This window comes from Ricinus communis, chromosome 5 (genome assembly GCF_019578655.1).
Source record: "Ricinus communis isolate WT05 ecotype wild-type chromosome 5, ASM1957865v1, whole genome shotgun sequence".
Taxonomy (NCBI): Eukaryota; Viridiplantae; Streptophyta; class Magnoliopsida; order Malpighiales; family Euphorbiaceae; genus Ricinus; species Ricinus communis.
The window spans coordinates 24,979,988-25,258,686 of record NC_063260.1 but is presented as its reverse complement, the minus strand read 5'-3'; the positions used below and the strand labels follow the sequence as shown (position 1 = coordinate 25,258,686).

At 33.2% G+C, this 278,699-nt stretch overlaps 38 protein-coding genes, 2 long non-coding RNA genes, 1 other non-coding gene and 3 pseudogenes across 78 annotated transcripts; 24 read left to right on the top strand and 20 right to left on the bottom strand.

Moving 5' to 3' along the window:
* Positions 1-4,204: 4,204 nt before the first annotated feature.
* LOC8266459 (glutathione S-transferase T1) lies at positions 4,205-6,926 on the top strand. The gene is made up of 8 exons (XM_048374628.1): positions 4,205-4,223; positions 4,313-4,447; positions 4,574-4,647; positions 4,842-4,902; positions 5,275-5,328; positions 5,624-5,703; positions 6,257-6,462; positions 6,564-6,926. The coding sequence occupies exons 2-8, from the start codon at positions 4,383-4,385 to the stop codon at positions 6,735-6,737; spliced, it is 714 nt and encodes a 237-aa protein (XP_048230585.1). The 5' UTR covers positions 4,205-4,223; positions 4,313-4,382; the 3' UTR covers positions 6,738-6,926.
* A 3,672-nt stretch (positions 6,927-10,598) lies between these two features.
* LOC8266458 (glutathione S-transferase T1) lies at positions 10,599-13,497 on the top strand. Its single transcript, XM_002509740.4, has 7 exons — positions 10,599-10,912; positions 11,007-11,080; positions 11,275-11,335; positions 11,729-11,782; positions 12,076-12,155; positions 12,827-13,032; positions 13,136-13,497. The coding sequence occupies exons 1-7, from the start codon at positions 10,848-10,850 to the stop codon at positions 13,307-13,309; spliced, it is 714 nt and encodes a 237-aa protein (XP_002509786.1). The 5' UTR covers positions 10,599-10,847; the 3' UTR covers positions 13,310-13,497.
* Positions 13,498-14,517: 1,020 nt separating this feature from the next.
* On the top strand, positions 14,518-17,532 carry LOC8266457 (glutathione S-transferase T1). Its single transcript, XM_002509739.4, has 7 exons — positions 14,518-14,784; positions 14,917-14,990; positions 15,154-15,214; positions 15,318-15,371; positions 15,872-15,951; positions 16,174-16,379; positions 17,125-17,532. The coding sequence occupies exons 1-7, from the start codon at positions 14,720-14,722 to the stop codon at positions 17,335-17,337; spliced, it is 753 nt and encodes a 250-aa protein (XP_002509785.1). The 5' UTR covers positions 14,518-14,719; the 3' UTR covers positions 17,338-17,532.
* A 397-nt stretch (positions 17,533-17,929) lies between these two features.
* Positions 17,930-22,481, bottom strand: LOC8266456 (probable copper-transporting ATPase HMA5). Its single transcript, XM_002509738.4, has 5 exons — positions 19,988-22,481; positions 19,659-19,913; positions 19,382-19,504; positions 18,732-19,211; positions 17,930-18,651 (listed from the first exon to the last, which is right to left on the bottom strand). Exons 1-5 carry the CDS (start codon positions 21,143-21,145, stop codon positions 18,235-18,237), a joined length of 2,433 nt encoding a protein of 810 aa, XP_002509784.1. The 5' UTR covers positions 21,146-22,481; the 3' UTR covers positions 17,930-18,234.
* Positions 22,482-25,353: 2,872 nt separating this feature from the next.
* LOC8266455 (probable copper-transporting ATPase HMA5) lies at positions 25,354-30,351 on the bottom strand. The gene is made up of 6 exons (XM_002509737.4): positions 29,784-30,351; positions 27,286-28,680; positions 26,942-27,196; positions 26,683-26,805; positions 26,109-26,588; positions 25,354-26,016 (listed from the first exon to the last, which is right to left on the bottom strand). The coding sequence occupies exons 1-6, from the start codon at positions 30,075-30,077 to the stop codon at positions 25,600-25,602; spliced, it is 2,964 nt and encodes a 987-aa protein (XP_002509783.1). The 5' UTR covers positions 30,078-30,351; the 3' UTR covers positions 25,354-25,599.
* A 6,452-nt stretch (positions 30,352-36,803) lies between these two features.
* Positions 36,804-39,780, top strand: LOC8266454 (probable CoA ligase CCL9). Its single transcript, XM_002509736.4, has 5 exons — positions 36,804-37,017; positions 37,142-37,345; positions 37,755-38,799; positions 39,060-39,163; positions 39,282-39,780. The coding sequence occupies exons 1-5, from the start codon at positions 36,955-36,957 to the stop codon at positions 39,498-39,500; spliced, it is 1,635 nt and encodes a 544-aa protein (XP_002509782.2). The 5' UTR covers positions 36,804-36,954; the 3' UTR covers positions 39,501-39,780.
* LOC125370189 lies at positions 36,840-37,867 on the bottom strand. Of its 2 annotated transcripts, none has more exons than XR_007216107.1 (2): positions 37,726-37,867; positions 36,840-37,395 (listed from the first exon to the last, which is right to left on the bottom strand). It is a non-coding gene; the product is annotated as an uncharacterized LOC125370189 (long non-coding RNA). The 2 variants fall into 2 exon arrangements; XR_007216108.1 differs by having other exon boundaries at positions 36,840-37,417; positions 37,726-37,866.
* Positions 39,781-40,497: 717 nt separating the features above from the next.
* On the top strand, positions 40,498-43,866 carry LOC8266453 (serine racemase). Of its 2 annotated transcripts, none has more exons than XM_048374919.1 (7): positions 40,498-40,830; positions 41,693-41,869; positions 42,031-42,099; positions 42,194-42,424; positions 42,852-42,925; positions 43,018-43,204; positions 43,417-43,866. In XM_048374919.1, exons 2-7 carry the CDS (start codon positions 41,694-41,696, stop codon positions 43,679-43,681), a joined length of 1,002 nt encoding a protein of 333 aa, XP_048230876.1. In that variant the 5' UTR covers positions 40,498-40,830; position 41,693; the 3' UTR covers positions 43,682-43,866. The 2 variants fall into 2 exon arrangements, with proteins under 2 accessions (XP_048230876.1, XP_002509781.1); XM_002509735.4 differs by having other exon boundaries at positions 40,500-40,830; positions 42,013-42,099.
* A 790-nt stretch (positions 43,867-44,656) lies between these two features.
* LOC8266452 (tubulin beta-1 chain) lies at positions 44,657-47,639 on the bottom strand. Its single transcript, XM_002509734.4, has 3 exons — positions 47,161-47,639; positions 46,380-46,649; positions 44,657-45,548 (listed from the first exon to the last, which is right to left on the bottom strand). The coding sequence occupies exons 1-3, from the start codon at positions 47,552-47,554 to the stop codon at positions 44,872-44,874; spliced, it is 1,341 nt and encodes a 446-aa protein (XP_002509780.1). The 5' UTR covers positions 47,555-47,639; the 3' UTR covers positions 44,657-44,871.
* Positions 47,640-50,448: 2,809 nt separating this feature from the next.
* LOC8266451 (actin-depolymerizing factor) lies at positions 50,449-52,115 on the top strand. The gene is made up of 3 exons (XM_002509733.4): positions 50,449-50,873; positions 51,133-51,398; positions 51,511-52,115. The coding sequence occupies exons 1-3, from the start codon at positions 50,871-50,873 to the stop codon at positions 51,659-51,661; spliced, it is 420 nt and encodes a 139-aa protein (XP_002509779.1). The 5' UTR covers positions 50,449-50,870; the 3' UTR covers positions 51,662-52,115.
* Positions 52,116-54,323: 2,208 nt separating this feature from the next.
* On the top strand, positions 54,324-58,295 carry LOC8266450 (RNA-binding NOB1-like protein). Its single transcript, XM_002509732.4, has 5 exons — positions 54,324-54,737; positions 55,191-56,301; positions 56,954-57,122; positions 57,686-57,805; positions 57,959-58,295. Exons 1-5 carry the CDS (start codon positions 54,398-54,400, stop codon positions 58,103-58,105), a joined length of 1,887 nt encoding a protein of 628 aa, XP_002509778.2. The 5' UTR covers positions 54,324-54,397; the 3' UTR covers positions 58,106-58,295.
* A 667-nt stretch (positions 58,296-58,962) lies between these two features.
* LOC8266449 (probable LRR receptor-like serine/threonine-protein kinase At1g63430) lies at positions 58,963-64,175 on the bottom strand. 2 transcript variants are annotated; one of them, XM_015715323.3, is made up of 13 exons: positions 63,301-64,175; positions 62,761-62,899; positions 62,564-62,635; positions 62,326-62,469; positions 62,072-62,221; positions 61,261-61,371; positions 61,116-61,180; positions 60,505-60,759; positions 60,193-60,398; positions 59,944-60,076; positions 59,704-59,861; positions 59,372-59,587; positions 58,963-59,273 (listed from the first exon to the last, which is right to left on the bottom strand). In XM_015715323.3, exons 1-13 carry the CDS (start codon positions 63,386-63,388, stop codon positions 59,028-59,030), a joined length of 1,983 nt encoding a protein of 660 aa, XP_015570809.1. In that variant the 5' UTR covers positions 63,389-64,175; the 3' UTR covers positions 58,963-59,027. The 2 variants fall into 2 exon arrangements, with proteins under 2 accessions (XP_015570809.1, XP_048229858.1); XM_048373901.1 differs by lacking the exon at positions 62,761-62,899 and having other exon boundaries at positions 63,301-64,170.
* A 4,060-nt stretch (positions 64,176-68,235) lies between these two features.
* On the bottom strand, positions 68,236-71,414 carry LOC8266448 (O-glucosyltransferase rumi homolog). 3 transcript variants are annotated; one of them, XM_015716161.2, is made up of 6 exons: positions 70,954-71,414; positions 70,210-70,841; positions 69,730-69,922; positions 69,402-69,466; positions 69,098-69,308; positions 68,236-69,000 (listed from the first exon to the last, which is right to left on the bottom strand). In XM_015716161.2, exons 1-6 carry the CDS (start codon positions 71,053-71,055, stop codon positions 68,572-68,574), a joined length of 1,632 nt encoding a protein of 543 aa, XP_015571647.2. In that variant the 5' UTR covers positions 71,056-71,414; the 3' UTR covers positions 68,236-68,571. The 3 variants fall into 3 exon arrangements, with proteins under 3 accessions (XP_015571647.2, XP_048231155.1, XP_048231156.1); XM_048375198.1 differs by having other exon boundaries at positions 70,150-70,841; positions 70,954-71,412; XM_048375199.1 differs by having other exon boundaries at positions 70,150-70,828; positions 70,954-71,409.
* A 9,235-nt stretch (positions 71,415-80,649) lies between these two features.
* Positions 80,650-81,832, top strand: LOC8266447 (protein LURP-one-related 4). The gene is made up of 3 exons (XM_002509729.3): positions 80,650-81,116; positions 81,225-81,440; positions 81,548-81,832. Exons 1-3 carry the CDS (start codon positions 80,880-80,882, stop codon positions 81,680-81,682), a joined length of 588 nt encoding a protein of 195 aa, XP_002509775.1. The 5' UTR covers positions 80,650-80,879; the 3' UTR covers positions 81,683-81,832.
* Positions 81,833-84,968: 3,136 nt separating this feature from the next.
* On the top strand, positions 84,969-86,150 carry LOC8266446 (protein LURP-one-related 11). The gene is made up of 3 exons (XM_002509728.4): positions 84,969-85,354; positions 85,455-85,685; positions 85,803-86,150. Exons 1-3 carry the CDS (start codon positions 85,091-85,093, stop codon positions 85,935-85,937), a joined length of 630 nt encoding a protein of 209 aa, XP_002509774.1. The 5' UTR covers positions 84,969-85,090; the 3' UTR covers positions 85,938-86,150.
* A 2,712-nt stretch (positions 86,151-88,862) lies between these two features.
* LOC8266445 (intracellular protein transport protein USO1) lies at positions 88,863-94,480 on the bottom strand. The gene is made up of 9 exons (XM_015715856.3): positions 94,018-94,480; positions 93,550-93,750; positions 93,341-93,463; positions 93,204-93,241; positions 92,989-93,094; positions 90,466-92,793; positions 90,046-90,201; positions 89,503-89,633; positions 88,863-89,338 (listed from the first exon to the last, which is right to left on the bottom strand). Exons 1-9 carry the CDS (start codon positions 94,093-94,095, stop codon positions 89,098-89,100), a joined length of 3,402 nt encoding a protein of 1,133 aa, XP_015571342.2. The 5' UTR covers positions 94,096-94,480; the 3' UTR covers positions 88,863-89,097.
* A 10,091-nt stretch (positions 94,481-104,571) lies between these two features.
* LOC125370035 lies at positions 104,572-105,135 on the top strand (annotated as a pseudogene).
* A 1,247-nt stretch (positions 105,136-106,382) lies between these two features.
* On the bottom strand, positions 106,383-106,466 carry TRNAL-CAA. The gene has a single exon. It is a non-coding gene; the product is annotated as a tRNA-Leu (tRNA).
* Positions 106,467-112,296: 5,830 nt separating this feature from the next.
* LOC8266442 (remorin 1.4) lies at positions 112,297-114,595 on the top strand. Of its 4 annotated transcripts, none has more exons than XM_048375098.1 (5): positions 112,297-112,651; positions 113,694-113,744; positions 113,851-113,938; positions 114,014-114,095; positions 114,204-114,595. In XM_048375098.1, exons 3-5 carry the CDS (start codon positions 113,856-113,858, stop codon positions 114,402-114,404), a joined length of 366 nt encoding a protein of 121 aa, XP_048231055.1. In that variant the 5' UTR covers positions 112,297-112,651; positions 113,694-113,744; positions 113,851-113,855; the 3' UTR covers positions 114,405-114,595. The 4 variants fall into 4 exon arrangements, with proteins under 4 accessions (XP_048231055.1, XP_048231053.1, XP_048231056.1 ...); XM_048375096.1 differs by having other exon boundaries at positions 112,299-112,655; XM_048375099.1 differs by lacking the exon at positions 112,297-112,651 and adding an exon at positions 112,702-112,870.
* An 805-nt stretch (positions 114,596-115,400) lies between these two features.
* LOC8266441 (EKC/KEOPS complex subunit TPRKB) lies at positions 115,401-117,133 on the bottom strand. The gene is made up of 6 exons (XM_002509723.4): positions 116,935-117,133; positions 116,325-116,391; positions 116,084-116,206; positions 115,912-115,995; positions 115,746-115,832; positions 115,401-115,637 (listed from the first exon to the last, which is right to left on the bottom strand). The coding sequence occupies exons 1-6, from the start codon at positions 117,000-117,002 to the stop codon at positions 115,551-115,553; spliced, it is 516 nt and encodes a 171-aa protein (XP_002509769.2). The 5' UTR covers positions 117,003-117,133; the 3' UTR covers positions 115,401-115,550.
* Positions 117,134-118,133: 1,000 nt separating this feature from the next.
* LOC8266440 (LIM domain-containing protein WLIM2b) lies at positions 118,134-119,751 on the top strand. Its single transcript, XM_002509722.4, has 5 exons — positions 118,134-118,427; positions 118,511-118,610; positions 118,714-118,736; positions 118,835-118,924; positions 119,137-119,751. The coding sequence occupies exons 1-5, from the start codon at positions 118,293-118,295 to the stop codon at positions 119,434-119,436; spliced, it is 648 nt and encodes a 215-aa protein (XP_002509768.1). The 5' UTR covers positions 118,134-118,292; the 3' UTR covers positions 119,437-119,751.
* A 622-nt stretch (positions 119,752-120,373) lies between these two features.
* LOC8266439 lies at positions 120,374-126,352 on the top strand. The gene is made up of 14 exons (XM_015716497.3): positions 120,374-120,795; positions 121,233-121,881; positions 122,133-122,250; positions 122,342-122,462; positions 122,550-122,639; positions 122,768-123,061; positions 123,136-123,243; positions 123,613-123,684; positions 123,936-124,022; positions 124,278-124,349; positions 124,462-124,551; positions 125,022-125,129; positions 125,621-125,689; positions 125,958-126,352. The coding sequence occupies exons 1-14, from the start codon at positions 120,541-120,543 to the stop codon at positions 126,030-126,032; spliced, it is 2,208 nt and encodes a 735-aa protein (XP_015571983.2). The 5' UTR covers positions 120,374-120,540; the 3' UTR covers positions 126,033-126,352.
* Positions 126,353-127,271: 919 nt separating this feature from the next.
* On the top strand, positions 127,272-131,028 carry LOC8266438 (tetraspanin-10). The gene is made up of 11 exons (XM_002509720.4): positions 127,272-127,872; positions 128,360-128,472; positions 128,584-128,638; positions 128,735-128,790; positions 129,152-129,199; positions 129,414-129,462; positions 129,578-129,661; positions 129,738-129,805; positions 130,060-130,185; positions 130,286-130,361; positions 130,614-131,028. The coding sequence occupies exons 1-11, from the start codon at positions 127,813-127,815 to the stop codon at positions 130,677-130,679; spliced, it is 801 nt and encodes a 266-aa protein (XP_002509766.1). The 5' UTR covers positions 127,272-127,812; the 3' UTR covers positions 130,680-131,028.
* A 31-nt stretch (positions 131,029-131,059) lies between these two features.
* Positions 131,060-131,707, bottom strand: LOC112533705 (annotated as a pseudogene).
* Positions 131,708-132,747: 1,040 nt separating this feature from the next.
* On the bottom strand, positions 132,748-134,320 carry LOC8265465. Of its 3 annotated transcripts, XR_003078371.2 has the most exons (4): positions 133,884-134,320; positions 133,666-133,760; positions 133,327-133,552; positions 132,748-133,129 (listed from the first exon to the last, which is right to left on the bottom strand). It is a non-coding gene; the product is annotated as an uncharacterized LOC8265465 (long non-coding RNA). The 3 variants fall into 3 exon arrangements; XR_003078372.2 differs by having other exon boundaries at positions 133,349-133,552; positions 133,666-134,318; XR_003078370.2 differs by having other exon boundaries at positions 133,666-134,317.
* A 4,000-nt stretch (positions 134,321-138,320) lies between these two features.
* On the bottom strand, positions 138,321-142,520 carry LOC8265464 (tyrosine-sulfated glycopeptide receptor 1). 3 transcript variants are annotated; one of them, XM_048374397.1, is made up of 2 exons: positions 140,547-142,520; positions 138,321-140,339 (listed from the first exon to the last, which is right to left on the bottom strand). In XM_048374397.1, the coding sequence occupies exons 1-2, from the start codon at positions 141,697-141,699 to the stop codon at positions 138,436-138,438; spliced, it is 3,057 nt and encodes a 1,018-aa protein (XP_048230354.1). In that variant the 5' UTR covers positions 141,700-142,520; the 3' UTR covers positions 138,321-138,435. The 3 variants fall into 3 exon arrangements, with proteins under 3 accessions (XP_048230354.1, XP_025015119.2, XP_025015109.2); XM_025159351.2 differs by having other exon boundaries at positions 140,694-142,517; XM_025159341.2 differs by having other exon boundaries at positions 138,321-142,520.
* Positions 142,521-144,314: 1,794 nt separating this feature from the next.
* On the bottom strand, positions 144,315-145,834 carry LOC8265462 (annotated as a pseudogene).
* Positions 145,835-146,244: 410 nt separating this feature from the next.
* On the top strand, positions 146,245-153,057 carry LOC8265460. The gene is given in 12 exon segments (XM_048373611.1): positions 146,245-146,643; positions 146,736-146,816; positions 146,818-146,859; positions 147,008-147,190; positions 147,761-147,857; positions 148,189-148,474; positions 151,419-151,512; positions 151,595-151,849; positions 151,944-152,093; positions 152,197-152,250; positions 152,343-152,486; positions 152,597-153,057. Coding segments are annotated over 12 exon segments (1,914 nt in total). The 5' UTR covers positions 146,245-146,490; the 3' UTR covers positions 152,972-153,057.
* Positions 153,058-154,780: 1,723 nt separating this feature from the next.
* On the top strand, positions 154,781-164,501 carry LOC8265459 (probable DEAD-box ATP-dependent RNA helicase 48). Of its 2 annotated transcripts, XR_003080802.2 has the most exons (12): positions 154,781-155,750; positions 155,895-156,001; positions 156,350-156,405; positions 156,494-156,718; positions 156,883-157,089; positions 157,190-157,276; positions 157,407-157,502; positions 157,583-157,798; positions 158,247-158,429; positions 158,912-159,226; positions 163,366-163,737; positions 163,846-164,501. XR_003080802.2 is itself a non-coding variant. In XM_025159764.2 (10 exons), exons 1-10 carry the CDS (start codon positions 154,843-154,845, stop codon positions 159,140-159,142), a joined length of 2,316 nt encoding a protein of 771 aa, XP_025015532.2. In that variant the 5' UTR covers positions 154,781-154,842; the 3' UTR covers positions 159,143-159,457. The 2 variants fall into 2 exon arrangements, 1 of the variants encoding a protein (XP_025015532.2); XM_025159764.2 differs by lacking the exons at positions 163,366-163,737; positions 163,846-164,501 and having other exon boundaries at positions 158,912-159,457.
* A 6,431-nt stretch (positions 164,502-170,932) lies between these two features.
* On the bottom strand, positions 170,933-174,486 carry LOC8265456 (general transcription factor IIE subunit 2). Its single transcript, XM_002509709.4, has 5 exons — positions 174,328-174,486; positions 173,798-174,072; positions 173,016-173,147; positions 172,752-172,868; positions 170,933-171,538 (listed from the first exon to the last, which is right to left on the bottom strand). Exons 2-5 carry the CDS (start codon positions 174,056-174,058, stop codon positions 171,200-171,202), a joined length of 849 nt encoding a protein of 282 aa, XP_002509755.2. The 5' UTR covers positions 174,059-174,072; positions 174,328-174,486; the 3' UTR covers positions 170,933-171,199.
* A 155-nt stretch (positions 174,487-174,641) lies between these two features.
* On the top strand, positions 174,642-182,004 carry LOC8265455 (methyl-CpG-binding domain-containing protein 13). Of its 3 annotated transcripts, none has more exons than XM_015715256.3 (8): positions 174,642-174,870; positions 176,080-176,223; positions 176,320-176,421; positions 177,027-177,137; positions 177,919-178,014; positions 178,268-178,396; positions 179,176-179,239; positions 179,354-182,004. In XM_015715256.3, exons 1-8 carry the CDS (start codon positions 174,787-174,789, stop codon positions 181,711-181,713), a joined length of 3,090 nt encoding a protein of 1,029 aa, XP_015570742.2. In that variant the 5' UTR covers positions 174,642-174,786; the 3' UTR covers positions 181,714-182,004. The 3 variants fall into 3 exon arrangements, with proteins under 3 accessions (XP_015570742.2, XP_015570736.2, XP_048230783.1); XM_015715250.3 differs by having other exon boundaries at positions 177,027-177,188; XM_048374826.1 differs by lacking the exon at positions 174,642-174,870 and having other exon boundaries at positions 176,084-176,223; positions 176,297-176,421; positions 177,027-177,188.
* A 113-nt stretch (positions 182,005-182,117) lies between these two features.
* On the bottom strand, positions 182,118-183,941 carry LOC8265454 (elicitor-responsive protein 3). Its single transcript, XM_015715263.3, has 5 exons — positions 183,676-183,941; positions 183,185-183,250; positions 182,887-183,013; positions 182,631-182,745; positions 182,118-182,414 (listed from the first exon to the last, which is right to left on the bottom strand). The coding sequence occupies exons 1-5, from the start codon at positions 183,740-183,742 to the stop codon at positions 182,340-182,342; spliced, it is 450 nt and encodes a 149-aa protein (XP_015570749.2). The 5' UTR covers positions 183,743-183,941; the 3' UTR covers positions 182,118-182,339.
* Positions 183,942-186,281: 2,340 nt separating this feature from the next.
* LOC8265453 lies at positions 186,282-193,260 on the top strand. 4 transcript variants are annotated; one of them, XM_025156148.2, is made up of 8 exons: positions 186,282-186,431; positions 188,014-188,364; positions 188,522-189,010; positions 189,138-189,287; positions 189,475-189,573; positions 190,525-190,572; positions 190,903-191,333; positions 191,892-193,260. In XM_025156148.2, the coding sequence occupies exons 2-8, from the start codon at positions 188,049-188,051 to the stop codon at positions 192,492-192,494; spliced, it is 2,136 nt and encodes a 711-aa protein (XP_025011916.2). In that variant the 5' UTR covers positions 186,282-186,431; positions 188,014-188,048; the 3' UTR covers positions 192,495-193,260. The 4 variants fall into 4 exon arrangements, with proteins under 4 accessions (XP_025011916.2, XP_048229941.1, XP_048229940.1 ...); XM_048373983.1 differs by having other exon boundaries at positions 186,283-186,431; positions 187,982-188,364; XM_002509706.4 differs by having other exon boundaries at positions 186,283-186,431; positions 187,976-188,364.
* Positions 193,261-193,962: 702 nt separating this feature from the next.
* Positions 193,963-199,903, top strand: LOC8265452. Of its 3 annotated transcripts, none has more exons than XM_025156361.2 (8): positions 193,963-194,085; positions 195,788-196,167; positions 196,401-196,883; positions 196,998-197,147; positions 197,347-197,442; positions 197,543-197,590; positions 198,298-198,728; positions 199,079-199,903. In XM_025156361.2, exons 2-8 carry the CDS (start codon positions 195,798-195,800, stop codon positions 199,685-199,687), a joined length of 2,187 nt encoding a protein of 728 aa, XP_025012129.2. In that variant the 5' UTR covers positions 193,963-194,085; positions 195,788-195,797; the 3' UTR covers positions 199,688-199,903. The 3 variants fall into 3 exon arrangements, with proteins under 3 accessions (XP_025012129.2, XP_015576629.2, XP_048229939.1); XM_015721143.3 differs by having other exon boundaries at positions 195,788-196,251; XM_048373982.1 differs by having other exon boundaries at positions 194,033-194,089; positions 195,788-196,251.
* A 3,073-nt stretch (positions 199,904-202,976) lies between these two features.
* Positions 202,977-204,056, bottom strand: LOC8265451 (thaumatin-like protein). Its single transcript, XM_002509704.4, has one exon. It carries the CDS (start codon positions 203,979-203,981, stop codon positions 203,304-203,306), a length of 678 nt encoding a protein of 225 aa, XP_002509750.2. The 5' UTR covers positions 203,982-204,056; the 3' UTR covers positions 202,977-203,303.
* A 1,514-nt stretch (positions 204,057-205,570) lies between these two features.
* Positions 205,571-206,393, bottom strand: LOC8265450 (thaumatin-like protein 1). Its single transcript, XM_002509703.4, has one exon. The coding sequence runs from the start codon at positions 206,334-206,336 to the stop codon at positions 205,659-205,661; it is 678 nt and encodes a 225-aa protein (XP_002509749.1). The 5' UTR covers positions 206,337-206,393; the 3' UTR covers positions 205,571-205,658.
* Positions 206,394-217,157: 10,764 nt separating this feature from the next.
* Positions 217,158-218,031, bottom strand: LOC8265449 (thaumatin-like protein 1). Its single transcript, XM_002509702.4, has one exon. The coding sequence runs from the start codon at positions 217,967-217,969 to the stop codon at positions 217,292-217,294; it is 678 nt and encodes a 225-aa protein (XP_002509748.1). The 5' UTR covers positions 217,970-218,031; the 3' UTR covers positions 217,158-217,291.
* Positions 218,032-220,046: 2,015 nt separating this feature from the next.
* LOC8265448 (transcription factor MYB3R-2) lies at positions 220,047-223,445 on the top strand. Its single transcript, XM_002509701.4, has 8 exons — positions 220,047-220,296; positions 220,523-220,631; positions 220,872-220,926; positions 221,189-221,246; positions 221,518-221,612; positions 221,724-221,827; positions 221,902-222,030; positions 222,278-223,445. The coding sequence occupies exons 2-8, from the start codon at positions 220,534-220,536 to the stop codon at positions 223,233-223,235; spliced, it is 1,497 nt and encodes a 498-aa protein (XP_002509747.2). The 5' UTR covers positions 220,047-220,296; positions 220,523-220,533; the 3' UTR covers positions 223,236-223,445.
* A 1,459-nt stretch (positions 223,446-224,904) lies between these two features.
* On the top strand, positions 224,905-228,744 carry LOC8265447 (bifunctional UDP-glucose 4-epimerase and UDP-xylose 4-epimerase 1). The gene is made up of 9 exons (XM_048374916.1): positions 224,905-225,576; positions 225,849-225,898; positions 226,098-226,233; positions 226,886-226,987; positions 227,127-227,354; positions 227,760-227,841; positions 228,040-228,122; positions 228,206-228,297; positions 228,424-228,744. The coding sequence occupies exons 1-9, from the start codon at positions 225,385-225,387 to the stop codon at positions 228,506-228,508; spliced, it is 1,050 nt and encodes a 349-aa protein (XP_048230873.1). The 5' UTR covers positions 224,905-225,384; the 3' UTR covers positions 228,509-228,744.
* Positions 228,745-234,754: 6,010 nt separating this feature from the next.
* Positions 234,755-235,935, top strand: LOC8265446 (CASP-like protein 4A4). The gene is made up of 3 exons (XM_002509699.4): positions 234,755-235,270; positions 235,369-235,504; positions 235,600-235,935. The coding sequence occupies exons 1-3, from the start codon at positions 234,978-234,980 to the stop codon at positions 235,783-235,785; spliced, it is 615 nt and encodes a 204-aa protein (XP_002509745.1). The 5' UTR covers positions 234,755-234,977; the 3' UTR covers positions 235,786-235,935.
* Positions 235,936-236,332: 397 nt separating this feature from the next.
* LOC8265445 (DEAD-box ATP-dependent RNA helicase 47A) lies at positions 236,333-238,720 on the bottom strand. Of its 4 annotated transcripts, none has more exons than XM_002509698.4 (2): positions 238,566-238,720; positions 236,333-238,217 (listed from the first exon to the last, which is right to left on the bottom strand). In XM_002509698.4, exons 1-2 carry the CDS (start codon positions 238,649-238,651, stop codon positions 236,516-236,518), a joined length of 1,788 nt encoding a protein of 595 aa, XP_002509744.3. In that variant the 5' UTR covers positions 238,652-238,720; the 3' UTR covers positions 236,333-236,515. The 4 variants fall into 4 exon arrangements, with proteins under 4 accessions (XP_002509744.3, XP_025011879.1, XP_048230533.1 ...); XM_025156111.1 differs by lacking the exon at positions 238,566-238,720 and adding an exon at positions 238,332-238,559; XM_048374576.1 differs by lacking the exon at positions 238,566-238,720 and adding an exon at positions 238,375-238,559.
* A 10,693-nt stretch (positions 238,721-249,413) lies between these two features.
* LOC8265444 (heat stress transcription factor B-2b) lies at positions 249,414-251,902 on the top strand. Of its 4 annotated transcripts, none has more exons than XM_002509697.4 (3): positions 249,414-249,682; positions 250,110-250,416; positions 250,507-251,902. In XM_002509697.4, exons 2-3 carry the CDS (start codon positions 250,141-250,143, stop codon positions 251,242-251,244), a joined length of 1,014 nt encoding a protein of 337 aa, XP_002509743.1. In that variant the 5' UTR covers positions 249,414-249,682; positions 250,110-250,140; the 3' UTR covers positions 251,245-251,902. The 4 variants fall into 4 exon arrangements, with proteins under 4 accessions (XP_002509743.1, XP_015571565.1, XP_015571571.1 ...); XM_015716085.3 differs by having other exon boundaries at positions 249,415-249,682; positions 250,074-250,416; XM_015716079.3 differs by having other exon boundaries at positions 249,414-250,416.
* A 7,334-nt stretch (positions 251,903-259,236) lies between these two features.
* LOC8265443 (BON1-associated protein 2) lies at positions 259,237-260,629 on the top strand. The gene has a single exon (XM_015729059.3). The coding sequence runs from the start codon at positions 259,429-259,431 to the stop codon at positions 259,987-259,989; it is 561 nt and encodes a 186-aa protein (XP_015584545.1). The 5' UTR covers positions 259,237-259,428; the 3' UTR covers positions 259,990-260,629.
* Positions 260,630-261,177: 548 nt separating this feature from the next.
* Positions 261,178-276,529, bottom strand: LOC8265442 (protein unc-13 homolog). Of its 12 annotated transcripts, none has more exons than XR_007215801.1 (28): positions 276,261-276,528; positions 276,100-276,164; positions 275,558-275,807; positions 275,300-275,366; positions 274,875-275,025; positions 273,935-274,102; positions 273,006-273,125; positions 272,712-272,921; positions 272,511-272,612; positions 271,053-271,283; positions 270,596-270,676; positions 270,197-270,283; positions 269,856-270,041; positions 269,598-269,756; positions 268,976-269,068; positions 268,108-268,179; positions 267,610-267,727; positions 266,326-266,498; positions 265,581-265,665; positions 265,249-265,380; positions 264,025-264,131; positions 263,779-263,856; positions 263,600-263,695; positions 262,929-263,024; positions 262,664-262,844; positions 262,522-262,620; positions 262,230-262,428; positions 261,910-261,935 (listed from the first exon to the last, which is right to left on the bottom strand). XR_007215801.1 is itself a non-coding variant. In XM_048373920.1 (27 exons), exons 1-27 carry the CDS (start codon positions 276,445-276,447, stop codon positions 261,766-261,768), a joined length of 3,564 nt encoding a protein of 1,187 aa, XP_048229877.1. In that variant the 5' UTR covers positions 276,448-276,527; the 3' UTR covers positions 261,178-261,765. The 12 variants fall into 12 exon arrangements, 8 of the variants coding, with proteins under 8 accessions (XP_048229877.1, XP_048229878.1, XP_015571203.1 ...); XR_007215802.1 differs by having other exon boundaries at positions 262,230-262,425; XR_007215803.1 differs by having other exon boundaries at positions 262,230-262,425; positions 262,534-262,620.
* Positions 276,530-278,699: the final 2,170 nt, after the last annotated feature.

Here is a 278,699-nt window from a genome sequence, read left to right as displayed (position 1 = left end):
TAATACTCGCAGTATATTCATTATGTGCATACAAATATTAAATGCTTCATAGATTTCCTTTAGTGTCTTGATAGATACATTTATGAAAATAATGTACAATAATACCTCTAATCTATCATTTGAAATTGATATTAAAGAAGGTCACCAATAAATATGTTATATACATACAACAACGCTAAGTTTAAGTGAAAATAGACTTATTTCAAATACTATATGATTCAAAATGGACTATATGAGAATAGGAGAATTTATCTTGAATGAATAAATAAAATAAAATATTACTATATTTAATTAAAATTTATATAAAATTTATTTTATTTATAAAAAATATAATAAAATAAATAAAATAAAAGTGATAAAATTTAAAAAAATATTTTAATATTATAAAATATATACGAGAAACACTGTATTAATATTTTCCAAGAAAATCGAGTAGTAAGGAAAATGGGAGCACCTCTTCACCAATTTAGCATACCTCTATCCTGCGGCACTGCACGCGCAAGCGGAATATAAATGCGATGTGAACAGGCATTGAAAGCTGGTAATAGGTCTCGTGATTATTACCATTTAAACACCAACGGATGATCAAATTAAATCTTTGACTCTGCAAATGCAAATTTTATAGTGGGGTGATACTCATCATCATCGTAGATATCCGTGGGTGAATCATGGGGCCCAGCTTCTTCTCCTTTATACGATGCCATCTATCTAGAAGGCATGGATAGATAGGATAATGACAAAAACGTAATCGAAAATGGTGTCCTTAACCCAACTGTCTCCTTTCTCCTTTTTTTTCCTAAAACAAATTGAAATAAAAATAAAAATACATATTCATTTTTGTTTTTTCTCCATGCTGTGCTTGAATCAGCACTGGCGGGGTCCGAAAATATTGTAAATTAATCATACTTCTCGCGAATTATTTAATTTAAGGTTTGACTTGATAGTTCCTTTGTTAAGCTAAATGAGCTCAATTTTGGATTTGATGATTTTATAAAATTTAGCTTCAATTTTGACAAAGTTTATTTTGAGAACCAGTGAGTCTGTTTGGTTCCTCTATTGATTTCCAAATGGGTTCGTTTATAAATTTGATGAGCAGAACTATTAACTTGTAAGTTTAGTGAGTTTTTTAATTTTAAACTCATTTATAAACTCTCTTTAAGTTTGGAATAAAACCTATATAATTGAAAAAATAGATATTTAACATATGAGTAGAACTAGAGTTAAATAAATTACAGTTTTATTACTGCACTATAATAATTATTTTAATATCATTATTTAATGAGTCAAACTCTGAATTAAGCTTGTTAACTATAATAAATGAGTTATTAGTGAATTGAATTTGAAATGCTTATTATATTCTTTTTTTTTTCTTTAAAATTTATAATACAAACTTAACATTGTTAATTTTAGAATTTTTACAATATCGCAAAAATTTTAAAATTAAAGTATTATTATCTAATAATAAAAGAATAATTTAAATTTAAGTTTTATGAAAGAAGGCATAATATAATTTTAAATATGAATATGTATTAAAGTGTGATTTTAAATTTATATTTAGATAAAAATTTAAATCATCAACAAATTTTCATTATATATAAAAATTTATTTTAATATATGGTATTTTAAATTATAAAAGTACTGATATATTATTCAAAATAAATTCAATGTTATGTAAAAATATAAAATATACTGAAACTATAAAATTAAAAGAGGATATATAATAAAAATGAAAAATAAAACATGATAAAAGAAAAAGTATTATTTATTTAGTATAAATCAATATTTTATTATATAAAATGAAAAAATTATCGCACACATGTGCGAGCCTTTAATATACAAAGAATCATGTGCGACAATCTCATAACAAGATTTCACATTAGCCCAATCCAGCACTCAATAGACGACAATTTTTGCCCAATAATGCGAGTATTGGCCACAAGCTTTAGACCCGACGGTTTCTATCAAAATTACGTGCTTCAATTAGCAGGTTGCCCACGGTTCAAAAATCGCCAGTTTCGGTTCGGAACCGTCGGTTCACGGTTCAATAAAATTGGAACTGTTCAATTTCGATTTACAGTTCCAATTCGGCAGGTTCAAATAAATTAATTATTTTTCTAAATTTTTTTAAAAATTAAAAAATAGAGCTTGAACTTTTATCAAAAATTAAACTGCCTACATATCATCTTGAAATTTAGAGAAATCAAAATCCACTTATTTATTTTTTTAAAACTTACTTACCCGTTGAATCATTTTCTATATTGGAAATTGAAATGTCTTCATGGTCAAACAAATATTTATCTCCTTGTTTTATAAATTTTATTTATTTATTATTAACTAATTTTTCATTATCATTATATATTTCAATATTATTTATGTTATTATAATTACAATTACAATTATTATATATTTATTATTAATATCTAAAATAAGTTAATTTTATTCTTTATTAAAACAATGATTATATTATGTTATAATAAATAATTATTATTATTTTAAAATAAATGATTTAGGACTGTTAATCGCGAATTCTGATTTCAATAAACATTAAATCCGCTCCATCTAGTTTCGATTTCGATTCAAGTCGATTTTTAGTTTGACCGAGTCTAATTTAAAATTTGACCAATTTGATTTCAATTTTAAGCCGGTCCATAGCTAGATCTATCAATTGGGGCCAAAGATTTTTCTTAAATAAAATAAAAGGAAGGTTGAATAACTCAATTTCGATTACCTAATAACCTCTTAACTTTAATAAGTCAAACACCAATTATAGTAACAATTGATTTGAAATTACATCACGATATTTACTACAGTTGCTAGATCAAGTAAATATAATTTATAATATTTAAAAACTTATGACATTTTTAATTTCAAAATATTATAATGTATAGGTCTTTATTTTTAATTTCTATGATTTTATGCACAGATTGTTGATGGATGAAATCAAAGTTAACCGAGCTAATTAATATGAGAAACCACGCTAAGGTATTCTGTTTTTGCTAATTACAAAATAATTAACGGAATTTAGTATCAAAATTATAATGCTATCACTAATTCTAGCATTATAAGATTTTAACGGCAAAAGTCTAATTTATTTATTTATTTTTATATTGCAAATAACATGATATATATAATAATGATAAGAAAATTGAGAGTAATACTGATGGTGTATATTAATTTGAGTTTCTATAGTTTTGGGCTTTGCAAATTTAATATAATTTTAGTTCTAAACCTAAAATTTACAGACCTATTAAACTTTATTTAATTTTAATCATAAAAGTTCTGAATGTTTTTTTTTTCTAAAATTTAATTATTAATAAATTCCTCTTTAAAATTTAAAACTTAATATATATCTTTTGGTATAAGTATATATATTAATTTAATTAAGAAATGAATTTTGATGATGCAGTGTAAATTGATTTCCATGTCAACATAATTGACATTCACATCAGCATATGTTAAAAAAAGAAAATATATTTATGTTTTTTTTTTCAGAAAAATATTACAGTTTGTTAGGTTTATAAATCCATAATTCTTAAAATTAGACTTAATCGTAGATTCAATTAAATTATTTAATTACTTGTATTAGATATTATTTAGTACAAGTACGTTAATCCATAAATTTAATTGATCTTATTTTATAATTCTACATTCAATAGGATTGTTTAACTAGAAATACTTTTTGCCCAATATAAAACTTATATTTCTAAACTTTTCTCTTTTAAAATATTTGCTAAATTTATTTATTTATTTAGTCTATATCAATTTTTGGCCTAAATTGTTATTTTCTTTACAGAATATACTAATATAAGCATAAATAATTATAGAATAAATTAAAAAGTTAAGATCATTTCAGAAAAATAAAATAAAAATTTTAAATTATATTAGAAGTTAAATTTTATTAATTATAAATTAATAGTTTCGCGGAATATGACTTACTGAAAATACGAGGAGCTTAATTCCAGATAAAATTTATATAATAAATTAGCTAAGTGATTGAGGTAGTCGAGTCTAACCTTTTATCTTATATACTAAAGATATGTATCAAACGTAACGTTATTTACTGATACTTTGCATTAATTAAGCACTGGAGACAGATGGCGAGAAAGTGAGAGAGAATACAGCCATGTCTAATTTGACTACACCGTATAGCACAGTGAGGGAAATCCAAGAAATGGGCGGATAGATTACAGCCCTGTGTATCCTGCGTCACATCACCATCAAAAGTAAACAACAACAATAATTGAATTTTTGTTTCATACTAAACAACCGCAAGAATAATTGTATAAAAGAAAGTCTTCAATTTTTGTTCTAGCCCACACAGATAACACACTCAAGATTAAACCAGCAGACATAGATAGATAGCTATAGAGAGAGAAGCGAAAATGGAGTTGAAACTGTACGTGCATCGTTTATCTGAACCATCACGCGCTCTGATCGCTTTTTGCAAGTAAACTCTTAACTATCAATCTGTTTATCCGTATCTGTTTCATGTTTTAAATTTTTTTTTTTTTTTTTTAATGATAAATTCTAGCTTATTTCGATTATTAACTCTCCTTTTTTCCGCAAAAAAAAGGCTGAACGGGATTGAATTTGAGGAGATCGAGATAGACTTAGTTAAGGGACAGCATAAGTCTCCTGAATTCAAAGGTACTCTGTTCAAATATAATTCTCACTTTTTGCCATATGTTTTTTTCTTATTATTTTGATTTTCATTTACTTGATTTTTGCAGTTTGTGGACTAATTTAAATGATTTTTCTGTGAACTGCACTTGTTAATAATTCTAAAGAAAAAAGAGGTTAAAAATGAAGGAAGTGTTCTTTGTTTTATTGACTGATTTCAGAAATAAATCCGATGGGGCAAGTACCGGCTATTGTTCATGGTGATTTTAAGCTATTTGAGAGGTATGATCTAATTTTACCATTCTCCTCCAGAAACACTTTTGTTTATGTATTTCTATGCATATATTGTTAAATTCTATTCTTTCTTTTTTTCATCTCTTTATCTGTTAGTAATCACTGAAACAGAATATCACGCCTCTAAGTTTGAAAAATTGTACCACCGAACTATGTATTGGTGAGCATGGTGGTGGTAAAGGACCCCCGTAAATTTTGAAGGCTTATCTGCTGAATATCCAGCTAAGATTTGCGGCTGTGATTTTTATTCTATAATCTGTTTATATATGATGTTCAGAATGTGCTTTGGGATGAAATGTACTAATGCTTCCCCACCTTCAGAATTAATTTGGCTAATAACTCAACTTTTCCGTTTTCCAGCCATGCAATCCTTGGATATCTTGCCTCTGCATTTCCTGGAGTTGCGGATCATTGGTAAGCAGAGTTTCTAGTTTATTGGGGTCAAATTCTTATAATGTTCTATGTGACGTGAAACACATCAAATGGTGTAAGTGGCTGCGCTGGAAACAGGAAATATTTACAGATTTGGGACTTTATTTCACAACATGCGTATTATCAGATGCCTGATGCTTTCAGACACACTCAACGTGCATGAATGTGCACATCTGGTTGCAATGTTGTTGGAACATTTATACCTTCTGTCAATAGCAAGTTACTAATGTTTTATCTTCTGCGCTCAACTTTTGATAACTTTCCCCTTCAACTAAAGGTATCCAGCGGATCTTCAAAAGAGAGCCAAGGTTCATGCTGTGTTGGACTGGCATCACTCTAATTTACGCCGTGGCTCAGGTGCTTCTCTCTTTCATATATGTCTCTGTGTGTGTGTGTGCTTGTGTATATATATATTGCACAGAAACTGATTGGAACTAGTTCATGTCAGTGATGGAAGATTTTGCACTACTTCTACGTCTCTGTAGATGATAAAACATGATGTCTCAACTTCCAAGTCCATATTATGGTGTTCATGTTCATAATGTGTATAATGGGCTTAACATGAGTGCATAAGATAGATCTATCTTCAATCTTCCAAGGGTGTGTTACAATGACTATGCTTTGGCTTGAGTTTGTAGATCTTATTATCCATAGGTGTTATGTGTCACAGATATTCACCTACAACCTAAGCATTAAAGTCAGTGATGTCCAGGAAGTTAGTTTAATGCATACTTCAGATTCACTTCTTAATTTAATTTATTTGGTATCTTGGGTCCTCTATTCGCAATTTCCTCTAGTTATTTAGTTGTGGAATAACTTATGTGACTATATTTGTGATTATATGCTAATGTGCTCGCTTAATTTGCCTCTTGATCCTATGGAGATTTGATTTGTTGCTTTTTCCTCCAAGTTATGTATGTTTTAAACACAAAACTGGGTCCTGTACTTGGCTTGCCTGTGAACCCACAAGCAGCTGCTGAAGGTGAGAAAGTTTTGTCTTGTTCTCTGGAAACAATAGAGTCTGTTTGGCTCAATGATGGTGGTCCATTCTTGATTGGAGGAGATCAACCATCAATAGCAGATCTCAGCCTCGTCTGTCAAATCATGCAACTCGAAGTAAACATTTACTTTCTCTTCAATGTGCAGCAGCACACACTAATTACTAATTACTTGAGGACGACAGTAATTTCACATGGATGTTAATTTCTTGGATATAGGTCTTGGATGAAAATGACCGCAATCGTTTCCTGGGACCACACAAGAAAGTTCAGCAGTGGATTGAGAATATAAAGAAGGCAACGAGTTCTCACTTTGATGAAGTGCATGATACGCTTTACAAATTCAGTGCAATGCTAAAGCAGAAATCAGCAGAAGGGAAGAGCGAGGCCTAGTCTAGCATGAAAAATATATTTGATGAACTAAGAATCTGTGTCTGTGTTGCCGCTTTGTTTGTCAGAATGATCTGCATTGTTATTTTGCTTTATGTTCCAAGATCAAGGACTGTCTACTCTCAGAGCAGTGCTGTATGTTTGGTTGAAAGGATGAAAATTACATTATTAAATAACAGATGCATTTTAGCATATGTAGTCACATTTTCTGTGATAGGATAATTAATTTTGTGATGTGCAATCAAGAAACCATATTTGTTAATTTCTAATGCACAGCTTATTATCAAGCTCAAAAATCTTGCTCTGGTGCATCGCAAGGAAGTAGAACCAGGTATCTGTTCAACTGCAGCAGTCAAATCTGATTATCAGGTCCGATCATTTTGGCATGGCATCAAGCTTAATTCTACACAAAGAAGAAAAAACATGAACGAAACATAAGCTCTTGTATTGATGGAGTCACTGTCAATGCTTCCGGCAAACTTGAGCAACAAAATTTTACCTTCCGAGAGAAAGATGAAGAAGGCCTTGCTGCATTTCTATACTTTAACCTCCAATAACCCATCGTTGCGCCGACGTCAAGTGATATCCTTTTTCTTTTTTCGTCAAATCTTTAACTCAGGAAACAAGTACCACGAAATCACATAAAAGCTTATTAGAGTTGGAATAGGCTCAAATTCCTTGGAGATTGGCAGAAGTTTGCCTGCTTTACTAAAATGTTAATTATCATATATATGTCGATAAAATACCATTTTAAAATTGAAATTTCCAAACGTTATGGCCTTTTATTTAATAACCGAATATAATTCCTGTTTAATCACCGTATAATTTGTGGCTTTTAATTTTGGTAATTGAATATAATGTCTGTCTGCAAATACTATTTTATGGTGTCATTCCCTACAACCATTCTAATTCTTTTTGGACTGCCACAAATATATAAATTTCTTTTAAAAACTTTTTCCCCTAATTATCGTGTTTTTTTGGAACTTTGTAAAGAACTACTGGAGCACAGGAACAAGTTACAAGCACCTCAGCAGCAACAGATTGCTATTGTGTGTTTTTTCTTTTTACGTACCTAAATTAGAGCTTCATATGATGCATATCCAAACCTGACAACTGGAGTATGCATCACAAATTCCTGTTGAAGGTGCGGAACAAATGCTTTTCCAATTTTATTTCTTAACTCTTTTATTTGATTTCTTTTTAAAAAGTTTAAATGAGTTTTCTTCCCATGTATTAAAAGAAATAAAGTCATAAGCGTTAATCTCTAGACATGTCTCCACTAAACTTTTATTTTTCCTTTAACGTCTATGACGATGTTAATATTACTACAATTCAAAATGATTCATGAAAACTTCAATCAAGATGCTGTTGAAAATGAATATTGTGAAGAAATTACAAAAGAAAAATTGGTTTTCAATCTAGGAAGCATATGATCTCCAATCCTCAACCAGAATGGAAGCCTTTTCAATCTAAGGCTAGTGGTAACTGGTAATAGATCACCAAAGAAAACCAGCACGTCTATCTTCCTAAAGACCAATCAATCTCCCAAGCGGAAACCGGGTAAGAGCATCCGATATCCAAAAGTCCTATTCAGAGACACATGTCGACAAGATCGCGATTCAAGGAAGGAAGTGTTGACGACATGACTCTTAGAGAACTAGTCGCGGGTTGTCTCTCGATTCAGCTTGGCAGGCAAGCCACAAGGATAAGGAACATGTGACTAATGTAAGTACTGCCTCGGACTTGGCAGCCAATAGAGAGACGCCGGTACAGAGACAAGACTAATAAGAAAGAAAAGGAGGGATCCAGACAACCTACTTCTTCACATGTAAAGAGCTAGATGATAAGGTAAAACCTTAGAAAAAAACCCTAAATACCTTACACTACGCATGATCGGAGGTAATTCAAAAGGAAGGGAAAGTAAATAAGTTATCATCATGTTTTGCAATTTAGAGAATGTTTGCTTCAAACATTTAATACAAATTATATTAAAATATTTGATAAAAATTTAAATAAGGTAGCTAATAGCTGATTTAGTCGTAATCAGCCGCTAATTATATTATTCCTATTTTAAATTTTTTTTATCAGTTGATTTAATTTGATTTATTTATTTGGACACTATTATTTTTATTAAAATTTATTAATAATAACTTATTTTAAATTGATCTCATATAATTAAAAAATTTATATTTTAAAATAAATAAATTATTTCTAATAATTAAATAATTATAATTTTTAAAATTATGGTATTTTGAAATTAGAAATTTTTATTAGTAAAATTTAAATTTAAATTTCTACTTTTAAATTATTTTTTATAATATTTTTAATAATAAATATAATCGAGTTAAAAAAAATTAACTATAAGATTTTTAATTATTATAAGTTATTTTTATTAATTTATATTATTAAATATAATATAATATAATATATTTAACGATAAATTATATCTTTAATGGTTAATAATAACAACCGCTAATAAAATTCTATCAAACAATTTAATTTATTAGTCGTTAACTACTAGCTATTAGCCACCAGCTACATTGATCAGTTGAACTAAACATATTCTTAGTTTTTTTAAGATAGAGAGGAAAATATAAGGGAATAATTTCCCTTCATTCCCCTCGGAAGATGAAAGGTGTAAAAAAAATTATAACTCATGAAAATAATTAAAATATATACATAATGTCTTTTTTACCTCTTTGTTTTTAATAATAATCTAAAAATAATCATTTTACATAAATTTTAGGTTGTCTTTTATTAGATTTTCATATTTATTCATTCTTTTTATTTTAGCATGACAAATTACCTGCTACTTCATATAAGACACGTTTCTTTTCTTTTTTTCTTTACGTGAAATTTTATATTTCGTGGCTATTATTTGCATAATGCTATCATTTTTCATATTTCATAGTTAATTATTTTATGATTTTATTGAAGTAAAGAGAGAATGTGTATACATTTTATTATAAAATTATTTAAAATAAAATATTATAATTAATTAAAACTTATATGTATTTTATTATGTAATGATATATTTTTTAAAGATTTATATGTCAACTTAAAGGTTTTTGTGTCTTTTAATAATTATTATTTTCTTCCTTTCCCATTCATCCAAACAAATTTTATATATTTTTCTTCTTTTTCCTTTAATGATTATTTTTATGTAACTAAACACAATAAAATAATGATTTTCTCTTTAATTTCCTTCAACTTTCTTCCCTTCTCTTTAAATTATCTTTCCCTCCTCTTCCCTTTTCGTTGACATGCATAGTTTTAACCTTTACTTTTTTTGTTATTTTCTTTTTTCTTTTACTTTCTACTGACTTGAGTGTCGGAATGGCTGTGCCAATATCCCGATCTGCTTGTCATTCTAACTGTGGACTGTCTCCCAGGACCTAGTATAAAAGAAGGCAAGTGAGTTTCAGACAGTCATGCTTAATATTTTCCTACAACAAGTATAGTATCTCTGGAATGGAACACTTTTAGTACTATAACATTTTTTATTTTTTTTGTGGAAGTCTAGCTTCAACATCAGACATATCTTAACAAAAACATCAAGCATGGTCAAATTTTATTTTCTAAAGAACTTATCTAAAATTACTGAAATTTCAAACAATCTACTTTGTAAGAAATATAGTTTCTGCTTCTGTAAAATAAGAGGGATAAAAGAAAACTTTAAAAATAAATACGTGCTTAATTATAGTTTTTGGAAAAACTAAAGAAAGAAATAGAGCCATATTAGGGCCGAAGGGTGCACAGAGAGTTCACGGGAGTGTGAGGCCCGGCCCCTTTTCTAAGATGTGAACAGATCTTTATGAGTAAAACCATGGAGATACTGAGATAGCGAGAGAGAGAGAGAGAGAGAGAGAGAGAGTCAAAACAAATGGGCGGGATTCAATGTATTATAATCTGCGTCACATCATGATCAATATATTCAAATGGTAAGTAAACAAAAAATAATTGCATAATTATTAATAATAAACCACAATAATTAGTTGCATAGAAAAAGTCTTCAAATCTGCTCTAAGCCCATACAGCCTTCTTACACACATACAAGAGTGAAACCAGCAGAGAGAGAGAGAGAGAGAGAGAGAGAGAGAAAGAGAAGCGAAAATGGAGTTGAAATTGTATACGCATCGTGTATCTCAACCATCACGCGCTTTGATCACTTTTTGCAAGTAATTTTCATATTTCAATCTGTTTACTTAGTTCATGTTTTTGTTTAGATCAATTCTATAGTTCATTTATTATCCGATTTTTCGTTTTTAAAAGGATGAATGGGTTAGAGTTTGAGGAGATCGTGATAGACTTAAGTAAGAGACAGCATAAGTCTCCTGAATTCAAAGGTATTGATTAATTGTTTCATGGCTGATGGCACCATTTGTTTACTAATATAGAATTGCACTGATTATTATTATTATTATTATTATTTTTAAATAGAGGCTAGAAATAAAGGAGATGCATATATTTTGCGTTTAGCATAGCAGTGAAAGAACAAAGTAACAATGACAATTTCTTCTTTTTTATTGATTAATTTCAGAGATTAATCCGATGGGGCAAGTACCGGCTATTGTTCATGGTGATTTTAAGTTATTTGAGAGGTGTGATCTAAATTGACCATTATCCTTCAAACTCACATTTCCTTATGTTTTGTATGCATATGGCAAGGTCTATCTGTTCATATCTATTCTTTCTTTTACCTAGTTATCTGTTAATAAGCACTGAGGTAGAGTATTATGGCTCCAAAGTCAACAACTTTAACCACCAAACTTTGCAACTGCATTGATGAGTATGGTGGTGGTGAAAGACCCGTGATTATTGAATCTAACATGCTTATCTGTTCAGAATCCTGCCAAGCCATGTGGTTGCGTTTATTTTATATTCTAGTTTTGTGTGGTGTCCTAATGTTCTTTGGAATGATTTTTTACTAATTCTTCCCCAACTTTAGAGATTAATTTGTCAAATAACTTTTTTTTTTTTTTTTCGCTTTTCAGCCATGCATGCCTCATATATCTTGCCTCCGCATTTCCTGGAGTTGCAGATCATTGGTAAGCCGAGTTTCTCATTTACTAGATTCATTTTCTTGTAATCTTTTATGCGACATGAACCTCATAAATTGGTGAAATTTTGTGTTGGAAACAGGACAAAACTGCAGATTGAGGCTTTGTTTTACAACATGCATATTATTAGATGCCTGATACTTATAGACACACTCAACATGCATGCATATGCAACTCTGATTGCAATGTTATTGGAAGATATACACAATTCTGTTAGTAGCAAGTTAAATTAATTTCAATACCTGCACTCAACTTCTGATGACTGTCCACTTTAACTGAAGGTATCCAATTGATCTTCAAAAGAGAGCCAAGATTCATTCCGTGTTGGACTGGCATCACTCCAATTTACGCCGTGGCTCAGGTGCTTCATAAGATTTTATATAGTTAGTGTCTTTTCAATTAGCATCACATTTGCATGATTCTCTCTCTCTCGGAAAATTCTTGCCTAGTCTTGGTGTATGCTCCCATCTATACACCAAACCGATAGGTGATGTGTGTTTGTATTGGACTGAAACTGATAGGAACAAGTTCATTTCTTCAATTGATGATAGAAAATTGTACAACATTTTTACATCTCTATGGAGAATAAACAGGATTAGTCTCAGGCTTCCAAGTCTATGTTATGGTGATTGGTGAAGATTAATTCATAGCTTGTGTGGTGCATGTGACTTGAACATTAGATAGATCTATCTTCAATCTTCCAAGGGTGTGTTACAATAACTATGCTTCGGCTTGAGTTTGTAGGTCTAATTATCTTAAAAGGTGTTATATATCATGGATGTTTTAGCAATAATCTATGCATAATAAAATTGGTCATGCCCAGGAGGATAGTTTATTGCACACTTCTAATTATGCTGCCTAATTTAACTTATTTGGTATCTTGAACCCTCTACGGGCAATTTCTTTTAGTTGTCAGTTGTGGAATAGCTCATGTGAATACTTGTGTTTTTTTTTTGCTATTCTGATGTGCTCGCTTAGTTTGCCTCTTCTGATCTGCTATGGGAGATTGATTTGTTGCCTTTTCTTTCCCAGTTATGTATATTTTGAACACAAAATTAGGTCCTGTATTTGGCTTGCCCCTGAACCCACAAGCTGCAGCTGAAGGCGAGAAACTCCTGTCTTGTTCTCTGAAGAGAATAGAGTCATTTTGGCTCTCTGATAGTGGGCCATTCTTGGTTGGAGGAGATAAACCATCAATAGCAGATCTCAGCCTCATCTGTGAAATCATGCAGCTTGAGGTAAGCATTTATTCTCTCTTCAATTGTTGGAGTAACACACTCTAATTACTAATTACTTGAGGAAGAAAGTATTTTCACATGGATGTTAATTTCCTGGATATAGATCTTGGATGAAGATGACCGCCATCGATTGCTGGAACCATACAAGAAAGTTAAGCAGTGGATTGAAAATGTAAAAGAGGCAACAAGTCCTCACTTTGATGAAGTGCATGATACCCTTTATAAATTCAGTGCAATGCTAAAGCAGAAGTCAGCAGGAGGGAAGAGTGAGGCTTAGTCTTGCATGAAAACAGCATGCAATATTCAATGAATTAAGAAGAGCCTTGCCGCTTTGTTTGTCCGAATGTCTATAACATTATCTCTCTTTATATTCCAAGTTTAGGAACTGCCTTCCCTTTGAGCAGTGCTGCATGTGTGGTTGAAAAGATGAGAACTAATTTAATGAATAAGAGATGCATTCTATCATTTGTGGCTGCATTTTATGTGATGAGATATTTAGTTTTCTACTATACAATCAAGTCTTCATATAGTGCACGGCTTATTGTCAGGCCCTAAAATCTTAGTGCGAATTGTAACCAGGTTCCAGGTTTCTGTTAATTGCAGCAGTCAAATCTGATCATATTGGTAACAGATCATGCTTTTAGAACAGAAAGAAAACCCATGAAAGAAATAGAAGCCGTTGGTTGTATCATTGCTTCTGACAAAAACAACAGCAAAACTTTACCTTAGAGGGCAAGATGAGGCCTTGCTGCATTTCTTAATCCCCAATAACCCACTGCTGAACTTTTTTGTACCAAGAATATAAATGATAACCTTTTTTTTTTTTCAATTCAATCCAATACTGTAGCTCAGTAAGTATATACCGTAAAATTCACATAATACCTTATAAGAATAACAAAATAGCAATATAAAGAAAAAGTATAGATAATGATCTCCTGTTGCAAAAGGAATAAGGTTCAGTCTGGCTCCCAAAACTTGCAACAATGCTTATTTATTTGGTCCTTTTTGACTTTTGGGACAATCAATCTAACTTTTAGTTCCAAATCATCCATGTGAAAGAGAGTGTAACTCACTTTCACAAAAGAGAGTGGACTGCTATAAAGATAATAAATTAATACTTTTGGCTAACATTTATAGAAAGTAAAAAATCTAATATTTATCCAAATAAAATTTAGTTTTTAAGTTGAATTAGAAATTATTTTAGTTATTTTTTAAAATTATTTATTCAAGTTATTTGTAGATTATAAATTAATTTTTTAAAAATTAGTAAAATTATATTTTATTTTATTTTTGCAAAGATTATCACTTTTCATTTTTTAAGAGAGACACTCTCACTCCCTCGTATAATAACTAATCTGAGCCATAATAATAATATTTTAAACTAAATTAACCCAGAAGTCAAACAGAGCCAAATTAAGCTTGATCATCAGGTTTGGGAGCCAAATTTAACCGCAAAATTTCAGACCAGTGCTTACATATGCAACGGAGATAACATGTGAAATGAGATGTTGTTTCAGGGCCCATATCAACCATTTTGGCATTTTCATTGATGCCAATTGGCCCGTTTTGAAACCTTTGTAGCCGCAGGAAATGGAAAAGACTTATTTTAGAATCAAAATTTAACCTTATAATATGACAATTTCCGAGGATAGATAAGACAGTTCAGAGAGACGGAGAGAAGAGAAAAATGAAGCTCAAAGTATATGGAGATCGAATGTCCCAGCCATCAAGGGCAGTTCTCATCTTCTGCAAGTAATTTTCTATCTTCAAGTTCATTGCTTCTTTTTTTTTTGGCTCAATTCTGTTTATTTTGCTCTTTGGCTGCAAATTAAAAACTGAGTTCTTGTCTTTCTCAGTATAACTCGTTTGGGTATTAATTTACAGAGTAAACCGTATAGACTTTGAGGAAGTCAGAATTGACATAGCCAACCGCCAGCAGTTATCTCCTGAATTCAAAGGTATCATCTTTCTTCTATAACTAATCATATAGAAACATGCTATTATTCTATTTTCATTAAATTAAAACAAATCACGAGATCATTAGCTGTTTTATCATGTGTAATGAAAGCAGTAAGCTAGTGACACACTTGTGATTCCTCTTTCTCAATGTTGTAATTTCAGATATTAACCCTATGGGAAAAGTGCCAGCTATAGTTGATGGAAGATTCAAGCTTTTCGAAAGGTGCTTAAAAATAATCTTTCTTTCACTCATTATGATGATCAGTTAAGTTTTTGTTTACTCCATTTTTACATAGCAATTTAGTTTGTTTAATTGTTCTTTGCAGTCATGCAATCCTTATCTATCTTGCTTGTGCATTTCCTGGAGTTCCAGATCATTGGTAAGTATAATTGCTAATGTCCTATCGGGTTCTCTTTTACGTTTTATATGACAGTCAGCTTAAAAAATGTAAGTTTCTCTCAGCTGGAGATACATGATACAGACTTTTTAATGTAAATATGATATCTAGTGAGCACGATCTGAATACCCAACAAATATTTCAAACAAAAGCAAGGAATATAATATGATTTTCAGCTACACTTGTGATCTGTCATTATTTGTCACATCTAGGTGAACTTTATACACGGTTGCTTCACTTTAGGATACAGACAGGAAAAAAATGGATGAATGCAGCCGGATAGTTGTCTGTAGGTTCTAAAACTATGGATTAAATGAAGTTGGTGCCTACATATGACCAAACTAACATGCTTAAATTCCTGAAGCTTGGATGACCATTTATGCCTTTGATGGCTGGAAGTTCAGCATATGTGCTCTGTATCTGTATTTCTGATATCTAATATTGCAGCCTAGATTTAACAATCTTCCTGTTAACACCATAAGGTATCCGGCTGATCTTTTCAAGAGGGCCAAGATTCACTCGGTACTGGATTGGCATCACTCCAATTTGCGCCGTGGTGCAGGTACTAAATACTTCTTTTTCCTGTGTAAGCGTCATGTGCGACTTGTGGCAAGTGGTGATGACTAGAACCTAGATAACAGGATCTCCCTCTAGTTATTCACAGTGTTGTGGGTTCTTGTAACAAAATCATTTTAATTTCATTATTTGTTTTAGGTTATATAAGTGCATTTCACTGAATTTTCTCCTTGATAATGAGCTGGTGTTTTTTATTTTGATTCCTTAGCTGCATTTGTTCTAAATACTGCATTGGCACCTGCACTTGGTTTACCCTTGAATCCTCAAGCTGCTGCTGAAGCTGAGAAAATATTATCTGCATCCTTGTCAAAGATAGAATCTTTTTGGCTCAAGGGAAGTGGGCGATTTTTACTGGGTGGCAATCTGCCTTCCATAGCTGATCTAAGCCTTGTCTGTGAAATAATGCAACTGGAGGTATGTAGATAAGATTTAATAATTTTTATTTCCAGTAATGCACATGCATGAGACAAAGAGCTTTAGTTAAATTTTTGGATGGGCAGATTTCAGTCAGGGTGTGTGCACTGCCCCCCACCCGTGCATTGCGCAAAACCCGCTGTCTGCCCTTTTAAAAAATACCAATCTAGGCACATCCAATCCTACAATCCACCAGAACAGTAAAGTAATACTGAGATAAAAGTAAGGTAGCTCAAGCCACACCGGTGGCTTTTTGAAGGTCAACTATTTGTTTATAGACGACCTTGTTTCTGGGGATTTAGAAAAAGGAATCTTTGTTCTCAATGAAATATGATTGTTTTGGCTAATTAATAGAGATAAATGTGTTTGACTAACCTCCATGCTTTTGTTAACACATGCATTGTCTTATTCTATAAGTTAGAGTCAGTGACTGTCCTCCATTTCATGTCTCTCCATAAAAGAGAGCACAAACCTTTAGTGCAGTTACTTGGAACATATTTCTATTCATTTGCAATTCTGAATCAAAAGATCTCTCTAGTAAAACAGTATTAGTACACTTCATACACTAGCACAAACCTGTATCGTCCATCTGAGAATAAAGTACCCTTGGAGACATCAGTATTTGATACATACTACATGAATTTTTGTTCAAATTTTTTTATCTTGCATCAAAAGTCTATGCATCTTAGTTATTTTCAACAAGCATTATGTGCAATCTCAATGTAAAATTTAGTTTTGGATTTAGGTTTTGGATGAAAAGGATTGTAATCGGATACTCGGTCCTCATAAAAAAGTTCAGCAGTGGATTGAGGATATAAAACGTGTAACGAGGCCTCACTTTGATGAAGTACATAAAGTCCTTTTTAGAGCCAAAGCAAGACTACAGAAGCAGCAGTCAGTGGGTGCAAATGGTGAGACTGAATCTAACTTGAAATCTACATTGCAGTCCAAGATGTAAGAATTTTGTTATGTTTACCATACTTGTTTACACCTATGGATCTGCGGTAGAAACATTTAGCTTTGGTTATCCATTGTGTGATTTGCATTATGGGTAGTTTCTGTCAGGTTGTATCCCTTATAGTTCCTCCTAAGGGATTGAGGTTCTGTTGTGTTGCAGATTGTTTAATAATGAAAGCTTTTTCACAAAAGAAAAGGATGGTAACGAAGTAAGTAGGCTAATTTATATGTTGTCTTAACGCAATATAAATGTGGCCATCGAGAATGCCAATTTAATAAAAGTTCAATTTAACGTTATTTACAATTAACGAATATACAATAGGGTGAAATTAAAATTCTGTTGATTTTTTTTTTCTTTAATAGCATTTTTTAAAGAAAATTAAAAGTATCCACCAATATTGAGAGAGTTACAGATGACATTAAATTGTAAAGCAGTATCTATTTTCAAGAGCACAAATACATAAGTCTCCGATTTATGGATTTTTGATTTAAGAATGAAAAACAGCAGGCAATTAGTCAGATTTACGCCTTCATATTCTTGACATAAACAGTATAAATACTTATGAACTTAGTGCCCCAAAAGTTGTAAAATCTTGAAGGCAAAAGCAGCTGAATTAAGACAATTAATTAAATTCGGGGAAAAAAATGGAGTGATCCAAGTTATGGGTACAAATTAGAAACTTAAAATCACTGGGTCCGAACACCCGGTTGCTGGGCACTTTTCGGAGTTCGAATGGAAAAATTCAAGAATTGAGTATTTAAATAATAAAAATATTATAGTTTACCATTCTGTATCCCGCTAATTCACCAAACAAGCCATAAATCCAGGAATTGTGTGCTTCTTCACTTTGTTTGCAATGTCAACTAGAAATCTGAGTTTAAAATGATGGCCGCTATACTATTCCGTCTTTATTCCGTGTATGCTAAGGTTCTCCAGCTGCGTGGGTCTCTTGTATCTCTTCAACAAGTACGAGCATATAACCAGCCAAGCAGAAGAACCTGCCGCTGCAGCTCCAGCAATCCACGGCGGAAAACGAAGTCCTATTCCTGGGAAAAGGGCACCAGCAGCTACTGGAATAGCAAGGAGGTTGTGACCGACAGCCCAAATACAGTTCAGACGAGTATGAATAAAAGTCTTCTTGGACAGGTCCAACGCAGTTATGACATCTTCCAAGTTGTTCCGTATTAGGACAATGTCAGCTGCCCCTGTAGCACTCTTTGTGCCTGAACCAATTGCAATTCCGACATCTGCTACCACTAGTGCTGGTGAATCATCTACAAAATCACCTACTATTGCCACTACATTGCCTTCATCCTGGAGAAGAGAATAAGGTTGAGAAAACTTGTCACAGTTTTTAAGATATTAGTGGGAGGAAAACAAGTGGAGTCGTAAACCTGATATTTCTTTACTCTCTCTGCTTTACGTTCAGCCTTAGCTTCTGCTATAACAGTTTCAATCCCAATTTCCTTGGCAATAGCATTGGCAGTTCCCTTGTTATCACCTGTCAGCATGATGCTCTGAACCTTCATAGACTTGAGAATGGTAATAACTTCCTCTGTGCCAGGTTTCAGTGGATTAAATATGGCTATAAGTGCAGTTACTTCCCGATTTATTGCAATTAAACACCCTGTCTGAGCCATCCCTTCAGTTTCTGCAAGCATCTCTTCAACGTCAACTGGAATGACAATGTTGTGGTCAAACATCAAGCTTCTATTTCCTATTATTATTTCTTTGTTCTGAACTACGGCTTTCACTCCTCGGCCAATGATGGAGACAAAATCTTGGGCCTCTGGCAAGACAAGGTTCTTTTCATCTCCTCTACATTTCCTAGCATATGCTAATATAGCTTTGGCTAAAGGGTGTTTACTCTTGGCCTGAAAAGGATAGATGGCATCGAGTTTAGCATTAAACAATATACAGATGGTACGGGGCTTTCTTTTCTTCCTCGAAGTTACAGTGAAATAAATTTAGAGACTAAGGATCTAGATGAAATTGCTGGAAAGACCAGCTTCCACTAACAAGGTTGTTAGGTTTAAAAGCATACCTCAGCTGCAGCAACAAGTTCCAAAAGTTCACCAACTACCATATCTTTAGAGTAGTGCGTTGTGCTGACAACCTCTGGCTTGCCAACTGTAAGTGCACTCTTGCTGAATATGATCCGATTTACCTACAAGAAAAATATAAGCAATCAGAAGCATTTCTAGGAGTTGTTGAAACTGAAAGCTCTCAGCATTGCTGAGGTTAAAAGACTGTCTAAATTTGTCGAGCCTATCCAACAACTATCCTAGTTTTCACCCGTCGAGCCAGGGTTTCTAACTAACCTTGCGAGCATTTTCTAATGCTTGGCCGCTTTTAAACAGAACGCCATGGAATGCGCCAATTTCAGTACCAACCATGACAGCAATTGGAATGGCCAAAAAGAGAGCACATGGAGAGGCTATTAACATAACAGATATCCCAAATTGCAGAGCAAGATGAAACCTATCTGTGTTATGTGGCAACCAAGAATCTGGATAAGCCTGAAATTGTCCAGCTAGGAACCAGGCAAGCCAAATTGAAATTGACAAAACGCTAACCTGCAGTGAAGATGGACAACTTTGAAGAAGGGCAAATTTGTAAAGAATAATTACATAAACATAAAATAACTTACCAGAATGACAAAATATTTGGAGAAATTGTCGGCAAACTCCTGCACAGGACCTTTACCCTCCCAAGTTGACTCGACGGGACAAGTGCCTCCTGATCCAACTCTTGTCGCCTTAATTCGCGACCCTCTATTCTCAGTCTCAGTGCCTCCAATCATCGAGCCATCGTTCAGATTTACCAGATGATTTTGTTGCATGAGCCCAGCATCAATTGCTTCTTTGCCAGTCACATTGCCTTCCTCATCTAGAGTCAATAATATTATTGCTTCTAGCGCCTTGTTGACAACTACAGATTTTCTTCTATTTGCAAAAACGTCAAGATACTTGCCCAGGAGACTGAACGCAATAAACATTGAGCTAGTCCCAAAAAAATCATTGCCTTCAAAATCTGGAGAGAAAGCAGCTCTCATCACAGAGTAGACTGAAAATAAATAGACTGTATTTGTTTTTAAGGCAATTAACACATCCAAATTAACAGAGCAACTCTGCAATGCTTTAAAGGAAGCTACGTAGAATTGCCTTCCTATGAGGAACTGCACAGGAGCCGATAGCACCCACCTCAAAATTGCTCCTATAGTCAGCATATTAACTACTTTTCCATCCAATACATGCTTAGTTAATGGGATATACTCAAAAACCATGGACACTAAAAATAAAGGAAAAGAAAACAGAAGACTCCACAGTAAGCATCGAAAATGTTTAGTTTCCTCTTGCATATGACTTCCTCTTCCTTTTCCTCTTGTCCCTTCGGGAAAAATCATTGCTCTGAGATCCCCATTTGCTGTTGACTTAATCACTAGGACAAAACTCCTAAAACCAGGGATATCTTGTTTGTAAGAAATAGAAATTGTGTTGAGTACAGGATCTATGTCTATGCTTTGAACAGCTGGTACAGCTTGAAGGCAGTTTTTAACTACTGCCACTGAATGATCAGTCAACATGCCATCAACCTTAAGCTGCAAATAGTTCGTGTCTTCACCGCTACTAAATATTGTGGCTCGAAATCCAGGGTCATCTGTGGCTTCCAAGAGATAGTTAATGTGCCTTTGAAGTTTTGATTCCTCAGTTGCTATTTCCACTTCAGAATTTTGAGCACTTTGAAATGCTTGCGAAGCTTGTTCAATGGTAAATGAACATGTGGTAGTCAGTCCACCAATGTGCATTTGGTTACCCTGGTCATGTTCTGGAATTGATGTGATCTCGTATGTAGCATCTTCTGTAATCTCATTCTCAGTAATAGACGGATCCTGCCAATACAAAGAGAAGTAATAGCAACACGAAGTTACAACTTAATTGGCGCAATAAATTTTCTCTAATGTGCACACTGACAGTTGTAGCTCTAAAAAGAGGATTTAATCACATACAGAAAAGCATACTGCATATGAGGAAATATAAGTTCCTACAGTCAACAATTACTATGATATGCATTCTCATTCCATCAATTAAAGAGAAGCATGATAATCAACCAAAAAAAAAAAGACTTAGCAGAGAAGAAAATGACCAGTCTTGTAAAATTAAAAAAACTCGAACATGATTTGTCCTGTTATACAAGAACACATGTGTCTTACAAAAAATATTATATGTACAAACACCCAGAAACAAAGAGACACAAATCTACCGTTTAGACTTGCGTATAATCCACCATGCGATTTCTAAGAATTGGAGATCTACATATCTCCTCCAATTAGTCATTTGTATACCCAGAATCTCCCGTGGCAATCAAAAGCGAATTTTCACATATATTTGAAACCAAATGAGGAACAGAACATATATCCAAGAAGCGAATACAGACAGTTGATCCATATGCAAATTCAACAGAGTAATCTATGAAATGAAAAAGAAAAAATAATAATAATAATAATAATAAATCAATATCTATAAGCATGTTTATTGGTATGGATAGGCTGCCCAGAACTAATAACACACTGTGATAGAATCTAATAAAAGGAAGAAATTAAGAAAAAAATAGTCATATATAGAATAGGTAGATCATATAAATACATATTACATTCGTAAAAATAAAATGTAAAGAAAGAGGCTTCCATTTAAAACTATAAGAAAGCGGAAAGAGAGAGGAAGAAGAGAAACCTGTCTGATACCATGCCACTAAATTACAACTCCATCAGTATGAATCTTTTCTACAGTTAAATTAGTTAAACAACCATTCCATCCAAAAGTTTAAGCTGTTATAACAAAAGGGTAGGCTGCTGGTGCTGATTTTGTTAGCAGCGAAACAAAAGCTCAATAGATTAGAAAGATATATAACGATAGAAGGTGCTAAGTAGACTTGCCTTGGCCAAAGTGGAATTGAACAGAAATGGGGCCACTTCTAAAGCCTCCATTTCAAGAGTGTGAGAAGTAAGAGTAGGAGCTGCCATTATAATTGCAGAGAATATAAACTTCTCCAAGTTTAGAGTGGCTGGAGTCACCAGTTCAGAAGTTTTACACTCTGTTAACATTACCAAACTCATTCACCACCTTTATATATATATCAAGAAGGGGAGAGTAGGTAGGTAGGTTGGTCGTTATGTTAGCCATATAAAATAAATTTTTAATAGATTACAGTATTAGAGTGTTGTTTATAAGTTGATGTGGCTGCTATTCTATTATCATCTTTTTTGGGTTAATTACTTTTAACATCAATGGATATTGTCATATTATACTAACAAATTCTATATTTTTAATATTTAATTATGACATTCATGTATTTCAATCTTTTTAAAATTATTATATCATTCTGTTAAAAATATATATTAATTATGAATAAAATATTTGAAATTACGTTTCATAGGACAAATGTTTTAAGATAACTAAATCTTGTAAATTATACTAAATATCTTAACTCAAACATGTAGAAGGAGAACGCATTAAGTAGGTGTGCGCTGAAGCCTGGTGGTTGTTCAAATCAAAATCCTACCAACTAACAAAAACAAATGAGGAATTTGATGCTTATAAATTTAATATTTTAATTTTCCTATTTTTATTCAATTAAGTGATTAAATCTGCTAAAAAATATTTAATATGATATTTCTAACCGATTTTACAAGTTAAAATCTTTGTATGAATTATTTTAAATAATAAATTGATTTAAATATTTTCTTTTAAATGATTTCATTTTTTTTATCTATTTTTAGTACTATTTTTTAAAAAAAATTATTTGTTTCTAAGGAATTAAAAAAAAAAATCTTTTAATGATATTTTTTTCTATCCATTTAAAAAATAAAATAAAAATATTATTTCACCTCAAAATAATAATCATTATAAGAAACTTTGGTCTACTGATAAAGTTTTTTGTTGTTAAAATTTATTTTTTATGGACAGATTATTGATGGAATATAAAAATTATATTTTTTTAATTTACTAACAAAATACCGATGGATGAGAGGAGAGGAAAAGAGAGCTATTAATTTTTTTTAGAAGAAGAGAATTATATTTATAAAGTGATGGATGAATTTAAAAAGAAATAAAAGGATTTAGTCTAACATCTTTATTTTTTAATGTTAAAAATTTAATAAAAGTAGGACAAGGAAAAAAAAAAGAAGAAATAGGAAAACTTATAAGTAAAAAAAATGAAAATATTTAAGTCATTTTACAAATAAATTATTATTTCACTCTAAAATATGCAAGAGACGATCCAATATATATAAATTAGTAAATTTAGATTCTTAATTAAAAAATAATTTAAACATTAAAATAAAAAAGAAAAACTAAAAGGTTAAGATACTAATGTTATATGGTTACCAGACACCCATGAGGAAGCACATTACAGTTCTTGTATGCTTCTAGCCGGAATCTTATTAAAAATGGGGGCGTATGGGTTGGTTCGAATCTTTATTGGTATCGAAGCGTATTGGAATATGTAATAATAAAAGATATTTCTGTCAAAAGGGCAAAAAAAGGAGATGTAAATGGCTGAAGAAGAGGTAGGTGACGGATGATTGTACCAAACGTGAGCAAAACATAGGTAGGTAGGTAAGTGGCACGTGGCAAGCGGCAAGCGGCCTCAAACAAACAGTTTCAAGCATAGAATTTAAAAGATGTCAAGGCAAAACCTCAATGCCAAACTCTTAGCAATCCGCATGTGGCACTCCCTGCTTCCTTAAAGCCAACTGCTTTAGTGGTCACGTGTCTTTCATTTTTTGTTTTATTTATAATCTTACTGAATGTTTGCTACATAATATAATAATATTCACCTGAGGATAATAAAGAGATTGCAATTCAAGATTCTTCAATTAATATTTTAATTAAATTACTTTCTAATATATAATTTCTTTTTTCAAATAAAATAACTTTAAAGTGAATACCGGATCCTCTTATGTCTTTAATTCCAGCAGTAGTTAGTTAGTTTCATAGTGCTAAACTTCAATACTTTTATCCAAAAAAAGTAAATCTCTTATAATAAGATATTAAAAATAACAAAATAAAATATTTATCATAAGTATATTACTAGACGTTATAAGAAATTTCATTTCATTTTAATCTACTCAAAAATCATTTTTACTTTTTTTTTTGAAGGTCTATGTTAAATAGATTTAACCATTAATATATTAATCATTATTTTTTGTTTTATATCTTATTATAGAAAATATGATAAAACGATTTAATAATGTGATAGATTTTACACCACTATGTATTTAATACAACTAAAATTAATCTTTTCTAATCACTTATCCGTACAAATTTGTTATTATTATTTTAATTACAAAATTAAATTAATAGATATAATTGAATAAATTTTTTAATATTTAACATTAATTTATAATATTTTTTAAAAAATAGTAAACTAATTATTTTTAAATATATTTTAAATTTTTTAAAATTTTAAAATTTTATTAATACAATAATATTAAAATTACTTTAAAAATATCTATTTGTTAATTTTAATCTATATAAATTCATACTATCAAAATAATTGATATTACTATTTTTTAAAAATTAAAATTTATTATATAATTAAAAAATTAATTTATAATTGAATATAATGTTAAAAATATAAGTTAAGATATTATTTTCTAGAATTAGAAGTGTTATCTAATTAGAAAACTAATTTATTAGTTAATATAATTAATATGTTATTTCTTAAGATAGAATTAGTATCATTATCTAATTAGAAAACTATTTATTAGTTAATATAATATTAAAATATAATTAATATCCTATTTTTAAGATAGAATTAGTATTATTATCTAATTAAAAAACTATTTATTAGTTAATATAATATTAAAATATAATTAATATGTTAAATTTTTAGAATTAGAGTCTATATTTAATTAGGAATGTAACTTATTAATCATAAATTGATAAAAAAAAATTATAAAATTATACATATGTCAAAAATAAATACACATGTCAAAATAAATAAGTATACATGTTAAAATAAAAATCTTATATTATAAAAGTTATATTAAAAAAATTTAAATCTCGAAAATTAATATATATATATATATATTTATATATATATATATATACACAATTATTCACCACTTTTACATATAGAAACACCAAACAAGCCATAGGAAAATAAAGAAAAGCAAAGTAGCAGCAGCAGCGTCTTAGATGCTTCAAGCAACAAACAACTTAAAACTTATTCCTAGATATTGAAAACTAAAATCATCACTCACTCAATCCTAATTCCACGAATCTCAAGGCTTTCTAGCATCTTCGGCCTTTTGTAGTATTTTAACAACAGGGAGCACACAACCACACTGACTGACGAGGCTGCCATTGCAGCTCCAGCGATCCAAGGGGGTAAACGGAATCCAGTGCCAGGAAAAAGTGCCCCGGCAGCTATTGGGATACCGAGCAAATTATAACCCAGGGCCCAAATGTAGTTCAGTCGAATACGAGAAAAGGTCTTCCTGGAAAGGTCTATAGCAGTGATTACGTCCTCCAAGTTGCTCTTCATCAGAACTATGTCAGCTGCCTCTATAGCAATATCTGTGCCTGCACCAATTGCCATTCCAACATCTGCTGCTACAAGCGCTGGCGAATCGTTTATACCATCACCTACCATTGCCACTACATAGCCTGCAGCCTATGAATGATAGAGATTTAATCAAGTTTCAAGAGATTATCACTGTTTGTTGAATCTTAATTAGAGGAAAAACCAAGGTGCATATTATGTACCTGCAACTCTTTTACTTTCTCCGCTTTCTGTTCAGGCTTGGCTTCTGCGATAACAGATTCAATCCCAACTTCCCTGGCAATGGAATTGGCAGTTCCCCAGTTATCACCTGTCACCATGATGCTTCGAACTTTCATTGACCTGAGAATGGAAATAACTTCATGCACACCAGGTTTTAGTGGATCAGATATGGCTAGAACTCCGATTACTTCCTGATCTATTGCTATTAATATCCCAGTTTGAGCCATCCCTTCAGTTTCTGCAAGCATCTCTTCAGCATCAACTGGAATGGCAATATTGTGGTTGATCATCAAGCTTCTGTTTCCTACTATTATTTCCCTGTTCCGGACAATAGCTTTCACCCCATGGCCAGTAATCGAGATAAAATCTTTTGCCTCTGGCCAGACAGGGTTCTCTTCATCTTCTCTGAATTTCTTGGCATACTCCACAATCGCCTTGGCTAAAGGGTGCTCACTGTTTACCTGTTATAAGCACACATCACAAATTCCAATTAATGGTCACCAACTACTGCAAAAGATTAGGACAGCAACAGTTAGTTTAAGGAGAAAAGCATACCTCAGCAGCAGCAGCAAGTTCATAAAACTCCCTGAGAACCATATTTTTGAAGAGCTTTGTGTTAACAACCACAGGCTTTCCAACCGTAAGAGTTCCTGTTTTGTCAAACACTATGCAATTCACCTGCAAGATTAATAATCAGATCAACCAGAATCATGTCTAGGACTGACAGGTGGTGGAAATAATCTTAAAACACAATCTATCAAATTTTAACGAGTATATAAACTTGTAGAAGGAAAGGTTGGATTTAGTACTGAACCTTGTGTGCACTTTCTAATGCCTGGCCACCTTTGATTAGCACACCCTGGGAGGCACCGACTCCAGTTCCAACCATGACAGCAGTTGGAGTTGCTAATCCAAGAGCACATGGACAGGCTATAACCATAACAGAGATTCCAAATTGGAGTGCAAGCTGAAAGCTATCCATGGAATTTGGAATCCAAGATTCTGGATAGCCATGAAATTTTCCAGCTAAAAACCAGGCAAGCCAAGTTGAAAATGAAAGAAAGATGACCTGCAAAATTTAGTAAATTATAGTTAAAGGTCAAATAAATTTGAATCAACTAATGAAATGATAAACTAGTGTCCATAATATGCACTTACCAGAGGTACAAAGTACTTGGAAATTCGATCAGCAAACTTCTGTACAGGAGCTTTAGCCATCTGCGCTGACTCTACAAGACGAACAATCTGTGCAAGTGCACTCTCTGACCCAACCCTTGTAGCCTTAATATGCATTACTCCGTTCTCATTCACAGTACCTCCAATTACTGGGTCACCTTTCCTCTTTGCCACAGGCCGAGCTTCTCCTGTTATCATGCTTTCATTGACATGGCTTTGGCCCCATATAACAAAACCATCTGAAGCTACTTTCGCACCAGGAATGATTTTGATCACATCATTCTTTTGTATCAACCTGCTGTCTATTTCTTCTTCATCAATTACATTTCCTTTATCATCTAGAGTCAGTAGTATAGCTGACTCAGGTGCTAAGTCCATAAGCTTAGCAATAGCCTCAGATGTCTTTCCTTTAGCCAAAACCTCTAAATACTTGCCAAGAAGAATAAACGAGATAAGCATTGAACTAGTCTCAAAGAAATCCGTCCCCATGAAATCCGAGGAGGTAGCAGCTCTCAACACAGAATAGACCGAATAAAAGTAGGCTGCATTTGTTCCCAAGGCAATCAGCACATCCATATTAGCAGAACCATGCCTCAATGCTTTGTAGGCACCTGTGTAGAATCGTCGGCCAATGATGAACTGCACTGGAGTGGATAGCACCCACCTCAGAATTGCTCCTACAGTCAGCATATTGACTATCTTGGTGTCCAATCCATGCTTAATTCCAGGGATGTACATAAAAATCATTGATGTTAGAAATACAGGTACTGTAAAGACCAAACTCCACAGAAACGATCTATAGTATTGCTTAATTTCCTCCTTTCTATGGCTTTCTCTTCCTCCTCCTCCTTCAGGAAATATCATCGCCTTGAATCGCCCAGTCCCAGTTGATTCAATCACTTTGATAAAATTTCTAGGACCAGTCATTTCTGGCTTGTAAGAAAGAGAAAATTTGCGGAGTTCAGGGTCTATATCTATACTTTGAACACCAGGAAGTGCCTGAAGAGAATTTTCAATCATTCTCATTGAATTGTATGTCCATATACCATCAACTTTAAGTTGTATTTTGTCAATGTATTCACCAGTACTAATAAGTATGGCTTCAAATCCTGTGTTGTCTATGGCTTCTAAGAGCTGATTGTAGCTCAACATCTTTGGATCATAGTGAATTTCTGCTTCTTCAGTTGCTAATGCAACTTGAGCTGTTTGTACACCTTGAATTGATTGCAGAGCTTGCTCAACTGCAGAAGAGCAAGAAGTGCAAGTCATTCCATTAATTTGTATTCTGCATACTTGAGCTGATTTATCATTAGTCTCATCTTGAATCAGAGTTGCCTCAAATCCGGCATCTTCAATTGTCTCACGAATGGTTTCTTCCTATTATATGTTAAATCAGAAAGTCATAAGCTTATTGTGTTCTAAAGGCAAAACATGAAGGAACTAGAAACACAAGCTATGTCAGTACTGACCAGAAATCATCACTTTAAAAAAATATAGGAAATACACGATTTCCAGTTATTGAGAGCTACTTCAACTGAACATGTCTAAACTTTCGAATTAAAAATCACATTTTGAATTAGTTAAATATCTACAGCCAATTAATATATTTGTGAACTTGATTGAATAATCTACATATAGCTCCCACGACAATGATTCCCATCCCCTTCCTCAATCCCCACCAAAATCCAAGTAAAGATGTACATATACGGCGTCTTTGCTTCCATGTTCCTAACCTGAAACTACACTGGCTTCAAATATTTTTTCCCAGTCTAAACAGTACATAGACCTGGGCTAAACCTGGCCCAATAATTGTATTAGAGAGATATGAGCTCGATCCTAAAACCCAGATCAGGACATTCTGGGTTTAGGATTGACAAGTCTAGACTCATCCAGAAAGAAAAACCCATGTCTGTTCTTCCACACCAAGACAAAGATTTGGACTCACACCATGTCAGTATCAAAACAAACATTACGTGTTTATCCCCATCAAGGCAAGAAAAAACATAAGCTTGCTTTGTACATATAGTTAAAAATGAAAAGTGAAAAGAAATCACATTTCTGGCATGAACTCAAAGGAGCCGACCTTGTCTTACGTTTTGCAGTTCAGAGAAAACCATCTGAAGACATATCACGACCAGGTGGCAGGTCCATTAATTCACATTAAATTGAAAACATGCAATTTAGAAATTTGTCTGAATCAAAATTCTGGACCATCTAAAAAGGGTTTTTAAAATTCATTCCACCTTGCACTCGAGATTTCTTATTTTATTAGAAAAGAAAAAGAAAAAGAAAAAAGACAATTCACACGATGATCCATCTATTTTATAATTAATAACAAAAAGAATACAAAATCATTTTCTTTATCTTAAAGCATAATGCAATCCCAACTAACAAATCATTTTCTCTAGACCCAAACAACAGGAAGAAAATGAATAACAGAGAAATAAAGAAAAACCCAGAACTTTAACAGATCAACTTACGTTTACAAAAGTGGGATAGAAGAGAACTTGAGCACGATTATTTAAAACATCAACAGCGGCTTCTTTGATACCAGGAAGACGTTTGACAGCTTTTTCAACGGAACCGGCACACGCGGCACATGTCATTCCAATGACACACAACACCGCTTTAGCCTCCGATCCTTCAACGGTTGTTTCTCGAACAGAAACTCCTTTTGGATACTTAGGCATAGAAGGGTAATGGGGTCTCGGGGATAAGTCATGACCTCCGCTTTCATTCCGTATGCATGCCAAAGATAACAACTTTGCTGCCATGGAAGTGACTGATTTTATGATCTTTTCCTGCCAATAAAACTAAGAGGAAATTATGAATATATAGAGAGAGTGTGAGTGTGTGGTGCTTTTGGTTGCAGATAGTGGGAGCAGTGCTTGTTTTGTTATTTGTTCGTGCGAAGAAGAATTTGCGAAATGGGAGGGACTATTTATAATATAAAGTGCCTTCGGAATAGAGAAACTAAATACAATTCAATCTTAAAAATGATTAAAGAAACTAACGGTGGAGAAATTGAAATGATTAAGGGTCCTCGAAAACATTTCCCGATGCCAATAATCACTAATTAATATGACTGCCTCAAATCTAAAAACTATTATTTTATATTTAAAAAAAAATAATGAAGTTTTGACTTTTTGATATTGAGTGCTTAGAATGTTTATTAAAAAAGAAAAGAGGAAAAGATCGAAAGGAATGGACTGCTTGTAAAATATATTATGTTAAATGATAAGGTGGGTGATGTTTGCACTCCAAGCATTTCTATTGGCATTGCAAATTTATTATACATTGAATTAAATTAACAATATCATTCTATATTATATATATACTTAGGTGTTGAAGATATTAGTATTGAATATATTATTACATTAGGCCTAATTATTAAATTCTAAATTTTATATATTTTTAATAATTTTATCTCATTATTTTAAGATTTAAAAGTAAGTGCCCTTACTTTCAATTTGATTTTAAAATAAATTTCACTGCAGTTGAGCACTAATCTTTTATGGTTTTATGTATTGTTTTGTATTGATTTAATAAACTGATTTTCTAAAAAAAATTATAAATTACTTTTCTCATACTTATTTTCAATAAAATATCAAATTCATATATTTTTTATAAAATAATTAAAAAATAAAATTAAAAAAACATCTGGACCAAATATATTTTAAAAGAATGCTAATGACACTCTCTTTATTATCTTGTCTTTACTTTCTTTTTATATATACATGTTTTTTCGTTATTTAAAATTAATTTAAGTTTATTAAATAGATTAAATAAAAATATTATATTTGTAATACTTTTATAAATATAGGATTTTTTTTTTATTTTGAACATAATAAACTTGTGTTAATTTATTTTATGTTCCTCTCACTTTTTAAATTTTTTTCTTTTCACTAATTTATAGATTCAATTGTTTTATTAGTATAATTTTTTAAAAAAAAAAAAACATTTCATTGACTGTATAAATATGAAAGAGTATAAATAATATATATTAGAATCCAAATTTAATAATCCCAAGTTTTCTTGATAATTCTTTTTAATCAATTAAAAATATAAAACTTTTAAGAATTAGACTTCAATTTAGTAAATACAATTATTTTATATAAGAATATTCATTCTATTATTAATATATTATAACATTTAGAAATAAGCTTTCTATTGAAATATCAATGAAATATTAAAATAAAAAAAATTTAATACTTTTATAAGAGTATTATAAAAGTGCTTCTATTATTATTTATTTTATTTAATATAATTATATTAGTTGTAAAGTATTAAGACAAGATAAAGAAAAGATAACAAAGGGAACTGGGAAGCACTGTAACAGGAGGATCTACGGTCGACAGTTTTGTAGTGACTTTTTTAATTTTACAAGACTTTTGATAAAAGACAAAAATAAAAAAAGTCGATATCGGGGCTCTTGAACTGGACTTTTACCGACAAAAGTAATGAATATAGAGTGCAAGAATTTCCATTGCAGAGTGAGATATTAACGCTTTAGTATAAAAATAATTAATTTTCTTTTTTTAATCAGAAGATTAGGCCTCATGAACAGCGGTTAAAAGTTTGATTAGAATATTCATATGATTAAATCATGTAGTTTTATGGATAGAGAGGGAACGCATCATTGCTTGCAATAAGTAATTAGCCGACGACACTATGATGATGATAGAAGAAGAGCAAGGGAAAGAGATCACTGCTGATTATGCAGTTTGTATATTATATGACCAGAAAATAAAGTTTTATATAGTGACTTGAGCCGTTAAACGTATATATACAAACAATGGTGAAGTATTCAGATGTCTCTTATGGCTTTTGACCTCTTACGACACAGGATTTTCAGGTGGAAAGAAGAAATCCAGCGCCGGGCCGGCCCTCTCCCATCAAGGAATTAATAAAGATTAGTAAACAGCTCACTTCACTCTCAATCCAACATAAATAGAAAAAGAGAAAAGGTTCTAAATAATTCAGTGAGAAAAAAAAAATGAATAAAAGGAAAGAAAGAAAAATATCACTGAAGCATCGGCGAAGATATATGTGTTCTTCCTTAGGTGGAAAGCACTTGTATTATATTGGAAATGGACATAACTTATACACATGCACGCACGAGTAAGGATACTGCTATAGGAATAGCAGTGCCATAATCGATCAGTTGTCATGAACACATGGACAACCCTAAAATAAAAGCTTCTGAATTTGTCAACACTCGATACAATTGATGAACACTTTCCTTATCTTTTTATATAAGTGGAAGGACTAATTTAGTTTCCTGATGGAGACTGGTGCATGAGCAGAATCTTTATCCTCTGAAGCAAGTAAATCAGGTTTTTCTTGGCCATGGAAAAACAAACATTTCAAAATGAATTCTACCTTAATATAAATAGCTATGTGCTACTTGAAACAACTCATACACCTCATGATGAATCTTTATAGTTTAGTTATTGCAGCCGGTTGCTAGCAAACTTATAGTCAGTAGCTGATAATTAATAAATACAAATTAATATATTGTCCGAATTAATAATTTATATATATATATATATATCTGATTAACAAAAAAAAGAGATTATTCTTCTTACAAAAAAAATTAATTATTTATCTCCTTTCAAAGTGTTTTCAAATGTAAATTAAGAAAAAAAGTTTTAGTATATATTAAGTATAAACTGAAGAAAAAAAAGCATATGTCTGATATATTTTTTTGTAAAGAAGGATAAAAGGTATATATTTAACAAAAAAATAGTATATATTAAATGTATGTTAAATATCTCAAAATTTTTTTAAAAAAATTGAATGGTAAAAGATTTATATTTGCTAAATAATAGTATATTTTGAGTATCTGAAATTTTTTAAAATAAAATAAAATTTAATTCAAATATTCAATAGTAAACGGTATATGTTGCTAAAATATGGTAAACATTAGGTATCTGTAAAATATCTGAAACTAATTTTTGAAAAAATACGATGAAGGTGAAAAATGAATACTTCAAAAAATAACCGAAAATTTTTTTTAAAAAAAATTTCCCTACTTAAACCAAAGCCTCTGCTGGCATTTCTTGACTTTTTAATCCCTGCCCAATGAATAATATATTACTAAATTCCTAATTTTTCAATTCTTGCTAGTTGTCCAAGTTCAATCTATCAATCTAAAAGAAACATCAACATGGTTTTATAATTATTATGGTTTTTGTTAAATGTTGCACGATATTAGTAAGTCTAGGGACACATACAATTTTATGTGCAATTGTATAATTCTGTGACATTCAATCTAATTGAAGAAGCTATCATATAGGGGTTTGTTTTTAGCTGAGATTAGGAGAAAGGAAAACATTTTCTTGTTGTTATTTTGTTCCTTCTCTAAGGTATCTAAATCGTGTTCGTGTTTGTTCATACATTTGTGCATAAGACTTAAGAGTGCCTAATTATAGATTAGCCTATAATCTTGGTATCACTATCTCGCAAAAATAACATGTGAATAATTTATAATTATAGACATGTCATCTTCCGGTGACGAAAATCTTTTCATCATGGCTACTCTAATCCAATAGCCCTAATGGAATTAGGATACAAACATGGACACACAGTCGGAATAACAAAAAAAGTATAAAACATAATATACTTAAAAAGAAGAATTGTATATGGGACTAAATAAAATATTAAATAAAATAATAAATTTATTCTAGATTCAAAGTTAATTTATTTAGTTATTATTTAACGCAATATAGGAATTCAGTTTAAAATTTTTGAACAGTAATAATGAAATTTCATGGCTAAAGCAAACCTGAAACAGAGTCGGTCATATCAACTAATCACCCAATTACGCGAGATAGATAGGGAGGAGAAGGCTTTACTGCTACGCGATTTGCTGTTCTAGGAATAGCAACAAAATTACAAACGTTAAGATTTTTTTTTTTTTTTTGCTTTTTTCCATAATATTAACTAAGACATTCCCTGATCCTGAGTTGATGAAATCGATAGCTGGCTTAGCGTCAGATTCGATCACCATCTTTGTTGCTCCCATTTGGTGGAGAAGATTCAAACTTTCCTTAATTGCTATAATGTACTGTGGACCACCTGCTTATAGTGTTTCTTGGGTACCATTTCTTTGATCAACAGCAGAATGAGTGAAAAAGAAATCCAAGTCTTTGCTGAGATAGGATATTACCCAAATGAATGTATTTCTGCATTTCCAAATACACCAACACGTCGCAGCAACGAGGGCAAGACACTTACCGCTCCTCAATGGATCCAAATGCTTCTTCAACTTTATGCCACCAGTCCTTAATAGAAAGTGAAACCGATAGAATCTAGTCTGTAAACCACAATGACAGTGACTGCCATACCATGTAGATATTGCACGAGGACAGAAAAAATAGGCTAGTATTTGATAATCTTGGGTGCTGTCGGAATTATCAATTTATTGGGTCGATTTCTTTCGGGTTGGATTATAGGCCGAACGAAGCCCATTGAATTGTTGGCAACTAAATTTCAACTTCTCTGAATCAGCCCAGGATCTAATAAGTAGGCTGAAAGCTTGCCAAAAATAGCCCATATAGTAGGGGTTAAATAAATTATTTTTTTTCTTTAAAAAAAGAAAAGAAAAGAAAGAGGGATCCTTTAGCCACCATTCGTTCTGTTGTTTGAGGGCAAGTTGAATTTTGCCATTTTGCTGTGGGTGGGGTCATGCTCGTAGCCGCCATGGCTATTGGGCGGGCCTTTTGTTTGGATGCGTAAGCGTAAGCGCTTACGTTGATTATGCGATTCGAAGAACCTTAACGCCGCGTGGGTGGGCCTATTTTATTTTGTGTCCCTCCATCCTCGTATGCTAATTCTTAGCTTGCTAGCATCAATATTTACTATATCTCGTGTCCATTTAATTTGACCAATTACTGCCAAACTTGACCATATATTTAATTGCAACATTTTGCTATTGCACCTACAAACTCAAGCTTTGACATAACACTTTTTTACGCTTTTGGGATAATTTTCTGTCCACATTAACCTTAAATATTAAGCCAAATCACATACATTATTGTATCTTATTGTGCATAGGGTTTGAAAAGTATTCCGCAACACAAAATTTATAATCTGCTAAGATCAAAATCTCTTCACAATCTTCCGCTAATAAAAATAACTATTTTTTTTTTTTAATTTATGTCAGTGGAAGGCGACAGAGAAAACAAGATATACTTTGGATTCAAGAAAAAGAAAGTACAATGAGATTAAACTGCTGGATTTCAAGCATTGATTGTGATTTAGGAATCTTAATTCTTTCTTATATACTTGTAAATCTCATTGTCGATTGTGCAGTGTGAATTTATTCATTATAATTTATTAGGCAGATGGATGAACTAATATAATGCTTTAACTACAAAAGCATAAACTTAAACACAGTAAATCAATTAAGGTCATCGTCAATTAGAGGCCATTGTAGACAAAGTGTGACATTTCTTTTTATTTTCTTTCATCACTCAAATCAAGCAAAAAAAATACTCGTTAAACAAGGGACGAGACTCAGATTTTACTGTTGAAATCAAATCCAGCTCTTTATTTCTACTTCACCACCACATAGAAGAAGAAGATTTAGTTTTTTGGTGGAATCGCTAGGGTAAATCAAACTAATAAAAATTCAATTTCCAAATGCTTGGTTAAGGGTGTAAGAGCAAAGGCGTAAAAATAGTAGGCAAAGTGAAGGGGTATTCTTTCTCCATAGCAGTTTCATATTCTCAAGAAGAGAGGATCTGCATACTTCTCTCTCTTTTTTTTTTTTTGTCTAATTACAGATTATTAGTAGTATGGTTGATTACAGTGGTGAATTTTGATTTTTTGATCTCAACAAATCTCCGCGTAACTAACTCAGATTTGGCTTTTGAAAATTGCATCGCTTATTCCATTTCTTGTTTAAGTGTTAATTTGCGTAACTGGCAATGGTTTCAGATGAAAATGAATTTGATAGTTCGTTTATAGAATGGATGCGGCAAGAGAAGTATTAAGCAGAGAAACAGTGATTAGTAGTTGAAAAGTCAAATTTTTTTCTATATAATATATTTTCTTTAGTAGATTTGTATTTCAACATCTATTACAAAATGGTCTCAAGTGTTAATACGTTTAGACGCACCGTTTTTAATAGTCCAAATAAACTTGGCAGTTACAAAACGAGAAAAAGAAAAGGTCTATTATTGATTTCCAATGAAAGCATGGGATCACCGATTCAATTAAAATAATTGGATGAGAAATTTTGTAAAGTATATAAATTTAGCTTAAATTTAATCTTTTGACAAACAAATTATGGTTTAAATTTATAAATTCTAAGAGATTTTTCATTTATTAAAATCTTTTTTTTTTTTTTATAAAAATTCTGTCGTTTTGACAAAAATTATGAATTATTTGTATTATATTTTAAATAAAAACTTATTGTTTTTATGTAAAATCTTATGAATTTTGATTGTATAAATTATGATTAAATTTAAAAAACGCTCGACCCAAACGTACCTAAGAGAAAGAAAGTGATAAATGAAGGGTGCAGAAGAAGAAAAGAAAAGAAGGGTAGGTGATTGATGGATATGTATGTTCATGGAACGCAGAAGAAATCTCGAAGTCCAAAGGCGAACACACGCTTAAACTGACCCTTCAGTTATAGCGAACATGTTCCTTCTCACCTTCCCAGCTATAACCTCCCCCTGCTCCCGAACTATAAAGCCTCCTCGTGTACGCTTCTTCTTCTCCGCACCATTCTTATTCACATCTTCTTTCTCTCTTTTATTTATTTCTTGACTACATCTATTATTTGTTTCTATTTCTTTTCTGATATAAAATTAACATATATTTTCAGAAAATGGAAACCCTTACCTTAACTGGTTTGTTAAAGAAATCTGCTGCTGAATTCCCAAATAATCGTGCCATTCATGTTTCTCGAAAACTCGATCTGACTCATTCTCAATTACAACACCTCATTGATCATGCCGCTTCTCTCCTTGTCGCTTCCGGTGTCTCTCCTGGCCATGTCGTCGCTCTCACTTTTCCCAACACCGTTGAGGTATTTTACTTTCTCGTTCATTCTCTTCTTTTTTCTTTTAATACATTGTACTGTTTGTGTGACCAGAAAATGCTGAATTACAAACCAAGTTCTTTTTTTATAAGTTCAAAATCCTCAAAAGCGATCATAAAGGTTTCTTTTCCTTATCTTTTTTTAAGAAACAATTTTTTCTTTTTTACTTCCATTTCTAAGTGACAGAGCAAAGAGCAACGCAAGAAAATAGGAAAACAAAAGGAACACTTCTTTTGATTTTTTTTTCCGTGACAATCTCAAAGCTTGTTCGGTAAAGAACTCTAATTTTATCAATGATATAACAAACAAGAAAACACAATTTAGAGAAAAAACACATTTATTCAAACAGAATCAAAGCTTGTACTCACATAGTGATTTTCTTTTTTGATATTGGCAGTATGTGATAATGTTCTTAGCCGTAATTCGTTGCCGAGCCATTGCCGCCCCGCTAAATCCGGCCTACACAGCCGAGGAATTCGAGTTTTACCTCTCCGACTCAGAATCAAAGCTTCTCATTACATCACAAGAAGGCATCCAATCAGCTCAAACCTCTGCTTCTAAGCTAAATATCCCTCACGTAACCGCCACGCTCCATATAGAAACCAAAACAATATCCCTCTCAAACGCCATAAATCTTGATGATAACTCGGTAACTGAACTCATTAACGAATCATCTGACGTGGCGCTCTTTCTTCACACGTCTGGCACCACAAGCCGCCCAAAAGGCGTGCCTTTGACTCAGCTTAACTTAGCTTCCTCTGTTTTAAACATAAAGTCTGTATATAGACTCAGCGAGTCTGACGCAACAGTTTTAGTTTTACCTTTATTTCATGTTCATGGCTTACTAGCTGGCTTACTCAGCTCTCTAGTCTCTGGAGCTGCTGTCACTCTTCCAGCCGCTGGAAGATTCTCGGCTTCAACATTTTGGTCAGACATGAATACATGTAAAGCCACGTGGTACACAGCAGTCCCTACTATTCATCAAATTATACTTGACCGCCACGTTAGCAATCCTGAGCCGGCTTACCCTAAGCTGAGGTTTATCAGGAGCTGCAGCGCGTCTTTGGCACCGGCTATATTGGCTCGGCTTGAGGAGGCTTTTGGGGCCCCAGTTTTGGAGGCTTATGCAATGACCGAGGCTTCTCACTTAATGGCTTCTAACCCGTTACCGGAAGACGGTGGACATAAAGCCGGGTCGGTTGGGCGACCCGTCGGGCAAGAAATGGCGGTTTTGGATGAGAATGGGGTTGTGCAACCGGTTGGTGTTAGTGGGGAGGTGTGTATAAGAGGAGCAAATGTGACTAAAGGGTATAAGAATAATCCTGAAGCTAATAAATCAGCATTTCAATTCGGGTGGTTTCATACTGGTGATGTCGGTTTCTTTGACTCAGATGGATACTTGCATTTAGTGGGTCGGATTAAGGAGCTTATTAACCGTGGAGGTATGTGTTTTAACTATTAATCTTGATTTTTTGATTGTGAAACACTGTGCTTAATCCATTGGTGGATTTTGCTGAAGAGTAATGCTAAAGATAGTTTGCCAACTCTGATTACTTTGTTGGATTCATTGTCGTAATAATTTATCACAAGTAAAATTAGGTTGTCTAAATATAGGTAACTATAGCACTATAGCATAATTATTTACTAGTCCGGTCCAGGGGCTTCTGTTTGCTAAATTTGTTGTTGCTTATAATATTTACAGGGGAGAAGATATCACCAATTGAAGTTGATGCAGTACTTCTATCTCATCCTGATGTTGCTCAAGCAGTTGCATTTGGGGTACCAGATGACAAATATGGCGAAGAGGTGAGAATAGAGACAAACCATTCCTTCCACTTAAGCAAAAACCCTTTTGCCTTTATGTAACATTTTTGTACTTCTGATTTAAACTATAAATATCATTTTCTTTTTTGTGAACTTGCAGATAAACTGTGCCATAATTCCAAGGGAAGATTCGGATACTGACGAGGCTGATGTTCTTCGTTACTGCAAGAAAAATCTTGCTAGTTTCAAGGTTCCAAAGAAGGTTTTCATCACTGATTATCTCCCAAAAACAGCTACTGGGAAAATTCAGCGAAGGATTGTGGCAGAGCATTTTCTTTCTCAAATCTCTACTGCCAAAGTTCCAAAATTTGGAGCTTAAGCAGATATAGTTCAATACTCATCATAGGCTCCTACGTTCTGGGTCATTGGTTATGCTTATGACTAGACAGGATTAGCTTTCTATTTCCGAGTTGTATTGCTTACTATCCTCCTCATGAGGGATTTACTTATAGGTACTACTTAAACATTCATTTGTGCATAACATATACATATCAGCAACAAGATTCTTTTTGGCTGACTATTTGTCGAATGCAGATGTCAGTAAAGTTCTTGTATTTAAATGATACCAAGTCAAAATTATACAATGAAGTTTCTCTGTACTTACATTTGTTTCTCGAGTCTGAAGTCATATCTGTAACAGATGTTGGACCAATTCTCAATTTCAATATTTTCAAAATTGATAATGTAACAGCTCAAAAATTGCTGTTAGTTAGTTTGCGTGGACACTTAAAAAGGCTTATGGTGATTTACATGGAATTGGAAGGTATGACTCCTTCAACTTTGGACTAATGTTTCAACTTGACTTATGTATCTTTTTCATCAGCTGGCCTTCTTGACCTGCCTCACAGCTTCCATTTTTTCTAAAAAATATTTTACTTTGACATTAAAAATCAAGCAGTACTTCTTAAATCCCATCCGCAGCAACCAGACTTGGCAGTCATGGGACAGAGAGCAACAGCAAGCAGCAAATATGTTTTTTTCAGAGTGTTGTGCTAACCATCTTATTTAGCAAAGAAAATAATTCAACAAGAAGGTCTCAATTTCCTTTTACGATCTTTGAATAACTTACATCAGACAGAATTAAGTCTTAGAAAATAATTATAATTACTCAGATAATGATCTTATAATATCTTTATATAATATTTTTTAAAATTTATAATCAAATAATTTTATTTGATTTATTTAAATAGCGATATGTCGAATTTATTTTTAAATTTTTTTTATCAATACTCACTTACATTTTATATAATTTTAATGTTTCTTATTCATAAACATATAATTCATGAATACATATAATTATATATCACTTTCATATGCACGAACTCAAATTTTTGGGACGGGTTGGGCGGGTATTGATACCACGGACAACTACTTTGTTCCTAACAAACAACATTGGCAAACGACATGTAAACGTTCTCCCCCCCATCTTAAACGACATAATACTGAAAAAGAAAAGAACAAAATCATCGTCGATTGGGAACCTGAACTTCTAAACGGCGATGTCGCACTCCAGCCTTCTAGCTTACAAGACTTCATCGTAAATGTCCTTGTTCCCGGTCTCCTCCATCTCTTTGGTTAACCATTTTATCGCAGCTAGTAAAGCTACTGCAAGAAAGTACCATACTTTGTGGTAATCACATCTTCAAAGTGTAAGTCTTGATTCAATTTTTTTTGTTTCTTTTCAAGCTTCTGATATGTGTCTTTATCTTCTTTATGAATTAGTTTTCATTACTTTCAACAATTTTGGCGTCAATTACAAGTGAAGTATAGCAGCTTTTGATACGTTAAGCGCAATTTAACAGTTAAGCCCAATTTATAAATTATGCTGTGCCCATAATTTAAGAAACCAAATGCAACTTTTGAAAAAAAGCTTCGGTTCTTAGCTTTCTCAATGAGGAGTCGTGTTATCATCTTGGCTTTTGTGCATAGCTATCAGATAAAGCTATGCCAAAACTCCCTCTCAAAAGATTGTAGTGCACATCAAGTACTTGCTCTTTTAGCTTGAGTTAATGGTGTTCTAAGTTCTTGAAAGTTGATCTCTTTCAGTTAGAATGCATAAACCTCTTAAGACAATCATGGTAATAAAAATTAAAGGTTTCGAATGCATGGAAAAGTTGCTGATATACATTTGTTAGCAATTGTACATATTGCCAAAGAAAGGAATTTTGGATGGTGAGGGTTCTTGGGGATGCCATAGGTAAACCTATTGTGGATAGAGTATATGTGCATACGCATTTATTGCACTCTTGTATCCATTGATAAAACAATCTTGTAACTTAATAATAGAATTGCTGAAATTCCCAGTATAGACATCTTTTTCTCTTTTCTAGTATTTTATCCAGCCAACAAGAAACTGTGTTGGAAAATCCTGAAATAGAATGATCTGCTGGTTCATATATATCACAGGCAACTAAAGTTGTTTTGTTTTTGTATAAAAAAAAAAAATTGTTTTATTTATTTTCCATTGAGTAACAATGTAATTAACTTAAACTGGTATTGTCACTGAAAAAGGATGGAAACAAGGAGCCGAATAAGCACAGAGAAATATGCTGCAGATATCTCCTCCATAAGAGAAGCACATGCGCGCATTAACCCATTTATTCACAAAACACCAGTCCTTTCCTCAGAATCTCTAAATGCTCTGTCTGGAAGGAAGCTATTCTTTAAATGTGAATGTTTTCAAAAGGGGTGAGAATCTAATTAATTGGTAAATAGTTGATGCCTTAAGTTTTAGATGTTAATATGTTGATATTTGGTATTTGTATTTGTCATGCTTTTTATATTAAATTTCTACAAAAGTAAAGACCTTTTTTTCTCTTGCCCCTTAATAGTGGAGCATTCAAATTCAGGGGGGCTTGCAATGCTATCTTTTCCCTCGATGATGATCAGACAGCCAAAGGAGTTGTAACACACAGCAGGTCTAGTCCAAGTTATATATGTGCTTTACTGTCCATATTCCATACTCTCGAACTGCTTATCTGAGAATTTCTTGGTTACATCCTCCACAAATAGTGGCAACCATGCTGCAGCATTGTCTTTGGCTGCAAAATTAAGGGGAATACCAGCATATATAGTTGTACCAAAAACTGCTCCAAGATGCAAAGTTGAGAATGTCATACGCTATGGTGGTCAAGTTATATGGAGTGAGCCTTCTCTGCACTCGAGGGAGAGCGTTGCAACCAAGGTAGTGCAAGAAACTGGAGCAGTTCTTATTCATCCTTATAATGATAGGCGCATTATAAGGTACATATATCTTACTTTTATTTTAATTGTTCTGTATCTGTTCTAAATCTAAACCTTGAACAAAATATGATACTTATTTGCTCGTTATGTCTGATGCGCCTTCGTCAATAGAAATTTAGGATGCGGCAGGTTCTTCTCATTTTGTGTTATCGTCAAGAGTAAGTAAACAAGTTATAGGTAAAGAATTTTGTGCCGTGGTTTCTTATAACATTGCCACACTCCTGGCTCCTGTGCCTGTTCGTACCGAGAAAAACTGGTCAGAGCTTCATATAAAGCTACCTTTTAGCTATGCCTCCGAGTCTTGTGGAGTAAAGTGGCTATAAGCACTTCTATTATGAAAAGAGTCGATTGCATATCAAGCTGCAAACTTGGCATACTATGAATGTACATATAGTGTGAACCATGAACTGTTTCATTATCTTTGCAGTGGGCAGGGTACCATATCACTAGAGCTTCTGGAACAAGCCCCGCAAATTGACACTATTATAGTTCCTATAAGTGGTATGCTACTTAAATTTTAATTTATTGTTCATATTTTATCTATTTTTATTATTGTTTATAATTTTTGACTAGCTGTAGTGAATAAATTATAGGAGGCGGTTTAATATCAGGGGTGGCATTGGCTGCTAAGTCGATCAACCCCTCTATTCGAATTTTGGCTGCTGAACCTAAGGGAGCTAATGATGCAGCTCAATCAAAAGCAGCTGGTGAGATTATAACCTTGCCTGAAACCAACACTATCGCTGATGGGCTCCGAGCTTCTCTTGGAAGTCTGACATGGTAAACTCTGCCATTTGTTTCTCTAATTTCCACTGAGAATGCATTTTTGGTTTCTCAATAATTTACTATGTTTGTCCGACTTATATGAAGCATGCTTGCGTACTAGTTTTTCTTCCTTTCTAGGTTGCCAATGTACCTTTTATTGTTAATAGGTTTTAAGTTTTTGTAAATGACATGCCTTAGATTTCTTACAATTCATAAATATGGAGCAGGCCAGTGGTACGCGATCTTGTAGATGATGTTATAACCCTTGAGGATAATGAGATTGTAGAAGCAATGAAACTCTGTTATGAGATTCTGAAAGTTGCCATTGAACCGAGTGGAGTCATTGGCCTTGCAGCTATTTTATCTGATAGTTTCCAGAAAAATCCCAATTGGAAGGATTGCAGCAACATAGGCATCATACTTTCAGGAGGTAATGTTGATCTTGGTGTCATTTGGGATTCATTCAGAAAGTTAAATCAAACTGGTTGTTAGTCTATTGATACTTAATTGATTAAAGAGAAATACTGTTAATCTCTATTTTGCATATGGCATAAATCAGTAATCTTAGGTCTTCATTTTGGTTAGCATGCACTTGTCTTTTCTGATATAACATTTTTGCTGTAATTGGCATCTTCTTACATTAGATATAATTCCTTTGACGCTCAAGAAATTTTTTATCAGATTAGCACCCGGCCACCCACATATCCTCTGAAATATTATCAGATTGCAAACAACTTTAGTCAAAGAATGAGTTATTCCGAGCTTAGTTTGATATAAAAATGAAATTCTTTTAACAAGTAAACAAAGGTCCAATTTAGTAAAACTCGACCAATTAGGATTTATTGATCTAAATCTAATTTATAATTTATGTTCATTAAGTTGGTTTAGATTTGATTAAATTCAGTCAAAAATCAATGTTGTGTTGATGATGGTGAGAACTATGGGATCATTTGTCATCTCCCTCCCACCCCAGTCCCCATCGTAGCTCGGGAATTTTGCGATTTAAACAGTGGTTTTATTTTATGTACTCAATATTCTAGTAAAGTCATTCCGAATTTAAGTTTAAAGTAGCTTTCAACTTCTGTCAAGTTTTAAATAGCATGTGCAAGTGTCCTTCAGTTAGACCTGAACTAGCTATCGAACGTGAATAGTTGTAGGTTAAATTTGATTACGCCATTTTAAGCACTAGTAATTAACGATCAAGAGAAGAGCTTCACAAGAAAAGTTTGCGTTAGACTCCCAACTTTTATCATATTTAATTTGGCTCCTTCTATTTCAACTTAAAACTCTTTTTCCCCTTAATATATTTCGACTTGGATCCCTCCAAACTGTGGATTCTAGTTCCGGGCAGCTATTCACATGATGCAGGAGTAGTAGGACTCCATCAGGAATGTTTTAGTAGAAACAAAACAGGAAGCAGAATATAATAAATATCAATTACAACAGAAGCAGAATTATACAATAGCATGAAGGAAAGAGAATTTCAATAAAACTTCCAACGGAGGATCATTAATATGAGACTACCAGTTTAATCCAGTGCTTTGTTAATTGGTGGATACAACGACATGAAAGGTGAAATGGACAATGCAATACTGCAGGACAAGAAACATACAGTAAAAAAGCAAAGCCAAAAACAAGTACAGCAGAAAGTAATCTATACGCAAACCAAGGAAGATATACTTTTAGGCTTCTTCTTCATATTCCTCTTCATCCTCGTACTCTCCTTCCTCATCTGCAGTTGCATCCTGGTACTGCTGGTATTCTGACACCAAATCATTCATGTTGCTCTCAGCCTCTGTGAATTCCATCTCATCCATGCCTTCTCCAGTATACCAATGCAAGAAAGCTTTCCTGCGGAACATGGCAGTGAACTGCTCACTGACCCTTCTGAACATCTCTTGGATTGATGTGGAGTTGCCAATGAAAGTAGAAGCCATCTTCAAGCCTGTTGGAGGGATGTCACAAACAGTGGACTTGACATTGTTGGGTATCCATTCAACGAAGTAGGATGAATTCTTGTTTTGGACATTGATCATCTGCTCATCAACTTCCTTTGTGCTCATTTTGCCGCGGAACATGGCTGATGCTGTGAGATATCTACCATGGCGAGGATCAGCAGCGCACATCATGTTCTTGGCATCCCACATTTGCTGGGTGAGCTCTGGTACAGTGAGGGCACGGTACTGCTGAGAACCACGGGATGTGAGGGGTGCAAAGCCAACCATGAAAAAGTGAAGCCTGGGGAATGGGATGAGGTTCACAGCAAGCTTGCGAAGGTCTGAGTTGAGCTGACCAGGGAATCGAAGACAGCATGTAACACCACTCATGGTGGCAGAAATCAGGTGATTCAAATCCCCAACTGATAAAAAAAAAAAAAAAAGTTAGTTGCCTTAACAAGTAAATGCATTTATAATGTAGGTCAAATTTGCATTCTGTATTAAATTGCAAATCTCATTAGCATCACAAGGTAAAATATAATTTTCTTATTAAATTTCTTCTTAAATGTTGTTTATAAGCATAACGTATCAAATAAATGGCAAGATAATCATGACAGTCGCTTGTATCCATTTACAGCAAGTAGGTGATGGACCATGAGTATAACAAACGGGCATCTGTATGATTGGAGCTTCCATGTAAAGTTACTAGAAATAGCAATCCCTGCGCAACTAATCTGATATCCCTTTCTTGGCAAATGATGCCCATGTGCAACTGCAACTGGGTTTGTGCATTAAGAACAAGAAAAGAATCTTAAAAGACCATGTGGCTCAAGCGGTCCACCCCAAATCACACAAATAAAGCTGACCATGTATTTACTCCCACCATGAGCATAGAACGATATATTCACACTTCCAGATAAAATATTATATAATTGTTGCCAACAGAAAATCGATTCTCAAGAGGGGGTAAACTCCAAGTTATCTAAAACCTCAAAAACAAAAATACACAAAACACCATATACCCAAAGATAAATGATTTTAATTTTTAATAGCTTGATTCCCCATTTAGATTACCAAAAGGGATATTTAATCCAAAATTGCACAGCCTCCAAATGCATAAATATAATCAAACTCTATATTCACTTAATTCTAGAACCAATCAATACGGCATTAACTTCTCTGTTGACCAAACAAAGTATACTTATCATATCAAAAAGAAAAGGGCATAAAGAAAGAAAGGATAAAGGGCTTACAACTGGGAGTGGTGAGCTTGAGAGTACGGAAGCAGATATCATAAAGAGCTTCATTATCAAGAACCATACACTCATCTGCGTTCTCAACAAGCTGGTGAACAGATAAAGTAGCATTATATGGCTCAACAACTGTATCTGACACTTTTGGTGATGGAAATACTGAGAATGTTAGCATCATTCTATCTGGATACTCTTCTCTCATCTTTGATATCAATAGTGTCCCCATTCCTGAGCCAGTTCCTCCTCCCAGTGAATGACATACCTGAAACCCTGCAAACAAGCACAGCAATTATTACAAACTTCCTAATTTCCCCGACTTTCACTACAAACAAACAGAAAACTGAAAAGGCAAAAGATGGTTAATCACGAAAATACCTATAATATTTGTGATATATGATTTGATTCCTGCTATGGGAAAAGTTCTGAATTCAGATCCCTGATATAACCCTCTTATATATATATATATATATATATATATATATATATATTAACACGTTAATTTTTCTTATGAAAACATACTGTAAATTTTTTATCCTTGCTTATTAAAATACAAAATTGTCATTATACTTTATTTACTAACATTTAAACTTTAATCACAATTTAATCGCTAAAACAGTAAACTTCATTGCACTTTAGTCTCTAATACAGCAAGAACTTAAGAAGTAATGAATACTAAAAGGACTGAAAGCGCTAATTTTGAAACACAAGGACTATAGTATACAACATAGTAAACGTAAAGTGTGTTTAAGTAATTAACCAGGAAAACAAAACAAAAACTTACCTTGCAAGCAGTCACAGTTCTCAGCTTCTTTCCTAACAACATCAAGAACAGAATCAATCAACTCAGCACCTTCAGTATAATGCCCTTTCGCCCAATTGTTACCGGCACCCGATTGCCCGAATACAAAATTGTCGGGTCTAAATATCTGTCCATAGGGCCCGGATCTAACACTATCCATCGTACCCGGTTCCAGATCCATCAGTACTGCACGTGGCACAAATCTACCACAGCTTGCCTCGTTGTAATACACATTGACCCGCTCCAGTTGAAGATCCGTATCGCCATGGTACCGACCCGTTGAGTCGATTCCGTGCTCGGCACACACCACTTCCCAGAACTTAGCTCCGATTTGGTTGCCGCATTGGCCTCCCTGAACGTGGAGAATTTCTCTCATTTTCTTTTCTTTTGCTTTTCGGGAAAGAGAAGTAAAATTTTTTGGAAGGGAAAGTGTTGTCAAATTTAAGTGAGTGAAATGAAAAGACGGAGTGTTTATAAAGGGAAAGAGGTGGGACGTGACGGTTTCCGTTAGGTGTTTCCACGGACGTTTGGTTTGCAGTGGGAAATTGAAATATTTGAAATTAGGTATTGTTGGGTGGTGGTGAATGTATTTTTGAGTTTGTGTAGTTGGTCACTTGGCGAGAGGCTATTGGTTGCCACATAAAAGCGTTGATGAACATTTTGTCTATTCTCTGTGTAACAATAGGGTATATACATATTAAAGCAGTATTTTTACTTTTGTTATTATCTCAGGATGGAAGACTTAATTTTTTTATTAAATCGTATGAGCAAATTTAATATTTATGTATATAAGAAAAATAATTTCTAAGCTTGTATAATCAACATATTTTTAAGATAAAAATTGCAAAAGACTATATATTTATTATTTTCATTTTAAATATATATTAGTTTTTTTTTAATAAATAGCGATGTGTGTTATATACAATATATGTACTAATACGCTAACTTATGTTGACATTGTTAAAATTGGTAAGACTTTTGTTTTTTGTTTTTTTTTGATAAATTTACCAAAATTAAAAGTATTTGATTTTTTTTTTCTAGCAATAGGCTAAGTTTGAATACAAAGTAGTAAATCTTCATTAATTAATAGTAACAAATGAAAAACTACACATGGTCATGACTGATATCTTGCTTTGGTAATTCTTTTACTGTCTCTCACAAGCTATGCAATATAAACTAAATGTCATATGAAAAAAAAGGTATTAAAAAATTATGACATTAGAAAACAATCCTTTATGTATCATCTATATTCTAATGCTTTGCAATAAAGAAGATGAACAATGGAAGAGAGAAAGAAAAAAGAAAAAGAAAATAAAGTAGAATTGAAGATAGAAAATTTTAGTGATTTATAAATGAATGATCGAGTTAATGGTTTCAATTTTTCAATAAATGATAAGTGATAGTCCATCTATTAATGTCTCTTGCATGTTTGTCTCTAAAACATAATCATATAGGGACATGTTTTAGTGTCTTTAAATGCGAATATTTGCATCTATAATTGGTTTCTTAAGATTTTACATGTCACTAGTAAAGTATATGTGTTGTAGTTGCAGTGTCATGTGCTTAACATTGTGACACTCCCTTCTCCCTTACAAATGAAGATGTCATTTTCAGTATTGAACAAATTAATGAGGTGTTACGTTTAGTGAGATTCATGGCTATGATATGATGGGTAGTGATGAATGAAAGAATATTCAGAAGGCACATTGATGATGGGTTTTGTGAATCCGAAGCTACCAGTTTGATGCTCACTCAGTTATATAATAATTATATCACAATCGCTATCTCTATGCTGCGTGTGAAAGCTTGCAAGTTAAGCAGTGATGAGTGCATAGCCGTCCCCATTAGAGATTTGGAGAAGAAGGGTGACCTAACCAAAGCTAGCTAGCTGTTCAACAATTTTGTCATTGACAGCCTAACATCGATGCAAAGGTTATATCATGGGAGGACTTACTTATCCATCACTCACTAACCTTCAAGTCTAAGCACCCTCACCCTCACCCTCACCCTTCTTTTTCTCTTTTTTTCTTTCATTATATATGTTATTTAGTAATTTAGAGTGTATTGGATACTATCTCAAGAATTTTAAATACACCTATATATTCAAAGTTTATGTTCGAAATTTTAATTAAATTAAAAAATATTTTTATCATCTCATCTACATACTTTTGAATGTTTCTCCCTATTCTAAATTAGTGTTTTGTTACCTTTCTTTTTTCATTCATCAACATTAAAACCGCATCAATACAATTTTATAAGTGGATAAAATATTTTAAAAATTAATTGAATTAATAATAAAGTAATAGGAGAAACTTAATATAATATAAAAGTTTTATTCAACTCCTTGCTGAGTTGGGTCCTTCCTATGTCTATCTATTGAGGAAAAACTGATTTGTGTTTTAGGTGTGGTAAATTTGAGACTTTAAAACATTTTTTTCTTTTGTTGCAGTTTTGCTAGCCAGTTTGATACTTTTATCTTTTGGGTCTGAATTCACTAAATATTTAAAAAAACAAGTGATGAGTGACTTTCAGAATGATTTGAACCGAAACAGACTATTCCCATAGTAATTATTATGTATTCAGAAACTTTACATTAAAATATTGTTGTTTGAAACATAAACTTTTCATATTTTCTTGTTTCTAATTTTTTAAGGACATTATAACATTTAGTACGAAAAATAGAAAACTATGGAAATAATTTCTATTTTGGTGAGATTTGAATATGAAATTCACTAGCCAAAATTTTTAGGCTGGAGTGAGAGTGATGATGGACTAAAAGGTATATATATATATATATATAACAGCAGAATAAAATAGATAAGTTCTTTTGTTTCAAATAAATTATTAATTCTATTTACCTGACTTAATTATTATCCGATCATTATGTTCATGTTCATGATTAATGATTGACATCGTAAATAGAATCTAGTTTGGTGGTAACATTATCCAAACTTTGTTCATGATCAACCGTTCATTGTCATTCCTAAGACATAATTATTTAATCATCATCCATGCATGTCTAAGTTATATTATCCCTTTCCTTCAATATTCCAATCCGAACAACACAATATCTTTTCGATTACCTTTCACTTTCTTTCTGTCTCATATAAAATAAAATAAAATCTAATCAATCAATATAAAATTAAAATAAGAAACCCTATTGTACAAAGATCTGAATTGGCTCTTGCCGGTGAACCACATGAATTCGGTAATTATCAGATTGGGTCTCGTATTAGGCGAAGGGAAGCTTTCAGTCTGTACTGGCTAGAATAAACAGACCCGTCTATGATTCATATATAATTTCTTTAAATAATGAATCATAATGGGTTATATGTTTGCAGAAATATAATTTTGTCCAAGTGCAGTTTTAAGAAAAGGAAGTCATCATATATACAAATATGCTGTGGAATCCGAGGAAAATTCGATTAGAACCTAAGTTTAGAAAATGGCAAGTCACCGGTCAGGACAACCTGGAATCAGTGGATATAATCATCTTAGAGCCGAAAACAACAAATGGCATCCTCCATTTTCTCCACTAAATTCTACCATTTCCCACCATTCGTCTGTCCGCCCTCAAATCCAGGATCTCTACTTTTCTTTTTTATTCTTACAACTCTCATCAAATCTTAATTTCATCTCCCTTCTTCCTTTCACATCTCAAAATTAATTCCCATCCTCCTTTTGCTGGTAAAATGGTACGTTATTGTTTCCTTCTTCTACAATCTTTTGTGTATCGTAATGATATACACAAGCATTTTTTACATGATGTTCTTATTTGCATTTTATGTCAATATTTGCCAAGTTAATAATCATATAAGTTTTCTTCATTTCATTTATAAACCAAAAAGAGAGAAAAAAAGAAAAAGAAGTGTACTGGTTCACAAAAAGGATCCAATTATATTAAAGTTATAACAAATTCTTGTTTCTGTTCTTTTGATTTTGTTTATGGAATAGGCGAATTCTTCATCTGGAATGGCTGTGAATGATGAGTGCAAGCTGAAGTTCTTAGAATTAAAAGCGAAAAGAAGCTACCGGTTTATAGTGTTCAAGATTGAGGAGAAGATTCAGCAAGTGACCGTCGAAAAGCTAGGGCAACCTCAAGAAAGTTATGAAGATTTTACTGCTAGTTTGCCAGCCAATGAATGCCGATATGCTGTCTATGATTTGGATTTCACAACCAACGAGAATGTCCAGAAAAGCAAAATATTCTTCGTTGCCTGGTAATACATTCATCCCATAATGATGCAATCTTACACCCGTATCTGCTATTCATCTTCATTGAGAAAAGAATTTCCTTTTAATTTGTGGGTGTCGGGTTTTGATTAATCCCAGGTCTCCTGATACATCAAAAGTGAGAAGTAAAATGTTGTACGCGAGTTCAAAGGACAGATTCAGGAGAGAGCTTGATGGAGTTCAGGTTGAGTTGCAAGCAACAGACCCAAGTGAGATGAGCTTTGACATTGTTAAAGCTCGAGCTATATAAACAGCTGCAAGTTTCTTTTTCCTGTACTAATTGGGCTATGGCTCAATATATATATATATATATATACTACCATGCATGCACTCTTCTTTCAATCTCTAATGCTTTGAGGGCTTATTTTCATCACTTGCCATTTCTAAAACGGTAACAAGATGAATTAGAGATCACTTGATTTGGTTGTAGATTTTGGTGAGGGTAGGGGGCTTAATTTGTTTTCTGTTGCTAAATTAAACGTTCTGGGTAGGAATTTAATTTCGTTATCCCACTGCAATGTGTTCCATTTTTATATATTAAATATATATATATATATATATATATATATATACCTTGTTTTTTTAGCTGGGATAGGTTTGATGTAATGGTTTATTTTTTTTAAGAAACCAATGTGTAATTTTATTTGCTTGTATAGTTATGTATTTACGGGCAAATGGTCTATGATTCCTGATTTTTATTGTAATTTTGAAATTGCTGTTTCTGTCGTTTAGTATTACTTTACATAAAAGTAACAGACTTTGCAAAAAAAAATAAATAGGCTATGTATACTTATTAAGTAACTAACTTTTAAAAATAAATTCAATATATAATGAATCGAGTTACTGGTTTGTAAATTTAATTAAATCACTGACTAGGCTATGTATTTTTTATTAACATGAATGGGATGATTTGTTGGCACCCATTTTTTAATCAGACATAGTTTACTGAGCATGCTTTCAATCGTTCTAAAATTTGAAAATTACTACAAACTAATTTTATTATTATTATTATTATATGGTTGTAATTTAATAAATATGTAACCATAAAAATTATTCTAACTTAATATGATTTTTCTAATTATTGCAAATACTCTATTTTAATATAATTAGTTAGTAGAGCATGCCAAACTATATATATATATATATTAAGAAATCAGGCCAACATAGTTAAAAAAGTTACACTAATAAAAGAGATTTAGACATAATTTTAAAAACAGTTTAATTTCAATAATAAAATGTTCATACTAGATAATTATTATATATTCACAGGTTAATATATATGATAATAACTGTAACAAATAGACAATTGTATAAATCATTTTTACATAACTATTTTATTTTAATCTAAATCTTTAGTAGCATAATACATATTTTTTAAAGAGTTTTATTATTTGATAATTTAGAATGTATAGTATTTTTTGAGATAAGAAGAGGTATGTGATAAAAAAATTATTATAAATAAATATTTCACTATTAAAAAGTATCAATTACAATAATTTAGCTATTTTTATTTCAATGAGCCATCATTATTATATTTCTAATATTTGATAATTTGAGTTTAGAGTTTAATAATTTAAAATATTATTGTTTGACTGTTAAATCGATCTTATTAGATCAATAACATCTTAAACCGTGATTTAACTTTCAAATAATGACATTATAAATTGTTAAACTTTAAACTCATTTTATCAAACACAGACAACTTGATAATGATAGTCGATCAGAGTAAATGTGGTTGAATCCTTACTAATCAAGACTTTTTAATGGTGAGATATTTTTTTTATTGTGATCTGTCGCCACATACCTGTGTATGTTTGAAAAAAGTTTAGATATTAAAAATTATAAAACAGTGAAACTACACGGTACTTTTTTATACTTATATCTTTTTCAAAAATATATATTTGACTTAAGTTAGGATTAAAATTTGGATAAATTACTACAACCCCCTAAAGTTAAGTGAAATACACAAATCAATTCCTCATTTTTCAATAATACACTATGATATCCTTAAAATTTAGTTCAATATATTCCCCTTCCATTAAAATAATTTGTTAATATAATATCAAAATACAAATTGACCCTTAAAATGTTATCAAATCTTATAGGATGAATTACTATGATTCTCTATGCTATATTAAAGTTATTTTACCTTCTCATCATATTAAAATTACTATATATCAAATTTATAAAATTTTAAAAAATAATTTTTGAAATTTTTAGTATATATCCAAGATAAATTATAATTATGATAATTTAATTATAAGTTTTAAATATAATTATACTTAATATTGTTTATAAAACTTAACAAAGCATCTACGAAATTTTTGTGCTCCATTCAAGGACAGTTTGAAATATTAAAAATTATTATGCTCTGACTAATGAAATATCTTTTGAAATTTTGATAAAAAGGTGAAAAAGTATATTAAAATAAACTTTAAGGAGGTAATAATATATTATTAAAAAATAAGAAGTCAATTTGTGTACTTCGCATAACCTTAGGGGAGTCATAGTAATTTACCCTTAAAATTGTTACTATGTTAAAGATAAATTCTTTTAAAATATGACCTAGAGAATTTATTTTTTAAATTATAAATAATAAAAAATTTGAACTTATTCTTTTAAAAAAAGAAAGAATTTAAGACTTAAATAAGATGTACATGCACCTAGTGACTTAAAGAATTATGACTTACTAAAATATGAAGTTTATTCTTAGCTAAAGTGAAAACTAAATTTTTTTAATGATTACATGGTAGAGAGGTTTTTATGTAGTAAGCTAAGTTAACATTCAATCAGGCAAACATAAAAATTCTGAGGTCTTAATCTAAAATTAAACATAAATACAAGGATCTCCATATACATTTACCATTATATGAGATAATACGGCTCCGTTTCACTTCCTCTTCTTTGATAATTCCTCCTTGTAGGGTTTTATAGACTCCATAAACCACAATCCCTTTCTTATCTCTCTTCTCCACAAACCCTAACAATGGAGACCTCACAGTCTCCGTCCTCGTCAGCACAATCATCATGCTGGAGCAACATAGTAAAGAATCCACCTCAACAACCGAACAACCAGAACCCGAGCCCGAACCCGACAAATCAAATATTCGTGGAAAGCTGTAAGTCATCAAAAGGGATATCAATGGCAGTAATCGATGCAAACGCTGTAATTGAAGGCGGTGAAAAGCTCCATAATTTAGCCGACAAGTTTGTTACAGTTCCCGAAGTTCTAGCCGAGATTCGCGACCCGGTCTCACGTCACCGCCTTTCATTTGTCCCATTCACTATTGACTCCTTGGAGCCTTCCACTGATGCTCTGAATAAAGGTAGTAACTTTATTTTATTTGTTCTTTTGTTGTGAGGTTATGGTTTAGTGTAATTTGTATTACATCCACTGTATTTGAATGGATGAAACAAAAAATGTTCATTGTAATTGTAGGAATTGAATTCCATGGAATTGAACATGACTAAACTAAATTATCCTGAAATATGTGGAATTTGCAATTGGATTTCACATAACAGAATATGCAAATTTTAGAGAAAAAATTGTCCTCAACAATTTTTTAACTGTATCTTCTGCATTCTGATTTCCAAATGAAAGAGTAGAAATAGTTAGGATGTCAGGATAAGAAAAAGACTGAAGAGGCTAAACTTAAGTTTTTTTTTTAATCTCCTGTTGCAGTGGTTTGTTATTTGCTTGGCTTGTGCAGATGCTATCTAAATTTGAACTAGATGAGTTAGTAGCTTGGTTGCTTACAGATTCTAATTTCTTATGGCAGTTATTAAATTTGTGAGAGCAACTGGTGACTTACAGACCCTGTCAGATGTTGACCTTAAACTCCTTGCCTTGACTTACACATTAGAGGCGCAGATTCATGGAACAAAACATATTAGGGATGCTCCTCCTCCTATCCATACAGTTAATGTGAAGAGGCTTCCTGAGAAGGATATGCCTGGCTGGGGTTCTAATGTTCCTAATTTGGAAGAATGGGAAGCATTAGAACAGGAAGCTGGGGATGGATTGAATGCTGGTTCGAGGATCCTTCCCTTGAAAGAGATGAGCTTGAACACTATCACTGTAGATGACCAATCTGAAGATTGTGCTGTGGTGACTGGAAGTGAAGAGCATTCTGAAAATCACGAAGATGTTGACCATGGTTTGAGAAAGCATAGGAGATATCCACCAAAGAAAAAAGAGATAAGCATCGAAGGGAAGAAGATGGTAGCTGATGGAATTGATGCATCTCAGGGGCAGTTTGATGATGATGCTGGTGATTGGATGCCTGCTGTCAGTCGAAGTACTCATAGGAGGTTTCTTAGAAGGAAAGCTAGACGTGAATATAATGAGGCATTAATTGAAAAAGATAGTCGGGAAAATATGGAGAGCAACGATATCAAGGAAATTACTATTCCAGATCCATCGTTGCATCAAAGTTCAGAATCAGTAAATGCTGGAAATGGTATTTATGAGGAGAGTGAGATGAAGAATAATGATGAAGATCTTAGTTCAATTCTAACTAAAATGAGGCTGGAAGAAGAATCAGCGAAGGCTCTTCAAGAAGGGAAAGAAGAGAACAGCACTTCAGTGGGGCTTAAGTTTACGGATAACATGCATCTGGAAGCTTCTGCTGACAGCAATGCCAATGTTGATCTTGAAGCTAATATTGCCAATGGAGAATTAGATCACTTGGACATCTTAAGCGAAACCACTGAAACTGTTGATGTGTCACATGGTGATGATGATGCCAGTGAGCAAAGCTGGATGCTTAGATCCTTATCAGAGTCCAGCGTAGCTTGTGTAACTAGTGATTATGCAATGCAGAATGTACTTCTGCAAATGGGATTGCGTCTACTGGCCCCTGGAGGAATGCAAATCCGCCAGCTGCACAGGTATAAAATTTATGCTTAAACATAAGATTGTATTGCAGTAAATAATAAAATTTTTGCTTCTTCAGAAGTTTGTTTTTTAAATTTTTTCTTTTGATCTTTCTATGAAGTAATTATAATATAACAAGTTGTAAATTGTTCTTGATAAATATTTGAATTTTTCTTATTTGAGATAAATAAGTACTTTTTTTTTTACCAGAAGATAAATAAGAACTGATTGCCTTAATGAGCTTCTTCTTTCTTATTAGAAAAAATCAACTTCTCTGCTTTCTCAACCTGTCATTTGTTATCTAACCAAAAATTACCGTTTGCTTTCACAATAGCAAAAGAAATTTGAATGCAAATTTTGGCAAGTTAACCAAATGCAGGCTTGGTTTTTCTCTGTCTTCTTGACATTCTGTTGAAGTGCTTTTTGGAGTTGATCTTTGTAATGAATTGGTGAAATTATGTCCTGCACATTGCAAATGGCCCCTCCCCATCCCTGAGCACCTGAAAAGAGAATGAATAAAGATTTAAAGAACATAAAAAAAGGGGTGGTAGCATACATTAAATTAACCGAGTGCAGGAGAAAGTTGCTGTTTTCAGTGGATCTGTATTCTTCTACAATTGGTGACTGCAGATACTTTGCTTATGTTTTAGATGCTTGTACTTGCAGGTGGATATTGAAATGCCATGCATGTTATACTGTTACTGCTGAGATTGGGAGAATATTTTGTCCAAAGTGTGGAAATGGTGGGACTTTAAGAAAGGTAGCTATTACAGTTGGTGAGAATGGAATTGTTCTAGCAGACTGTCGTCCGCGGATCAGTCTGCGTGGTACAAAAGTAAGTGTTTGCCCTAACTAAATAAGAGTGGAAAAAAATCTATATGAGAAAGTAGCAGGAATTTCTGATGTTCCTTTTGTTTTTTGATTTCAATTTATATTTTAAGGTTGATGAATATACTTGTCTGTAGCACAGTTGTCTTGTATTTGCTGCTTGGTTTGCCTTGTCCAGGGGAATCTGTTACTTGATGAGTTGATTGTGTTGACATTTGTCTTGTGGTTATCTGAGCAAGGGTTCGTCCTTTCATCATATTTTGGATAGTAGAGCACATGAATGTGCATATTTTCCATAGAAAATGCTTCTAAATAATATGGGATAGAAGGAACATCTGTTTTTGTTTTAAGTCACTGAAGTCAATCTGCTTGAGATGGGACTCACCATGTCAACTTTTCCATATCTGTTTTGCATGCTTAGGCATATGCTCAAGCAGTTTGTCCATTATTAAAGGACAACTGACAATATTTTACTAGAATTTTAAACTGCCAATATATGCTTTAATAGCAAGAGACAAGTGTTAATGCATGTAATAATTATTAAAAGCATTAACATTTTGTTCCATGCAGTTTTCACTGCCTTTACCACAAGGAGGAAGGGATGCCATAACTAAGAATCTCATTCTACGTGAAGATCAACTCCCGCAAAAGCTTCTTTACCCCAAGACAAAGAAGAAAGTGAATAAACAGGTTGGTCCACTTAATTTCTTTTCTCATCATTTGTTTCCATCATTTCGATATGCTTTGCATCAGTAAATTTGCTTGCACGCCATATCCTCTTTTGATAATATGTTATTATGCTCAAGTAACTTGAAGCTAATGTATTTAAAATGTGAAATCTAGGGCGATGACTTCTTTGCTGTAGATGACATCTTCAGCCACCATACTGATAAAAGAGCTCCTTTCCGGCCACCGATAAGGAAGGCGTTAGCAGTTTTCAGTGGAAGGAGGAATCCCAATGACAATCACTACTCCCGACCGAAGAATTGATGGCAGTTTTACCTCACAAAAATTTATTAATTAATTTTCTTATATGTTACTTTGGAATGGGCAACTGTAATAGAAAGTGGTTTAGTATCTTTACTCCTTAGTGACAGCAACTTGTCTTTTCAGTTCTAGTGTGAGGACCTAAGACTTGTCATATATGTAAGTTTGCTCGTCAATGAGCTCAATTTTGGTATATGGTTATTTAGGGTGGTGTTCCTACTTGTGTGGTGGTGGTGGAGATGACTACAAGAAATGTCCCGACATTCGTGGGCTCAAAAATCTTTGATGGTTCTTTCTGCTTTTCTGAGTCCGTTCAATTTTCTGTGCTCCCTTGATAAAGAAATAGAATTTTGAGCGGATTGTTGGTCCTAGATTATGAATTTAGTTGAGGTTCATGGCGCGTCGTTAATGTTGCAAGATCACCAGGTTTAAAGTTGAAATGTTCAGTTTTATTGACAGGAGATGTAGTACACCTGGCCGCCTGTGACCCCCGCCGTTTAGAAACCAGAAGTTATGGGACTTAAAACGACATAGTTGATTACGCCTATGAACTGGGCTAACGTGCACCAGCCGCGGATTTATTTAACTACTGTAAAAACTTCCAAACATCCACAGTGGCAGCAAAAATAATAGCAATAATGAGAATATATATTCTTTAGCCAAAAGAAGTGAAATTTTTTGTCATCGCCAACTAATGATTAATAACTTTACTTGGGTTATAATACAAAGACTCTGTCATGCAATGGAACCTTTCTTTCTTACTTGCTTTTTTTTTTAGCCTCGACCTACAACCATTTACAAGAACCACAACAACAAATTAAACTCTCAACTCTGATAATAACAAAAAAAATAAAAATTAATAAGACTTTCAAGTATTAGAAATTGTATATATATATGTGATTTACAGTGTGTTAAGGTTTTAAAATCACGACGACAATGCAAGCTCTGCCCATGCTAAAGAAGACGCCTTTAATTCAACCGACACTGATGTGTCAATTCTGCTCTCCAGCGTTCTGCTTATTTCCTCCATGGAAGGCCGCTTCCTCGGTTCTGGATGAATGCACAAGCTTACCACTTCACATATCACTTTGACATCTTCATATTGGAAATGTTTCAACTCTGGATCCACCACATATGACATTACTTCTGGCATTTCCAGATACTCCTTGGCCTGCATTAAAATAGTCAATTTTTGTTGCCTATACAGAAAACAATCCTTTTAGACAGATATATTATTATCATTATACTTGCAAGACAGATTTTTCTTACCCAATCTACCAAGCATCCTTTTTCCTTGCAGTATGGTGGTCTACCGCTGATTATTTCCAATAAAAGCACACCGAAAGCATATACATTTCCTTGGACGTCAAGGTGACGTCCTTCCATTGAATCTGGAAGTACACAAATTGCACCTTGGCTGCCTATTGACCCTGAGTTCTTTTCTGATCTTGAAACTATACTTTTCCAACTTTCAAAATCAACCACCTGCAAAATGGATAACAGAAATTTGATCCCATTATTTTCGTTTTAAGTTTCAAATAATAGCATACAAATTCTTTCATTCCTTGTGAGTATGGAAAAAGGGTAGGTACGAAATGTACCTTAGGAGAAAAGTCTTCTGTAAGATACACAGCACTAGAATTTAGTTCTGATATAGTAAACGGTGGATCAAGTTCTGTGTGAAGATATTTGAGTCCACGAGCAATGCCTAGAATAATTTTCATACGCCTTGTCCAAGATAACTGGCAACCTTCTCCATCTGCATGCAGTCAGGTTGATTGCTCAGCTTTGAGCAATAAAACATCATTCAACTAATATCCAAAGGGGGAAACCTGACTTACAATGAAGGTGTTCATACAATGTTCCATTTGATGCATATTCAAAAACCAGCATTCTCGTAAATGGATTGCTTTCTCTACAATACCCCAGTAATTTCCCCGTATTCTCATGATCTAATCTAGCCAAATCTGCTACCTGAATGGAAATTATAATTAAATGTTTAGTAGTTGCAGTCTAAAAATCTCAGCACTAGCATTTCCTATATATTTGGCAAAAGCTTCATGGCTTTTTGCAGTATTAAGAACTATTACCTCTTTCTGAAAATAGAGCTCAAGATACCCTGTCCAATGTTCTTCTTTAATGCAAAGGGATATAACAGCAATCTCAGGCCCACCTTTTATGTTGCCTTTATAAACCAAACTATCTGGACAAGAGCCAATAATATTGCTGAAATCTTCACAAGCAACTTCAAGCTCTTGTCTGCTGAATCTTGCAACATCTTTCAACATCTCAGAGTCTGCATACAATCAACACAAAAATTAAAATATTCTCCTAAAAGATAGCTGTTAAAACTTTTCTAAGACTGACAAACTAGTGATGGTAGATAGCAAGGAAGCAAAAACCTATGTATACTGCCATATGATCATTCTGACTTGCTGACTTCTTCCAAGGAATTATTATAGAAGATTTGCTATTGCATCTCTGGAAAGCGGTTAAAACAGCAACGAGAAACAGAGATCCCACCATGGTTCCTGTTACAATTTCCAAAGCCAAAAGCCATGCAGGTTTTGATGCTCCCTGATGTTGCTTGGATACATCTTCAGCAGGCTGGTGCTTAGAGTTGAATGTTTGATGGGCTCTGGCAGGTGGTGCACCACCTACAAAGAACGCCTCATCCTTTTCAATACTTATTATTATTATTTTCGGTCAAATCCTTTTCAATTACTATAGTCAGCATTAAGTCATGACCAGGCAAAGGATACAATTGGTAATATCAAATCCGGTGATAAGGAAAGTATTAAGATTTCATGCAATTGGTATTTACTTTTCAAATTCCCCCCGATTAAATACAAATCAAAACAATAAGACAGAACCCTTTTGAACTATGAAGCCTTTAAAATAGAAGGCAATACTGTCGCACTATATAAAGAATGCCTCGAGATTTTGAACAACTGTACTCATTTTGGAGAGCTAATTGACAACAAGCTGAAAAAGAAGATCTGGCTATACACACCACATTGTGCAGCAGACCGTTGTTTAGGATCTTTGTTGTGGAGGCAGTTCCCTTGGAAGCTTGTGCTGCATGACAGAGGAAAAGGTGAGCTTACAGCATAAACAAAGGCCAGCAAACCCAGCACAACAAGGAGACACAATTGTACCTTGGAAGATACTTTAAGCATTTAGGTATGCTCCCAACAAAGAAGTTATATGATAAATCTGCCACTTTTAATTGAGATGCTTGACATAAGCCACTTGAGTTTGACGCATACCTGAAGTGGCACAAATAGTAAGCAAGAAATTTAACAAGTTCAAAAATCATAAAGCTAAGGTGTTCGCTTGACTTTATGTTCCCTTCCACTTACCACCTACTTTAATTTCTAGTGAGGTATTGTTTTCAACTGTTACAATGACATATTTAGAAGTATCCTTCTCTCAAGAAGCATTGCAACATGCAGTAATTTCTGACTTAAATTTCATCATTTGTCCACATTAGGCACGGAGCATCTTTCCTTGTCCAGTAAGAATGTTACTGAAACATTTAAAAGAAAGGAAGGAACAAAAAGAAAGGAAGGAACAAAAAGAAAGTCCTGTTTGGGGTAACTTAATACGAAAAACCTCCATGATATTATATACAGGAAGCCTTTTTTGCCCTTTTCTTCTCGATGTCAGATAAATCTACAGCCTTAAATTCAATCCAAAAGGAAAAAAATTCTGTGAGAGATACACTTAAATTGACAGACATGACGTCCTCTGCCTGCCATACAGCCAAACCTCTACATTTTGTATATGTATCAAGAAAGTTAGACTTCACATGACTGTGAGTTAAGCATTGCATACATGTGCAACCAGTTCATGAGCTGTTCTGTCTGCGATTTTCAAATTAGTCAGAAAGCTAAATATGTCTTTCCATTTTTATGCACAACCACATCTAACCATGAATAATTATTTGCTTAGAAAGATTCTACTTACATCCCATGTGCGTTAGATGGAAAATCTGAATTGCCACCAGCAGGAACAGTTCCTTGAAGTCTATTCCTATCCAGACGAAGTTCCTCAAGGTACTTCAAAGTGCCAAGTTCAGGTGGCAAATGCCCAGTTAACCCATTGGACTGAAGATTTCTACAACAATAAAGTTGGCTGGAAGTAAGAGAAAACCCAACAGTGCCGAGCCAAGCATTAAAACAGAAGTCCAATCACTAAAATGCAATAAGAAAATCTTTTACATTCTCATGACATTGTTTAAATTTGCAATCTCTGGAGGGATAGGACCAGTCAATTGATTCACTCCCAAATCCAAAACCTTGAGGTACTTCAGCATGCCCAGCTCTTTTGGGATTGGCCCGATCAAGTTATTACCATGCAAGACTCTACACATATAAAAAATAAGAAAGCAAAGTTCAAATGCAATGACAGAATTAAAACACAGCATAGATTCAGTGTCATGTACAAGTAAAAACATACAGTTCCTGCAAGTATGTGATCCGACCCAGTTCCGGGGGAATAAATCCTCTTAGAGATGCTCCAGTTATGTTTCTGCAAAAAAAAGAGCACAATGTTGTTTACTTATAAAGCACCAACCTACAATTTACAGGGATGCAACTACAAGAATCTGGACATGGTTAATCCTGAACCAAGAAAAATCAATGATCATATCTTACATTTTCATAACACGGTCTCTAGCAAAAGAGCATGCAATGCCAGACCAGTCACAAGGATCTGAATCTAGGGTGTTCCAATTCGATAAAACCAGTAGTGGGTCTTCAAATATTGCTTCTTTGAAGGTTGTAAGTGCCTCAACTGGAAAAAGTCCAATATTCTATTTAGTAAAAAACCAAAAAACAAAACTTTGCAAACTTAGTAATATATGATTATCATTTAGACACCAAAATCTAGCATTTTCTTGAAGTATCAATCCTATTAACATCTCATTAATTTCTTTCAGAATTGGAATTACGATCATCCATTTTTACTACCACTAAAACAGTCGGATTAGTCAAGTCACCAAGACTTCACATTGACTACATATCAAGAAGAGATAACATCTAATAATGCTAAATGATACTAATTAACATAGGCTAAGAAGAGTATATTCTTTAAAGAAATAAGAAATAAAGCAACATTAGTCATAAAATTAAAGAATCCCAAATCTGTAAAACCAGTAAGAATCAAGATCTGGGAATTCAGGTAGCAAAATATACCTTCATCTTTAGGAAATGACTCACAGACTACAAAAAGAACAGAAGCAATTACAAAAAGAAGCTGCACTAAAGGAGTATGTGATCTCATTTTCTCTGTGCAAGAAATCTCCACCACTCTCTGATTATCACAATCCCAATCTTTCAAGAAGACCAGGAAAGAGAACTCATAAATGGAAAACCCAAGAAATTAAGAATGAGCAAAAAAAAAAAAAGGGGTCAAAAAGGAAAAAGAAAAAAAGAATCAAGTAGCTGTGAAGATATAGGCTTTGACAAGGGAAACCGAAACTAGTAGAACTGAAAGTTATCTTTAGATACTGTAAAAGTCTGAATACTGTAATGAGTTTGGCCTGTTTATCTTTAAACAAAAGTATAGCGAGTAATATAAAAATTCAAGATTTGGCATCTACCCATGAAAGCAAAAACTCAGTAGTTAGAATTTAGAAAGATTAGTAAAGAAGAAATGTGATGTAGAAAAGAAGAGTGAATGTTAGAGAAAAACAAACCCAGATATTAAGGGAAAACTTGGATTCAAAGAGAGGTTTTTGTTACTATACTTGCTGGTTTAAAAAAGAAAGAAAATTACAGAAGAAAAATGGAAGTTTAGAATTTTTGATAAAGGGAATGTTGTTCTGTTCATTGCTGTTGAAAAAAGATGGCGGTTTATGTTTATGTTTATGTTTATGTTTTTGCTTTTGCTTTTTCTTTTCTTTTTGAGGGTTAATTTGTTTTAGTTTTTGGTATTTATTCTTATTTAAAAAGATTGAAATTTGAGATTATTAGTGGAAGGTTTTTTCTTATGTTTACTGCTAATAATTGCAATTAGTTTAGACGCTTAATCTGACTCTAAGGAAGAGCATGCGCATCTCGTGAGATGAGAAATTGAGAGCTTCTTTTTAGTTAACCTTTTTGTGGTCATCTTTAGGGTTATGTTGGAGCATTTCTAAGACTGTAAGCTCATTGATTAAGGGTCCTGATGAGATGATTAATTACTACTTAAACGTAATTAAGTTTATTATTTTCTCCCACTCAAATTTAAATTTTACCGGAGAAATGAATTTATAATCTTTTAAATTTTAAATTGAGTTACAAATTGGATTATTATGGATAAGTTGCAATACTTTAAATTTTGAATCAGCTCACAAAGAAAATGACCTCATCCATTAAGATTTGCAAAAATTATTTATTTTCAAAAATTAAAATCTGAATTTTTTAAATAAAATTTTAACCCTTTAATTTAATTTAAAATAAAAGTTATAATATAGTGTTAATAATTCAAAAAGTATAATAAAGTTTTAAAATTTATTTAAACAAAATTAACACTCTTCTGAAAAAGAAATTTAACACATATTAATTTTGTTTTCTTTCATTAAAACTGTTTATTGTTGAATTTAATTAGCATTTTTAATATCCTGTGTTAAAAGAATGGGGTTTCATAATCATAAATAATGATAAAGCATCATTAGTAGCACAGCACATGAGAGCATAAAGCAATAGCAGTTAAGTAGCTAATGGGCCCATAAAAGCGGTAATTGCGCCAATAATCATGCTCAACCTTAATTATTTGGATTAACCTCTATTGTATTTTCATATTATCCTCCTCCACTTCATTTTATTTCTTCGACTATTTTCTTCAAATAGATATAAATTATTTAATTTATACTAAGTAATAATCTCTCTCACAGTACAGCATTATTTCATTGTATTAATTTATGGATATGTTGGATTTTAAGTTCATCATGATTTTCTTCTCTCTTGAATATAAAAATCAATTTCAATACAATTGGCACCTAATCTATACAAGTGGTTGGCATTAAAGACTTTAGATAAAAATGAAAGTGGGAATTAAAATAAACACCGTAAGAATAACTACAAACACAAGATCCATTCTGTACAAAAAGAAAGACACAGGGGAAATAAGAATTATGGAATTTGTTCTTCAAGGGCATGAATGGGTGACACAATGTAATCTATATATCTTATACCATATCTAATGTAACCACCACTTCTTCCTTTGTGTTTCAGCATCAATCAAAGAAAGACCAAAACCCATTAAAGATTGCACATATTTGACTGCAGGAACTACCATATCAATGGCTTGTCCATACAATAATTCTAAATAAAATGCACATTATTGAAGGGGCAAGTTGTTTAATATGGAGACCATATTTTTTCTATTCACCTAAATAGTTTTTTAATGCAATATTCTAATATTTTCTTGGTGACCTTTTCTATTTTGGCATCAGTTTCAGATCCTTTTGTTTATTGAATTGGTGACACAAGACAGTAAAGATTGTTCAAGCATGAAGTATCCTCACTTCCCAATGCTTCCAAGCAAGACACCCAAAAGTTAGTTTTGAGTATTCTTAAAGGAAGAAGGAGCCTAATGATTCTGATTCTATTATAGTGATCAAATGGGTTCAAACCCACTTGAGATTAGATAGTTATCAAAATATCGTTTCATGAAATGTTGACCCTTGTGCTCTACTTAACCAATGGTGTTTTGGCACATAAAATCTTATTTCATGGCCTAACTTGTTACAAGTTTAAATTTTGAAGCATGAGGCAAGTTGAATCCTTTTCTATATGGAGATTTAGATGGTCCTTTTCCTCTTGTTGGAAAGGGTCCCCAACCTCCCTCCTCTCTTTTGCCATGAACAATGGCCATGTGCTTTTCTTGATAAGGACCTCTCTAGTCCTCTTAATATATATTTTAAATCAATTTAGGGGGAAAAAGAGATAGAGACTTCCTGTATTTTCCTTCTTGGTAGGTTTTGTTGCAATAAATAATTAGTTTTAGCTTGCACCTCACCAAGTTTTTTTTTCCTTTCTTTTCTATGTTTGAAGAGTGATATCTAATCATACAAAATTCAGTGTTGTTTAAGAAATATTAAACTGCTTAATTAAGATTGACAATGTAAAGCATATAATATTAACTCAGTTGATATATGTGTAAATAGAGATCTTGAGTTCAACAATTTTTATTTAGTTTCTACTGAATACAAATTTTTGAGTTTAATACATTTAGATATAGAATTTTATATCTATTGTTAGATAAAAATAAACTTTGGTTAAAAAACAACTTATAAATGCATATACCGAATACAAAATGTATCTTAAACTCGTCCAATAATATAAATTAATCAAGACTATATAAAATTGATCCAACATCACTATGTGACTTATTGGAACAAAAATGATAGAAACCCATAAACCAAGACAACTGACCTTATAAGATACAAGGTTACTTGACAGATTTTTTTGGCAAGAATACAATTTGACATTGTAACTAATACCCAAATTATGTGAACAATAAATATGGAATTTAACTCTCTTTTTTCTTTTTTCAGGTTAATGGAGTGGGGTTAGATAGATTGTCATCTTCATTGCGAATATGTTATGAAAAGCAATAATTTTCTAAAGTCTGGTTAAAAGTAAAGAACTCTAAGATTCGGTAGAGTCCAGCCTATCCTACTGTAATTGTTTCCAAGTTTCTATCAAATATATTATGACATATCTCAATGTCATGGACCTTTAACCATGTTGATGTGACCAATCTAATCTTCTTCTTCTTCTTTTTTTTTTTTCTTTTTCCTTTCGAAATTACAGATTGATTCTTATATAATATTGACCTGCCTCCAGCTCCACAGGGTTGCTACCAAACATTCAAATTCAAATTTATGCTAAATTGGCTCCCTGAACATCTTTTGTTAGTTAGTTCAGCTCATTTCATGCCTTCCTATAATTACAAATGAAAAATCTGTAGCTCCTGCTAATTGTCACTACAACTATTGGTTTTATATTTTTATAGCATTAGCAAACAGATATAGAAGTCATTAAAAAGGGACAAGAGTATATGTTTCATGATTCATCTCTTTATTATAGTCTAAACATATGAAAATATTCTAAGGACCCAAATTATTTAAGTGCGTGGATTTTATTTTATTTATTCCAAATAAAACAATAGCAATGGACCTATTAAATCTGCTAATAAAGTGTAATAATTGGACAATTTTACTCGATACTTTAAAGTGTGAAGTTACAATTACAAACCCTCCATATTGCTGGGATCAAAGAAGTCCAAATTCTTTCATACTTTTTAAGCAAATTCCATGAAGTTTTTGTATTGCTAGTAACTCTGTTCTAGGGTCTTTTTCGATGTCTCCTCTGGCCTCCCAACATGAAAATTAAATGATCATCAAGGGCAATGCATGTTCTACATTCTCCGGTTTGAGACAATTTAACAATTTTGATAGTGTACCAATATGCTCCTGAAAAAATTCACTTGCAAGTGATTGTACTTCAGGCAATTACTGATATGTTGTCTGCTTTGCTATGACTATACTGGCAATCTTAACAAGTATAAATGTATGCTTTTAAATATTGAAAAGCTTAGGATAGAAAATTATCAGAATTTGAACTCTCGAACTTTTGTATTTAGAGAAGACAAGAGGCTGAATTTTAATTTTAAGTTCCGACCTCTTGTTGGTCGACTATTGAGTGTGCTATTATACTGGGAGACAGATGCTCTCAAATAAAGGTAGATTAATTATACTAAGCTGCAATGGTAGATATGGTCATTTTCATCCCATCATCCAGGTCTAAAACATAAAGGGACCAATGACACTGGCTTGGGAAATCTTAAGGTACTTCAGCGGTGATATATCCCTGAACTCCTTCAGGCAATTTAACTTGGAAAATTCACAGTACTGTAAAATGGTCCCCAAGTACGGCATTGTGGGTTGGTTGGTTACCTTATTAATTGCTTCGGTGACAATCATTTATGATCCGCCAGAGAGCAGAAACAAATCCTTTCAACTATTAACTCTTCATGGTGCAGAGAGTTGATGATTCAAATTCTCTGCCCCTCTTTTATTCTAGACCAGAGAAGAAAAGAGAAAAAGCAGAAACAAAAGCCAAATGAAACACATTGCTGGAGAACATAAATGTAGAATTGCTTGAATTTTATTGGTTATATTAGTTGGGCCAAGCTATGGCCTTCTTTTCTCTTCTTGTCCATATCTTGAGGTTGAGCTAGAGAATTACAGCCTTCTTATGAAAATTCATTTTTTTACCTTTCATATTTCAATGGAACTCACTTATTGGTGTATAGAATTCTTGTAATTGTATGAAAAAATTAAGTAAGCAGTACTTCTTTTAACAACTAATATTTAAACAAAAAAAAAAAAAAGTTAGATAGACACTTTCCGAAGTACCCGAAGATTATAAACGAAGAAACCCTATGATTTTATACTATTCCTCATCTAAGAACTGTTAATAGCAGGCAGACATTATAGCCAATGACTTGGTGTATATCATCATAAATGTGACTGAATTCTGTTGATGCTGTTTGTTAAATTCTTTCCAGTATCCATCTTCCCATTTCTGCACTCGCCTTAAGGTATTTAACTTTTTCCTGTAGAAGGCTCCTAAAACATGAGGTTCATAAGCGGGAGGCAAGGTACATGGTCTTGTAATCCGAGGACTCTTCACCAATGATTCTGTCATGAACTTCTTCTCTAACCCATCTGCAGGGCAGGCCATAATCTCTGAGCACATTTCCACAGCTTCTTCAGGTACTCGTGGCGCAAATTTGAGTAGCTTAGCATACTCATTTAAGAGATGAAACATGTAGTCATACACATAATCCATCTTTAACTCTTCTTGGATAAAATCACTGGCTGCTTTCCCAATTTCTTGTGCCTGCCAAGTTAGTCCATCATTCAAGGATTTATATTTGTTTCTGTTTCCAGGAAGAAGAAAGGAAAATTGGTAACTTAGTTAGAGAGAGTTTGATTACCTTTTGATTGTTCTTATTGCCCCAGTCTACTGCAAATTTGATCGACTTGCATTTATCGGTATCTCGAATAGGCCAATAGTGCTGCAGAGGTTGCAGACTTCTGGTAAAGAAGTCATGATAGTATGGCTTTACAAGCAATGGCAGAGAATTGCAGGCTAGAATGTACTTCTCACTAACAGACCACGCATATCCTTCAATGTAGATTTTGTACCTACACATGTCAACTATATGTGAGTGGATATATGAGAATACTTCATGATTGTATCACTTAAAAGATCTTATACATTATATGGCTTTATGATACCTGTGTGTACATTGCCTTGCTAAGTCTGATTGCTTGTATCCTTGCTGGGATTCCTGAATCCAATCCTGAAAATTGTACTTAATTAGGAACACATAATTTGTTTTTAGTATGAAACCAAACACTTGATGTGGTTAGCTTAGACATTTGGTATAGCAATTATTCCCCGAAAAGGGTTCGGAGAACAGTAATGTCATGCTTTCCCATGCCTTCTAAATAAGATATTCTCTATAACAAAAGGGCAATCACAAAAGGTAACATTTTGAATAGGCGAACACAAAAGTCACTAGACATCCTCTAGAAATGGCTTTCAGGAATTAGGAACATTTACCCGGATGAATAGGCGAGCATTCCAGTCTCGTTGGTCAGAGACATTGCAAGCGAGGAGGTCCTTTCTGGTTTCAGCTACAAAGGGGTTTCCCTTCCAGTAAGCGTAAGGTTCTCTATCAATCCATTTGCTCCCGTTATTGCCTTCTTTTATGTCTATCGACAATTCGTCCCATGGCTTTATATTAATATCAGGCCTACAACAACTCATTCCAAGTCAAGCTATAGCTAGTAATTTCAATACTTCAGAATTTCTAAAAGGGGAAAGGGACTGGAGATTTATATTCCTAAAATCCTGAAAGACAAGTACTCGACTCCTAGACTACTAACTCTATTGCCAATTCAACCTTTATCATTCCTAATAGCTATAAGAACATCAAAAATTAACAACAGAAAAGACACAGAAGAGATAAATAGAGATTACCATCCCCAGAAAGACCAATCAGGAAACACTATATCCATTGTCCACCTGTCACCACAGTACCTAAACAACGGTGGTGGTCCTGTGGTGTTCTGCTCATGGTAATCACTTGATCGGATAACCGGTCGATCATCAGTATCAAACATCAGCTCCAAGTCCGGTATCTTTCCCGGATACCTCCTGAGAAGCTGCAATATGCCCCATATGGTAAATGTATCTCTAGTTTGTGTTGATTCTCTGTATTTCTTGATATGTGCTTTGCCTCCAACTATTATCAGATGGAAATGTGCTGTTCTTTGAGCTCTTTCCACCATGTCTCTGCTTATTCCTGCGGCAATCCATGGCCTTAGATCTTCATGAATCCATCGAAAATAGTTTGGGCACACTGTTCTTGGTGGGTCTTGATCATCTGCTCGAGATGTAGTCGGTCTTGGATAGTTTGTTGGGCAGGTTTGAGTTTGGTTGTTGTTGATGGTGCAGTTTAATGGGAATTCAATTGTTTCTCTCTGGGGTATGTTGTGCTTTTCTGAGATAACCACAGTCGTGTTTGTTGACCTTTCGACTGAAACTTTAGACTGCAATTCATTGTTGATGGCGCAGTTTAATGGGAATTCAATTGTTTCGTTCCTGAGTATGTTGTGCTTTGCTGGGATAACCATAGTCTTGTTTGTTGATCTTTCTACTGAAAATGTAGACCGCAAGAAAAAGGGAATTCAACATCAAGAATTTAATCAAGGAAGAGAAGATAACTCGAACAAAGAAAAGAATGAAGAGAAGTTGATTAAATCATTAAATAATAGAACTTACAGTATCAATCCATAAGCAAGATATGAAGGCAGCAATCAAGAGGAATAGAAGGAAGAGCAGAGTCCTGATACTGACAAGTCCTTTTTTCAATGATGGCATCATATTCTGTCTCTCTAAGAAATGGTCTTAGCAAGTCCAGATCCTTGCAACATTGGACTTGCTGTGCTTGCCTGGTTCTTGAATGGAGCCAATATCATAGCATCATATGCTAAATAAAGAAAATACTTGGTATAGTACCTTTCTTCAAGCGTTAGTTTCTATAATATTGTTGAAGAAGAAGGTTTTTCCAACTCGCATTTGCATATCCATATATACAAGAATTTTCCTCTTCTACTACTACTACTACATGTGCAGCTTAACACAAGTTAGTCTGATCTCAACATTCAATAAACTTTTTCTCACCCTTAATTAATGTTCACTATTCTCCTGTGAGAAAGATAAAAGTGATATCTAAGTCAAATTAACAATTCAAGCTGAATTTTAGCATGTTTGAGTTTGATTTATTTTTTATTGAGTTGAGTTAAAATTAAATTTATTAAATCTTTTAATGTTTCATTAGTCTGAGTAAATTTAATTAAACTAAAGAAAAGTCCATAGAATCTGAATGGATTTCATGAATATAAACTAAAAACAATGAATTATTCATGATATTTGAAAATTATAATATATTTATATTAATTCATAAGCTGCTCATAAATTTAAATACAAGTTGATTTATGAGTCTGATAAAGAGCTCGGTTTTTACTAAACGAGTTTCATTAGGTGGATTTAAATGAGCATTTTTCAAAGAATTAAATGGTGAGTAGTTTACAAGTAACTCGTCTCATTTGCACAAGTAATACAGTTAATAATTGGATTAATATTGTAATTGAGTAGTAGAATACGATGAGTATGGGATTCTTTTTCCTTAATTCTCTTTTATTTATTGGGATCATAATAGAACTAATGCAGGAAACATTCATAGAGTCCTATAATTAGAAGATTTTACCACATATATTTTCTTTTCGGCAAAAGGGGTATACAATAATATTTTACCTCATCTTGAAAAGGTTAATCAGGGCCACAATTTGAATCTGATTTAGAATTAAATTGAGTTGGCATTTTTGGTTTTATCTACGGTGGAACCAGAATCATATTGGAACCAAAACAATTTCAATTTAGTTTTGATTCGGTTCCAACTGATTTAGGCCGGTTAAAAAGAAAAAATTATTCTAGGACTAAATTGAAAAAAATCTATAAATATCTCTTTTTATCAAAAGAAGATAGGATATTGCAATCTAAGGACCTCAAAGTCAAAGAACTTCTATGGTGAGTTCACCGATTAGGAAAACAAAAGAAACCACATTGTAGAGAAAAAAAAACAGAGGAAATTCACTAACTTAACCAAAAAACAAACACAAATTCGTCAGGAAAGAAAACAAAAGGATGAATTTTGGACCCAAGAAGGAAAATTAAAAGAAAAAAGAAATAGTTTAATGAGAAGGAAGTAAAAAGAGACATGAAAAAGGAGCTGTTAGCAATTGAACTGAGGCAAAATGTAAAAAACGAACCAAAAAAAAAAAAAAAAAAGAGAGAAAGAAAGAAAAGGTAATTGTTAAAGAGGCTGCATGGTGGCCACATTGCATGCTAAGCATAAGAAAGTCAAGGCATGCAGCTGCATGCTTTCCACGTTTGCTTGCGTCTATGTGCCTACCTGCCACCTTTTGTTTTTCTTTTTAAAAGTTTTATGCCGGTTTGAGTTCAGATATTTTAAACCGGTCCCCTATAATATGTAACCGGCCAAAAAGCAGAACCTTGAACCGGGTTTCATCTGTTTTTGGCCAGTCAGGTCCCTATGCTTTGATTAGGTTAACGAAAAGAACCAAAGAAGGGAGTCAGCAAGTCCCAACGCGATCCCAATTAGTGGTACTCTTTATTTAAAATAACATCATTTGGATAACATTTTAACCATCTTTATCCCCTCTACAAAAAAACCTTATAAATTTAGCTTCGCAGGTTGGAAACCACATTGCTTTAGCCCTATAAATTTTGCTTTTGACATATCGAATCTCTAAAGAATATTTGAATGGTTAGCAGATTTTCAGTTGAAAATTAGTGGGCAATTGCCTGTAACCCTATTCCTCGTCATGGTTTCCAGATTTGGTTGGACCATGGCATTAGCAACGTTGATTTTCATCGTTTTTGGTCTATGAGGTTTGCCCTTTCTCTTTTCATGAAAAAGATAAACAGCATATGATGTTAGTCTTGATAAAGAAATCCTACCATCTAGCAAAACATTTTAAGTTTTAAGATATTTGAGTATTTAATTGTCAAAAAATTAATTATATTTTTTATACTAAAAATGGAATGCTTCAAGAAAAAAAGTTAATAGATTGTAAACTGCACAATAATCACAGTCAGTTTCTTACATTGGCTATAAAAACGAAAACTCATCTAATATAAAGGTTTTTTTTTCACTTTTACAAATAAAGCTATTGCTACTTAAATTAGACCTTAAATGTATAAAAATTAATTAATTTGTATCATCTTATGAAATCACGTAACATTGCTACCAGTTTTCTCTTTATTTTTCGTTCGTCCTTATATCCAAAACTGGATTTCAAAGGAAGGTGATTTTTGATGGACTCAGCCACTGGCAGTTAATTCCTTCTAATCAATTCTCTTACTGTTTAGAATATAAATGTAGTGATAGTGTCTCATTATATAAGATTTTCAATATTTATATTCGATTTTTTAGGTATTACCAGTATGTTTTTGTGATTATAGTGCGTAGTTTTATTGTAATGGTCAATAATCGGTAAAAAATGGAAGCTGAAAGGATCTAGGGTGATGGTGATCTGTTTTCTCAGGTCTTGAGCTTCTGGTTTTGAGCTTTAATGTGAATAACTTTGCCAATTAAGGAAATTTTCTTACATTTGTAATACATTCTTTATATATGTAAAGTTTTTATTATAAAGAGTAAAAACTAAGCACTGGCTATGCAAGTAAACACTATGTTAAAATTACAGATTTTCTATACTATGTAAGGGTAAAATTTAACATCATATCTACTTAATCCTCCAATTATTTTCTGTCATTTTGACATGGGCAAAAAGAAAGTTGTGAAAAAAACTTTATAAAAATTGGAACTGCAATAAAATATTTACTATGATGAAACCTTTTACTATATACGTACATACGTAATAAACCAATTTCATTGCGCTCTCACGTCCAACCGAATAAACTAAAAATCACTGTCAAGAGATTAACTGGTTTGATTCAATGATCTTTGCCTTTGCAATGAATGCACGAAACCTCTCTGACATATATAAATATAACATTTGTTGAAATTAATGTGAGATTGACGAAGGTTACTTGTAGATTTAACAACAGTCAGAAATGTAAAATAATGGCTTGTTCAAGAACCTGACAGCTGGTAATAATGCATGAACTTCATGTCACAATTGCAAGCAGTATAACGAATTGAATTAGCAGTGTTATGTCTAATTGTGCATAACATGACCCATAAAATAATTCAACCCGTAAGAAACCAGGCAATTTCCATGATGATGTATATAATATATACACTAGACCATAGAATATGCAACTAATGCAGTATGTATCAATATTTGCTTAAACAAATATTTAATGTTTATGAAAAATAGAAAGAGTTTCAGGTGGGTCTGCTGAAAGAAGATAAAAAGAGATAAAGAAAAGACGACAAGAAATGATTACAACTTGTTGTTTCTTAATTGGTCTGTTACCTTATTTGTTTCCCCACCATTCAACCTTGGTTTTGCTCATTAATGAATATTCAGAATCTTAGTGCACCAGTGTTATATCCTTTTGGGGTTTTTATTTTTCTATGTTTTTATGTTTCAAAATCTCTGAAAGGAGATGATATTATCGGTTCCTGAATTTTTTAATTTAATTCTTTTTTTTTTTTCCATTATGAGACAGATGCTTTATCACCGCATGCATATCTTCAATTATTTCTTTCACAATGCTTTGGGAAGAAACATTGAAGAACAAACCAACTTCCAAATTTAGATCCATTAGTTTAGTGGGGCATTGAATTTGAAAATTGAGAGAGCAAGGAAGCAAAGCAAGTGCCTATTTCTGTTGTGACTTGGCTAAGGCATTAGAATTGTGCCTTACTTTGCCTAGTAACTACCGAACACATAGGCACTCTTTGTCGTAAATCCGAGTTGCCGTGAAAGAGACGGCCACCTAACTTTAAAACGTTTGTTCCACCATTCTCTTGGAAATGAAATTTTATCCATTAAAAGCAATTGTAAAATATTTGATTTTCAATTCAAACTAATCATCAATCGATGACATCTCATTTTAAAAGATATATATATTTTATAACATGAAAATTAAGCATAGAGACGATGAAGAATCCTTCGAAATTCGAATCGATCATTAAATAGCCTCTTCATATAATAAAAACTAATTACATTTTGTAATTGATTAAATATAGGAGTTACAATTAATCATATAATTAGTAGTTAAATGAGGAATTTTATCATATCAAAAGGTAATTATCATTCCAAAGCTATATAAACGCAAAGCTCATCATTTGGCAAGTATGATATTATACATTTTCGGAATACCATTTTCATTTTTAAAGTTAATTCATCGTATAGTTGATGATTTAAGCATCAAAAGTTTTACTAGACCATAAATTCAGAGTCTTTTGAAACTATTTTCTATGTCGATATAAAGATTCGACTACATTAAAGGCCTCATTCTTTCGATATTATTATTTTGGACATCATCATAATGATTGATTAATTAAAATATGTCATGTTTGGTGCACACATCCTAAATATCAGTTTCATCTCATTAAACACTCACAAATTTTACACACATGACAAAATTGATCAATTAATAATATGTTTGACATTGACCATAATATTTAATTTTATATATAATCATTTGGATTCATAGACTTTAGAATCTATGAATTTTAAAAAAAATAAAATATTTTAAAGTTAAAGATAGTTTTTGGGATATTACAAGTTTATTAGGGACAAAGAAAAGGTATTATAATAATTTATCTTTTTTCAAAACAATGGATTTTGGAATTTCACGGCTCCTAGAGAATGAGGATTTCTTAAAATCCATGAATTTAGATTCTTTTCACTTATCAAATAATGAATATAAAGCCCGTAATGTATTTAATAAACCAAAGGTTAACATGCATTACCAGAAACAATTTATGGTGATTTCTTGAATTGCTATATAAATATTCCTCTCCTGAAGCAAATTACGATCCGCTTTTAGGCTTAAAGTTTTGTGGAATATGGATATAAATTGATAGTATAATTAGGCCCATGTTGGTCTAGGCTTTGCATAGTTCCAGTTTATGTTTTTGTTATTATTACCATAAATGGGTTATTCCTTGGGCCAAGGGAAGGTCTTCCAAAGACCATCCTTTAATTAAAAGAAAATAAATTGCAGAAACTATTTTATTTTAACAAAGCTCGTGAAAAACTCTTGCACACACCGAATCAACATAAAAACAAGCAAAGTAACATTAGCCAAAAACAGATTTCATCTTTCTAGTCTAACTTGAAGATTTTAATTATGCGTTTCATGAGTTTTAGGGTTAGAGTTGTTGTGGAAATCGGATTAGTTTCCACTACAATTGAAAAATTATAATTGAGAAATAAATTTTTAAATAATTTTAGGTATAATAAATCACTTGTAAAATTACCTGACAAATAAGCTATTAAATAAATAATAAAAAAATGAGCATCAAAACTTTAACGAAATTCGACCAAAATTATACTTATTTTCTCGGATATTATCAAAATAATATTTTTTTTATTTTAATAGAATTACAATAAAAAATTACTAAGAAGAGAAAGAAGAGAAATATAATTTAGCCCATAAAAATATAAGACCAATTGTTTTTTTTTTTTACAATAAAAAGGAAAAGAAAGCCCATTATTTATAGACTTGGAACCACATCTTCATTTTCTTAGCTTTTAATGTGGGATAGAAAATGAGCCAAAAATAACAGGAGTCGAAAAGAGAATATATGAGACGTCTGATACTAGATCTTAAACTGAATCGCGTTCATCTCAATCGGTATAATTTTTTTTTTTTGAATTTTAAACGAATCAAGAGAAAAGATATTGGGATCCAACGTTCTACGTCCACTTTTTAACTTTGTTACTTTCAATCTCGTGCACCTTTATGTTATGTGGATGACTTCCAGAACTCGGTCATGGTCAAATATGAGTTAACTGGACTTAGGCTGCTTCTCTACACCCTTTTTTTTCCTTCTTCAGCTTCTTTATACTTCATATTTTTCAATTCAAAGGGGAAAAGTGAGAGTACCAATGATAATTGATAACTCTTGTCCTGAGTGTACTCCAACTCAGTCTTCCAAGGCTGTAATAAGTGAGGAGATGGGCATAGTAACTCTGACGGATCAAATAAATAATATGATTATAGGAGTGAATTTGCTGGTTTTTCAAATAGATATCGTCGACCTATTTATTGTTACCTTGCAAATCTGAGTTAGGAGTGCACCCAACACAAGAGTTTTCAATAACTAATTAGCAAACACGAAATTAAAATGGAAATTTTAAGAATCTCAGCTAGGAATTGAAGAATTACTATAGTAAGCCAAAATCTAGTTTGCAGGAGCAATTGGGTTTAGAATTCTAATTTTATTCCAGAAGACGAACAAAAGTGATCAGCAACTCAATTTCAATTTCAATTTCGAAATCAAACGACACCTCAGAAAGAATATTATTTTGAATGGCTAAGGAATAAGGGAGATAGTCTGCACAACATGAAGACCAAAACAGTTGCTTGTTGATTTTTAAATGTATAAACAATAAAAGTCTAAAGTAGATATGTAGCATTAGCAGCCTTCCTTAAGCTACGTGCCTTCTTTCAACATCATTATTACACTTTTGTGCCTTTTCCAAGATCATTATGTTCCAGAGCAATTACGCAAAACTAATTTCATACTCCATTTTAAATTTGTGAAAACCACGTGAATCCTTAATTCCTTAGTTAGCCTGAACTACAGAATTAACTTCTAAATAATTAAAAAACGAAGCTCCTATTAATGACAGTTTTTCTTTTTCACTCCAAAAGAATAGTTAGCTCCTTGTTAAGCTAGACAGGCTAATGACACCAAATTCTTTACAGCTATCGGATATTATTTTATTTTATTTATTTAAAAAAAAAAAGAAAAAAGAAAAAAGAAAAAGTGGTTAAAAGAAATTTAAAAGGAAACATGATTACATCTTTTCGTTTTTTTCTTTATTAGGAAAACCATCAAATCGTTTGCATGTAACAGGCGGAGGCGCACCTAACACGCTGAATTTGGCGTAGGGTTTACACATCACATGCAGTGAGAAGGGGTAAGCATCCGATGTGGCGACGTGCATGAACTTGTAAACTTTATATCAGCATTCCACTACTGCACAGTGAACTAAAGCCATTAATATTATAACTCTTTCTTGATCATTAACTAATCTTAGTAAGCAAAGAGATTAGGATCAGATTCTTGAAAAGGCAACTTGAATATTACCGAACTTCCAGGTGGTATATGACAGGTTAATTCACTGCCAATCCTTGTTGGCTTTCATTTGAATAAACTAATAAGCAGCCATAAATTATAAAAATGACGAGGGTTTTGCCCCTTTTCGCCTTTTAATTAGTAAACGTTTGTGCTCTTTTGAACGTAAAGTTGCTGTACAATTGAACTGATTATCGTAAGCAAATACATGGGCAAATTAGTGCATGACGTGAACAGCCTCTAGAAAAAATATAAATCCATTACAAGCATATATGGTTTCTGTATAAAGTGGTTAATATAGCTACGTTGTATGAAAACTATAGTTTATCTTTTCAATTGTTATCAATATTTTAATTTTTTTTAATGCGTGAAGGGTAGAGCTCTATATCAGTATTCCACTCACCCTCCAGGTCATACTTGACTTTAGATAAATTATCTCATTGTTACCAAATCTTTTCCATTTATATCCAAATAATATATAAATTCTTCAATTTGTTTCTTTTTAGTACCATATTCATTATTTATATTTCAATTAATAGTACCTATTAAAATTTTAATAATTTTTTTATTGATGTATTAATTAGTATCATGCTTAGATAAACTTTCAATTGCCACGTCAGCAAAAAATTATTAAAATTCCAACGAGTACTAATGTCACTAAAAGTGTATTAATAACAATGTAATTCGCTTCAAGGGTTTAAGAAATAATGTTGGAGGGTTGTATTAGTATTAGCCTTTCATCAATATTTTAGGTGGGTATTTATAAGAGAAGTGTTAGTTATTTTCATGTTTGGTCTGATCCTAAAGACCAAGAGGAATATGGGTTTCGGTTATTCAGGAGTAGTACTTTGTCGGTGTGTGGAATGATGGTTCGTCTATTGAGTATGTTAGTGTTTAGGTGGACTGTCAAGTATTTTCGAGTTCTTAACTCGCATAGGGATTCGTCTTTAGGCGAGTCTCCATCATCGACCATAAATTGAAATAAAAATAATAGATATAATACTAAAAAGAAACAAATTAAAAAATTGGTACTATTTGAATAGAATAGTAAAATTTTGATACCAATATGGCAATTTATCGAAAAGTCAAGTGTGACGCATATGACGAGTGAAATGCTGATATCCTAATGAGTACCGTCGTTTATAATGGAAATCAAAGTTTCGGTACTAAAAAAAATTAAAACATCGGTATCAATTGAAAATATAAACTAAAATTTTGGTACTTATCGGGCTATTACTCCGGTTGAATTTGATTAACATATTAATAGATATTAAAGAAAAAGAAATGGAGAAAGGGAAGAGGAAGAGGTGGTTGCTCTGATCAGTAGATGCTTATTTTTCTAAAGCGACAAACATACCCTACACATGCTAGAGCCTAAAAATCAATGGCTTCAAAGCTGGCATGCTGCTCTCTAGTTGACTCACTTCTCCACCAATCACTTTGCTCCACCTCACCTTTTACAATAGGGGTACCCGTTTCTTTATTCCATTAGGCAAAAACAGACAATGGAAAGGAACAGAAGGGAATTCTATATTCTGGGAGTTAGCTCGATGGGTCGTATATTTATCCTTATGGGCCATAGTTCAGATAGATCATGAGTGATATCTCTTTTCTTCATAATTCTTTCAATCTGGATACGAGTGATATACTATCTTTGATCATTATTTAAAATTTAAGACTTAGATAAAGAAGATATACTCTATTTCTTCACAAATTTTTTGATATAAGAAACTGATACGATTTTAAATGATTCGATGAGTTTTATCTTTACTTAACATATAGCTCAAATGGAGAAAAAAATCTTAAATTATAAGCCTTCTCTTTGCACTAATTGAGATATCATCTTTACAATAAGTATATAACCAATTGACTGTTTCTATTAATTAGTAATCTCTAACTCAATAACTTCAATTGAATAGAAAGAAGAAGAAAAAACAAAACAAAAGAATGATGTCGACGATTGAACCTAGAAAAACTAGAGTTAATTAATCAGCCTAAGTGAAGAGATTTCAGAAAAGAAGAAATAGAAGTGGCGTACCATACCTTAATGTGGTCCAAAGCATGGTGCACAGCACCTTAAACCCAATTCAACTGTCTGACTGAAAAAAGAAAAGGAGAATAGAACAGCTTGGATAGAAAAGGGACTTAGTACCCAGAAGCTTCAAATTTTAAATTATTTCTTTTTCATAAGTAAAACGTTATTCTAATCAAACAGTACCAAAGGTCTAAGCTTAAAAAAATTCATATTTTATAATATAATCTTCCATGACTGTCTCGTTGAATAATTTTATAATTTTTGAAGTCGCACATTAAATTTGTGTGTACGAAACATAAATAAATAAAATACAATATACATTCATATACCTCTTTTCATCTCCATAAGCCATAGTTTTTGTTAATGGCTAAGGTTTTCCCTCACAGAGCAGCACCTTCTCCTGCTTTCGATCTCATGACTTTTAGAAGAGAAACATTTACGGTATGGATGAAATCATTAGTCTGCCATACTAATGGTTGCACTGTTTTTGATACCAATGGTGAGATTGTTTATCGCGTTGAAAACTATGACAAAAAGTGCAGCAGCGAAGTTTATCTGATGGATCTTCGTGGCCGAGTTCTTGTCACCATCAGAAGAAAGGTATTAATTGCCGTGGTGTTTTGATTTCATGCTGGCGTACGTTATTTGCAAATTAATGACTGCAGAGTTTCTGAATTGGGTTTTCTTGTTTTCTCGATGTTTTTGCAGAGATTACTACTTTTCGGAAGTTGGTATGGCTATAGATGGAATGTTGCTGATATAAACAAGGAGAAGCCATGGTTTCAAGTTAGAAAATGTTGCAGTATCTGTATGGGAAATTTAGCCTGTCAAGTTACTGTAGGTTTTGACAAATACTGGATAGTGAAATTGGGACAAAGAGCAGCTTTTAGAATCGTAGATTTCGAAGGAGATGCAGTTGCGGAGGTTAGTTAAATAATAATATTTCAATTTCTTTTTCCTAATATATAGGCTTAGTGACTAATTAAATCCAAAAACATCTGGTATGCTAATGCTTGTAAGGGTTTATCCAGGTGAAGCAGAAGCAATCATCTTCAGGAATTACATTAGGAGATGATGTGTTAACTTTGATTGTGGAGCCTCATATGGATCATTCCCTTGTCATGGCAATTATTACTGTTTATGGATTAATCAATCGCAAATTGTAGATTTTTTTAAATTTTTATTTGAGAGGGCAGGTTTAGCACATGCAGGCACCTCAATCTGTATATATATATATATATATTTTCTTTACCCAGAATTTTTCATAGAAAGTATTTTCTTGTAGCAAGTTCTTACACAAATACTGATAAAGAGTATTATGCCCCAGTTACAGTAGTAAAGTCTTATAGTTAGTATCCGAGGTTTCATGTTTGGAAGTTTTACTCTGCGGTACAGAAAGAAAAAAAGGGTTACTATTTTGCTCCGAGTGCATCAGCATGTTACCATCAATTGGTAGCCTATTTCATTCTCATGTTTGAATCAGGCCATTTTATGCTAAATAGAAGAAAGGGATAAGAAGAAAATGTAAATATTGAAAAAACAATTCTAGACACATATGATAATAAAAATTAATATTTGAATTTTTCAAAATAATTAATTGATTGATTAATCTTAATACCGCTATCTTATATAATAATAATAAGAATAATCTAGCTAGTAGCGCCAAAAGAGAAACAAGGAAAAGCATGGTCAAGACAGTGTTTAGATGGTAATTAATGCTGCCTGTGAAGATGGCAATAGACGTTTATCCTTGGAAATTGGAACTCAGTTAAAGAGTCCTAAAAAGGGAGTTCATTGGCTAAAGAATGTCATTCTTATTAAATATACTACTATAATTTTTCTTGACCACTGTATGAAAGCAGAAGAAAGGAGACAAGGGGATCAATAAAATCAAAATTGTGCCGTGGAGAAAATGCCACATCCAGGTAAAGACAGGAAATGAATATGATTAGTTCTGCATCACTGTTTGTATATGTTAAGTGAGGTCTGGTCTTTGATGAGTACTCTTCCTCATAAATACTATCAACAATGCAAATTCATGTAATGCCATTGCCAGGACATAACCCATATGACAATACATTTCTCTTGTCACAAAAAAGGGCAGCAAAGCTGGCCACTGAAAACTATACAATTCTTTTGAAGAATGTTAACGACATAGCATTCAATAAATGCTACCCATTTAGCAGGCCAACTGCGTCTATTACTCAACAATTTCTTTCTTTGCCTTTGATGTCAACGTGCATTTGTGTATAATATATATACCCTTTGCTGAGTTTCTCTTCTTTCTGGCTGGATAATGACCTCAACTTCCTCTCCCAATTTCTATTGCATTTTGTGGCACCCACGATAATTATTCTTCTTTCTTATTTTTAATGGCAATTTTCAGCTAAATATGTCAATTCCAATTAAATACCCTTAACTACCCAGAATTCCTATTCTAAACTACCGATGGGCTTGGTTATTCATCTTTATATCCTATAAAGATATGGGAAAATAACAAAATAAATATTCATATTTTTTATTTTTTATAGAAAATACGGCGTAACTTTTATTTTTACTGTATAAGAATATAAAAAATATTGTTTTTTTTTTTATTCTTTTCGATATTGATTTTTTTGTTTGTTTTTCTTTATTTGTTTTTTGATAAAACAACAGAAAACAACAATCATACTACTGTATTTAAAAAAAAATAAAAAAACATTATTTTTTTAAAGAAATTTACAAAATAAAAGAAAAAATTATTAATTTTAAAGTATTTATAAATAATTTTCTAAAAATATTGATGATATTAATAAATTTCTGACCTATAAGCATAATTTTAATACATATGTATCATAATAATTTATAACTTTGATGTTTGTTATATTTTTAATTTATTTATATAAATATAATTAACATATCAACTAATAAATTATTTTTTAATTAAAAAAAGCATATTTCTATTGTTAATTTTTAAATATTAATGAATATATCAGCTAGTAACATTTTAAAAAATAAATCATAAAGTGTTGAACTTCATCGTAATATTATCTATTCTGGCATTCACACGGATTGATGATTTTTCTTTTATATAAAAAGAAAACCTACCCAAATATATGTAATCAAAATAATACAATAGTCTATCTCTACTTAATTTTAATTAGCCACTAAAAATGGTAATTTTCTTTTATGGAATGAAACCCCAAACCAAATATCATCGGAAGTGTCGATTCACCTTCCCACCAATGTACTCTTTCTCTAATGTACTTTAAATTGAAAAAAGAAAAAAAAAAGAAGACGGGCGTGCATGTCTTATTACAGAGTACGAAGATTCCTCAAGAACACACGTTTATGTTTACATCTACATACGTGCTCACTGTTCGAACACCATCACGAACATTACTTTTATTTTCTTATTTTGTATTAGTTTGTTTTGACCAAAATTTTGGAATTAATTTGAAGGATGTTAGAACATTGTGAAGCACATCGGTCTGTTGCTTCTTCTCCCCAACTGCCTCAGCTAATTAATCACTGATCAAATCTTTGAAAAGATTTTAACCTTGCGGCTTTTGTGTGTGTTTCTTCAGTAATAATATATAAGCTCATTGATAATATAAAAAAATATATATATAGAAAACTAAATTAACATGATGAAAGCTTGCTAAAACTTAGATGTATTTAATATACATATTTAGATGAGAATTACATAATATATATAATTTTCCTCAACAATAGTAAATAAATAGGAAAAGAAGAAACAGCTTTCTGATACAAGAAAGTAAAATACTAAAAATGTTGCAAGAGAAAGAGAGGCTGTCAGGCTGTCTACTCAGGAACCAGTCAGCCATGTGCCTTGCTTGCCTCTATTATATACAAACCAAGCAGCAGTCTCAAAAATTGTCCACTGATTCAGTCGAAAAATAAAGAAACTTGAAGTGCTGTTGGACTAAACTTAAATCTTCATGTGAGAATTAATGAAGTGGGAAATGATTTAAAATGACTAATTAATCTTCTTCACCAGCCATTTGCTTTTGTTAGTCAATTGGAGTTTCATTCCTTTGTTGTTGGATGAAGATAAACAAGGAAACATCCAGTATCTGATTTATATATATCCACCCTCTCTTATACTTAATTTTTTTAGTATATAATTATAATCAAATCCTTGAGTTTGAATAAGAAGTAACACAATATCTTCAACGTTGTGAATGTTAATTAATCTAATTTAAGGCATCAATATCTATAATCTTGGAAAAATAAAAGTGTGGATCATGATCTTAAGATTCTCAACGTTACTTAATACTCAAATGAACATCATAATTGCACGCCATAAACGTGATTATATCTAATATTTAAGCATTCTAAATAAATTTATAGACTAAACAAATAATTTCATGACTTTTTCCTTTAAAAAGAGCAAAAAAGGAAAAATAAAATCATGACTTCACTTTATATATATACACACACACACATACACTATGGACCATTCAAACATCATCAGAGTCTCACACACCAGCTATAATTGACTGCAGCCAATAATCCAAGGAATTACCAACTCTCTCTCTCCTCATCTCACAAATCAAAGCTCATCAGTTTCAATGGCCAAAGTTCATCCTTTCCTTCTTCTAGCTAGCGATGAGGAAGATTCTGCTTGCAGCTCTTCCTCTACTACTTCTTGCATGACCGCTTCCAAGACAGAAAGCTATACTATATGGATGAAATCCCTTGTCATGCAAGCAAATGGATGCACTGTTTACAATGATAATGGTGAGATCGTTTATCGTGTTGATAACTATGACAAGAAGGGGAGCAGTGAGGTTTATCTCATGGATCTTAAGGGCAGAGTTCTTTTTACTATAAGGGTATGTCCATTTTTTGTTTTTGTTTTGTAAAGACTACCTAGTTTTCTTGATATACACAGAAAACTGAAAGCTGAGTATAATTTTCTTCAACTTTGTGCAGAAACAATTGCTTTTCAGACAATGGAAAGGTTACAAAAGTGATGAGTTGAAATCAAGAAAACAAAAGCCTTTCTTTCAAGTTCGACAAAGTTCAAGAATTCTCAAACGCAATTTATCTTGTAAAATTGCTGTTAGATCTGGTACTTGGCAAGATGGTTACTACAAGTTAAAAGCCTCAGCTGGTAAATCAGCATTCAAGATCACAGATAGCAACGGAGGACTAGTTGCAAAGGTGAGCTTGCTTTTTCTTGTTCTTCTGTCTATGATCATTACAGTTCAAATTAAAAAAGATGTAAATCATTCTCGGGTCAAGAGTTGATTTTAACAGCTAAATTCTTGAATTGTGCAGGCTACAAGAAAGCAAACATCTACAGGAATAGTATTAGGAGATGATGTATTGACCTTGGCGGTGGAGCCTCATGTCGATCACTCTTTTATCATGGCTCTAGTGACTGTTTACGGGTTGATGATTCACAGGCTGTAAATTTACTGCAGAGAAAGAAATTCTTTGACTGACTTTAGGTTTGCCAATTTTCTTAGCTGATCTGGGAGGATTTTTGTTCTTTTTCTTTTTCGGGAATTTAATCGACTGTTTTAGCAATAGATTTGGTTTCTCTCTCTCTTCTTTAACAATTGTATACAGAGCTGTAATTAGACACAAATTCAATACAAATTACATAAAGCTTCAGTTTTCTTATGATCATCTTCAATGATAAATAGTTCTACTTTCTGAAGTATATTTTAAATCTCGGATGATTTGGACCCTTCTTTTTATACGACGGGTTCAAAATAATATATTAAGAAAGAATAAATAATGAAACTGAGTATCCTTTCAGATTATTTTTAAAAAAGAAAAAGGGTTAGGCTTCTATTGCAGGAGATCAAAACAGAGACAATAAATAAATCAGTAACATAAACTTCTGGATAATTATTTGTTTCCATGATCAGAAAAACAAAACGTCAAATCGTTGTTTCGTCATAATTGTTTTATATTTTCTTTTCTCCAGTTTCTTCTTATCCTCTTGTTTTTTTTTTTTTTTTTTAAATTTTTTTATTTGGTTTCCTATTCTCTCTCGCATTATCATCTTCTCGTTTTTATCTTTATTTTTCATTCTGTAATTATCATTCTGTCTCTCGCTTGATTTAGAGAAATTCATTTTCACTGTATTCTTTTCATCAAATCACTAATAATCTCGACTGCCCTTTGCGGTGTTTAGAAAAGAAGTCCTTTGAAAAGTGAATTTTATTTTTTAAAATATATATTTTTAGCAAACATTTTTTAGTTTTTATTTAAAAATAGGAAAAACACAATAAAAAAATCTTAAATTATGATTAGTATTCTTTTTGTCATGTAATAACTGAGTGTATGATACCGAAAGTAAGCAAATAACTCCCTTCCCGTATAGAAGTTGCCCTGCTCTGTCGTGTGGATCACCAGACTTTAGATCCACATTCCAACATAACTTTTGCCATTTTCTTCCCAGCGATTCAAATGGTATTACATTATCGAATCACTTTCCCCAGGGCGTCTTAAGTTAAAAGACTTTCTACTTCTGTAATTTGTACCACAAATCAAAATAAGTGAGCTTGCAAAACCAAAAACCTGACATAAAGTAAAATAACCAACCAGGTAAACAAAAAAAGCTTGTAACTAAAGACCCAATAATGCATTTATATCTCTACCATTATTAATTGATTAAACCAAAGAGTCTTTCACCTAATTATTGGATCGTCCCTTAGGATAAATCTTATATCTATATGTATATAATATAAACATCTCTAGCCAGAAGGGCTTATATATTAATAGAACAGTGTGGACTTTAGACTAGCAGTTATAACATTATATTATAAAGTACCTAAGCCCAAACAAGCATTCATCTTCTTATCTTATAAATATTTGTTATTTTAATCACTTATGTCAAATTATTGTCATTACTTTAGTTCATATGAATACTAAGCTGCACATACATATTCACACTCTGAAATTTAAAATGTTTTTTTAAGTCAGCAAATAATCCCCATGTTCTTCTTTGGTTGTGAAAGTACTTATTTGAATATAATTAAATCTTGGAATTCAGAATGCTTTTGACCAAAATAATTAACTCAAACTCAAATAATCTGTTGGAATTTGGATCAAGCAACAGAAATTCTAAAATAATGTCGCAATTCAGTCCTTGTCTCCATGTCATTAACTCCGTCCAAAAACTATGAACATTTACTCCCTTAATTTTGTATTGTAATGTTTGTTTAATATTTGCAGTTCTAGAATGAGTCAAAAACTTTAGAATAAATAATACATTGCACTCAAAGAAAAAGAGAAAAAAAAACATGCAAATTAACCAAGAAGCATTCTGTAAACGTGTCTGCATTTCAAAACACCAAACTAGTAATATATATATATGTGGCCTAACAATCGTTAAATAATATTTTTTCTTATTTTTCATAGATGATATATATTTAGAAATTGTTAGGTATCATATAAAGCTTCGTTTTCTTTTACATTTAACTGATAGAACATCTGCTAACTCTAATAAAAAGTGTTTAGTTCCCCTTAAATTAAGTACCCTAAAAAGGAGTTCTGAAGGGTACCCAACTACTCTAAGTTCATACCACTTCTTTGTTGCACACGCTTTAGAAAAAAAAAAAAAAAGTTATTTAATTACCAGGTCTGTCTGTCTTTGCAAGTTGCAACTATATATTGAAGGAGTAGGAGGACCACCAGAATCATATAATGGGGAATTGAAAGAGAATTGCTTGTAAGGCTCAGGGGAACCAACCAAAACTTCATCGCTACCTCTAATCAAGTTCTTTGATATGATCTCCTGTGGCATTTTCTGTTACACTGGGAAATAGTTGTGATTTGTGAAGCTGTCAGACATGTTTGGTTTTCATGTTTCCTTTGTTCAGACTCGGACATCTTGTATAATCACAAGTTTGATACATGATAAGATAGCTATTGAACTTAATCTTGTAGACAGTTGTAAGAATCAATACAGCAAACTTGTCTTGCTGAGGAAAGGAGGAAACCAATAAAGAATTCTGAATAGCGAGGTTCGTTTCAAGGCAGATCTCAACATTTGAAATGTAATTGCTGATACTCAAACGAATGCAAATCATATAACACTGCTTCAAGTGCCTAAATTATTTTCAGGCACGCTAAAGTTTACAATTACAAGCATGCTAAAGCTTACTCCGAATAAAGAAGGAAAGTTTTTTTAGATTAGTCCTAATTTTATGGGGATGCGTCATGATTTTTATAAATTTTCCCATAAAATAATTGATAATTGGTCATAACTTTCATAGTCATCTTAATCCAGTAATAAGCAAGTTGCACAAAAAGAGACAATCCTGTTTAACTGCTATTTTGCAAGCATGCTAAAACTAGAGAACTGCTATTTTGCAAAGAATATATTAATGGAAAATCATCACATATATCACAAGCTTTAAAAGAATTACAACAATAACATGAATTGATGAAACCTTACCTACAGTCAGACTGCTAGTAATTTTGTATTAACTTTGTACAAATTAATTATTCACTCTGATGGAACTGTCGCATGTAGAATTTTCCGTGTTGGCTGGCTCAGCCACTTAATCTATACTATACACAGTATATATGTTTCAGTATATCAGGAAAAAAATGATTAACCCTTCTTGGCATTCTTTAGGTTTCGTACTGTCATAACAAGCTGCTGTCTTTCACCTTCTACCTCTGCAAACTTGAGACTTATTTCTGAATATCTCTCTTGCATCTCCTTCAATTCATTTTCCATGGATTTGTTTCTCTCCTTTAATGACTCTAATTCACACAATAACTCCTGGTTATTGGAACCGCCGTTATGGGTGACACAGACGTTCATTTCTTTCTCTAATATAAAGGCATAACTGATGGAAGAGAATGAGAAAAGAAAAGTTTAAAAAACTTGCTTATAAGGAACTAGAGGTAGATCTAACGCAATAGCTATATGTAACAGAAACTCGGAGCAAAGCTAGAATAAACTAACGCAACTAAATTAAACTTAAATATTCCTTTTTCCCCAAAACCATACCTCTTGGCTACAGATTTTGCAGTTCCATTTTCCCTGGACATCCACCCCGAGCTACTTAGATTTTCATCCATTTTCGCAATATCTTCAGCTAAACCACCATTAGAAGTAATGCCAATGGTGTCCTCAGGTACCTGCATCCCAAGATTAAGCGTTTCAGAAGTGATAGTACTATACTGTATGCACTTCCATTTAGAAGCAAATAACAATAGTTAAGCCTGGATAGACACCTAAACATGAAAATAAATTGCAAAAGGAAAGACTCAAAACTCATCTATGTCTAGCTACTGAAGAAAAAGCAGAGAGAAAGAGAGTGAAAGCCCACCCAAGCCCCTTACCTAAGGAGCAATGGGAGGCCAAAAAGAAAGTTTACATTGATGCTAGTTTGGTGACGGATAACCATGATGATGCAAAATGAAACTATGATGACGCAAAATGAAACTGTGTGTGTGCTTTAGTGACATCGTTCCTTTCATTACGCTATCGTTAGTCTTATTTTTCTGATAGTTCTTCCCTGATATGTAATGTAGAGATGGCATTGCTTACCTTTTGGCATGAGTTGTCACAGAAAATTACATTGTTCTGATTGAGTTCTTCTAATCTGTCCTCCAACTCTTCAATTTTGTTTAGAAGATCCCTTTCCTTCTCCAAAAATGAGTTTGCCGAGGTTTCTAAAGCAGTTTCCTTTAATTTTATCTGTCCCTGTGAGACAAAATCATAAAATGGTTAGTATTTAAACATCATGCCCAAAATAAAAGTCAAAAATCAACTTTGACAAAAGATGAAGATATCATAAGAAGGCCAGAATGCACTTGAACCGATGACTCTAAACTGATAATGACTAAGAATTTTCTCTCTCATGGTTTTGACCTGGTTATCATTGTTCCCACCTACACCATTGTTCAGCTTAGCAAGTTCTAATCAAAGCTTTTCATTTGCAACACAACTTGGAAGTAAAACATTTACCTCAAGCAATTTTATTTTCTCCCTCAGATTTGCAGCCTCTTTAGAGCCTTGAGGAACTGGAGCAGACTTGTTGTTCCTGAGATTAGTTTTTGTGCAATCAGCAACTGCTGCACGTTTGTTGCTTTCCTTGAGCTTCTTCTCAATACTGGTGATTATGTCTTCCTTTTTCTTAAGATCACCCTTTAACTGGAATACCTGCTTCCTAAGTTTTTCTTTCTCCAACTCATCCTCTGAAAGAGAGTGTTTCAGGTCATCATATTGAGCTTTCAGCGTTTTCACTTCTGTCTGTAAGAGACTTATTGCTTTCTCCTTCTCATCCTTGAGCAATATCATTCTATTCAACTCCTCCAGCAACTTCTCTGCTTCCTTCTTTGCCAAAGCAAGTGTACTCGCCAAGTTATTTCTTTCTCTATTACCTTTTTGTATGAGCTCTTCAGTGTGCTTAATTGACAACTTCAACTGTTCCAATTCAACTTTGAAATTCTCTTTCTGTTCTGCTTGTTCAGAAAGGATATTATTTTCTATCTTGAGCTTTTCAATCTCACCTTTTAGCCTCTGGGTTTCCTGAGAGAAAGATCCAATGAGTTCTTCCTCATTCTTCTTTTGATGTTCCAACTGCTTGGACTTGTCATCAGTTTCCACCAACATCTGTTCTATCTGACCCACTCTGAAATTTAACTGGGTAGAGAGGCCATTCATTTTTGCCTCATAATCATCCCTAATCGATTGGAGCTCTTCATTTGCTTTCTGAAGCATTTCTTCAAGTTGACTTTTCTGCAGATGCAGTTGATTAGCTTCTGCCAGTGCTTTCATAGCCACCTTCTCATTTGCATCAAATGTGGAAGCCACTTGCACGGACAGCCTTTTAAATTCCTCCTGAATCTTTTCAGCTGTATTGGCATTCTTCCATCTTGTCTTTCTTAAGGCTTCCTCCGCTCTGATGGCTCTTTGCTCCTGCTCAACTTTTGCATGAGTTATGGCTTCTAGATCAGCTTCAAATCCTTGGGATTGCTTCTCCAGTTCATCCTCCAAGCTCTTGATATGGGCTTCAAATTTATTTAGGGTCACCAAAGAATCAGAGTGTTCTCTGGATTGCTTCTTGAGTTCATTTTTCAAGCTCTGAATCTCAGCTTCAAGCTTATTTATGATCTCCAAAGAATCAGAGTGTTCTTTAGATTGCTTTTTGAGTTCATCTTCCAAGCTTTCAATCTGGGCTTCGAGTTCATTTATGTTGACAAAAGAAGAGGAACATTCATATTGCATCTTCAGTTGTTCTTGCAGCTCACTCTGCTCTAATTTATATGACATGTCATGGTTCTCCTGCTTCAGTATCTCATAGTCAAGTGCAAGCTGCTCCATTTGCATCTCTAGCTCATCTTTATCTCTCCTGCAGATCTCTATCTCACTGCTGAGGTCCATGATCTTTTGCTCCAGCAAGTATGCTTCTTTAGCATCTTTGTGCTCCTTAACTAGGTCTTCCAACGCCTTCTGCTCCTCATCATCGTCACTCAAACTTCTTAACATGGCATTCTCAGAGGATTTTGATTTGTTGGAAGGATTGGATATTTCCCAATTTTTCTGCTCCAGCATCTCTTCTAGATCTGTTACAGCAAGGATCAGCTCAGCATTTGATTCCTGGGTCTTCTGCAGTTGCAATCGAAGATTGGCATTGAGGTCCTTCTCATAATTTAATTCTTGTTTGATTTCATCAAGAAGAACTCGTGGATCCCCACCCTCAAACTGTAACTTGTTTTTGCTTTTTGCATCCTCTATGCGTTTCTGAAATGTTTTAAGCTTCTCACATTCTGCCTTGAGTGCATCTCTCTCTTCTTTCAAGCCTGTGACTTCTCTTGTGAGATCCTGCCCCCTTTTGCACTCCTTTACAATTTGCTTTCGCAGAGTCTGTAATTCCAGCTCTGACAAATCTACTTGTCTAGCCAAAGCAACAATTTCAGCCTTGAGCTTTTCGATCTCGATACTAGAAGTGCCTTGTGACCTTTCTCTTGTAAGGGTGTCATGAGAACTGTCTTTTGAGTCATCAGTACTTACCCCTTGATCAGAATCTGCTGACCACTCCCATTGTTGATGCTCTTCATAGACTGTTGCAGGAGCATTTGTAGTTGGCTTATGAGAAGCTGTGGTGTGGCCCCGGGATGATATGAAGCTGGTTGGATCCTGTAGGATGCTATTATTTCTCAATCCAAGTTCACGAGGAGTATTGAGCCCAGAGCTGCTCTCGGAACTTGACATTGTAATATCAGATCCACTAGATGTTCTGCAGTCACCATTTAGTTCAGAATTGTGGGAGGCATCACTAGGCTGTCTAGCCTGCAACGATAAAGAAATAGAGAAATGTACATTCATCACCCATCTCTATAGTTGTGCAATAAAAACAATAGAAACAAGGATGAAGAGATGAAAATTGAATTTCTTGCAGTAACTCTCTGTCTTGCATTCTCTAACTCTCTAAGTCATGCAAACCAAGAATAAAATAACTAAATTCTAGCATTAGGTTGAACATACTTCATTAGAACTACTCTTAATGCCTTTTGTATTGCCATTGCTTAAGAGGGTGTTCAGAGTTCTATTCTGGATTTTGATGTTTGTATGTTCAGTTTCCTCCGCATCCCTGCAAAGCTCTCAGAAGAGCCAAAAATCACATTGAAATCAATCAAGAAAACTCTAAAGCTAGGAAAGAGCTATTAATATAACAACAGGACCATTGAACCAATGACTACCTCTGATAGATGTTCCCCTGCAGCCGCTGAATTGAAACCTATTGAAGACCAACATCAGAAATAAAATTTCAGAAACCAACTAAAATTTGCAATTTCATCATTTGACTCGTAAAGGCAACCAGAGAGGAAGGACTTACATGCAAAACCCCATTAGATTTGGAATTCTTCAAGGGAAGAGAAACAGTGGAAACTTTTGTAGCCTCAGCATAAGTAGCAAAATCAACCGAAACTTCCCCAACTAAACTATTCTTGGACGATCCCTACAAACAATCCAAAACGACCCAACTCAGAGAAAGAAACACTCTTAACAAAAAACAAACTCAATAAAATAACATCATTTTCTTACAGTTGAGACAATGAAATGGTAAATTCTCTCATTGAACTTCCCAGTCTTTATATCTTGAGTGAATTTCACAGTTTCATAAATAGGATTTTCCCAACGACAACTTCCGTCTCGAATTATACCCTTATCTAGTCTTGCTGTTGGCTTCCCAATATCTCCAGGGATCACCGATATCACCAATGTATCTGCATTCAGCTGCGATACCTGTTTTAATAGATTTCGCTATTTAGTTAGTTCACACACGATAATTCCACACTCAATGTTCATTCACATGTAGAATTTTGACTGAATTGAGTCAAATGGCTGTTAAAGACTCAAATTAATGCAATCAATTTCTTGTTTCTGTCAGGTTACAGTTAAATAAACATTCAAAAAAAAAAAATCTTCCAATCATTTATTTTAGCGTGCAAATAGAACTAGTGAACTAATAATGCTGAACAAAAAATATATATATAAGATGGAAATATTTACCTGAGTTGCATGAAACTGCAATTTGAACACAGTCTTGATCTTGTTCTTTTCACTTCTCCATCTAGCAGACCTGAACATCTTTCTCTAAGACAGCCGGAGCTCCACCGACTAATACGCCGGAAAATCCAGTAAAGTCACCGGAACTCCGGCTAAACTCGCCGGGATATCAACATTTGCGTGATCTCTCTATCCAATGCAGCTTAAAGAGAGGAACTAATCTTTATGCTTTATCTGAAAATGCTCTATAGACACACAGAAAAAATCGGAATGTTGGAGAGAAAGAATGAGAGACAATCGAGTCAGCTGAATAGAAGAATGCTGAGCGGGAGAGCGAGTCAAGAAAGAAGCAGCAGATCTGATAAGAAGCAGCTGCGAGCTGTGTTGTGTTTGGATTTTCTCTTTCTCTTTCTCTATGTCCTTCGGTGTTTGTAACAGTGTCATTTAGAGGATGATGACACCTGTTTTTTTATTCAAATAAACTAACATATTATTATATAAATAGTTAATTAAATTACAAAGTATTATAGTAGGTGGAGCTACGCTTTCCTTTTTCCTTATTTATTTATTTATTTATTTTTTTAGAAAAGAAGGCTCCTAAATCCATTAATCAAATGGTGGAGTTGTCAGTAATGCTTCGAGTCAAGGGAACAGTGAGTGAGTATATAAATATACTTTTTATTTTTTTTTTATATATTATGACATTCATTTCCTTCTTTTACTTTTTTTAACACATGATTTCCTTTTTGCTTCCTTAATACTAATTTACTAGAATCTAAATTATTTGTATTAAACTTATGCTTCTATCCATTATGGGATCTTTATTTGATTTATTTTTATGTTAATGCAAGATATCAATTCTCTTCTTTGATAAATGCACTTATTTGATTTCTAATACTAGACATTTAAATTTTTATTTTCTATTTTTAAATCTATAGAACGTAAAATTATATATAACAAAAATATTATAAAAATTCTTATACAATTATTTTTATTTTTATATTTATACTAAATTTAACGTCGTAATATAATCTGATTTTAACACTTGATTTTATTTTAAATTCCGTAGATTTAATTTTTTAATTTTTTATGATTATTCTATGACACGTTTAAATTTTTACTTTTTTTTTATCTCTTTTCCATATAATTTTTATTGTTAACTTCATTATATATATATGAATTTATATTAAAAGAAATAATAGAATTGAATAAAAATATATATACATAAAGATGAATAAAAATAAAAGATGTTATAAATTAAAAAGAATTATTAAAAAATATTGAAAGTTAAATTAGTAAAAAATAATAGAGTAGGGATATGACTTTTATTGGATGTTTGGGATCATGCAAAGAGATAGAGTTTTGAATAATGTCCCGACGTGTGCCGTCCAGCTGGGAGTGGGGCAAAATATTTTCGTAATACATAAGTTTCTGAATAGGGCCAAATAGTAGTAAAATACCACAAATTTATACATATTTAGAGATTTTTTTTTTACATTAAGAAAATGACAAATTTCTTTTTTTATATTTTACTTTGCTTCTGCATTGTTGCACTTATTTTTATCCAGTGTTTAACGTACTAATTTTGGCACCTAATTATCCTCCCCCATAATAATGCATTATATACTATCATTAGTATAATGCAGGGTTTATGTGTGTATTATAAGGGTCTGTAGAAATGGCCATTCTTTTTGGAATTCACGTACTAATTTTTGCTTTAAATTAGCTATTTAGTAAGTAATAATAATGCATTATCATAGTGAAAGTTCTGATGTCTTATGTATGATAATTGCAATCAAATGTTAATAATTCTACATAGCGAATAAAGTTTTCCTATAAGAATAAAATTAACACAGCTCAATTATTATATATATACGGTATATAGTTGTTTTGAGAATATATTTTCATTTTTTAAATAAAAATATTAATCTTAAAATAACTATAAAGTTAATTTTGTAATAAAATACGCATAAGTATAAATCTAATATGATTAAAGTGGTGCTTTTTCTAGATAAATATAAAATTATATACCTGGTATTGCATTATTATTCAAGGGCATTATAGTCATTCATATAATACACGGCTAAATACTGCCGACTGCTGGCCAAGGGACCAAATGGTTCAAAGAAAAAATGGCAAAGGCTAACGGCCAGCTCTTGACTAACTAATATTTGTTTGACGATTTTAGTGCCAAGAAAATGACTTATGACCCAATACTATTCTTATTTACTCTATATGATTTTAACATGCTTCATTTCTAATATTCTTTTAATTTTGTTGTCAATAAGAATCTTTTATTTTTTTTGTGTTTTTAACAATTAAATCACTTTAAGAGTGACAGTTATAATTTAAAACCCATCAACTTTTTAATTAAAAAAAAAAGAAGGAAATTTAAACAAAACTCAATGATTAAAGAAGAACATTTTGTTTCAATTGCTAAATTTATGGTAAGGAATCAATGCATATCTCATTAATGTAACAATTAAAGTGAGCTTACTACATAATTTCATCCTTTTACTTTTCATGTTTGAAATCCCTAAATTAAAATTACAAATCAAAACTAAAAACTCTTAGCTCATCATTTCATTGATTGATTAGTAAGAATTAAAGTGATTGAAACTCTATGGCGAAGTGCGCTTCACTGGAGCTGGTGAAGCATATGGGGGTGAGTGCAATGTAGTAGAGAATTTGAAGCTTTGAAAAAGGTAAGTTAAGCTTCATAAATCATTTTTTTTCATATTTACAGATACAATGTGAAATTTTTAAAGTAAGTTTTTCACTTTTTATTAAATACATGTAGTGATTTTTTGGGGAATAAAGGATTTTTTGATTTATTTAACAAATTGCTTTAGTGTCCACATCGACTAAGATAAATCACCTCACACTCTGAACAATGTTTATGACCATGCTGGCACCAAATAAATAAAATAGCATGATTTATTATTGGTCAAAATGAAAATCTAAAAGTGTTAGAAATACATTGATGAAATTATGCACTAAGCCATTTAAGTGTCTGGTGAAGTTTTCAGTATAACATTGGCATGTAATTAGCATATGGAATTTTGTGGGTGTTGAGTAAAATAAAATGGAACCTATAAAAGATACTTGATGCAGTTGCAAGTAAAAGGTGTCGTATTTTTAGGTACATAAAATTAGAGTAAAGACAAAGCTTAACGCAAACACACTCTCCTAACATCTTAATTCTATCTCTGATTTCTTTGTTTGAACTCATTCAGCTTTGGATACTTAAAATGAGAGGGACATGAGACAATAGTATCTCTACAAAAACTATGTATGACTTCCGAAACAAAACAAACAAATCAATACGTCCTCTTACAAATTAAAATTGCAAAACAGAAAAACACATCATAAATTCCAGTGTGTCTTTTGGCTTTTAAAAACAAAATCATGCGAATACGTGCTGCCAGCACCAGATTTAATACTACAAATGTATATACCTGCCGTTTGGTAATGTTGATAGTTGGGTAAGAAATGGAAGTATATATATAAATATAATTCTTGAAAGTTAGAAACAACAAATACAACAGAATGCTACTGAAATAGAAAATGGGTACAAAGAGTCGCAAAGAAGCATAATCCCAAGGTACGCCACCAATTTCAACATTTTTTTAAATTAGTTTGTCTAACAAATTGATGCTCAATAAGGGTATTTATATCATTTCAGTAATTCAAGGAAGCTCTGTCTTCTTTTCCTGTTAAATACAGAATTTGATTTAATGAAAGTCGAACACCGAGCAAATATATTTTAGAAGAATATTGATCTAATTTTCATCATTAGCACCAACATTCTACATAAACTTATGGTTTGTCTGTGGACTATCTGTATGTGTACGTGTGACACAAGAAAAATAGAAACTGGTTGCTTGCTCTGGATCATATTCTTTACTACCATCTTCCTGTTTCTTTCCATTTACTTGGCTTTAAAGGTGGTCATGGGTAGGGCGTGAGGAGCCTGGCGAGTTAATTAGTGTCAACAAAAACAGATAGTAGTAGTAGTAGTAGTAGTCCATGTGAGTAGAAAAGTGATGTACCCACCAACACCATAGCTTCACCAGTCGCCGCCCCCACTAACCTTCCTACTGTACTATCAACATAGACCACCAATTGTTAGTGTACTCACGGATTGTGCAATTTTTCCATTTGGTGAGTGGCTCCATTTCTGTCTATTCTAACGCATCAAACTTCTTTCTCCAACTCCCACTCTTTTAACTACCCTATCTGTTTGGGTCCCTTCCTATTACCTAAATTATGTTTCTAGGACCCTTTTTGGCTCACTTGTCCCTTCTTCTTTTCTTCAGGGGTTTTTCTTTCTCTGTTAAATTAAATTATATCATAGCCCCCATGAATAATTTGTCGGTCCTTTAGACTAAAGGTGCCCTCCAACTTTTCTATCAATTTAATTTTTTATAAGTTCATGAAGATTTTTATAATCACTCTGTATATTTAATTATAAAATGCTAATCACAAAAATGAAATTGGAAAAGAAAATGTTTTTGTAAGATCTAATGTCTTCTTTTATGGAGGAATATAATTAGTTTCGGGAATAAGTAATCCCGTGTAAGTGACATCAACTAGATAAATGTACTTAGTTATAAAATGTGCTTTTACGCTAAAAGGTTTGGATTCGATTTTTAGAAATGGTTTTTTAGGCGTTTATGTGTCTTATAAAATCATCTAGGTTACGCATTGGTTGAATCTTTTTTATTTAGTTTTGAGATTGGTGTTGCGGCGATGAGTTTGAACTCCATTTCAAATTTAACTATAGTTTTATGAATATTCCGCAACATAAAGAATATATATGGTCATATTCAACGGAAGTTGCTGCTACTAGTTACCTACTTTCTTTCTTTTTTACCAAGAAAGATAAATGCTAAATAAAATTTCATTTCAGATGTATACCTCCATGATATTTTGTTCACTTAAATCTTATATTGTGGTATACATTATAAAAGTAAAATTCAGGTTTAATGGGAATTCTTTTTACAGGAAATGATTATCTTCATCTTTTCCTTTGTTCTTTTCCTTTTTTTTTTTTTTTTTCTTTCACCTAGTGAAAACAACATAACATATGGTTTGTAAGGACGAAAGATTTTGTTTGTTGAGAAACATAAACATGTGACTGAGAGCATGATTTATAAATTGGTACCAAATTGAAGAAGCAGCCATGTTCACAAGCACAAACATCACAGCAGTGGAGTTCAAAGGCCAATTACCATCAATGCAAAGGGCCAGCCACTGTGCCACTTCAGGCCAATATCACAATAATATATATATATATATTGGATGCATGGCCTTGTTTATTTATTGAGCTTATGGCTGTCCTGCATTATTGACATATCCCCACCATTAATTCATCATTCAATCATATAATAATTCTATACGTTTTTAATTAAATTATAGTATTTTCGTTACTTCGACCTAGGCATTTTAAATTAATGTAAGTGCATTAACTTCATCTTATATTATCCCCTGAATAAACAGGATAACAAATATTTTTCAAATTTGAAAAAAGAGAGATTATACATCATCAGTTAGTGGTCTAATTTCTTTTGGATAATAAGTCTTAATCATACTCATCGAACATGCCTTAGCGTATTGTCTCTACAACATATTAGGTGATTAAGGAAGTTCCAATGACTTAATCAAACGATTCAGGAGGAAAATAATCTTAATCTTATTTACAACGATATCAACTCTATCATCTCACCAAACTAATTGGGCCTTAATTATAATTAAGAAGTTGCTGCACTTTAGTTTTATTTTTCTTGAGAAAATATATAAGATAGAAAAAATAAATAAGTTGGAGACGGTCTCCCATCTTCACAGAAGTATTTGTGGAATGTGGGAACCATAAACATATAGATGTTGATGCTTGAGATAATGTACAGAGGCGAAAATGGAGATCATGAATAGATGGTCCCCTTTCAACATTAGCTTTACACCTTATTTCTGAGAAGACCTTAATCCTACTCTTCATCATTACTTCCACTTTCATGTGATACCATAAAAAAATTATACATAGGATTAAAATTATTGGACCACTGACTCTTCAGTACTTTACTTGTTACTATCAATAAATTGCAAAGAAATTAGAGACCCTTTTAGGCTTATAATTGATCTATCATCAAAGGAATCTCACATGAAAGTTAGAGTCATTATAACTTTAGACTCGCTAATTAAATCAATAAATTAGATGGAAAAATACAAATAGAAGATTAGCTTTCAAATCATGTATCAGAAATATTGTCTTCCTACTCATTAGAATAATGGGCGCAAATCCTTTTCATCGATCCATTCACGTTGCGTTCAATTGTAATACGATTCGATTGAATTCCTTATTCCAATGTATTTTGTTAATTAATCAACAGTTTAAACTACCCAACCAGTTTTAGTGACGTTTAAGTTAAAAGATAGTAGTCTCGGGGGTGAAAAAACTGAGAGGGAAGAAAAACAAGGAGTGTTCATGTCTTTATCCATGGTCAATTACACATCATGCATGCTCACTAAATTAAATTAATTAGTTGATTAATCAAATCAAAGTCTTAATTAATACGAAAATGTTTGAACAGAAATGAATATGTGAAGTTATAGAGAAAGATGGGACGTCTCTTTTATGTTCTGATAAAAGAAAATGATAAACACGGATCTCCTTTGTCAACTTTTGCCAAAAACACTGAATTATTTGAGAAGCTTCAGATCCACAAAAGTCTGGAAAAGATAAAGAGAGTTTAACATGTAGCTGCACGTTGAAGATTAAGTCCCCAAGAGAAATCAACCCTGAAAATTAAAGAGAAAAGCAGTGAAGACTTAGCTATGAACTAGACAGCAAAAAAGGAATAGCATAGGGCGGAGAACAGAAGACGTTGGCACAATATCTACTCATCAAGATACAAGCCATTTGTATCATACGTAAATTGCAAAAATGAGCTCTAGAGATACAAGCCATTTAATACTCGTGATTAATATAAACATGGGATCAATTATTGGAAAGAAAAAGTACCCAACAATGTGGTGTATTATTATATGGAGCCAATAATTTCACAAAATTTTATGGAATAGAATGTATAATATTAATAGCTTAACTTTTTAACCGAATTTCATATTCTAATAAATATCAAGTTATTAATTCTTCAAAAAATATTGATGAGTTAACTCATCAGTTTATATATGAGTTCAGTTCAGGAATTTAATAATTTGAGTTTCTTTTCTAATTTGAACCCAATTGTTAATTAAATATGATACTTAAAAGAGTTTTTATTAGATTTATATTTGAGTAGTTTCTACTAATAGAAAGAAATTAAGAGAGGGAAAAAGTAGAAAAAGTGGGGAAAAAAAAAAAGTAAACCTAAGATATTTAAGAAGCTTTTTTATATTTAGTCACATGAAGATAGTCTGATTTTGCCTCTTTTTCTTTATATCTTTTTCACTAAGACAATATAGCATCATATTCATATAAAGTTGACAATGTCATTAAGCTGTATTTAGAAAAAGAAGAAAAGATGTAAAAGATCACAGAGACTCAAGGAGAGTATAGCAATGATGAGCATATATGCACACATGAGAGACAACAGAAAGTGCTCACGTGAAGGTGGTCGACCCCATTTTAGTGTAACAATTTATGTAAGCACTGCCTTAAGAAGTGCATATTGAAGTTGGGTCCCAAGAGATAAAGAAGAAAGATGATACTTAAGCTTTCTTAAGGAAGGACCATCACACCTCATGTCTCATGATTTCGCTTTGCATCCATTTTCTGCTGTCAAAAGCAGCGGATTTAGCCTCATCATTGGAAAAAGATGAGGCAAGAACAGATGCAAAGATCTTATATATGGTGTTATGCAAATGCCAAGAAAGAAGATTATCACGTGCAAAGACAACCTAAAAGCCTACAGATCTCATGCGATCAAAGAAATCCCGCATGTCTTGCTTTGTCTTAAGAGAGGTTGACATCATGATTTAGAAGCAAATTAGAGATCATGATTGTGAAGAAAACAAAAGGGTAATTCACATGCATATATATAATCTCAGCATTACCAAGATCTTGAGGGTGGACAACCAAGCACTATGGTTGTGTGTGCTGATTTATATTGTACTCGAGAATGAATAAGAGGAGAGATTTCTTACAAATTCTCTAATTACAACATTATGGTTTGCCTTTAAATGATCATTTATGCTGTAAGGTTGGCATATGTACATATAAAAAAAAAATTAAAAAAAGAAAAAGGAAAAAGGGGGTTGGCATATGTCTATATAAGGCAAAGGCTAAAACAAACAGGAAAATAGGTTGTTTGGGCCATTAATGGATTTATACGCTGTAGTCCATAAAAGATACATTGCTTCTATTTTATATGAGTTGGGTTTGGGATGAAAGCCCATTGCAGTAAAATGCCTAACTACCTAGGGATTTCTCAAAGTTGGATACGTTATTCCGCAACCAATGACGAAAGCGAATAGATATCGGAGAATCTAATGAATGGTCAGATCTTCACAGTGATATCTTGCTCGAAATTACCAAAGAACTTAATTCTTTTCGAAGAACTTTGATGCAATGTGGCGATTAGTTACAAGAAAAGAAAAATCTCGCACCCCGTTCACAGGTTGCATGGCTGCCATGGATTACGAAGCAATCGAAAGATTATGATATTGAGCATCGTGAGTTCTCTAGCCTATCGGGACGCAGAACTCGTAGATTGTTTTAAAAGAATGGCTTTTGATTGTCAACAATAAATGAGAAATCCATATTTTCCAACTGTCAATAATAAAGATTTCGACTACAATGATAACTGGTACATAATAACGGGAAGCTAGCTTTCTGCAGACACGTGGACTTGGAATGGACTGAAATAGATACAGAGGATTTTAGTGGTCCATTGGGTATTGTTAAAGATATGCAGCAGTAGCTGAGTTCAAATACAAATACATGCTACTTTGAGTAAGTCTTAGTATTTTGTTATTCTGTTTGCATTTTTCTGCTATAAATCTGCAGTTGCAGTGAATTAGGAGATTCAATAATATTCAGCAGATTGTTTGCTTATTCTGTTACTAGATTTGTGTACAAATAGTTCCATCCATCAATAAAATCAAGTAAGCTTTCATAGCTATTTTCTTTGTGATTTTTATACTTTCTATATCTGCAGAAATAGTTATTTTTGTCCAATGGGTATCAGTTTTTAGTAATGGACACTTCTACAGAATGGATGAGGTTTCCTTAAGATTTTTGTTGTCAAATTGGACACTATTCTATGTCGGATTTCAACTACAGCGAAAAGCAATATTGCATTCCCAGCTACAGCTCAAATTGACGGATCATTTTATAATCCCCTATTTGGTAGAATCATCTGATGCATTAGTGATAGTATTAGACAAAGTTCTCCATTTTGAAACTTAGTATGTTCGAGGATGTGCTCCTTTTCAAGTGTTTGAGACTGGAAAGAGGTGAAGAACATAGGGAACGGAGTCTTGTTTTTAGGAAGCAATTCATCTTTCTGTGTTGAATCTAGCTGCGAAGCAAGTTGTACATACTATTTGAGGAACTCTTTCCATGCAAGTGGCGTTTACGATATGCTAGATGGGAAAATTAAATTAAGCCTCTTCTTGAGGTCTGTGAACATGATAATTATGCTTATAAATTGCTCTATGTCCAACTAAGTCTTTGATTAGGCATCAGTCTTCTCTTGTATTTACTGTATGGCATGGGCACGTTCTGCTCAGAATTAATATTGGATTGCTGAATTAGTTTGCTGATGATGGGTTTAGCCAAGTGAGGTGTTGTATTTCCTGTTGGTGGTCACTTCTTAGCCTTCCCTCCTGGTTACCAATATAGTTAGTCGGTTAGTAGTTGGCGAAAGTGATTTGCATTAACAAAGTGCTAGCGTTTTTAATGAAAGAATATTCAAGTTCCTCTGGAATATTACAAAAATTAAACATTTGACCAAGATTGTTTAATCGAACCATAATCTCAACGAAAGCGATGTTTACAATTAGAAGCAATATCGACCGAACCCTCGTATTATTCTATTGCATCAAAAGGTCATACCAAATCTGAAACCGACATGCACTTTTCTCATCGATGCCTATAGTGAGTTAATATAATTGAGTTTTTGTTTGAACATGCTTTGTCAAAAAGTAGTATTTTGTCCTTGGGGGGATCATCCCAATAACACTCAAGCCGGGGTCTGGAATTAGGATTAATTTTGCATGAGAAAGCTGACCAGTGCAACCGTCTATCGGATCCCATTTTACCACAATTTGCAACTCATTGCTTTGGTTTATTTACGTAGCTCACATGAGAGTTACTGCTTGAATAAGGCAAAGTTCTAACTGTTAAAAGGAAGGCATAGATGTTGTGACAAAAATATGAAATAACATTTGTCATGAATATAACGAGAGAATGGAAACACTTCCAGCTCGCGTTCCCATTTAATTAGCACTAATTCTAATTCGTGTTACTAATTTTTTCCATTTGTTTTATTGGTTCAAAATGCCAAATTACTGCAACAAGCTACATGAGCTAAAATGCAATAAGATTAAAAATTCTATATGACTAGTACATAGTACTATAGCCGGCCTAATCAGGCAGCCGGCCTCAGATACCTATATTAGAGACCTCATTGCTTACCATTTATAGGTAATATCCTTCCATTTTCTCTCCATGCAATCACTCATCTTTTCTCTTACATAATTATCTCATTACATCAACCAAGCTAACCTAGGACCGAATCAAGAATCCTGAAAAACACAAACAAGAACATGAGGCAAGCAGGAATTTACTCAGGAATACTATGTGGTGGGTTGTCAGGAAGAACTGGGCCTCACTCTTTGCCATTGGCAAGAATCAAGAAGATCATGAAGAAATCAGGTGAGGATGTCAAGATGATATCTGGGGAAGCACCGATTGTTTTCTCAAAGGCATGCGAGCTATTCATTCAAGAGCTCACGAAAAGGTCTTGGATGGTGACGATGCAAGGGAAGAGGAAGACTCTTCATAAAGAGGATGTTGCCTCCGCTGTAATAGCTACCGATATATTTGACTTTCTGGTTAACTTGGTTGATAATTGCAGCAACTCCTTGGATAATCCAGAGGAATTAGAGACAAGTAATTAGCTCCTCATATCTAATATCTCTTCACCATTCCTAAGACTTCTTCCAAATAAACTACTTACAAGCATTAATGTTTCAATTTTGGAGCGCCTACATTCCTCTTGCATCTGGATGAAGGCTGCTCTTTAATTTAATAATAGCAGTTGACATATCATCTCATTTGAAGTCACCATCTAGTTAACAGTCCAGACTGCTATGCATTGAAGCTAATTGATAATTAATTGACTTGGTTTAATTATTATACTAACTTGACCAAATTAATTAAACTAATTGATGAATTATTGGAAATACCTGACCAGGCCGGTAATAAACTTGGAACATATCATCTCTTCCACCAAAAGAACTGTTGTGAGAAAATTTTGTTACGATGTCCCCTAACCTTAAGCATAATCACGAGCTTACAAATCTTTAAGCTTTACTTTCATGTTTATCTTCCACACCAGTAATTATTATTTTCATCAAATACCTTTCAATACTTTGCATCCTTCCTTGACACATTAAGCTTCCAAAAAATCAGAACACTTGAAAAAAGAGATTGCTAGTGGCCGTCCATTTGCTTTCGCCCCTGCCCTCATGCAAATATGTAAAAACAAGTCAATCCAAGAAAGCAATTTTTTTTTAAATTAAAAAATAAACTATTTAAGAGTAATTAATGTGTATATGGCCATATCCTTCAAAACAAATTGCAACTTTTTAAGATACGAGTGTTTCTTAGTATTGGGATTAGGTGGTATCCATTGGCCATCAAACTACTCAATTGAAAATCATTGACATAGCTACTATTTTAATAATGGAGTTCTAGGGGATAATCAGGATCCAGTTTCGATTGAACAAATCACATTTTGCAAGATTAATCAAGAAGAATTGGACAATGAAATGAGAAATAAAGCCATTTGTCAATGAAAAATTACCGCAAGCTAGTAATTGTTGTTGATTTGGGATGAATTACATGGCTATAAACCAGAGTACGTATAGCATAATAGAGAAATCACTATTTCAATTGTCAAAAGTTGTCGACAAGGATAAAAATTTGCAAAATGGAAGAAGCACTTTAATTAATGATGAGTTACTTATTAAGAAATAGATTTTGTAATTTGATATATGGTTTTTTTCTAATAAAATTGATTAAAACAATTAAAGAGACAACGAGCTAAAGAAAGAAACAACAGAATTTGCTGAATATAATAACACTTGAAATTGAGAAATGAGTTCAAAGGAAAAGTGGTCTATTTACCGTAAAAAAGAGAAATTGTCAGAAGTGGGATTTGAACCCACGCCCTCTCACGAGGACCAGAACTTGAGTCTGGCGCCTTAGACCACTCGGCCATCCTGACAGCTGTTCTCTATTCTTCCAAATACAAAATTTTAAATCGAAGTTCATTAATGTTGGACACAATACAAATGAGTACATTGTTAATAGTAGTAGCTAGTATACAAGGCTAAACAATCAGACTAATTTAATTAATAATAACTAGTTACAGAAAAACCTTGTGGTTCGTGGCTGAATATTCTTCATCAACATACAATTGTTATCAATTTAGGACAGCATTGCAGGAAACTAAGTTATATATAAATTCATGCTGAGAAATAATTGAAAATAGAATTTTCACTCAAGCCACTGGTGACCAATAACTCATTCTCTAGCCTAAAAGGTGACGGCGACCGGACTTTTTTCTCTTCAACACTTCTTTTTCTCGACTCTTCTGACTTTTTCTCGGTAACAGCAGCTGCCCTTTTCTCAATTCTTCGCTGTATAACATAATCCTCAGGAATAAATACATCCATTATGTATCTAAAAATTCGATGCAGTTAATACAGCTTCAGTCCAAAGAGGAAAGACAGAGAAAAAGAAAACAGAGAGAGCAAGAAGTTAAGAGGACGGAAAGTGAAAGAATTTGAGCCTAAAAAAAGAAGATTCCGGGAGGCTGAATAATTTATAGGAGTAGTAAGGGGGTTATACAATGGGCGTGAGGTGCCCATTTGTTTGAATTAAACAAGCGATATTTTTGAGTTGTTAATGAATTGGAGGCGGAAATGGGTTTTCGAGAAGTGAATTTGACTGTATGCATGGCGTGTAAGGCATTGAGGGTGGCATGGAGGAGTGAGCACGTGAAAGGAACTGTGCCTTTGAGACATCTGTTTACTCTTTTGGTTTTGTTTATTAGTTGTTCTTGTTTTTCTTTTTCTTTTTCAGTTTAGTTCTACTGTATATATGTAATAATCAAGATTAGAGGAATCTTGCCCTTGAATCTTGGGTTTTGAGAAAGAGGAATTTCGTTGATCAGGCGGATTCCGTTAATTTTGTATACATATCAAAATTCAAGGGACAGTGGTCTAATTAGTAAAAGTGACAGCTAATCTTTATAGGCTTTGGTCCCATATTAGAATGAATCTATTTTTCAATTTTGAAAGAGCTGTCTTATAACTGATATTATTAATATTTAAATTCAATATTTTATGGAGTGAAATTATACAATGCAATATTAATAAACTGATTTTTATATGAGATTGTATATTCTTATATCATCAAAATTCGGGGAAATGAAAATTAAATCAATTTCTTAATTATAGTTTCTCATAGTTTTATCAAGCTGAATATTAGTTGAATCTCTTGTAGCAAAGCCACGAACTTCTCCCCTTTCTCTCATTTCCCTCCGTCAATGGAAATCCTCATGTCTAAGCAGGGGAAAGCGACAGACATGGTACTACTGAGATTTTGTCCAACAAGGGCTACCGCCATAAACTTTTGCACCAAAATCACCAACAATAACCTTTCCTTTCCTTCTTAGCAGTATCCCCAATTTTAATATTTAATCTTAGAAAAGTACAGGAATCCTAATTTGATAAGTAATTGGTATTTTTATATCTTAATTTCATAAATAATTAACTCAAATATGTATTTTTGGTTCTATAAGTAATTGATAATTTACTAAATCATACTCTATTTTATGTATCCATGATGAATCCTAATAGTACATAAATTTTTCTAACAGCTAAAGACAAAAAGGTCTAGAAAAAGAAATGAAAAGATAAACTTGTTTTAGTTTTGTTATCTTAATGATAATATGTCAAAGCATATTATGTTAAGAAAACCAGGTCTGAATGAATAAGTTGATATCTGACGAAGATTATATTCCGAACTCAATGCCAATCCTACTATAACTCAAATACTAAAAATTTATAAGAATATGTGAATATTTAAGGAAGACCAATTCAAATATACTTAGAAAATTCCTCACATATATTATCCTACCCTAAGTATAAGGCGATCTTAAGGCCTATTAAATTTTTATATATTTTTAAATTTCTCCTTTGTTTTTTGTTGACTTAGTGATCAAAATAAGTGTTTGGGCAATAGTCTACAAACCTCAATTTTTTTTAAAAGATATTTTTATTTATACAATATTATATTTAGTATAATAAATAAAAAAGTAACATGTACATATATGAGTATTTTTCCACTTTGTCATTTGAATGATTGACACATATTTAATTATTTAAAATTAATAAATAAATATGAATTATTCACATAAAAGAGAATATTCCGATCTATATGGGTAATATATTCTTAATACAGCTTGTAAAAGATAATTAATTATATTGTCAGGCGTTGTGTCTAAGAAATTATTCCGACAATCATGTTAATATTTGAAAAAATTGAAAGTAAAATTGCTTAATAAGGTAAAAGTGACATTACGCTTTGCTAGGTGCTTCTCGCCCATATTTATAGTGATTGCTAATGTAGATAAGGTTACTAATCGGATAACTCCTATATTGTAGGAGATGACGGTTATCAACCCATGAGATGAGTCTTCTATCTATACAGTTGGTCAAGACAGAGCTGACAGGAAACAATGGAAATTTGACTCCTGAAGAAGGTGCAAGAGCTCCAGTAAGGTTGGCTTTGTTGCCTGACGATGGTCCTTCTGGCCTCTACTTTGATAACGTGGAAGCGTCCAGCTTTTGATGGAAGGTGACCAATAATGAATTGATGATATTCATTTGAGTTAATAATGACAAGTGATTTTTACCGAGTTTATAGGAGATAAGGCATTGTTTGAGCAGACTTCTAATACATGACACTAATTTTACAATATGTCTGATCTATAGATCGGATTGGAAAACCCGATTGATAATGGTGAGCTCAACCCTATTAATGATAAAAAAAAAAAAAAGAAAGATTATTTGCAACCCTATTCTCTGACAGCGATTCGTTGTCTGATAGGAGGGAGCAATAATAAGTGAAGTATAATAAACGTGCACCCTAGACCAGCATCATCTCCGTAATACCAGAACTTCAGACTAAATCCTGAATCACATGATGTCTACATTCTGGGTCTGAGTACTCATCTAAACCTAAGTTAAGCATTCTGATACTGTGGTCGGTTGGTCAATAAGATAATGTAATTATTTACCGACAACATTGATATTAAGCATAGTTAAGCTGCTTAATGCCCTATATTTTATTTCTTTTCAAAAATAAATAAGCATCACATAGGAACGTGGCAGCATTGAAAAAATAACAAGCTTTTCACTAAATTCAAGATGGTAATGTTGTGATCATGAGAGTAATATATACGGTGGGCTGAATGGGTTATACAATGGAGATGGTGGGGGGACAGATATGCCTTCAATTATGGACAAAAGGTGAATTTACTATGCTTATATATATTCAATTTATTTTTTTTTATAATTTAATTAAAATTTAAAAGTTTGATATTATTTTATTTTTAAAAAAAAATAAAAATTGTTTGTATTTAATTTTTAGATATAATATTAGAAAACTATTTGCTAAAAGGATTTAAATTGGATGTATTTAATCTTTAGATATAAATTTACAAAACTATTTATTAAAAAATTTAAATTGAATGTATTTAATTTTTAGTAAATTTACTCTTTTTCCCTTCAATTATTGCTGAGTTGTGGGTTTAGGTTGTTGTAAGAAATTTCACAATAGTGGCTTGGACATTTTCTTTATTGTTCTAAGTAAGTTAATAATGTCATAATTTGATGAAGGAGCTCTTACGAAATAAGTTAGCAGATTTTGATTAAATAATTGCAGGTAATGTGTGTGCATCTGATCCACGATGTCGGTAAATCTTTGTTTATATGATATCAGATGAACAAAATAAAATAAAATAATAAAGCATATAAAAATGGTCTAACCACTGATACTACACTGACGCTTGCCCATGGAATAAGAGATCAACTATATAAGAAAGATGGCGCTGTAAAAGTTTTTCTGTGTTCTATATTCCTTTCCTTTCAAATTCGAAATCTATTACTGGAGTCATCATTTTCTTTGGTGGGGTCATCAATAATGACCACAAATACTACTCGCTATTACTGATTATTGTTCGATTAATGAATTGCAAATATAAGAAGTAGGTCAATTTTCATTCATATCTTTTAATAAATACTAATTATATTATATTATATAATCAACTAAAATAAGAATAGAATCAATAAAAATCTATTATAATTTGGCATATAAAAACTAACTAAACGAATTGTTTATTAATAGATTTGATATTTAATATAATATTTAAATCAAAATCGAACTAAAAGTTGGAAAAAATTAATAAGAAGAAGGAAAAGGAATCGATTCAGATTGACTGATTTTTCGACTTAATTGGGTTGGGTGTCACATTTACTCGCCCCTTCTACCAACTTTAGGGCTTTTTTGATTAGCAGAAGAAGTTGGTGAAATGAATGTAGGCCCAACTTATCGGATTGATTCATACCCACTTTTTTTTAAGCCGCAAACTAGTTAATAATGAGTAGATCTATTCAGGACTAGACTTGATTCAACATAAAATTTTCAAATTTAATGTCACAGCCCGCCTCATCTTGGGCGAGCAAGGTCTATCCATAGATAGAAATGTGCTCAACATATGCCAAGAGTAGCCCAATGGTACTGCCTAAGAAACCAAAGGAATACAGTAGAAGATGCTGAAATGTTGCAAAGTTGTGTGCTGCCAAGCCAAGCTAAGAAACTGCCTAGAAGCTTCACATGAAAGAAGTCATGTAGCTTCATAAGAAAGTCATGTACATAAGATGTTTGTAGAAAAATCTAAATGAACTAATTTTAGCCACATGTTAAGGAGGTGAAAAACCTACATAAAAGCCACCCCACGTACTTGTAATAAAGATTGGAAAACTCAACAAACCTCTCCACACTTTCAAGCTCAAATGCTTTTAACTCTACTCTACTCTAGTCCTAAACCCTTGCTGCATACTTTGCTCACCTAGAATCCCTTCTAACTCGTATCTAGGCTTACTTAGTTCGACTTTAATACACAAGTTAACTAAGTGTCACGACACTTGGCTAATCTCTAAGCCTAAGTTCGTGATATTAAGCTCAAGCTTGCTTATACGGGACTAAGCTTTCAAACCAAGCTAAATCTGCCTTAAAAATAAAAAGAAATATATATAATTTTTGAATCAGACTAAATTTGTTGAGCGAGTCGTCTTGCTAAAAAGTAATTAAACTTTTATAGTTTTGAATTTAAGCAATTAAAGAGAAAATTATATAATTAAATTCAAAAAATTTCAAGTGAATCAAGATCCGAAGTCATGAACAGGTTTAACCATGAGCATAGAGAAAAATGCAAAAGGACAATTATTGAATATGGTTATTTGTTAATCTATATATGCATAATTAACGAATGATGATCCAAAAATTGTACTGAAATTTTATAATAGGACAGCAACTGGAAATTCTAACCAGTTGTTTTTTTTGGATTACGATTCTTAATCTTGGCATTCATATTGTCACCGACCTCACTTATCATTTATTTTCTTGTAGTTGTAAAGTTGCCTTCAGGCTTCAAGGCTTGATGCAACTCGCCGGGACCATAAAATTTGCCAACCAATTCCAGATTTTTAATTTATTCTGCGTCATTATAAACTAATTTAAGCGTCTCAGTAAAGTCCTCTTCTCCACTAATTGATCATTTGATGTAAAAATCTGAATAGTTGTACATAATATGTAATGGACCAAAAACATTCTAGAAAAGACCATGATTAGTTTTTTTTTTTTTTCCTTTTCTGTTCCTTTCATGATGTGTATTTATTATACTCCAGAAGATTTTATGCTGAGGGTAGGGCGTAAGTAAATAATTTGCTAAGCATTATGAAACATATAGAAAGGATAAGAAGAATACACCTTCCTTGGAAAGTCCTAAGAAGCCTACATTTTGCTTGATCTATTTTTGTCCATATTCAACTTCCCTTTCTAACTACCCAACCAACACTTTCCACATTTATTTACATCAACAGTTTCTTTCTTCTTTTACTCCTTCTATTGCTGCTGATCTTGACAGGGACTCTCATATATCAGTCACAGCTGTTGTCTTGTAGTAAGTATTATTATTTCTTTGATCTAAAGACACTAAATTTCAAAGAGTAAATTTTGGGGAGGACAAGCCTAAGAAAGCTGTAGGTTGCTTCTGTGGCTACACTTGCTCAAGTCTTGGAACCTGTTAAAGAACTCAAAGAAAGCAATTCTCCAGTCTCCGTAAGTATGTACTCCCTCTTTTTCTCTGCTGTTTGGTTATCTAGAAATTCAAAGAAAGTAGCAAGATGAAACTTACAAGTATAAGTTTTCAGTGTATGTTCCTTGTTTTAAGAAAATGGAATTTACCTCATTCAAGTGAAGGGCAGGTACTTTGAATCTTGGATCCTATGTTTTAACTAATGGGATGTTCAAGATTCTAAACTTTTGACTGCTTAAAAGGTTATAATCTAATCTTGTATACTTATCCATTTCCATATGGCCGCATATGGTGTTTTAATCATATTGTGGGTTCATTTGTTAGGAGTCCTGAATCTCATTTGGTTATTTCCAGTCCTTAGAACTGAGTTGATCTTTTAAGCGTCATTCAGTTTTAGTTGTGTAGCATCAGAACATTTTATTTTTTAGCAGTAAGGCTAATAGGAACCTTGGTTGTGCGTTGTAATGGGACTGTTCAAGTGTGCAAAGCAGAAAATTTCTCTTTCAGGCTCAGCTTATGTAAGAAGCAGATACATTGACAAGAATGAGCAAATGCCGGAAAAGAAAAACAAACTATTCTTTACATATTTAATAACTTACTGTTAACATTTAGTTAAAGTGACTTTCTGAAAAGTAGAAGGGGTGATATACAAGATTTGTGCTGGTCGGTATGATTTGATATTTTAGTTGGACACTTGTTTTCTATCTTTATCAAAAAGCTGTATGCTCACTGTAGGAACGTTAGATATATGAATTCTTTTATGCCCAAGTTTTATACTAATTCTTATATCATATGTACCTCTCGGTAACAGTAATTCTTTTTTCATTGTTTCAAAACTCAGAAATTGGCTTCAACATTTATAGAGCAGAAGCTATTGTTTAATGTATAGTTTTTTCTTTTTCTTGCACTTGAAAAGCCTACATGAAAATTCCGATGTTAATACTGAGCTATTCATGCGGATCTTAGTAATCTTCAAAATTTCAGACTCATGGATGTTTTTCTTTTAAATTCTTAATAAGCATCTCACAGCTTCTCATCTTGTGTTTTGAATTATTGATGAGGCAGAGGTTGCAGATCCTGCGACTAAGATAACTTCACAGGATTCAACTGACAGAGGTATGAGTCAGTACTATCTTGAAATGGCTTTGCCTGATTCTTAAAATTCTGAACTTCCAATCTTGAAATTTTCATTTATAAAACTTCTGCCTTATTGTTGTCTCAGATATCATGTTTGAAAAGGTTGAGTTGGAGAAAAGAAATGCTTTGATTATGGCATGGGAAGAAAATGAAAAGGCTAAAGTAGAGAACAAGTAAGAAGCATATGTGTCAAATCCTTGTATATGAGAAACTTTGCTTGGTTAGAGAAACTGAATTATATTAATCAGGGTTCATAAGAAGCTCAACTGCGTTGGATCTTGGGAGACCACTAAGAGAGCATATGTTGAGACGAAAATACAGAAATATGAGGTAATAAAAACTCTCTGGAAATCCTTAATAGATTGAATGCATCAAATTGATGAAATGGTCTATTCAAGTGAAAGGTGTCTGAACTGAATTATCTTGTGTTTTTTATAGGAAAAAATGGAGAGGAAGAAGGGTGAATATGAAGAAATAACAAAGAACAAAATGGCAGAAATCCACTTGGCAGCAGAAGAGAAGAAAGCAAATGTTCAAGCTAAACAAGGTGAAGAATGTCTCAAGATACAGGAAACTGCAGCTCAATACAGATCAGTTGGGCATGTACCAGGAAGATGTCTTGGATGCTTTGGCAGCTGATATAAAGAAAATAGAAAGGAAATTAAGGTTTTGCAATATAGTTTCTTTCATTCTTTCGGTTGTTTGGTTGGTGTTTCCAGAAAATTAATGATGGTGTGGTAATGTGTGTTTCCATTTGTACAGCATAAAACTTGTTGGGTATGTAATTATATGTGGCAGACATACCTATAAGTCGTGGAGTTCGAACTGGACTATTGCCTTTGGAGCTTCTAAAACTAGGGAAGAATAAGGCAAACTCTTTCAACTGGAAGTAACATATAAAAGAAACTACAAGACAAGCTATTAAGCTGTATTGACCTTCCAAAGCTCGGTCTTAATCAACTCCTTAGATAAACAAGCTATATTAACACAGTAAACCAAGTTAAAAGGCTTAAGAAACATAGAGTACATGCATGTATAAATTTGTTTACAAAAGGCAACTTCTAATGCATCAGCACAGCCGAAGGGTTAACTTTAAACCAAACTGGTGGTTTAACAGGACTAAAATATTCACCTCTCAAGAGTGGCTTTATACTTCGATCCAACATGTATTAGATGGCCATGTCCTTGCCTCGTCCATGGTGAAAACCACCAGTATCTTCCACATTTCCATGTCATGATCAGTGAAGTATATGTGATTAGCCTTACATCCATTACTGCCAGTGGCCTTTGCCGAAATTGAGGAATTCTAACCCATGAATAATCTATTTCCTTAACTCATCACTTCTGACCACTCTCCATTATTTAAATTAACCTCCAAAACCTTGAATTCAGTAGTTACATAGAGATTTTTGCATAAGCTTCAGACAGCACCAGCATGGAAATCATCTCCAAACTTAGGACTACATAACGCATATTTTTCTTTGATCCCCACAGGGGCGAGCCACTGAACTCTTGGAATTCTGTTGAGATGTCTTTAACTGATATTCCATGGAGTATACACTAAAAAAACGAAAATCAAACGTATAGTGATCTTTTACGTGAAGTATTATGCATAGGAGTTAGATTCATTGGTCATCATCAAGAATGTTAACCTTTGATTAGGAACCTAAAACTGTGGTTCCTGCATCTAGTCTGATAAATTTGTTTAACCATAACTAGCAGTCTTATTTGTCATACAGTAAGTTTACAACAATATAAATACAACCACGTAACAGTTTGTCCTTCTCATAATGCATCACGGGCAGCTATACGGCAAGTAATAGCATCTGCAAGAGAGGATATCCCTGATTCCAGGCCAGAAATTTTGTAGTGCTGAAAATTTTCAAAATTTGATTATCAGTAGCTAGAAGCAAATATCATTATCAGGACATAGAGACTACATTACAGCTAAAATATTGCCTAAGACCCCTGCACGCTAACCTTCTGTATTTGAGCTAGGTTTGCCCTGCCTTCCAAGTCCTTCAAATCTATTTCTGTTCCATTAATGAGTTTCTCCACTGCTTTCATCTATGTAGCCAGAACAGACAACATCTTAATTACTTCTGCAATAATAAGCTGATGTTGCAATATATATGATTACCCTCACCTCATCTTCAGAAGCATTAAATCGAGCTGCTAGGATGTATGTACAGTTTTCAGAGATTCCACATCTTTTCAAGGATTCTGTAATCTACAATGGGTTCAAGCTAAAAAGGTTGGCTTTAAATATACACACTAAATGATGTGCAAACATGCTTAAGACAGTTAAAGTAGGTTACATGCTTAGATCCCGAGTAATTGTAGACAAGCTCAGAATGAAGAGTCCGTGTTGTCAATGAATCCCGAGATTTGGCTATAAGTGTCTTATGTGCCGCAGCTAGAAGAGGAAACACATCTGGAATCTATCATGGTAGTTAAACCCATTAGAATGACCTTATAAAAAAATAGTTCAAAAAGCTGACAAGATATAGAAAGGAAACAAGAAATGAGTTTCATTAGTCTGTCTATGAGGAAGCATACAAGTGAGGCATTAAGTAGAGCAACTTCTGGTTCCATGGTTCCAGCTTGCATAGAGTCTAGAAGTTCCCTGCAAAGATAAGAAGGCATCTCAGTGCTTAAGTAAACACTAGACTCACTAATTTCTCTTCTTGAAGCACTTTGTAGCATATTGGCAGCGTTTAGATCATGACCATAGCATTCCACAGTGACCATAATAACTTCTTACTAGAAATCACATGTATTGACGTGAGTAAAGCAATTAAACATAGAAAAGAAAACAACTGTAGAAGTTTCTGTTTTGTGCACCCCGAGTTGAAAGCTTTTACATTTTAAGATTGTTGTAAGGCCTAAACTTTGACATCCCAAGACTAAAACAAATGTGCAATGCTCAGCCTAATATTGAAATTAACATTGTGTCAAACTTCAATTGCAAGAACATTAAAACACACTTAATAAAAGTTACTTTATATTGAATCTCTACAGAAATTAAGAAAGCAAGAAGAAAAAACATATCTCCAACTTGATTACAAGCTCCGTTTGGACGCAACTAAACTGAGGATGGAGGATTTTCAAACAAGAAACAAGAAATAGAAAAAGCACACGAAAACAGAGAGAAAGAGAGATGAGTTACTTGGAATTGGTGACATCAGCAAAAAGAGCAAGAGAAAGGGTGTTCCCGTTGACATTAAAAACCTTCATGGTTGGCCGGTGCTGTAGTAGTGGCGGCGCTTGAGTGTGGTTTATAGGTGTTTGAAGGAAAAAGAAGATTGCAGCTGAAAAGAGAAGGAAACCGTTTGAATGGTTTAGTTGGTTAGGTCTGGTTAATAGATTTTATGTGATATCCGGTCGGTCAATTGGTTGTGTGCCTCCAGATATTATTTTGTAACTATAGGAAAATTCACCATCAATTATTTATCAATTTTCAAATAACTTCTATTAATACTGTACCACATAAAACTTAATTTAATAGTAAATATATATTTTATTTATAACTAAAAGAAATAAACTAAACTAAAGTGAGATTTACCTAAATCGAACCAAAAATAATATTTTGACTTATAATTTTTTACATCATATCTTAATTATTTTATTTCACTTAAAATAATTTATTTCAGTAGAAGTTCATATTTCACATAATAAAAATTTATAATTTATTCATAAATATATCAAATATGCAAAATCTTTAAATTTCATAATATATTAGAAATATATAGTTAGTAATATTGAAAATTTTCTTTGATTCGTTATATATAAAATATTTTTTATTTAAAATCGAAGTGCCTAGAAATTATTTTGATTTCTTTCTTCAATATAAAACAAAAATCACAATAACAATATTATGTCACTAATAACACAATTATATCGTCAATAACAAAAAAATAATGGCTAAGATGATAAAATTTGTAAAATTACATCATCGTTTAATTTATTATACTTTTTAAAACAATTAATTATATTAGATAATCTTAAATTTGTATCATCTTCGTAATAAATAAAAGAAAAATAAATTTACTATATAAAACATATTTTGGGTTAATAAGTATTTAACAAGATTCAAAAAATATCAAAGAAAAAGAGAAAAGGTTGAGATTTAGTCAGTACAACTTTGAATTAATAAAAAATGCAAAATTACAGAAAATAAAATTAAAAAAGAAACCAAAAAAAAAAAAGAAATTAGTTAAGGAATGATCCATATAATCAGGACTATCTTTGGTCAAGAATCTGATCCATCTTTAGTTCATAGGAAGACCAATTTTCTAGTGGCTCAAATATGCTGAGAATTCTCCTTCAAACGTCTCCTGAACCATTTCTACTATATATACTTGATCGATAATCTGCTACAAAACAAGCCAACGGCGAATCTTGAGAGTTCAAAATTCTATCTCAAAACTTTTTGTGGGATAGAAACTTGAACTCAAAACAGTTTGTTGTTGATTTACAGAAGCTCTCTTGTTTTCAATTAGATTCACATAAAACAATACAGTAATCATGGGTTTCAGTGGAACAACAGAGAAATGCAAGGCCTGTGATAAGACAGTTCATTTCATTGAGATGATCACAGCTGATGGCATTTCTTATCATAAGACTTGCTTCAAGTGCAGTCACTGCGATGGACGTCTTGTGGTACAATTTTTATATATAGTTTCCAATCTTTGTTAGTCATTTTCCTTTTCTGGTTATTGTTAATGATTTATATATGTTTTCAGATGAGCAGCTATTCCTCAATGGAGGGAGTCTTGTACTGCAAACCTCACTTTGAGCAACTCTTTAGGGAGACGGGCAGTTTTGGTAAAAAATTCCCATCATGTAAGAACCTATTATATTATATTTCTTTTGTTTTTTCTTTTTTCTAAGAACAGATTTTTTTATGATTTGCTAATACTTTGTTCCTTCAATTATGATCTTTCAGCTGTAGAGAAGAAAAATGGATTGGTATGTAAATTATTCTTTATACATAAATGTATGCCTGTTGTTTCTTTGGTAGCATTTTCTTTAAGTTTGACGCAAATTTCATTTTCTGTATTCTGCAGGTTAAGACTCCTAGCAAACTGTCCTCCTTGTTTTCTGGCACCCAAGACAAATGTGCAAAATGCAAGAAAACTGCATACCCATTAGAGAAGGTCAGAAACCATTTCCTTTTACTTATTTCCAGTTATTATTAGTACTGTAATTCTTTTAGCTTCAGAAAACTCTTAATGGCGAATGGAGCGGTCAGAAAATGTAATCCTGACAATCCCTCGACCTAGCCAAATCAGAATTTTCATTTTCCTTTTATAAAGATTAGACAGGTGTATATAGGATCTTATTGCTCGAAACATAATTTCTGTAACAGTTGAGCGTGGAGGGAGAATTCTATCACAAATCATGCTTCAGGTGCTCTCATGGTGGCTGCTACCTAACACCATCAACTTATGCTGCTCTTGATGGTTTCATTTACTGCAAGCCTCATTTCGCTCAGTTGTTCAAGGAGAAAGGCTCCTACAGTTATCTGACCAAGTCTGCCTCAGTAAAGAAGAATATTCAGAATACGGCAGAAGAGAAAACTGAAGAAGGAGAAGAAACCAAAGCAGCAGAAACAGAAGCAGAACCAGAAACAGAAGAGGCTGCAGCAGTTGCACAAGAGCAATCGTAACCCCCATAAGAATATGGATGTGATTAGTCCCTAATGTTGTCCTTGTTATATGGAAATTGGAATAGCTAAACTGGGTTTTTTTCCTAGGAAAATTTTCACTCCAAGCCAACCATGAAAATTTCTTGTTTTGATTGGGGCTTGGATGTTAAGATTCTTAACAGTTGCAAGACCAAAACGGGGAAGGTTTTGCATATCTTAATTATCAGGGACAAGATGAAGGAAGTTGAATTTTTCATTTTTAACTCTTATGGGTAGGATTTCCAAATGGCAGTCAAATTAATCTAATTTGGAGGAGCTATTGTTTCGTTTTGATTATCTTGGATTGATTGTGAGATTAACTTGTTCTTCCATCCTCTCTTTTTCATCGTAATTGTTTACCCACTACACATTATCACTTTATAGTAAACACTATGAATACGAATATCAAAATCTTTTCGGCATACTAAGTTGGTCCGATTAAGGATATTATATGCTTATTAGGTTTAATTAGAATCCTATGGTGGATTTGGTCTTCGATCTGAAAGATTTTTCCAACTTAATCACATACAAAATTAATTTTTTTAAGTGAATTTATTTTACCATATCATCCATGAATAAAATAATGACATTGCCTAACTTTTTAAGTTTAAATTCCTCATTTATAATAAGAATTTTTTTATCTTTTAAGGCTAAAAATGATGTTCTTGAAAGTTCAAATATGTGAAAACTGATCAAACGTTTGCAGCTTAGAAGCGACCCTAAAATTGCAGAGAGACAACTTAAACATGTAGTTTACAAAACTAGAATCTTCTGATTTTGTTCATTTTTCAAGTAATATCCATTGTCAACGTGGCAAGTTCCAAGAGGACATAAAATTAAAATGTAATTACAACATAGCAAACAATTACAGCCACGTAAGCATTAAACTGACAGATAAACCTCACACTCCTTCCCTCTTCAGCCCATTTCCTTTCTTTCATTTATCCTCCTCCTCCTCCTCCTCTAGCCATATTCTATCCCCAACCTCCAAAAAGGAAAAAAAGAAGAAGAAAAGCTCATATTTTTGTGGAAAGGTTTCAATGCCATTAATCACCATCTGATGAGATTACTCTTCAATTCCCAGAAATGGACGGTCTTACTCTCGCCACCGTCACTGCTAGCAGCACCACCACTGCTAATAAATCAATCTTTCCTTCACTTTCAGTAAGAGTAAATACGAGAATAACAAGTAGTAGAAGAAGAGAATTATGGTTTCCTAGAAAGAACAAATTAGTGGTTTATGCGGCTAAAGAAGATGAGCCTAAACTTGACCAATACGACCAAATGGAGCTCAAGTTTGGCCGCATGCTTGGTGAAGACCCAAAACTTACTCTTGCTAAGGTTATTATTTCTACTATCTTTTAATTGTTTTCTCTTGAATTTGATTATTGGTATTCAAGAAAATTGAATTTTTTTTTTTTATAACTTACTGCTATAAAGTTCAAGTTTTTATCAGGTGATGTTTTATTAAGATTGCCAATTTTTCTTCTTCACGTAAAACTTTGCTTTTCTTGAATTTGGTAATGTGTACTCAAGAAAATTGAATCATTCTAACTTACTGCTATATAAGTTCAAGTTTTTATAAGGTAACGTTTTATAATACTTGCCCTTGCCAAGGCACTTTTTTTTTTTGTTATTCTTATTCATTTGTGTTTCTCCTTGAATTTAATTTTGAGTATTCAAGGAAATTGAATTTTGCAACCTTCTGGAAGTCCAAGTTTTTATGAGGCAATGCTTTTATATTCTGGGAGTTTGATATAGTGGCTATTGGTTGCTAGATAATGGCTAGAAAGGCAAACCCAGACGTGTCTTATCTTGAAGTTGAAAAATCATTTTACAAGAACAAGGGCAGAATAGTGGAAATAAAGGAGCTTCCATTTGATGTCGCTAAGGATAAGAAATCGTCAAATTCGCTGGATGGTCTGAATTTGGTAAGGCCTGTTCCCAAAGAAGGAGTTAAGTTTCAAACTGATGAGAAGTTAAAACTACCGGAGATAAACAAGCTAAGTAAACCAATTGAAAAAACCATAGATTATACTAAGCGTAGTATTCCTAATGTTATCTTGAGAAAGCCAGCTATGTTTGTTGAGGATGATGTGGAAGATAAGCCATCTTCAAGGTCTAAAGTAAGGATCCAACCAAATCTGACATTGAAAATGAGAAATAATCAAGCCAATGAGAAGTTTAGTGATATGACTCTATTGAGAAAGCCAGAACCAGTGAGTGTTGAGGAAAAGCAAGAGTCTTTGGATGGGGCTGAGACTAAAATTAGCAATGGCGCAACTGAATTGGGAACAGGGAAAGAAGAGGATGATATTAAATATAGTGGTTTTACACTATTGAAGAAGCCTGAAACTTCAGTGAGTGATGTTGATGAATCTTCAGAAACTGTGGGCAGTTCAGTTCCAAAGGAACAAGAGCTTGAAGGTAATTCTGAATTAGGTTATGAACTGCATTGCTTTATAAAGATCCTCTTATAGTTGGAATGTTACTACTTCTGTGCAGCTTTAAACTTGGGACGTATTTTTCTAATTACCATTTTACTTTTAATTTCCTAGCATAATTTGAACTTAAGATTTTTGCTTATAACTTATAAGAACTGGTCTTTTGCCTCTTAGGCTAGACAAATTTCCTTTCAGTTGGAATCAAAAAGAATAGTTTTCTGTTTTGTTTTGAAGGAATGCAGCCTCTTGAGAAAAGCAATATTGGGCCCACAGATGATCAATCTGATAAAAAATTGGTAGATGATTCCGTCAAGTTCTCAGTTGATACTACTCTGCAAGGAAAGCCAAAGAGGTAAACCGAGTTGTATTTTAAATTTGTATATCTGTGCTTGCTTGTCTCAGTTGTACTCAAAAACACTTTTTAACATGTTGACTTGTTATAGATTAGACCAATATGTGAAAGAAACATTGGCATCAACTAGAGAAGAGACAACTCTTCTGCATCCTGAAAGTTATGGAAATGCTGATGAACTTAAAAATCTCCCACCTATATCACCAATAGAGGTCAGTTATTATATCTTTTTTCACACTTTCTAGTTACTTTTTTGTTATATATAATTTCGTATTTCTGTGAATTTTATGAAATTGTAGGATGCTGACTGGTCCAGGGCGGAAGATCTCTTCAAGACAGGAAATAGGGGTGAAGTGGAGTTAGTTAGCGCTAGCACAAGAGGCTTTATTGTAAGTCCAGCTACAAAGAACTGGTGAAATGAACTTCTACATGTGCTTTGTGTTCACCTATTTCTTTTCATTTTTATTTGAAGTGATGTGTACTTTCTAGTTCTAAGTTTGATGCAGTTATATTACAGGTATCTTTTGGCTCATTGGTAGGATTTTTGCCGTACCGTAATCTTGTGGCCAAATGGAAGTTCTTAGCATTTGAGTCTTGGTTGAAACAGAAAGGGCTAGACCCATCAATGTATAAGCAAAATTTAGGAATTATTGGAAGTTATGATGTCTTGGACAAGAACTTTGATTCAAGTGCGGATCAAGAAATTAACAAAAAAATTGGAGGAGAAATTACACCAAATATGAAGCTGGAAGATCTTCTAAGGATTTATGACCAAGAGAAACTCAAATTCTTGTCCTCATTTGTTGGTCAGGTTAGCGGAGATGTCTTGATTTATGAATTCTAATTTCTATTTGCTTTTGATCTTGATGGACTATTTATTTGCAGAAAATTAAGGTGAATGTGGTAGTGGCTGACAAAATACTGCGGAAACTAACATTTTCTCTGAGGCCTAAAGAGAAGGAAGAGTCAGTTCAGAGAAAGAGAAACCTTATGGTGAGGAAACATTTTTAGGAGCAATGATTATTTATCTTCACTCTATCTCTTTAGTACTTTCAAATGCAAATTTACCTGCTCTAACACATTTAGCATACTTATAGAATGGCAGTTGTTGTATCTATAATTTTAATTGTTTCATGTTGAAGGCGTCCTTGTCTAGCATTTCATTTTACCGTACTTGTTCATAATACTGATGCATAAAAGGCTCTACTACAATGAAACTTAGGATTGCTAGTTTGATTTGGTTCTGAATGAGCAGGGTACTCTTTAAGCATCCCCAATTTATGTTTGTCCAAAAGTGTGTTGTTCAATTAATGATGAGGTATATATCAGGACTTGAATCTCTTATACCATCCGTTATTGCAGGCTAAACTTCAAATTGGCGACGTTGTGAAATGCTGCATCAAGAAAATAACATACTTTGGAATTTTTGTTGAGGTACAATACTTTATATTTTTTGAGATATTGAAGACCATTTCTGCCCATGTTCTTAGAAGCAAGTTTCTTAGTAAGATTTCACTGCTACTATAATGATTGCGCATTAAGGAGATTTGGATAATTTTTGGGAGATCATATCAATACATGTCATTAATCAAGTACAACCTCTTAATATGGAGTAGTAACTAAGAATCCATAACTCACAGTTAGATTTTTCTTTTTAATAGCTTAACATAAAGGAACTTATGTAGGTTGAAGGTGTGCCTGCATTAATTCACCAGACGGAGGTGTCATGGGATGCGACGTTAGACCCTGCATCATATTTTAAAGTTGGTCAGGTATATCAATTTACTTTATCCTAAATTGCAGCTTGATATTTCTTCAACTTTAACCTGTACGGTGACAAATACAGACAATAACTTTGAAAAGTCTTGGCATATGAGCACTCTACTTTGGGTCTACTTTCTATCCTGTATTACTGCGTTTCTTGCAGCGAAGTCACTCGAGTCCTTTATGCATTGCTTATCCTGCTTTAATTGCTTGTTTGTGCATTCTACAAATTGGAACATTTAAAGCAATCTTTCTGGTCTCAGATTGTGGAGGCAAAAGTTCATCAAATGGATTTCACTCTTGAACGAATTTTCTTATCTTTAAAGGAGATTACGGTAATTAATTATTCTAAGAACTTATTTGACTGTATGTTACTCGTACTGTTTTATTCTAAGAATATATTTGGCTGTATGTTACATGTATTTCTTGTTTCTTTCATATCGGCAGCCTGATCCATTGATTGAGGCCTTGGAGTCTGTGGTTGGTGATCGTGATTCCATGGATGGGAGATTACAAGCAGCGGAGGCAGATTCTGAGGTTTTTCTTTCCGTTCTATATGTTGGAACTTTTTTGCTCATGCCATTGTATTTTCTTTGTCCCTTTTTTCTGATGAAGTAAAAGAATTTCTTTTCCAATAAGAATGAACTTGAAGTTATTGTATTGATGCTATTCATGAAACTAAAGGAGCTAGAAAAAGAGGGGTTTGAGCCAACATACTTTGAATGATAAAGCACGACTTTCCAAATAGGATTTATGCATGCAAATGGGTGAAATGTACTTTGAATTGGTGATGTTTGTAAAGTTGCAATTGTAATAATTACCCCTGTGGTCATGTGGTAATGATGCTCATGTGGTGTTACTCGTGATTTGTATGTTGGAAACTTTTCTCTGATGCATGTTTATGCTGACAGAAGTATATATAATAACTATTGCTCTCTTTCACTCCCTATTTCTTATACGTTGGGTTTTACAAATGTTCCTGACCCTTTCTGCTTTGGAATCGACAGTGGGCTGATGTGGAATCACTTATCAAAGAACTTCAACAAACCAAAGGGATTCAGTCTGTATCTAAAGGTCGTTTTTTCTTGAGTCCTGGGTTAGCTCCAACATTTCAGGTAACTAGGTTTTGCATGCTTAAGTATTGTTGACGAATACATAGGTAGACTTATTTGCCTTAGACCTATCAGGTCCTTCCACATGGGTACGCAAGGTTAGCAATGGCATGTTCCATTTAGGACCTGGATAGATGAAACAATTCCAAAAGTTGATAGTCCAAATTAACACAAATTGAAAATGAGTTACACCTGTGAGAAAGGTCAAAGTTGCAGATAGCTGAGACCATTAAGCCTACTCAACATTGGCTGAACTATTCAAGTAAAATCTCTTCTTTCTTTCATCTCTCTTCCCTACCTCCTCTTAAGTACAGCTTTGAGTGTACTCTCCTCTAGTATAGTCTTTCTAAACTAAACCATGAAAAAGCTGCAGTCCCGTACTCACCTCCATCTGGTTGTAATTATCAAGATTTCTTGTTAGTTCTCTGAAAATTACTTATTTACTTGCCAATCTGATCTTTGCATAATCTCATCCATTCATTTTTTTGTTGCAGGTGTATATGGCATCCATGTTTGAGAACCAATATAAATTGCTTGCTCGATCTGGAAACAAAGTACAAGAGGTAGAAATTTTACAACTTTGCTAGTCTGCTGCAACTGTTTAAGTAATGGGATTACTTGTACTCTCCTTACCTCCAGAGATATGAATTTAAGTGAATTGAAAGTTGCAATTTGCTTAGACCATTGAGATGAAAGCATTAATTACTTCTCAGAACATTTGAACATTTAATTCCTAAGAACATTTGAAGTTGATAAGAGAGGCTGACTATCATATTTGCATTGTGACACCATAAAATCTAAGCATGATGACAATTTCTTTAATTGGAGCAGGTGATAGTTGAAGCATCATTGGATAAAGAAGAAATGAAATCAACAATTTTATCATGCACTTACAGAGTGGAATAGTTTATTGCCAGTGCAACTTTTGTTTAATCTTCTAGACAGTCCTCTTGGATGATATAATATGTTGCTATATTGAGACTACAAGATTGGCTCTGAAGTCTTTTAGAGAGTAAAGACAAGATCTTGTTTCTACTGTTTCTCATTCTTTAGAGGGCAGAGTGGTGCTTTTCACGGTGTAATAGAAAGGAAGTATTGATATAAAGGGTTGTCAAATTTACAGGTTATAGTCACAGTTGATCAGAAAATTCAGTTCATGTTGTATCATATTTTAGGAGTGATACTTATTTCTTTTTTTCTTTATATGTGATTCTTCTTTCTTGGCCCTTTTTTTTTGTTTCCTCGTTAGTTGAATGGGCCTCTGAATCATTAGATAGTGGAGGTATGTTGGTATCAATCCTTTGACCTCAACATCTCAACCCTTCCACTTGCAGTAAGTAATTGCCTAACAAAGTTTCTACAATGTTATTAGAGGTTTTATGAAGTTTTAGAATAGGATTCGTGTGGTAAGGTTTTTGAAAATCTCCAAATATTCTTCAAATTGGACTCGTTCTCATTAAATGAGTGCATAGTTTAACAAATTTTATATATTATCTTTAAAATCTTTAATTATTATTCATTATTTTTAAATAAAATAAAATTAAAAATGCTATCTTATCTTTTAAAATTTTAATTCCATTTACTTTATAAATCTTAGCTTGTTTTACCAAATATAGTATTATTTTGCAGGGGTAAACTTGTACCCACATGGGGCAAACTTACCTTCTTTTAAGTGAAGTAAGGTTAATCCCACCACTATACGAATCAGCACTTTGGGTCTTTATAAGTCGTTGGTGGTTCAACAAATTGGCCCCTCACTGGCACTGCTTAAAATGCTTACAACTTTAGTGCTACATCATATTTAAGGCAAAATAATCTGATTCTCAGTCTCATGCTTAGCCCAAATTAGACAATGGTGGTTCAAGGGTCTCTATAATTCTCTCCCTCCAACTCATCGCTAGTGATTGGTCCATCTCTGCATCTCCACAGAGCTAATAATCCTAGGTTGAGAATTTCCAAACACGTACGATGCTGATAATTCTTCTCCTTTCATTCTTGCATAAATTCTACTGATGATTTAACTTTTTAATCTGCCTTCCTTGTCGCTCCTCCTTATAATTAATTAAACCCCCAAGCAAAAAATTCTTAAAGAACTGAAAATAAAACTAACAAACAATAAATATCCAAAACTAGATACGACAAAAACATCTTTCTTATAGCATTCAAATACGCTCTTCTTGTCCAAAAGCTTCCTTATAACACTAAACTTTATCACACCGCCATGGTCAACATTGTATATTGACTAACATCAACAGCTAGAAGATGAATAGAATACAAGAAAATAGAAAGACTCTGTTTAAGGATTTTCTGCTTTCTGTTACATGATTGTCGTGTCGTGTACTGGGACAAAAATTTAAAAACCATGAAAGGGCAAGCAAGAACCATGTGCAAGGTGTCTTTTGCTTGACCAAAATAGCCCTCATTCTCTTTGCAGTTTGGATTATCCCCTCCTAACAAAGCCAAACCAAAACCCTCTTCTCTTCTCTTTCTATTGCTTGTAGTGCAAGTGCCACTTCAAATAACTATAGCTTTCAACACCAATAATAGCCATTGCCTTTCTTTTCTCTTTACAAACATAAAACAAAGAAAAAGATTGAATCTTTACGTTTTGACACCTCTCCTTCTGCTGTTTTCTTCAAGTGGCAGCTCACGGAGAGAAAGAGAGAGCTAAAACAAGAAAGGGGGAATGGGTGCTGGCAGTGGCACCAGTAATTTTGTGATCAGATGGATCAACTTTTTCACCATGGTATGCTTTTCTCTTGCTTCTTTGTTATTTACTTTTGTTCTTTATTTTAAGCTTTTAAGTTAAATTTTATACTGCATTGCTAATTAGTCTTTCTATACTTTCTTGGTTTTCTTTTGACGTTGTTAATTTTTTTGTAAACGGGTTCATCTCCGTTACTGGGAAGTAATGAATTCTGCATTTTGTTGAAGGTGTTAAATTAAAGTTTGTTTCTTTTGGGGTTTTCTCGTTTGTTTGATTTCTTTTTTGGACTGTCTGCCATTTTCTTTCAATTGGGTGCTCTCTCTTCTGTTTTCCTTCACATTAGCAATGTAGGTCTGCTAAAATGCTTTAGATACATCGTTTAATCCAGCTAAATCATTTTAAAAATTACCAGAATACATATGTAGGTCTGCTAAAAGAAGTTTGGTGCTTGCTTAAATTTAGTTTTAACAGAAAGTAAATTTTCCGCCTTCCTTACGATGTTGTTTATTTGTGCGCTCATTCGTAGCTTATAGCCATAGCTGTCATAATTTTTGGGGTATGGATGAGCACACATCATGACAGCTGCCGAAGGTCTCTTACTCTCCCTGTGCTAGGGCTTGGTGCTTTCATATTCTTAATGTAAGTTTGCTGTCTTTGTCATTGCAAGTCATGCAGTTTTGCCATTCATCTTTCCACTTTTCCTTTTGTTCTGGAAACAGTAACAGATACAGCTTTTTGCTTGTTTCTTAGATCAATCATTGGTTTCTTGGGCGCATTGAAGAACAACTCCATATTGTTGTGGATTGTATGCTCATGAAAGAACTTCTGTTTAGTTTTCATCCTTTATTTATGTTTTTGCTCTTTGATATTCAATTAACATCCCTTGACTGGTCACTTACAGTATCTGATAATGCTGTGCATCATATTGGTGGCAATTCTGGTTTTTACTGTCTTGGCGTAAGTATTTTGACTAGCATTTTAGTTTGACTCACTCTCTGTATATTTTTAAGATAGGTAGACTTGTTAATGGATGGGTCAACTTTGTAACCATGATATTCTTTTCCTTAATCAGCATTTGATTTTAAACTTGACCTTTTTTTTGTAAACAGTCTTATGATTTTCCTACTTTGCCTCTTATTCATTTATGGTTATCCCCTCCTTTAAGAATCCGCTTAAAGAGCAATTGAGAATTTTCTCTACTCTTCATATAGTAATATTTTATGCCTATATATAATACTGAGGTCTGTATCTCTATTATATCTTTTCTTTATTTTGGAGTTTCTAACATGTTCTGCAAATTGATTTGGTTTTCCTGTAGGTTTATTATAACAGACAATGCATCTGGTCACAATGCTCCTGGTTTGAGGTAAGAAAACATGGGATGTTTGCACGAAGAACTGTACTCATCTATCAATTTCTTTTAGCAGTCCATGAGTCCCGCCACAAGGAACTACCCTCCCCATCCCTTGTCCCTGCAATTCTCTCCAATTCTGAGGGAGTAGTTATTATCATGAATACTTCATGCATGGTCTGCTAGGATTTGTATGGTGGCAACTACTAACATATTCTTGTCTGATCAGGTACAAGGAGTATCAACTTCAGGATTACAGCTCATGGTTTCTTAAACAGGTAAGGACTCTTAACTTGTCAAATTTGTGTAGCATTGATGCCAAAGTATCCACTTTTTGGTGAACAGTAGTTTATATTACATGCAATTATGCTTATTTTTTGGTCTTTACTTCAGCTGAACAATACCCAAAATTGGAAACGCTTGAAGAGTTGTCTTGTTAAATCAGAGGACTGCAATAATCTATCCAAAAAATATAAGGTCCATGTTCAAGTTCAAGTTATGATTGCTAATCTATTATCGAAATTCTAAATATGATCTCGTTTGTTGATTACAGACTCTTAAGCAGTACAAGTCAGCAAAACTGACTCCTATTGAAGCCGGTTGCTGCAGGCCACCATCTGGGTAATTTCATTGAAGTTTGTTTCCTCTCTTCCTTTGCCCACATTAAACTTGAAGGGGAATTTTCAACTATATAAAAAAATGATTGAATCCCATGTTTCATTTTGTTGATTTATTAATTGAGTTTCCTTGTTCTACAGAAATACACATCGAGTTAAATATGGTCTTTGATATACTGCTTATACAGTTGTGCTAAAAAATTATTCAGAAAATTCAGAACCAGCTTTATTGATGTTACTTTGTGTTCAACTTCATAGATGTGGTTATCCTGCTGTCAATGCTTCATACTTTGACTTGAGCTTCCACCCTGTTAGCTCCAACAAGGACTGCAAACTTTACAAAAACTCTCGGGCAATTAAATGCTATAATTGTGATTCCTGCAAGTGCGTATCCCATTTTCTGTCAAGTTTTCACTTTAATTTTTCCGCATTATCTTTTATGCGTTGCAGTTGTCCGAATCTCCTAGTTTCAATATATATTCAGGGCTGGAGTTGCACAATACATGAAAACTGAGTGGAGAGTGGTTGCAATCTTCAATGTGATTTTATTTGTTGTCTTGGTAAGTTAAAACTCTCATCAAGTGCTTTCATTTAGTGAATCAGATTGAACTCACATACTTTTCTATAAGATCAACTGAACATTATCAAATTTAATAATTACTCATTTATCTGATTGAACTGTTTCAGCTTCTTCATGTATTCATGACTATGATCCTGTTATTCTAATTCCATTATGTGCACTCACTTCGACAGTAATGTAAATTAACGTTTTTGCTTTATCTTTTTTTTGTCTTTTCTGCTGTAAATCCCAGTCAATGATTTACTTTGTGGGATGCTGTGCAAGAAGAAATGTTGCTGGGGGTCGCTCTATAGCTTGAAACAAATATTTGCTGAAAATGATAATCAATCATTGTTCCTGAAACATGGCTATTCGTCTCTTGGTGATTTTGTCTCTGTTAGCAGAATGAAGAGGAGCAAATGTACATGGTGCTCTGCAAATGATTGAAAGTTTGTGGTCTAAGGCCTTCTGTACGTTGGCATATTCCACAATTATGTAAAAAGTTTGTTTCTCTGTAACTATGCAGTAAATTATGTAGTTAATTTATTTGTCTCAGTTTTGATTGTCATCCTCTTTTACATTTTTGCCTAGCATGCTCTGTAAACTGAAATGACGGATTGGGGGAGTACTGAATCTTACTGTGTTAATAGAAGCTAATGTTTCTTATATCCTTTGCTTGTGCCATTAACATTGCCACTTTTTACACTCAAATGAATATCATCAATTCATTATTGGTCACCTTCCATCAAAAGCTGGACGCTTCCACGTTATCAAAGTAGAGGCCAGAAGGACCATCGTCAGGCAACAAAGCCAACCTTACTGGAGCTCTTGCACCTTCTTCAGGAGTCAAATTTCCATTGTTTCCTGTCAGCTCTGTCTTGACCAACCTTGATGCACACAATTTACCCGGAATCTGGGGAAGTTACGGTCTATGAGTCTGGTGTAGGCGTTTATGGCAGCCTTTGACACTTTATAGGCAGATACAGTTAAAGGCCAACCATTCTCCAGCAACTTGTCCTCCTTGAAATCCTCTATGAACCATTGACAATTGCATCTAATCTTTCAGTTGTTAGCCTCTCGACATTTTGCAGCTCCAGTTTAGCCTTCTCATTGTTGATAAACTGAAACGAGAGGACAAAGACCAACAAAATTCATGTTTTAAAATGTCTATCTAACCTGATGTCTAAAGGACATGGATATCTCTCACATGCTTTATTACCTTTAGTTGTCTATAGAAGGAGGAGATATTTACTATTCTTGCAGACTCAGGAGTTCCAGAAGTGGAAAAAGAGCTTCAGTTACTTGTTTGATTCCATGGTAGTTGGTTTTCGGACATTCTTCTGTCATCTTATAAGTCTGCTTACAAGGGTTTCAATTTTTAAAATTTCTTTTAAAACTTGTTTTTGGATTTGGAAGTTATTAATATGCTTGATAGCTTCAAGAAGAGCTTTTTTTTGCCTAGTGAGCATATTAATATTCTTTGGAATATCATCAGAATCTGATTCAGAATAATCAGATGAAGTTTTAATTTCATCAATTTGAAACTCTTCCTCACTATTCGAAAATTCTGATTCAAAAGAATCAACAATAATAGCTGAAATTTTGCTCAAAATTTCTTGTTATATTTGGAGCTCATGAAGTTTTTTAGAAAACTTGCAATATTTTGAAGTGTAACCATTTTTCTCACATTTGTAGCAAGTAATTTTGCTAAAATCTTTTTTGAGATTTTGTTTTGGAAATTTAGAAGAGGATGACTTTTTGTAGAAATTCTTTTTGTTTTTGAGAGTTCTCTATTTTTGAAAATACGTTTTTTCTTAAAAGATTTAGAAAAATCTTCTTTGCATTTTCCTTTGCAGGTAGGGGAAGGTTCTATGGGATTATACTCAAACTGGTTGGAAAAACTATATAGTTCTTGCCTAGTCTTCTTTATTTCCCATTTAAGTTGTCTTTGGAGTTTAAGGTCATGACAAATTTTCAATCCTTCTTTCTGGGTAAGGCTAACTAATTCACCATAAGTGTAGAAATCATAAGGGATCTGGTCATTATGGGCTTCTATTATGGTATTCCTAACTCTTTCACCTAATATCTTAGGTAAACCAGCTAAAAAATTTTTTTTCCAGGAAGGTTGGTTTGAATCTTTGATTCCTTATAATAAGTTGCATTCTCATCCGTTAACTGCATTCATCCATTTCATTACAGTTCATTATATATCAAATCATCAATAACAATGAGAAAGTCTATTTGAGAGATATATGAAAGGAAGTGCATTCAAAGATCAATTCTCTAAGAGAGTTTTGCCCCTCCAAAGATAGTGTAAAAAACTCTTTGACTACTAGTTAAATTTCTTTAAAAAAATGAAGAAGCAAATGAAGTTGGATAAGAAAAGATTGCTGGAAAAACTTGTTATATTATCAACTAAAACCAAAAAATACTTATACAACTTAAACTATGATTACAAGAAGTTGAAACGCTTGTACACTGCTATAAGTAAACTAAAAAACTACATGCACTGGTTAACAAGGCTGCCAATGCTTTAACTAAATATTTGAACCAAGCAAAAACAACTAAAGGAAGCTACTAATATCCAGCAATTAAGACAAAACAAAGAAACAAACTAGCTGACATACTGCTAGTCTTAACACGATTGCTTGATTCAAGCATGGAAACAACTTATATAACATTCTGAGAACTTACTGCACCACCTCTAATTTTGAGTGCTGCTAAAGCTTTCCAGTCTACAAAGAGTCCACCAACACCTACATTATTTACCTGCAAACAAAATTGAATTGAGATCATTGTATTGCTTAAAACACCTACCACATTTCTGAGTTATGCTTATTGATATTATTGTATTACTTTCTTTCTTTAGATCTAAAATACATAATCCAATCACTTTGTGATACACCCATGAAAAGGAGGGGATAAAAGCTATTGAAGTGTATAAATTAATGATATGTTTTACTGACCAAAATATCAAGTTTGCCATACTTGGTTTTAATAAACTTGGTTAATGAAGCAATAATAGCTGGATCAGTAACATCAAGTTGATGGAAAACCACAGCAGATGATCCATGATCTTGAAGTGTTCTGGTAGCTTCCAAACCCCTTTTCTCATCTCTAGCTGTTTATACAACTAGAACTCCATTTGATGCTAATTGATGACATATTTGTCGTCCAATTCCTTTATTAGCTCTAGTAATAACAGCACACCTTAGCCAAATTTTAGAGCTTAATTGACAGAACATGTATAATATGTTGTTTACAATAAAGAAGAAGCATGAGACAAAGAAGAGATGTTAACTTACCTTTGCCCTGTTGAAATGGTACCAGAACCTTCCATTTCTAGCAAGAAACTCAAATCTGCCAACTTATGTTGATTGGAAGATAACCATATCCTGCCCTAGTAATTTGAAACTTATTTTATTTTCTCTTCACTACTACCAAAAAAGTAATAAACAATAAAATAAAAGTCCCATTACATATAGCTACATATTATTATTATAAAAGAATTGTCACCACTCACTACTCAGCTCCTCTGATTGCTGTGCTGATGAATAAAATATTAGCAGCTTTTAGCATGCCATTTTAGATAGGATTTGGGCACCTTAAGCAATTCATCATGTCACAGGCTCCTTCATGAAAAATAGAGTTAGTTACCGCCTTTGGGACTTCTTAATCTGAAGAGGTAAATTATATCATTGACTCAGATACATATAGCATTGTAAACTTAGGTCATCTTAAGTAGTTTTTTTTTTTTTCAGAGCTTTGTTTGGTTGTTTCTTAATTATATCTAATTTGATTTCTTTTTTTCTCCTATGTAGCCTTTGGGATAATAAAATGGTAATACAAAAATTAATTAATTATAAAATTCAGAATATAATTTTTATATTTGATATTTAACAAATTAATAATTTTATGAAGTATTAAATTTTAAAAATTATTTTATTTATTATTAAATATTAGTTATTATCTTATATAAATTTTTTTTAATAGTTACTCTCTCCATTCCATACTAATAGATATTTTTTAGTGTTTTATTTTGATTAAAAAAAATATTTAATAGGCTGAATTATAGAAAATAAATAGCTAATTAATACTAAATAATTCTTCTATAGATATTAATGTGTATATTATATTAAATGAACCTCAAGTGTATATTTGATGAACTTATAGCTTGTAGATAATGAATCTGTTGTTTTCTAGCTATACTGATTTGTTTTATATATATACACTATATTTATTACCTATAAAATGTAAACTCATTTTTTATTAGTGTCGGGTTCATTAAACATAAACTTTAGATTCATCACTTATAAAATATACATTCATTTATTATTTCATTACTTTTAAATTGTATATACATATGTTATTAGTGTGAGTTTCATTAAATATAAAGTATATATTCATGAATTTTTAGTTATGAACTTGTTCTTAACATATGAATATGTTATTTATTACTTATAAAATGTAAATTTATTTATTATTAGTGTCAGGTTCATTAAATATAAACTTTTAGTTCATTAAACATAAACTTTAGATTCATTACACATAAACTTTAGGTTTATTACTTATAAAATGTATATTCATATGTTATTAGCGTTAGGTCTACTGAATATAAATTTTAGGTTCATTGCTTATAAATTGTATATTTATCTACTATTAGTGTTAAGTTCATTAAACAAAAACTTTAGGTTCATTACTTATAAAATATATATTCATATGTTATTAGTGTCATGTCTTATGGACATAAATTTTAGGTTCATTGCTTATAAATTGTATATTCATCTACTATTAATGTCAGGTTCATTAACATAAATTTTAGGTTCATTACTTATAAAATGTATATTTATATGTTATTAGTGTCAGGTTTACTGACAAGGCTGTCGCGTGCCTATCAAAAATAACCTAACTAGACCTCCTAACTATGTAGTCGGGCAAGCAAGGGTCGAATCCCTAGAGACTGAAGTAGTAAAAACTAGTTAATCTTGACTTTAATTAATGCTAAGTAAGTAACCAAATCAACGATTGAGGATGAATTAATCTATAATGAAAATAATAATAATGAGAATAAATTCAAGGATAAAAAGTATCTAGAGTTAAGTATCCCTAGTAGCATAATTAACGCAAAGATAAGTTCTTACCTCAAACTAATTAAATAAATGTTTACAAGGAAAGGTAACCCTATAAAATACCATAGATCTCTCCGAGTATCAATGGCTTCCCTAATATGCAATCAAAACATACTCCTGTGGAATCATGCAAATTAAAGACATTAAACTCAATACCCTGACTTCTTAACAATCCATTCTACCTACTCCCGTGGAGAATTTTATGTCCTTAATTGAAATAATCAAATCCGTCAAAACCCAACTCCCGCTGTGATAAAAACAATGGAATCATAACAATACTAATTATCCCTAATCTAGTATTGGAATATGCACAATCAATTAAGCAAGAGCAATTAAATAATTAATTTGGGGAATTAAAGGAACAAATTATACATCAATCATGACTAGGATTCACTTAACCCTAGATTAGAAAACTACTCACTCATGATAGTTAAACAAACAAAATAGATTATAAAAGAGAACATAAATAATAACAGCTTAAAAAGGAAAAGGAAAATACTTGGATTGATAGATGAATGATGAAGTCTTTAATAAATCTTCAAAGCATAAAGAAAAGTGACATAATAGAGAAGGAAATACAAAGCTAAAGAGAAAAGGAGAAAGGGGGCTGCCCTTTTTCAAGTTCTTTACAATCTATTTATATCTTAGGGTATCCAGGAGTTTGGCTAGGTTTTAATCCTAAAAATTCGATTAGTCTGTTGTCCAAAACTCATTTTTGCAGATCCAGCCACGGGCAGGCCGCGGCGTGGCATTGTAGGTCGCGGGCAGGGAGCGGAGTGGACTGTTTCTTTACTTTATCATTGGCCTTGAAAGCCAAGTCGTGGAGTGGCTGCGGGATAGCTTCTTTTACTCGTTTCGCGATATAAAGTTCTCCTAGGCATGAGTATCTCTTTGATATCGTGCTTGACCATGAATGACTCTACAACATCCTCGCCAACGCCTAGCAACTCGAGCCAATTCCTACAAAAACAAAACAAAATGAACCCGATGAGAGAAATATCGAAAATAACGAATAGTAGCTTTAAAAGATTAGAAATGCGAAGATAATATGAAGAACAACGTATATATATAGCATATAAAATGTATATATTATTGCGCTATCATTTACTAAATATAAATTTTAGGATCATTGCTTATAAATTATATTTTTCATCTACTATTAGTATAAGATTCATTAAATATAAAAGTGTATATTTATTAATTTTTACTAGTGAACTTGTTCTTAACATGTAAATTTATTTTTTAATTTATAACTTTTTAAGCTATAATCTATAAACCTCATGTATATATACATATGATGAATCTACAATTTACAACATATAAATCTATAAGTCTTTTTATAAATTTAAATTATAATGTTGATGTTTGGAGAAAAAAAAGGTTAAAATTATTTTTATTGTTTTAGAAACATAAAATTATTTTTCTTATGTTTACTCTTAATTATGTTTATTAAAATTTCTATTATTTAATATATAGTATTTTTTTATAAAAATATTAATATATTCTTAAAAATGAATTTAGTATTATAGTAAAAAACAAATATAAATTATAATAAATTTTAAAAATTGAAATAAAAATATTATAATGATTAATAATAATATAATAAAAAATTAAGGAATGAGATATGATAAAAAGAATATTTCATAGTATATTGATTTATCTATTTTGTAATGGATTTAAATTTGATATTAATTTTTTTTTTCTATCTACTAACTATTTAATAATATAAGATATCAATTAATGTCCAACTAACCTTAATTTCATTATTTATCAAAATACGCGTCTAATTTCATAACTTAAGAATACATATATATTTTAATTTTGATACATGATTTTTCTGTTTCCGAGTCCATAATATAACAACACAACTGAAGATATATTCTTGCACTCTTCGCTCAAGTAACTAAATGCACATTCTTTTAGTTTGTTTCAATTCAAGGAACCTTATTGTTTAATTGTGGACATTAATATAAACATTAATCCTGTTTTTCATTTTGGCATAAATATCAGGTCTCAGACCTGTTTAGAACAAGAACTTTTAATATTCTTAAATGAAATTAATAGCAGCAAAATTATTTTTTTTGAGTTGAGATACAAGCTTACTACCTAACAATTGGACCCAAAAGATATACTCTTTCAAGGTAAATCAAAGGATTGATTTCGAAAACTAGAGTCCCAAAATCTAAATTAAAGTTTCTGAACATCCAATATCATGTTTGTCTATAGGAATTTGCATGCCTGGTGAATGAGAGCAGTACGGTCAATAAAGTTAATATTGAGAGGCTATGATGATCATTTGATAACTTAAAAAGTAAAATATTACGATTTGGTAATTAGCAAATTTACATCACTAAAATGATATGGGAATTAATATGCACTAATTAATACGTCAACTGATATATGTTGAACAGTTGTTAAGAATTGGTGGTTTGGTTAACAAAATTCTTTTAATTGTTACTTGTTCGGCTGTTCCTCAAAACCCACCGGGTAGCACCTTGCTGGGATTTTGGTATGAAGTTGAGCTTAATCATTTCAAGACATGCCTACTCAACGACCTTCTTTTAGGCAAGTTCTAATCTTCAATCAAAATGGTGTGCTTTAAAATAAAACTAAGCAGAAAGAATACGAGGTACAGTTTTAACAATCATTGCCGTCTGGGTATTAGCCCTCGTTTCTATGACCTGTCGTTTTGCCAAGGATGTTCATAAGAGCTGTCTGGTTATACTAAATCTTCGGCTACTTATGCATCCTGAATAAATGAAAATCATTACGTAGACATCAACTGATCATAGACTCTGCTTTTGCAAATATATAAACTAGCCACTGTGAAATGTCTAACTCCCATTCCCATTTACATTAGTAGAATGATGTGAAAATATACATTAATAACTCCATTCTGTGCAAGTGTATGTACCTGTACTTCTTAATATGTGCAAAATCTTTTCACTAACCCTTATTTTGGTTTCTTTGCGAGCCTACATTTTTCAGCCAGTCAACAACCTCATTGATTGTTGGCCTCTTAAAAGGGTTCTGGTTAACACACAAACAGGCAACATCTAGCACTTGCAGCATCTCATCATCAAAGCCCTTTCCTCTCAGTAGAGGGTCAAAGATTTGATCTTGTTTGCCATCCTTCCGCATTTGCATAACCCAACCCACCAATTCTCTTGACATCTTTGGCTTGAATACCTCTACAGGTCTCTTCCCGGTAAGCAGCTCAAGCATTACAACCCCAAAACTGTACATGTCTCCTCTCAATGTTGCTACCCATGCTTGCCCATACTCTGGAGGAATGTAACCTAGAGTACCAACAAGCTCAGTTGTAACATGAGTCTGATAAGGAAGAATTAACCTGGACAATCCAAAATCTGCCACATGAGCTTCAAACTTTTCATCAAGAAGGATATTGCTGGATTTGATATCTCGATGCACAATGTGAGGTTCGCATATTTGGTGCATATAAGCAAGACCACAACTTGCTCCCCTTGCAATCTTTAGTCGAGTTGGCCAATCTAATTGTGATGCACCATCAACCTTCTCATGTAACCAGTAATCCAAACTTCCATTCTCCATGTAGGAATATATAAGCAGCCTGAAACCTTCATATACACAATAACCTTGCAACGAAACCAGATTCTCATGTTGGGCAGTAGACAAAGCCTCTACCTCTGCTTTAAATTCCCTTTCCATTAGACCCATTTCTCCTGAGAGTTTCTTGATAGCCAGCATAATCCCGTTTGCCAATGTTGCCTTATAAACCAAACCAAAACCGCCACACCCAACAATATTTGCTTGATTAAAATTGTCCGTGGCTTTTAAGAGTTCAGATATGGTTAAATCCTTGAGCTCATTAGTATTGTTTGGGAACAATATAACCAGACTAGTATCCTTGTCTGCCTCAAGAGGCAAGCCAGAGTTACTAGAAAGTGTATCCATCTCTGTATTATCGCTGTCGCCTCTTGGAATGATCCTTCTCTTTGATAATATCCACAGTGCTACCGCAGCTATTACTAAACCAATCAAAAAACAGGACCCCAGGACAAGTCCAACTACCAGTTTTGTGTTTGTGCTTTTGTGAGGGTTAGTAGGATGGACAGATCCTGATGGATTGGAGCAAGAACGCTGCAAAATTGGACCACACAATCCTGGATTTCCTACAAAGCTGGAAATAGGAAAAGTATCAAACTGACCTCCAGAAGGTATAGGCCCTTGAAGATTGTTGTCTCTGACACTGAATGAAGACAAGAAATGGAGACCTCTAAGTGATGCAGGGATTTCTCCGGATAGTTGGTTTCCCGAGAGATCCAATTTCTCTAAGTTGGTGAGATTTGATAGTTGATCGGGAATGTTGCCAGAGAAGTTGTTATTACTCAAATCCAACACATGAAGAAACTTTAATTGGCCAATCTCTATTGGGATATCACCACTAAGGTGATTGTTTCCCAAGTATATAGCTGGTGGCAGGTTAGACAACTGATTGTACTGCTGATAGGTAGCATTATTGGGCTGAGCAAATACAGGCAATGGAAGATAACTCCGATCTATTAGTTCTTTAGCCCCTTGAAATGCTAGTGTTGGCAATCCTGCAAGCTCCTTAGGAAACTCTCCTGAAAGGAAGTTACGAGACAAGTCTACATAGAAAAGACTTGGTAGGTTACCCAACCAACTGGGAATCAATCCGGTGATCCGATTTAGAGACAGGTCCAAGACCTCTAGGTTCTTGAGCTTAGCCAGCCAGGTGGGTACTTGACCAGAGAGTCCTGAAGCACCCAAAGCCAGAACCTGGAGATTCTGGAATCCATTTGAGTCAATTATGCCTCCATCTGGTATGGTTTCATTCATGAAATTCACTGAAAGGATGAGAGTAGTTAGGTTCTTGCAACCCATCATAATTTGTATAGCCCCAGTAAGATTGGTTAGATTGTTGGAAGAAACTGACAGGAAAGACAGAGATTCTAGTGCTTGTATTTCAGGTAAAATCTGTCCCCCTAGCTGATTATAGGCAAGTCTAACAGCTTTTAGCGATTTGCATGCATAAAGCTTAGTGGGCAAATTACCTTTGAAGTTATTGTTACCTAGATCGAGGATGCTAAGTTGGAGAAGTTTGGAGAAATCAAAAGCCTCCAGCTCCCCTTCCAATAAGTTCACCCGCAAATTCAATGTAACTAGTTTAGTACAATTCATCAGAGATGCAGGCAGAGTACCTGTGAGATTGTTGATGTGAAGCTGCAACTGTTCCAATTTAGAGAGCTTCCCGATATCTTTAGGTATCAAACCAGTCAAATTATTGGAGTAGAGATCGAAAATCCTGAGGTTATTGAGATTGACCAGGGAATCACTGATGGTACCAGAGAGGTAGTTGAGAGGCAAAGAGAGTTGTTCAAGCAAGACTGCCTTGTATATATCATCAGGGATCGTCCCAGAAAGATTATTGAAACCTGCAGAGAAAATCCTCAGGTTCGAACATTTCCCTATTCCAAAGGGAATACTGCCACTGAAATCATTATAGGAGAAATCAAGTATACTCATGGAGCTAAAAGAAACAGTACAGATGTTGGATGGAATTTGGCCTGTGAAGCTATTGTTGCTAACGTTGAAGCTACTCAAATTCCTAGCTACTTGGAGTATCGAATTTGATGGAATTGTCCCACTTAATTGATTACTGGACAAGTCCACCAGCTGGATGGCCACGTTGGTGTTATTATCATTAGAAGGTAATTCCCCAGTTAAACGATTATAGCTCAGATCAAGAATCTGCAGATTATCGAGATAAGAGAAAAAACCATGGGGGATAGGACCAAAGAGTCTATTATGGGACAGATTGAGATGAGATAGATAAGTGAGATTAGCAAGAGAAGGGGAAAGAGCACCACTTAGACCTCTAAAGGGCAGCCAAAGACGAGTGACTCGATCATCAATACCTCTACACTCGATTCCTTCCCAGTTACAGCAATCAATAGAAGGAGACCAACCCAAAGGAGGAAAAGATGATAAATTGGAATAGAAGGGTAATAAAGAATCATGATCATCTTGATTACAAGCAGCTGAAACACAGCAAGAAGGCAAAAACAGTAAATTTATCACTGCCAAAACCAACAAGACCATAACTAAAGAAGAGGAAGATCCTCTTGATTCTTTTGGTGTAAGCACTACTAATAGATAACCCAAGAAAGCGAGACCAAGAAAGTTGTTGTCTTTAACATCAATCATAATCGACCTTATCAATGAGACAGAGAAAGAATATCAAGAACGAGAATTTGAAGAAGAAGAACAAAACCAAGAAGAGGAAGAGAAAAAAGAAGAGGACAAGTACATGATCATCATCTGATATCTCTAAAAGAATAACATAGATTTGGAGATAATAGTAGGAAAACCTCCATTGACCAAAAGAAAGACAGAAGAGCAAAATGAGTGAGAGAGAGAGAGATAATGGGTGCGTGGGCCATGACGTTTAATCTTTGATATTATAATAGCCCTTACCCCATGCAAAATATTTAATACAACACAAATGGTAAATAAAAATATATTGGATATCCCGTAAGCGTTTACTTTTTGGGCCGGCTGGTAGTAGTGCAAGGTGGTGGTGATGGTGGAGGTGGAAGTGATGGTGGTGGACTTTTTCTTTCCTCTTCTTTCTTTTTATTTTTCCTGGATGATGATTGATTGATGACCATAAATCCTATAGTATTAAACCAACCGTGCGATAAAACTATAAAGAGGGTCCTAATTTCCTAAAGCTAAAAAAGAAGGGTCCTAACTTCGTAGAGCTAAAAGGCTCCTTTATTAGCCAAATCTCCCCATCTCTGGAGCCACCACAGACACACACGCACTATTGGGTTCCCAGAAGAATATTCCTTAATGTTTTTTTAGCGTTATCTAATGGTTGGCTGGAGCATCCACTTTGTATTATTTTATGTGGAGGGTGTTGGTTTGCTGAAATTTCTAGTACTATAATTGCTATTAAAAAAAGATTTGAAAAAAAAAAAGGGTGTTTGGAGAAGATGGGCAAGTGGCAGACAAAAATAAGTGGTATTATATTCCATAAAAATAGATAGAGCTTAGCGTTACCAATATCATCAATTATAACAATTGAGCCTTACCATTACTTGCCAATTAAAATTGCCATTACTGCTCAATGGTCAGCCTGCACTTAACCAGACTATGCCCCAACCCTTTTTTTTGCCACTATTATTTGACATCTGCCTGCGCTTGGTTATTTGTTGCAAAACTAGGAGGCCTACCTAAAATGGTCGACAAGCAAAAATTGCATAAATATATAAGAAAAATTCGAGTATGATGGGCCATTTATATATATTCATCGCATAAGGACAAGATCTGTACAAAACTTAAAAACTGGTCAGTCCCAAAACAAAAATGAAAAGAATATTATGTACTTGTTTGAGTAGTAAATGCTACGGTACTCTGCTTATACGACGACGTTGGCTGCCGAACGATTCCATTTCATTGCTTTCCTTGACTGCTGAATGAAATAGCCAAAAGTTCTCGGCCGCCGCGACCCAAGCGCTGCTGCCATCATCATCATGGCTAACTAGCACCGCCATTTGACAATTCAGCTGTTTACGTAATCCAAGAACCAAACGCGGCCTTCCTTTCTGCTTCAGATTAAAAGAATACACTTCACTGAAACGGTAAAATGAAGAAACCGGTTCATCTAATTGAAAATGAAACTAAACGATGCCGCTTAAATGCTAGAGGCTGGCTTTTGTTGCTTGTAGTTGGGAGTTTGGGCCTATATTGCCTATAAACATTCTAGGCCTTAAATCAACTCTTTTTTCTTGAAGGAATAAAAAAAATACTCATATTATTTATTTTTTTTATATTAAATTTATAATTTTTTATTTTTAGTGTGTTAAAATATTAAAAATTATAGTTTTAAATTTTTTTAGTTATTTTTAAATAAAACAACTGAAAAATAACTAAAGACAATTCAAAAAAATACACCGTAAATTTAAAAAAAATTTAAAAGAAATATTTTTTAGAAAATTAAAAAATTAGAATGAAATTTTTATTGATTTTAAGATATTTCTAAAAAAGAATTCCTTTCTTTTCTAAGAAAAGATAAATAAACAAATTCACATATTTCTTAAAATTTAATTTATTTTTCTAAGAACAGATAAATAAAATACTCATATTATTTTTTTGTTTTTATATTAAATTTATAATTTTTTATTTTTAGTGTGTTAAAATATTAAAAATTATAGTTTTAAATTTTTTTAGTTATTTTTAAATAAAACAACTGAAAAATAACTAAAGACAATTTAAAAAAATACACCGTAAATTTAAAAAAAAATTTAAAAGAAATATTTTTTAAAAAATTAAAGAATTAGAATAAATTTTTTATTGATTTTAAGATATTTCTAAAAAAGAATTTCTTTCTTTTCTAAGAAAAGATAAATAAACAAATTCACATATTTCTTAAAAGTTAATTTATTTTTCTAAGAACAGATAAATAAAATACTCATATTATTTTTTATTTTTATATTAAATTTATAATTTTGTATTTTTACTGTATTAAAATATTAAAAATTATAGTTTTAATTTTTTTAATTATTTTTAAATAAAACAACTGAAAAATAACTAAAAAATAATTAAAAATAACTAAAGACAATTTAAAACGATACACCGTAAATTTAAAAAAATTAAAAAATAAATTTTAAAAAAATTAAAGAATTATAATAAATTTTTTATTGATTTTAAGATATTTCTAAAAAAAAAAATTTAAGAAAAGATAAATAAACAAATTCATATAATTTTTTTAAAATTTAATTTTTTTTAAAAGACTCTCATCTAAAGTAATTTTTAAATTAAAAAAAAAAAAGATAAAAGGAGAAGGCAAATTAAGCTGATAATAAATAAATTTTTATTACATTATTCATATTCACTAGTCATTGAAGAAATATAAAAGCAGCTTTTTAAGTTTTTGTAAATTTATTCTCTTACAACAATAAGCATGAACTTGTTAATGAAACATATGATAAATCCATCAGAAATCTGAGACTTCAGTCTGATCAAAGTAAAGGCCAGAAGGGCCATTCTCGGTCATCAGAGCCAGCATCACAGGATCTTTTGCACCATCTTCAACAACCAAGACCCCAGTGTTATGGTTCATATCTGTGCTAGTGTAACCTGGATTAACTGCATTTATTGCATTCTTTGTATGCTTCTTTGCCAAAACCCTTGTATAAGCATTAAGAGCTGCCTTGGATACAATATCAGCAGAAAATACAATTGGCCAACCATTAGTTTCCACTACATCTTTCTTAACATCATGTAGAAACTCTTCTACCACCTTGTCAACTCTCTCTTCTGTCAGGCCATCTGCATCACCTAGCTCCTCCCTTTTGGCTTTTTCATTTTTGATCAACTGCAATTGAAATATACATTTTGCTTGAACAAAATTGAATTTGTTATTTTCTATCGTAATAAGTACTGAAACTTTTTTGCACCTTTAATTGTCCAAGAGAGGAGGAAACATTAACTATTCTTGAAGAATCAGATTGTTCAAGAATCGGAATTAGTATCTCTGTCACTTTCTTGATTCCGTAATAGTTTATTTTCAGGCATGTCTCTGCTGTTTCATAAGTTTGCCTTACAAATTCTTTCGGTGACTTGGCATTTGGACCTGTAATCTGAACAAGCATATGCACTAACTGGCTATATATAAATCTATATGTGCTCTTTCAACGTGCAATCTTCAAAGCAATTTGTGATGTTTAAATTAGATTAATATAAGTAGTTATTGTTTTAAGAAAGACTTACATCTTCAAGAGAAAGTTTTAAATCGGGATCTTCTCCATTAATTAAGGACCCGATGAACCTGAAGTTTCCTCAACAGTATCAGAATCAGTAGAAGCGAGTGAGACTTACTACACTAATACATAGGCCACTTATATGTACCCAACTGTTTAATAATGATAAGTATTATGCATCGATTATTTATTGGATTGATGCAGGTAAGAATTTCCGAAAGTAAGAATTGTATAATTGTTTGTATAATATCAGATAGAAATAAACAAGCAAATGCATATCAGTGTAGTTACCAATATATCAAGCTTTCCGAGTTGGGTTTTTAACAATTTCAGCCAAAGAAGCAACACTGGCTGGAGCCATCACATCTAGTGGGTAAATACCAAATCTGCGAATCCTTGAACGTTTAATTTCTCCACAGCATCATTGCCTCTCTTCTCATCTCTGCTGTTAATACCACCATTTTCCCATTAGCAGCTAATTGCTTGCATTTCTCTCGGTTGCCTCCTGTTACAACTACAACCCTGAAAAGCAACAGAAGAAGAACCAACAAAATGAGCATATAATAAAATATCATTTTAGATTCTAGTTCAGAGAAGACAATTATAATTTTTAAATTTTTTTTTTTCCAAGAATGCATTTCCATAATACCTCTTTGTTGAATTGATGGTTGTTTCTGCCATTTGTAATGAGTATGAGCAATGAAAATTATATGTGGTGGTTCAATTGTAAGGCTGGTTGGGCTATTTGGTGCAATGTGGTGACTATTTATTTTATTAAGTAATATGGATTTTGATATACGAGTCAAGTATTGAGTCACAATTTATTGCATCCCCTAATCTCCAGTCATGTCCAAATGTAGCATTTCTTCCCTAAATTAATATTGGCTTCACATCCATATAAATCCACCTTTGTGTCATTTTCTCTCCCAAAACAATTCTTTTGTAGGTTCGATTGGCGAAACCTGTAGGCTCTAAAGTTGGTGAATTTCATCATCTTCCGTTTCTTGATAACGGTACATATTTTTTTTGATCCATTTCTGCTACCATTAACTTGATATAATGCAATTAACTCGTTTTCTTTTTTACATTAAGATGCCTAAGATTATTCATTTTTTCCCTTTTGTTTTAAATTTACTCGTTTAAACGTGGCATTATTTTATTCTTATTAGATATATTTTGTTTAAGCTGTTAATTAGACATTTTCTAAATTATACATATTTGTCTAGCATCCATGGCTTCACGGACTGCCCTTGTGGTCTTCTTAGTGTGGTGTTTATTTTTGAGAGATAATGGAGCTGAGGGCAGAAGATTGTCAGGAGAAGAAGATTTGGAACCGGAGAAGCAATTTAGAGTTCTAAACAAGTCACCAGTCAAAACTATTCGGGTAACAATTTTTTTTTTTTTTTTTTATCTTGCACTGAGACTCACGTACACTTAAATTACAAATGACTATAAGGATATACTTATAAATTATAGAACACAATGGCAATTTTGTTATATATCAGACGAAGTAATGGAGATACAGATAATTGTGTGGATTTCTACAAGCAACCTGCTTTTTGATCATCCTTCCCTGAAGAACCATACTTTCGATTTTCAGGTTGGTTAATTTCCATTGCCTTTTACTACATAATTTCCTTTCCATGCCAAGCACATAGCACATTAATTATATTGATACGTTATATACGTACAAGATGGATTTTAAATTTTTTTTTTTTAATGCAGTTGAATCCTCATTCTATCCTAAGGGGAAGAAGAAGATTGAAGAGGCAATGAAAGCAAGTAATATCTGGCTAAATGGTAAAGGATGCCCTGATGGCATAGTTCCAATAAGAAAATTCACCAAAGACGAATTTAAAAGAACCAAATTAGCCACAGAAGTTTATGCTTCAAAATTTGGTCTCCTAACAGCTCAGGATCCTGGTGTCCACGTGAATTGTCTAAGTATGTATACAACCCAATGTTGGAAGTAAAATGTAAATGATTTATCTACAATAGCTATGTACTGTCGTCTTCTTTACTAATTTATAGAGTGATAACACTGTATATATAAGGGAAAACAATCCCAGATACCCCAACCTTTAACCATTTTCGCGAATCTACCCTCACCTTTAAAACGTATTAATTTGGTCCACCATGTTTGCATCTTATATCATTCCTACCCACCCGTGTTTTGGCGTGTGGCAATAATGATATGGCGTCCACACGTGGCTCCACATATTTGTCTACGTGGTTGAGCATAATGAAGGACCTCAAAACTCATTGTTTCGTCCTAATATTTCCCCAATTCTTTTCCCCCAATTTTTTCCCCAGCGAAATCCCCAATTCAGTATTCTAGGGCTTCCAATTTCAATCTTGTTTCGTCCACACATATAGCCTAAGTTCGCTCATTTCGCCGAATTCGCTCTATTATCTGGACAATCAGGTATAAGTTTTTTGTTAGAACTGTCATATCACAAATTAAGTAGTATGTTCATTATTGAATTTTCTACTTGTAACAGAGAAGCAGAAGGAGAAGTAGATGCCCACCAGCTCTTACAAGTAATGTTACCAATATTGATGTACCAAATCAGACTACAGTTGAAAATGTAGAAGCTGGTCCTTCATAATCCAAACCACTATATGAGAAGAGAATAATTGCCAAAAAAAGAATTTAGGTATTGTTCATAACTTAGTTCTGTGTGAATTATACTTAGCAATCCTATGAGTTATTTGTTGTTGTACTGCAGGCTAGAAAAGGATATGGCTTGTACATATCCACCAAAGACTGGTAATATGTATTTAAGAGTACGTACTCAACATGTCATATGTGAATCTCTAATTTTATGTGTTTTCATATGTTTCATGTTCTAAATATAAAATGTCATAATGCAAATGCCAGGGGAAAGGAATGTGAGGACTGTTAGTGGTTATACATAAACAACTACAGCAGCAAGGCAATCCAGAAAGAGGTCTGACACCCAAAGATCAACTACAACTACAAAGGAACAAAGATCAACTACAGCTACTCATGTACAAAGTGTGAAAGTTTGTAGCCAAACTTCAACAGCTACAAAGGCAAAAGAGAAGGTGGTAGCTAGTTCCAAAGACAAAGAGAAGGTGGTAGCTAGTTCGAAAGGCAAACAGAAGTTGGTACCTATAAAGACAAAGACTAGTAACAATGTAGAATTGGTGATTCAAGAAGGGCAACATGTTTTGCCAAAGCCAATGCAGAAGTTTAAAAAATTGCCTTAGAGAAGTTGCAGTACTGTGTTTTTGTTATAGCTTATAAAGTTGCATGGAACAAAACTGTCATTTGAACCATATCAATTAGTTTGCCTTCATATGTATTGTTTTATGTATTTGTCTTTTCTAAGACATATGTTTAATGTACCTCATGATTTTTGTAAGGATTATTACAATAATGTTAAAAGGCTGTTTAATGCCTATTTTATCTGTCCAAATGTGAATTTGTCATATTAACTATAGGTTCATTTTACTTCATCAAAGCCAAAAGAAATACATGCAAAATATCTTAACAGAAAAATAAGAGCTTCATTGCATAATCAATTATAAAAGTTGGTAATACAATTCACCGTTGATTATAAGATTCAACCCACCCATCTACTACAAAACCAAATCCTACACCTTGCTACATCAACCATAAAGCCTATCTGGCAATGCAACTCCTGTCTGGTAAAAATAAGCACAAACTGATCATCAAACATTAAACTTTCCTTCATCAAACTTCTCTGACATGACTTTTCCAGCTTCACAATCATTCATTAAAATGTTCAACCATACCACAAAAACCGAACTTGAAAAGCATCAAATGTTCCATCACATTTTTTACAATCGTCAATGTAAGAGCACAACTCCGCCCCAATTGCCAAACTTCTTCTCATTCACCCAATCGTCATGACAGCTAAACAAAACATAGCTCCACCCCTACATTACCAAATTGAAATGAAATCATCATACATTGTTCAATCTTTCAAAATAAAACAACTGAACCCTAACATTGCTAACAAAGCTTACCCCAATGTAAGAGCAACCTCGTCACAGACACTCAGAATTTTTCATTCTCCTTCATATCATCAGCGTCGCTGGTCTCTCAAATTCATAAAATGCTACTTCACTCCCACATAAATATTATCAATTGTTGACAACAGAAGATCTTGACGATGCCCCTTCTATTTAGACTTGCCATGAGAGAAACAAGAAAACCCTAGGTTTTAAAGGAAAAATAGAAATTAGAAACCCTAGAATATTGAATTGGGGATTTTGCCGAGGAAAAAGTTGGGGGAAAAGAATTGGGAAAATGTTAGGACGAAACGGTAAGTTTTGAGGTCCTTCATTATGCTCAGCCACGTAGACGAACATGTGGACGCCATGTCATTACTGGCACACGCCAAAATACAGGTAGGTAGGAATGATACAAAACGCAAACATAGTGGACCAAATTGATACGTTTTAAAGGTGAGAGTAGATTCGCAAAAATGGTTAAAGGTTAGGGTATCTGTGATCATTTTTCCAACAATTAATAAATAGGTTTAATCTTTTATCTTATTTAGAAATTCAACCAAAAAAAGTTTGATGGTATTATTACTATTATTAAAGCCTTGATTAGCGCTTTCTTTGACCAATATCTCATTTTTAAAAAATTCTTATCTAGACTTAATGTATACACCACAGCTAATAAAAGACTAACACGTATGTATGAGTATTTTATATTTTGGTATTGGATGATTGGAACATATTTCATCATTTAAAACTAATAAATATGTGTCATTTATTTATTAATATGTGTATAAGTAAAGACATACACTAATACTAATTTTTCTTTTTTTCTCTATCTGTAATCGATGAATCTTATTCATTGAATGCAATCATTTGGTCTAATTGTAAGCTATTAGACAAATCTCGAAGGAAATTTTAGAAGACCCTTTGTCATATTAAAAGCCACCTCACTTTTTTCCTTCCAACATGATTTTCTAGCTCAATAAAAGCAAATGCTAGAAAGTCAAGCATTCTGATTCCAGGACTCTGGCAAGATCTATTGCATTTCATATATAACTCAAGGTTTGAACACAAAACCAACTTGGTTTGTTAAAAGAATCAATGACAAGTTCCTAACAAATAACAATGGAAGAGAGAAGAACCATTGGAACGACGAAATAAAGAAGAGATAAGAGGCATCCCATTCACTTTCTTTATACTAATTACTATGTTATAAAACTTAATAGGCTATAATTTGTATTTAAGGACAGCTGAATAGTATTATATATTCATTTGTAATGGATTACCTTTATTTCACGAGCTTATTAATGACATATTAAAGATATTCAAATATTGTTAACTGAAATTGTTACTAACAGATTATTTCTAATTGAAACTAATTTGAAAGTCTTTGAGCGCGTGACCTTTTTCACCTTAAAATTAGATAGAATTTGAGAACTCTCGAATTTATTGCTAGAGTTTGATAACCATTAAGATATTATGATTCATGCAGTCTTTACTTTATATGTTATTTCCTAATTTTGACCCATTTCTTTTTGTATATATGTATAAATCGGATTCTCATCCATATAAAATCCACCTCTATTCTCATAATTCATCCCAAACTAATCTTTTTGTATCTCTTCAATATTCTACCTAAGAGACCCAGAGGCCGGAGACTTGGTGAGATAATTAATCATATCTCTTGGTATTGTTACATAATTGCCATTAATTAATTTCTCCTGCCATTCTTGTGCAGACAACTTTCTTCCCCAGATATTCATATCTTTTTGTTTCCTATTTTTTTAACAACATACGTTTAGAATATATTTGAAGTTTACATATATATATATATGTTAAATTCTCATCGCTGCAAAATCTTTTAACAAAGCTACAATGGCTTATATATAGCATCCATGGTTCCACGGACTGCGCTAGTACTTCTTTCTGTGTGGTGTTTATCTTTGATACAAATTGGAGCTGAAGGCAGGAAATTATCTGAAGAAGAACATCAAGAATTGGAGAAGCAATTTAAAATTTATAACAAGTCAGGAGTTAAAACCATTCTGGTAAATCAAAAATGACTTTTTCCTTAATGACATAATTGCAAATTAAATTCTGGTACAACATATTGACATTTTATGATATATACATGTATATAAATTATGGTGTTATCAACAGACAAAATATGGAGATGCATATAAGTGCCGTACATTTCCACGAGCAACCTGCCTTTCATCATCCTTCACTTAACAACCCCACTTTCCATTTTCAGGTATTTTGTTTCTTTCATCTCTTATCTTACATTTGATTTATGGATCTCTATTATATTTAAAGACTTGAATATGTTGATGCAGATGAAGCCCTTGTCCTATCCCAAGGACAAGAAAAAGAAAGAGACAAGGACGTTAATTAAATTAGCAAAGAGTACGTGGGTAAATGGTAAAGGATGCCCACGTGGTACAGTTCCAATCAGGAAATTAACCAAAGAGGAATTTATAGAAACCAAATTGGCCACGGAAACTCATGCTTCCAAATCAGGTTTCCTAACCGCTCAGGATCTTGGTGCTTCCAGATTAGATCTCCTGTCTGCTCAGGACCCTGGCGTCCATGTAAGCTTACTATTGGTGTAACACTATTAGCTGAAGTAAATGATTAGATTGACGATGGTTTTATGTCACAGTATGTATCTGGTTTATGTCACAGTATGCAGTAGTTCATACAAAAGCTGACGGACCATATAATGGAGGTGGAATGGTTTCAAGCGTATATAACCCTCAAGTCGTAGGTTCTCAATATAGCTCTGCTCGCTTAAAAATTCAAAATGGACCAGAGAGTATCGAAGTTGGATGGATGGTAAGTCCAGCTTTAGAGACAATAGGATAACTTTTTAGGCCAAGAAATTAATTTTTTTCCCTTTTTCATTGTTAATTTGCTCATTAATTAATTCTTGCTTCAGGTGAATCCAAGTCTCAACAAAGATAATCGGACTCGACTCTATGTATATACAAATGTATGTCTATATTCACATGCATGCGTTATGTTTTTTCTTTTCCTTGGTAAAATGGAAAAAGCAGTATTTTATTAATTTCTTCTGTAATATAGGCAGGAGAATCGCATTGTTTCAATGCACATTGCCCTGGAATCATCACTGTTCGGCCGGACATACCTCTTGACTTTATTCTTGAACCAACTTCTACTCGTGGAAGTTCCGGTAAAAGATACGTAGAGCAATTCTTCATTTACAAAGTAAGTAATTGATCTATTACATTCTTTATTTTGATCTTTAACTTGTATCAGAAAATATTAAGTTTTTTCATAGAAAGAAAATTGAAAGTTAAACTGTTGTATGACAACAGGATGCAGCTAACGGGAATTGGTTTCTTGAAATCGGAAATGGCTTTGTTATTGGGTTCTGGCCACAGACAAGATTCACAACGCTAGCAAACTCAGCTAATTACGTAGAGTGGGGAGGAGTAGTATCCAGTCCTCCTGATGTGCCTAGTCCACCAATGGGTTCCGGTAACAGTAGACTTTTTGCCGATACTGCACAAGATGCATTCTGCAGTGCGATCACAGTTGTAAATGAAGATCACCAAATTGTGGATGCATCAGACACTCAAAAATTTACAGATATCGGCGATGTATATCATGTGAAGGACATAGGTTTTTATAATAATCACTTTAGACATATATTCTTTTTTGGTGGATTGGGCGGGTACACAGGGAATTAAAGCATGCATGTAATTACATGACAGTGGGGATATCAATTTGTATGAAAGCCAGTGGCTATAAATTGATCATACTTATAATTTACTAGTAGCAGCCATAACAAGAGATCCACAGATGTCACACTTGCAACCAATCAGCAAGTTAGCATTAAAATTTCTCATAAAGTATTTTATCAAGAATCACACTTGAACATCACCAAAAATGGCTCTATAAATGAAAAGACAAATCCAAGATTGCAATCACTAGCAATATTGTCTGTCATTTACAAACCCTAGTCCCGACTCCTTTTAGGAAAAGGTAATAAGCTTCTAATCTATTTTTTAGCGCAAATGAATGCATTTCTTAGCTTTAGTTGTATTACAAGCCCTTCACTAGACGGTGATTTAACACCGGTTGAAGCTAGTGATTTGATAAGTACGTGGGACCTATCTCAAGCTCCTCTCCCTCTCTCAACTTTATTCTTTTCCCACTTGAACCCTAAAAATTGAGAAACGAGAAGAAGGAGATTTTTTAATTAAGCAAAAATTTAGTCTTGGGTGTGACATGAATTAAAAGAAAAAGAATGAGCCTAACTTTTCTTTTAGAAATCTCAACTGGGATGTCTTGCGCTTCCATTACCACGTCCAGATCTTCAAGACTTGAAAATTTTTCTATTATTTAAATACTTATTTACTAAAGCTTTGAGCAAGTTCTGTTATTTTAGTTTCTTTTATAAAAGACAAGAGTCTCTATTTTCTATGCTGAGCGGGTTCAAGAAGAAGGTGAGTGTGAATCACTCTTTTGTGGTTAGCTGAAAAAAGTGTAGGAAAATTAAAATGAATTTGAATTTTGGGACCATGGTTTTGTGTTATTTGTAATTTAATGATGATAACTATTTTTGTGAGAATGAAAAAAGTAAAATTTCAAATCTTGGATTTTAGGTGACTTGGGATTTTGTGGGGCAACTTATAAAATGTAGGAATTTGATGCTTGGTTTTTGCTTTGTTTGCCATTTTTGTGATAAAATTTATTTTTAAAATTGGCATACAGTTCAGTTGGATCGCGTGCCTATGATTTGAGATTGTTGACATTTGTTTAGTGGGTGAAGTTATCTCTTTCTTCTTACTTCTCTTCATCTATTAACTAGCTCTTTTCTTCTCCGATTTTATGGTCAAATAATTTTTAATTGAATTATTTTTTAATGTTTGGTAAATAATTACATTGTATTTAATGAAATTCTTTTATCTATTATTCTTTTATAGCATACCGTGATTGGATAAAAAGGAATTTGTTCAAACGAAAAGGCCATAAAATTTATATGTATATATATATTTTTTATTAGCTTTCCTGTTACAACAATTGTTTGATGCATATTTGCTCATCATGATATAGTTGATGCTATTGAAGGATACCGAAACTTTGATGTTGTTTCTTGTAAAGTTGAAATGCTTAAAGTAACACAACATTTAGAGATCTTTTACTAAATAGTAACTTTCTTTACTGACTTAGTATATTTTTGTTTCTTTAGGACATGTGGAAGTTAAAGGGTCCCAAACTCACCACATCAGCTAAGGGAGGACGAACGTTAACTAGGGATAAAATCTATGTTTAATGAAGGGTTTATAATGCAGCTAAATGTTAGAAACGTGTTTATTTGTGCTAAAAAGTAGGTCAAGGGCTTATGTGCTATTTCCGCCACACTTTAGGGGTCCCTACTCTATTTGACAAGGAAACGACAGATCGCTTGACCCTTTAACTACAAACTATATTCTTTAGCTTTATAATGCAAAACGGCAGCTCGTTCTAGCCGCAAGCCCCTATTTTGTTAAACCCCGCAAGAACCCCAAAACCCTTTCATCCCCTTCGAACATAATACTTCTTTGATAATAGAATCATGTACACATCAATCTCGGTCATCCTCCGACGCTCCAAAACAGTCTCGGACCACCTCCAAACCCGAATTTTCACCCGGTTAATGGGCGGAGGTCCACGAACATTCCCGGGCGGCCTAAACAAATGGCAATGGAAACGGCTCCACGAGAAAAGAGCCAAAGAAAAAGAAAAATCACTCCTTGAACAAGAAAAGCAACTCTACCAAGCCAGAATCCGTTCCCAAATCCGATCCAAGCTTGCCGGAGAACCCGACTCGAATCCTAATACCAACAATTACAGCGCCACGAGCCCCAAAGACCACATTAAAGCCCTAGCTGATCGTTTTATGAAAGAAGGAGCTGAAGATTTATGGAACGAAGACGACGGACCATTGACATCTCAATTGCCGAAATCAAATCAACGGTCAGGATCAATTGGGAGTAATCAACGGCCGGGATCAATTAACACGCCCATTGACTTGAGGAAAGTGATGTTAGAGGCAAGAAGTGTTCATAATTTTGAAAATTTGAGCTATAATTATACAAAAACTAGGGAATACTCAGTTAATTCATTTAATTTAGGGCAGAAGCAGAGTAATGAGAGTGATAATTTAAAGAAAAGGGGATTAATTTCACAGAAAGTGAGAAGATTTAGGAGAAATGAGAGTTCTTCAAGCGAAGATGATGGTGATTATGACTGTGATAATGAGAGGGAAAAGAAAGGGAGAAATGTGAGGGAGATAATAGGGAGTAGAGCTGCTTTGGGAAAGTATGATGTGAAGATTAGCAAAAGAGTGCCGCTTAAGGAGCTTGAAGAAGAGACGGATTTTGAGTTCATTAGATATGAGCTTGAGAATAAAATGAAGTTGGATAGAAATGATAGAGAGAAGAGTGAGATTGATGAACAGGAATCAATACTTGGTCAGAGAAGGTAAGTGAATATGCAAGAAAGTTGTTGCTTGATTAGTTTTTGATGGATTTGGATTGAAAAAAAGCGTGGGTCTCTAATTATATGTCATATCATTATTTTCTGATTATGTTAACTGATGTTTTTTCTGGTTGTATCTTTCTCTAGATTTGATGAATGTGGTATATCTCCATTAACTGTCAAGGCACTTACAACAGCTGGTTATGTTCAAATGACTAGGGTGCAGGAAGCTACTTTGTCTGCTTGCCTTGAGGGTATGTTGTGGCTTATGCTTCATCTTTAATTCTGCATTGTATTCATAATAGTTTAGTCTGCATTTTATCCATCTCTGTTGGTGTCAATGCTTTACTGTGCTGCACGATCATCAAGTTGTAGTGCCCGAAACTAGTATGATAATACATCATTGAAAAGAGTTAATTTAGATAGAAGTGGTTGTAGATTTTTCTCTGCTGGTACATGTGATGTCTGAACTAGTTCCGAGGCCTATCAATTAAAGTTTAATGGATATGATATGATGGTAATCATTTGAATTTCGAGAATTACATTGATTTTGCTACATTTAAGTGAAAATATGGGTACTATCTAATTTTATTTTGGATCAGGCAAGGATGCTTTGGTTAAAGCCAAAACTGGCACTGGAAAAAGTGCGGCATTTTTGGTAAATTGCAATTCCCTTGGCATTCTTTTCAATTTAATTCATCGTATGTTAGGTTCTTTCTTTTTGTGCCACTGTTAAACACAAACAGCTTCCTGCTATTGAAGCAGTTTTGAAAGCAAAATCTAGCAATGTGAAGCCTCGGGTATCTCCAATTTATGTTCTTATTCTCTGTCCCACAAGAGAGCTAGCAAGTCAAATAGCTGCAGAAGCAAACGCTATGCTGAAGTACCATGATGGCATAAGTGTGCAAACACTAGTTGGAGGTACACGTTTCAAGGATGATCAGAAACGCCTAGAAATGAATCCTTGCCAGGTTTGCCCTATGCTATATTTTGATGAACTTGGACTTATTTCATGAAGTGTGGTAATGCAGATAGGGAATGAGCAATGGAGGAAATTGTTTAAAGTGATTTTATCTGGCTGTTTAACCGAGAACACTTGGTGATATAGATTTCCTGTTACATGCAACTTCTTCAGATAATTGTTGCAACTCCAGGTCGGCTGCTGGATCACATTGAGAATAAGGGTGGTTTATCTGTTCATTTGATGGGATTGAAGATGCTTATACTTGATGAAGCCGACCATTTACTAGACCTGGGTTTCCGAAAAGATGTGGAAAAAATTATCGACTGTTTACCCCGCGAGCGACATTCCTTGATGTTCTCAGCAACAATTCCAAAAGAGGTTAGAGTTCTCCTTATGCCTTTATTAAAGAATTCAAATTAGTTTCTTTATGCTTCATGACTTCATGCTAAATTATGTATGCTTGAATATGCAAATACAGGTTCGCCGAATATCTCAGCTTGTATTGAAAAGAGAGCATGCTTTCATTGATACAGTGGGACTGGGTAGTGTGGAAACACCTTCTAAGGTATATTGTAAATCATAGATAAGCTTACTAATCAGTCGCCGGTGATGTCCAAATTTGCTGAGCATTTTAAAACCACAAATGAACCCTATGCCACTGTCTTTTGAATTCAATTTTGGTTTTGTAAATTCAGGTCAAGCAGTTTTCCATGGTTGTTCCACACGAATTGCATTTTCAAGTAGTGCATCATTTCTTGAAGGAGCATATTCTACAAACACCTGATTACAAGGTAAAAAGTTAAAGTTTTCGCATTTACATTTTACTGCGAAATGTTTGCTCCTTTGACTTTGATACTTAACTTGCTCCCAGGTTATTGTTTTCTGCACAACCGGGATGGTAACATCACTCATGTACACGCTTCTCCGGGAAATGAAAATGAATGTTAAGGAGATTCACTCTAGAAAGCCTCAATTATATCGAACTCGTGTCTCTGATGAGTTCAGGGAATCAAGAAGATCAATTCTTGTCTCATCTGATGTTTCAGCTCGTGGAATGAATTATCCTGATGTTACATTGGTCATTCAGGTACTGATCAAGCTTGAAAAATATATTTATGACTGCATGTGCAAAATTTCAAATGTGTTTGATTTAGGCATCAGTAAATAAACTTTCATGCCAGTAGTACCACATGCCATTGTACAGAATGATATGTAAATAGATTAAGGCTGAAATGTCTTAACAAGCAGTAGCTCAATTAGCTGATTGATTTCCCCTACTCAGTTACACAAGTTGCACAAGCACCTCATTGTTTGTGGTCACAGTTACTTTTCGATAAATACTTAAAACATTTAGATATAGATCAGTTTCATCCTATTATTTGAAAATAGATGCTTGCACCCATAATTTTTAAAGGCAATTTAAGATGTTGGTAATTGAAAATGGGCAATCATGTGAATGTCCGAACAATCCCTACATTTAACCATGTCTTACTATGGAATTCTCTAAATAACATATTTACCATAACTATCGTCAGGTTGGTCTTCCTACTGACCGGGAGCAATACATACATCGTCTTGGAAGAACAGGACGTGAAGGCAAAGATGGAGAAGGGATCTTGTTACTTGCACCATGGGAAGAATATTTCCTGGATGAGTTAGAAGACCTGCCTCTTGATAAACTTCCTATTCCTGATATAGATCCAGAAACTAAACTTAAGGTGCATCTCTAACTTGATTTACACGATTGATTCTAGTTCACTATTATGTTGGGGAAATTAAATGCTGGAGTATTGTGGAACGTTTACGTTGTCAAAATCGAAGCTGAAACTAGAGCATAAGTCCATTTGGGGAATGTAGCCTTTGTAAGTAACACACATGAGTTCATGAAGGCCGCCTATATAGTCTTGTCTTGCATTGAACAAATGTTTTAGGGGTAGGTCCTGTTCTGCTGAATGCATTTCAGAAGTTTAGGATTCCATTGGATGGCCCCTTTGTTGACAGATGCAGTGTATGTTGTATCTGCTTAGTTGAATACACACAGTTAGCTTCACGTAAATATGTTTTCTAGTTCTTGATGAACAGTTCATAAAAACCTGGAAGTACATGTATCTTAGGGTTTTAATCTCTTCTATCTACTCATTAGTAGGCTAAATATTTCTGATGTTTGTTATGCTTGACCTTTCTTGATTATTTACTTCAGGTGGAGGATTCAATGTCAAAGATTGATAGTAGTGTCAAAGAAGCAGCATATCATGCCTGGCTAGGCTATTATAACTCCATCAGGAAAATTGGAAGGGATAAAACCACGCTTGTCGAGCTAGCCAACAGATTCTGCGAGTCGATAGGGTTGCAGAGGCCTCCTCCTTTGTTCAGGAAAACAGCTCTAAAAATGGGTTTGAAAAACATCCCTGGTATCCGCATCCGAGCATAAACCTTTACTGGGAATACAGGTCAACAAGCTTCTCGTAGTGTAGCTGGGATAAAAAGGCACCAAAAATGAGTGCAAAAAGACCAGGTTCAACTTTAATTTAACCTGAAAATTAATGTACATGCTAGGCCTAGATCCTGCCTTTAGTAGTCTTAATACTGTGAGGTCTTCCAAGCTGTGTCTTGCCGTTTTGAAGAGTTTTTATTGCATTAGATTGCATCTGATGGAGTGTTCACAAAAACCATGCATCAGATTATGCAATTCTGTATATCCATCTTGGTGTTATATTTATGGTTCAGTTGAAGGTCTTAAGCTGCATATATGCCATTTCCTGTATATTCATTTTTGTGCTACCTGTGGATTCTTGGAAATGAAAATGTTAAAACTTCTGTTGAAAATGTGCTCAAAATCATCCTCTTTAATCAACTCCTTACCTTTGACATATCACTTTGAAGCCCTTGAATAAAACTGATTAAGTAAAAGATTTTATACAGTGGTCAATCTGGAAGTGCCTTGCCGAAATTGCTAAAACTGAAATAATTTCTCAGATCAAAAGAGAACTAAAAATGGAATTCTGAAACTTCAGCCACAAGAACATCCTTGTAACCTTTATTAAAAGATACATATGGAGAAACCATCATTGTGTAGGTGGTGTTATTACCGTGTCAACTTAAACATGGTCTTAACATAATCAAAAGGTTTCCCATAACTGGTCTAACCATTAGAAATCTAATTTGTACTCCATAATGATTTCACAGAAGAATTTGAAGAACTCGAACCAATGACAAGTGTGATAAAAGTTGCTCCCCTTCTCTCTGCTTTTCATTGAGTAACAATCAGCAGCCACAATTAAATAGGCCTAAATCGTTGCCTCAAATATCTGTCAGTGTTATATATCTACACCTTTTACTACAATCTTGTTTGTACTAATTCAGATGAATTTGCTTCAACCCAAAATGTTGTAGTAGCATTGTGGTCTACTGTTACTGCAACTTTCAGTTCATTCGATAAAATGATGCCGTAATAATTAATACATAGAATTGGACTTTCTGTTGAAATACATGTTAATGAACTCCAAAGATGCTATGCTTTCATGAGAACTTATATAAGGTCCTTGCTTCCATCTTCCACTGAAATCAAGTAAGCAATAGTAAGACGAATAAAACAGTCTAATTTTCATTAACCCAAGAAACTAGTAACCAAAGATCTCCAGGTTTTGTAGATCTTTGTCAAAAACAATTAATACTCTGCATTTTTAAATTTCCAAAGGAAACAAACTTAAAGGCTAAAAACAGCTGCACCAAAGCAGAAAGGGAATGACTTGGAAATGACAAGTCAGATTCTTGTAGAAATATGGCAAGTATTCAAAACAACCTTTACAGATTTGGTATATTTATTGCTCTTTGTTACTGCACTTCATGCAAATCCAACACTGAACATTAATGTTGCAATCTAATAATATCACTTGTAAACAAACAGCAGATTTGCACTACCACAAAGCCTTATTTCTGAGTCCTCTTTTCAACTGGAAAGCCGCAATATTAAAAAAGTTACTTCCTGAACATCAACAATTTTGATATGAACAAGATTGAAAAAAAAAGAATACATGGTAAATAAGATGAGGTAGAAACTTAAGTTTCCTGTCGTGTATAAAGCATCTTTGATTTAACTCGACAAGCTTAGCCACATTGTTTATTCTGGTTAAGGAAATTAGCAAGGTGTCAATAGGAAATCCACCAAGAAGCACTAACCCTCTGCCCACAGGTCCGCAGCATATCTGCCATGCAAGGTCATACCAGGGAGTTTGTCAGGTATACACCAATCTGCTTATGCGAAATGGCCGAGTAGTCTCTAACCTGTCATATCTCAATTTGTCCTTATTCAAGTGGACCTGTGCTGGTCCCCATCTTTCATTTTGAGACACTTTTAAGGAAACTGAGTTAGTTTCATTGCCATTACAACATTCAGTCCCCTATATGAATTAACTTGGACTATTTCTTTCAATAAGCAGAAAAAATAAAATTCTAAGCATCAAAAAGGGTATACTCCTCCCTGAAGGTTAGTTCATTCATCACCAGACTGTTCTTCATTGTTTATTTTCCTGATTTTTTCTCATAGGTTTGATTGCTTTTCTTTGTGTTTTTTTTCCCCTCGATAGAGAGAACATTCTCAGAAGTGTAACCCAGGTTTTAACTGGATATACAGCTATCCTTTTTTTAGATATAAGGATGTGTTTCTTATCTTTCTTATACTTGTAGGGTTGTCGTGAAAGTCTGAAACTTGATATCTGATCTCATAAACAAGCTTTCAGTTAAAGAACTTGAGAAAGATTACATCATTTTTTTCAGTTTCTTGATTGCATGTAAACCCTATTTATTGTAGGTGAAGTTCTGTAGGCTATCTTTTGCTCGAGTTTATGTAGTTTTTCCTATTGATCGTCATAGTGCATTTTTTTTCTAGAATATCTTGGTGTAAGCTTATAGCTCTTTCATTCGGGTATATGTCAGCTAATAAACAGTTTTGTTTTCTGAAATAACGTTGTAAAACATGCAAAAATATATTATTTAGATTATTCATGGACGAGCTGTTTTTTAAATAGCATTTTTCTGTTCTTTTTAAAACAAAATGATCATATTGGTTATAAAATCTTGTAGAAGATTCAATTCATTTTCATGGCTTCTATTATATGATGTTGTTATCACTACTCGTGTCAGCATCGCAATCTTGTGGGTTACATTAACACATAATTTTCGGTTATGGATGGCAGCCAGAATCTGCATATGCTGAAGGACTTATTACTTGGTAATCTTTTGAAATAAATTATTTAATGGTTGTCTTCCAAGTGGATACAATTCCATCTTCTGACAATATGTTGGAATCTAATATTGATTCTTTATTTTTTTTTCGAGATTTTTGTTGAACCATATGCATCAAAAGGTGCCCGTTATACGAATAGCGAAACTCATTAATAATGCTGTTCTTCCATTATCAAAGAACTAAAAGAAAAATAATAAAACTACACTTCCTGAACTTCTAAATTCTTTCAACCATTTATACTACTCTTTGAAGGAAGAGAATGGGAGGAACGTAATTGGATTGAGTCTTAAGGCTTTGGCATTTATTTATATATCTTGGATTCATCTGTTATGCAGATTTTGAAACACCATGGTGTGAAGGCTTCCTTCCACTTTTATAGCTGTTAATTCTTCAAAAGTTTGGAATGTAGCTTCTACAAATTTGATTTCCGTAATGAATATATTCTGTAACTTGCCAGTCTTTCTCTACGTGGTATCATTTATGGTATCTTATTCTTATGATACAGTTTTAACGTGCTTTGTTGCATGTATTCCTCTTCTGTAAAGAATTGATATTTAGCAACAATTTGTGAACTTTGCGAATGTCTCGGACAAAGGGAAATAACTTCCATAATTATGCAAGTAATAAACTGCAATCAATCACTTATCTATAATAAAAGAAGTAATAAGTGACAACAGATGCAAGAAAGGTATTCTTTAAAAGTAACGGCTTTATCAAATCCTATTTAGGTTAACTGAAAGTATATTCTACATAAACCTTTTTTTGACGTAAAAGTTCAGGTAACACTCTTACTTTATATCTTGTTTGCGATCATTGCTTCTTAAAGTTTTGCATGCCACATGCACATAAGCACGGATTGTAAATCCTCGTGTCAGTTGTCAAATCTGAAATCCATCATGCCCTAGGTGCTTGCATTAGGCTTTTTACATTGTTTTTATGGATGATCACAGATATGTCTATAAATAGCCTTGACAACAATAGCAGACACCTCGGAAGATCTCAACTTAACAAGGAACAGATATGAATGCCATGGCTGCATTTATAAGTCTGAAGCTCATAGATTTTGTCGGTGTTTTTTCTGAGTTTATTCACCTTCTTCTGCCATATGTAAAATTGTGCATGCATACTTGTTGGAAGGGCTCGGCGAAAGCCAAGTCCTTAGAAAATCTCATTGAAGGGGATCTCGACTGTCAGGTCATGCAGAAGATATGTCACAATGGTTTTTTTCTTTTATTTTTTTAATACTAAATTATTGCAATTTCACAAGTAGTTATAGTTGTCTTGTCTTAAGGTATTAACTAGTTCAGCATTCTTATTTCTACTGACGCTTCTCAAACTTTTTGATTTTACATTCTGTAATAGCCAAATGGTTTTTATAATTGTTATGTTTTTATTGCTCCATAATGCAGGTTTTGTGGTCCAATGGAGAACAAACGCTTTGTTGTTTCAAGGAACTGGGCAAATATGAACTATGACATACTAATAAAGATATTCACCATGGTGAGCACATCAGATTTGATTTCGAGCGTTTCTTTTGTTTGTCCTTTATGGCGTGCTGCATGTTTCCATCCGAGTTTTTGGCATACACTTGATTTGGCTAGACTGAAGTGCTATGCTGATAAGCCACAAGATCTTCGCGCTTCACTAGACAATCGACCAAGTTCGAGGTTAATGCAAATATTGAACAGCGCATTCATCCTCAGTGGGCACAACATAACGCGCTTGATTTTCGATTTTCGGGCATACATTAAGGATTCACACTTAACCTTGGCTGCTGAAAGGTACGGTTTACTAGTTTACTTCACTGCTGAAAGGTATTGTTTACTCCAAACATGAGGCCATATATAGCTAGCATGAATTCGTTACTTCTGTTGTTCTATTTTCTACAGATGTCCAAGGCTCAAACAACTTGTTCTGCCAGCCTGGAATCAAATTTCTGTGAATGGGTTCTGTGCAGCTATCCAGAAGTTGACAGAGCTCGAGTCTCTGACTCTTCCATGCAATTATTTCCCACACAGTATCTTGCAGACGATAGGTGTGAATTGTACGAAGCTCAGCGAACTCAAAGTGATGTCCCCTTTTGATCATGACTTTGCCAACACCTTGTTTATTTATCTCCCAAAGCTTAAGGTCTTGAGTTTGAGGTGCTCAATAGTGCACAAAGATGCCTTGAGACTCACATTAATGCTCTTTGATGATTTGAAGGTGCTGAATATATCACACAGCCTGCTTGTTGACCTCTTTCCATCTGAAATTCCAACTACATTTAAGTGGGACCATGATACATCAATCACTGAGCAAGCCTCAAGGCTGAAGACATTCCTCTGGTGTCAAAATAGTTATTGCATAATGTGTCAGCGCGTTCTATATGATGCAGGACACCCTAATTGGCAAGAATATGAAGGACTTTGGTGTGAAGATGAGGTGAGTTCTTTTGCAATTTGATCAAGTTTGTTAAGGATTTGAGGTTATGTTTGGGATATTCAAGCAGGATTTATATCCTGCAAGACTTTTTAGTTCAATAAATAAACTTTCTATGCTGAAACTAGTCTATTTCCATTGCTATAAATTAAGGAACCAGATATTTTATGGCTCATTTATTTGTAGTACAAGTATAAATAATCAAAATGCAAATAGAAGCCTGTAAGATGATGTCTGCACACCTCTCCTGTTAAACCTATGCTATCTTTTTATCCCTGTTGTCTTTCATGTTGCATCTTAACAAGAAAAACATTCCAGTGATACTAATAGCAGTCTGAAAAGCCTGTCTGAGCATGTCAACAGTGAGAAACTGAAATAGTAAGTTAGCAAATAAGAACTTGATCACTGCACCACATAGCAGATTAAGCTTTGAACAGTATGATTTGGAGGTGCAATCGTTTTATCCCACTCCTGTGCCTAGGCATCCTCCATATGAGAGGTCTCATTGTTTGTGGCAAAGTACACTGGCTTGACAATTCAACTTGATATTAGCCTTTTCATTGCATGATCTAGATCACTGAAGTATCGCATTCTGTCCGTAGTACCATAGAGGGCAGCAAATTAGGTAGCTATTGCTTTTAAGGTAGCAAGTTATAGGGTGCTGAATTTTTCAACAGCTGTGGTCACAGCTGTATACTGTGAGATAATAATGTGGTAGAAGTAGATTACTATATTAGCAAGCGTGACATGAATATGTCTGTTGACTACTTGTTCTCAAAATCTTTCTTTTCCTTTTCTCTCATAATTTTTCTCTGCAAGGAGAGATCAAAGTCCTTATTGTTATTCCCTAGGATAACATATCTCTTGAACAAATGTAAATTCTTATAATTAAACGTGTGGCTTGAACAATTGTTATTCCCTAGGATAACATATCTCTTGAACAATTGTTATTCCCTAGGATAACATATCTCTTGAACCAAACTTTGAACTTCAATCATAATCATATCTGCACAGAAAAAAACAATTGCAGAAGAAAGTAAAGACAGTAATTACAACGTTTGGTTTCTTTCTTTCTTTATACCTTTATAGATGGAAGAAACCTTAATTGATTGATTCACATATTGAGAGCATAATAGAAAAAGACTGAGCTTTCATGATCTAGGTGGGTGACTGTGATTACCTGGAAATAATATTAATAGAGTCCGGACTGGCATTGCCAAAGTTAACTCAATTCTATTCAACATCCCAAAAATTTCTCAAACTTGCATCATTGCATGTGATAGTTCTTGATTTGAAAAAATCCTACTCTTACCACAGTTAAAAGCACTTTTGTGGTGACAACAATGTGAACGATTCTGATCTTTCCTTGGACATTCTTTAAGTTCTTCAAAATAGTTACTTGTAGACATCAACAGACAGCCCACAATTTGGAGAAAAATATATAAATATTACCATCACAACCTGTCCATGGGATCCACATATGCAAAATGAATGACTTGGTCTACCCATCATATTCTGCATTTGTACAGCCTAATATAATGATTATGTTTCCAACAGTTTATGAAATGAAAAATACACAGCTTGTTTATGTTCTTAGATGTTGACATTGATAAACCCCTTTTTACTATACTAATTTGATACCATCAACATATTGACTCTCTTTTCAAACCATTCATTTCTTTGGGATGGTTGATTGCTGATTAATGAACCCTTCTATTTGATACATGCTTAGCAAATAAAAAAAGAAATTCTTAAGAAAACCCTGATCTTTAACTAAGTAAAAATGTTAAGCTCACAATCTTCTAGTGAGAAAGAAGTGTCAACTTAGGTAGTTGCTTACTGGCCTATCTATCTAGCTACATTGCCAAAATTAAATGCCAGGATTCTCCATAAATCAACCTAAAGTATTTCCATAATCATTTTCAACATTGCTTAGTACTTCTGAGAGGCCTGATTAATTAAACAGGTTTAGAATCTGCCTTTGCTTTTATAAATTCATTATTAACTTTTCTACTGCTTAAAACATACAGTATCACACCCCTAAGATTTTTATCTCTAGAAAAAAAAATAAGAAACAGAATCATACTAATTCACAAGAGAAACACTGCATTGATTTAAGAATAGTCAAAGTATTTTACTAAAAAAGTCTTAGATAAAATTGGGTTTGATTGGTTACTGATTCTTATTATTTTTTGACTATATTCCAACGGATTAATTAATTAATTTATAAAATATATTTTCGTTTTGCAGTTCTGATTTTGTAGATTAGATTTTTATTATATTGGTATATGTTTTTCAAAAGAGGCGTTGCAAAAATATATAAATTGTATAAATATTAAATAATAAAAATAATTGGGCCAAGCAATACAGATTTCGGAACTAATTAGTTCTCTGTAAATTAATTAAAGTTTGGTCAAGAGAAACTGTGTATTTAGATATAGATCCTATCATAATCAAATCGGGTATGGGACCATCCTTTCCAAGTAAAATTAAATTCAGGCCCCATTAGTACCCTATTATAATATGAGGGTGTTATCAAGGAATGTTGCAACTGCTATATATCGTTAAGTAGAGCCTATTGGATAGCCTTAGGATATAAATAAAATTCGCATGAGAATTTAATAAGAATTTGTGCATCTGGGAATTTCATTTTTTATATATATTATTTAAGAAAATACATCTGTTTAAAAATTAAAAAGTTTTAAAGATTAAAACTTTATAAAAGAATAAATAGAATTTAATATGAATTAAAAATAATTTCAAACCCACTGCTTTTTTTTTTTTTTAATCCCCAACAGCAATTTACTGAAAAATAAACTCCTAATTTACAATTAATGGGCATTTTCTAACCTCCAAATGGATTCTCACAATGTGAACAATAAGAATGCTGCCATTAAATTGAAACTGATTCACATGAATGCCTAAATGCGTTCCTATTTCATATTACGGTGGCATAAAAAAAATAATAAAAAGAAAATATTTATTATTTTTTATATAAACTCCATTAATGCACATTTCAGCCCCATGACATAGACAAGGAAGAAAAATGAGGTCCGTATGATATCATTTTGACGAAAATAATTTAAGAAGAATTCCCTTGGATTGTTGTGGACCGACCCTCCGTTACACGGAATCCATATAGAAAATGACCTTTTTTTTTTCTTTTTCTCTATATTTACCAAAATTATATTTCAAAAGAAATCTCCAAAACCATGATTCCATTTTTCATTACTCAGCTTTAATTATTTCACTAATTCAAACACTCAATTCAATGTTTTAATAAGGAAGTCATGTCTTCACTTCACTCATGATTTATGAACAATATAAACATCATATTGCTGATGTGGCAGCAGACTTTTTGGCGCCCAAAAGTCCTAGATTCAAATTTATTGTCATAAATCTTTCTAATATCAATAATTTCTCATCATAATAATAACAACTCCTCAAATATAAACTTTATATTTTTATTATTAAAAATCCAGTGGACAGTGAGCTGCATAATAAAAAATAGTTATTCTATTATATTCGTTATAAGAATGATTTAGTTTTAAAAGTAAATATTCGTTATTTTAGAAATTAAAACTCTATTAAATAATATTTACACCACACTTATCATCCTCTCCTTACCACTATAGTTACGACATATCATCCATCCCCATTAACACATGAATTTTCTCTTGATTTTCAGTATGATTTGGTTGAATCATCCGTGAATTTAGGACATGTTTGTAATATGAACTGGATTATAATACTGTTAACTTTTGAATAGTATGCATGCAATATAATCATTAATTAGGAATGGAATAATATATAGTTGGAATAGAATAGTTTATTAAATTGACCTAAGGTCATTTTTGAAATAGTACAGCCCTGCCTGGAAGATCCTAATAATGTGGTGCCCAACTTATTAATGTTGGAAGAGGTTTTGTGTGAATAACTTGGAAGCAAGGACATGTGATAAAGCTTATGAATTTGAATACAGAAGAAGGAGGAGAAGGAGGTCTGAAAACCACTTGGTCGCATTGGCTGTTCGCCACGTGTCTCTCAATGTTACCCCTCAAAAAAGTCTTTACAATTGTAATCAATAATAATACCTTCCAAATTAATTAGCTTGATTATCATAACCTAAAATGGGAAAAACACCAGAGATCCATTTTTATATGAAGTCAACGCTGCCCAGCTAAACTCCTTTTTCAATTCAGCACTCAAAATGACCGAACTACCCTTTTCCATATCTCACTCTTAAGAAGAAAGATAAAGATGGATAGATTTTCCATATCCAACTAATTGCAGCCCAATTAATGATCTTTACCTTTTCTGATTCATTTGTAGAACAATATCAGATACTATTTAATTGTCACTCTATAGGAAAACAAAAAGCTACTTAAAAGTTAGATATTTGTTCTAAAACAGTAGACATTTTGAATTTATTTTTCTTTTCTCGGCATCGGTCGAACTATTCTGTACAAAAAATAATTACATTTCGACCCGATTTCATATATTAAAATTTACTTTTAAGTTCTTAGGGATGTGATTAAATAGAAAGCCCTCAGCAAGGACATTTCCGTCATTTGAGAATATTAATTCTGAATTTTGGCTCTATGTTCAGCACAGCTGCTTGCTTCATCTATATAATAATAGGAGACAACACAACCTGCTCCTACTTATAAAAACTCCCCCTCCAATTCAACAAGCTCCTGACTATTATTATTATTATTACTGTTACTGTTCTCCTGCTATCATATTATTTCTCATCATCAAGAACCATGAAGATCACTATTGCAAGTTCAAGAATTGCATTTCAGCTACTCATCGTCATCATTCTTGCTGTCAGCCACCTCTCAAGTTGCCGCCACTTGCACACAAACATAGGAGTTGACGATCAAGCTAAGAAAACACCCACAACTCTGCTTCCTCCACAGCTTGTTTGGCATTTCCCAGCAACATCTCCTGAAGCATCTGCAAAAGACCAGATCGACGCAGTTTATGGTGTTTCTTTAAGGACAGTTCCTGGAGGACCAAACCCACTTCACAACTGATGTTTAATAGCTAAATGCTATAGGTTCATTCAATCATATACAGTTCTTATCTTTTTGCAGTTTACAGTCCTTTTTGTATTGTTTTGGTTCTTATAGATGTGTAAACAATATAGATGGACAGCAAAAGAAAATTTTGATAGAAAATTTGCAACACAGGGGGTAACTGTATTTGGTTGAATTATAGAAATTGTAAAGCATCCATATGATATACTTACAATAATGCAATAATTTCAGCTATGTAATTTTCCTGAGTTGCCTAACTTTTGTTTCTTAACTATTATTGTTATCAGTATTTGTTATCTTTTCTAAATTCTTTTCTGATAGAGTTGCAGATTAGAAATTAATTTAGTTGCGCAGTTACATAATCAAGATCTTATAATAACTGGAAACAAGAAGCTGAATGATGAGAAAGGTCAAAGTTTATGAATATGAAGTTTCTTGTCCAATAAACAATGGGTTAAAGTACAACAGATTATTAGATTTGGCTTTAGACACCGACTACACTAAAGTAATTAAAAAAAATCGTAATGACTATATTGGTTTACAAAAGAAGTCAAATCATAATACATCAACAATTGGCTCTTGGCTCCTGTAGGCTTCGGTAGTGGGGCTAAAGTTTGGCATGCTATTGTGCAGCCAGAAACTATATTACCAACAAAAAAAAAAATATAGAGAAGAGTTTCATGTGTATTGATTTTAATTGTTTTTTTCTTCAAGAGGTCAAACTTTTCATTTTGTAAGGTTTCTAAGAAGTAACTTCCACCATTAATAATACAAATGAAAACAAGAAGGATTTTATTGCATATGCAACTGCCTGCTACGTGCAATTTATTTCTTCCTTACTGTCCAGTGATGGCTAATAGAAGACTTAAATGGTAGCAAGTAGGTAGGCAAGAGGGGGAAGTCTGCAAGTTATGGAATGGCCCATATATTACAATGTATATATATAAAAAATGCATGCAGACAGATGAGAATAATCATTCAATGGGTCCCTGAAAGGGAAAATAAAGAAAAAGAAAAGGATATTCTACCTTATGGTACACCCCTTTTTCTCAATCATTAGAACGAGATTCTTCCATTTGTTTCATTTATCAGGGGAGACACTATTGCTTGCAAGAGTTTTGCAGGGGAGACACTGAAAAACAAGATCCTTGCTTGAATCAAGAGATGTTCTACATCATCCCAAAAGCTTGTTTTTGTATTCAAATAGATCTTATGATAATATCATTCACATGCATCCAGTAGGACCTGAGAAACTAATGAAGCAGCGGGAAGGAAGATATATCTCATCTTGTCTTTCCTGCAATCCCTTTACGATGGGAATGCTCAACTTAAAAAGATTTTAGTGCCTTCTTTTTCATCGTTCTGCTCTCACCGGGCAATTGATGATGCCATGTGAAATATAAGATCATTTGAAAAGACATTTCAAAAGATGACATCTGCAATATCACTAGTGAAACAATTGAATGAAAATACTACACAAAAAGTAAAATCATACGCAAAATGATACACTGCATAAGGAACTTGGCAAATTCGCCTTCATTATAAAGAGAGTGGCGTACATCCAACGAATTTAGCAACACCATTCGACATCTAAATTACATGGTTGGGCCAAAACCACTGGTATAAGAATATATCATGAACGCCAACACATTACAATGCACTTAACATAATCCCTCTCTGCAATTCCCAAAGCTTATCTGTAAATAATTTAGCACGTCTCAGCCCATACATAACCATCTGCATACTGTCAGCATAACAACTCAATTTAGCTCAAAAAATTCTAGGATTTAAGATTTTGAAAAAGCTCTGGAAGATGTGCATTTGTCAGCTTAGTCTTCTTGCTGATTTCTTTCGTCTTCTTCTTGGTCTTTGGCTTGGTGGAAATGCCCTGCACTTGGGCTGCAGCCCTTCTCTTTGCCGTGTTTGTAGCAGGCTTCATGCCATTCTTCTGTAGATCCTTCTCAATGTCAAGCATATCGCGTGGCAATTCAATCTCCCGAAACTTCACCTTAAGTTCATCATCCACCTTAATAACAGCCTTGGGGTCATTTGGATAGGCAATATCCTCTTGCGAATCAAAATTTGACAGCAACCAAATATCACCAGCAGCTTTCAAAGCCTATAAAAATAAATTGACCTTTTCAAGTCTGAGTGTGAGGGATATAATGAACTTGAAACTTTGCCTTATCTTATAATAGTGCGCAGATAAGACAAGAGAAGACAGGTCACAGCACTAGAGATTAATCATAGTAGAGAGTACTTGCAAAATAGTGCTACAAGGGTTGCCGACCTTACCCCAAATAAAAAAGATAGTAGCAAACACCTATCAAGAACAAGAATAAAAATGAAACGATATAAAACAGGCCAGCCAACAAGAAGACATCAGAAGTTATTCATGACAAAGGATTTCAGAGGAAGAAAGCAAAAGAAATGCAGACTAAAAAGGTCTTGGCAGTAATATGGCCGCACTGAAGCCATAGCTAAATAGGAATAAGAAAAAAGTAGAAATGCCACAATAAATAGTGCCAGGTCCTTCTTTCGGAGAAAGTGGCACACGCATGTCTGGGGTGATAGCACGGACTCTCAATCACCACCACTTTTTGGCAGATTTATCTACTGATGAGTGAAAAAATCACTTTCAACCAAGTGGGAGATGTACACAATAATTTAACTGGACAAATACCAAAGCTTGTTTAGGCAGCCATTGAATATCAACAATTGCTGCACCTATCTAAAAGGGTTGCCAAGACAACAATGGTTGAGAGATAAAAAGAGAGCGAAAGAGACCTATGTAGAAGGGAAAAACCAAGTTGAAGAAAAAAATTGGAGAAGAGTTTACTCGGAATTAAGACCACCAGGAAAGGGAGAAAGAAGGCCAAAGCCAAGAAAAAAATAGAAGAAGAAGAGTAACCTCAGAGCCAAGACCACCACGAAAGAAAGGGACAAAGCCAAGGAAAGGAAAGAATATACAAATAAATACAACCACTAAAAGCAACGATTCCCAAAATTAACACCCAAGGGAGATGTCTGTTCTTTCGGTCAAAGCAGGGCAATTGTTTTTCTTCAAGTGAATCAGCTTTTAAGATATATGGCCAACAATATTAAATAGACTTCAGTGGCATCTTCAGCCGCAAAGACCAACTTCTAATGCATCTGATGTTAGACCGTTTCACCTACTTGGACATTTTGCTTCAATAATATTAACAATGCTCAATTTGCTTTTCCCACAAAGGTCCAGTGAAGGAATTTTTTTCCTTTTTTCTTTCTTTTTTCTCTTTAAAGTAAAGGCAAAATCCACCAAACAGGAAACCACCGTCACTGATTAGATATACCTGTAAATCCTCCATCACAGTTGGGTATGCATCCTTGAGATCAATAACAGCAATGCCTTCTTTAAATTCTCTTATCAAGTAAAGTAGTTGCTTTTTGTCCTTCAAATCATGCTTGGACTACAAACAATTCAAAATCAAGAATATCATCTTCCATATCGAGGGGACAAAGGTAGTTACTACAGCAGTGACAACAATTAAATTACTAATCCAAAATGGTGGTGCAAAATCTGTCAGGGTTTGCAAGCACAAAATATTGAGATTCACCTTGTAAGAAAAGTGCCTCCCATCATAGTGCACTTTCGGATTATTCCTCAAACTATCAAAGACAGCTTTGTTGGAGTTGACATCAACATAGCAGGCTTCATTTATTTGCTCTGGTGTAAAAGCTTGCCTTGTCTGCGAAAAAAGAAAAAAGAAAAAACATGTTATAAGATGCTTAATGGCTTATTGCTTCTAAACTTGTCTCAGAGAGGCAGAACACCTTTCTCAAAACCTAAAATTTCACATGAAAAGCTGCTAAGGCCAAAAGAAAAGGTAGAGCAAAGAAAAATGGCAGTGGGATAGGAGAGATATATGTTTCAAATAATCTAACACACAAGTGGAAGAAAACAGTGAAAGAAACTCCTAAAAGAAATGAAAAAACAATAAAGTCAACAAGCAAATCAAGCATGCAAAAATAGTAAGTTATACTTCCCAACTGGTTATGAAAGGTTTAACAGATCTCTTTCACAATGTCTAACATCTCACTATAGAACTAAAAAAGAAACGAGAAATGGAGAGACAGAAGGAAAATGAACATTGCTTATGGTGCAGCAACTGGTATTCCAAGAATTTTAGACTACACAGCTATTTAACCTTTATACAAAGGACCACCTTTTATCCTAAATTCCTAATGACGAAATGCCTTCACTTTTACCCGAATCCTAATTTCAGTCGTGCAAACAAATTCATACCTACTGCATGACAAATTCATTCACTCATAACTTATTTTAGCCTATACACAAGTATTTAAACTTGTAAAGATAACAGGAAAGGGAGAACTGAACCTCAAAAAGCAGGTCAATAACACGCTTGATCTGAGCACCGACAGGGGCTTTTCGGATACTATGAATGTGTTGAAGTCTCTCTGTATCATTTGAAAATTTAACAGCAGGACCAGGGGTTCTTGGTATTATTGGCGATGGAGCAACTATTTTTGGAGTTATACTCGGTTTATGAGAACCTGCTTTTGCTGCAATACTCGTTAGGGTTGTTTGGCACTTCTCTTGCTGCCTCTTGAATTTATTCAATTGTTCTTGCAAATCCATTCTTTATCCCTAACCTGACCACCAAACCCACCCAATAAAAGAGAACATAAATCACCATTTACATTGAAAATTCACAAATTCAGTCCATCATAATCCCCCAAAGAAAAAAAAAAAAACGAAAGACACGATCAACAGTTGGTGGATTAATGAACTCAAATTACTCTATATTTGAATTTTAAAAAATCATGTTAAATTAACTTTCGATTTATGCATAATTATACACCAACTGACAGATGGACAGATGCCTAAATATGATAAAGCAGAAGAACCTTCTCGTCGCCGATCTTTGATGGCAATTTTTCTCTTTCCTTCTCTCTCTCGAGCGTGACGGTAATAAACTTCAATAACCGCCCGATAAGAGAAACTCCGATACTATCTAGACCTGAAAAGTTTCGGCTCCTTTAATGGGCCGGAAAAGGGAAATAGAAGCCCATCAGTCCCTTCTCTTTTGTTTCACAATAATATTTTATTTTAACAAATATTAATATATATCCATTCATTCATTAACTAGAGAATCTTTGTTAAAATACCCGAGAATTGTGTACACGTGGCATCAAGACTTTGCATTATTATTTCAAGCTTTTGACATTTCACTCTGAGACAGAACTAACTCTACATTACATGCTGTGTAGAGAGAGAAAGTAGAGAGGTATAGTAAAGAAACAGCTCTCTCTCTCTCTCTTTTTTTTTTCTTTAAATTATCACCACTGTTACGCCGGGTTCTTCAAATGGTGGCTGGAGATACACCGGAGATTCTACCTGAAGGATGGACTTTACAATTTAATGCTTTAAAGACAGGTCGGAAAGTTAAGGTATAAGCTAAAAAAAACGGTGGTTTTATCTAATTTAGGGTTTTTATTTTGGAATCCTTTTAGATATGTGATTGGTTTCCTGAGTTTTTACTTTTTAGGGTGATACAGGTGCATGGATGCATAGTGTTGAATTTTAAGCTGCATGTTGTTTGTAATGCATTAAAATTTACCTTTTCTTTTAATTATTATTGTCATTAGTATTACTATGATTGTTATTGTTATTTTGGTAATTTTTAGCTTTGAAGGTTGTGAAGGATATGCTATTAGTGGAAGAAAATGAGTTGCATATTGGTTAGGAAAATGCATATTACTTTATTTTTGTTGAATTTAGCGTCTATAATCGACTTGTTATGTAAAATTATTAAAATATTGTGCGGACTGCAAAGGGTTATGCCTTGTCTTTGATTCTTTCTGATGGCAAAATCTTGCTTGGTTTATTACTTCCATAAGGAAATACCACGAATTTTAACTAATGTTCTTCAAAGGTTGGAGTATATTCTTCTGCATGATCTAAAGTTTATAAAATTTCTGCATTAAAATGCCGTATTATTTTGGTGGATATACTAATCAGTTTCTCTGTACAATAATGATAAATGCATGGGGAATTGAGTTTGGTGTTTTTATTTGTTCATATTGGTTGCACAAATTAGCTGCATGTTAACTATTTCCGTGATTTTTTGCTCCAGATTGCTAAAGTTTAAGTGAACAAGAGCATTTTCCATGCTTATCTGCTCTTAATAATACAAAATTGACTAGCAAGGGTTCAATGTCACACATTTTCATTTAAGGGGCTATCTAATCTCCTTAATATGTCCTTTTTAAGTTAAAATAAATAACAAAGAAAGAAAAGGCATATGAAAAATTTATGTGGAATGATAGATTGCAACTGAGCTGACCCAACTCAGTTTTGAGCTAGTTCTGAGTTTGAGTTAGATTTCCTAATTTATGGGATTAACGGAATGATGCTGCTTTTGATGACTCGGAGGATTTTCTTTTACCATGAACTTGGCCTGTTCGGGATATGGATCAGTAGTTTACTGACGGTGATAAATAAATATATAACCATAATTTGAAGATTTAGCATATGTGAATCAACAAGTTATAAAGATGGAGCTGGGGAAATTTTTATTTAACAGTAAAATAACTTTAGGATTAAGCTTTCTGCTTATACGGCCACTACCATGCTTACATTACATATGGCCCTTGTAGTGCTATGTGAACTCTGGAACTGGTCAAAAGTTCTTCTCCAGAGATGATTTGATACGCCATACTAAAGCACGAAACACTCAAGTTGACTGGCCTCAACTGACTAAGAGTCCCAGTGGAAGTCCTTCAAACAATAACCAGATGCATGTGAGTATAAAGGATGTGACACTATATTCACCTTTCCTTTACTTCCTTACTGTCTCTGAATTTTCCTATTTAGTTGGTCACCGTTACTGTTTGCAGCTTATAGAGTATACAAATGAACGTCCTGAATGGTTACCTCATGGCTGGATTGTGGAGCTGAAAATTAAAAATAGTGGTTCTGCAAGGGGAAGAAAATACAAGGTATCAAATACATTAATTAAGGGTCATAAACATATTTTATACGTAATTTCCACTTTTTATATTGGATTTACCACTTTGGGCCTAAAGTGTGATAGTGCTGGAAGAATCTTTTCTTTCTACACCTTTGTACTTTGTTTCCTTGGGGTTGCTAATCATTAATTTGCTACAATTCAAAAAACATGATGAGCATGTTACATGCACATAATATGTATATAATATCCCAAAAGTCATCTCATAAATGCTTGTTTTAGTTATTCTGATTACAACTTATAATTGTAACAGCTAGCTAAATTTTCCTGGCATTATTGAAAATAAATCCCCTCCGGACAAAATAATTACTTAAATGCTTAAATTTCTTTCCTAGAATGCTCTATGTCAAAGAGATTTAACTTGCCAAGAACTTGCTTTCTCGGCTTACCTTTCTTCATATAAATTAGACTTTATTTTTAGAGGATAAGGATGGATGCCAAAAGTAAAACAGAAATCCGCGGAAAGTTGTTTGACTGCATTTCAATAATAACATCCTCATACTTTTTTCCAAAATCAATTCGGCTCTATTTTTTAATGCACTTAATTTGTATATGACACTGCATTTTCTGTTGCAGTGTTATGTTGAGCCATCAACTGGATACAAATTCTATTCCAAGCCAGAAGTGTTTCGACATCTTGAAACTACAGGGCTGAAAAGTTGCACATCCAAGCAGAAGGAAGCAGTCGTGAGTATGCTCCCCACTAACAAGGTTTCTTTGCGATATCCTGATGCTAAGGTATTAGCTTTTCTATCAATCACACAGCATGTTGTATTGCATGGAATTATATGGCTGTTTTGGAAGTTATATATAGAAGAGGGATACTGGTTTATCCTAATATTGGCGTTAATCTTGAAATACAATCAATAAGATTTGATGCATCAAGCATATTATGCGAGGCAACTTTGTGGTAAAGTAAGAATGAGCATGCAGCTATAACAAGAAACTCTGTAAATGCTTTAGGGTAGGGATACAGTTTCATAACAATCTGAATATATTTTAAAAGAGCTGGTAGGAGGAATTTTATAATTTTTCTCAAGATTTGAGGATTTTGCACCCTAGATCTATACAGATGTTGGTTTTTCCAAGCTACCCTTCTTATCTACATTCATTGACCGATGTCAGCTTAACCTGTCCGTTGACTTTTAAATCCAATTGAAGCTTGAGATGCTCAAATATCTAAGAGCTAAGTGAAAAAAAGTTTCACATAAAAATGAAAGTGCAAAAATATTATAAAATAACATTATATTTCTCATTACATGTTAACTAGTTATGTTTGCCGGAAGTACGGTCAGTGTGAAGCCGGGGTGGCATAGACTATCGTTTTCTCCCTCATCTCATTCCTTAGACTTGACTAGAGGAATCTCACTATCAGGAAGTCAGTGTGCAAGTACAATGTAATTTAATTCTATTAATTTGTTGGATTAAAAGTCTGGTAATCTGGTTCTTAATTTTTGGATTGTTCTAGGTTAAGATTGAGAAGTCTACAGTGGAGGATTTACCTACAGGGTGGATAAAGGAGATCAAAATTCAAAGGAAGACAAATGGAATCAGAAAAGACCCGGTGAGAACTTCTGCCAGATGTCTTTGTTTACGATAAGTTTTCAGGGACAAACAATAAGGACTGCAGTGTTCCCCCTTCCCTAGGAGGTGTTCTCGATTCTCCTAGTTAAGAGATGGTGCTGATACCCTCACCTCCATTGCTATACACATTAAAACAACACATTTTCTTAGAAAAATACTGCAGATAATGGCACATTTTGCCATCCATAACGAAGACCATCGGATTGATGTTGACCATTACTTTTTTGCCACAGTATTACATAGATCCGGTAAGTGGATACGTCTTCCGCTCCAAAAGGGATGTTCAACGCTATCTAGAAACTGGAGAAATTAGTACATGCAAAATTCTACCAAGGAGAAGAGACATTGATGATGAAACCTCGGTACATGTGAACCTATATTGATACTCTGACTTCAAGTGATATTTCCAGCTATTACTGTTGTTGATATCTTCTTATATGCTTGCCATGAGTTTGAAAATTACATGTATGGTTCATGGGGTTTCAATTTAATTTAAATGCATATATGGATGTGAAACCCACTGCCCTTTAAAATATTGGCACTAAATTCTAAAATTTTGAGCTCGCTACTTTTGCCAAAATATTACCTACCTTCATAGGAAGATTAAAGGTCCATGTGGCATGACATAGAAACATGTTTATCAGAATGTTAATTAGCAAAAACTCATCATCACCTTTTTAATACTTTTCTTTCTTCTGCTTACATCTGTGGCATATACAGGATCAGATGCACTTGAACATCTTGATTTGTGAAATCAGAGTATGCATTTTGGAGGGTTCAATTTTATTGTTGTTGCTAGACAACCCAGCATACATCTCTTGTTAATTGTTACTCTTGTTTAAAACCTAAAAGGATGGTGTTATTAGGAATAAGATTCAATTTGGCCCCCAAGCTTTATGGTCAGGCTCAGTACTGCCCTTCTTTATTTCTTTTGGGCCAATTTAGCCCAAACCTTTGCTACTTGGCTTAAATTAAGATCTTCTTTTTAAGTGTCATCCCTCATTTACCTCAACAAGTAACCAAAAATAAGTCGCAGGTATATTGTGGACAATATTCAGTTTAATTTTCCATTTTATTTGTGCTCTTGGTGGAAATTTCAAAATTAATTTACTGAAGTTTTGTGCTCTTGCCTTTTTGTTAGCCATCTTCTGCAGCTAAAAGTCAGAAGCTAGAGCTCCTTGCTACTAGCGGACAGCTTGTTACAGGTGAGGAGTTGATTACTTCATTCTAATTTATTAGATGAAATGATAATCTTAGTCATAGAGAGCTAGTCATAACTAAACTCCATAGCTCTGATGTAGAGGAACTAACTGATACAGGTCAGGGATACTCTGATGGAAACAGCATAGCATCTCCAGAAGCTGACTCCTTGAAGGAAAGGGGAGGCAAAACTACATTTGCTTTAACCACTGTTCCTTTGGCTACCACGACTGAGATACCTTCACAGAAGATTCCTAGTGATAATTGCACTGAATCTGAGAAAAAGTCTAATGCAAACTGGACAGAACCAACAATTGCTGAAGTTTCCAAGAGAAATCAAGTCAAAGACGTCAATGCTGATGGTGGACCTGGACTTGTAATTCCTCAAGCTGATAAGAAGCAAGAGCAGAACCGTGACAGTAGGATAAAGAGGGACGAAAGCGAGAAAACGCAGAACTGTTTGAGCAAATCCCGGGGCAAGAAAGGGCTCAACATGCCTCGCCGGTCTTCAATGCGACTTGCTGGGATTGAACCTGAGATGGTAGCTAACCCAGTGTCCATTGTGCAAGCAATCTCTGAAGCTGATAACAAGCAAGAACAGTACTCTCCTGAGAGTGGGATAAAGGGGTCCATTGTGCAACCAATTTCTGGAGATGCTAACAAGCAAGAGCATAACTCTCCTGGTATAAAGGGGGAAGGAAGCTATGAAAGAAAAAGTCAGAATAGTTTCAGTAACTCCGTAAATAAGGAAGAGCATAACTTGCCTCATTGGTCTGCAGAGCAACCTACTATGATTGAAACTGAGCCGGTGGCTAACACAATATCCATTGTGCAAGCTCTTCCAAAAATGATTAGGTCTTCTAAACGTGAAGCAATTCTAGCTGTGGGTATGACTAAAGATGGATTGGCAGATCAAACAATTGAGCAAATTAAGAGTGAACCAAGAAAAGAGCTGCTGCTACATACTTCCACTGCTAATAGTCCAATGCTTGGAAGGCCATCAAACAAGAACCAAAGGTCTGATACAACCTGCCCTGTACAGCCAAAGGTCAAAGTTTCTGAGAGAAGTCAACACAGCATGGTTGGTACTGATGATGGGCCTGTTTCAACTCCTGAAGTTGAAACCATGCGAGGACAGAAATCTCTTGAGAGTGCATTGGAATGGAGTGACCTAGGAAGTTCTTGGAATAGTTTGAGCACATACAGTTATAAGAAAGCTTTTAGTTTGCCTCGTCGGTCTTCAAAACGACTTGCAGGTCTTGAACCAGAGCTGGTAGCGAACTCAGAATTCAGTGGACAAAATGCAAAAAAAAAATATTGTAGAAGTGAATCCAATGTTGTCGTAGGTTCGACTCCAGATGATTCGGCAAATATAGCATCTCAGCAGATCAAGGGTGCAACCAGAATTGAGCTTCCACATCATGCTTCGATTAATGTCCATAATTCAGTACACAGAGGGTCATTAAACAAGAACCAAGTGTCTCTTCATGACCAAACTGTTTCCAAGGACCAACCACGGATGCTGGAAGCCAACAGAATTAATGATGAGAAGTCAGAATCCAAGCTCGTGCCTCCATTTGGGGAGTTTTTGTCAGACCCCTGCCTTGAATTTGCATTCAAGACTCTTACTGGTGAAATACCAGTTGAGATTACGGCCAATAATGGGATGGTTTCGACTCCTACGCCTGATACTATAGATGAGAGGAACTTGCTTATGGAAAAGATAGGTAAAAGCGGCGATGGAAAACCCCTGATAAAGTCAAGAAACTGCAAAAACGGTAAAAAGCTTCATTTACTGGATCAATCTCTAGAGATTGAACACAATTCAATGGCCAGTACATTCTCCACTGATTGTGCTTTTAGAAGTATAGATAAAAAGTTGAGTAAAATCGGAGCTGTTAAGGATGTGAGTTTGAAAGTTGGAGAATCACAGCAGCTCAAGGCTGCTCCAGAAGCACAAAGTGCATATTATCATTCTGCAAATAACAGGATAGAGCGTCTCAATAAGTGCACTAATAATGAAGTTGAGAAGAATAGTGACAAACCTGAGCTGCCGCCTTTTTTTTCTTTTGGGGACTGTTGGTCAGATCCATGCTTTGAATTTGCATTCAAGACTCTTACAGGTGCAATACCAGTGGAGGATAATTTGCCAGTTCAGAGTTACTTTCAGCAACAGATTGACACTTCTCAAACCCAAAGAGAGGGTTACTTCCAGCAAGTAGTTGACACTTCTCAGACCCCAAGAGATGGTAGTTTGGCACTTCCAGATTTTGGCTTACCCAGTTTTTTTCAAACTGATATTTCGGTTCACTTTGATGCTCCAGACAAGCAACTTGCAACACAAATGCACGTTCCCCTGAGTAATCCCTCCTTCATGCCCTCCGGGAGTGTGAGCTTGCCAAGTTGCAGTAGCATTGGTTCTCAACAACAGCCACACTTGAAGGAGAATAAGGGACTGCGTGGAAAAGTGAACTCTTAAAGTAGTCAAGGTACCTCTTATCCAGTTGGAAGCATTTCGAGTTTCGGCCATTAAGTGTAGCTTTTTGCCAACAATAACCTTTGTGGTTGTTGTATCTTGGTTTTTGTAATCTAATATCAGTTGTAATCTTGAAATCTTTTAGTGATGTGAAGTAGTTTTCCGGTCCTGATAGTTTGTTCAATAGATGCAGGGGCCAGAAACTTGTGAAAAGCTGTACAACCGTGATAAACTGTTGTATTTTCTTCTCTTTTTCTCACCAATGAATATAGTCTTTTTCTTTTTTTCCCAAAACTTTCAGTGTAGCTGGAGGACACGAGATCATATTTAACAAAGCATAATGAAGTGAATTTATAGGAAATAAATTTTTGTTATAAACTCTCTGAATCTACTTGCTTGGATGAATATCAGATGCAACAGTTCTATATTAATCTTGAATTGCAAAGGGGCAAATGGGAAATTGATTATACTAGAGCCAGACAGAAATCCAAATCTTCTACAATATCAAAAGCTTCTCAAGCCACAATGACAATGGGAACCTCAAAATATGTTCTCAAAAACACGACATTTAAACCAGAGAATCAATGGGCAAAAGTGCCTATTTATTGCCATTCCCAAGAGCAAGGTACTTAATAAGATGCTTCAGACTGTTTCCATCCTCCACAGCTTTCCTCCTCCGCCTGGAAACCACGACTCCGGCGATCCTAGTTTGAGGAATAGGAGATAGGAACTTCAGTTGGATGAATAACTGATATATATTGTCAAAACCAGGAAAACAAGGATTGTCCATGACATAAACGAGGTGACAAACATGCTTTAGGAACTGGAATCAAGTAATCATCTTCAATGATTTTACAATCTTCCTCTTTCCTTAACAAAAGCTAAGTTAACGGCAGCAGAGAAACATAAGTAGTAATTACCTCTGGTTTGCAGGTGAGGGCAACTCTAATCTCTCCCTTGTATTCTTCATCTTTGACTACATTGTACGCTGTTGATGGTACGCTGCCTTCCAGAAACAGTGGTTCAAGTGGGATGCTGCAAGGAACACAAAACCAAAAGCCAAAAATTTTATCTTTGCAGTATTCTGTAGAAATACCCAACTAATTTATGAAGAGTATAAATCTGCAAAACGGTTTCAGATTATATATTTCTTACGATAAAGGAACTTATACTCACGTGGCTTCTCCAACAAAATCATCCTGAGAACCAGCATCACTGTCCATGATTTTCAAGGCAAGTTCTGTGACACCCTCTGTTATGGTAAAAATGAAATTCTCGTTCCACTCTGGTTCGCACCCTTTCCCTGCGAAGGTTTTGTTCATAAAAAAATTAAAGACATTGTTGTCGCTAATACTGATTATTGACATTTCCTAACCCTAATCAGCCAGATTATGAAATGTAACTTGTGCTGTGTCAAACAAGATAAAAGGGTCATGCAGTGTGCTGAAACTTTAAGAGAGATTAGAGGTATAACCTGAAGCAACACTGCTCTTTTGCTCCTGACTACGGCAAGTGAGGATGACATAAGGGTCCATGTTATCTGCTCAAATATGCATTTACAACATTCATCAACCAGGAAATTCTAAGCCAGGAATTAAGTTCATAAAACACCGAAATTCAATTGAATTGGATACTTGCAAAATCACATCAGTTATGGCATGATTATATTTCTTTGAAATGCCTTTTAAATTAAGCAAAACTGCATTTTCATTCTAGTAATTGACCGTAGAAACTGATAGAAGGTATAATAGAAATAGTAAAAACATTGCAAATGGTGTTAAGTTTTATGTTAAGAAAAGTAGAGTCCCAGATCAGCACACAAAATGGTAGATCAGGAAACAAATATAAGATTATAAACATGCACTAACGCCAACGTGAATTGACACAAATGACATCAATCCCAAAAATCCATATCTGAGATATATTTCCAGATCAAGTGCAAAATATATAAAGACAGAGACTTACTGAGAAAATCAGTGTTTTCAAGACCCTTAGCACCAACAAGAAGGACTTCGAGAGTTCCTTGAGACATTGTTTCTTTCCTTTTGGACCAAAATTGAAAGTAATAGATCAGAAGACAAAGGAGGCCAAATGAGATTTTTGGTTTTCTATTTTTATTCTTCTTTCTTGGATCACTCCTTTTGTTGTCTACGAATACGATACGAGAACGATTTTCTTGTTTAATTTTCCTTTTTGTTTAATTTTATCAGAACCATCTCTACGAAAGGACAATTGAAAATGTGTATTTATATTTGCACGAATCGGACACCCCACGCGCCTTTGAATGCGAGACTTGAGTGCCCGGGCTCTTTTCTTTATTATTTTTCTTTTTCCATTGGATGCTTGTTTCCAAAATAGTTTACCTCTCTTGTTCTTTTCAAACTCATCAACTTATCCGAATTGAAATAATTATAAAATAATGTGTAAATTTATTTAAGTTTATATAAATAATTTTTAAAAATTTATTATTTAGTGCGAAATAAAAAGTTATTAATATTTAGATATATATAATTAGTTATTTATATAAAATAAATTAAATAATTATAAAAATAGTATATGAACTTGTTAAAATTTAAAAATTAAGTATTTAAACTTTTCAGAGTTACAATTTGACAATTTGGTTATAATTGAATGTATATAATAGGTCAATAGCAATTATGGATTTGTAATATTAAAATACATATTACCAAATTAATAGATTAAAAAGAATAAAATGATGAGAAAGTTTTTGAAAATATTTACTTTTAATAGATTAATACACTGCTCTTACTACTACTATTATTACATTAAATGAAATCGCTATCAAACTTTGGACAAGATCTTGTCTTCTTCAATCAATCATTACAAACATCTAAAACAAAATTGATCATTATTAAAGATGATAATCTTGACAATAATAATAATTACTAATGCATCTCCTTATGATATGTATAGTATCTATTTATATATTTTTATAAATTTTGTTATTTATATAAAAGATTTACCCTCTTTCATATAAATATTATCTTTCACTATGAAAATATAATAGTATTTGATTTATTTTAGATTTTTTTTATACATATAATGACTGGTTTCACATACTCAAATATTAATAATATTTAAATTTATACACTAAATTGTAACTTTTAAAAGTTTAAACATTTGATTATTAATTTCTAATAAGTTGACACAATTTTATAAAAAACTAATATAGATAACACATAAGCTATTGTTGATGTGCTATATGCACTCAATTGTAGAATTTTTTTTATGAAACTTTAATTTTTTAAGGAAAGATTATGATTATGCTTTTCTTCAGAAGATTAAATATCCTTTTAATGATATATATTTATAGAATTTAGTAGGACCGAAATGTCAAAAGTGAAATATTTTTATTGGTGTTTTAACCATTGAACTTATTTGAAGACCAAAATTCTTTAATTGAAGAAGAAACTGCTAAATATTAGAAAATGTATAATAATAACACTAAGAAACATAAATATAAGATTTTACTATTTAAATTATATTACTTTTATATTTAGTATTCTTTTTTTTTTTATAATTAATTAAACTGTATAATTATTTTTCAATGAAAAATAAATTCGTTATTCTCCTATTAAAAGGTTTTTTTTTTTTAAAAAAAATGCTAATGAGAAAGAGTGTTGTTAAAGTTTAAAAAAGGAAACATAAGAGTGTCAAAATTATACACTTCGTACTTAATAGGGACATTAAGTGACAATCTTTTGTTTATAAGCATAACATCATTTGATTGATAGATAAACTTCTCTCCTGAGAAAATACACATTCATACGGCATCAAATTAAATTTAATTAGCAGTTAAACATAGAGCACCAGGTTATATAATCAACATTAAACATTTAATTCCAAAGCATTGTCTAATATATTTGGGTGCAACCACAAATATATACATTTGCATAAATCTTTTGGCTTCTTAAGGGGTGGCAGAAGCTGTTATTCTGATTTCTGCTATATGTAATCTTTGAGCTAATTTTAAACAAAATTTGAAAAAAAAAAAAAAAAAAAAAGGAAAATTACATTGTTCAAATTGTTAACATATTTTTCTATTTGTGTATGCTTCCTTTTACATCACTCTTGTATATTTTCAGGGATTTTAAAAATGTTATATTATGCTGGTGCCTGGTGGTGTGATCAGAAAGGATGAAAGAAAATGGTTAAGGGAGCTTGACAATAAATATTGGCAAATATTCAGTGTCTGCCTGGAATCTTAAGAGTATCAAGGGAGTTCCGAGTCATGCTCCTTTGATCGAGAGCATCGGGCAGCTTCTTTGGATTGTTAATATTTGTCAGGGAAGCCACTGGTTGCTTTGCCTCTTGCTGGAAATCTTTCATTGGACTCCATGAGTTTGTTTCTGCCCCTTCCAAGGTTCTTGACATGCTTCAGCAGTTATTCCAGGGCATATTTTTCTTTTATTAATTTGGAAGTAAGTTTTTTTATTAGAAAATATGTATGTACAGTAGTGCTTTATTATTTTTATTTGCTTGGCATGATACACGCGATTGGCAACACCATCTGAGTATGCTTTTCCTTTATCCATTTCATGCTTTTTCTTTTCCCTTTTCCTATTTAAAGATTTGAACGGTTCTTCTCAATGTGGAAAGTGGAAACTGGAAACTGGAAACAAGTTGTTTATGATTGCACTCTGCTGTTACAGAGAATACAAACTTCATCTGAAGGGAACGCACTCCTAATTAGCTAACCGGTAATATTATTTCATTATTATGATCTTCTTCTTCTTCTTCTTCTTTTCCTTTTAAAGATCTTCGGTTATCTTGTTCTGGGTACCATAAATTGTTAGATCTTTGTCATACATTTATAGGTAATTCTATTGAATTTAATGTCATATTCAGAATTTTTTTTTTTTTGCATTTTTTATTATATTAGTAAAAAAAGAACAATTCGACTTAAATTAAGATATATATTTATTATCTTATGACCACTTTCACATTTTTCTCTTTTTGATATCTTCTTCTTATAAGGTAACGATTTTGGTGTATGTCATTTAACTTAAAAGAATAAAACCAATCCAGACATTTTGACTTTAAAACACTTAATTTTAATAGTTATCTTCAGAAAATTCATTTAAGTGGAGGTAACTTTCTTGTTTTATTTAATTTTTTAAAATTAATATAGTTACTTATAACATTGAATTATGTATTATATTTTATTCTTAATTTTAGTCGAAAAATTTTTTATATATTAATTTTTGAGATTTAAATTTTTTTTAATATGCATGCTTAATTTTTGATACATAGGATTCTTATCTTGACATGTGTGCTTAATTTTTTAAATATGAGATTCAAGATTATGTATACTTTTATAAATTTTTTTATTAATTTTTTAATTAATAAGTTATATTCCTAATTAAATACTTATTCTAATTCTAAAAAATAACATATTAATAATAAATTAGTTTTCTAATTAGATAATGATTATTTTAAAAAATAGCATATTAATTATATCCAAATATATATATATATTTCATTGGAAGGATTTTTTAATGACGTGATAAATTAAATTTATATTATAACAAGTCATTTTTACCCACCAAATTGAACATGCTTAGAACTTGTCATTATAGATGTCTAAAATTTTGCTTCTTTAGTTATTTTGGTAATTAGTTTTTCAATGAATGCTATAGAACGTAGTATATAATAACGTAATTTTTTTTTTATGTTTTTATTGATTTATCTAATAAAAACATTTAAAATTTTAGTAAAATTTACATAATTTTTTCTTAATACAAGTAACTTTTATGATGTAAATTCCTCAAATAAAACTTTTAAAATTTTATAAATTTTATTAAATAATCAAATAATAAGTATTGAAAGAAAAATTAAGTAACAATCTGCAGCACTCCAGAATCCACTGCTTTTTTTTTTTGTTTGGAAAAAGAAGTTTGAACTTTCTTAATAATTGATGAGCAAGGAGAGGGCAATGTGGTTCTTCTGTCTACCTGAAGCTTATCTGATTTTGACGCCTTTCTCGATTTGACTCCACATTCTTTAGTTTGGGATCCACCTGATTTCTTTTTAATTATGTCGTATGAATCATCTTTCTTTACCGTAACCTTCTTTGTCGATATAATTGATTTTATAGATATTGTCTTTCTCTCTTTCTTTTTTATTTCTGAAGTGAATTGAATCATTTACCAGAGTTGTTTGTAAGAAATGGCTAATAAGTGTAATGCTAAATATTTCCAGTTGGGCCTGAATGACCTGACACCATTTCACTTTTAATTGACAGATTCAGCATGATGAACAATATTGTTCCTGAATTTCTAGGAAGCTATAATAATTATGCAAACTGGAGCGCTTGCATGAAGAGCTATTTACTGGCTAATGATCTCTGGGACATTGTTGAATCCACTGCCGAGCCTCCCATTCCGGAAGAGAACGAAGCTGAATTTAGGTGCTGGAGAAAGAGGAATGCCGCGGCTTTACATGCAATGCAAATTTCATGCTTCTCGGAAATACTTTCCCAGATTAAAGACATTAGTTCAGCTAAACTTTGTTGGGATGCTTTGGCCAAAATGAATGAGTTGAAGGTACCAGGAGACCAAGTCCAGCCACAAGAACCTCAAGTCCCAGCAATTAAAGTGGAAACACACCCACAACCACAGGCAGTCAATCAAGGTACGTAATCGTATTCTTCAATTAATTAAAGCCTTTCTCTAAAAAAAGTCTATTAGAAAAAGAACTAGTAAAAGAACTTAAATTTTCGTTAAGCTTAAATATGACGAACATTGGCAGTTTTTCATTTATGAAGTAATAAACTGTTGAATTTTGGCAGGGGTAGAGGGTCTTGCACAGGTTCAATTGCGACCCTTACTCGAGGCTATAGAGAAAGGTGATTTGGATGCTGTGAAAAACTTCATTCATCTTTACCCAGATTCAGTACACAAAAAGATTGCAGATTTCGGTAGAACGGCTCTTCACGTGGCCACTTTGACTGGAAACACAAACATTGTGGAGGCACTGGTGGAGTTTATGTCAAAAGACGACCTGAAAATAGTTGATAATAATAAAGAGACAGCGCTCGTTTTTGCTGCTGTACTTGGATCCACGAGAATCGCAGAAATAATGGTGAAAAAGAACGATGAGTTGATTAGTCTGACAATTCCAGCAAAGGATCTACTCCCAGTGACTGTGGCATGTAGCCATGGCCACAAAGAAACAGCTCGATATTTATACTCTCTCACTCCATTTGAATTGCTGCTTCCAAAAAATGGAGCTTACGGGTCTTTGCTTCTACATGTAACAATTTCAAGACAAATGTTTGGTATGCGATGACACACCCAATCATTTCCAAAACTTGCAAAGACAGTGGTTTCTTTACTCTGTTCTTAATATTTTCTTAATCTTTGATCTTACTGTTTGTTTCCTTTCGACAATACAACAAACAAAAGATATATCACTGGATCTGCTGGAACGTTGCCCAAGTCTAGCCACTACAGTAAATCATCTCGGAATCAACCCCTTGCACGAATTTTCAGGACTGATTGATCTTTTCCCCAGTGGCAGCCGTTTTGTCTTTTGGAAAAAGTGGATATATTCCCGTAAGTACCTCTTCCAAGCTTTTTTGCTTATTCTGTTAGGTTAACTTTGCGTAATCCTCTGAGACATCTTAATTAATTTACTCATTCTATAAAAAGAAGAATAAAAAAGAAAGAAGAAGACAAATTGAAGAAAAACTGTTTTATATATGCTATTGAATACGAGATTTTACTTTATGATTCATGGAAGGCATTCATGTGCAACTACCTGCTGCTGCCCTTAGTGATGTTCGAATATCCATTCCGCAGAATAAACATAAGCAACAGGGAAAAAACATTATAGTACAAGGTACGTATGTCACTTGCACGCACAAATGAATCGTTCAACAATAGAATGTGAAAACTAAATAGCAGTCGCATTATTAATTGTTTAGCAGTGCTTGTTCAGGTTTAAGTTATCTTGTGTGTTTAATTCTAGAGAAAGTACAAAATATAATCCTCTCGTTCAACTTTTTGACGTAAGAGGTGGTGCGATTTTTTTTGTGGTATTTCAAATTGTTAACAGTTTGTGTTAAATTTATTAACACCCTTAATAGTTTTGCAAATTAAATCTCAGAAAAAGTCTGACAGCTGCAAAATCGATCTTGTCGAATAGATGACAAAATATAAAATGCTCTAATTTTATCAGATCATTCAAAATTCGTCAGAATTGAATAAAATTAAAAAAAATTCAAATTATGAGACTATTTTCTCTCTTTCTCTCTTTAATTTTTCTCTCTAAACTCTATAAAAATTTATATGGCTAGTATTGAATGAAAGCAAATTGGTAAGGAGTGGAATAGCACTAATTAACACTAAATAAATTAACTACAACTATTTAATTAACTTTATTAGTAAATTTGAATACAAATTATTAACGTTTTAATTCTCAAAATACTAAAGTGTCGTAAAAAAATCATAAAATCTTTTATGTCAAAAAGTTAAATTTTATATTTTTCTCTTAATTCTATTGTGAAAGTAAGCAAAGATGATACTAGAAAACGTGTTAGTTGATTATCCATTTCGATTGTTGTTGCTAATCATATTAAAATTTCATGGAACTAAAATTACTCTGATTTCATCACGTTGTTCTCAATAATACCAATTCTGTTATTAAAAAAACGTTGGAATACAAGGAAAAGTATAATAACCAATTTTCTTCGGCCTAATAGAAATGGAAGACATGCACAACACATTATTTTATATAATTGGATTGTTTCTATGTTTTAATGTTTAACCTTATATTGTTTTAACATTTCAGGGATAGATAAGCTGCGAAGCCTCTTCACAAATCCCCTAAATCTTTTTGGTATGATAAGTCTAATTTTTTCTATTATTCTTTTTAGTTAACCAATAGCCGTCAAATGTTAAACAACATCTAAATTTCTTGCCAGTAAAGTGATTGGACTAAGATTTTGGTCAGTAATATATCTGAATTTTAATTTTATAGTGCTTATACACTAAACTGGCTTGCGGTTTCATTGTTCCTTATGTTTAATCTCACGACTCTATTTGTATCAGTCCATGGATGCCTTAATGCTTCCCTTTCTTTTTGTCTTTTTTCTTATTGTTTTCATTTTTAAATAGGTTCTTGTAAGTTACTCAGTATTAATTATCCTCATTTTGCTTGTACATAAAGGACTCAAGCAGATATATGACAGGAAGGTGGCCCATGCCTATGCTCTCAAAATTTTACGTCATATGTCTGTCCATGTATCGACTATAGATGACAATGAACTTGGAGTAAAAGGAGTGTATCAGGCATTCTTCACCGCTATTAGACGAGGAGTGATTGAAGTTGTTGTTGAAATGATCAAAGCTAATTCTACTCTGCTCACCGTTGTAGACAGAAACTTAAGAGGCATACTCATGCTTGCAGTTGCACATCGGCAAGAAAAAGTTTTTAGCCTTGTTTATGTACTTGATACGTACAAGTACATGTTGATTTCTGGAATCGATAAGGATAAAAACAACTTGTTGCATATCGCAGCCAATTTAGCACCTTCTCGTCGACTTGATCGTATTTCAGGTGCAGCTTTGCAGATGCAAAGAGAGCTACAATGGTACAAGGTTGCGTTTCTTATCTTACAATAAACATTTCTTGTAGTAAAGTGAGCATTCAGTCAGGTCGGTCCAAAATTGATCCAAGTAAGGTCTATCAAATTATAATTGGGTTTATTGTTTTCTTTCTTTGTCTCTTTTTCAGAATTTTGCTCATCCTTTATAACATTACATGAAAACTTTGTTAGATGATTATTTAGAGGGTCGTTCTGTTCAGAAAGTAGATGTACTTGCTCATTTTGTAGACTAAGATTTGAGTAATGGATCAAGCCATAAGGAGGTATTTCCTAGTAAATCCAATAATTAACACCAAATTAACCTTGCATATTTTCTCTGTTGTCTATTTCATTCTTATCTAGCTAGCTAGTATTCTTGGTAAGAATTAAGATATATATATATATATATATTGTTAGCAATAAAAGAATGATCCATTCAATGAATTTTAACTTGGGCATATCCGATTTGGCCAGTAAGGCATTTAATTTCATCATAAACGGTTAAGCAACTCTTCCTTTTTTTTTTTTTTGGGTTTAGTTAAAGTTTCATAATCCAATGATTTTAATGCAGGAAGTTGAAAGCATTGTGAGTCCTTTATCTAAGGAATATCTCAACATTCTTGAGCAGAGGCCTACGGAGATATTTTCGCAAAGCCATATTCAGTTGGTGGCAGATGGGGAGAAATGGATGAAAGAGACGGCAACATCTTGCTCAGTCGTGGGTGCGCTAATCATCACTATTATGTTTACTGCAGCATTTACAGTTCCTGGTGGTAACAATCAAGAATCCGGGTTCCCAGTATTCTTACATGAGAAGTCATTTATTATTTTTATTATATCTGATGCAATATCTCTCTTTGCGTCCTCAACATCAGTGTTGATGTTTTTAGGAGTTCTTACCTCGCGCTATGCAGAGGAGGATTTTCTCAAGTCCTTACCCACAAAACTAATTATCGGTCTATCCACTCTTTTCGTTTCAATTGCAGCCATGATGGTAGCCTTTTGTGCTACACTGATAATAATGCTACGAGGACAGTTAAATCTTATCATGCCACTTATTCTCTTGGCTAGTATTCCAGTCACCTTTTTTGTGCTGCAACAATTTCCCCTCCTTGTTGAGATATTTGTATCTACATATGGACCTGGAATCTTTAACAGGAAGTTGAAGTATTGATAGTAAACAATACTTCATAGAGTGATATCCTTATCAAATCTGCATCGATCGTCACAGAGAGGAGCATCGTCTTGAATGTCTTCTGATATATGTACGCTGGTGTTGAGTGCTATTTGTCATCCTTATGCTTTGAGTTGTTTTATTTTATTTTATTTTTTTTTTGAATGAAACTAAATATTCAATGTTGTTTATATGCCATCTAATTACGAGAATGGATATGTTTATATAGAGAGAGCTGAAAAGGAGAGGCAGAGATATAATTATGCATTTAATTATTTACAATATCCCTAATCTCCGCCATGAAATGAAGAGCTTACGGACAAAGAGTAACCCTGCAGTTAGTGCCTGTAGGACAAGTAAACATGCTGGATGGATCATCTTGAGGGGAGCTATAAGCATCAGGCCACCTGTCGAAGGACCTGGAGAAATAAGTAGGACGACAGCATCCAGGTTCATCAGTGCAACAATACTCGTCGATTTTGTTAAACGGTTGTTACAGCCTCTGGAAAACTGCAACTCAAGCAAGGCACTGCCATATAATTATTACGTGCGGAGGAGAGAGACTGAATGCTAAATTCGTCAGGTTAATTATTTAAGTTGATAGAAAAATGAGGATGAGTTATTTTAGATTATGTGGCAAATAGATTTTAATAATTTAATTCACATCATCCACTAAATTACTTTTAATTTTGACCAAGATGGTATTACCATTTACATCAAAAGTGCTCTCAAATTGCTAAATTAGATTATTAAAAAAAAAAGGTCAGAACCGGTAGTTGAAAATTTAGAATTTTGATGTGATATTGATAAGGCCTTCTCTACAATATTAGGCTTATTTTGTTCGCAAAATCTTACTTTTTAATATACTTTCTGGAAATTGAATGTTTGAAAAGGTTACATCAAAGATTAAGAATTAATTGTATATAATATACAAACTAACTTTCTAAAAAAATTACAATTTTTTTGTTATTTAATTCAGATATATAAAATATAAAATAGCATCCCTACTTTTATATAAAATGTAAAAACATTTATATATATATATATATATATATATATATATATACACACACGTATTTAAAAGCTGCTAAGCAAATAATTTTAATATAAGTATAATGTTTATTGATTTTAAGGATCAACTAGTTTAAAATTCGAAAAGAAAAGGTAAATTTATTATTTTAATATTAAAGTGGGAACAAATAAATAAAAATACAATATAAGAAAACATAACTTAACTGTCTCTTTCTAAGCAAGTATCTTCCCGTACAGATTGAGAATACACTATCCTGTCTCCTGAAAAACTAAACAAGACAAAACTTTTTTATATTTTCGGGGAAGTCCTACTTCCCAAATGCACTTACCCATGCCAAAAAGTACCTTACTTGCTTGGGTGATTAAATCAATTATTGCTCCAACATATCAACTGGAAAAGCAAAATACGACGACAAACTTTAGTTTCCTTTATCCCTTTTTATGCTTTACTTTTTCTATTTAAAGACCTGAATGGATCTTTCAGAGTGCAAGTTGGTAACCATTGTTGTTTATGATTACAGAGAATATCTGAAGGCAACACACTCCCAATTGGCTCACTGTACGTATGTTGTTATTTTATTATTGCAACTTTCTTCTGTATCTCAAGTGCTCGTGAACTTTGTTCTTATTATTATCATTGGCAAAGATTTATGACGTTTCTGTGAAAAATTATGGTGTTCGTCGCTTAGCTTGTTCTGGGTACTATAAAACGTTAGATCTTCATCCATACTTTAATTTATAGCTAACTGTTGATTTTAATATCACACCCAATTTGGTTTCTTTAGACTATAGTTGTTTGCATTACTTTTGGCATCTTCTACTTTTCCTTTTATGTTCAGTCATTTGCTTGAAGTAAAGAATTTAAGCAATGTATTTAGCTTCAAAAACAAAAGAAGAACTTAAGACATTTGACCTTAAAACGCTTGATGTTTTCAGAAACTGCGCAAATGATGGAAGATATTACTCCATATCCCTTTCTATTTCGCCATTTCCGTTTCCACTTCCTTGTGTCTTAATTCCATGCTATATGTATAACAAGAACAACAAAACTTAAACCAAACAAACTTTGGCCTGAGTTTTTTTGTTTTTATAAATTTTGGGGAGGCATAGATTGATTTGTGAAATTCGAAGAGGTGTTCCATTACAGCGACACTTGTGATTTTCTTCTTGAAGTCTGGTTGAAATGGAATTTCATTAATGGATTGATTTATGAAACGGAAATTTTTGCTGCAATAGAAAAAAATTCCGACAATATAATTATTTGTGATTTGTGAAGTAGAACATAATTGATGAATTGATTTCTGAAACTCATTCGTGAACGAATGGTGGGAGCGTTAGTGTTGGATAGCTACTGAGGGATTAATTTATGAAATTTGGAGCTAAGACAAATTCCCTGGAAATGGCTGTTGCAGAGACCAATAAGAAAGAGAGAGAGGATGAAAGTTGTCCACTGAAATCAGTCATTTTATGTATCACTGACGGACGGGTAGTGGGTTTAAATTATTCAGGTGTTTTGAAATTAAGGGATCGCCTGAGTATATATATCTTGAGGAGGTCACAATAATTTACCCTTCTGAATGGTCAATATCAGGCATCCATTGCTGAAATTCTTTTTCTATTTTCTTTTCCTTTTCTATGTCGTATGCATTATCCTTCTATTGGTTTAGTTATCACATTAATTGTTGCTTTCCGTTACTTTAACCATCTTTTGTCCATAAAATTGGTTTTGTAGATTGTTAAGATATTAAATGTTATTTCAGAAATAAATTAAATTATTTATCGGAGAATAATTTTAATTAAAATTTCTCACTATAGAAAAAACTTAAGCTTGCTTACAATCTGATATTAAGAATTTTTTATATTCAATTTAAATATGATAGACTATATTTATATAATATCCATCATTGATTTAAAATTAATGATTGAGATTTATTATTTAATAAATAATGACTCGTTTTATAAATTCTCAATTTAATTTTTTAATAGAAAATTTAATTATTTAATTTAAAATTAAAAACTATTATATTCAAATTTAGAACGAGAGAATTTCAATCTTATAAACTGAATCCTGCAATTAATGTATTTTACTTCAGAAGTGGACTCTTTGTTGACTATTTTAGTATCCGATGCGACATAGAGGCGGTAGTCTTTAGTGGTATATTATACGACTTTAGATCATTTGATGCACAATAAAGTTTCCCTTTTGTTTAAAATATATCTAGCAGGACTTGATGAAACCATTGTTTAAATGTAATTGACAGATTAAGCATAATGAACGATATTGTTCCTGAGTTTCTATCAAGATATAATTATGCAAACTGGAGTGCTTGCATGAAGAGCTATTTATTGGCTAACGATCTTTGGGACATTATGGAATCCAATGCTGAGCCTCCTACTCCAGAAGAGAACGAATCTGAATTCAAGGCTTGGAGAAAGAAGAATGCTGAGGCTTTACATGCAATTCAAACTTCATGCTTTTCGGAGATACTTTCCCAGATTAGAGACATTAGTTCAGCTAAACTTTGTTGGGATACTTTGGCCAAAACGAATGAGTTAAACGTGCCAGGAGACCAAGTCCCACCGCAAGAACCCGTATTGCCACCAACAGAAGTGGAATCGCACCCACAAGCAGTCAGTCAAGGTTATCCCGTTCTTATATTTGCAAAAGCATCACTCAAATATTACTTTTCGAGAACAAGAACTGGTAATAAAACTAAAAGGTTAGGTAAGCTTACCCATGATGAACATTGGCGGGTTTAATTATGCTTTAACAGGGTCTGTATCCCTCTACGTATTGATCTTTCTTCTTCTTTTATCGATTTATTAATTATTTAATTTTATTTACTGAAGTAATAAATTGAAGAATTTGGGCAGGGCTAGAGGATCATGTAAGGGTTCAAATGCGACCCTTACGCGAGGCTATAGAGAAAGGTGATTCAGATGCTGTACAGGACTTCGTTGGTCGTCACCCAGATTCAGTGAGCAAAAAGATTGCAGGTTTTGGTGAAACGGCTCTTCATGTTGCAACATTGGCTGGAAACACAAAGATTGTGGAGGTATTGGTAGAGTTTATGTCAGAAGAAGATATGGAAATAGTTGATGAAAATGAGGATACAGCGTTTGTTCTTGCTGCTGTAATTGGGTCCAGGAGAATTGCAGAAATAATGGTAAAAAAGAACATTAAGTTGGTTACAATTCCAACAAAGGATATACTTCCAGTGACTGTGGCATGTAGCCATGGCCATAGGGAAACAACTCGATACTTATACTCCCTCACTTCATTTGAATTGCTACGTCCAGAAAATGGATACTATGGTTCTTCACTTCTCCACGAGACAATTTCAAGACAAATGTTTGGTATGTTATGACACACCTAATCATTTCCAAAACTTGCAAGAATAACGTTTTGTTTTCTGTTATGTTGACTGATCTTTACTGTTTCTTTCTTTTTGACAATGCAACGAATAAAAGATATTTCATTGGATCTGCTGGAGCGTTGCCCAAGTCTGGCCACTAGAGTAAATCATCTGGGAATCAACCCTCTACACGAATTTTCAGGACTGAATGATTTTTTCCCCAGTGGCAGCCGATTTATCTTTTGGAAACAGTGGATATATTCCCGTTAGTTCCTCTTCCAAGCCTTTTCCTTTACTTTGCTTGTTCTTTAAGGTTAATTCTGTTTAATCCTCTGAGATATCTTAATTCAATACATCATCATAATATTAAAACAAAAAAAAAATGAGAACAGATAACAGAAGTATTTTGAAGAGAAACTGTGCTATATATGTTACTGAATATGAAAGTTTATTTTTCATGGAAGGGATTCATGTGCAACTACCTCCTGCCCTTAGTGAAGTTCGAATATCCATGCCGCAGAAAAACCTTAAGAAACAGGGAAAAAACATTCTAGTACAAGGCAAGTACGCGTAATATATATATATTAACTTGTAAAAGGATTGCTTCAATGTTTACTTTTTTCTCTTCATTGCTTAACCAATGGTGCTTTAATGTTTCAGGATTAAGTCACCTCCAAAGTCTCGTCTCAAATTTCTTAGAATTTTTGGGTAATGATACATCCAATTTCTCTATTATATCTTTTACCTAAATGAAATTTGTCACCAATAATCAAATAATTGTATTCCGTCGGAAAAGGAAAACCAACATTTGAATTTGTAGTCCATAAAGTAATTGGACAACCTATCTATTTGAATTTTAACTTGAAAAGTAAAAATTTAACTTTTAAAAGAAATTTTGTGATTTTTTTTCTGAAATAATTAACACTGTAGAAATTATAAGATTAGCAATTTGCGTCCAGTTCATTAACACCTTTAGTTTCGGTTATTAACATATAACTGGTCTTGAATTAAACCAAATTAGTAAATAGTCGAATAGTAAAATTACTATCATTAGAAGAATTATAGAATTTTGTGTCCAACAAGAAAATCAGTTTTTATATTTTCCCCCTTTTGTGTAGATTTTTCCCAATTTTTTTAGTTAATAAAATCATCTGCCTCTAAAAAAAAAAAGGAAAAGATTTTATACTGCCTGTGAACTAAAGTAAGCTTTATGGTTGTCCGGTTAGAACTCCAAACAAAACATAATTGAAATGTTAATCCCACGGCTTTATTTGCGCTAAAATTGAGCTTTGATATTTTCTGCTTTTGTTTTGGCAATATTATATGATTAAATGAAAGTATCAGTCACCATGGGTGACTTCTAGGCTTTTTGTTTTCCTTTCTCATTGTTATCTTTGTTTCTCTCGTACACAAAGGACTCAAGCAGATATATGATAGGAAGTTGACACATGCCTATGCTCTCAAGATTTTACATCACATGTCTGAATATATATCAACTATAGATGACAATGAACTCGGGATAAATGGGGTATATGCGGCATTTTTCAATGCTATCAAACGAGGAGTGGTTGAAGTTGTTGTTGAGATGATCAAAGCTAATTCTACTCTGCTGACCGTTGTAGACTATGACTCAAGAGGCGTACTCTTGAATGCAGTTGCACATCGTCAAGAAAATATTTTTGGCCTTGTATATGTGCTTGATACGTACAAGTACATGTTGATTTCTGGAATAGATAGGAATAAGAACAACATGTTACATATTGCAGCCAATTTAGCACCTTCTCATCGACTCGCTCGCATCTCAGGTGCAGCTTTGCAGATGCAAAGAGAGCTACAATGGTACAAGGTGACCTTTCTTATCATACAGTAGACATACCCTCTTGTAAAATTGTGATGATTTAGAGTGAGTCTTCAGTTCCTTGCTGTTTGTGAAGATTAAGATTTGTTGAGAATTAAGAGATATAAACTGGGCTTTTGTTAGCATAAGAAGTATAGAAGAATAATTCAATTGTTGAATCTTAATTTCACATATTAGAGATTTCTTGTTGTAGTTCTGCGATGAGTCACAGACCACATACGTATTCAATTTTGCTGGTAAGGCGTTTAATTTTAGCAGACAGGGTATGCAGCTTAGTCTTTTGAACATATTAATTAGTTAAGTTTTAATAATTCAATCAATTTATGTCTATAATGCAGGAAGTTGAAAGCATCGTGAGTCCTTTATCTAAGGAACATCTCAACAGATTCGATCAGAGGCCTGGCGATATCTTTTCGGAAAGCCATCTTAAGTTGGTGGCAGATGGGGAGAAATGGATGAAAGAGACGGCAACATCTTGCTCAGTCGTGGGTGCGCTAATCATCACTATTATGTTTACTGCAGCATTTACAGTTCCTGGTGGTAACGATCAAGAATCCGGGTTCCCATTATTCTTACATATGAAGACATTTATTATTTTTATAATATCTGATGCAATATCTCTCTTTGCGTCCTCAACATCAGTATTGACGTTTTTAGGAGTTCTTACCTCTCGCTACGCGGAGGAAGATTTTCTCAAGTCCTTACCCACAAAATTGATTATCGCTCTATCCACTCTTTTCGTTTCAATTGCAGCCATGATGGTAGCCTTTTGTTCTACACTAATAATAATGCTACGAGGACAGTTAAATCTCATCATGCCACTCGTTCTGTTGGCTAGTATTCCGGTCACCCTTTTTGTACTGCAACAATTTCCCCTCCTGGTGGACATTTTTGCGTCCACATACGGACCTGGAATCTTTGACAGGAAATTGAAGAATTGGTACTAAACAATACTTCACCGAATGATATCCTCTTCAACTCTGCATCCATCTGTCACAGTTTATACGCACGTTGGTGTTAAAGTTAATGGGTGTGTGATTTTTGTCATTCTGATTATTTGAGAGTGTCTTTTTCTTTTTCTTTTTTTGTTGAGACTAAACTTTTATTACTATTGATATTTGCCATTTCAATAGATTAATAATGAGAATGATAAATTACACTGAGCTCTCCCTCTTTCTCCGGATTCAAAAAGAAGAAAAGAATTTGCTGTTGCTTAATTTGTCGAAACCCGTGGCCGCTAGTTTGCTGTGATAATTAAGTGTGGTCAATGGAAGACACCAACTTTGTAAAACTTGAGAAACCTGCAGAAATATGAATGCAATGGAAGCATATGGAGCGGAATTGAATAGTTCGCAACAAGAATATAAAGATGATGTGGAAGTCTTTGCATGACAGAAGTATGTCTGGCCATTAATGATCTCAAAGATGATTAACCTCATATTTCTGGTATCTGAATAGTCAAAATGAGATGCATTGTTCTCAATTCACTCACAATCTCAAAATAAATAAAGAACTGATTTAGCAAAAAGGTTCAAGGATCTTATCAATATGTACCCAAAACAAACACACAAACGAAGGAGACGAGAGATGTTGATACAAGAGGACTAAGTCGAGGCCGGATCTTTCGTGCCCAAAAAGCATAATTAAAATCAAGGGTTAATTATTATTTACGTCCGTATTTTGTACTAGTCCCTTTTAGATATTTATAATATTATATTAAAATCCTCTTCTATTTTATTATATCCCCCCTTGTTAGATTCCCATTTAGTTAGTTCTTAATTTTAACTTAAATAACAAATTTACCCTTAAAAGTAAATGGGCACTCTATTGACTCTACAAGCTAAACAAACGCAGCCTTATTTTTTGTGGTATTACCTATCATACTATGATTGATGGAGACGCATCTGGAGTAGACATGTTCATAGGATGGGTACCTGCCCGGTTTATCCAAACTCGTCCGAAATTTTTTGGATCTCGACACTTTCTTTTAATGTTAAACCTGTTTTAGTTGGAGTGGATAAAGGCCCGCTTATTTTTTTATGGATTTAAAAATATCATTTTTTTCAAAACTCGTCTAATAAGTTTGGTTCGGTTTGAAAATTATAAAAAAAATATAGTATAGGTTTTATAACGGATCGGATTTTCAAAAATTTAAACGCATAAAGCTGGACTGTGCTCGGCTCGAATCTGAATTTAAAAACTTCAAGTCCGATCAAATTTAGTCCGGTCCAAGATTTAAACAAGGGTAGTCTTAAGTTTTTGTTGTAGTTGTTGATAATTGTTATGATCATGCATATGAAATTATTAATTTGACCCGTATGTTCAAATAGGTATAGCTGGTGTTGAAGGGAAATTTAATTTTTTTCTTTTTCTATTTTTAATATTTAAGATAAAATATTTCACTAAATATAAATTTAAAAAATTCATTAATTTTAGTTTTTTCGGAATATCATTAATTAAGTTATATATTAGAATAATTTCTACTAATAAAAAATAAATAATACTCTTATATAGAAAATAATATTTTATTTGTGTGATTGGAAGAGAGTAAATATTGCTATCTGACACAAATTCAAGGAGTAAAATTGATATTTGTTGCATAAAAAGAGGAAAAAAGGTCAATAAAGCTAATTTAGTAATTTTGCTGAAAATTAAGAATTAACTAACTTAAAATTCTAAATAAGGGGATGTTAGTATATTTTAGTAAAAATAAAAAAGAGAATATTATATTATATTAATTATTATTTTGTTATATGTTAATAATTAAAATAATAAAATTTTAAGACGGAATGAGTATATATAAATTAATAGCAGGCCTGTGTTAATTAAAGTAATTAGTGCACCCACACTGTTTCTAATAATTCTAATTGACTAAACTGCAGTTCACATTTTTACTTATGATTGTTTGAACAGAAGATATTCTTGAAGGAAAATATACCCACACGCACGATAATTAATGGTGGGGCCAATTTTAATCACTGTTGATTTGTCCATTTGGAACCACATCGAAACTGTTGTGTTGGAAAGATAGACTCGCTCTTAAATTTCCACGGGAAAAAGTTGGATATTCTTTTTCTTTTATTTTAATCTATTCGATATTTAATAGGTCGTAAGCTACACGTTAAGATAATTATTTTTTAATATTTATTATAAAAATAATTTTTTTTTAATTTTTAATTTATAAAGATAAATTTTCTTATCACATGGATTAAATTTCATATATAAAATTAAATATTCTTTACAAAAGATACGATTAATAATGAAAATATTTAAAATTCTCTTCTTAATTGACTAAAATTTTAGGAGCCACAGAAAAAATTGGTTTCTTAATTTATTAAATATAATAAACTCTCAAAATATTAGATTTAAATAAAAATAATATTGTCAATTTAAATTATTGTGGTTCTATTAAAACTTAAGTCAAGAACATAGATGTTAAGAAAAGATGGGAGAGTAAATGGAGAATGGTTGGTAAAAAGAATTATATATTGTCCATTTACTCTCTAATAGCTTTTTTTTCCTCTTGTACTTTTCAATTCACTTTGTAATTTTAATTCTCTTGCTTTGCTCTAATTAATAAATTTCAGTTTAATATTATTTGATCTTGCCAAGATATTCACATCTCCAGCAACTTTCAACATTGACCTGCTCAAAGAACATGCACCATCTTATAAAAAGCTTGAACATGCATAGAATCTCAAAGAACATGCACCATCATAGGACTTTTTAATAATTTCTCCTAAATTTTTCTTTTTGGTTTTTCACTAATTTGGAAAAGATTCTGAATTGATTTTTGAGTTTGTATCTAATATAATTTTAAGGATCATTAAATAATTGAAAAATGCTTAATTGTCATTTATTATCAAATCCAGTATTTTATTTTTAATTTTAACATTTACTTTTAATATTGATTTAATTTTAGTTTCAATAAAATTATCAACTAAATTTATTGATGTGTCATGAATTAATTAAAAAAAAAGAAAAATTTATTCAACAATCTCATTATTAAAATATTTCTATTTAAACACTTAAAATCAATGAAATTCTAAAATTAAAAAAGAAAAATACTTAATTTATATATTTAAAATAATAATATTTTAATAATAAGATGAGTTAATAACTCTAAGGATAAATTTATAAATTCAATTAATACTTTATAAAAAAAGATATTAATCAATTTTTATAAAATAGTTTTATGGTATTTAATAATAATAAAAAAAGATTCACGAACAAATATGACGAGTAAATCTAGATCTCCAAAATATCAAATGAATAGGCACGCATGCACAAATCACTTGGAAAAGTATTAATGCAGGAGAACATTAACTTTCCACTTCTTAAACATACAAGTGGAGGAAAAGAGGCATATAGATGCGTAACATAAATTGAAACTCGAATAATAGTTTTGCACAATACTATGCATGTGCTCAAGAAGTCTTAAAACTCCCTTCTTTCATTTATTTTATTGTCTTCCTGTAGTGCGAGGCTAGACTCTTATTCCAGACCTGCCAATCTATATAATTCTTTGGAGGACCCAAAGTAACTGTTGCTATTTATGTAGCTTCAAGGGCAGAAGATAACCTTATAATTTGTCCCAGTAGGGCAAGTAAACAAACTTGTGGGATCATCCTTAGGATAACTGTAAGCATCAGGGCACCTTTCCTTAAAATACCTTGAGAACTTTGTAGGACTACAGTTTCCAGAATTGCAACAGTGTTCCTCAGTCTTGAACACGGGACATGGGCCATTGCATCCTCCAGGAACCTTCAATTCATTAGGACACTGTCCAATAATATCTGCAGTACATTTAATCACTCGGCTGCAACTTCCTGATGCTGAACTAAACTCCATAGGAATATTAAACCCATCAATGTTTGATATATCAATAAAATCTTGATGTTCAAATTGGTCTAATGCGTACTCGGCTAATGTATTTGGAGCTGCACCATAGCCTTGGCAAACAAGAAGTCCATTACAGTCTCCTGTCTCACACTTGCCTCTTCCTGAAGCATCAAATTGGCAATTGGTTCTACCCCAAATGCGAGCTTGAGTAGTGCCAGGGTTAGCACTGATGGTCCATGTTTCACCGGTGTTGAGTCTCCGGCCGCCACCAGGTGAGGCGGCTGCCCAAACTGTGTAAGGGCATTTGTTGGTTATGGCAAAGGTAGCTGCCTGAGCTAAAGTGAAGTAAAGGGTGGCCAAAAGGAAAGTAAAGATAAGGAGGGATTTTAAAAAGGTCATTTTTTTGGGGGGGTAGTGAGTTAACTAAGTGCAGGGTGTTTTGCTATGTGATATTGGTGTGATGAAGAAATGCGAGAGGGGGTATATATAACGGTCCTGATGGGTTTTCTTCTTTGTTAAGTATATGAGGACAGGAATTCCTGAAAGAGTGATGGCTTTTAAATGTTGATAAGAAAATGGATGGATTACGGGAACAAGTTTGATAAAAATTGGCACGACTTAGACCAGTATAGACTAGACTTTTGTGATAAGAAAATTGGTGTTTGTTTTTTCTTAATTCCCTTGGAAATACATTATATTCTTGGTTTCTACTTCTAGCTGCCTCAATTTTCTTTTCTTTTTTATCTGAACTGCATATTTTTGTCGCATTAATAATAATAGTAATAATAAAGCAATCAAATCCTGGCATTCCTATCTCTTGCCATCCCCAAGTACAAGACACGGAATATTATATAGAATATTTCATAGTTTAAATGAATGATTAAAAGAAAAAACAATTTGCAATTATGCGTGCCAGAAATATCAGGAAAATTAAATTTTAGAATTAACATAGTTCAGTAGCTAGCTTATAATTCACTAGTTTTATCATTTTCAAATTGTATGTTTTGCCACCATGAGTATGAATTGGTGTGGATAGGTTTTAAATAATACATTTATTTTTATATATTTTTTTTTAAATTTATATAGATATTTAAATTTATATAATCCCATAAATTCTTAATTTATTATATTATTACTACAAACTTTAATTTTTTTATATTATATATTATAAAATCAAGGCTTAATAATTATTTACCCCGTATTCTCATTTTTCAATTCATTCAAGTCCAAACTAACTTTATAATAATAAGGTGTAACAGTTACTCATATTTTTCAAATTGGTTTTATTAGCTGGTTTATTTTTACCATCCTAAATTTTGAAGTTAGTATTATCAAAATTTTTAATTTTTAATTTGTAATACTAAACTTCCTAAATTTTAAATTTTTATCACTAAAATTTCTATCGTTAATGTATTTAAACATCATAACAAAAATCGACATCATTAAAGGTTAAAAATACTAAAAATATTAAAAGAAAAATTATTTAAAAAATTCTCTCCTTATAAATATAAAACCAAAAAGAAAAAAAAGCAAGCAAAAAATTAAAATCATTTATTCTTAAAACATCAAAAACCAAACGTGAATAACTCAGCAATCAAAAAGCAATATAAACATATTCCATCTATTTGTATAAACATCATATATGAAGTTCTAGCGAAAAGAAAGCTAAATTTCCTTTAAAAAAATAATAATTAAAAAGAAAAAGAATTGAAAGGACCGACACCCCTATTTCTCTCTCTCTTACAAATCCTACTACAACATCCCTTCCCACTTCTATAAGAATTTGATTGAGAAACTACTTAATTCGTGCTTAAGATTGAAGATGAAAGAGGAAAACATGTGATCCCAAATCCTACTACAACATGCCTTCCCATTTCTATAAGAATTTTTCCATTTAGCAACGTATTTTAAGGTAACAAATTGTTTAACTCAATGGCACATATATGATCCCAATAATACGTGTGCATAATTAACTTGAAGGATAATACTTATGTAAATTAATATCAGCTTCATTAGAGGAGGCAGAAGCTCTTATTATACAATATAATTACTCGCTATTTCCATGAAATCAAGTGCTCATGGACAAAATGTAACCCTGTAGTTAGTGCCGCCAGGACAAGTAAATGTACTGGTAGGATCATCTTGAGGGTAACTATAAGCATCAGGGCACCTGTTCTTGAAGAACTTGGAGAAAGTAGTTGGGCCACAACTTCCTTGTCCATTAGTGCAACAATACTCATTTGTCTTAAAAACCGTACAAGGGTTGTTACAGCCTCCAGGAGCCTTCAACTGGGCAGGGCACTGCCCATTAATATCGGCTGCACATCGAATTCCACGGCAAGCTCCGGTGGTAGGACTAAAGTCCATTGGGATGTTGAACCCATCAACAAGGGAGATATCAATAAAATCCCTGTTGTTAAATTGATTCAATGCATACTCGGCTAGGGTATTTGGTGGAGTACCCCAGCCTTTACAAACCAGGCCTCCAGTGCAATCACCTGTCTCACATCGACCCTGCCCATTAGCATCAAATTTGCAATTAGTTCTGCCCCAGATACGGGCCATTTTAGTTCCTTGTGCCACATTGAAGGTCCAAGTTTGGCCTCGATCTAAACGGCGGCCACCACCGGGTGAGGCTGCTGCCCAGACAGTGTAGCTACATCGGTTCACAACGTCAAAGGTGGCAGCATGGGTTGAGGTGGTGAATAGCAAGGCAAGGGAAAGGACTGTTGGAAGGATATTGATGAGACTCATTTTGGGTTTAGTAGAAGTATCAAACACTCTGTTGTTCTTGTGATGTTAGTGCCAATGGTTAAGGGTAAAATTTTTATAGATGGGGAATGTACTTGGTTTGGCATGTAAATGTTGACTTTGGGTACTGCGGGTGGTGTTAATGTCATACTCTATCTTATTAAGATAAAACTAAAATATTTCATTTTAATATAAAAATGCAATTTTATCCATCAATAAAATAATTAAGAGATTATTGGACCTATAAATCTTATTCACCATAATTAAATTGATTTCCGAATAAAGAACATAATGATATGTGCCTATGGTTTGGCACGACTTAGACCACTATAATACTAGATTTTTTGTGCTAAGAAAAATTGGTGTTTGTTTTTTTTTTCTTCATTTCCTTGGGAACATATGATATTCTTGGATTCTACTTCTGCAGTCTCAATTTTTTTTATATTTTTTTCTAATTGAATAATAATAATAATAATAATAATAATAATAATAATAATAATAATAATAAGCAATCAAATTCTAAGAATAAGACATGGAAAATAATTATATAGAATATTTCAAAATTTAAATGAATGATTAAATAATCTCCAATTATGCATGCCAGAAATATGAGAAAAAAAAAAAAAATTCTTAGCATCAACATAGTTGAGTAGCTAGCCTACAACTCACTAGTTTTGTCATTTTCAAATTGTATGTTATGCCACCATGTGAATGGACAGCCATTAGACTAGGAGCTCAGTAATTAGAATTTGCACATAATGCAGCAGAATGAAGGACCTGTCCCATTTTAAACAGTCTAGGAGGTCGGTAATTAGAATTTGCTCATAATGCAGCACACCTCACCCTTCACATTTAAACAGTCTTAGGCAGCACACTTTGAATCTATTCTAGAATGTGCGGTGCTTCTTCTTTCTTTCTTTCTTTTTTTTCGAGGAGAAACTCTAGCTTTTGGTTGATTTCCAGTCAAGTTTTTGTTAACGGCCTTCTTCTTCCGCAAATCTTAACAGACAATGTTTAACTTTCTTACTTGGTGGTCGCAAGAGATTCTTGTTCTCTTGTTCAGTTTTTAATTCATTAAAGTCCAAACTAACATTAGAATAAGATGTATTAGTCTGCAAATTGGATGTATTAGCTGACTAAGGATGTCCAATGAGGTTGTTTGTTATTTATTAATTTTTTTATTTATTTATTGGACGACTAATAAATTATAAATTACACTTGTTATATGAATTTAGAATTTATTAAATTATATATATACTATTTTTAGAAAATTCAGCTTTAAGTTTACAAATTAAAAATATTTGTAGTTGAAATAATAACAATAACCGTAAAACATATAAATACAAATCAATGGACAATTTATTAAAAAGAAAAAGAAATTAAAAAAGAGTTTGATAAGCTCGGAACAATTTATTAATAAATTAGTATTATCATTTATAAATGTGAAAAATAAGTTAGTAAATAAATATAAAACATGTCTAAGGGTCTGTAATTATCAATTGAATAAATTAATATATATATATATATATATAGGAACTGAAATATAAAAGAAAAATATGCTTATTTTTAATATAGGTATTAGTCTTAAAAATAATATATTAAATAAAAAACCACTCTTTAAATAAATAATAAATTTTAATTTTAAAAATAATAATTTATATAGAAGTGCTTAATAAATTAATAAAATTATCTTATTATATAAGATATACATTGATTATTATATGGATTTAATTTGAGTGGTAGTCAAGTTGTGTAGATATTTATACATTTATTGTTATACGTCCTGGAAGGCGGGCAGGACTAAGTATACACATAGAAGAATTAGTATTCAGTGCGTCGACATTAATATAATTGACTGACTATAAGTTGATTTTCTTGATTCGTCCTAATGTACATAGAAGAAACATAAATGCATGCACCTTAATTAAAAGGTAGGGCCACCTTTTTTAATTACTGTGGATTTGTCAACTTGGGACACATGGAAAGTAAATTTCCCATTAATATAATTGACTGACTATAAGTCAATTTGGATATTCTTTTCCAATAACAAAATCAACTTATATTGCCGTGAAATATTATCAATTTTTTAATTCAGGATATACTCTCACCAATTCTGAATTGGATATCTTTTAATTCAATTAATAAAATATTTGATATTTTAGAATTTTATTAACTCAATAAATATAGAAATTATATTAAAAGTACTTATTAGTTACTATATAATTAAGACTAAATATTTAATTAGTACGCTATTTTAGAACCAGAAATTATTTTATAATTACAAATCAGTTTTAATATAATATTAAAATTAGAATTATTATTCAAATAGAAATAGAAATTAATAAATTAATAAATCATGTAGATGAAGTTTTAGAGAATTTGACTCTTTCATAAATTTGGAGTTTTTAGAATTGTAAAGAGTGACTTTACATTAACCATAAAAAAAAAAAAAAAAAAAAAAAAAAAAGATTATTCACCTTTTGCAGCATTAAGAAGAGAGAGAAATGACAAATAAATTTTATTTTCTTAGATAAAGTGGACTAATAAAAAGACAATTATCTAAAAAGTGTTAATGGAAGAGTGTTGTTAGCATTCTTGTTTATGTTTTCATAATTACATATGCATATACATAATACTTAAAGATATTAAAAATTGAAATTCCAATTAAATGCCCCATCACTCAATGCACTGGTAATTAACAAAACATTTGATGTTTATCTAAGAGGATAGGGAGAGTAAAAATTTAAAATTTAAAGGTATTTTAGAATTAACATATTAATGTAATTAAGCTAATTTAAATTAAATTTGATGAATTGTTCGTAAGTGTACGAACTATTTTTATAGTAAAAGTGGTAAAACACCTGAAGATCAATCTCTTAAAGAATTATAAGGCTATTTATTATGAAAACTAATTATCAAATAAAAACACTACAAATAAATTTAAATATTTTAAATTAATATTTTGAGAAATAAATATAATCATAAAATAAATGTAATAAGTTATAAATAATTATGATGTATAAAAGCTATATGATAAAACAGTATTTAGCCTAGTTATTTATTTAGTAATTTCTTTATTTTATTTTAAAGTCTAATGAATGAGATGGTGATGCGTATTTTCTTTTAATTATTTAAACTAATGATACTACTGAAATTTCTTCTATCAACATAGGTTGAAATAAAGATAATGTTTTTTAATACATTCAATTTAAAAAAAATTTATAACAATGGTTATTATCATATTGATATGATGGTCAACTAACAATAACAATTGAAACTTATAAAGATGTAATAAATAAATACAAGATTCATACATAAGTAAAATGTTAAAGTAAATACTTATAAAAACTAGGCTAATATATTTAATCTAATGGTCATTATAATTAAATAGAAGGACTTGAAAATAAAATATAAACTAAAAGCTCATTTGAAATTCAAAATTTTTTATATAAGAAGATGATTGGTCCTCACTCTCTACTTATTGAAAAGCTTCTTAAATCTTAAAAAAAATAATGAAAATTAAAGCTAAAGTGTCTATGGAAGTTTGACACTCACAGACTTAAATAAATCTCATCTCATTTAATATTATTGATCCCACAATTTCGTAACCATTAAATTTACACAATTAATTCGGCCTGCCAGAATTAGGCTAGACCCGAAACTACAAAATATTACAACTGATACATCTACTATTTCAACTGTGGAAAATCTAAGAATTTACAAATTAACATACCAAATCAATTTACATCACCCGACGAGGAAGGAGTCAGATTATTAGATAAGAGTCGCGGAAAGACTAACAGTCACGGATCTGAGAAACAGTGAAAATAAGACTGTTAGTATCGAGAGTAAGTTAAAATCATACATCTAAAAACAGTTGCAATCACTTTAATAATACATTTATTTAATTTGAAATAAATACTAACAAACGTGTCATGTCATGCTTAAATTAAATAAAATAATTTCTTACACACTACGGGACGGAGTACTTCAGTAGAACCCTAAACCCAATACTAACATCTCAGTCAATCTCAACACTGACATCTCAACTAATCTCAGCTCTAACATCTCGACTCTCTCATTCCAACGGAACTTGCGCACAGAGATCGAAGCTCGACCAAGTTCCTTAACTCTAGTCCGGTCACTTAATGTCCGTTATCAGCCTTAGCCTTTCGGCTATTTTATTCCAATAAGACTGGCACCCGGAGAGTGAAGCTCGATCAGGGACCTTACCTCAAATCTGGTCACTTAGGTTTCCAAATAAGCCGGCGCCCAGAGAGCAATGCTCGACCAGGGACCTTTACTCCGGCAACCACACTCTACTAAGCCCATAAAGAGATGTTCGACTAGGGCAAGTCCTAATCTTTTCTTTTTAAATTTACCTATTTACACATTTCCATCACTCTCGGATTTATACCGGAACACTCATCAAACTCTTATGTTCTACTGTCGTCCCATCCTAAGTCATCATGCAATAATAAAATCAATGATAAAGAAAATGATATATAAATGAATAGTAATCAAAAGCATGATACACGTAAGCAGATTTATGACTTTAACTCACAGCTTTGGCAACCTCCTAGCTCTGCTTCGGTGCCTCGGTTGGAGCGAGCCGAACAAACAGATTATCTAATCACGGAAAACAATTTATCAAAACGCTGAAACAATTGACCATTAATCCTAGGTCTAGATTTCTAGGACTGACTGTCTAAGAATCTCGACTCAAAAGAATTCTACCAAAAATCCGGCAGAACTTCCCCTAAAATAGAGACATTTCCCCTCCGTAAAACGGATCCAGGACCTGCCAAAAAAACACTTCAAATATTTAACAATTAATACAACGGGAATCGGGTCCCCGAGACTTCACTAATTTCCCGACTCCGCCACACAGCACAAAAATCAAGACTACGGTAGGCACTCCAACAAACTATTATTTTTGACTCACAAATATCATCTAATAGACAACACAATTCAATAGACACATAATTAAATCAAAGGGCCAGAGAAAATTACCGAGACGCTTGATCGCTCGGTCGACTCGCTTCCAGCGGCCGGAGTTCGATCGACGATCCGAACTCACCATCGGACTCGAAACGACGCGCCGATGATGATCCCTACTTCCGATATTCCGATCCGACCCCTGATTATCCAGAGAGATTTGCGGACGATCTCGGCCGTCGATTTGCAAACGAAGTCCGATCGCTACGAAACTGGTGCCATTGCGAAGCTTGAGCTGAGGAGAGTCGGGATACGTCCTCCGATCATCCATCATCCACTGGAGCTCGCCGGAAAAGCTAGAAAACGCGGCTACCATCCACTTTCTCTCTCCACCGTTGTAATACCCCGAATTTTTATATGTTTAATAATGAATTATTTTTGCATATCGAATTAGTTTGATTTTTAAGGAGTTAATTAAATAAATTATTTGAGGAATAAATTATATTTTTTATTTTGGTTATTCAAATTTTCCCAAGAGCATATTTATATAAATAAAATTATATATTGGAAAATTATGGTAGAAATTGTAAGGGATGTTTTTATAAAAGAATTTTGGAAAAATTTGTATTATAATTGATTAGTAGTATTAAATTTTAAGTTGGAAATTGATTATTTAATTTAATTTAATTGTGTGTAGGATTTAATTGGAAATTTATTTTGGAATAAGTATTGACAGTATAATGTTATTTTTATGAGGGTTTAATGGAAATTTGTGAGCTTGGTATTTTTGTAAATAAATATGTCGGTCATGGGTATTTATGTAATTATATATTTTCAATAATTCGGATTTGGCCCAAATTAAATAGTTAGGGGCTTAATTGAAAGGCTAAAAAGAAGTTTAGGGGTCAAATTGGAATTCTGCGGGATTAAATTGTAAGTAATTAAGAAAGTTGAGGGACCAAGTTGTAATAAAGAAAAGTCCGGGGGCCTAATGTCGATATTGAAAGGAATGGAAGTCGAGGAAGAAGAAGAGAGGAAGAGATGTCGGGAGAGAGGAGAGGAGGAAGCCGGGCCGTCTGTCCGGTGGCCGTGAGGCGTCAGTGGAGCGGCAGCGGCCGCGAGGAGAGATGGTCGAAGCTTCCTTGCCGTCATGGTGTTTCCGGCGTCGGTGGTCAACGATCTTAGTGCCGATCGACTCCTCTCGGCCCTCGGCTTTGTTTTGGCGGCCGGTGTCGGCCGGTGGTGGTAAGCGGAAGATCCGGTGGAGAGAGAAAATGGAGGCAGCCGAGATTTTTGAGTTTTTCCGGTGAGCTCCGGCGAGCTATGGAAGATCAGAGGACGTATCCCGACTCTCCTCGGCTCGAGCTTGAAATGGCACTTAGGTTTACGTGGCGATCGGGCTTTGTTTGCGAATCGACGGTCGAGATCGTCTACAAATCTTTCCGGATGATCGGGTGTCAGATCAAAAAATCGGAAGGCGGGGATCGTCTTCAGCGTGTCGTTGTGAGTTCGATGGTGTGTTCGGATCGTCGATCGGACTCTGGCGGCCGGCCGATCGGCGTCTCGGTAATTTTCTTTGGCCCGTTAATTTTAGAAATTCTTGGTTTAATTGTGTCTATTGGATGGTATTGAGTATTTGATGATATTTGTGAGTCAAAATAATTGTCTGTCAGTTTACGCCTCGTATTTTGTCTTTGTGTGGCGGAGTCGGAAATAGTGAAGTTTGGGGACCCGACTCCGTTGTTTAAATTGTTGGATATTTGGAGTGTTTTGGTCTGGACCCGTTTTCACGGGGGGTAATGTTCGTGTTGTAAAGGAGGTTAGGATTTTCGGTAGAATTCTCACGAGTCGAGATTCTTAGGCAGTCGGAATCTAGACCTAGGATCTATTGTAATTGTTTCATCGTTTTGATAAATTATTTTCCGTGACTAGATTGTCGGTTCGGCTCGCTCTAGGAGCGGAGCTGAGCTAGAAGGTCGCCAAACCCTGTGAGTTAAAGTCACTTAATCGTTGCACTATTGCTAAGTCCGAATTTAATATGTTATTTTGAAAGTTTATGCATAATATGGTTATTAGTATCGCAACATAAATAATTTCAACTGGATTATTGAAGATAATATAAATATTATTATTAGTAATGTTATAATAATATCAAATATTATCGATTTTCCACATGAGTTGCATGATGTCTTACTTTAAAATTTTTAATCGTTATTTTGATATAGTTGAATGACTTCTTTAGACAATAATATTTATTAAATGTGGTGATTGCGATTTGGGAAATGTGGCTTGTAGAACATGCCACTTTGATGGGTTACATCGGGACGCGTCTGCCGGTAATGATCATGGACATGTAATAAGATATTTATGGGGTTGCCACGGTGAGCATGGCTCTGGACTGATTTGTGTAAATTAGGAGGTAAGGTCCCCAGTCGAGCATTGCTCTCGGTATGGCTTATTTGGATATTTAAGTGACCGGTGGAGGTAAGGTCCACTGGTCGAGCATTGCTCTCGGGGCATGATCTTATTGGATTAAGAGAGCCGAATGGCTACTAGATTTCTTATTTGGATACTTAAGTGACGGATTGGAGGTAAGGTCCCTGGTCGAGCATTGCTCTCGGGGCGCCCGATCTTATTGGATTAAGAGAGCCAAAATGGTTTGTTAGAATTTGGGGTTAGGGTTCTATTGAGCCACTCGTCCCGTAAAAGTAAATATATATTTTTATTTATTTATTTATTATGGTATTTGATTATAATGTGATTTGTATTTACGTGCATGGTTTGATATCTTTGATTTGAATAATCTATATTTCCGAGAAGAATGCAATAGTCCCCAGGATTATTTGATTTTAACTCACTCTTGAGATTGTGATCTCATTTTCTTTTTTTGAGTTCGTATTTAGTCCTCTCATGACTCTTATTGTGACTCCTTCATCATCGGGTGATGTATTTGATTTGGTATGTAAATTGGTAAATCTTAGATTCTCATGAGTAGTAATAGTAGATGTATCGGTTGTAAATTTTCCGAGTTTCCAGTCTCGCCTAGTTTTAAGTATTTATGTAGAATGTAAATACATTAAGATAAATTGTGGCTTTAACAATATTAATTTGAGATGAGATTTGTTTAAATCCGGTGAGTGTCGGGCTTACTACGGGTTTCGGTGGCCTTAAGCCTACCCATTCCCTAGTCGGTCACGGGCCCACAGGTGGGGTCGTGACAACCGCGAACTTCCATCTTCGGTCACCATTCACGAAAGGAAGCTCGTAGGAGTCGATCGCCCACTAGAATCGTGACTCTGCGCGAAATCGCCGACAAGGAAGTTGTTGCCTTCCTCCCATATGGTGTCAATGCACTTGCAGGCGGCCTCATGGTCCCGCCCCTCCTTTCCTCTTCTCCTTCGCACCTTCTCTCTCCCCGACCTCTTCTCTTTTTCTTTCTTCTCTATATCATCAAGTGGTCCCCGAACTTTTTTTCTTACCTTTTGGTCCCTCAACTTTTTAAATTATGACAATTTTACCATACAGAATTTTCAAATAACCCCTAAATTTTTCTTTAGCTTTTCAATTGAGCCCCTAACTATTTAATTTGGGCCAAATTAGAATTATTGAAAATACACAATTACATATATACCCTTGCTTTTAAATGTAAAATTACCAAAAAGCCTTTGCCGACATATTTAATTATAAAAATACCAAACATATAAATTTCCATTAAAATCCCATACTAATGAGATTATACCTTTAATCCTTATTCCAAAATAAATTTCCAATTTAGTCCTAACACAATTAAATTAGATAACTAATTTGCTAAATATTTTCCAACTTAAAATTAAATACCACTAGCTAATTAAAATACCAATTTCTCCAAGAAATTTCTGTTATAAAAACCTCCGTTACAAATTCTTCTATAATTCTCCAATATATAATTTTTATTTATATATATATACATTTGGGGAAAATTTAGAATGACTAAAAATATAATTTATTTCTCAAATAATTTACTTAATTAACTCCTTAAAAATCAAACTAATTGAGTATAGAAATAACTCCTTTATTTGTCTAATATTAAATTTCAAAATTGCGTTTAAATCATTCCAATTAAACCGAATAAAAATATAATTAAATTAATTTAAATAAAACTCATTTTTTAATCATTATTAATATTATCTTTATTAAAGAAAAAATTTCAATTATTACACAAAAGACTAATTAATCCCTCCTATGGACCCTGTATAATTCAGCCAAGCTTGTAAAAATAGCAGTCCGCGTATTTATAATTTTGAATCTCAGCAGCAGTAGTTCTATTTAAGCCATATTTGTTAATATTTAGCTTCATATTTTTTCTTTTTACCATATTATATATAAAAAATATATCATTAAATTTCTAAAAATAAATATGAACTTATCAAAATCTCTAATTAAAATTTTAAAAAATTAAACCATCATCCCTCTTGATTTGGATCAATTTGAGCTGCTAAGGGCTTTTCTAAATTTAATTAAAATATTATTTTTAAATTAGAATCGTCATTTAATAGACATATAAATTAAATATATCATTTATGTGAAGAAATTCTACCATTCAAGAGTGCTTATTATTTGAATTTAATGAATTTATTAGAAGAAAGAGAATAAAAATTGAATCGAATAAAATAATGCTTCATTCGATGCTATTAACCTGTCTGACAATTGATTAAATGGTAATCTTCAAGAGATTTTTCTCAATTTAATGATTTATAAATTCTGATGCTTTTGTTAATTTGTTGGATGGCTCTACTCGTGATGGTTTGGCTTTAATCTGCTGACAGAAACTTAAAAAGCATACTCATATTGCAGTTGCACATGGGCAACAAAAATATGCACTTGATATCTCTAAGAACACGTTGATTTGTACAAATTGCAGCCATGTTAGGACCTTCTCGTCGACTTGCTAAAGACGACTACAATGACCTTTCTTACAGTGACCATTTCTCGTAATAACATTGTACGCAACCTCGCAAGTCGAGGCGGGGAATTATTTGGAACACCATGAAGGGTTTTTTAGGAGCTTGAACTTGAGTGCTCCGCATGCCAAATAGCCCTGTTTGTATTAAGTTTCAACTCGGTACTTATTCTTTAATTGTAACACTTCCGTATCTATGCTTCAGTTTTTAGTTTCGGATCAAAGAAAAATTGCTCCACTTTTACTAATATGGCAGCCGGAGAAAGAATATTTTTGTCGACTGATACTTTAGATGCTACGATACCATTTCAGAAAATGTGTTAAAATTTGGCTACCAGTTTGAAATAATGTTCACTTTTACTCAAATATATTTTAGATAAATAAAATATCATTTAATGAATAATTAATAAAACTTGATATCTAATTTTTTATTTTAGATATTCTGAAATATTATAATATATATATTTTTATGTTCTTAAATAATATTACAGTAAAATTTGATTATATGATATGATTAAGAAATATATCACATTAGTTTTAATAAATAAATAACTAATGATATAATGTCATAGTAATTATATGATGAAATTGTTGAAAGATGATACAACAAGATGAAAAAATAAAATATTTTTCTAACAAATTAAATAAATTAGACCAGCTTATCAAAATAAAATGTAATAATAAGAAACACGTAACAAAAGAAAAAAAAAACACTATCATAAACAAAGATTAATTTATTGCTTGCATATAACGTATATATGTAATTTTGATAATTTCTAAAGCAATTTCTAGAAATTTAATAAAACTATATTTTTGCAAATGGTACCATACTGCATGCTAAACTTTTCTATTTAGCAACATATATATTTTAAGGAGATCGGAAAAAACACTGTAACAAATTGTTAACTTGATATCACATATATGGTTTCAGTAATACGTGTGCATAATTAACTTGAAGGATAATACTTCTTTCTTTTATAAGCAAATTTATAATATTGGCTTCACAGGAGGATGCAGAAGCTCTTATTATACAATATACTCACTCACTATATACTCTAAGCTCTTCCATGAAATCAAGTGCTCATGGACAAAATGTAACCCTGTAGTTAGTGCCGCTAGGACAAGTAAATGTACTGCTTGGATCATCCTGAGGGTAGCTATAAGCATCAGGGCACCTGTCCTTGAAGAACTTGGAGAAAGTAGTTGGGCCACAACTTCCTTGTCCGTTAGTGCAGCAATACTCATTGGTCTTAAAAACCGTACAAGGGTTGTTACAGCCTCCAGGAGCCTTCAACTCGGCAGGACACTGCCCATTAATATCCGCTGCACATCGAATTCCACGACAAGCTCCGGTGGTAGGACTAAAGTCCATTGGGATGTTGAACCCATCAACAAGGGAGATATCAATAAAATCATTGTTGTTGCCCGTATCTAATTTAAACTCAGCTAGGGTATTTGGTGGACTTCCCCAGCCTTGACAAACTAGCCCTCCCGTGCAATCACCTGTCTCACATCGACCCTGCCCATTGGCATCAAAGTTGCAATTAGTTCGGCCCCATATACGGGCCATATTAGTTCCCTGTGCCACATCAAAGGTCCAAGTCTGGCCTTGGTCTAAACGGCGACCACCACCGGGTGAGGCTGCTGCCCAAACAGTGTAGGTACATCGGTTCACAACGTCAAAGGTGGCAGCATGGGTTGAGGTGATGAATAACAGGGCAAGCGAAAGGATTGTTGGAAGGATATTGACGAGACTCATTTTGGGTTTAGTAGAAGTATCAAGTAGCACTCTTTGTATATTATGTTTTTGTGATGTTAGTGCCAATGGTTAAGGGTATTTATAGATGGGGAATGAACTTGGTTTGGCGTGTAAAAGGAGTCTTTCTTTTTTCCCCAATCAAGTATATCAGGAATTTGTTAAAAGAGTGAGGGCTATTTTGGAGTAACGTTTGATAAAATGGATTACGTGATGAACCGAAGTTTGATTAACAGGAAAATGTTGAGACTAGATACCGCTGCGTGGCTATAGTTTGGCATGACTTGACCAGTACAAGTCAAGAAATAGTTGTAAAATGCCACGTATCCCTGAAACAAGACTGTCTTAACTGCTAAGGATCATCAACGCTCCGGTGTTTGTTTTTTCATCCCATGGAAGTACATTATTGGTTTTTACTTGTAGCTGCCTCAGATTTCTTTTGTTTTTTCCCCCTGGACTGCAGTTTTTGCTGCCTTAAATAACACAATTGGCATGCATAATAAGGAAAAGAAAAAGAGGGAGAGAAGAAGAAGAAGGAGGAGGAGGAGGCAATCAAATGCTGATCACACTCTTATCTCGTTATTGCAATTTGCAAGTGTAAGACACGAGCATGATGAAAAAAGAGTTTACCATCTTATGAGGTCGTTAGGCTTGTATCAGAAAAGTCCACACTCTACGCTTTATTGATGACCCAAGGCCTAAAGGAAAAACAACATCCCTGTTTCATGTCAATGGACCGCCATAACAATTAGAACTTGTTTCATAATGCGTTAGAAATTTTCTTATTAAATCCCATTCGTTAGGGATAATATATTTGAAGATGCATGGTTTTAATATATAATTCTAGATAAAAAATAATTTTAAATGGTTTTCTCAATTTATCATTACTTATAACTTTTTAGTGATTATATAATTTACACCGATAAACTTACTCTAGTGATAGATGAATCAATTTAAATTAGATCTTTCTTTCTTCACTTATAACTCAAAAGAAAATATACACCTAACTCAACAAGAAATTGTTTAATCTGTTCAATTTTAATGAATAAAAAATAACTGATAGGCACCATATTTGAAATCTATTCAATATTTTATTCCGCAAATCATGCTCTTAGACTCTTATTCAAACCATGTTTATTAACTTTCCCACTCAGTGGTTGTGGCGAATTGGTATCTTGAACTTCCTCCTTTAAGTCCCCCTATGCCATAACTTCTTCTTTCACATTTTGATTGATATCGTCTGAATTCTCGTAGTAATTCAATAAAAATATTATGAAAAATTAGATGATCGAGCAACTTGCTTCTATATATATAAAAATGCATAAATTGCTAGTAATATTTAATTTCTTGATGTTAAGAATTTAAATTCAATAAGGATGAGCTTGTTTTTTTGGAATTCTGGAAGGCCCAATCACCAAATAATTAAAGAGAATAATGTCAAAAACTTGTATAATTTAATCACAACCTTTATAAGTTAGCAATGAAATGAAGAAGGGTTATTATGAGGCACAACTATTTTAGAAGGTGTGTCGGTGACCCAATAGCTAAGTAAAAACATCAGAAACGATATAATTAGGGTGAGACCGTGTGTTTATGTTTGACATATCTTTCGTATCATTCATGTATCTGTCCTAGTAGTAAGATCCGAGTTAGGCTTATTTAGCAGTCGTATCTCATGCAAGATTATTTGTATACATTGAATAATAGGGTCTGTCAGAAAACTACATTTCTTTTGTATGTTTGTAACTGCGCGTAGAATGTTCTGTCTAAAATTTATTTATTTTCTAATTTAAATTTTTTTTAATTCTAAGAATTTTGAAATATCGAAATACTGGATCATATTGGTTAGAAAAAAAATGTAACTAGTATCTCAATTTGGGAGCACATGGAATGGAAGACTAAATTCTGAAAATTTCCTCATCTATCTATTAAACCAGTTGGGCTCATTAAATGGACCTGTAGCCCACAATTTATACTCAAAGCCCTTCCAACATAATAGCTGTGGCCCAGTACAAGCGGTCACTGGCTTCTAGCGCAAGCTCAGACTAGACTATACTAAACAATCATGAATCTTCCAACGTAAGCTATCATAACCGTTTAAAACCAACCGAGTCGAAGCGGTTACACACGCACACTTTCGCTCCCAGAGGAGCTCGCTTCCCTGCTTCTTCTACTCTCACTCTCAACAAAAACCCTCACTTTCTTCTCAGATTTGAAATACCCATCAAACTATTTAGAAAAGATATACAGCTTTTAACCTCAGCTTTGCCTATGTTCATGTACATTGTATTTTTATCAGCTTTACAGTTATAGAGTTTTCACAGGGAGAAGTAAGCTTTTTAATTTCCTTTTCCTTCTTTCTCTTTTTTCCTTCTTAGGTTAGATTGGTTTTATGTATTTGATTTCAAGTTTCGTTCTTTTTATTTATTATTATGTTTGTTACCGGGAAAATCATGTACTAGTGAAATGAATTTCTGTTTGGATTATGAGAAAATGGAAAACAAAAAGAGCATATAATCACTTTAAAATTTGAATATAAATAATTTATTGTTTCAGGCTAGATAACGATGATGACGATGGAACTGAAGAAAGAGCCAGAGCAACAAGTCATAGATGCTTTACCTTACTCTGTTTATTTTGGCAATTGTGATGCAGCTTTGCCACGGTCAGTTTATCTTTTTAAGCCTGATCTTCTCACCTACAGTCCTTCCTAAATATAAAATTATACAGAGACGCCAAATTGATCATTTAGAAATAAGAATATGGACAAGGGTCCATCTTTTTGTTTTTTAACATCTGGTTTATAATGTATAGGCATTTCGTACAGTTAATGTGAGTTTTTGACTTCTCCTTTTAAAGGTCTGGATAAATTGTTCAAGAACTGTTTGTTTCAATGTTTGTATAGAAGGGAAGCTGGACCGGCTCGACAATCAACTAAAGGGCGCTGGACTGAATATGAGGTTAGTCGTTGTATAATCTTGTTCCAGTTCTATGCATAATAGTTCAGTTAGTGATTGCTGAGATTGGGAATATAGATTGATGATGATACAATCAGACAATCAGTTAGGGATTTGATGGGATCTTATTATGGCTACTTTAATGTACTTTCATACTTTGTATGTTAATAATTTAGGAAGAAACAAGGTGCAATGATAATTTGTGTTACACAATGATTTACTGTTTTCAACTTTCTTAACCTCAAGAACTTAATTGAATGCACAGGATTATCTTCTTACAGAAGCAGTTACAAAATTCAATGCGAGGAATTGGAGGAAAATAGGTGAGCATTCCTTAAATTCCTATCTTTTGTAGTATATCTTGTTAGTATCAATCCTAAGTCTTTTCACTTTCTCCTCAAGGTCATGCATGCTCATGGTTTGCTGAATAAAGTTTGCTGTGAACTTTATTGAATGTTAAATTGTCCATGCTGAACTAAATTATTCTTAAGGAATTCTTCTCAACTAGGATTTGTAGATAAGTTCACTATGAACAAATTGTTAACTTTTTTAGCTAACGATAGATGATTTGATTAACTTTTGTACCTTGCTCAGCTGAAAGCCTTCCTCAAAAGACAACTTCACAGTGCTTTACTCGCTGGAAGAGGGTTCTTAATCCTGCAATTGTCAAAGGAACGTGGACAAAGGAGGTGCAATTTATTCTTGCATGTTTTGCTTTTCATAATGTAATGGTGAGTTCATTTCATTTTTCCGCTATAGCTAATGTAGGATCATCCTCTATTTCTTTGTTGCCCCTTCAGGAGGATGAGTGTATTATAGAGTCAGTCAGAAAGTACGGTCCTCGGAAATGGTCTGTTGTTGCAAAGTCCTTGCCAGGTCGCTTAGGCAAGCAATGTAGAGAAAGGTAAATGGTAGAAATGCTTACTTAGTACTTCAAATCACTGTTAAACGTATAACTATGAACTTTATGAATTCCAGGTGGTTCAATCACTTAGACCCAGCTATAAGCAAAACTTCATGGACAGAAGACGAGGAGTTGGCTCTTATTCATTACCATGAATTATATGGAAACAAATGGGCTGAGATTGCAAGGTTTTTGCCTGGGAGGTATGCAATGTACACTAAATCTCTTAACACAATCCTTACTGTTTAATCTTACTGGAATATCCTTGAACACTTGATCCTTACTACTCATCATCTGTATATATGATTGCACCTTTGAAAAATTCAGTTGAGGGTTGCGACGTGGTATATTTAATACATTTTTTATACTCTCCCAAGCCTAGCATAATTCGAATGGATCTGTGCCTTTCTCTTGCGGTTTAATATTCTTGCATCTTTTGGAAATTAACAGGGCTGAAAATGCAATTAAAAATCACTGGAATTGCTTAATGAAGAAGAAGTTTGATTCAATTTTACCCCATGCTTATGCAATGGATCGATGCACATCTGGTTCTATCAATTTCTGCAGTTGTGCAGTAAAACCCAACAGCATGATGGTAAAGGAAGAAAGACAGATCCCTGATGGAACAGTATCTGTCCATGGAAGAATGGGGTTGGAGTGTAGTGCTAATGCTATTGGCAGAGGCCGTGTAACCATTGGACCTAAAAGAATGGACTGTAAACATGATATTGTGCTTAGCTCATTATCACCCTCTGATATTAAACTTCCCTTTGATGGACCTACATCAACTAGATTACGTAGCAGAGCTCTTGAAGCTGTTCTTCCTTTTAATTCCAATTCAGTCAAGTCCCCTAACGGGCTCAGAAGTTATGAGTTGGGCATTTTTCCTTCAGAATTCAGCAATAAAATGGAAATCTCATATACAAATACTTCAACTTCTGGAATTGGAAAGGACAGCAATATACTTGGAAAGGAAAACCAAGTGCAGAAAATGCAGAGGCCACAAGTGGACGCAAGCAAGCACTGTCTGCATCAGCAATCAGTGCAGCTGAAGGATTATGCAAATGTTCCAGTTTCTTGTTCGACTCCTCGCAACCTTGTCAAATGCACCAGCCCTGAATCAATATTGAGGAGTTCGGCAAGGACCTTTAAAAATACCCCTTCCATCATAAGAAAACGAGCTTACAGAAAGACTGGTGTCGACAACCCTTCTGATGTTATCTGCACACCTTCATTAAAATTCTCATGTTCAAACAGTAAAGACGTCAATACTGCTGACATTCCAGAGGCTAACCAGGGATTTCTTTCTCTCTTTTGCAAAGCTGGTTCTTCTATTGCTGTTAAATCTCTTAGAAGACAGCTGGACTATGCATTTGATTCGGAGAAGGATGCAGCCAGCAGTGAATGAGGCAGCTCAGTTCCTGCAAGTGCTTCTCTAAATGTGGAGTTTTTTTTTTTTTCTTACCTTAAAATGATTAGAGTCGGTAAATTGTTCACATTTTTCACATTCATTTCAGCACCTTAAGAGTTCTCACATATGAGCTATTGTTGTCAGTTATGATTGTAAATGTAAAAAATGTAATTGTCATTATGCAAAGCGAATCTTTTTCTAGAGACATCTGTTTGCAGAATTGATGTTTGTTGCAATTTTAGGTTTTCAATCAGAATTAATGTCTGATGTGCCTGTTCAAACTGTTGATTCTGACATGTTTATTAGTTCCTCAATCAATGGCCATTGAGTACACTAACTTTACCTTTTCCCTCACAGGGCTATTTAACTGATGAATCTTTTTTTTTTTCTTTCCTAAACAACTCAATGTTTAATTATCTCTTAGGCTCTCGCTACTAAAATTGAACCTGAAAAATGATAAACTAAAACTAGGAAGTAAGTCTATTTACCACTGGGACTAATCCTTGTGATTATGTCGCTATTAGATGCACATGCCAATTGGAGCAGAGATCACATCAATGGGTGAAAGGAGAGTTGCAACCTAAATCTATTTGGGGCAATGTAATAAAAAAGGAGTATTATCACAGTTTTATCCTTTATGTATGGTCCAAGGAAAAACGATGGATCTCGAAATCATGTAGTATACATGTATTTTTAATATTTTTCCTTTAATTCATTCTTTTAGGAACCGAGAGCATCTGTCTGCTTACAAATAGAAAGGTTCGTCTGCAATCTTTATTTGCCAGTTAACCTGTTTGTAGACAGCAAATCTGCAGTATTGCGATGGTTGAACCTCTTGTATGATCTCTGGTTTTAAAATGCCTTTTATTATTTGAGACAAGTACATATGTGGATTTGATTTGATGAGATGACTAAAGATTAAGATTGTTAATTATTAGAGATGCTGAAATTAGAAACCCACAATCAAATATAGAAAGCAATTAAAATATCGCAAGACATTAATACAGGGACCCATTATTAATATTAGATTCCCTTTCACATTACTATAAGATCACATGTTGTGTAGGCATGGAGCAGTAACCATGAAGCCTGCTTTCCATACCCATCGCTCCATCCATCAAAAAGGGAACATCTTTGACAACTACGTAGTAGGGCTGTCTGTCAATTTTCTTTCTTTGCATTCACGCGCAAATTTGCCAGTTAAAATTCTCCTGTAATTCCCTAACGACACTTCTGCTGTATTACTATTACGCTTCTTGTTAACGATGAAAATGATGATCAGCCACAAGGGTATTCCTAGTCTGGAGAGTCGGTGGATTTACTTCCCGATCTACATTTAATTTCAAAAATAAAATAGAAATGATGATGGGTTGAATGAAGTGACTTCATTTCATATTCCTTTTAGAGTTTTTTTTTTTTTAAATAAAAAATAAAGAAAAGGATGATTCTCTTGCATTATGTATGCTGAGTGCTAATTACAGTTAATTAGATCTTGTTCAAATTCTACTCATAATAACATTATCTATTCTTCTTCTGTTTTCAAATCTAAAGAAATCTTATTAAAAGAAACTCTTAACACTATGAATTAAGGTAATATCTGGTTCCGTTTGCACAAGAAAGTTTCAAGCTTCATGCTACTAATTTGTTTTTGAATAACTCTCCTCAAAAAAAGAAAAATGAAATAAGTTTTTGAATAATTTCAATTTCGAAGCTTTTTGACTGTTTATGTTTTGCCGGTGCAACTTACCTGGCTGTCAATCGTCTGTCATGGTGGTTTAGGGTTTCCAAGTCTGTTAAGGAGAGTGCTACTCAATCGCTTAGAATAGGCAAGTGAATTTAGTTAAAGAAAACAGTAAAAAGGGCGCCAAAAAAAACAACCTGTAACCTACTGTAACATAAAAACGAACAAGCTGCCTTTTTTTTGAAATGCTTATCCGGATCAAAAAAATCTCCTTGATTTGCTCAAAGTCCAATTTTTTCTTTCCCTTATATAAACACTTTCCCTTTTCTTCTCTCCCATTAATTCATTGTTTTTTTGTTCGTGGGTCTCATTCTCTCTCTCTTAAGAAAAGCATTCTTTTATATTTTTTAAGCTCTAATTTAGAGTGATTCTGTATTTTTGTTTCTTGCATATTGGGTTCTTTTAATGATGGCTGAGCAAACAATTCTTGTGACTGGTGGGGCTGGGTTCATTGGCAGTCATACTGTAGTGCAGCTACTAAAAGAGGGTTTTAGGGTTTCAATCATTGACAATCTTGATAATTCCGTAATTGAAGCTGTTGATAGGGTCAGGGAATTGGTGGGTCCTGAGCTTTCTCAGAAACTTGAATTCAATCTGGTATGTTAACCCATTCTTGATCCGACTTCATCCTCAGAAACTTCTTTGAATTTAATTTTACAGGAAGAAAATAAAAAGAGGAATGGCATATTTGAATCTTGAAGTTGGAAGGTGTTTTGGGTTCTGTAATATGAGTGATTTTGATTTACTAAACAAGTAGTAATATAAGGTTAAATTAAGTGGAGATCTTCTGTTGCTGCGGTTTGTATTATCAAGATTCATTGATTTACTCATTTCTTTCCTCTGAAATAGTTGTTTCAATGTGTTTGCAGGGTGATCTTAGAAACAAGGATGATTTGGAGAAGCTGTTTTCTCAAACTAAGTGAGTTAATTTGGGACCACTTCTTGGTTTTTGATAATTTTTAAATTAACGATCTTCATTTTCTTTCTTTTCTTTCTCTGTTAAAGATGTGTAGTAAAACCTTGGGCTACATTTTTAGAGCCAACACTATCTATCACCTTTGTTAGAGATCCTTTTTTTTTCATCTTTGGAACTGACTCTAATATTTACATAATGACAGATTTGATGCGGTAATCCACTTTGCTGGCCTAAAGGCAGTTGGTGAGAGTGTTACAAATCCTCGTCGTTATTTCGATAACAATTTGATTGGCACTATCAACTTGTATGAAATCATGGCAAAATATAACTGTAAGAAGGTAAGTCAATGTCTCTTTTGAATTTTTAGAGGTTACATCTGATTATTGATACTAATCAATCGCAAGTGTAAAGAATCTAGTACTGCTGATTAACATTCAATGGACAAGCTTTATGTTATGTGTTTATGTTTCTGCAATTTCTGGGTTCTGAACATCTGAAACCTAAATCCATGATGCTAGAAAGAACTATATATTCAGTGGTATCACTCTTAGTATTTGCCAAGTATAATAATTTGGCAGTCGAGAGTTGGCTTTATTTCAATCAGCTCGTAATTGCTCTTTTTAATGTCACAATCCTAGGCTAGTACTAAGAGTCGAGACTTCAGATTTGGCTTGCTAACATAATTATTTACTTAAATTACAATGCCAATGTCTTATTCAGCTGGAACATCATCTTAACATTTTACAGGTCCACACATTGCTGCTTGTGTGGTTTGGCTTAATTTTGTCAAAAACCATTCTTCGTATTATAGGCTTCTGTCTTAAAGACTAAACCTTTCTTTAATTCCAGGAGACAGTTTGTAATTAATTATCTAGACACTGTCCTTAAAATAGCTATGACTTGTCTATTGTTAGCAGATAATCCTCATTGCCTTTCCCATTATCAACATAACGGTCTTTAACTTGTCTTTTATGCTGGGGCCAAAAATAGATGGTATTCTCATCATCTGCAACTGTTTATGGCCAACCGGAGAAAATTCCATGTGTCGAAGACTTCCAGTTAATGGCTATGAATCCTTATGGACGTACCAAGGTATATATATATATATATATATATATTTTTTTTTTCTTTTTTGCTAAATTTTTACTTGTACCAATACTATGATGGATGCTCGAGCTTGGATTAAGCTGATTATTCCTTCCAATTAAGATTCTGAACTTTGTCTTTTTAGCTTTTCCTTGAAGAAATTGCTCGAGATATTCAGAAGGCAGAGCCAGAATGGCAAATCATTTTATTGAGGTACTTCAATCCAGTGGGAGCTCATGAGAGTGGTAAACTTGGTGAAGATCCCAAAGGCATCCCAAACAATCTTATGCCATACATACAACAAGTGGCTGTTGGCAGATTGCCTGAACTAAATGTATATGGTCATGATTATCCCACGGAGGACAGTACTGCGGTATGTGTTCTTTTATAATGTTCGCACCAAATACATTAAATTGTGTTTGGTTAAAATCCATAAAATTTATAAAATTCATTTCAATTCTAAAATTTATGTTTCAATGAAATAAAAGTTCTACATAACCAAATTTATATGGAATTGGTTGTAGCTAAACTAAGTTCCACATTAGTAAGTTAACATATTCTATAACACCAACATATCTCTCTCAACTTAATAATTTCCATTTCATTTTATTTTCTCTCATGCTTTTTTTCAAATGAAATGAATTTTTTTATGAATTTCAATCAAATATAGCACTAGCAAAATCCATCTAATACTTCTATTTAATGCGGATTTTGGATTTCATCCTTTTCTTGTACTTGTCAATGTTCTGAATTTTCCACATGGTTCTCAAATAAACAGATCCGAGATTACATCCATGTGATGGACTTAGCAGATGGTCATATTGCTGCTCTTCGGAAACTTCTTACAGCTGAAAATATAGGTAAGCGTTCTACTTATTCTTTTACTTGAGAGATCAACTTGCATCAACATCTTACTGGGTTTCAGCTCTTACAGTAAACAATGGCAACTCAGGTCTTTTTCACTTGTTTTGAACGAAAACATCACCTCATGGATCAGTCAAGATGCATTTAGTTTCGGACTTTTGGCATTTCTTCTCAAGTATGTCTCTTGTTTTTAGGTTGCATAGCCTACAACTTGGGTACAGGACGTGGAACATCTGTGCTTCAAATGGTTGCCGCATTTGAAAAAGCTTGTGGCAAGGTCATTATTCTTTCTTTTTTACTTGGTTATTCGTGTATGAATGAAGCACAACTTAGTATCTGATAAGGAAAAAAAAAATTCAGAAAATTCCTTACAAGCTGTGTCCAAGAAGAGCTGGAGATGCTACTGCTGTTTATGCTTCCACGGAGAAAGCTGAGAGAGAACTAGGCTGGAAGTATGTCCTCAACCCATCTTCTTTCACTAATTATTGAAATTTTCAGCGTGGCTTATAAATTTTGTTTTCTTTACATGAGATGAATCTGTTGAAGTCCTTATAAAGCTATTCTGATGACATTTTCAGGGCAAAATATGGTATCGAGGAGATGTGCAGAGATCAATGGAACTGGGCAAGCAAAAATCCATGGGGTTACCAGCCAAAGCCTTGAAATCTTTCATGCATATCTTTGTAAACTACACATTATTTTGTCCTATTACTAGAGAGTTATAATAATTACTGAGAGGGTTATAATAACAACAGAAAAAGGAAAAAAAAAAAAAAAAAAACTATTATACTTTTCATGACACGTTCTTCCTCCACTATGATTTTCGTTTACCATTTGCCAAAGTCGGGCCATAATTGAAACTTTTTTCTTCTGGGCTAACAAAGATAATTGTTTCCAAAGTGATGTCTTTGCTGATCTATGTTGAATATATTCTGTTAATTGTTATAAGCTCTCTTCTGGTCTTCTCTATCAAACAAAACCACAAACCCTACCTTGTGAGCGAACATTATCATTCTATATGCCATTCTTGTTGGTTAATTGGGAATTCAAGAAACTGTAACCAGCGCACCTATGCTAATACTACAAGATACAAGGAAGGAAGTCTTTCAATTTAAGTTGGTATATGTATATATCCCAATTATCATTGGGGAGACTGCAAATAAGCATTAGATATTTTTTAATCTCTTGATGCTGATTATATAGTTTCTTTCAACAAGTGTGTGATTCTTTATCAAGCAGAGATCAGAATTGACTCACCTTCCCTTTATTTTTAAATTGAGCAGTTTCCAGGTTACAATCTTATCTGTTACACAAGAATTAGCTAATCTTAGGTCACTGTTTGTCTTTTGTTTCTTTTCAATCTTACATGGCTCAACATAAGTGGACTTTTTTTGATCTTATACGATAAAAGTAAGAGTCCAATCTGGCCCCTGAATTTCTTTAAAACGTCACATTAGTCTTTTAACCTTTTTTTGGGCTAACCTTTTCTTTCACTCTTCCACCTCTAAAAAAATAAAAATAATTTAATAATAACTTGTTTAAGCTGCAATTTTTCCGTTCTAAGACCATCAAAAGCCAAACACCAATTAATACCAGCGCTACTACCAAAATCAAAATCATTACTCTTAAAATTAGGATCGCAGTATCAAATAGAATTTAATAAAAAAAAAAAAGAACATGAATACACAAAAGAATCAAGCTTTTACTCTTCTCTATAAGCTTTAAACTAAAATCAATTCATCTAAATCAGGTTTGTTTATGGACGGTTGAATAAGCTCTTTTCATGCATGGAAATCTTCTTAATTTGGCCTTGATGCTTGTTGCTTGGGTGATCATTTACTTCGGAGAATTAGGAAGGCCATAAATTATCTTGTTTTTCACAGAAACAGATGACTTCCTTGTCAAGTCATCTCCTTAATCATGGGTAAAATGGTAGAATTTATAAACCCAGAAAAGCAAAGAAAGAAAGAAAATAATGGAAGGGGAAGTGACGGTAAAGGAAAAATATTTACACAGTAGTTTTTGTTGAAGAGTTTGAAAGAACTACAATCACTTGTTTTATTAGATGAAAATTAGGAGTTTAAATAAGAAAAAATAATAAACTACTCAATCTCCTAAGAATAAGCTAGCTTCCTAAAGACTAGCTATATTCCTAAGGACTTGGTCAGTTAGTTAACATCTCTTGACCAAGCACAATATTATTATCTATTCCTAACAAACCCTCCCTTAAGCTAATTGTGGGATATAAAGTTAGCTTAAACATCTTGTCTTTGAATTCCAAAAGACTTCTGAACTTGAGGAATGCCTCTGTTGGCAGAGGTTTTGTCATCAAATCTGCAACTTAATACTTGGTTCCACAAAACTCAACCTTAATTACTCCATTTGCAACCAACTCTCTTAGAAAGTAGAAACGAACATCAATATGCCGGCTTCTCCCTTGTAACACTGGATTCTTTGTTAGCTTTATCGTGGAGCTATTATCACAATATATCACAGTGCCTTCATTATGACTACTTCCAAGCTGTTCTGTAATTCTTCTAAGCCACACAGCTTGGCTTGAACATCCTGCGGTACTGTAACAATAGTTTTTCTTGGATAACCAGGAAACTATCCCTCCCCCAAGCATGAACACATAACCTGACGTGCTTCTTCTATCATCCAAGTTTCCTGCATAGTCACTATCTGTATAACAATTAAACCAGAGGCAGTTCCCTTATACATGATACCATAGTCCAGTGTTCCCTTGATGTACCTCATGATTATCTTGGCAGCTTGTAAATGCAAATTGGTTGGCTTACTCATGAAACGACTGATGATACTGACCACATATGCTAAGTCTGGTCGTGTATATGTTAAATACATCAAGCTTCCAACCATTTGTTTGAAGGCTGTCTCACATGTAACAGCTCCTGCTTCATCTTTATGCAATTTTGTCCCTGGCACCATTAGTGTCTTTACTGTTTGACAATTCTCCATTCCAAACTTCTCCAATATTTCCTTTGCATACTTCTTCTGACACATAAAGTTGCCATGAAAAGTTTGAGAAACTTCTATGCCAAGGAAGTACTTCATCAGTCCCATATCAGTCATCTCAAAAGTGCTCATCATGGATATCTTGAAATCTTCAAGCATTACTGCACTGTCATTTGTATAGATTAAATCATCAACATACACACTTACAATAAGTAGATTTCCTGCCTTGTTCCACTTAGTAAAGAGTGTTTGTTCACTTTGACACTTTTCAAAGCCTTCTTCATTGAAATGTCTTTCAATTCTACTAAACCAAGCTCTGGGTGCTTGTTTTAGTTTGTAGAGAGCTTTATGTAGTTTGAGTACTTTCATTTCTGAACCTCTTCTTCTGAAACCTTGTGGCTGCTCTACATAAACATCCTTTTCAAGTTTTCCATGAAGGAAGGCTGACTTGACATCTAGTTGCAGTATTTTCCATTTTCTTTGTGCTGCTAATGCCACGATTGTCCTTACTGTCTCCATTCGAGCAACTGGTGCGTATACTTCACCATAATCAATGCCATACTTCTGTGAGTAACCTTTCGCTACAAGTCTTGCCTTATGCTTCTCTAATGCTCCGTTTGCGTCGACCTTTGTCTTATAGATCCACTTGACTCCGATGACATTTGTATTGCTTGGTAACTCAACAAGAGTCCATGTGTTATTCTTCTCAATGGACTCGATTTCTTTCTTCATTGCTGCGATCCAGTGCTTCTCCTTAATAGCTTCTTCAAAAAAGGATGGATCGTTGTTCATAACCATCATCACCAAGCCATGCAGGACTACGTGAAATAGTATTAACTTCGTAGTCACCAAGCCATGCAGGACTACGTGAAACAGTATTAACTTCGTAGTCACCAAGCCATGTTGGACTACGTGAAACCCTACCACTTTGAGTTTGACTACGTGAAACCCTACCACCACTTTGAGTTTGAGCAATAGTTGGTCTATCTTTACTTTGAAGAACATCATCAGTTGATAATGTGTCAGTCTACTCCTGTATGCTTCCTCCATTATCGGTTGATGTTGTACCAGCCTGCTCTTGTATGCTTCCTCCAGTCTGTGTCTCGACATTTTCAACTGGAACAACATCTTCAATATCTTCCCTCCCTTACTCTGAAATTTCTTCAAACACTTCTTCATAAAAAACATCATTGTTTTCCCAGTTGAGTTGCATTAAGTCCTCCATTGTGTGAGTTGTTGTCCAGTCCCATTGTTTGTCTTCATCAAAGACAACATCTTTGCTTACAATAACATTGTTAGTAAGAGAATCAAGCAGTGTATATCCCTTCGATTCATCATTAAACCCAAGAAATACACATTTTCTGCTCCTATCATCAAGCTTTGTTCTTCTCTCCTTTGGCACATGAGCATATGCCAGACAACCAAAGACCTTGAAATGTGCAACTGATGGAACTCGTCCTGTCCAAGCTTGTTCTGGCGTCATTTCTGTTAAGGCTGCATTTGGACATCTGTTGAGAATATGGTTGATCCATCTCACAGCAACTGCCCACAACTCCTTTGGCATTCCTTTTTCAGACATGATGGAGCGCACCATATTCATCAATGTGCGATTCTTACGCTCAGCAACTTCGTTTTGCTGAGGAGAGTATGCTATGGTGAGCTGGCGTTTCATGCCATGTTCTTCGCAGAAGGTTTTGAAATCTACTGAGTTGAATTCACCACCTCGATCAGTCCTTAAGCACTTCACAGCTTGACTTGTTTCCTTTTCTACCATGCGTACAAAACATTTGAAGAAGTGAAGAGTCTCTGATTTTTCAGCTAAGAAATAAACCCATGTCTTCCTACTAAAATCATCAATAATGCACAAAACATATCTTTTGCCACTAAGACTTACTGGTTGAATAGGGCCACATAGATCTGCAAAAATAAGCTCTAAAACTTGAGTGGCACGCCAAGTGCTTTTCTGTGGAAATGGCAGACGATGATGTTTGCCAAGCAAACAATCTTTGCAAATTGTAGTGGTCTTTTCTAATGCTGGTATTCCTCGAACCAAGTTCTTAGTTTGAAACTGTAGAAGTGCCTGGTGGTTTAAATGACCAAAGCGTCTGTGCCATAGTGAGGTAGTCTCCATGGTGCTAGTAGTAAGCATACATGTTGCTTGAACAAGAGACTTGTAGACATCTGGGAAAATGAGAAACATCCTATTGTGACTCATGGTAGTATGAACGAGCAGCCCCTTGCTTGGATTAATATTCTACATGCCCCCTTATTAATCAAAATAGCAAGACCTCTCTCTTGGAATTGTCCAAGACTAAACAAATTGTTGGTTAACTCTGGAATATAGTAAACATCACAGATAACACAAATCTTATTGTTCAATGTTACCTTTCCCTTGTTCTTGCATTCTCTTTCCATTGCCTAGTTTGACAGAACTTTTGAAACTTGAATCCAGTGTGGAGAACAATGTGCGATCTCCACTCATGTGATTGGAACAACCTGAATCCAGGTACCATCCATTCTCTTTTGTACCAGTAGAATGCAATGTCATTAACACTAGCTCCTCATCCTTTTCTGTACAGTTAGCTTCATATTTCCAATCTGGACAATCAGATTGAAAGTGTCCTAGCTTGTGGCATTTGTAGCACATGATATGCTCCCTGGATGAATTCCCTCTGCTGCGACCCCTACTGCATCCTCGGAATGCTGTCCTTCCTCGGCCTCGCCCGCGTGCATATGTTTGATCATCATGTGCAGCTTGCAAGACCTGATCATCACTCTCCACCTCTTTGTCTTTCATAAACTTTTGTTCATGGACTAATAACGAACTTTGAAGTGCATCAATAGTTAAAGTCGTTATATCCTTGGATTCTTCAATGGAGCACACCACGAAATTCCACCTCTTTGTTAGAGATTGAAGAATTTTCTCCACAATCTGCATATCGTCCATGCATTCTCCATAGCTACGCATCTTATTTGCAATGACCATGATGCGAGTGAAGTAGGCTGTGATACTTTCACCAAGTTTCATTGCTAACATCTCAAACGAGCCTTTGAGACGATTGAGTTGTGCCCTTCGCACTCGTTCATTTCCTTGAAACTTGATTTGCATTGCCTCACAAAGCTGTTTGGCAGTGTCACGATTGGTGATAGTTTTCAAGGTGGCTCGATCGATAGTAGCAAACAAATAATTCTTGGCCTTCAAATCTTTGAGGCGCAACTCCTCCAATGCCTTCTGGTTGGTCACAGATTGTGTATCGTCATCGAGAGGAATTTCAGTCTCGATGACACACCAGTACTCTTTTGAGCGCAGCAAATTTTCCATCAGGAGACTCTAATGCTCGTAGTCTCCATCGAATCGGGGAATACAAGGTTGCGTAAAGTTGTTTCCACCTTCGTTCTGCATCTTTGTGAAAAAACTGTATCACAAAGACTACAGAAGGTATAGCTGAAATGTTTATGTGCACTCAAATAAATCTAACAGAACAGCCTCGAAGGATTTTGCTCTGACACCAAATGTTGAAGAGTTTGAATGAACTATAATCACTTGTTTTATTAGATGAAAATTAGGAGTTTAAATAAGAAGAAATAATGAACTACTCAATCTAACAGCAGCTACTAAGAATAAGCTAGCTTCATAAAGACTAGCTATATTCCTAAGGACTTGGTCAGTTAGTTAACATCTCTTAGACCAAGCACAATATTATTATTTATTTCTAACATTATTTATTAGAAGATCTTTTAGGCCAAGAATATGAGATAGGAGAGAGAAATTATTTTAGTTAAAAAATCACTCACCTTATCTTTATTTTTTTTCTTTCTCCGTCTACCAAGCCTTATTTTAAGCAATGCTAAATTGGCCAGCAATAAATGTTAAAGGGTCTGATCCGACGTTTTATAATAAGTTAAGGGGTCAAATTAACATTATTCCTATACAAAAAACAGTTCATCATATTCATCTCTATAGTTTTCTTCCTACACCTTGAAAAGATATTACTTTCCATCACTACCAAGATCCTTTCCTTGAACCTCCATAAATCATTATCAAAATATACAGTGAAAAAAGAAAACAAGCAGCAAGCACTAGCCTAAAAATAACTGTAAGTTCTTTTTTCAAAAAATAATTGGAAGAAAGGAGCAGTTGGAACAAAATTACCAAGCAATGAAACAAGAAGGAGAGATGCTGGTTGTTGCCTGTAGACCAATGGCTGGTGTATCCCCTGTATCAATATCAGCCAATTCTCTAGCGCAAAGACCATTTCCAACGCCTTCACCGTTCTCTATCTCCGTTGTCTCTTCGAGATGGAGCTCTAGACCTTCCGTTCATAGAACCAGTCTGGTTCTTCGGTTCTTGGCACTCCTATTCTCCTTTGTCTCTGCAGTGTCATTGGCTGCTCCATCACCAAAGAAAAATGGTCAACCGCCTTCTAGCTTCACCAAATACTCAGAATTAATGTAGTAAAAGCAGTCAGATTTTTCCAGGTCTTTTCTTATACTAGAACGATATTTCCGTTCAAACAAGATAGCCTAATTTTCTTCAATTCTTCGTGTAGGTACTCCTTCGTTGTGTACGTTTTAGTTTTCGTTTATTCTGCTTTCCAACTCTTCAAAGGTGTCTGTGACATTGCGCACAGAGGTATTCTCATCTCAGACATGGTCTCTGATTATCTGAGCTTTATACTTGATCAGGTAACTGTATTCTCCAAGCTTAAAATGTTTTCTCTTCATCTGATGAAGAAAATCATTCCAATTAAGAAGGCTGATTCTTTGTAAATATTTACCAGCTGGTAGGTTATCTTCTCATCTCTTGCTGTTCCGTAGCAATTCTGGCCATTCAGCAGATTAGCAGAAGTGCATCGCTCTGGAAGGCGACCATCGTTTCCATTATCATGTCATTTGCAACTTTCTTGGTTATTGTAACTTGCACTCTTTTGTCAGGCTACAAGCTTTGCAAGAGAATCATCTGGTGATGCAACATGTTCTTGGTTCTTATGCTTAAGCCCCAAACAGTTAGTATGCTTTATAAGCAAGAGGAAGATTTTCCCTTTTAAATGGCCAAGGATCATGTAATATCATGTTATGCCGCTTCTTGACTTCTGATATAACCAACAGATTGGTCTCTTTTGTGCTTTTTTTCCCCTAGTTTTTATATTGCATATGCGTATACAAATTTTTGGTTGAGATGATTAAATGCTAGCTTCTCTCTTTCATTATTTGCAGATTGGGATGGGATAGTAATTCCTTTTACCCTTTCTTAAGAAATCCCATGATTATGGACTCGCAATTAAAAGAAAATGAGAGGAAAAGGAAGAAGCAGAAGTAGAAGAAGACGACTATCAGTATAACACAGCATTCAATTGTTTTCATTCATCATTTCCAGATTTTCATCACAGCCTTTGGAGTCTGGAGTCCTAGCAATTAAGTCTTTTAATAGCATTCCTGCTGGTGGCATCTGTTCTCACAATAAACTTCCACACCAATATAATAGCACTTTATATCTAAATATAAGCATCGAACTTGACCAAAAGAATATGTATAGAGTGCTTCAAAAGCCAAATAAGGTTAGTCATTAGATGACAGAAAAGGACTGTCTCCTAGTCCCTATACTACACCTCTACTTCGAAAAAGAAAATCAGATAAATAAAGTACAAGACCTGTTGCTATAAACCCACCAAAGAAGGTAACACTGACTAATATCCATCATTTTAAAGCCTGTACAGGTTTCTTCTCTTCTTCTACAGTCATGGAAAGCTTGCCCTCTGTAAACTCACAAGTGGGAATAGTAATTCCGAGCTGCTTCTGCATCTTTTTCACAACAAACACTTCTGACTCCTCACAAATGGTTACTACGGTGCCCTTGCGACCAAGCCTTCCCGTCCTGCCAGCTCGATGGGCATAGTGAATTGAGTCTGTAGGCAAGTCTAGATTAACAACAAGATCACACTCTGGAACATCCAAACCCCTAGCTGAGAGTTCATTTGTTACTAGAACTCTCACCTCTCCATTTTTAAATTTCTTTAGAATGGTAGATCTAGAAAGCTTGCCAAGATCTCCATGTAATTCTGCAGCTTTCATCCCACGAGCCTCTAGCTTGAAGACAGCATCTTTTAGTTGCCTAGTCTGATTCATAAAAGCTATCACAGACTTGGCATCAAGTGCATGAACACATCTTCTCAAAGTATCAACCTTATGCTGTATCCTTGTCACACAGTAGTAGTGCTTCAATGCTGGAGGAAGGCTCTGTATTGCTGCCTGAGGCTGCGGATTTGAGTTTGAGCTTGAACTGGATATAGGCCCTGACGCATTAACTGGTCTAGAGGCAGGTACAGATTCAAGTGGAATAACCGTTTTGGCCTGCACAAGAAGTGGATCATGGCCCCAACTCCTAGCTGCCCTTATCACTGAAAATGGCACTGTTGCAGATACCAAGATAGTCTGGCGCGCAGCTCGCCTGGCAAGCTGGCTGTTTGGTCCATGAGAATCTGCATTTGATCTCCTCCCTACATGGTCCAAAATTCGGTGCACATCCTCCCTGAAGTTAAATGAAAGGAGCTCATCAACTTCATCTAAAACCAAATAGCGACAACCATGGGTGTGAAGTTTCCCAGCAGCACTGATCTCTGAAATCCTGCCAGGAGTACCAACAATGATTGCTGGCTTATTTTTCCTAAGAGCTTCTTCTTGTCGTGATCGGTTTGCACCCCCAACAAGTTGCTGAACTGCTTTCTTGTTTGCCGGTCCAAGCAGTTTTTCAACCTCTCTCACAATTTGCATAGCCAGCTCCCTAGATGGAGCAACAATAACTGCTTCAATCTCTGATTTTTTCCCAACTTCTTCATTACCCTTAGAAGATTTATCGATCAGAGGTCCAACTTCAGACAGTATAGGAAGGAGATACGCCAATGTTTTTCCCGAACCTGTATAAGACTGTATGACAACATCATGATTCTTGAGAATGGTAGGAATAGCTGCAGACTGAACTTCTGTTGGAACTTTAAAGCCTTCACTCTCCAACCTTTCAAGCAACAGAGGCGGGAGGCCAAGCTCAGAAAACGATTTTGCAGCAAATAAAGCTGTCTCATCTTCAAGCGATTTGTTGACACTAACATCTCTAGTTCCCTTGTTTACTACCTTTACTTTACTTCTAGGGACATCAATAGCTGAATTCTGCTTAAATTTCTCATGTTTATTTGTTTTAGTGATCTTTTCTTTTCTTTCAAATTGGCTCTTGATTCCTAGGCTCTCAAGGGTAAGAGGAGCCTGGTCTTGTCTAACCTGTGAGTAAAAAAGCACATTGCGATGGCACCAACCAGTTCTTGATACACGCAACAGTTTTGGCAACGGTGATGACAGGCCAAAAAGGAAGAGCAACCTTGTTGATACTAGTGCAGGCATCTTTAAGCTGCAATTTCAAGTACATAAAAGAAAAAATGCAAAAGTCAGGAACTGAAATTAAAATCATCAGAATAAATTAAAACTGTTCCATAACCGAATAACAGAAGTAGAGAAAATTTGCCAGAGCTGCAGTTGTTAAAACCCCCAAGTGGTTGAGGCATTACGTCAAATAGTTTGTGAGCATTGTAAAGGGAATATGAACACCTTATTACAGTATTTTAGACTAAAAAAAGCATGAACATTAGCTCCCGATTGATTCCTTGTAGAAAGGAGTGATGCAGAAAATGACCCATTACTCCAATAAACCATTAGAAAGAAGAAGCAAGAAAGGTGAGGTGCAGAGATAATTACTAACCATGCCATACGTGAAGGCCGCTTTGTTTTGGCCAGCTGCTTCTTTCTAACAAAATCGACAGCATGTCTCTCTCCATTCTGGACCATTCTTATCCGGCCCGGTCCAATTCAATTCTGCTGTTGGACTTTTATTACAAGTAAACGACCCGCCGTCGTTGTCGTTTACCATGTCTTGTGTGGTTCCTTACTTTCCTTTGCAGAAAGAGACATTGTTGGGTACAATATTAAAGAGGGCAGGCCTTGGACAGTTAATCATTTGGTCAATTGTGAATTTTATGGTTCTTTGCCATTTATTTATTCTACACATGTTGCAGCTGAGCTGAAGCTTCTTTTGGGAATCTAAGGTAGCCATTGCCATGTGAAAATTGAAGTGATACATGCTACTTCCCCTTTTAATTTCAAGTTTATTGTCTTATTATTTGTCCAAGGGGGTGATCGTAAAAAGAATCATGAACTTTTAATTTTATTGTAAATTTAAAATTAAATATACAAATTTTCATATTTGTTTTAATTTTATCATATAACTTACAATAACATTATGTTCACCAATTATGCAATAGTTGAATCTCTATCTCTCTCCGGCATTAAGTTGAACAAAACATCATATAGTGAATAAATTAATAACATGAAATGAGAAAAAAAATAGCAAGTGGCAATTATTATAACTATTTCTAATGCTGTGGATCAACGTTGGTGTCTTATGGTTTGTGGAATTTCTTTGAAACTATAATCATTTCATTTGATGAAATGAAGAATAAAGTTAATCCATAATAACTAATTCTATAGTAAATTAAAATAAATACAAAAGTTTTGCATATTTAATATTAAAAATTTTAAAATTTATAAAGTCCTTTAGAATAGCTACCTTTAAGAATCGTTGGTTTCTTTCTCTCTATTTTGTTAGTGCGAAAGGCTCTTATTTTTTTTTGAAAATTTTTTAAATAGATTCAATCTGCTGCGTCATCCGTAAACTAAATCGATTATATGTTAACATATTATTTTATTTATTAATTATTGTACTTGCATTGGTTTAATTATTTATTACCATTAACAACTCGTGATTAAAATCCAATAAATAAAAAAATTAATAAATGAATTATATATCACCATGTAATTGATTTATAAATGACGTGCTAGACCGAATCCAATCAAGAATTTCTCTTTTTTCCTCCACTTATCTATTTTTGTGTTCTTTGTAATATATGAAAAGCTTGTATTCTAAGGAAGCTTTTGATGTAATAATTCTCAGCTTTGGGTCTCTTTATAATAATAAAAATTGGTTGGTCCAAACTGTTTGATTCAACACCTATTTGTGTAAAATTTCTACTTCAACATTAGGGTTTGGAATTTAGTTAATTAGAATGATATTCGAACTCGCAACTTCAACAATATATCAAATTAAATAGCATTTGTTTTGAAATGAGTAATAGCGTAGAGAGTGTTGATTTGTCTTGTTGGTTAAATGTTGTATGGCTTTTTTATGTCTTTTGAGTTATGGATCATAAACATGGGATAAGAAGAAACTCTTTGCAGCCCTTTCCATTTGCATCTGAAAATATAGCCTTTACTGTCCCAATAAAAAGAAAAATAGATTAATATAATGTTGTTCTATTGAGAGATGAATGCTAATGGATGAAATGTCTCAATATGGTGTTTTTGTTTTTTATATTCTCAAACAACTTGCTAGTGATTGTCATCTTTGTATATTCCTTGCAGAAATTTTTGCGTTAAAAAATAATGGGAATTGGCGGACAATCGGACAACCATTTTGTACCTACAATGGATGAGAGTAATGAACCGGCTGTTTAAGCCTTTCATTGGAAAGTTTGTGATCGTGCACTTGCATGACATTTTAATTTTCAGCAAATTGTCAGTCGGAACATATGAAGGTTGTTTGTCAACTTCTAAAACAAAATCAGCTACTTGCAAAACCCAACAACTCCGAGTTTCCGTCAAAAAAATGGGTGTTTTTGGGCATTGTAGTCTCAGCTAATGGCATACAGATTGATCCCATGAAGGTTCAGGCTATCAGTAAGTAGCCTATTCCGAATACTTTAGCTGAGATTAAAAGTTTCATTGGGCTGGTCGCTCATTACAGGAGATTCATTAATAACTTTAGCACGATAATGGCACCAATTATAGAGTGTTTAAAGAGTGATAACTACACTTGGAATTCTCAGGCTGGAGAAAGTTTCAGAAAGATTAAGAATAAGATTCACGTGCTCCTGTTCTAGCATTTCCTGATTTTAGCAAGACCTTCTGTGTCGATTTTGATGCAACAGAAGTATTTGGTTTGTTATGAGCCAAGAAGGGCGTTCGGTTGCTTACTTCAGTAAGTTAATGCATAAAAAAGGAAGTACTTGGTTTGTGACCTCAAGTTCTATTTCATAGTTCAAGCCTTAAAGCTTTGGAAGCATTATCAAACTTCAGAAGGAGTTCATCTGGCGCATTGCAAAATGGGCAACTTTTCTACAAGAATACAATATTCTGATGAGCTTCAAGGCTGATACAGAGTGCACAGAACACCACTTGTGAGAGGGCTGATCAGGTAGGCGACCGGAGAAAGGGAAGTGAATGAAAGTTTGTTACAAGTGAAAGAAGTTGAAACCGAAGCTGGTACAAGCTGCCATTTCCTTATCAAGTGGGGTAGAAAGCCGGATCAGAAGAACTCTGGACAGATGGAGAAGAGTCTATGAAGGTTGATCCTAACAACTGTCGGACTTTAAAGTTACTGATTTAGAAATATCTTAGCAGCCAGTTGGAGCCAGAAGTAGCTTTTACATTTACACGTTTACTTCTGCTCCACCTCTGCCTTAGACTAGATTTTGGGGCACTTTTGTGTCTCAGCATATTCTTTTCTACATTAGTTACATGGTCTGGTATTTCTTCTGCTGAACTCTGATTTCGGGTATTTGTCATTACTCTACAAGAAGTTTCAGCTATTGAAGCTTTCTTTTCTTTCATTTTCATCTTCTGCTTGGGGCAATTACTATTCATATCTCAGCATTTTACATTGTCTGGAAACTCACAGATTGCTTTTCTGTGTATAAATTGATAATTAATCTGCTAGTTCTTGAATTCCTATCACTCGCTTCCACACCATTAATGACTAATTAATAAATATTGATCGATGCTAAGTTAAACAAATAAATATATATATATATATATATATATATAATAACAACTAAATAAAAAATATAATTAATAAATGTCATATAAAATTAGGTAATTTATTATTTTTTATTAATTATATTTACATACACTAATATTAAAAATTATAAGTGATATATAATTATTTAGAAGAATTTAATAAACAATTTTTCATTTTTTCATGCATTTATCTTTTCAAAGAGAAGCCCCGGCCCACCATTTCTTTTTATTTAATAATTTTTAGGCCCCTTTCGCGGTAAGAACCTTCTAGAACACGCACACTATTCTTGTTGGTGCTGCTTGGTCGGTTGCTTTTGGGAAGCTTCATTTCTTGCTCTCTGTTTGATTGGTAAGAAAATCCTCCTTTTTTTCTCCTTTTTACGTGCATTAAAGTTAAGTGTATCCAAGGTGGCTTTCTTTAATAAACTCTCACTTATTCTTTTGCTTAGACTTCTTTTATACCCATGAAAATTGGTCTTGGTAGAGTTACTTTATTTTCATTTTTTTTTTAAAAAGAAGAAAATTTAAATAAATCACCTTCAATGGCCATAATTGATTAGTTCAAACTGTTGAATGCAGAATCATCTTTTTTGAAGTTCATCATTTTAAAGTTAAGGTTCTAATACATATAAATGAGTAGATAGTTATGCAATGGTGCATAAAATCCCAGTGGTTTATTTGAAATTTGCTGGTTTAGAAATGAGTAATAGCCTTGATATAGATTTACATGTTGATTTGTCTTGTTAAGTGGATTTGTCCCAACCTTATTATTGTCTAGAGTTTGAAACTCGGGTCAGACAACAAAGAGTGTTACTTTGTTTACTATCCTAGTTCAATTAGTGCTCCAGGAGAATTGTTTTAAGGTTAGTAATGTCCATTTAGACATCACAGATTTGGACGACAAACATGGGATATGAGGACTCTTGAATGGCATTTTTAAAGTTCTCTCCGTGCTCCTCCTTTAATTCTATTCTCCACTTTGTTCAAACACTCGACTACTAGAAAATAAACTGTTTGGATTATATGTGTATGTATGTGTGTGTGTAAATATATATATATATATATTCCACATGTTTCATTTTTATGGATTAAATATTAACTTGTTCATGCTTCTGCTCAATGTAATAATGTTTCATAAGTGTTTACTCCGTTGCTTGTGCTTCTGAGTCGACCAAATAAAGTCTTCTTTGAAAAATGGCATTATTTGGTGGTTACTTGTAACTGAATTGTCTCAAAAGAATGTTTGTTAGATTTCTTTACCAAAGTTTCTAGATTCTCAAACAAGTTGCTTGGAAGTGTCATCTTTTTTATTTTCTTTGCAGAAAAGGAGAAACTTTTCTAGTGCTTTTTGTTCAAAAAGGAATGGAAATTGGAGGACATCTGGACAACTACTCTGTACCTAAGTTGGATGATTTGCTTGACGTGCTATGTGGCGCCCAAACATTCTCCGAGACGGAGATAATGAATCAAGAAGGATACAGTTTCACGACAAAGGAAGGATTGTATGAATTGCTCGTTATGCCTCGTAGCATTTGTGATGCTGTCAGTGTGTTAATGAGGCTAACAGCCCAGGTGCTTGACTTTCGTTGGGAAGTTTGTGGCTGTGTACTGCAGTGATATTCTAATTTTCAGCAAGGATGCTGATACTCATTTGGAACATATGAGGGCTGTTTTGCAACTTCTACGGGAGAATCGTCTACGTGCTAATCCGAATAAGACTACATTTGCGGCAGACAGATTGGAGTTTTTGGGCTTTATAGTCTCAGCTAATGGCATACAGATTGATCCCATGAAGGTCCAGACTATCATTAATTGGCCTGTTCCAGAAACCGTAGATAAGATTAGAAGTTTCAATGGATTAGTCCCTCATTACAGGAGATTTATCAAGAGCTTTAGCATGATAGTGGTACCAATCACATAGTGTTTGAAGAGTGATAGCTATACTTGCAATTCTCAGGCTGAAGTAAGTTTCAAAGAGATATAAGAATAAAATTTCCCGTGCTCCTATCCTAACTTTACCTGATTTAAACAAGACTTTCCGCGTCAATTTTGATGCAACGGAAGTGGGTCTTTGGGCTGTTTTGAGTCAAGAAGGGCGTCTAATTGCTTGCTTCAGTAAGATGCTCAGTGTATCAAAAGAAAACTACTGTCTCTGACCTCAAGTTCTATGCCATAGTTGAAGTTCTGGAAGAAATATCTAATTCAAAAGGAATTCGTCTTGCAAGTTGACAGAGAAGTATTATGCTTTCACAATTGTCAAAAGAATTCAGATGGAAAGCACGCAAAATGGTAAACTTTTTTCGCAAGAGTACAAGATTCAGATGAGCTTCAAAGCTGGTCCACAGTCTGCACGAAACACCATTTATAACAGGACTGATCAGGCGGGCAACCAGGGAACAAAAATGATCGAAAGTGTGTTAGAGTGAAAGAAGTTGAAACTGAAGGTGGTAAAAGCTATAAAGTGGGGTGGAAAGCCAGATCAGAAGAACTTTTGGATAGGTGAGGAGGAATTTATGAAGATTGATCCTAACGAGTGCCAGGCAATTAAAAAGCAAACTCACACTTAGCTGAGTACTTTATGGCAGGTGGAATAGTTGCAGTTTAATGAATAGTACTACCTTAATTGAGTACTAATAGTATCTTAGAACTCAAAATAGACATTTGAGGTTATCCTAGGAATCCAAACGCCTTTTTTTTAAGACTGGATTCTGAAGCACTTTAGCGTCTTGGTACTCTTTATATTGCTTACAGGGTCTGGTAGATTTCTGAAAAGCTATGTGGTTTTCAGGGGTTGGCTTTAGTTGAACTCTATTTTCTGGTATCTCTATCAAATCTAGCTACATTTCATCTCTTGATCATCAATTCATCTTCTGCTGCTTCCTATGATAAATACTAGTGTTAGTTTCATAAATACAGTTCCAGACTGCTTACGGTGAATGAGTAAGGTGATAGTTTCTTGAATTATCATCATTCCCACTTCTACAATTGAGCATGAATAAATTCCTCCTGGTAATTACAGGGAAACTGCCGGGAGCATTGATGTTTTAGTAGAGGCCAGATGATCATTAGAACGGTGCCAAAAAATATTTGTCGCTGATCATGTACGTATGGTGTCAGTCTTCACTTTTCAGTGCCACGATGTGTATAATTTTCCCTTGAATTGCGGGAAAAATCCTCAACCTTGAACCTTGTGCGCCCCGTCCTAAGCCTAACGCCAACTCTTGTGAAGTTGGCCTCGGTCTGTTGACCCAACATTTTTTAGTTTTTTAATTAGATTTCTATTTGTTTCTATGAAATGATTTTATTTTTATTAAGTCATTTTTTATCTAATTTTGAACATGGTGATTGAATACAATTTCTTCTGTACTCGAAATTTGACTGAATTTTTACAATAATACGTTTATAGTAATGACCCTTTTAAATTAAAGAAGAAATTGATTAATTTGTAATATAAATGGAGGAACTTTCACGTTATTTGTTGGATGTTTCATCTCATTTAAACTTGAGCTTTGAAAAAACAGTATTTGTAGCTTAACCAAATTTTAGTTCATTGTGATAACATCCAAAAGTATATATACATCTTTTTTTATCTTTTTTTTTTTAATTTTTCTTTCTTCTTTCTTCTTTTTTTATTATCAATTAAATCTTTTTTCAGCATTAAAAGAAATATTGGATTAAATCTTTTTTAATTTTTATTCATTTAAAAAAAAGTATTACTCACCATCTTTTCTTTCTGTTTTTATCATTTTGAGGTGACATAATTATTTTTTATTTTTCAAAGTGAATGCACAAAAAATAAAAGAATAATATTTAACTTTTATTTGAATGAACAAGAAAATAAATAATTTTACTTTTTCTTCTTTTTGAGAAACAAATAAAATTTTAAAAAATGTAGTGCTAAAAATGGATTAAAAAAAATTCGAAATTATTCTAAACTAGAGTATTTAAGTCAATTTATTATTCAAAATAAGCCAAATAAATATTTTAACCTGTAGAACTGGACAATGACATTATATGAAATATTTTTAATAATTTTAAATATTTAATTAAATAAAAATATAATTTAAATATTAAAATAGAAAAATTAAAAATTAAAACACCAAATTTATAAATTTTCCATATCAAAATAAAAAGAAAAAAAGACAAAAATAAATCCCCCGTCAGAAAATTCCAAACAATAGCTAGATTAACCGTGAGATAGCTATATTAATATTGGCCACTTGGACGAAGAGCGCCTATCAGAAATCCTGCTAAAATACAATTTATAAGTGGTAAATAGCTATACTTATTTTCGTATGGGTTAAATTTAAGCTTAATTTTGTTAATTTACACTCCATTTATTTACTTTGCTTATTCATTTCATTTCTATCTGATTCAGTTTTTAATACAACACCAAAGTATGTTTAGTCTAATTTTTAATTTTTTAATTTTTTTTATTTAGATGTTCAGTCCCATGTAATCTAAAATTGTTGCTACATTTCAATTTATTTAGAAGTATCAAAACAAGTATGGATCAGATCTTTAATTTTTCAATTTTTCTATTTAAATCTAGTTTTAGCGATTTATTTCAGTATTATCAATATGTCTAAATTAATTTTAAATTTCAGGAGGATGTAATTAATTTTAATGTGTTGCCTTTGCATTTCAATTAATTTTAAGTTATAAAAATATATATGGTCACGTTCTTCAATTTTTTTTTTTTTTTTTTGGTCTGGATAACTAGTTTCATTGCTCTACCCAATACTGCCACAGCATTTTAATTAATTTCATATATAGAATATCGATTTCAAGTGAGAAATTATATATCAAAAGCGATCTAAATTACATTTGATGAGAAGTGTCTGTCAAAATCAAAACTCAAAACCACTTATAAATACGGTGGGAGTAAATTGCATGCTTAAAGGGTAGAGAGTTTAATGAAACTTGAGTCCGCTTGGAGAAGCTACCTAATACTAAACATAATAGCTAAACTATGTTCATAATGGATTATCTGACATAAATTATTAGACTAATATTAGATTCAAAGAGTAGTACTTAATGTTTCATACTTAGTACTCATAATTATACGAATCGAATGTTAGTATGGAAAAGTTCACCACGAGTTCGATCTCAAAATAAACTGTAAAGCATATACTGTAAAGACGAACTATCACATAAAAAAAATATCTAAACACTTCAAGCCAATGTTTAAAAATAATTTTAAAATTTATAAAAGAAATTAAATAAATTATAAAATAAATATGCACATGAAATGTTTAATGTAAACTATATGATAAAATAGCATTTAGTCTAGCTTATATTTAATAATTCTTTTTTTTTTTTAAGACTAAATCTAATGGATGAGATAGTAATGTGCATTTTTACTAAATCACTCAAGCTAATGATGCAATCTAAATTTTTTATACCAATATAGATTAAAGTAAATATAGTATTTTTAATACTTTTAACCTAAAAATTTTCATAATAAATATTAATATTAAATTGATATGATGGTCAATCAATAATAACATATGAAACTAATATATGTATGAAGGTAAACAAATCATTCATTAAAATCATAATAAATAAGGTCTATACATAAGTAAAGAGCCAAACTAAACATTTATGGAAATTAGCCTAACATATTTAATCTAACGGTCACTGTAATTAAATAGAAAGACATAAGAAATATGAAACAGAAAATTAAAGCTCCCTCAAAATCTAGAAGTTCTTCAAAGGGATAAAGATGATTTGGTCCTCACTCTCCACGTCCTAAAAAGCTTCTTTGATCTTTAAAAAAATAATCCAAAACTAACTAAGTGTTTGTGGCCGATGAACTGTAGAAAAGTCGCAGAAAGAAAAATAAGAGATTGATGTCCTTTGTTTATCTGATCTCCACTACTTATAAAGATTCTTTTTGCAGAGTCATTCTCTAAGCATAAAATTGTTATAGTTATCTACTTAACTATCCTAAACAAAATAAACAATTTAAAAGTAATTATCATTAATTACATAATAATTAATCAATTTCGTTTTGTAGGCCTTCATATATTCGGCTAAGCCTGCAACATTAATAATTCACGTGTCTTTATTTCAAGTTTTTCGTAGCATCAGTCCGATAAAAGTTTATTTATGTATATTTGGCTCATATTATCATTCTTTAACTATTATCACTTAAAATTAGATAATAAGACTGAAGTGAAGTAAAAATATATATTTTCTACATATTATGTATATAAAATAATAACAATAAATTATTAATATACATTAAATATATATATTTAATATAAACGTAAGAACACTCTTATTCATATATGATGTCAACTGTAGAATTATTATTTTGTCGAAATCCACTATAGATAATGTTTTAGATGAGAATTTTTTTGATTTAATTACTATTTTGGATGGCTGTTCTCCACAGTGGCATTTGATTCTTTTTCTTTTTCTTTTTAATTTTTCTAGTTTATCAATTGAATTTTCTAATTTCTTTTAAACCATTATTTTGCAAAAATAGTTTTGGCTTTTTTTAAAAAGAGTAAAATGAAATAACAAAATACATGGGTAAAATAACAACATATCTGGGAAAATTTACTTAAATAAAATAATATTGGAAAAGCTATTTTCAACTAAAAAAATAAAAATAAAAATAAAAATTGATTATATTTTTCTATTGACTAGATGGATTCATATATCTAACTAAAGATACTAATAGACAGGGTAGAAATGACATGGACAGAAATTCATAGAATTTGGAAAGGGTATGGATACTATAAATATTTTGCTAGGGAATGGAGTATGGATTAATAAACATGCATATATAAATAAATATATGTCACTCAAATCCACTTATATAAATTCTAGTAAATATGTTATATTTAGTTCTTTTCCTTTTAATGAATTGAGAAATACATTAATTTATATTATTTGCTAAATTTGTTTAAAACCTAACTAAAATTATTCAATTCATCAGACATAAATAATATAAAAAATTTAATTTAAATTCAGCTTAATAAATAATTGTAAATAAAATATTTCACAATTTAATTTATTTATAACCTTAATTAAATATGCCTTGTCATAATCTTATTTTTATTACGTAATATTATAATGTAGTTTTAAATTTATTTATCAACTTCATTCTTAAATAATTTTGAAAATAAAATTTAAAAAATAATAATGCTAAAAGAAATCCATGAATAATTTATGAATCCATATATCTTAAATAAATCAGAAAATTTCACAACTTATTTTAAGTAAATCAGAGATAAATTAAATATAGAATTCATCTACACTATGAGCGAGTTTACAGATTTAATAAATTGAATTTTATCGAATTTAGGGGAAGGTATAAGTTTAATAATAATACCGATAGATGGAATAGTTATGTATTTGTGGCCATCCACCATAACGGTAAAATATCTTCTCCATTGAATAGAGTTTCAAGAGTCTAAAAACTGGTGACGTGTTAGAAAGAAGAATTATACAGAAGTTTCTGGAAAGGACCTAAAGAAAGAAACCACACACATTGCACAGAGGAAAGCTCTTCTCGCGCCTGCCTTGCTTTTTTTTTTTTTTTTCTTTTAATTCCAACTTTGCTCCAGGTGTAAAAGTAAAAAAATATTTACCCGCCTCTCAATGTGTGGGCCATATCACTTTTGCCCTTTTCTTTTTCTTTTTCTTTTCAATTTTTTTTAAAAGAAATAAAAACTCTTTTTGTTTCCCTTTCCTTCTCGAACCCACGATTTCATTGTTTTTCTCTTTCCCTACCCTTATCATTTACTCCACCCAGAACCTTCTAGAAACAACAAAACCTAACTCTCTCTCTCTCCGACTCTTTTCTCCTTCCTTTCTCTCTTGTGAAAACTCTGAGATCAACGTGCCTTTGTTTTGCTCTTTCAGCAATCGTGTGTGTTTCATAGCTCGATTACTTCTCTTGCTCAGTAATGAACGTGGAGATTCCTGCTTTCTGTTTCTGTTTCTGTTTTGTTGGTGAGAAATTTCCACCATTTCTTTCTAGGAACAAGAGTTCCTGATTTCTTTTCTTTCAGATGTCTTTTTTTTTGAAAAAAAAAGTGTCTCTACAGTTCACTATATTGTGTTATTATTATTTAGAATAATAACAGTTAGGTTTCATATCTTGAAACTGCCATACATTTCATTGTTTTTGTTTCAGTTTTCATTTAGCCAATAATAACTCCAATAAGTTTGCAGTTTATTCTGTTTCTACGCTCTTATAATTTGCAGCAGATAATTTTTATTTCATATTTGCTTGATTTTTGTAGGAGAACAAGAAATATATAGTTTTATTGCTCGTGTTCTTTTTTTTATTTAGTTAAATCTGATCTTTTAACTTTTATAGTAAAATCAATTTTTGAACCAGCCAAACAATCTATAATCATAGCTACCTGTTTCTCAGGGTTCGGATCTGAAACCGAACCCCAACCCCGATGATGCCATTACCGCTCGAACAAACCGGCGAGTCACCCGCCGCTGGCTCCGGAGCAGGGGTAGGAGGAGGAGACTCACAGAGATCTATACCGACTCCATTTCTCACAAAAACTTATCAACTCGTTGACGATCCTTCCTACGATGACTTAATTTCATGGAACGATGACGGATCAACGTTCATCGTCTGGCGTCCCGCTGAATTCGCTAGAGACTTGCTTCCTAAGTACTTTAAACACAACAATTTCTCTAGCTTCGTCCGCCAGCTCAATACATACGTAAATCCTCTCTCTTAATTAATTAATCAAGTAATTTTTTAATTTGCAGTTTGGTTCATTATGTTAATGTATTTCACTATTATTATTTAGGGATTTAGAAAGGTGGTGCCAGATCGATGGGAGTTCGCAAACGATTATTTTAAAAAAGGCGAGAAAGAGCTTCTTCGCGATATTCAGCGCCGGAAAATTTCTCCGACCACCGGAGCAGCCACGGCAGCAGCTGCGGCGACGGTGACCGTTGCTGCAATTCCAGCTTGTGCGATTTCGCCGTCGAATTCGAGCGAAGAGCAGTTAATTTCATCGAATTCCTCGCCAGTAGCGGCGGCGGCTGTTGCAGCTCCCATTGTTCGTACAACAAGCTGCACTACGACGCCGGAGATTCTAGAAGAGAATGAAAGGTTGAGGAAAGAGAACTCGCAACTGAGTCATGAGTTGACGCAGTTAAAAGGATTGTGTAATAATATACTTGCATTAATGAGTAAATATTCTTCAGGTCAATTAAATGATCATAATAACGACAACAATAGTAATAACCACCCTTTAGAGTTGTTGCCGGTAACACAGACGGCTTCGCAGCCTAAAGAAGCGGTCGGAACACCGCCATCATCTGCGGCGGTGGACGAGGATGTAAGCCCTAGGTTGTTTGGAGTTTGCATTGGAGTTAAGAGGAAGAGAAAAGAAGAGGAAGAAGAGAAACAAGGGAGTAATAATCAGCAAGAGTCGCAAGAGCACGAGCTTCGATCTGATGTGAAATCAGAGCCGTTAGATAGGAAGACTAGTATGCAAACAGACCATCATGATCCGACGTGGCTGGAGCTGGGGAAATGATGGATCAGATATTTTTTGGTTGATTGACGATGATGGATTGGATTATCTGATTGGAGAGTGACATGATGCTCGATGGTGTGCAGCAAAAGAAAGAAAGAAAGGTAGAGGATAAACGACACGTGTCTATTGAAAAGAGAATCATTCTGGTTGTTTCTCGAAGTTGGAATTGTCGTGTGTGGAAAGTGAATAGTCACCGTCGTTTGCCCCTGTGGACGCCGAAGAGTCGTTATGTAATTTTTTTTTTTTTAAAAAAAATTGCATACGGTGGTGGGTTAGGAGTACGAAAACGGCGCCGCATGAACATAGGTGAAAGACTCCAATTTTGATGGTTTGCTCAAAAGCGAAAAAGGAGAAGATTAAAAGTTGAAATTTCTTTTGCTGTCTGAATCGGAAAGGTGATCAAAAGCCTCTTCTACTGGAAGCTTAAGTTATGATAAAACATTATACAGGTTTGGTAGTTTTAACTTATTATTCATGTTGTGATTGGATCAATTCATAGAAAAAAGAAGAGTTGCTACTACTTAATTAGTTAGAGCAAATCACTTGTTGTTTCAAATTCATTAGCTTTTATTATTGTCATGGACAATTAAGATGAGCAGTTTAAGGTTATCTTTTAGGTGCTCTTCAATTAATAGTTACTATTCAATTATTCCTTGAAGTTGATTCTGTGATGGACCTTTTTCTTAAAACCTTGTAGAAAAATGTTAAATTAGTTTATAAAAAAAAAATATTATTAAATGTGATATTTAATATTTTTAATTCAAAAATATTAAAAAGTAAATTTATAAAAAATATTGAATGCCATATCAAGTTGCCGAAAAGTAAAAAAAAAAAAAGTTATGTATATATCATTATTCATTGTTATTATTATTATATCTAGCGTTTTGTTCCGTGAAACTCGTTGGATATGTGTAAATGGTCCACCCATTATTGTACAGTAGACCGAATTAGAAAAACACTTTTGCCAATGGGTTATGTGGATGAAGGTGGAAATACCTGTGGTGCGCTGAAATAATAGATATTTTGCTAAACTAGAAAATCTTTACCCCGTTGTATTGATTTAATAAAATATATATTACTCCAGTTAGGAGTGCTCGAATGAAATAGAAGGATTTTCAGACCAACGTTTTGCTGAATCAGTTAATCTCTGGACTTTCAGATTCTCTTGCCTTTTTCTCTTTAGGTAAAATAACCTTTTAACACTTTTTTAACACATTTTAGTAAGGCTTAATTATCAAAAAAACTCCTATATTTTACACTTGTTAATAAATTTAGTTTGTATTATTCAAATTTATAATTTTAGTATTAAATTTTAATATCGATTTTGATTTTAACTTCTAATAAAATTATCAATAAAATTTATTGACCTGGCGTGAATTTCGACAACAACAATAAATATACGGAATTGATTCAGCAACTTTACTATTAAAATATTATCACTCTGACAATCAATAATGACCGGTGACATCTTTTCTGACTATTATTTATAGGCTATGCTACTATCCCTAGTTACTATGACGGGGAAAACTCTTTTCGAGATTTACTTTTTTGCTCACCGGGTATTGAAAGCAGGCTTTTTGGCATATAAGTACATAAGATTAATGAAACTTCAAAATTAAAAAAAGTAATAACTTATGTACTTAAATGATAGTATTTAAATACTAGAATGAATCCATAACTAATGTTAATTCGGTTCTTTTTTGTTATTGTCAGAGTTCATGCAAAGCTAGCAGATTTAACAAATAATTTTATTAGATGTTAAAATTGAAATTTATGGTAAAATAAAATATTAAAATATTAAAATTTAAAAATTATGTGCTAGATTTGATAACAAATACAAAATTTAAACTTTTTTTTAGTGATTAAATCTTTTAGTAAATAAGGTGGAGCTTTTCTAACCTTTCTTTTATCCATATTGTTATATTTTTAAATATTTTTAAGTTTTCTAAGAATAAAAGTGTTCATTCAAAAATAAAGTTTTAGTTTTATTAAAAAATGAAACTAGGCTGAAAAATAGAACTACAAAAAGTTGAAACAGAAAATATTGTTAAATCATATACAGAGACTAAAACCCATTACTTGAGAATAATAATTTTATAAAATATTAAACGAGACTAAACTAGATGATATTATTAAAATATATATTTTTCATGTGCTTCGATAAAAATATAAAGTTATTTTTAATAAAAATAAAAATAAAAATAAACAATAGTTAAGAATGCTTTAATTAGAGGAGAAAGATTCCAGCTCAAAGTTTTACTCGAATTAGGATGTACATTCATTATTATTATTGATGAATAGTTATTGCAAAAACTATTATTATTGAATGCTCAAAATTAGTGGTAGGTCTTTTATGTTTGCCGCTTTTTTCGAACGTCGTTTGCCAACAAGATTCATAGTTCTAACTTCAACTGGCTGGAGTCGCCATCAGTTGATATCTGTATCCATTAAATTTGACATTATGCATCTAATTAGGCCCAAGACAAAAATTTACCAGCTGTTATTTGGGCTTGGCATTTGTTCATCGATTTGGGTATTCATAACCATGCCAAGCCCAAACTTCCCCCTGATAACCATAGAAAATTTTACAAAACTCACTCATATTGGCTCTTGGTGCTTATTGCTCCCTCAGCCCCCTTAGTCTCGTCATTCAATATCCGAATGTGCTGATATGATCCATGATGAGCTTAATTTTATTTGTTATATAGATCTATTCTATCCTTCGATGTGATTGAGTGTATGTTTGTTGGCGGTTAAATTGTTGTTACCGTCCCTGAATTTTAGCTATAGTATCACTAAAATTTTTAAATTTAATAACACTAAACTCCTAATTATCTCTTATGAGACAGTCTAAATGTCAATTTTAAAAAAATAAAATATCTCAGCAACACATCTCATTTATCTTCTCTACCTTCTCCTCTCTCTTTAAAATTTAATTCAAAAATAAAATAGTGAATTTTCAAATATAAAAATTAAAAAACTGGAAAATAAGTGAGAACCAAGTATATAGCAATCAGACCAAAATCCAAGTTTGGAAGTCACAACTCTCCGCCACCTAACCTCATCTTCATGGCAATGCTCATCATCAACCTCTACTAAAAATTCATTAATAACTCTTTTTTTTTCTCTCTCTCTTTCAACCTTTTTGGATAATAATAATAAGAAGAATAAGTATGTGACAACTTCTACTAGCAGCAGCAGTAGCAAGATCTACTGATTCCGTAGCCAAGTACTTACTTCACCATCATGATGAACATTCAAAGACAAATAAGAACCTTTTCAGAACTCGATTCCCACTCCTAATGTTGTAAATGATGCTAATCATAGTGTTTTAGGTTTTTCAGCTCTACTTCTTTTTCATCTGCTAATAAGAAGATTAGGAAGAACTCGACGATTAAGGGCCACCGATTGAAGTTTGGTACTGTGAATGAGAAGGAGAATCAGAGATTTACTTCCAGCCAAAGGAGTGCCCCTCAATTTGCTATTTGTTTGAAGAAGCGAGGAATGGATTGTAAAGTTTCGAAGACTTTGTTCTCTTTTTAGAAAAATGGATTGCAAAGTTTCGAGGAAAGGGAGGGGAAGATAGAAGAACTAAAAGAGTAAGATAAGAGAGATGAGAAAATAAATGAGATTGTGTTGCTGATTAATGATGTAATATTTTATTTTATTTTTCTAAATTTACAATTTTCTAAAATTATTCATTAATAAACGAGTAGTTTAATTAGACTACAACCTGATAATATTAGGATTTGATCTAAATCGACATAAATTATGACTTCAACTCATTTCACATAGATTATATGAAACAATTAATTTTTATACGAAGATTTTTATGAAAAATAATTTTAAAATAACTTTGATTATTTCAATTTAATCTAATTAAGTATAGAGGGTTTTTTTTTTTGTCAACATATGAAAAGAGTTTCAGAATGTCCCTATTTATCTCAATTTATTTTAATTAAGTAATATTTTTTTTCATATGATCATAAGATAAAGATTTCATAGTGTTTTCTCTCTCGACTCAATTTAATCTAATTAAGTAAAAAATTCTTTATTCTTTGTTTTTCATGTAATCTTTAGATAAAAGTTATGAAATGGCCTAGGTCATCTCAATTTAGTTTAATTAAATAAGTAATAATAATATTTCACGTGATCGTGAAATTAGAGTTTTAGAGTGTCCTTGCTCGATACAATTTAATCTAATTAAGGAATATTCATTTTTTACATAACCGTGAGATAAGAGTTTAACTTTATTCAACTTGATTTAATCTAATTAAGTAATAAATATTCATTTTTCATGTGATCATGAGATAAGAGTTTCGAAGTATCCTTGTACTCAATTTAATCTAATTAAAAATATATAAATTTTTTACGTGGTTGTAAGATAAAGATTTTAAAGTATTCTTATTCGATTCAATATATTCTAATTAAGTAAGTAATATAATTTTTATTTGATCAAAAAATAAGAAATTTAGAGTGTCCTAGTCTCACTGCATTTAATTTAATTAATTGAAGTGAGAAACATTCGTTGTCCATATGATTGCATAGTAAGGATATATAAAGTGTCCTTACTCGACTTAATGTAATCTAATTAAGTGATTAATAATAATTCTGTATATGACTGTAAAATGAAATATTCGAAGCGTTCTTACTCTACTTCATCTAATTTAATTAAGTTTATGGATTCATGAAATAAGGGATTTACAATGTTCTTGCTCAACTCTATTTAACCTAATTTAATTAAGTAATATTCATTTTTCATGCAATCATGAGATAATAGTTTTAAAGTGTCTATTATTGGCTCTATTTATATTAATTGAATAAGAAATAATAATTTTTCAAGTTGTGAAATAAAAGTTTTAAAGTAATTATGTAGGACTAATTTATACTTATTTCTATAAATTATAATGTTTTAATGTGCAATATCTTTAGGTTGCAACCTATTTAATTCATGTCTTGACTTACTGCAATTAATCTTCGATTTATTGCAATTCATTAATAAATATTGGAAGAGTATATTAGGTTGAAACTTTAACATTATCGGGCCTGGCCTAATGCAATTAAAATTGATATGCTAGTCTTAATTATATTATATATATAAAATGGCTAACCCTTTTATTTTAATTTGTGTATTAAGTTGAGGTATTAAGATTATAGTATTTGACTTTAATGAATATCTTTTCGTGATATTTGATGATTGACGCATGTGGGTTCCAAATCAATTTACAAACACAAATCATTAAATTCTTTTGGAAAATACAAGGTATTAAATGATTTAAAATGGAGGAAGTTTTTGCCTTTCTATTTATTTACAATTGTTAGTGTAATTTAATTATTTAAAATTAATAATAAATCCTTTTTACTAAAATAACTTTGATCCAAATATCGGGTATTTATTTATTTCCTTTACCCTCTGAAATGGTCTTTCTTCTTTTGTATTTTCTCAAATTTCCTTTTTTCTTTGCTCCATTCCAAGTGAGGGAAAAGAAAATTCTAAATCAAACCGAGCGAGCATACCTCAACCTTAAACTTAATAATCATATTAAAAAATAAATAAAGTTGGTGAATCACTAAACGAAATCAATTTTAATATCCATGTTAATGCCAATTTTAATTTTGAAGAAGGATATTTTTAACTCAATTATTATAGTTTCTCATGCTTATCTTATGTAGCTGTGTATTATTTTATTTTTCTTAGATTTAATAGCTAAACAAGATTAATTTTTTTATGAAACTATACTATGTTGACCTATTTTTCAAAAAAAATATTAATTTAATGAAGATTGCGAAATTTGAGTTATTAGTCAAAATTAAACAATATAAATAGAAACATGAACGCTATTTAAAAAATAAAAAATTTAAATTAAAAAAATTGTAATATCACATTATTCATATACATTGCTCAATTTTAATTTTTTTCACATGTATTAACTGTATAAGCAGCATTAGTTGTTTGGTAATTAAGAGAATAATGAAGATTGTCCTGATAAGTACGTCAAGGATATGAGAAAGACGATAGGGGTATATGATTTATGGTAGGTCAAGGCTACCAACAAAATCTTCAAAGAGACGCAGAATGGACAAAAGCTCAATTTGGCCCCTGTAACTTTTTTAGCTCTGACTAATAAATACATTACAAAAGGAAAAATAAAATAATGGGTAATAATAATATATATATTATTTTATTATTACTTCTTAAGATCAATCATTGAATTGGAAAGCACAAAGAGTTTTCCATGCGTAAATGGTGGTTAAGAAAAGAACAACAAATATCTTGACAGAGAAGAACATCAGAACCTTAATTTTGTTTGTCTGTTTCTTGTACTCTCTTCCAAACCCATTTCCTTTTGGTGAAGTGTGTATATAAATGTGGATATTTAGCTACTTTTTCTTTTCCCTTAATAATTCTTTTTGACTCGGTAAATAAGGAAAACAAAACTTTTAATTAATCTCTTTTCCTTTTCATGATGCGTTTGATAAGGGATTGGAATGATTTGTGACACCCTTTTCTTTTCCTTTTTTTAAGAAAAAGGAATTTACTAGTCTTACTGTTAAAAGGATCCAATTCATTAAGATAGTTTTTCTTTTTTTTTTAAATTAGGCCTGTAAAATCTGAAACCTGACAAATTTATGTTCCTGTCATTCAGAAAAATCAAAACTCAAGCTTAGTTGTTGTAATTATATGACAATATTCAGATTTTTTTAGGCACCGGCAATCATAAACAAGTTTTTTTTTATAATGACAAGAGAGAAAAAGGGTTTATTATGTTTTCTTTTTAGTTTGAATTTATTATCTTTTTTCCTTACTGAAGAAAGTGTTAGTTGGTAGTGAGATGAAAGATTATTTATTGGTGTTCCACTCGTGCTTCTTAGTCTAATTATGAAAAATGAATCCATAATAAGGTGGAAAACAGATTTCAAATCTGAGACCTCTGTCCCTAATAGCAAAACTCTTAAATTGATCCTTTTTCCTTTCAGGATGGTAGCAGTTGCAAAATCATTGAGAGGAAGAAAAAATAAAAAGAATTTCAGGGAAGGTCCCCCAAAAGACTAAAGTCGTCAGAAATTAATACCATAACTTGGAGAAATGGAAACAAGGAAAAAGACTTAAAACATATGCACCGCATACAGTGTGACTGACACTTCTGTGGAAAATCTCTTAGCTCCAAATTGATACGAAATTTACTCATTCATCTCCAACTCACCTCCGATTGTAATTAAACACCAAATTATCAAACTTACTTAACAACTCTATTAATTACACATGGCAGCACAAGAGAGAGCAATTATAAATATATAATGTCTGTCTGGCTAAACGTGAGAAGAAAATAAAAACTGTTTTTCAAAATTTAAATTTCTCAACTGTTGTGTATAGCAGGTTTAATTGTGTGATACAACAATTATTTTTCTTTATTTTAAGCTAATAAATAAGAACTCGACCATGATTTATTGTTTTTATTCGACTCAAGAGTTTTGATAGAGTACTACTGTAGTACTTTACTATAAAAGATTTATTTTTTAATTATAAAATAATTAACTGATACATTTTAAATAATTTATTAGTTTTAGATTGTCAATAATTTTATATATAATTTTAAATAAATATAATTATCAATTATATTAAAAAAATATAAAACTTAAAATAAATATAAATTATTATAAATTATATATGCATGATATATTATAATGACTCATAAAATTTTGTCTAATTCTCCGTAGGAATATTAAAGAGATTTATTCTTCAGGATATGGATCCAAGAATCCAAATCAAGATACATTACTATGATTCTTAGAAAAGAAAATAATATTTTTTTCATTGGTAGAAAAGAAACAAAGGAAAGTGTTCTATTAATAAACAGTAAAAGATGACATCTGGACTTTTGTGGGTTCTTATTGTTACAGGTTGACTTGTGAATAGGCGCGAAAATCCCGTTAGTGTGTATCACTTACTCAGAAGCATCTATCCCGTTTAAATTTCAATTATCATATCACCTTTATTTCCACCAGGAAACTGCACGCTCACTAACCCTTGAACCTCCCAAGAACTCACTTCCACCAGATTAATCTACCCCCCTAAATATAATATATATATATATATATAAAGAATCTCCATATTTGATATCTCTATACTCAATATCCATATCTAATCTCTCCTATCTTCTTTTTTCTTGATTCGCCCAGGACATGGAGATCACAGTCTTATCAGCTGAAGGTCTCAAGAGCACATCTTCAAGGCCTTTCTCTCACCGCTTAAGACCTTTCGTCACCCTCACTACTTACCAGCCAGTCCCATGCAACACTACTGATAAGAATTGCCAGGTTTTCACAACAAGGATTGATGATCAAGGAGGAGCCAATCCTACTTGGGGTGATAAGTTCCATGTGCCTATGGACGCTGCTACCCTTTTTGCTAACAGATATTCTTGCATATACGTTGAACTCTACACTAAAAGGCTCCTTAAAGGAAAAGTATTACTGGGTTGGTGCCAGATTCCGGTCACCGATATTGGGTTCCCTCCGGATAGTTCGGTTAGGCACTTGAGCTATCGGATAAGGGATAGAGATGGCACAAGAGGCCAAGGAATTATCAATCTTGCTATAAAGTTAACGGATTTTGAACAAGGAAGTAGTCAAAGATTGTCAGACAATATTAATTCCTCAGATCATCAAAAAGCTTCTGACGGTTATCAAACGGTGATTGGCATTCCGGTTACAGTTTTTCCCCACATGAATTTTTGTGAATGAGTTCCATAGATAAAAATATTATATCATTACTACATAGTGCAAAACTGGGAAAATCTTGGCACGTTATTAAATCAGACGAATGGTTTAATGATTTGGTTTCAACGGGCAATATGGCAACAGTAGTGCCAAACGTGTGGCTTCAACATCTCAAGGCAGGATTATGTCTTAGTTTACTTTCTGTTCTTTCCTCACTCTGCTATGGAGCTGGACAGTTCTGGAGTTGTCAAATGGAACCGAAGTGAAGCTGAAGGTGTTGTTTCTGTGAACTGAGGGAAAAATATCAAAGTTATGTCCTAAACAGGACAAGTGGCCTGATCTTTGGACGGGAGAGAGATAAAACATGTGTACGCAATCATGGTTGTGTTGGTAATATGTCTTTTTCTGATTTTAATTGGGTAACAATTAACATTTTAAATCAAGGAGATGCTTTCCAGGAATCTAGCTAGTTGACTTGGTTTACTCGGTGCGGTTCCACTTTTTCCATTGTTCACATTTTCATCTCTTTTGCGCTTACTCAGCACCACATAAGGAGATATATGTCAAATGTATACACCCGAAATACATAGAAAAGTTGTATTTTATATTGATAGTATATACTTAATTATCTAAAATTAATAAATACATATTAATTATTCTTCAATTTTATGTATAAATGAAATATACATCTAAATCAGATAAGAATTTTTCAATAAAAGAAAGGTGGGAATATTTTAATTCCATTCTTTTATATTTGCGCTCTCCGTTTATTGATTTTGGAATACAAGGATCTAATTATCCTTTAACTTAAAAACTTCCTTATTTGTTATTTGACATTCAAAATTATCGGGTTTAAGGAACTACTTAACAAATATATATATTGTATTCTGATATTTTATTTTATATAATTTATAAGAAAAGAAAAAGAAAAAGGAAAAGAGGAAGAAGAAAAGAAGAAACAGAGAGATAATTGCGGCGCCGGACTCTCAACAGGAACAAGTAGTGCCAAACAATTAATAAGGAAAAGATGGAAAACACCAAGTGCATGCTGGCATTTGGAAACTAATCCTATTCCAAATTTAATCCTAGCGGCGGGTTTGAATATCTTATTATGATCAGAATTAAAGATCTTTCACGAGAAATGACAATTATTTCAAACGACAGCAGCAGGAAAGTCCGGGTGCATAGCACAGAAACCGACAACAAACCTGATTTCTCAATTTCATTGTTCCTTTTTGTATACCGCGCCCGCTGTCCGAATACCAAAGTGGTGCACTAACTACGCAAAGTTGTTATCAATCAGTCGATTGAACAAACAGAAGCAAGCCTGCATCATTAAGCACTACTGCTGACTAAGCTCTGTGAACCATTACCGACCCAAATCCGCAGTAGGTTTTGCACAACCAAGGCAGACAGATTTTGAGCAGTGTCTGTAACTGTACATTTAAAAAGGAAAACCAATTTAGCGCACCCATCTTTTATGGCATTTCTGCTATTGGGTCAGCGTACTTTCGAGAATTTAAAAAATGAACAGCTTCTGATAGGGATACACATGCAAAAACAAATTCTCTATCACCAATTTTATCTATCTAGTCTATGGATTCATGGCAAAATGCCAAGAGGATCGCTGTTGATTCTCATAACTATATCCAGCAGAGTGTTTGATAAATTTGCTTTCCAGGGATGATGCTGTCTCAACCACTCATTCTGCTCTCTGCAAAGAAAAACCTCCAACCTCTTCTCCTGATGTTTAACATGAGAATTCAATGTGCCCTTGCAATATAACATGTTGTAGAACTGTTACCGTGCCACATTCCTAATCTCAGATGTTGCTTCTTGGAGTTTCTTCTTTATTGATTTGAAACTGCTCTGGCCCTGTTTTGTCCAATGAGTTGAGTAACTTCGCTTAAGAAACTCCGATATAAGAGGTGATTTTAGAGTTGAATCCCTATCTGAAGTGTCATCATACTCTGCCAAAAAAGCAAAAAGAATACCATAATTTCAGATGGTTTAATCTAGCTCCAACAGAAGAATAGAATTTTTACTATTAAGCATGATTTAAACATGTCAAAGTTGGACGCTTATGTTTGTCAAAAATGAAGATAAGGTATAAGGTTTTATAAAGTAAATAGAGGTAAAGTTTTATAAAGTAAATAGAGGTAAAGTTTTAGAAGGTAAAGTAGTCTTTAATTTTACTTTGTTTGGAAAGAATGACCAGTGAATGAAGGTTTTAAAAGGTAATATAGAATTTTTTTTAAACTAACCTCAATCGGTGGGTTGAGATTTGAAGAGTTTTGGAGGTTTTTAAGAACTTCCAAAAACCTTATCTCGTAAACTGTACTTCCTTCCCTCCCAATTAAGGGTTGGAGGTTTCAAAAGTCTATAAAACCTTGAAAAACATTGAAACACCTCTATCCAAACAACCTGAAGTTCTATAGCACAAGACAGGGCATACTAGGGCTGCTAGCAGAACAAAACAACCAGAGTTATTCCGGTCATCATAAATGAGAAAAAACTAGAAAAGGAGGTTGACAATTTATAGTTTGGCTGGATCACCATGAACAACACCTCTCCATTCCAGTGTGTCAACTGCATTTTTCTTCCTAGCCCTGATATCCACATGTGCACAAAGATGCTGCCAGAAATGCAGAATTTCTATTAAAAGTAGGTCGCATTTAATACCAAATAGATTTATTACCTGAAGACATGGGGAGCTGATATTGCCTTTTTAGAAACTTAGAAGCTTCTCTGTCTTTTTTGTGGCACAGAACACGTACTAATGTGTGTGCATCGTCTAACCGCTGACCCTGTTTATCTGAATCAGATCCGACTGAGATATGTTCACTTGCATTCATCAACATCTTAACAACTGTTTCAGTCTGCCAAAATAGCAATTTGTCAAACTGCCAGATCCAAGAATTGAGTTACTTGGACAAAAAAGCCTAAATTTTGAGTTGCCAAACCTGAAGGGAAAATATGCCAAGTATCTGTTGAGCAAATTTCGCTTCTTGCTCAACTAACGAACGAGGAAGCCCTTCTCCATCAGCTATGAAGAAATCCTAGATAGATAATTGATAAAAACTAAAAATTAGAAAAAAAATTGAAACCATTATTTAGTAAAAAGAAAGTTGTGCTTATGGATCAAAAAACAGCTAGTTTACATAATAAGCAAGAGGGCACATGAGAAGCATTTTATTAAGCAAGACAGTCCACATTCTATTAGATTTTGAGGTACAGGTAATATCCACACCAAAATGAATTGAGATACTTTCTATGTGAATTGAGCAGTTTCAAAATGGAGTATTGAGTATCTGACTCAACCTCAAACACACACGCATTCTCTCTCTCTCTCTCTCTCTTCCTTTATTTGTGTGCAAGCGTGTTTGCCCGTGTGCTTATCAAGAGCCATATTAGGCCCTGCCTTTCAAATTAAGCCCATTAACATTGAACTCCCGTCAAACCAACTTTGATTGATATCATAACTTTTCAACATTGGAAATGCCAAGTTGGAAATTTTGCCATTAGTAAAGTTCAGGATGCAAGCAACTGCCATGGAAAATGAAAAGCTACATTTAGCTTCCGCGAAGTGGAGAGAGAGAGAGAGAGAGAGAGAGAGAGAGAGAGAGAGAGATACCTTCAAGATATTAAAGTCATCTTCCATCAAAGCAACATCTGAATCAGAAAATGCACGAGAAGGTCCTCCATCCAACAAAACCCAAACATACGCCTCCTATAATATTATAGCATACAAGACTCAATGTATGAAGAAAGGTGTCTCAAAGCTCAACAGCAGACAGTTAGATGTGAGCGTACCAATGATGTTCGAAAGATACTTAACACTAAAAGGTCTCTGAGGGTGTCATCAATCAATCCGCATATGAGATCGAGGACCTACATGAGTGCCTCGAAGGTTAATAATACAAAAACAAAAACGTAATGACAAATAAAAGATTTATTAACATGAGCTCATGCATGGATGAAGCTAGGTAGTATGTATTATGGCATCAACATTAGAAGAAACTTCAAGAGAGAAAATGTGTGTACACTGCAATTACTTACAGTGTCAATATGATGTAGAAAACTTTCCAAACGAGAACTTTCAACATCGCCACGATATAACTGAAACAAGAATTTGTCTCTCAGATCCCAGAACACAACTCTTGCTCCTAGAAGTTACGTTTCACAAAAATAAACTTCCCAGTCAGTGTCAAATGCCAAGTAAATTGAAAAAGTGGATGTACAAGATTCACAAAAAATAATTAAGGCAACCTTTCTGTCAGCGTCAAATGCCTAGTAAATTGAAGGAGTGGATATAGCAAGGAAAATATATTTTGTTGGAAAATTCTGGTTACTTGATAACAAAATTACCACTAGAAAGCTTTATTTATTTATTCCTTATCAAAAGAAAAATATGATAAACCATGAGTATTGCCAGGAAAACAGGATAAGAGAGGCTTCATCTATAATATGATCTCATAGAATTTGTAACTTGAAGAATCAAAAGAAAATGATTAGTCAGACATGATGCTAAACAAGAACATTAATCAGGATAGAGGGAAGTAAGACCAGTGAAATGAAAGACTATGATGAGGAGATCATAACCGAATCCTTCAAAAAAATATGCGCCTTAAAAATGTTTAAAGCATACTACTCCAATATATCGCGTGCAGATGCAGGTTCTGTCAAGGTTGAAGAACTTTTTCGTGCATTAACTGAGCCAAATCTTTTGGTAATGCTAATATCAATTAGCTATGAATGTATATTTATTGATGTATACTTGATAAGAACCACAGAAGTTTTTTGGAGTAATATTTAGTTTCTGCTTTATCAAAACATACCAAGAATCAGTATGCCTGTCAAGTGTTCTGCTCTCATGTCAAATAAAATATGACAAGGAATGCATGAAGGAAATTAAGATTAGATGGACAAATAGAAGTCGACTACTATCAGCAGAGCTGTCACTGTTGATTAACAGGACCATGTACTAGTCCAGTGAATAAGGAATACATCAAATCACTTGGATTATAGTACTACTTTATGTAGCTGATCAGAAAGAGAAAAATAATAGGCATTTTTTATTATGTATAATTTTTATATTTATATAAATTATGTTTAAACCAGAATTTCAATCAGGACCAAGACTATTAAATTAACAAACAGTTTCACATTTTAATATACTTAAAAACAGAAAATTACATATAGCCCAATAGGGATCATCTTTAAAGGAAAAAGCTGTAATTCACAAGTAGCTGTCAGACGTTCAAAAGAAGTTAATAAACTTACCAGTGAATGCACAAATTTTGTTGATAGCACCAGTCGCAGTATCCTTGATGATGCTAAAAGTGGTTGAAAATAGTGCATCAATAGCTTCACCATGTGTTAGCAAACTATCCTCTTCCAGTGGCTCGTCTTTTCCTGAATTACATTAATGTTCTTCATAAGCATACATCAATATGCATACATATATAAATGCATACAAATGGATATATATCTAAAATCACACTCATATACCAACTCACAACAAGACTATATTCCCCTATTTCCTAATATTACATTCGTAATTCTGACTAAAGAAATAATTTATCCAGGGTCTCGATTTCATTAACAGAACTTACTGCATCTTTGGTTATGAGATGACCTGACCTGCGCCCACGATTTTCTAATCCCATCTTCCAGTATGCCAATTTGCTTCTGAATATACTGTCATGGTGAAAAATGACAGAAAAAATTGATCTCCATAATGATCCCAAGCTTTTACATGTCATGCCATAGTTTGTTATAACAGACAAAAAAAAAAACCCACAAGAATAGGAACTTTATGCTCTATCAAAGCGAAGTTCAGGTGTCTAGAAGGAAAAAAAAAAAAAGAATTTCACTGAAACTTAGCAGACATGTAATAAGTTTCTCCTTGAGTTTACTGTTATAAACGTTTTCAACTTAACAACTTTAGGAACTATTTCAATATCTAATTTAATTCCTAAAGATGGTTCCAAACTTATTCCAGAGTCTATCAATGCTCATTTTTCTAAAGCTTTTAAAACATACTTCCTAGGCTGATTTGTTCCTCACGTCAAAAGCTCGCATCAAGGTGGAACTAACCAAAAACAAAAAAGGAGCTAACCTCAACCTTTTCTATCCCCTATTTTTTCTATGTGAATAGAAAAGGCAAGCAAGAAAAAGAGTGTAGGTCAACTTAAACTTAAGTAGGCAAAGCAACGATAAGATTATATGTTAACCAAATTGAAACACTTTCTTGAAGAGTATTCGACCTGATGCATAGTATTGGCTTCTCAAACCATTCAGCTTATAATTTAAGATTTTGATGTTTTAACCATCCTCGACAGGCCAAAAGACACTTACTTGAAAAGTATTCAATCTGATGCAAAGTTTTGGTATTGTCAACTCATTCAGCTTACGATTTATACTGTCATCCAACAGTGCACATTCTAGCAGCCGTTTCTTAATTACTGGAATAGCAGTCTCTGTATAACGAGTTAAAGGAGGAGCAGATGGATAAAGGTGCTTCTTCTCGACTGCAGTAAACCAGAGATAGAATTTGCAATTAAGACTTATGATATTTAGAAAACTTGCGACTTAAATACTTCAATTAGTGAGCAGAATGGAGTACAAATAGAAAAAGTTTGGAAATATGAATTTTTTTGCATAACTATGAGATTAACAAATGACAGATTGAAGAATCCCCTACCACATCCAACCACATGCAAACAAGAAAGATGGATAAAAAAACCTACTTGTAGCAGAAAATCAATGAAACAATTAGACATCCAAGAATTTTCTTTGCAAGGAAATTCCATGAGAAAAGAAGGGAAATAGCACTAGTATTACACTAAAAGAAACCACTTAATGAGCAGCCAATTTTGTGCATCTCAGATAAGTGACTACCTAGACCAGAAAAGATTATCAATAATCAAAAAATCAGATGTCACTCTATAACAGGAACAGCCCTCCAACCACCCAAGCGAACTGGAAATCTGCAGGTCTCAATACAATAGTGTAACTAAAACACATGGTACACTAATCAATCAAGTAGCACCAAATCCAGCATTTAAGCATGCTAACCTTGTTCTAATTCGATCAACTTGTTAGTTAGTATTTTCCTATCTTACAAGCTATCACTCTCATCCCATCACTACTAATCATCTCAGATCCATTTCTTTCTCCAATCCTACAGAGGAAGTCCTAATCTAAGCAGGCCCAGTAGCTGATCACCCTAAATATAAAGAAAAAGGTAACTGAATCCTATGCAAGAAATCCTGAAAACGTATCGAACTTGGACATTGGAACTATCACTCACCTAATTGCTTTATCTATATATCAGGCAGAATCCTCTCCCACTAGTTTTAGCTGCATGAACCCTTAATTGTGACAATGTTAGTTGGTATATAATAAAAGTCTTGCTAAGTAAATTTTTAGAGGATCTTTATGCTCCATAAATCTGATTTTGGTGAAGGAAAGAAGAAAGCCGCCAAATACATTTTCCAAGAAAGAGCACAGAGGTCTCTACTCAGTTAGGATCTCATTCACTGTACAGTAGATCTAGTTTCTCAAGTAAATCTAGAAAAGAGAAAGATATACAAGCAACAGATGTAATCCTGGTTATGCAAATTAATAAAATAATAATACCTAACTGATTGAGCATTTTCAGCAAATAAGCATCCAGGCTGTGAAAAATTACGGATAATAAAGCTTGTAGATGGGTTATATCCATAGGGAGATTCAAGCCAAAGAACTGATCCACAGTCTGCAAGTTAAATTGGATATAAGAGGAAAATATCAACCAAAAGAAATTCAAGCTACACAATGCATACATATAAAAGAAAAAAGAAATATGAAAAGGTTCGCATAGAAAGTTGTGAGCGAGAATGTTGGTAACATGCAAGGACAAGTTCAAAGTTTGAGAATTGTTCTTTTTACAGCTTTCATATATAAAACACAGTATCAAAAATCATGAAACAGCACTACTAAGTGGAATTGGAGCCATGCCAACAAAAGCAGCATCTTTATAAAGTAGGCTCCATGTATTCTAATTATCCAAAGATGCTAATATAAAAGGAAATTTCCTCAGGCTAATTATCTTGCAAAAGATGTTTCAGTAAAAAGCTGCCCTAGAGTTTTCTGTACCTCCTCCACAATCCTGAAAACTTCAACTATGGATGCTGCCTGCCGTTGATGAAATGATAAAGGCTCCCAATCCTGCAGATGCAGATATTAATGGTTGGTTAAGCTGTTTTTCGTAGCAATGTCCAGGTCCATTCATGATGTGCGTGTGTGTGTATATATAGAGACAAAGGGCAGAGAAACGAATTGAACGAATTTATCCTTCCCATGCATGCACATATCAAAATTGACTAATGTGCTGTAATCAATGCTTTTGAATCAACTTAGACATGCAATATCAAGATATCGAGCATAATGGTCCCACGTTTCACATTTAATTATGGGGATATTCAACTTAAAATTACAGGATAATACTAAAATAAATACAAGAGAAAAATAACTGGAAAGTACACACAATCATAACTACCCCATGCAAGAAGGTAACTGAATCTCACATTTAGTAATACTTAAAAATAACTGAACATAAACTGCTAGATGCTAAACTACTGACTCCCTAGTGTTCATATATGGCTTCAGAATGGCTGAATCTAAGTGAACTTTTATAATACCTTTGATCTCTTAATTTTTAGGAAAAATTCTCCTCAGTGTTTCATTAAGGAACTTTCACTTAAATACTACACAGATAAACTATAAAATAGGTACCTAAATATGATAACAAACTCACCACACTACTCAATAACTACCTAACACCATAAAAAAACTACTGTGCCTGAATAAGCTGAAGAAAATTGAGCACAAACTAAATCAAAGATAGCTTCCCTAGGTAGATTACGACCTTGTTATGCCCCTCAGTTGGACAGCCTAGATACTTCTAATTGGGTGCATAACAAGGATTGCACTGTAAATTGCTTGACATGCAGTTTGGACTTACCTCAATATCAAAAGCACGTCCAGTCCATTCCAAGATATGAGCATGTTGAGATATCACCCAATCAAGAATAAGTGGTGTAGAAACTTCTCCAATCTGACAGAAGTAACAAATAAACTATGAAAAAAAGAGGATCAATTTACAAAGCAATGCAGAAAGTGCCACATTACAACTGTGACCAAATGAAAGGAGGCTCTTGATTGTTAAAAAGTATTAGCTCCCAAGTGCACTTCTTGATTGTTAACAAGTATTAGCTACCAAGTGCATGAATGAAAGCTACCAAATTTCTACAATTTCTTGTTGCTAACTCCTGAAGAAGTATAATGTATTATCATCCCCATGTAATGAAAATTAAAGAAAAAGTTCGTATCAGCGCGACAGAAGGAAAATGAAGAAAAGCATTCAATCAGAGCAATAGGTTAGCATGCAGTAATCCAACAATAAATGTTGATCTAAGGCTCATAAATTGCTTGAGATTCGCCCATCATAAAAGCATCAGAAGGCATATTTGATTTCTAAACCTGTCATAAATCAGCATGATCGAGTACTGACAGCCAAGCAATGCAAAGTAAAAAGCCACAGTAGTTGCATCTTTCAAAAATTTGTTACTAAAACATCTACTAACCTGATAATGGTCCAAAGTCTGATTGGAAGAGTGACATGACCTATTTGCCTCCAAAGCAGTAATATGTAGCTGAGTCAGGTAATCATCCAACATTTTAGCAGCAGGAAGAACCGACCTAACATCTTCAGAAAGAGATGAAACTCCCTTAAGGAAAGGCTTCTGCATTTTGACGACAACAAATGGGAACTGATGTAGAATCTTGGTAAACATATACCAGCTAGAATGAGATATTATAACAAAAATAAATAAAAAACAAACCAGTCTTTTCCCATAAAATTGATGCAATAGAACAATTGATATCATCAGAGATTCAGGACACCATTGACGTAACACTGGCCAAAAGACATTAAACTCTCTTTCAGCAATCAACTTTAGTTCCTTAGCAAGCAGAGCCAACGGATGCACCCTTTGCAATTTAGCTTCAAGATCTACTTTCTTTGCTGCCTAACATTATAAGTAAATGGACTTCAAGTGAGGGAATTAAAAGTATGATGACTACAAGTAAATTATACTTGACAGGGCTACCCAAGAATATTATAATCCCAATCTAAGCATGTGCATAAGAAGATATAAAACAAGGAATCATATACGAAACTCACCCGCCCATATACAGCTTCAGTAGATTTATTGACATAACTTTTAAGCTTGCCAGAAACATAATCATCTGAAGCGCCCAATTTTGTTAACTACATAAACAAGACGAGTCTTCACATAAGACGAGAAAAGGCTAGCAATAATTCTCTGATGTATAATACCAGCACAACTTAACTAAGTGCCCAATTAGTAACCAATGCACCAAAAGCAAACATAAGACTTATTAAATCTCTCTCTTTCCTGAGAAAGGAGTTCCATCAATTTATTAAGAAGCAATTAGCATGTGTAAGTATCACAAAACAATAATGCAAAATAATATTGTATGCACTTGAAATATACATTATTCAGCATAAATTGGTGCACCACCATATATGCATAAATTTTATAGTGCAGCAAGATCTGACCTTAATTTCACCATGATCATCAACAGTAAGAACTCCAACTGCTGAAAATAGAGTCATCAATGTTCTGAAACAAGAAGGTTTCTGAAGAAAAAAATATCACAATTAGGAAGAACATCAGAGGACATCATACCGCATTTTACAAATTATAAAAGAAAGTCCCAATGACACAATAATCATAAAAACAGACAATCATGAGCTGAGTACTCATGTTTGTACATTATTCCAAAAAATATGCTCTCGTCTCTGAGCATAGAAATAGAATTACAGTTGTTATAGAAGGAGGTTCCAAGCATACAAGAAATATGAGAAACGAACTCGTATGCTCTCTCCTCCCCTTCCACTCTGTTACTGCCTCACCTAAGGCAGTAGACTTTTGAAAATATCCTACTTCACACAAGTGATAGTTGGTGATATCTGACTAAGCAGTATATAAAATATATAAAAGTTAGCAAATTACCTGACTGAAATGCAGATGATAATCTTGCAATGTACTATCACACCAGATGCTAATTGAGAGGCAAATTGATTGTGCCAAATTTAACTTTACTTCACGCTGATCACATTGCCTTGAACATACTAGGCTATTCATATACTGCTCCTCCTTCCCATCAGCTTCTTCAGCAGATACAAATTTCTGCAACTCAAGGACTGCATCTTCTAAAAGCTGTCCTCCATCTGTCTCTACGAACTTCAGCAAGGTATTTTGTCAGTACAAATGCTAAAGATCATCTTCAGTATTCAATGAGTTCCACTATAAGATTGCAGTGAACTTGCATTTTGAAGACTGAATAAGAATAGTGCCATAATAACACTCTAGCATTAAAAAGAGAGAGCTAGAGAGAGACACATATGTTTGCAATCCAGAACTCTGAAATTCAATATTACTACTTACTATAAAATTTAAAATAATAACTATATCAGTGGACAGCTGCTCAATGTCAACACTGAAAAGTACCTTTCTATTTATCCCACCAATGATTAAAGTGACGACATATATATTCCTTGAGGAAGACAAGTTTCTTATATTTCATCCATAAAGACAACAATGTGTAAGAAAATGTTAAGAATTAGACTTGTTCTTCCATCTATGGATGTCCAGAACGACAGACAAGATTACATTAGTTATAATGAAGGAGAACGCTACCAATATCCACCAAAAACATTTGAAAGATATGTGAAAGCTGGTCCAAATGCCAAAGACATGGTCTGGCATGTCTAGTGATAATAATGGACCTAAGAGTTTATTTATGAGTCTTACTTCAGGTCTCCCTTAGTTTGAACTTATTTTGTCCAACTTGCGCTTGTTTTGTGGTTTACGGGATGTTTTTGTTATTTCAAGCTTAATTGGAACGGATTGAGCTATAGTGTTTTAGGTCAAATTTTTGTCTTATTTCTTATTTCCAAGCCTTGTCTTGTATGTAATCTTCTTATTTATATCTTATTTTTTATGTGATAAAAAATACTAAAAGACGAAACACTACACATGTCCATGACATACCTTTCAATTATCAGCTAATTAGACAGTAAATTCAAATTTTCCTAGTAGTTGTGATCGTGGTAGCTGCTTGCAGCAATCTTATTTAATCCCATGTCTGCTTAAGATGGAACTCCAAGTAAGATGCAGAACAGCCTAAGAAATGTTAGCATAGAAAAGAACCTAGATGATACTGCTACGCAACAGAGCTGAATCTGCACCTGTTACATCTCTCAAGACCTTTAATTTTTTGGCTTATCAATTCTACCTCTTAAAATCTTTTAAAACTTTTTCAAGCTTTCATATAAACCTAAAATGCAACCTAAACTTTAATTTGCTTTCTGCCCCATGCTTAAAAACCGTGGTTTAATAACAAGGTTATCCTATTACATAATAGGCAGGAAATATATAATGTTAAAGCATTATGAGATATAGAGATACCTGTCGAAAAAGAACCCACCCATATAAAGCGTTGTGCAGTTTCTGAGTGATGCCCAAAGCAGCCCAGGTTGATTTTATTCGTGATAAGACCTCACCAGCTTCCTGACAAAATCTCAAGCGCCAAAAACTAAGCTCGTTCAGAGTAACACAATGACGAGACACATTTGAAAGTGCTAAACAAAAATTAAGACAAGAACCTACCTCTACCAGTTGACCTTCATCAAGAACATCAAACACACCAAAAAGTAATTTCTCATAAAGTCTTATGTTCAAGTGATAGCTAGCAGTCCAATAATAGGTTTCGCCTTCAATGCGAAATTTGCCAGGCAAAGATGACATATTTACAGCAAATTGTCTGATAGATGCTAGAACTGCAACTCGCTCAGAAGGCGACATTATAGTATCCCATTCCTACAGCATCCCAAAAGCCTTGCAGGTAAAATATGAGGAAAATTTTAAAGCCCATTTTCAGTTAATTTTAGGAAACTGCCACACCTTCTCATCTCTGATTTTTGCAACATGGCTTCTTATACTTAGATGTTCAGCTGTCATGACATTAGCTTTACTTGAATTTCCAACAGCAGAAAAACAAAGAAATTCTTCGAGTATATTTGCCTGCAAGAGTAATTGCAAACAAAATAAAAAATAGAGCACAAGAAGCTTTGCATATCTTCATATTTTCTTTTGAAAAAAAATGCTAGATGATCACCACAATAATATGTTCAGTACACAGTTAGAAAAGCACACGAGCATCATAAATAGTGTCCACTAATATGCTGTTCATGATTTAATTACCCCACATAACTACATGCAAATGGTTAACTAGAAGCATAGCTTTTATAAGATATCAGACAGACTGACTGTTTAATGAATCTCAATATCAGACCAAGTAGTCAACTTCATACTTCATAAATCTTGGGCCTGAGGTATATAGCAGATGGAAAGGTCATTTCAAATTTATTCACCAATGAAATTATTTACTACAGCAGTTAAGGTTCAAGCCCGAGGCAAGATTGCAGAGGGGCAGTATGATGCCACATGTTCATACTTAGTCTGGCCAACCCACAGCTGAGCCTTCACCCCTCAAAAAGAAAAGAGTTCATCCATCTAACATTCTAGGTTTGAGGCCATACCAACAGTTTGTAGTGAACAGCTACTGCATAATTACAGAGATAACTTCAATAACACTTCAGACAATGCAGACAACTAGAACAGACAACTAGAATTATACACTCAAATAGGTTTTTCTATACTATTTGTATGGACTTTGCTATATCTTTTAAAATTACAGGAAGTTCCAAATGCTTATCAATTGAGGAAGGTAATATTCATCCTGCCATTTCATAACACATGCTTAAACATGTTTACCTAGTTCTGTGTGGAAAAGAAAAGAGAAATAACCTATAAATACAGTTACTCCTTACCTGCCTATTCTTCCATTGCATATAAGATTTTTCATTGCGGAAATCAGACTTGAAAACTCCATTCAAAAGGCCCAATGAAATATGAGTAAGGTCAATCTGTCCATACATTCTCCTTGCTGCCAACTGCATCAAATTTCGCCTAATGCAAGCATCCATTGCTTCTGAAATCTAATAAATAAGCACTACTTACTTTGGAGATTGAAGCAAAAATCTAACAGATTGCAGAAAAGCACAAACAAGTAAGCAATAGACTCCATTTCACTGAGTATTAACTGCAGACTGAAACCAAGGTCGAGACTGGCACATATATTTTATTTGAGAGCATTAATGAAGACCATTTCCTCCTAAACAAGCACTATTTATTTTGAAGATCAATGCACCATGTAACTGATCACACAAAAAGCACAATGAAGTAAAAAATAGCGTCTCCAACTGCGGACTGAAACCATGGCCAAGTAGGCTTATCAAACCACTAATGAAGACTATTTCTTCCTTTCAGGGATTTTCAGTAAGTAACCTCTGTAATCCTTTTATGTACTTATGACATATATGGCTTAAATAATTATTAAAACTAATGAAACACTAATAATTAATAGCCTTGAAGTACAGTATAGTATAGTATTTGGGGTCACCAAATGAATCATGCAATATCTAACTAAAAATCTCCAACCTCTTTAACCAAAAACTAAGGTGACTTTCTCCATATTATATGTAAATTACACCCTTTATAAATTAATTTTATTTGCTCATGTGTACAAGCCCCCGGAGCATCTTACAAGCAAAATTTAAAAATACAAGGTCGCTGCAAGAGACTGAATCTAAACAAACAGTGCTAACTCTTAAAAGTTCATAGAAATTGCACCGTAGCAGTTACATAGAACTGCTTACGTATACAACTTCTAACAAAGATAAAATGAAAGATAAGGATCTTATGGCTTGCCTGCATCTGAACACGGACAGTGTTGATGAACTCTGAGTCTCTTCCTAAATATTGGGAATGTGAAGGCATTTTCTCCCTTTTACTTTTCAACCCAGACAAGAATTTAGAATTCTTTTCTCTCTTTCTATCATCAACTGAATAGCCTTCAACACTAATATGCAAAGAATAAAAGATGAGAATGAGAAAGCAAGCAAGGTAAGGATTAAGGAAAGAAACCAATTGCCTATCATCCAAGAAAAAGAATTTATTATATAAAGGTAAGCATGAGTTATAACATATATGCACAAACACCTGCAAGTACAGGCATGCATACATGTATTCCACACACTAATCTAATACATATGGGCATACTGACATACATAAGTAAAACACGTGAGCGCATGCTCAAAGACATACACATGCAAGCGGAGGCAAAAAGAGAGTACCCAGGGAGAAAAATAGATGCAAGCAACAACTCATAGGCTGATTCCCGCAAATCATCATCAGACAATCCTTCAAAAATCCTGAAGTTATGTATCAATTTACTCAAAAGGATGAAAGGCTAATGCTTGAAGAAAATTATAATTTCACGTAGGGGGAATCTTTTTTATTGAAAAAAATAGAAGGCCTACTACCTTTTCTTTCTAGTGATACATATTCTGGAAAAGAAAATTCATGAGCAAATATACATTACCAATAAATACCTGTACTCAGACTAGGTAAACCAAGTTGAGGAATTTCTGAAGTTTGTGACGGCCTGACAGGTGAATTTGCTGCTACATTAAAGCTAAGACCACAGTCATTCGCAAATTTTGTGCAATCACAGTCCACTTGACTTGATTGTGACGCATTAGTAGTTTGGTGAACAGGAATTGGAGGCACTCGCCTAGGCGGAGATCCAGCTATATCTGGGTCAGAGACAAGAAAATAGGTGTCCCTTACTAGTGAATGACTCTGCAATAAAGTAACAAAAAAGAAAGAAGTTAAAATTGCTCAAGTTTAATGGCAATAGTAAATTCAAAAAATAACAGATAAATAGAGCCATATGCAAGTATAAATTCTGGCAGGATTACGGCATTTCACTACTTATATCTTAATCTCACCAAAATATAAGCCTTTTTAAGTTAAACTACCGAAGCACAGTAATTTCAAGGCTAAGATATTAACTTAAAATGACAAACGTAATCCACAGTTTAAGCAACACATAACATAATAGCTTAATAAGGAGAAAAATAGTTAAGTATACCGTGATAGGATAAGCGGATTCGAGCAAATAATTGTTAGTAGCTTCGGTAACATCGATAACTCCACCTGACAAATAGAGCAGAAAACAAACAAACACAATTGAATAGAGTGTTACTAGTTCTTCGTTTTCTACTCTCTTTTCGTTCTTTTGTCATGGCTGACCTGATTTTAGAGAGTGGAGTATATAATCAGTACTGAGAGAATCGAAATCGATATCAGAGAGAGAATTGACAGGAGCTGTTGAAATTCGGAGTTCCCTGATCAAACCAGAAGATAAGAGGAATTCTAGAAGTTTCTGGCGATCGCGACGGTAGCGGTGTAAAAGAGCTACCTGCTTCTGCTCCTCCATCTGCGCACTTATATTCCGCTACTGAACTTTTGAGCTTTGACAGAGTGAGAGGAGCTTTTAGAGGTATAAAAGAAGAGAAATTATATTTATATCATCAAAATATAAAAGAAGGTATATTTCGGGGAGCGCAAAAAGCCGACGGTAAAAAAACAATATATTTATTTTTTATTTTTATTTATAATACTTTTTATTTTTTATTTTGCATAATGGTATGTCGACTATTGTTTAAAATAAGGTCTAAAGTGAGTAATTTTTTTATATTTTAAAAAAAAATTATATAAAACTATACTCTATTTTTATTAAATTCATATTAAATTCACAATAATCTATTTTAGTTGTCCTAATGAATACCTAGTACCTATTTATTTATTTTGATTTCGTGACTTTTAAATTTCTATTAAATCTTTTTATTTTAGTCAAATACTAGTTTATATTGCAATTATAATTTTATCCGCATTCTTTGTAAGATTATAGTTTTATTTTATTTTTATCTTATTTTAATTAATTTATTATAAATATATTTTTTTATATTAATTAATTTTTAGTTCCTAAATAACTAATGTTATATATTGTTTCTGAATAACTTTTATTATAAATTTTTATTTCTAAAAAACTTGTATTACAAATTTTAGTTCTTGGAGAATTTATATTATAAATTCTAGTTATTGAAGAACTTGTATTATAAATTTTAGTTATTGAAGAACTAGTGATATATAATTTATGAAAAATTTATATTATAAATTTTAATCTTTAAGAACGTATATTATAAATTTTAATCCTGAGGAACTTATATTATAAATTTAGTTAATAAAGAACTTGTATTATAAATTTTAGTTTTTGAAATACTTCTATCATAAATTTTAGTTATTGAAGAACTTGCATTATAAATTCTAGTTCCCGAAGAACTGATATTAGTTTTAGTTCTTGAAGAACTAAATAAATAAATAACTAAAAGTATAAATTCTTGAAGAATTTTGACCATAAGTTCTTGAAGAACTAAGTATCTTGAAATCTAGTATCCTAATTTACTAAGAAATTAATATTTTATATTTATGAAGAACTAAATATACTAGTCTTTAAAAGATTGATACTAATTGACGTATTATTTATTTTTCTTTGTATAGAAAGATAAAATATTATGAATCCTACTCAATCGTTAGTAGGATTAAGAACAAATAATTCAGATTTATGTCTTGTAGATAGTGCTATCATGCACACCATATTAAGATATAATAAATATTTTTCTCACTTAACAATGGGAGATATTTATATCAATACAGTATCTGGTAGTAAACTAATAATTGAAGGCTCCTGAAGAGCAAATATATTACTATCTAGAGGTACATATTTCTTTATTAAAAATGCAGTATTCTTTCCAAAATCTTGTAGAAGTTTATTAAGCTTTAAAGATATTCACCGAAATGGATATCATATTGAACTACAAATGTGGAAAATATAGAATCTCTATATATTACAACCTTCACAATGTGAAAGAAATGTGTATTTGAATAAATTACATGTTTTCTCTTCTGGCTTATATTATACATATATATGTACTATTGAAACAAATATGGTAGTAAACCAGAAATTTACTAATCCAAATATATTTTTATTTGGCAATGATCGATTAGGTCATTCTGGATCAACAATGATGCGAAAAATTATTGAAACCTCTTATGTTCATCCATTGAAGTACTAAAAGATTCTTCAATCTAATGAATTCTCATGTTCAGCTTGCTCTTAAGAAAAGCTGATTATTAGGCCTTCATCGAGCAAAATTCAAAATGAATCACCTAGAATTTTAAAACGTATACAAGGTGATATTTGTGGACCAATTTATCCATTTTGTGAACCATTTAAATATTTATGGTGTTAATAGATGCATCAACAAGATGGTCACATGTATGTTTATTATCAACTTGAAATCTAGTTTTTGTCAGATTACTTGCTCAAATAATTCAATTAAGAGTACAGTTTCCAGAATATGCTATTAAGATAATTCGTTTTGATAATACCGGTGTACATCTAAGGCCTTTAATAAGTATTGCATGTCAATTGGAATAACTGTTGAACATCAAGTAACTCATGTTCATACTCAAAATGGTCTAGCAAAATCTTTTATTTAACGTCTCCTATTAATAGCTAGACCACTACTTGTGAAAACAAATCTCCCAAAAATTACTTGGGGATATGCAATTTTATATGCACCAACTATTATTTGCATCAGGTCAACTAGTTATCACAAATTTTCA

Coding starts and splice junctions, on each gene's coding strand:
- LOC8266459 (XM_048374628.1), top strand. CDS start 4,383: ATGGAGTTGAAACTGTACGTGCATCGTTTATCTGAACCATCACGCGCT. Junction 4,903..5,274: donor GATTTTAAGCTATTTGAGAG/GTATGATCTAAT, acceptor TCCGTTTTCCAG/CCATGCAATCCTTGGATATC. Junction 5,704..6,256: donor TAATTTACGCCGTGGCTCAG/GTGCTTCTCTCT, acceptor TTTTCCTCCAAG/TTATGTATGTTTTAAACACA.
- LOC8266458 (XM_002509740.4), top strand. CDS start 10,848: ATGGAGTTGAAATTGTATACGCATCGTGTATCTCAACCATCACGCGCT. Junction 10,913..11,006: donor GCTTTGATCACTTTTTGCAA/GTAATTTTCATA, acceptor CGTTTTTAAAAG/GATGAATGGGTTAGAGTTTG. Junction 13,033..13,135: donor GTGAAATCATGCAGCTTGAG/GTAAGCATTTAT, acceptor TCCTGGATATAG/ATCTTGGATGAAGATGACCG.
- LOC8266457 (XM_002509739.4), top strand. CDS start 14,720: ATGAAGCTCAAAGTATATGGAGATCGAATGTCCCAGCCATCAAGGGCA. Junction 14,785..14,916: donor GCAGTTCTCATCTTCTGCAA/GTAATTTTCTAT, acceptor ATTAATTTACAG/AGTAAACCGTATAGACTTTG. Junction 15,952..16,173: donor CAATTTGCGCCGTGGTGCAG/GTACTAAATACT, acceptor TTGATTCCTTAG/CTGCATTTGTTCTAAATACT.
- LOC8266456 (XM_002509738.4), bottom strand. CDS start 21,145: ATGCACATTGGTGGACTGACTACCACATGTTCATTTACCATTGAACAA. Junction 19,914..19,987: donor CCAAATATTTTGTCATTCTG/GTAAGTTATTTT, acceptor TCTTCACTGCAG/GTTAGCGTTTTGTCAATTTC. Junction 18,652..18,731: donor AGAGAGTAAAGAAATATCAG/GTTTACGACTCC, acceptor TCTCTTCTCCAG/GATGAAGGCAATGTAGTGGC.
- LOC8266455 (XM_002509737.4), bottom strand. CDS start 30,077: ATGGCAGCAAAGTTGTTATCTTTGGCATGCATACGGAATGAAAGCGGA. Junction 26,589..26,682: donor AACTTGCTGCTGCTGCTGAG/GTATGCTTTTCT, acceptor TGCTTATAACAG/GTAAACAGTGAGCACCCTTT. Junction 26,017..26,108: donor AGAAAGTAAAAGAGTTGCAG/GTACATAATATG, acceptor TATCATTCATAG/GCTGCAGGCTATGTAGTGGC.
- LOC8266454 (XM_002509736.4), top strand. CDS start 36,955: ATGTTCCTTCTCACCTTCCCAGCTATAACCTCCCCCTGCTCCCGAACT. Junction 37,018..37,141: donor GAACTATAAAGCCTCCTCGT/GTACGCTTCTTC, acceptor ATATATTTTCAG/AAAATGGAAACCCTTACCTT. Junction 39,164..39,281: donor ATGACAAATATGGCGAAGAG/GTGAGAATAGAG, acceptor GTGAACTTGCAG/ATAAACTGTGCCATAATTCC.
- LOC8266453 (XM_002509735.4), top strand. CDS start 41,694: ATGGAAACAAGGAGCCGAATAAGCACAGAGAAATATGCTGCAGATATC. Junction 42,100..42,193: donor GGAGTTGTAACACACAGCAG/GTCTAGTCCAAG, acceptor CTCCACAAATAG/TGGCAACCATGCTGCAGCAT. Junction 42,425..42,851: donor AATGATAGGCGCATTATAAG/GTACATATATCT, acceptor TTATCTTTGCAG/TGGGCAGGGTACCATATCAC.
- LOC8266452 (XM_002509734.4), bottom strand. CDS start 47,554: ATGAGAGAAATTCTCCACGTTCAGGGAGGCCAATGCGGCAACCAAATC. Junction 46,650..47,160: donor GAACTGTGACTGCTTGCAAG/GTAAGTTTTTGT, acceptor GCTTGTTTGCAG/GGTTTCAGGTATGTCATTCA. Junction 45,549..46,379: donor CAAGCTCACCACTCCCAGTT/GTAAGCCCTTTA, acceptor TTTTTTTATCAG/TTGGGGATTTGAATCACCTG.
- LOC8266451 (XM_002509733.4), top strand. Junction 51,399..51,510: donor AAAATATTCTTCGTTGCCTG/GTAATACATTCA, acceptor GATTAATCCCAG/GTCTCCTGATACATCAAAAG.
- LOC8266450 (XM_002509732.4), top strand. CDS start 54,398: ATGGAGACCTCACAGTCTCCGTCCTCGTCAGCACAATCATCATGCTGG. Junction 56,302..56,953: donor CAAATCCGCCAGCTGCACAG/GTATAAAATTTA, acceptor TTGTACTTGCAG/GTGGATATTGAAATGCCATG. Junction 57,123..57,685: donor TCAGTCTGCGTGGTACAAAA/GTAAGTGTTTGC, acceptor TGTTCCATGCAG/TTTTCACTGCCTTTACCACA.
- LOC8266449 (XM_015715323.3), bottom strand. CDS start 63,388: ATGAGATCACATACTCCTTTAGTGCAGCTTCTTTTTGTAATTGCTTCT. Junction 61,372..62,071: donor CCATCTAACGCACATGGGAT/GTAAGTAGAATC, acceptor GTGCCACTTCAG/GTATGCGTCAAACTCAAGTG. Junction 59,274..59,371: donor AAGGATGCTTGGTAGATTGG/GTAAGAAAAATC, acceptor ATTTTAATGCAG/GCCAAGGAGTATCTGGAAAT.
- LOC8266448 (XM_048375198.1), bottom strand. CDS start 71,055: ATGATGCCATCATTGAAAAAAGGACTTGTCAGTATCAGGACTCTGCTC. Junction 69,923..70,149: donor GATTGGTCTTTCTGGGGATG/GTAATCTCTATT, acceptor GAGTTGTTGTAG/GCCTGATATTAATATAAAGC. Junction 69,309..69,401: donor GCAAGGCAATGTACACACAG/GTATCATAAAGC, acceptor TGACATGTGTAG/GTACAAAATCTACATTGAAG.
- LOC8266447 (XM_002509729.3), top strand. CDS start 80,880: ATGGCTAAGGTTTTCCCTCACAGAGCAGCACCTTCTCCTGCTTTCGAT. Junction 81,117..81,224: donor TTGTCACCATCAGAAGAAAG/GTATTAATTGCC, acceptor ATGTTTTTGCAG/AGATTACTACTTTTCGGAAG. Junction 81,441..81,547: donor AAGGAGATGCAGTTGCGGAG/GTTAGTTAAATA, acceptor GGGTTTATCCAG/GTGAAGCAGAAGCAATCATC.
- LOC8266446 (XM_002509728.4), top strand. CDS start 85,091: ATGGCCAAAGTTCATCCTTTCCTTCTTCTAGCTAGCGATGAGGAAGAT. Junction 85,355..85,454: donor GAGTTCTTTTTACTATAAGG/GTATGTCCATTT, acceptor AACTTTGTGCAG/AAACAATTGCTTTTCAGACA. Junction 85,686..85,802: donor ACGGAGGACTAGTTGCAAAG/GTGAGCTTGCTT, acceptor TGAATTGTGCAG/GCTACAAGAAAGCAAACATC.
- LOC8266445 (XM_015715856.3), bottom strand. CDS start 94,095: ATGTTCAGGTCTGCTAGATGGAGAAGTGAAAAGAACAAGATCAAGACT. Junction 93,464..93,549: donor ACCATTTCATTGTCTCAACT/GTAAGAAAATGA, acceptor GATTGTTTGTAG/GGATCGTCCAAGAATAGTTT. Junction 93,242..93,340: donor AATCTAATGGGGTTTTGCAT/GTAAGTCCTTCC, acceptor GGTCTTCAATAG/GTTTCAATTCAGCGGCTGCA.
- LOC8266442 (XM_048375098.1), top strand. CDS start 113,856: ATGTTTGAAAAGGTTGAGTTGGAGAAAAGAAATGCTTTGATTATGGCA. Junction 113,939..114,013: donor AAGGCTAAAGTAGAGAACAA/GTAAGAAGCATA, acceptor TATATTAATCAG/GGTTCATAAGAAGCTCAACT. Junction 114,096..114,203: donor CGAAAATACAGAAATATGAG/GTAATAAAAACT, acceptor TGTTTTTTATAG/GAAAAAATGGAGAGGAAGAA.
- LOC8266441 (XM_002509723.4), bottom strand. CDS start 117,002: ATGAAGGTTTTTAATGTCAACGGGAACACCCTTTCTCTTGCTCTTTTT. Junction 116,207..116,324: donor CTCTACTTAATGCCTCACTT/GTATGCTTCCTC, acceptor CTACCATGATAG/ATTCCAGATGTGTTTCCTCT. Junction 115,996..116,083: donor ATTACTCGGGATCTAAGCAT/GTAACCTACTTT, acceptor AACCCATTGTAG/ATTACAGAATCCTTGAAAAG.
- LOC8266440 (XM_002509722.4), top strand. CDS start 118,293: ATGGGTTTCAGTGGAACAACAGAGAAATGCAAGGCCTGTGATAAGACA. Junction 118,428..118,510: donor ACTGCGATGGACGTCTTGTG/GTACAATTTTTA, acceptor ATATGTTTTCAG/ATGAGCAGCTATTCCTCAAT. Junction 118,737..118,834: donor TAGAGAAGAAAAATGGATTG/GTATGTAAATTA, acceptor TGTATTCTGCAG/GTTAAGACTCCTAGCAAACT.
- LOC8266439 (XM_015716497.3), top strand. CDS start 120,541: ATGGACGGTCTTACTCTCGCCACCGTCACTGCTAGCAGCACCACCACT. Junction 121,882..122,132: donor AAAGGAACAAGAGCTTGAAG/GTAATTCTGAAT, acceptor TTTGTTTTGAAG/GAATGCAGCCTCTTGAGAAA. Junction 124,023..124,277: donor CATATTTTAAAGTTGGTCAG/GTATATCAATTT, acceptor TTCTGGTCTCAG/ATTGTGGAGGCAAAAGTTCA.
- LOC8266438 (XM_002509720.4), top strand. CDS start 127,813: ATGGGTGCTGGCAGTGGCACCAGTAATTTTGTGATCAGATGGATCAAC. Junction 127,873..128,359: donor GGATCAACTTTTTCACCATG/GTATGCTTTTCT, acceptor GCTCATTCGTAG/CTTATAGCCATAGCTGTCAT. Junction 128,639..128,734: donor ACTCCATATTGTTGTGGATT/GTATGCTCATGA, acceptor GGTCACTTACAG/TATCTGATAATGCTGTGCAT.
- LOC8265464 (XM_025159341.2), bottom strand. CDS start 141,699: ATGATTGATGTTAAAGACAACAACTTTCTTGGTCTCGCTTTCTTGGGT.
- LOC8265459 (XM_025159764.2), top strand. CDS start 154,843: ATGTACACATCAATCTCGGTCATCCTCCGACGCTCCAAAACAGTCTCG. Junction 156,719..156,882: donor TAGAAATGAATCCTTGCCAG/GTTTGCCCTATG, acceptor CAACTTCTTCAG/ATAATTGTTGCAACTCCAGG. Junction 158,430..158,911: donor ATCCAGAAACTAAACTTAAG/GTGCATCTCTAA, acceptor TATTTACTTCAG/GTGGAGGATTCAATGTCAAA.
- LOC8265456 (XM_002509709.4), bottom strand. CDS start 174,058: ATGGATTTGCAAGAACAATTGAATAAATTCAAGAGGCAGCAAGAGAAG. Junction 172,869..173,015: donor GGAGGCACTTTTCTTACAAG/GTGAATCTCAAT, acceptor AATTGTTTGTAG/TCCAAGCATGATTTGAAGGA. Junction 171,539..172,751: donor CTGTGATGGAGGATTTACAG/GTATATCTAATC, acceptor TTATTTTTATAG/GCTTTGAAAGCTGCTGGTGA.
- LOC8265455 (XM_015715250.3), top strand. CDS start 174,787: ATGGTGGCTGGAGATACACCGGAGATTCTACCTGAAGGATGGACTTTA. Junction 176,224..176,319: donor CAAACAATAACCAGATGCAT/GTGAGTATAAAG, acceptor TACTGTTTGCAG/CTTATAGAGTATACAAATGA. Junction 177,189..177,918: donor TGCGATATCCTGATGCTAAG/GTATTAGCTTTT, acceptor GGATTGTTCTAG/GTTAAGATTGAGAAGTCTAC.
- LOC8265454 (XM_015715263.3), bottom strand. CDS start 183,742: ATGTCTCAAGGAACTCTCGAAGTCCTTCTTGTTGGTGCTAAGGGTCTT. Junction 183,014..183,184: donor AAAGAGCAGTGTTGCTTCAG/GTTATACCTCTA, acceptor AAACCTTCGCAG/GGAAAGGGTGCGAACCAGAG. Junction 182,415..182,630: donor CCCTCACCTGCAAACCAGAG/GTAATTACTACT, acceptor TCCTCAAACTAG/GATCGCCGGAGTCGTGGTTT.
- LOC8265453 (XM_048373983.1), top strand. CDS start 187,983: ATGATGAACAATATTGTTCCTGAATTTCTAGGAAGCTATAATAATTAT. Junction 188,365..188,521: donor ACCACAGGCAGTCAATCAAG/GTACGTAATCGT, acceptor GAATTTTGGCAG/GGGTAGAGGGTCTTGCACAG. Junction 189,288..189,474: donor GAAAAAGTGGATATATTCCC/GTAAGTACCTCT, acceptor GATTCATGGAAG/GCATTCATGTGCAACTACCT.
- LOC8265452 (XM_015721143.3), top strand. CDS start 195,798: ATGAACGATATTGTTCCTGAGTTTCTATCAAGATATAATTATGCAAAC. Junction 196,884..196,997: donor AATTTCAAGACAAATGTTTG/GTATGTTATGAC, acceptor AACGAATAAAAG/ATATTTCATTGGATCTGCTG. Junction 197,591..198,297: donor AAATTTCTTAGAATTTTTGG/GTAATGATACAT, acceptor TCGTACACAAAG/GACTCAAGCAGATATATGAT.
- LOC8265451 (XM_002509704.4), bottom strand. CDS start 203,981: ATGACCTTTTTAAAATCCCTCCTTATCTTTACTTTCCTTTTGGCCACC.
- LOC8265450 (XM_002509703.4), bottom strand. CDS start 206,336: ATGAGTCTCATCAATATCCTTCCAACAGTCCTTTCCCTTGCCTTGCTA.
- LOC8265449 (XM_002509702.4), bottom strand. CDS start 217,969: ATGAGTCTCGTCAATATCCTTCCAACAATCCTTTCGCTTGCCCTGTTA.
- LOC8265448 (XM_002509701.4), top strand. CDS start 220,534: ATGATGACGATGGAACTGAAGAAAGAGCCAGAGCAACAAGTCATAGAT. Junction 220,927..221,188: donor GGCGCTGGACTGAATATGAG/GTTAGTCGTTGT, acceptor TTGAATGCACAG/GATTATCTTCTTACAGAAGC. Junction 221,247..221,517: donor GAGGAATTGGAGGAAAATAG/GTGAGCATTCCT, acceptor TACCTTGCTCAG/CTGAAAGCCTTCCTCAAAAG.
- LOC8265447 (XM_048374916.1), top strand. CDS start 225,385: ATGATGGCTGAGCAAACAATTCTTGTGACTGGTGGGGCTGGGTTCATT. Junction 226,234..226,885: donor CAAAATATAACTGTAAGAAG/GTAAGTCAATGT, acceptor GGCCAAAAATAG/ATGGTATTCTCATCATCTGC. Junction 226,988..227,126: donor ATCCTTATGGACGTACCAAG/GTATATATATAT, acceptor TTGTCTTTTTAG/CTTTTCCTTGAAGAAATTGC.
- LOC8265446 (XM_002509699.4), top strand. CDS start 234,978: ATGAAACAAGAAGGAGAGATGCTGGTTGTTGCCTGTAGACCAATGGCT. Junction 235,271..235,368: donor ACCAAATACTCAGAATTAAT/GTAGTAAAAGCA, acceptor TTCTTCGTGTAG/GTACTCCTTCGTTGTGTACG. Junction 235,505..235,599: donor TGAGCTTTATACTTGATCAG/GTAACTGTATTC, acceptor AATATTTACCAG/CTGGTAGGTTATCTTCTCAT.
- LOC8265445 (XM_002509698.4), bottom strand. CDS start 238,651: ATGGTCCAGAATGGAGAGAGACATGCTGTCGATTTTGTTAGAAAGAAG. Junction 238,218..238,565: donor CGGCCTTCACGTATGGCATG/GTTAGTAATTAT, acceptor TTGAAATTGCAG/CTTAAAGATGCCTGCACTAG.
- LOC8265444 (XM_002509697.4), top strand. CDS start 250,141: ATGATGCCATTACCGCTCGAACAAACCGGCGAGTCACCCGCCGCTGGC. Junction 250,417..250,506: donor TCCGCCAGCTCAATACATAC/GTAAATCCTCTC, acceptor ATTATTATTTAG/GGATTTAGAAAGGTGGTGCC.
- LOC8265443 (XM_015729059.3), top strand. CDS start 259,429: ATGGAGATCACAGTCTTATCAGCTGAAGGTCTCAAGAGCACATCTTCA.
- LOC8265442 (XM_048373920.1), bottom strand. CDS start 276,447: ATGGAGGAGCAGAAGCAGGTAGCTCTTTTACACCGCTACCGTCGCGAT. Junction 276,165..276,260: donor ACTCCACTCTCTAAAATCAG/GTCAGCCATGAC, acceptor TCTATTTGTCAG/GTGGAGTTATCGATGTTACC. Junction 269,069..269,597: donor AGACTTTGGACCATTATCAG/GTTAGTAGATGT, acceptor TACTTCTGTCAG/ATTGGAGAAGTTTCTACACC.